Source organism: Chiroxiphia lanceolata, chromosome 15 (genome assembly GCF_009829145.1).
Source record: "Chiroxiphia lanceolata isolate bChiLan1 chromosome 15, bChiLan1.pri, whole genome shotgun sequence".
NCBI classification, from domain to species: domain Eukaryota; kingdom Metazoa; phylum Chordata; class Aves; order Passeriformes; family Pipridae; genus Chiroxiphia; species Chiroxiphia lanceolata.
The window spans coordinates 8,550,931-8,810,579 of record NC_045651.1 but is presented as its reverse complement, the minus strand read 5'-3'; the positions used below and the strand labels follow the sequence as shown (position 1 = coordinate 8,810,579).

The 259,649-nt window shown below is 50.0% G+C and overlaps 7 protein-coding genes and 1 long non-coding RNA gene across 16 annotated transcripts; all 8 read left to right on the top strand.

Moving 5' to 3' along the window:
* The first annotated feature begins 17,351 nt into the window (after positions 1-17,351).
* On the top strand, positions 17,352-29,506 carry ARHGEF37 (Rho guanine nucleotide exchange factor 37). Its single transcript, XM_032703239.1, has 13 exons — positions 17,352-17,608; positions 19,816-20,033; positions 20,448-20,571; positions 20,990-21,137; positions 21,946-22,145; positions 22,680-22,810; positions 23,351-23,455; positions 24,094-24,204; positions 24,943-25,272; positions 26,172-26,300; positions 26,667-26,862; positions 27,312-27,484; positions 27,845-29,506. Exons 2-13 carry the CDS (start codon positions 19,830-19,832, stop codon positions 28,052-28,054), a joined length of 2,061 nt encoding a protein of 686 aa, XP_032559130.1. The 5' UTR covers positions 17,352-17,608; positions 19,816-19,829; the 3' UTR covers positions 28,055-29,506.
* An 18,014-nt stretch (positions 29,507-47,520) lies between these two features.
* On the top strand, positions 47,521-97,629 carry PPARGC1B (PPARG coactivator 1 beta). Its single transcript, XM_032703132.1, is given in 25 exon segments — positions 47,521-47,657; positions 80,149-80,322; positions 82,784-82,877; positions 82,880-82,995; positions 84,807-84,923; positions 85,859-85,863; positions 85,986-86,074; positions 86,077-86,228; positions 86,230-86,340; positions 86,342-86,395; positions 86,398-86,619; positions 86,622-86,724; positions 86,727-86,767; positions 86,770-86,857; positions 86,860-87,030; positions 87,033-87,092; positions 87,587-87,623; positions 88,019-88,032; positions 88,035-88,082; positions 88,509-88,947; positions 88,949-89,278; positions 89,752-89,827; positions 90,656-90,777; positions 91,073-91,227; positions 92,816-97,629. Coding segments are annotated over 25 exon segments (3,006 nt in total). The 5' UTR covers positions 47,521-47,573; the 3' UTR covers positions 92,920-97,629.
* A 2,852-nt stretch (positions 97,630-100,481) lies between these two features.
* LOC116794248 lies at positions 100,482-102,022 on the top strand. The gene is made up of 4 exons (XR_004359735.1): positions 100,482-100,601; positions 101,188-101,282; positions 101,671-101,901; positions 101,994-102,022. It is a non-coding gene; the product is annotated as an uncharacterized LOC116794248 (long non-coding RNA).
* Positions 102,023-105,541: 3,519 nt separating this feature from the next.
* LOC116794598 (E3 ubiquitin/ISG15 ligase TRIM25-like) lies at positions 105,542-113,130 on the top strand. The gene is given in 16 exon segments (XM_032703373.1): positions 105,542-105,621; positions 106,172-106,335; positions 106,338-106,376; positions 106,379-106,438; positions 106,441-106,572; positions 106,575-106,625; positions 106,628-106,696; positions 106,699-106,756; positions 108,939-108,990; positions 109,560-109,590; positions 109,593-109,667; positions 109,670-109,791; positions 109,911-109,946; positions 111,061-111,197; positions 111,653-111,683; positions 112,857-113,130. Coding segments are annotated over 14 exon segments (1,074 nt in total). The 3' UTR covers positions 111,166-111,197; positions 111,653-111,683; positions 112,857-113,130.
* Positions 113,131-119,201: 6,071 nt separating this feature from the next.
* On the top strand, positions 119,202-124,003 carry LOC116794247 (probable E3 ubiquitin-protein ligase MID2). Of its 3 annotated transcripts, XM_032702786.1 has the most exons (7): positions 119,202-120,099; positions 120,179-120,274; positions 120,662-120,894; positions 120,989-121,011; positions 121,951-122,093; positions 122,950-122,982; positions 123,146-123,262. In XM_032702786.1, the coding sequence occupies exons 1-3, from the start codon at positions 119,359-119,361 to the stop codon at positions 120,740-120,742; spliced, it is 918 nt and encodes a 305-aa protein (XP_032558677.1). In that variant the 5' UTR covers positions 119,202-119,358; the 3' UTR covers positions 120,743-120,894; positions 120,989-121,011; positions 121,951-122,093; positions 122,950-122,982; positions 123,146-123,262. The 3 variants fall into 3 exon arrangements, with proteins under 3 accessions (XP_032558677.1, XP_032558678.1, XP_032558676.1); XM_032702787.1 differs by lacking the exons at positions 122,950-122,982; positions 123,146-123,262 and adding an exon at positions 123,987-124,003; XM_032702785.1 differs by lacking the exon at positions 123,146-123,262 and having other exon boundaries at positions 122,950-123,065.
* A 1,140-nt stretch (positions 124,004-125,143) lies between these two features.
* Positions 125,144-140,851, top strand: SLC26A2 (solute carrier family 26 member 2). Of its 3 annotated transcripts, XM_032702782.1 has the most exons (4): positions 125,179-125,243; positions 126,317-126,320; positions 129,966-130,619; positions 132,846-140,851. In XM_032702782.1, the coding sequence occupies exons 3-4, from the start codon at positions 129,978-129,980 to the stop codon at positions 134,349-134,351; spliced, it is 2,148 nt and encodes a 715-aa protein (XP_032558673.1). In that variant the 5' UTR covers positions 125,179-125,243; positions 126,317-126,320; positions 129,966-129,977; the 3' UTR covers positions 134,352-140,851. The 3 variants fall into 3 exon arrangements, with proteins under 3 accessions (XP_032558674.1, XP_032558673.1, XP_032558675.1); XM_032702783.1 differs by lacking the exon at positions 126,317-126,320 and having other exon boundaries at positions 125,144-125,243; XM_032702784.1 differs by lacking the exon at positions 125,179-125,243 and having other exon boundaries at positions 126,084-126,354.
* A 3,263-nt stretch (positions 140,852-144,114) lies between these two features.
* LOC116794244 (sulfate transporter-like) lies at positions 144,115-152,835 on the top strand. 3 transcript variants are annotated; one of them, XM_032702778.1, is made up of 4 exons: positions 145,874-146,188; positions 147,469-147,691; positions 148,533-149,166; positions 149,970-152,835. In XM_032702778.1, the coding sequence occupies exons 1-4, from the start codon at positions 146,182-146,184 to the stop codon at positions 151,566-151,568; spliced, it is 2,463 nt and encodes an 820-aa protein (XP_032558669.1). In that variant the 5' UTR covers positions 145,874-146,181; the 3' UTR covers positions 151,569-152,835. The 3 variants fall into 3 exon arrangements, with proteins under 3 accessions (XP_032558672.1, XP_032558669.1, XP_032558671.1); XM_032702781.1 differs by lacking the exons at positions 145,874-146,188; positions 147,469-147,691 and adding an exon at positions 144,115-144,460; XM_032702780.1 differs by lacking the exon at positions 145,874-146,188 and having other exon boundaries at positions 147,580-147,691; positions 148,463-149,166.
* An 11,933-nt stretch (positions 152,836-164,768) lies between these two features.
* HTR4 (5-hydroxytryptamine receptor 4) lies at positions 164,769-254,686 on the top strand. 3 transcript variants are annotated; one of them, XR_004359822.1, is made up of 8 exons: positions 164,769-164,980; positions 190,624-190,705; positions 205,819-205,944; positions 206,939-207,139; positions 215,926-216,079; positions 217,574-218,142; positions 249,758-249,941; positions 251,930-254,686. XR_004359822.1 is itself a non-coding variant. In XM_032703283.1 (8 exons), the coding sequence occupies exons 2-7, from the start codon at positions 190,680-190,682 to the stop codon at positions 233,597-233,599; spliced, it is 1,137 nt and encodes a 378-aa protein (XP_032559174.1). In that variant the 5' UTR covers positions 164,769-164,980; positions 190,624-190,679; the 3' UTR covers positions 233,600-233,614; positions 251,930-252,017. The 3 variants fall into 3 exon arrangements, 2 of the variants coding, with proteins under 2 accessions (XP_032559174.1, XP_032559173.1); XM_032703283.1 differs by lacking the exon at positions 249,758-249,941 and adding an exon at positions 233,539-233,614 and having other exon boundaries at positions 251,930-252,017; XM_032703282.1 differs by lacking the exon at positions 249,758-249,941.
* Positions 254,687-259,649: the final 4,963 nt, after the last annotated feature.

The following is a 259,649-nucleotide window of genomic DNA, read 5'->3' as shown; positions in this document are numbered from 1 at the left end:
TGGGATGGGGTAGGGGGCCGGGGATGTGAGGTGTCTGAGGAGTCAGCGCTGCTCACCCGGGCACGGGTCCCTCAGCGCTTGGGGATCCTTGGCAGGGAGTGCGGGTGGCCCTGGGTCAGCCGCCACCGTGACATGCTGTCCACCTCTTCTATGGGGCTGTTCTTCTCGAGCCCTGGACCCCGACCTCTGTGTGTGTTAATGGGCTGGCTTGTGTATAAATAAATGTGTCTATATAAATAAATGTATATAAATAATTAATTGTGTGTAAATAAATACAGAGTAGTTTCTTTCCATGGAGGCGTTTAGGGAAAGGCTGGACATGGTGCCATAGTCTGGTCAACAAGGTGGTGATCGGTGGTGACCTCAGAGGTCTTTTCCAACCTCAGTGATTCTGAGATTCTTTCCATGAGGGTGGCAGAGCACTGGAACAGCTGCTCAGGGAGGTCATGGACTCTCCCTCTCCGGAGACATTCAACACCCACCTGGACACATTCCTGTGCCACCTGCTCCAGGTGACCCTGGCTGGGCAGGCGGGTTGGATGGGGTGACCTCCAGAGGCCCCTTTCAACCCCAGCCATTCTGTGACTCTGTGAAATCCACAATCTGACGACTCAGCCCGGCGGGTCGCGGGGCTGAGCCATCCATGCTCCTGTGCACACACAACATCTGCTTCATTACCCTTCCCTGCTCCGCCTGCCATGACCGATTCATCCCTCGGACCTCCAGCCTGCACCTGCTTGGGCACTGCAGGGCCTGGGGTTTATCAGTCCAGGTGAGTCCAGGAGAAGCCCGAGGAGGCTGTGACACTCAGACAAGGATGACACTGTGATCAGAAACACCTGTCACAGCCACATCTCCTGGCCCCGCAGTCCCCACCCTCACGTGGCCATGACATCCATCTCCTCTCCTTCCCCATGTCCCTCTGACCCAGCAGCTCGTGCTCCAGGAGGTGTTCCGTGCTGACTGTCAAAAGTGAGATCTCCCCCGTTGCCCTCTCGCTCGGCGCTGTGAGTTTTCCCTTTTGCAGGAACACCAAACTGTGATTTCCCGGTGACTCATCGTCACTCCCTGTCACAGCAGCGACTTCTGCTGTGCAAGTCTACGTTTGGGAAATGATTCAGTCCTGCAGGAGAGAGAAAGCTCCTCCAGCAATGTGGCTCATGGATGTAGAAGGAAAGCCTACTCAGGGTGTCTGCTTTTAACAGAGGCAGTCAAAAACTGCTTTCCAGCTTGTCTGGTGCACCTGAAGCCATGAAAATAGTAGAAATATTGATTTTAAGGCCTGTCTGTGCACAGATTTTTTTTAATAGTTCACTGCTTTGGAGAGAAGTGAGATTGAGAGGTCCAAGTTAGGATATACCAGTAGGAAGCTGTTCATATAAAGGTGGAGGAGTTCTCTCATAGAAGAGGATCCACACGGTGGTAGAGGCTTTTCTTGCACTCACCATGCTGCTTTCTAGCTCAGCAAAGGCACTGTGGTAAAAGCCCTTCTTGTCTGCACAAGTGCAAAAAAGTCCTGGCTTGTGTCCCTCTGGCTGTGAGGCAGTGAGGGAAATCTGTGATCTGCCTGTTTCTTCCTGTGGTGGACTCAGTCAGCTCCAGATGACTCCGTGCTGAGAGACTGGGAGGACTGGAGAGGAAAGATTGGCAGCCAGCAATGCCCTGCACAGCAAATATCATTTCCAAGTTCCTCTGGTGTTTCAGGGAGCTTAGATCCAAGGTTTTACTACAGCTCTCTCCATATCTCTAATAAAAAATGACTCAAAATCAGCCCGGGCTGTGCCAGATGCACCAGAACGAAAACGATGCTCTGAGAACAAGCTGGGCTCCAACTCATTCCCACCTCGGTTCTGTCAAGGAGCATTTGTGCAGGCAAGAATATCCGCACTCCTGTCACTCACAGGGGCTGTGGATCTTGTGCGGAGGATCTCGGATGCATCACACACTAGTTAAGGGGGCTGGAGTTTCAAGGGCAAATGAGGTATCTTTAAACATCACACCCGTTTCTAAAAGCAGAGCCCCGTGTCCTCAGTTGCCCTCAGTGATTTGCAAACAGCTTAGGACTGATGTGCCTCTATCGGCCTTTGGGGTTTGGTTGTTTTTAATGGCTGCTCTGGATGAGATTTGAGCAGTTTGGAGGCGTTGGGCTTGAGTCACGTATCCTTGGAGGAGCTGGAAAAACAGGTCTGGAGCTCCTGGCCAATAAATAGCCCCATGCCTGGGTATGCAGGAGAACAGGATCTCCTGGGCTAGGCAATGCTGCCACCTCCTGCCTGCCGGGGGGCAGCTCTGTGTCCGGGGGACATCTCTGTGTCCAGGGGACATTTCTGTGTCTGGAAGACGGCTCTGTATCCAGGAGATATCACTGTGTCCAGGGAACAGCTCTATGTCTCAGGGACATCTATGTGTCCAGGGAACAGCTCTTCTGTCCAGGGGACATCTCTGTGTCCAGATGACATCTCTGTGTCCAGGGGACACTGCCAGAGAGACATGGGCCAGACAACATCCCACAGGGATGCAGAGCCATGCAGTGCAAACACATCCAGGCTCTCATCTTCCCCCAAACATTTTCAGGCCAGTTGGGTGTTGTGCAAAATGATGACCAGCATCAGTATTCAGTGGGTTTTGTGTTGATTATTTTTAACATGCATTCAACTAATGTGTCCCTCAGGTAGGTGGGAATGGGGGGGGATTTAAAGGAAGATCAGTGTAGGCAATGTGGGAAGGGCTGCAGGACAGGCTGGAGGACAGCACAGAGGCGGCAGAAGTCAGCCAACATAAACCAGGTAAAACCAGGACACAGAAGAGAAGAAAGACTTACCAGCACAGCTGCAGGTCCGCCATCCCAGCCAGGAGCAGTGAGGATAGCTGTGAACACCCTCCTGCACTGGGACCAGTGCATGGGGAACATTTCCACCCCGTCTCCAGCTCTGGAGCTCTGTAAGGGAGGAGCTGGAAGCCCCGTATGCCTGTGTCACCCCGAGTGCCACATCGAGGTGACCTCAACCTGCTTCCCGTTTCCTCACTCCCGTGGTTGCAGACCACATCTGTTTGTGGGCTGGGGACAACCACGTCGGATCCCACGTTCTGGTTGTACATCCCAGCCCCTCTGGGCTCTGTTCATGTCTCCATGGCAGCATGGAGAGCTTTGTTCCATTCAGAGGACAAGGAAGGTGCATTTGTATTTCTGCATGGGCAGAATTCAACCCATGGAACCAACAGCACTATTCAGAGCATGAGGCTGGAGGAGATTCATAGCCTGGTGGATCCAAAATGTCCAGAAGCTGATCAGATCTAGAGGTGGGTCTTGCCTGGTGTGTTGTCCCCTCCTGTGTCAGGACAAAGTCCACTTGTGCAGGAGTTTTTGCTGTTTTTCACTTTGGCCAACTGATGTGTTCTGTCTTCATGTCACAGTGCAGGAAAATTCCCCTCTGAGCCCTTTGTGAGAAACCACATCCTATGACACCATATTTGGGATTCTCCTTGCTGAGCAATGAAGGTACTGATGGTTTGAAAGCAGCCCTGGCCTTGGGAAAATCCTACCATATCCTCTTCCTTGGGGTTCATGATCCAAGTCTTTAGGAAAGCACAGAAGTTGGTGAGGACAAACATGAACAATATGAGATCTACACAAACATAAAACTCACAGAGACACCGATTGGATTTGAAATTATATCAATGAAAATCACTGAAAAATGTCAGTTGGGGGGGGGGAATTTTAGGCTGTGGTTGCTCAGCAGCTGACCTGACCTAAGGCCTCACTGCTGCTCATACAGGACAATCTCACTTCTGCATCCTTTTTCCCTCCTACTCACCCCACTCAATTCCCAGCTCTGGCAACTCATCAGACCCTCCATGGTCGGTTCAGCTCTCCAAACCTACAGAAAATCGCTCAAGTGGTTTCTCTTGGTGTTTTCTCTGGGTTAATATTCTGTTAGACTGGTGATCCTAGTGGCTCAAACAACTCCAGAGGGCAGTGCAAGGGTTGTCCCAGGTTGGCAAAATACCAGACAGGAGGGGTCAGATGGGAAAAGTGAAGGAACATCCTCCACTGCCTGGAAAGGCGCTCTGCAGACTACCAGGAGAGAGCATGAGAATCCATGAATTCCCTGCTAACAGGGAGAACACCAACCTCAGTACCACCACCAAAGGGGATGGGGTGAACTGCACAGCTAAAACACTCACAGGCTGTTCTTTAGCTCTTGTAGAATCACAGAATCATAGAATATGTTGAGTTGGAAGGGACCCATCAGGTTCATCGAGTCCAGCTCCTGTTCACTTCTTTCAGGGACACTGAGACAAAGAAAACATCTTTACATCACTTGATAGAGTGAAAGGAATAAATCCTCTCTCTTCTCTTTCCAAAAGGCAGGCCAGAAATCCTGTTGCATGACCAAGCCTCCAGTGTAAGCAGCTACCTTGATGCCAGTGTTGATCATCCTTTATTTGTGCCTGCTTTGCAACTGAGCATCCCCAAACCTCTCCATTTGATCCTAGCAAGGGAGAGAAGTGTTTTCAGTGTAAGAAACCAGCTGTTAGATGCAGCACTGATGGAGCAGCATCCTTTGCATGTCACTGTGTCAGCAAATATGTACTGCTGTGAAGTCGGAGAGGGAGGGAACTGCTCATCCTCCTGGGCAGCAGGAATGTCCTGGGCTCCTGTCTAAAAGCTCCTGGGGAGGGAGGAATGGTGAAATGGCAAGCTGAGCAAAGTCATGATTGAAAAAGTCAAAAGGCAAGGAGTGCCTGCTCACACTCAGGTCAGGTTATAATCACAGAGCCTCTGTGGAGTGGAGATCCCATCTCCTAGGGCTTCCCTCCTGCTGCTGTGGGAAGGGCCTGGGAGCACCAGGGGTGCACATGCTGAGTGACTTTGAAAAACAAACAAAGGGCAAAGTGACACGTCACAGCTGAGCTGAGCTGACAGATCCCATCCCCTGCCTGCTCCTGGCTCCAGCTCCGGCCCTGAGCCAAGCCCATGTACCTCCTGACCAGACAATTCCCTTGTTTTGCCAAGCCAATTTTCTGATGGTTTAGGGAAGCAGACTGTCTCATGGCAAAGTCCAACAAAGCTGGGGTTGATGCAAAGGAAAAAGAAAAATGGGATCAAGAGAAGCCCAAGACCTTGCTATCAAGCAACCCGGACTAGTGGGAGGTGTCCCTGCCCACGGCAGAGGGAACTGGGACTAGATGATTTTTAAGATCCCTTCCAACCCTTAATATTCTATGATTCTGTGATCTTGAGAAATCAAACTCTTGTCTTCTGTATTTTGGCTCATGCCTCCAGCCACTCAGCATCAGCCCCTCTCCAGAGGGGTACATTCACCTTGTTTGTGTAGCCAAGAAAAAGCAAAATCTCTATCTTCAGCCCAAGGTCCAGCCTGCTCTCTGAAGTATTTATTGTCTCAGAAAGATGGAGAACCCAAGGCAGTTTTGTCCTCAGTTTTCTCTATAAGTTGGCAGAATAAGGGTGCAGATGAACACTGAGTCCTGGGCAGCCAAAATCATCTCAGAATTCCTTTGCTCTTTGGCAGGAAGGGAAAATGAGCTTCTGGCATGACCTAGGGATGTGTGCTTTCAATCAGATATGGGTCACAGGTCTGCAGACGCAGCAGGTGTCTGGGACACCCTCTCTGCTCTGGCATCTCCTCACAGGCCCCGTGCCCACACCTTACACCAGCAGCATGTCCTTCACTCAGGGGCCTCTGCCCTCTATCCTGAGCCCCAGTTCAGCTTTGAGATGATCTCAGCTCATTCTCCATCCAGCTATTTTTAGCAGAGCTTATGGTGTTTGGGAAAATGGCTGCAGGGGAGCAGATTTTGCCAGCAGAAACCAAACCAAGCTTGTTCTGGGACCCCACGTGAGGTGGCTCACCTTGGGATGCTCCTGCTCGAGGCCAGGTGGCTTTGCCACTCATCTGGCCAAACCCTCTTGCTCTCTCAGGTGCCTCTGGCAGAGCAGGGTGATGTGGGACTCACTAGGACATTGCAGTGTGGCAGGAGGGATCCAGTCCCTCCACATTCCTTGGGCAGTGTCCTGCCTGACACCCACCCATGCCAAGGGCATCCACTGGCAGCAAAGAGGTGCTGTTGGCCACCCCTGCCAGGGCCACTTGTCCCTGCCCTCACATCACTCCCTCCCCTGCACTGGCACAGGGCTGTGGGGAGCCAGCCCAGGGATCTGCTCCAGACTGAAAATAACTCCGTTTTTCCGGAACAGTCTGACACTGGCTGCATTTGCCAGGCTGGCTCTCAGCTCAAAGCTTCAATGCCAGTGCTGGCACAAGGCAAGAGACACCATTATTTTTGGCAAGAGTGACTGCTTTAAGTGTTTGCACGCAACCCTCAGAAAGTTGTCATCCCTTGGAGTTACAGCCAGCACAGGCGATGCCTTTTTGCATCAGCAAAGATATGAGCAGCCATCCCATGTCTGCCCCAGAGCTTGGGATTTCATCTCCAGTGCTGCTCCAGGAGGACAGCAGAGACAAGCAAGGCTGGGATGAGCCTCCTCCACCTGTGCCAAAACCTTATACTTGGCCACATCACGTCTCCAGACAGATCCCATCATCCACAGCCATGGAGCATCGTGCCTTGCTCATCCTCAGGCAGGGAAGGGACACGGTGGGCCCTGGAGCTGGGGTGTGGCTTTGGGACAGAGCTTGGATCAGGGTTGGGGCAGTGGGATGAATCTCATTCTCACAGTGCTTGAATTGAACCAAAGGTGTCTGTGTCCAGGAAAAGGTATCCATGGGCTAACAGTGCCATTTCCAAGCTTGAAAGAAGTTTGAGGGGAATTCTGCAGTCTGGGACAATCTTGGCTGTTTGGAGAGAGGGGTTTTTTTAAGTACTGCAGGAAAAGGGGGATTTTCAAGTAATTTGGATGATTCATAGGAAATGTTGTTAGTGCACAGCTGAAGCTCTACCAGTGAACTTGTTCCCTTGAAGACTCTGTCCTGCAGTGTGTGAAGTTGAAGTGCAAACTTTCCAGCGATGTCAGACTTGAAATTGCTTTGAGTGCTTGAGTGGATGCACTGGGAGGTGAGGTAAGAGAGTCTGAAGAAGCCATGGGCCAGAAAAAGATGTAAATGGCAGCACAGCTGATTCACTGCATGTCAAGTGCTGTGGATAAGTCTTCAGCAGCAGTTTCTCTGGTGGTTTTGAATTAATTACCCTGCTGGTGCAGAGTTCTGGTATTTGGCATCCAAGGCACATTTCCTCTGTGACTGCTTAAATCAGTCAGGTTCAAATCACTGAGGTGAGTCTGCTCTAACACAAAGTAATTCAGCTTGTGGATGACAGCTGATACACCTGGGAGTAAATCTTCCTCCTAAGTATAATTTCTTGAACCATTTCAGAGAACATGGGTTTTATACATGTCATGTGCTGTGGTTTAGGATGCCAGGGAGGATAGAAGGAAAAAAAGTAGCTGGTGCAGAGTGTCTGCTGCAGCAGCAAAATAAGAGTCTGGAGTGCAGGATGTGGCCAGCTGGGTCCTGTCTGTCCACTGCAGGCTTTGGCTGTGCAGGGTGGATATTTCTGCTCTCCAGTGGCAAGAGCCAACTGAGCACAGTCTGGCTCCCAGAGAGCCCATCACCCTCTTCTCGGAGTGCTCTGAATTTCTTGAGACACTGGGGGAGAAATGACTTGGAGATGGAACAGAGGCCAGTTCGGCTGCCCCCAAGCCCCTTCACAGCAGGGATGCTCCCTCTGCTTCCCACCTCCTGAATCTCAAAGCACTCAGAGACTGCCCCAGGGAGAGGATCAGCAGTCCAGCAGATTGTAGATGAGGGGCCCAAGCAAAGCACTGCTGAGGCCAGTGATGTTATCACTAACAGCACTTTGTGCTGTGGCTTTTATCAGTACCTCCTCAGGGGTCATGGAGTGAGTCCCCTGGAGTCAGGACATTACAGTCCCTTCAATTTTTTTTTAAAGCAAGTTTCTTCCTCCCAAGACTGGAAAGAAAAACATCTTTGAGAGCACCCCTGAGAGCCTGGAGAGCACAGCACAGTGGAAAGGAGCCCCTTGCCTCATGGGGCTGGTTTGTAAATGTCCCTGTGATTTTTTAAATATGATATTTCCTAATCCATCCTCCTGATTTCTAAATCCTGGGGGAGAGTCACAGAAGACAAGCTCTACTGGATGCTATGTGCTGACCTACCTCCCAGAAGCCTTGCACAAGGGCTAGGAAGCTACCGGGAAGCTACTGGGCAAAGTATTCCAGGACTTGGACTCAGGCTGGACCACCTGATTCCAGACAAATTGTGTCTGGAAACCTGGGGCTCCAGCCCCTTTGTAAGCGAGTCCTCCCAGGTGTAAGATCCACTTGTACCTTGTCCCTTCCAACAGTCACCTGCAGGCCTAAATATCTTCTCTACTCAATGGATCAGCTTTTCGTGTCATTCAAAAGCTGGTAGTTGTTGAGATTAAAAAAAAACCCACAACACAATGGGCTGAGTGATGCTGTTTGATTATGCCTGAATGTTTTCTCTCCCCTCCTCCAAAGATCATCACGAGCTCCGGTTCATCAGCGTTTGGGAAAAGCACAGGGAGGAAAGTGCCAGATAAGGGGAAAGGCTCATCACATATTATTGTTACCACAGCACTGGAAATATCACTAACAAATCAATCAGGCCCTTGATGCACAAGGCCCTGCCCCACATCCCCTCTGGAGCAGCAGTCAGGACACGTGGGTCCCACTTCATCATCTGAGGAGCAGAGTGAGCAGATGAAAAGGGTACGGGCTGTCCTGGTTGGGTGCACTTGAGAATGAGCTCTGTCAAGGGCTCCTTCACTGATGGGCCTTCAGCTAATTTTAGCACCAATGATCAGCAGCTCAGCACAGCACAGGGGAGCCATGGTTTGCAAAAGCAGGAGTCCATGTTGGACACACCAGCCAATATTTAGGCAGACACAGGAATGGCTCCATGGGGTCTCCCGGACAGCTCTAAGCTTGCCATGACCATGCTCTGAACCAGACAGGGACACTCCAACTTCATCCCCAGAGCTGGGTGGCAGTGAGACCCTGTGGGGACAGCTGAACTGGGGCTCGGTGACACAAGGCAGCTTGTGGCCACGGTGCTTTCTGGCAGCAGATTGAGTTGCTCCCGTTGCTCAGAGGCACAACAGCCATTTGAGCACCCTGGGAAGCAGCTGGGTGCCCTGAAGAACAGGGTGCTTCACTGACACCCATGATGCAAATCTGGGAGCGGTACCAGCTAGGGACGAGCCTCTCTTCTCCTCTGCACTGACTGTAGCTCCAGCACACACAGCACAAGCTCCCTCTGCAGAGTCCTCTGCAAGGGGGAATGGGTCCTGGCAGGGACTGGTCTCTGCTACTGAACTGGAGGGCAGCTCCAACAACCCAGGATCAGATGCAGCTGCAGAGGGGATTCGTGATGGGAGCACAGCTCTGCAGGTCACTGCCCTGTGTCTGCTCCTGTTGGCTCTGAAATCGAGTGAAAATACAGGTACTGTTATTTGTCACTGTATGAGGCTCCAGGTGCAGAGCTCTTGTACCCATGCTCCTTTCTGAGCCACCTCCTTTGGGTCTGGGTGGTGGTGACTGATGCCTGGCACAGGAATGTCACACAGCAAGGACACCTCACCCTGATTACAGGTCCAAATCCCATTAGTACCTGGGGAGCAGATGGAAATCTCATGTGACTCAGGCACAAGGCTCATCACCTCTCTCCTAAGTGAGGAAGTTCCCATGCCGTCCCAAGGTCTCTTGTGATCCTGCCTCCAGAGGGACACAGAGTGCCCCAGGTCCCCAGAGCAGGGAGGGGGTGTGGAGGCTGAGCAGTGGCTCCCCACAGCAAATCTGTGTCACCTGAGCTGATGGAGCCGGGTCCCTGGTCTGGGATCCAACCTGTCACCTGAGACAGGCTATTTTTCTCTTTAAAGCTTCTCAAGAGAATTCAGATGTGGGACCTGCCTCCGCTCTCTAGGGAGACAAAAAAAGATCTGAGGCCAGCGAGGAAGAAAGGAGTGTTTTACGTTCACACAAGGGTGGACCTGTTGCAGCCGTGGGGTGCAGCAGTTGGCAGCATTCTCAGGTGAGGAAGTGGTGTGCCATGTTCCCAGGAAGCTCCTGGTCTGTGGTTCCTTCTTAGGACAACACGTAAGAGCCACGTGGCAGCTCACCTGGGCCAATACTCTGGCTCCTGCTGTGGCCCAGGGCAGATGATTACAGAGGCACAGTGTAAGGGCACAGGAAGGCTTCCCAAGAATAGTCCCCGAGCTCCCCCCAGTCCCCTAGCCTTAGGGAAGAGGTGGTGGTTCTTTGTGTTTAAGAACCCAAAGGATTTTTCTTCCATGAATTCATCCAGTTCCTGTTTAAATGCTTTGCATCTGTCACATCCTGTGGAGAGGAGCTCCACGGTTTAACTATACGTTGCACCAAGAACCACTTCCTTCTCCTGATTTCAAACTTCCCTCCAGGTAGTTTCATTTGGAGCTTGTATTCCTCTGCTGGAAGAGATGGTGAGTAATCACCCCTCCATGCCCTCACATGCCTCCCAAGACAGTGCAGGTCTGTATCACACCCATCACTGTCATCCCTTCTCCTGGCCATGATGCTATTCCTCACACAGAGGCTGCTCCAGAGCTTGGTGAATTCCTGCTTGCCTTCTCTGAGCCTCTTCCATATATCCCTCTTGAGACAAGGCAATGAGGAGAGCTGGACACAGCATCCTTAGTGTGGGCACATCACCGGCTCACGCAGTGGCAATGCTTCCTTTCTCATCCTCTGCTTCTTTCCTACTCACTTCCACCATTCAATTTTCTGCCTTCTCTGCCCCAGATGATTTGGAAACACCATTTAGCATGACTCCCAGGATCCCTTCCTGGGAGGAGATGCACCAGTCAGAGCCCATCGCTGGGCTACCAGTATTAGGACTGGTTTGTGTTTGCTCTGCCTTTGCCTGAGTTTCCTTGGCTGCCCGTCCCACCACACAGGGACACAGACCCAGCAGCTCCTTGCAGCCTGCCCTTGCCTGCTGTGCTCTGAAGAGCTCAGTGCTGGTGGCAAACATGATCACTTTGGCCCTTTTCCAGATAATTTGTGGGCACACTCAATGGTTCCCCACAGGTAATGTCCCTTTGCTGTGAAAACAAACCCCTTACTTCAGTCCTTCCTTTCCTGCCTGTAACAACTGCTCTGTCTGGCAGGTCTTTCCTCTTTTTCTCCTGAACAACACCATGTCCCTGAGGGGTTGCGGTGGGAGGCCTGGCCGGACATGTCACAAACCAGGTTTCCTTCCCCGCATCCTTGCAGGATGGCCCCATGATCCCTCTCGGCCAAGAGCAGGACCCAGGCTTGGCAGAGAGGTCTCTGACTGGAAGATGTCAAGGCTGGTGACTCTCACCGTCAGGGGAGAGTCTTGGGGGAGGAGACTTGGAGCTGGGGTGTAGGCTAGTGAGTCAGGGTGAGTGGAAGAGCTGGAACCTCATTAATAATGGAAACACATTAATAATGGAGATGTCCCTCTGATGCCGCAGTCATCCTGTGGCTGGAGGGAAGAAGGTGAAGCAATGGCTGCTGATCCACAGGGGAGCTCTGCTTTCAGCAGAAGCAGTTGACGGGCAGAGCACACCTTGGTCGGGTGCTGCCAGTTTGGCAGGAAGCCCCGTGTTGCCAGAGCTGGGATAACCCGACAGGTACAGAGGATACTGAGCTGTATGGGGTCTCTGACACCCAGGCTGAGCTGCCACACCTCAGAACCACCAGCACTTGGAATTCCTGCCCATCATCTTATATTCCATGGAATGAGCTGCTGGTTTTTTTCCACAACAAACTCTTGCCCAGTAAAACACCCTCCTTGCTAAGATGTGAAGTGGCAGGTAGCGGAGGACATGTGGGCAACACCATAAGCAGGCCTTGCAGCCTTTCTGCTGCTGCTGGGGCTCCAGGGACTTCTACACCTCTCCTTCCACCTCAGCCTCTTTTCATCTCTTCTGGGTTTGTTTAGCTTCATCTCTCTGTCTTCTCAGCCTTGGCATCTGGCAGCCCCACCAGGGACCTTCATTAGTGCCCACACCCAGCCCTCCGAAGCCTCCAGTGACTATTTTTCCCAAAATGAAGGGGGACCCAGGCATTAGGCTGCTCCCCTGAAACAGCTCTTGGCCAGGGACTTGCCCAGCCCATTGCACAAAGCTCAGGGCTGCCCAACCCTGCCCTCCTTCCCAGCGGGGCATAGAGCTGGTGACCTGCAAGGTCTTTACTTCAGGTGTCCTTTCTGTGCTGTGAGACTCCTGGGATGGGGTTTTACCTTTAGTAGTGAAACAGGCACCCAATGATCCTCTCAAGGGGCAGCTGATACACCTGCTGGTGGCAGAGACACAAGCCCTGTTTTGACAGAGGCACTCCCGAGTGTGTCTGTGGAGCCAGGGTGGGAGAGATTGCACATGGACTGCCCTGGCAGCTTCAGGGGGCTCTCACCTCCCTCCCAGCCTTCATTTCTCTCTCAAGCAAGAGAACTCAGCTCCTGCAACATCTCCTGTGCAGGCAGCACCTACTCTCGGAGAAATTTGCCTGGAGGAGCGGGTGCTGGTGGGACTCCAGAGGTGCCCAATCCCAAAGAAGGTGAATCTCGAGGGGATGTGCCTCTACTCATCTTCTTGTGCCCTCACCTTGTTCAGGAGAGCAACTGCACCGAAGAGTGGGGTGTGGGCAGGGGGTGTCCTGGTCCCCAGGCATGTGGGGCACCAGGGGGAGGAGGTGGTGCTCGTGTGGAGCTCCAGCTCCGCGGGTGGGTGGTTGTGATGACACAGCAGAAGCAGAAATTGTACAAAGTCAGACAGGGAGAAGATGTTGGTTTGATCAGTGGAAGTGACTAATCAGCAGAAACCACCAGAATTTTCTGAACTCTTCTTACCTTTTTCATGTCTCCTTTCCTCCCTGCTGCAGGCAGACAGTACTTGGTGGGGTGGTGTGCCCGTGCTGTGGGATGCTTTCAGCAATGAGTGTTGTCGCTGGCACTGCCCCATGATGAGTGTTGGTGGCCCCATCTCAGGCTGGACTGTCCTGAAGACATTTGTTCTTCCTCCCAGAGCTGTGGGATGCTGTAGACACCTCTCTCTCTCTCCCTGCATCCCGGCCCAGATGCCCATGGACTGTGCAGACCTCTGCATTCTCTTAATCCATGGCTTTCCAGGACAGAGCAGGACAGAGGCAGGGACTAAGTGCCTGTCCTGCTCATGGGTTTGGAGACACCACCCCTCAGGAAAGGCCTGGTGTATGCTCTTGATGGGCAGGGATGGGAGGTCATGCAGCCCACAGCCCTTATGGAACAGCCTGTTTGCTAACTGGGTAATGGTGCTCTCCAGCAAACTCTTATCCTTCGCCAGCAGAGACACCAGCAAGAAAAGCAGACACCAGTATTCCTCATTAAGGGGAGAAAGAAAGTGCTAAACACCAGTACTGCTTGGTTAGCAGAGTGAGGAATGGCAGAGGGCTCTGAGCAGAGCACTTCTCCATGCTGGTCCTGAGAGAGCAGGCACTGCTGTTGGGGCAGAAAGATGGATACCTCAGAATTTGGTGCCCTCACACCAGCCTCTGGCTTTCTCCTTGAGTTGTCATCACCATCAGCTGGCTCAGCTGGTAACAGGGACTTGGAATGGACTGGTAAAAGGCCCAGAGTCACCAGCCCTGGGAGAGAAATGGGGATCTTGGGATAGGAAAAGCAAGGCAAGGCAGCAGAGTGGAGAGAGAAGGACCACAGAGGCTCATGTACATGAAACTTTAACCACTAAAACCACTAAATACACGAGACTTGGGCTGCTATAGCCTCAGAGAGGCCAAGAGTGGCTGAAGCCTCCTCCATGAAGGAGGTCTGCACAGGGCCCATAAATAACCCTCTTGGAAATAAAGAACTGATTCTTAATTTATTCAGCTTGGATAAAATCCTATCTGCTTATTTTTAGCCTGTGCTCTGCCTTGTGGTGCAGGCTGACACCATTTCTACCTGCCCGGGAGCCCTCTCTGGACACAGCCGTGGCCAAGTACGTGGATGGGATTATCCTGAGAAGGGATGCACAGCCCTCCTTCCCTCCCACGGGTGATTTAAGCACGTTAAATGGGAAGGGAAGAAAGAAGAGAAAGGAATGACATCTATGTGGTTTTTCTGGTGTTTCTCATGCTGATGGCAAGCTCAGCAGAATGAAGACCTTTCATTTCACAGGTTCTTTCCTCCTTTCCTGCAGCTCAAATTGCCCTGCCTTGCACAGCACACACAAGCACTGAGGTTGCAGGCAAAGTCCACTTCCGAGCCCGGCAGTGTGGGAGGAAGCTCTGTGATTAGGATGCACCTGTGAGCACATTCTTGAGCTCCTGGTTATTTTCCCTGTGTTTTCATTTCCACCATGAATGGCCGATAGCGGCGTGCGGTCACCAAGCCCTTTCAAGACGGGAAAGAAATCCAAAGAACAGTAATGATGGAAAAGATTAAATAGAGGAAATGTAACTTTCCTGTGCAAACCTGCTGCTGGGAGAGGAACCCCCGCCTGCTGTTGTTATTTGGCAGAGCCTGAACTGTCGTGCTTTGCATGGCTGGAGGCTGTGCTTGTTTTCTGAGCAAGTCCTGTCTAACTCAAAGCTTGTCTGGTGCGTTCCCACAGAGCCCCCTGATGGCTTTAGCTTTCATTCCAACAGCCTGCACGTTAATGTTTAGAGCAGCAGGAAAAGTCCCTATCAACAGCAAAAGGCTTTCCTGGAGCCAGCAGAAGCTCGGGATGAGATGTAGGGGGGCAATAACCACCTCCTAGGCACTTCCTGGTGTCTTCTGCCTGGATGGTTGCTGGGCAGCCACAAGTTCCTGCCTCCCATCTGCCTCTCTCTTCCTGAGGCTTTCACCACGATGCCTGTTTTGAGCTGGAGCCCAGGACTGTCAGGTGTTTCTCCAGCCTCTGGACTGAGCCTGTGGTCAATCACACAAGGAGTGTCATGGGGGATCTAGCCCCACCAGCCACATGGGGTTGATTTTTTTCTTAAATACTGCCAGAAAAGGGCTGGCAGAGCACTCCTGCTGTGGCAGTGGGTATGAGGAGGGCCTGGCAGTGCTGTGGAGGTGGCTCATCCCTGCTCTGTGAGAAGCATCCTGTGAAAACACTTTTGCAATGAGGTTGCACAAAGCTGGCTCTGTTGCAGGTGAAGCCAGTCCTGCCTCCCTCGGTGGCTGCGCGGTCCCACGTGTGATCCCACACACGGCCCCACTCCCTGACGTTGCTTGCCGGGTTTCTTGTTGTCAGGCTGGGGGCACACCCACAAGGGAGCTGACGCCAAGACTGCCAGGGGACAGCCCACCCCACTGGAACACTTTAGCCTGGCTTCGCCTGAGCACAACACCTCACACTGGGACACAAACACTTGTGCTCAACCAGCCAGTGCCTATTTGCTTTCCTTGTGTAAGGAGAGCCAGGCCAGGGCAGCCAGCCTACTTCCACACCTGCCTGGGGAGCCCTGGAGTGGTGACAGCACTGTCACACTGCTCCTGGTCCCTGAGCCACCCAGGTGAGGTGAGCGCAGCTGCAGCCCCAGTCCAGGGCTGGATGAGAGGTGTGTGGGGCCAGCAGCACAGCAGGAAGGAAACAACTTGTGCTGGGGGGAAGGAGGTGTCAGGAAGGAGGACGGCGAGGCCATCCTGCAAGGAACTCGCTGGAGCCAGTGTTACACAGCCTCTGAAAAACCAGACTGGAATGGGAAATATGCCTGAGGCAACACCCACGGTGTGAGCTGGCGGGGCGGAGCTGGGCCTGGTGGGTCAGGGTGCTGACCAAGGATGGAGCACTGCCCCGCTGGGACTCCCTCGGCAGCCGACGGAGCAAGGTTCCTGCCCTGGCGTGATCATCCACAATATGCCAATGGGAGCAAAGCAGCAGTGATGTGTCTCGAGGGCTGATGGCTTCGTTGAACATGGCAGTAAGAGCACCTGCCCAAGGACAGAGCTGGAGAGCTCCTGATGGTGTGATGACAGCCCAAAGGCTGCCTGGCCAGGCCTTTCACTGCTTCAGAAAGCACCTGGTCATGGACTGAATCCTGCTGCCACCTGTAAGGGAGGAAGGACATCTGTGTTCCCAAGGCCACAGCCAGGTAATGCCCTCACTGCCCAGCCACATGTGGGTCTCTCCCATGGCACCACATGTCTTTCCCTAAGCCCATACAGCATGGATCAGCCTGGGAACAATTCTCCTGGGGTGGCTTTACCCTGACCACCCACTCAGCCAGGGGACATCGCTGTATGTTCATTGGCCTCTCCCCCAAAGACCAGCTTGGGCTTCTTCCCATCCTTGGTTTCTTCTGTCACTTGGCTGCCCAGCTTATCCACCCACAACTGCTCCTGTGTGCTCCAGCACCCCTTCATTGCAGGGATGAAGGAAAGCAGTTTCAAGCATTTCAAGCATTGTTTGGGGCCCCATGAGCTGCACCCAGCCTCTCCATGGGCAGGATGGCATGCAGGCAGGGCAGGCAGGGCAGGTAGCGGGGTAGGATGGCCTTCCTGGCACCAGCACTGGGTGGGAGCCAGTGGAGCAGGTGCATGTGGGTCCCCATGCTGCCCTGCCCAGCCCATATCAAAAATGGTCCCAGAAAGGGACCCAGAAGGGCTGGAGGTGCCAAAGAGCTTGTCCTGCCCATGGGGACTTTTGGATCCAGACACAGATGCTGCCTGTGACCTGTGTGAGTCACCGAAGGACTCGGAGTCCTTTTTAATGCGATGCTTTTTGCACAGTGTGGGTCAGCCTGGAAAAACCCAGGTGCTGCTGTCCCCTCCCTGTGGTTGGGATGAATTTGAGCTCCCAGCTACGGGAGTTGGCTAAGGAACAGCTCACTTCTCAATAGCTTGTTTATGAGGATACAAACACCTCACCAGCATAAAAACAACTTCATGCCAAGTAGCCACTGTCTCCCAGTGCCCTAATCCTGGCAACCACTTCCTCGGTTATATTTTCATTTCTGTTTTCTCTGCCCCCTTTTCCATGGCTGAGCAGCTGCTGAGCAACGGCAGAGCCGAGGGGCAGTGGCGGGGGGCACCATGGCATCAACGAAGGCAGCACACCGGAGCTGCAGCAAGGCCATGGAGACACCGGGGACCTGTCCGTGTTATTTACGGCAGGGGCGAGGCGGTGTGTCCCCTGCTCTCCAGCCGCAGCTGCTGCCCAGGGCACCGCGGTTCGAAGATGGACCAGGGGGCAGGGGGGCCTGGGGCAGGGGGGCCAATACAGAGCCGGGCCCGGTGCTGGGGGGTCGGCTGCTATCGCAGAGCGGAGCCCCCCCGCCGCTGTGCCGCGGTCCGGTGCCGGCGGGGGCGGTGCGCTCCGGGGCAGTCGCTGCCACCCGGGCCGGCCGCCAACCCCCCCGCCCCGCCGGGCGTGCGCAGGGACCGCCCCGCCGAGCCTCCCTCCGACCGGCTGCGGCTGCCGGGGCCGGGACCGGCGGGGCCGGCACCCCCCGGGCGCGATCACCCCCTGCTCGGGATCAGCCCCCGCTCGGGATCAGCCCCCGCTCGGGATCGCCCCGTACCGCGGACTCCGCCCGGTGCCAGCCCGGCTGCGGTGTCACCGCCCGCAGCAGCGCGACAGCGGCCGCGGCCGGGCACGGCGACCTGCGCCGCAGGTGAGAGCCGGGGCCTGGGGTTTCGGGGCGCGGAGGGGAGGCCGGGGCTGAGCGGGGAGCGAAGGTGGCACCCCCGGGCCGCGGTGGGATCTGTGGGCCCGGAGCTGGGGATCCCTGCGCTCGGGTCTTGGGGAGGGCCGGGGGGTGGCCGTGTCCGCGATACGGACTGGGATGCCCGGAGCCCCCTGGTTACAGACAGGGATGCTGGGAGCCCCCTCGTTACAGACAGGCGTGCTCGGAGTCCCGTGGTTACAAACAGGGATGCTCAGAGCCCCCCCTGTTACGGACAGGGATGCTGGGAGCCCATTCGTTACGGACAGGGATGCTGGGATGAGATCCGCCGAGGCGGCAGTCACAGCTCAAACGCGGGCAGCTGCCTGGGAGGAAGGGCTGGGGAAACGAAAGCCGCTCCTTCGCTCTCCAGCTGCTCCAACGCTGCCCAGAAATGCTGCGTTTTAATTTTGCACAGTTCCCTTACCCCTCCGATGCCTCAGGCCAGGGGGGTGAGCAGAGGGAAAGAGGTTTCCACAGCCTGGGGAAAACCCCTCAAAGCACCTGCGTGCTCTGGGGATGCTGCTGCGGGGATCAATGCTGTCATGCCCTGAGCTGCAGGACGTCCCTCCAGGGCTGGGGGGGTGTCTCAGGTCAGGGCTTTCCACCTGCCTCCACCACAGCCCTTCCTCTGAGCAAGGGTTTTGCCTGGGCAGAGGACACTGAGCTTGTCCAACAGTCCTTGATGGAAATCCTTCTGCCTGGACACCTTGGAAGCATCCAGAGGGGTGCAGAAAAGTGCCTCTTACTTCCCATGTCCTATAGCAGCCAGTGCCATGCCACAGGCAGGGGAGGCAGCCAAATTGCAGAGGGCAGGGATGACAGCTGGCAGGGTGACGTACCCCTGTCAGGCAGGTGGAGGTCCAATGCCCTCTCACTTGTGTTTGCTTGCTGTGCCAAACCCAGCTCTCCTCCAACACAGCAGTGGGCGTATGCGAGGAGGGGACATTCACTTTGCTTATTAGCTGGACCTTCCCCAGCAGAGGCTTGGGCTGTCCTACCAGCCCTTCTCCCTGCTCCCACTGCAGGGGCCCGGGGCTGCAGCTTCCAAAGTGGGCACCTGGCTTGTTGCAGTCTGGCTGTGGAGGTTGGCACTGGCTGGGCAGGCAGTGGAGAGCAGGGACAGAGCTGGCCTTTGTGTGCTGCTGCTTGTGCCATCTTGCTTTTACTCTGCCAAGCCACCTCTGCTTTGCCTTTGCTCTTCACCTCCTCCACAGGCAGGTGGAAAGCCTGGCAGAATTCCTTCCCCTGGCTGGGATCTGGATCCAGCCAAGCTGTGCACTGTGCTGGTGTGGGCCGTGCCACATCTTTCTCCCTCAAGGCCTCCTGCCAGGAATCAACCACTATCTGTGATGCTTTGGGAGCTGCTCCATCCTGCTCGGTATCAGTTAGAGCAGAGCATATTTCCTGAGAAGAAAACAGTCATGAATCAGCTCTGATTTTCCACACTCTCTGCAGGCAGACACAAGGCAGTGCCCCATGTCGGGCAGGGCACAGGCATTGCGTACCAGGGGCTGCCAGTGCATCTGGCAGAGGCGTCAGCAGTTTTGCCCACTTCTCCCCCCGTCCCAGTGACTTTTAAACCAGCTCTTGCTGTCACAGAAGCATCTCTTGTTCAAGCACTGCAGAAACACTCTTTGTACTTTGAACAGGGCCCTTAAAGACAAGGCAAGGTGCCAGGCGCCGACAGCCAGAGTAGGGAGGGAACAACTGGCCCTGGCAGCAAGGAGCTGGAGCAGAGGTGGCAAACCCCACTCTGCCCTCGAGGACAGCCCCAGCACAGTCCCAGAGCTGGGTGGGAGCTGCCAGGCCCCTGCCTGCACCTGGAGGCCCCTCTTGCCCATATCCTGGCCCTGCACGTGGTCCCTGGCGTTTGGGCACATGCGTGTGTGTGTGTGTGTGTGGCAAGTCCCTGCCTGCCACACGTGGGTGTCTGCCCACGGCAGGCAGACTGTTCCTGCCTTGCAGCACTTCATGGTTTTATGGAGTGTCATCCATGCTTTGTTTGTAAATGCAGATGGATTGAGTGTCCCTGGGGATGTGCTGTGTGGTGCCCCTGGCACAGGGGTGGGAGCATGGCCACTGCTCTGGGTTGGGCACCAGAGCACCAGCCTGCCCTTGCCACAGCCTGTTCCTACCCCCTGCCACCCCTGCAGAGTGCCCTGCCGAGATGGCGAGTGCCAGTGGGGCGGAGCCCGATGCTGAGGATGCAGAGGAGGCTGAAGAGGCCATCTACGAGGAAGTGCTGCCCTGTGACAGGATGGAGCTGAGCCAGCGGCTGGCTGTGGAGGAGCTCATCACTACCGAGGCCAGCTACGTCCACAACATCCAGCTCTGTGTGTCGGACATCCGGGCACACCTCCAGAAGAAGCAGGTGACGTGGGGTACATCCCCCTGCCCAGGGGCTGGGCACTGTGGGGTGAATCTGTTGAGAGCTGCAAGATGCCCAAATCCCTGCAGGGAGGTTACCATGTGCTCACCTTCCACCTTCCTGCCTGGGCTCCCCCTGACCAGGCAAGGTCTGGGGTTGGATAGGCATTGGGTCTGACCAAGAACAGCTGTCCTACAACTGTAACTCTGTGTCTGTAACGTGAAAAGACCTCACTGCCCCACTTTGGAGCACAAACAGGTCTCAGCATTCCCAAAACCTCCTGAAACAGAGCATTGCTCCAGGTCCTGGGGTGTCACATGGGGCAGATGAGTGCTCAGGGGGGCGTGAGCGCCTCTGGAACACACAGCTCATCTCTGAGGTATTTGGCTTAGCCTGGGGCATCTTTGTTCCCTTCAGCTGCCTGATCTGGACCTGGAAGGGCTCTTCTCTAACACCGACGACATCCTCCATGTCTCCAGACGGTTTCTGAAGGGTCTTGAGGCCATGGCCACCCAGGGGCAGGAGCAGCTGCTCTGCATCAGTAAGTGGTGCACTGCCAATAGGTGACCTGTGCCCACCCATGCCTTTGCTGGTGCTGGAAGTGCCACTGCCCAGCGCTGGGCATGTGTAGATTCCATCCCCATCCCACCTGCCCTGACACCTCCTGCACCTCCCCTGGCTCTGGGAAGTGCTGCTGCCAGCACATCAGTGTCGCAGGGAGCCTGCCCCACAGGGGCAAGGCAGACCTGCCCAGCCTGCAGACAGTGGAGGGGGAAGAGCATCAGGCCCAGCTAGGCAGAGGTGCCTGGGTGCAGAGCACTGCCCTGTCACCCTTGGCTGGCACTGCTTTGCTGGCTTCACCCTTCCAGCAGGCTGGGGAAAAACCCCCACTCTCTGAGGGGTTTTCTCTGAGGCTATAGGAAAGGACCAAACTTTCCAGCCTCACTCTCCTTCCCCAGGCACCCTGTTCCATGAGTTCAAGGAAGAGATGGAGACTGTCTACAAGATCTACTGTGCCAGCTACGACCATGCCCTCCAGCTGGTGGAGAGCTACCGCAAGGACCCCAGGCTGCAGGAGGAGATCTTGGAGACTCTGAATGCCACAGTGTAGGTACCTGCTGCTGAGGCCACCACCTTCCTCTCCCTGTTTTACCTACTGGCTTTGCCCTTCGCCTCTCTGGACAAGCTACCTGTATGGATATGTGTCCCCAGTCTGGGTGTAATATCATGGCCACTACCTTTGTGGCATTTCCTGGTGTAATCCCTGGCAGCCCATCCTGGATCCTTGGGGCCACTTGTCGAAGGGCCACTACAGTTGGTGATTTTTTATGGTGGACCCTAAAATAAAGGATGGGTGTCATGGGCAGCTGCTGCCTCCCCCACTGTGCCCCACGAAGGGCACATGTTCCCCAGCTTGACCAGAGAGACAGGCTGCCCCTGTAGGACCTTCCAAACCCATCCTGAACTATCAGGTGGGTCACAAACACTGTTAGAGCCAGGAGATGCAGGAGTGGCAGCGGAGAAGCTCCTGGAATTTGCCGCTTAGAGCACGGGTGATGTGATTCCTGAATGAGATATGCCTTGCCTTTGGGTCAAAGGAGAGTCTTGCCTGCACTTTGCTCACTCTCTCCCTCCCTGTTGCCCACAGAGCGAGCACAGCTCTCGTGTCTCATAGCTAGACAAGCACAGCACTGTTCGGGGAGGCAGGGTGCCCACGTGGGGCTGGCACTGCTCTCAGGGCTGGCGGGGACAGCAGTGGTCCTGCAGCTGGAAGGGAGCAAGGGTTCACAGCCAGAAATCTCCTATGACTTTTGGGCTGCTGTCTCCCCAAAACACTTGTGGAGAAGCTGGCAGGAGCAGCAGGGCAGGAAGGCAACTCTCCACACCAACCTTGAGCAATTCCCCTCTCCATCAGGCCTCACACAGGTGCATCAGACCTCAGCTTCTTCCTGGTGATGCCAGTGCAGAGAGTCACCAAGTACCCACTGCTGCTGGAGAAGATCCTGAAGAACACCCCAGCCAGTTCCAGTGCCCACTCAGCCCTGCAGGCAGCTGCTCGTGCCATGGCCCAGGTCAACGCCAACATCAACGAGTACAAACGGCGCAGGGAAGTAGGTGAGCGGTCGGGGGGCTTGATGCAGGCGGGGGGCACAGCCCCTGGGAACCCCCAGCCCAACCCCATCCCCTCGGTGTTGTGCTAATTCCCACTTAAATCAGTTCAAAGCTCTCCTGCTGTCCACCCATCCTGCCTGGTGGAGCCACACACTCTGTGCAGGCAGCTCCTGGAACTGCTCTGGTCCTGTAAATGCCACTCTGGGCAAGACCTGAAGGCTGCAGGAGCAGAGTGGCATGGGCAGGGGGGCTGAGGATAAAACCAGTCTGTCTGCATTCCTGGGTCTGGGGAACTGAAAAGAACACTCCTGCCCTTGGGACAGGAGAAATCAGGCTCTCCAGAGATGGGAGCTTGGCTTCTTTTTGGTTTTCCTAGTACTTTCCTTCTTTGATGTGGGTTGTGCTTATCCTGTTGATCAGCCCCAGCCCCTGTGCTGTTCACCCTTGTTGCCTGCTCAGGCTGCTGTGGATGTTGCCTTGAAGTCTCCTCTTCTGATCTTTTCTCCCCCCACCTTGTGTCCCCCCCACCCGAGGCAGCAACCAAATACAACAAGGCCGAGCACCTGACGCTGCGGGATCGCCTGGCGCGCCTCAACACCCACTCCATCGCCAAGAAAACCACGCGGCTGAGCCGGCTCCTCATGCACGAGGCTGGCATCGTGGCCAAGGTGGGCAGCCCACACCCCTCTGCCTGCACCCAGGGACCTGCTGCCTCTCCTCAGGTCAATTCTGGGGCTTTCTGCTGCTCCCGAGGTGCCTCCCCCAAGGAATGAGGAGTGTGGGGCCAGGGTGGGGTGGCTGATGCTGACACGGGAGCCACAGTCCCATTGTGGAGCAGCCTAAGGATGCCTCCCGGTCCTCCATCCCAAGGACCAGCAGGGCAGGAGGGATGCAGGGACACACCTCGCTCCCTTCCTTGGAACATTGCAGGGCAGAACTTCGGGCCCCAAAGGACCTACAGGATCCTTGAGCATCCTAACAAAAGCAAAGACACCCTAGTGTCCCCCAGCACCATGACCACACCAAAAGCCTTGTTGCTGCTTGCACCCCAAGCAACCCATGTCTTGGCCCCTCTCCAGGTTCCTAGAGCCCTTCGGAGTCTCCCCTGCCTGTCCCCAGCCCTGTCAGCTTCAAGCAAGTGCCTGGCTGCTGTGTTAGCCCCCAGCAATGGGGACCTGGCTGGTGATAAGCTGCCTCTTGCCTTGCAGACAGAGGATAAGGAGTACGATGACCTGGAAGAGAAATTCCAGTGTGTGGCGTCCAGTGTGGCCACCCTGAAGGAGAACGTAGCATCCTACCTGGGCCATTTAGAGGTAAAACCTTGACCACTGGCAAGGGGTTGGCCCTGTTCAGGCATCAGGACCTGTTTGTTGGGATTGTAGAACACTTAGGAAAGTAATAGCTGCTGGGGATGTTCAGGGATTTGCAGCTCAGCTAAAGTGTCCTGTTGTGTCAGGGAGTTGCACAACGTCCAAGGATTGCTCAGGTCCAGGGGAGCTTAAACCAAAGCTGAGGCTTTGACAACACAGTCTGAGCTGATGCCATTTGAGAATAATCTGTCCTTAAACTTATCATTATTTCAAGGTCTTAAATGACTGAAAAGGCCAAGTGTTGTTCAGCCTGGGGATTCTTGCTTTAATAACGGATGTAAGGCAGAAATGTCCCCATATCAGTCCTGACAACAAATTTCCCTTCTGAAATCACCTGGGTCAGCAGCTACTGTGATTTTCTCATAGAAATTCCTTGGGGCATCTGAGGGAAATGAAAGTATGAGCGATGGCGAAACATGCAATCCCCAGACAGTATTATCAGGAAAGCCTCAGGAAATGGCAGAGGGTTCAGAAAGCAGCAGTTCATGGGCTGGAAAGACCTTGTCATAAAAATATTGAGAAGGGCTCCCCATATAGGATTGGGCAGGAGGTAAGGGAGTCTGATGCTTTCTCCCTTTCAGGCATTCCTGTTGCCCACCCCACACCAGCGTGACCTGCAGATGGATGAAGGACCTGCCCAGCAGTATCGGCACTTCGCAGAATGCCTCCAGTACACTGTTTTCCCAGAGTTTGTGAGTGCTCCTTGCCTGCACATCTCCTTCAGCCAAGCATTGCTCTCCCCAGCTTCTGCCAGGGCACAGTGGGGGGCTGGTTGCTCACGCAAGGCAGGGCAGCCAGGAGCTGAGGGGGACCCCAGAGCAGTGTCCTCACGGTCCCTTGAGGCCTCAAATTTGCAGCAGAGCCAGGAGCAAGTAACAAGATCCATCAGCAGTCCCAGACATGTGGAGTGAGGAACCAGCTTCAGGGTCCATCCAGGAGAGAAGGGAGGGCCTGGACAGAGTCACAACTACAACACAGCTCCAGAGCCCATCCAGGGCTGATGACAAGCTGCACTGTCTCTCTGATGGGTGCATCCAGGAGCTGGGCTACCTATAGCAGAGATCCAAGGACATAGAAACCAGCACACCCACAGTAACAGGCAGGGGCAGAGGGCCCTTAAATGGGCTGTGGGCAGGAGTGTGGAGGGAGGCCCAGGTGAAACTGGTCCGGGCCATTAAGGGCTCCTACCTGGTCATTTGCATGGAGCACAAGTTTGGAATTGTGGCGGGCATGACTGCTTTCTACCAACGGTTTGCTTTGCTTGGCATCCTATGTGCCTTCAGGAAAAGATGCCTCAGATGCTTCCCACTCCACACAAAGCCCCTCAACAGGTCCCCAAGCCTTTTACGCCCCGTAAGGCAGTGCCCCATGCAGGCAGCTGGTCCCGTTTGGGGAGCTCATGTTGGGGTTTGGGTTCTCTCACCTCGCAGAAGCGACGGCTGGACAGGCTGGTCTGCCAACCCCTCAACAGCCTCTCAGACATGTTGGTGGGGCCACAGCAGCTGGTCAAGAAGCGTCTGGACAAGCTGCTGGACTATGAGGAGATCCAGGAGCGGAAGAGTGAGATGGGCAGTGTGACATATGACGAGGAGGCAGCCATGAACACCTACCTCGCCATCAATGACCTGCTCGTGGCAGAGCTCCCGCAGTTCAACCAGGTGGCTGTGCAGCTCCTGAGGCAGATCCTGTGCTCCTTCATCACCCTGCAGCGGGACTTGGCTGCCCAGGTCCTGCAACGGGCAGACAAGGAGCTGGAGCAGGTGAGCGTGACCCGTCGGCGTGTGTGCCCAAACAGGCACATGAGCTGAGCCAGACCTTCTGCAGGCTTGGGACATCTCAGACATCCAGGCTCTGAAGGTTTACTGTGGCCCAAGCCCACCCTTGCAGACTAACAACTCCCTATCTAGGATTTGTAAGCAATCTCTCCTCCTCCCTGCCTGGGGAAAGCCAAATTTTCTCTTCTGCACTGCCAGAAACTGTCCTGCTTTCTCTTTGCGGGTACTACTGGTAATTTATTGGTGTGCTGCTGCCCGAGAGATCAGTGTTAACTCTGAGCTCCTGAGAGCTCTGTGCCAGGGAGGCAAGGAGGAGAAAGGCAGCTCCTGGCCTGAGGAACAAGCATCTCTCAACACCCATCACCTGTGAGATGTCTCCCAGCACTCCTCCCTGTGGTACTCTTGAGCCTGATGCAAACATGGAGGGTCAGTTGAAAGCCCTGGGGCAGAGCATGGCTCTGGACTGATCCATGATCGGGACGAGAACAAGGTGCAGTCAGGTGCAGGTGTCCTCTCTGGCAGTGCTCATACCTAGTCAGGAGGGTGGGTTACCCTTGCTGAGTCTGGGCTGCTTATGCTGCAGACATCTACCCTGGAGCTACACCTACCTGTCTCCCTTTGTAGTCATTTGGGACAGGCTGTGAGCTCAGGGCTGGACAGCAGAAATGAAGGATTGCTCTGGTTGGCTGAATATAGCCCAAGAGCCCCATGTGTGATGGTCCTGCCCAGAGAAAGTGGCTCACAGTCAGAGAGGTGCATCTTTATTGGCCAGGTCTGTTCTCTTGCTTTCTCAACCCTTTTCTTCTTGCTCCTTCTCTTCTGACCCTACCCACAGCTCTTCCTCTCCCCAGGGCCCTCTCTAATCTCAGAGTTTGTCTCCACAGATGCCCCACGGCCACATGCCTCTGCCCAGTTTCTGGAAGGTGATGGAAGACACCTTGCAGCAGTCAGGTGCTCAGCTCCGGACCTTCTGCCAGACCTTTGAGACCGTCATGCCGAGCCCTGTGACACAGGTAGGGGTTGGGAAGGGGATGTGTCAGGCCAGCTGGATAAAGAGATAGGACTCTGGCCCCCCAGTGCAGGACATCTCCTCGGCAGGGAGGTTGGCTCAGAAAGTGACCCAGAGGGTTGCCATGGCCACAATATTTCCCTCTGACAGCAGCTGGCTGGAAATAACCAGGGATGAAACAGCTCAGCAATTCTGGTTCTGGGCACTCATCTCCAAACCATGGAGTAGAGCAGATAGTGTGAAAGAGGTTAGGGGTCCTCTAACCTCTCACTGGGATGTGATCCTGCAGAAGGGAGGGCATGTGTACATGGAGGGCCTCAGTCTCCTGTGTGTTTCATCAAGTGCTCCCATGTCTCCTGCTCCCCGCCAGCCTCTGAACCCTGCTGAGGAGCGAAAGGTCCTTTCCCTTGTGAGCAAGCACGGCCCAGACAAACTTTACCAAGTGACAAGCAACATCAGTGGCAGCAAAGACTTGGACCTGACCTTGCTGAGGGGACAGATTGTAGCTCTGCTGCAAAGTGCCGACACGAAGGGGAACACGAGCAGATGGCTGGTGGATGCTGGAGGTACCGTGAGTACGATGGGCAGCCTCCCCCCGCCTTGGCACCAGGGTCAGGAACCAAACCCACACCACTTCCTCATCCTGAATGAAGCAGCGGGCCATGGCCTCCTGGGTCCTCCCTTCCAGGCTTTGTTCAGCCCAAACCCACCTCAGCTTTACCAGCTACACCCGTTGCCATTACCTGTGAGGTTCGGGCTTCCCGATTCATTCCCCAAGGGAACAGTCATGAAGTGTTGTAGCTGAGAAAGGAGAATCCACGCACACAGAAACACATGGAATTCCTCTTTTGTGGGAGGGGGTTTCTGCTGGATATTCCCTAGTGATGGACTAGTTTGAGCAGGGCCGCTGTGCCAAGCCAAGCAACAACCAAAGTGTCATTCCTCTCTCCTCTGACCGGTCCTACATGTGTCAGGTAGCGGGACCCCGTGACCTGTGTGTGTCCATGTCCTCCAGGTCCCCGAGGGTTTGTGCCTGCTGCAAAACTCCAGCCGTATTCCCCGGTACAAAGCCAGCAGCGTGGGATGGATTTGCTAACCCCGGAGAGTGGCGCAGAGAGAAGGAGACATTCCTATGCATTGCCTGAAGCTCCCAGGCCCCACGTAGCCACCTTCACCCCGACATTCCAGGTGAGAGTGGGGGACACCCCCAGGGCCGTTCCTAGCAACGCCACCAGCTCTGTGCTAGTTCTTGTGTGGGTGGGAAGGTGGACCTGCTTTTCCAGTACGCACATGGTCATACATGTGCAGCCACGTGCCCAGCAGGGAGTGTCACACCCTCGTGTGAGTGTCACATGAGGCTGATGTCCTCCTTGCTGACACCAGGGTGGACAGAGCATGACAGCTGTGCTTGGTGGGTCCCCAGTGTCCCTCCATGTGTGTCACTGCGGCACTGCCCTCTCAGAATGGCCTGCCCTGCCGTGTGTGTCCATCTTCCTTTGACTCTCATGTCCAGCAAGGGCTTCCTCCCTCCTTCCCTGCCTTTTGCAGGTGGTCGCCGGCTTCTCCTTCGCAGCCAGGAGTCCGCAGGAGGTGAATCTCCAGGCAGGGCAGCCCGTGGTGGTGCTGGAGCCGCACGACAAGAAGGGGAGCAAGGAGTGGAGCCTGGTGGAGGTGAACGGCCAGAGGGGCTATGTGCCCTCCAGCTACCTGGTGACCGTCCCCCTGCAGGAGCCCATGGGCTGGAGCTTGCCCGTGTGAGCATGGCCAGCCCACACCCAAGGGCACAGGCTTCACTGGATGGAAGCAGTCGGCTTGGCACCGGAGGACTCCTCACGGGAGATGCTGGAGGGAGGCAGCCCCGGTCTGGGAAGGGTGGGCAGAATACGGCCCGGGAGACAGGGGCACGAGGATGGTGCTGGAGGAGTGGTGGTGGGAGGTGTGAGGGTGCCGTGTCCCGTGTGTGTGTTTGCACGACGCAAAGCAGCACTGAGGGAGTGAGGGCAGGTGGCGGCAGTTATCCAGGGATTTGCTGAATTCTTTGTCAGTGACAAATGTGCCCCAGGGGATGATGAGGCAGCATTGCCCCTGGTTAGATCAGGACTGAGTGGCAAAGGTGCAGCGCTGCAGAGGGGCCCTAAGCCAGGCATAGGGCACCTGGGCTTCTGGGCATCTGCACAGCTGGGCACCTGGGCAGCTGGACACCTGGACACCTGGGCAGCTGGACACCAGGGCAGTCGGGCACTTGCGCACCGGGGCACTTGGGCAACTGAGTGCCTGCGGCAGCGCTGGCCCCGCGCGGAGCGGCCACCAGAGGGAGCCCCGAACCAGCGCCCAGTGCCCGCTTGGCGCGTACTGGGAGCACTGGTGCGGGGGCCGTGGGGTGCGGGGCCACAGCCCGGTATGGGACGGAGATCCCGGCTCCTAAGGCTCCCTGAGCGCCCCATCTCCCCACGACCCGGCGGTTGACGGAGGTCCCGTGGAAGAGGTTTTTGGGAGAATCAGTAAGTGCCGGTTGGTCCCTGACCTAAGGCTCGGTCTGAGGATGGAGATAGCACTCCCTCCTTCCCCTCCCACCACTCCTGAAGCGCCCCAGCTCCGTGCCTCACCTTCACTGCCGTCGTTCTGACACTGTTTGGAGATGCTGATGGGGTTGAGGGTTGGCATCCGTGCCCACGGCAGCACTGCCATGGTGTCAGAGCCCCCAGGGCACCGCGGGAGAGCTCAGACCACGGGACCACGCTGCCCACCCCTCGCCCACCGTGGGCAGTGCAGGCACCCGCCGGTCCGGCAGCCTGGCGTCGTCCCGGCTGCCCTGGGCATCCGCATCAAAGGTGCGGTGTCCCGGCTGGCGAGCGCCGGCACGCCGGGCCCCGTGCCCTGCCCGACGGGGAGGCAGCACACCCGGCCACCCACGGGCTCCCCGGGGGATGTGGGGACTGCATGCGGGTTCCCACACTGCGGGCTGGGCAGGGGGGCAGAGGTGGTATGTCCTCACCCAAGTCTTGTGCCATGTGGGGAGGAACGGGGTGGGTGCCAGGCAGGTGAGGACAGGCCCCAGACACTGTTGTCTGCACCCCACATGTGGGTCCGTGTGCCTGGTTTGAGGCAGAACTCTGTGGGGTTCACTCTCTGTTATAGCTGCAGGGTCCTGGGGTGTTATCTGTGGGGAGGCTGGGCGCAGCTGGAGCCATTGGAAGCCCCGAGCTCACCCACATGAAACCCCGAAGGTGACAGCAGTGCTGGAGTAGGGGTCGTGTCCTGGGGATGCTCCCAGCCTGGGGAAAGGCTGATGGGTTCCTCAGGATGGGAGAACAGACAGGCAGAGGGGATGAGGGTCATTGTGCAGGGGCTGTGTGTCTGAGGCTTATCTGCCAACAGAGCTCACACCTCCAGCTCGCTGCTGATGGCTCCTCTGGATTTTTCTGTTCCTAGTCAAACCACATCAGGTCGGATTTCCCTCCCCAGTCACCTTCCTGCCAGCTCAGTGGGGTGCAGTTGCAATCAGCCCTGCACCAGCACAGGCAATGGCAGGAGTCAGTGGCTCAGGTAGGTCCTGCTCCACAGCCCAGGAGTGCCCAGGACCGTTTGGAGGGTTAAAGGGGACAGTGGGACAAGGAGCACTGAGAGACAACTGCTGCCTGGGCACTGATCTGCCCACTGGAAGGAGATCTGGGGCAGGCAGGACTTGATAGCCAGTTGAGTTTTGTCTTTTTCTCACCAGGACTCTGGATTTCATGTGCTCTGAAACAACAGCTCTCCTTTTCCTCCCTCCAGCCACTGCCAGTGCTGCCTGTGTGTCTGTCAGTGTGGGTCAGGAGGAGTTCTTTGCCCAGCCTGTAGCCAGCACAGGGGCTGCAGGACGTAGTGAGGTGTCCCAAATCCCTGCTGCCTCTCCTGGGTCCCCACTCTATCTGTCTACCCAAGCCCATCTACCAGTGCTTGCCAGGCTGACAGGCTTGCAGGGCAAGGTGGAAACAGTCCCTGCACATTCCACAGGCAGATATACAGGAGCCACCCTCCAGTGCTCTGCAGGCAACACTGCACTGGGGACATGCTCCTTGTGTCAGGCAGCCTGTCATCTGTCCCTCATCAGGTAAGACAGTTGTGCTCCAAGTGAGGTGCAGCCCAAGCACCAAGAGGGTCCTTGTAAGGTGCTGAGCCAGCCAGTACCAGCACCCTGCCCAGCAGCAGTGGGATGGTGTCCTACCCACCCCAAGGTCCTGATGGCGGATGGTCTCAGCTAGGAAGAGGGAATCAGTTCATGCGGCTCCTCTGGTCTTTGGATCTGAAGGGGTGAGCTGGGCTCTGCAGTTGCCACCAGCCCTGCTGCCAGCCTGGATTGCCCATGGGACCTTCACCATGTCCTCAGGACATGGCCTAGTACTTGACTGCAGGATGCAGGTGCCAACATCCCTCACTTCTCTCATGATTTCACCCAAACTCATTGCACTGCTGCTGCCCTGAGTCTGGAAGTGCCCTCTTGGAGTACCTGGTGGGTACAGGGCTCTTCCAGCCTAAACATGACAGGGGATAAAGGGCACAAGTGTGCCTTTAAATAGCCCGTCAAGGACAGGCTCTCCCAGGAGGAATGCTCTGGCTGGCCCGGTGGAACATGCCTGTGGCCAGGGGCATGGGGTGACAGCTGGGCAGGGACGGCTGCTCAGGAGGTCAGGTCAAGGTTAGGCATTGCCCTGGCCAGGCGCCACGGCGCTGTGGCTTGGCACCACAGAGGCAGAGCCATGCAAGGGGGAGGGAAACACATGCCAGGCTGGTGTTTTGCCATGCCCAGGGCTGACCTGTGAGGTGGCAGCAGAGCCAGGCAGGCACTGCTGCCTGCAACCTGCCTGCCAGCCTGCCAGGAATTTGGCACCGGCACAGCCTGGCTGCCAGAGCAGCCTCTGGGGCAACTCCGGTCGTCCAGGAGCGGCTGTTGCACTCCTGTCCGGGCTGATTCATATCATGGACGTGCAGGCATTTGGACAGCGTCCACCTGTGGGGTGTGACAGTGCACGGCCATGTCCCCAGGGCATGAGGCGCCAGCACAGTGGCAGCTCAGACTCTGATCTCTCCTGCTCTGTGGGGCGTGCTGGGCCCTGGGGACACGAGGTAGAGGGCCACAAAGCACATCTCCAGGTGAAGACACCTGGATTGCAGGAGAATGGCTGTGCCCAGGTGTCGATGTGCCCGATGGCTCTGCTAGGGCACCCAGGAAGCAGAGGGGGGCAAGAGGAAAGCAGCTGCCAGGGAAGCCCCAAGTCCAGGCTCCCAAACCCAGACCACCACAGAAGTGCAGAATAGGAGTAGGGGAGCAACAGGGCAATGGAGGGTGGGGAAGAAGAGGAGAGAGGGGACCCAGAAGGAGCAGGGTGGTTGCCCTGGGCTGAAGGGCACAGCCAGCCCAAGCGGGGCTGTGGCTGCAGGCATGGAGCTTGTGTTCACCCTCTCTGCGAGGCTGAGCTGGCTCTGAGCAGAGCCAGCCTGTGCTGCACTGTTGCCAGGCCCATAAGGAGCAGCCCTTGCCCCCATCAGCCCTCACTGGCCCCTCGTGCACCAACCATGACCAGCATGGTTGAGGGAGGGCTGAGCCCCACGGAGAGTAGCCCTGGGGCTGCGAAGCAGGAGTGGAGGTGTGAGCAGCAGTGCTCGCTCCAGGCTGGTGCAGCTGGCACCTGAATTGTCTAATAAAGTGTGAAATTGCTTTCATGCTCTGCTACCTTTGCTGAGATGGACCGTCATTACGGCCCCCCCTTCCCAGCCCGCAGCCGGCTGTGCCGATGTCCTGCTGTCGCGGCGCTGCCAGATGAGCCCCGGGCTGGAGCTGTGCCTGGCACAGCCCCGCGGGACGGCTGTGCCGGGGGCTGCCCGTAGTCCCTCCGTTCCCTCCCCTCCCTCTCAGCCCCTCTGCTGTGCCCGCCCCATGTAAAAGCACAAGCTGCTGCTGCTGCATCACCCTGGATGGGGGCAGATCTCTGCCGTGGGGCTGGGGGCAGATCTCTGCTGTGGGGCTGGGGGCTGCCCTCCCACTTCCTTACCCCTATCAGATGCCCTCGGGGTGCAGGTATCAGCTCGGGTTCGAGCCCTGCCCTGGGGCTGTACCGCTGCCAAAGCCTTGCCCTTGCCCATCAGATACAGCCCTTGAGGAGATAGGGCTCCATTTGGAGATAGGGCTCCATCCTGCTGTGCCAGGAGCCTCCTCAGACCCTCACTCAGGCAGCAGAGAGCTCCCACCTTGGCAGGGACAGAGGGTCAGCCTGGTTCCCCCTCACCGGTAGGTGACTAATTGCTGCTGAACCACCTGGATGTGCACAGAAACTGTTCTCCAGCTCTAATAACAATAATCAATCATCCTGCTCTGTGCAGGGGTTGTGGGAGGTTTTCCAGAGCTGGGGAGCTGGCGGGGCTGGTGGGGAGATTGTGGTGCCAGTGGTGGGGCTCCCCTGAGGGGACACGGAAGTCTCAGCTCCGGTGGTGGGTTTCCTCCTGCACTACCTGCTGGGAGGGCAATCCATACCCAGGTACACCCTGCAAGTGGAAGTGCCTTCTCCTACTGCTGGTGTTCCTGGGTCTGTGCAAGCTGTGATTTTGGAGGGAAGACCAACTGGGAGCCCAGGTTGGGCATGGGACACAGGATGCTCCCTGCTCCAGAGTATCCTGCGAGTTCCTGTGCCAAAGGGGCAGACACGAGTGCCATGGAGCTGCTGAATGAGAGCAGCCGGGGATTTTTGCAGGGATCAAGATACTTTGCCCCAGGGAAATGGTGCCACGTTTCCCAGCCACTGATAAAGTTAAACCCTTGATCTGGTTTAAGATTTAGCCCACAAGGCAAGCCTGGGTAGGACAGCAATGCTGTTAGTGCCACCGGCTTGGTGACACTTGCCCAGGGGTCTGGCCCCACTGCCTCCCACCTGTAGCTCAGCTCAGCTGCTGGAGCACGTTCCTGCAGCCAAACCCCCCTATCAGATCACATTCCCAGAGTCAGACCCCACTATTAGAGCACATCCTGGCAACCAAGCCCCACTATCCCTGGGCTGGATCCAGGCTCCTGCATGAGGAATGGAGCTGGAGCATCCCCAGAGGCTGAGCTGAGGCCGAGCAGGCAGATGGCACATGGCCAGGGAGAGGAGCATCCCGCCTGGAGCTGCTCTTTCTTTGGTGTAACTTTATAACCCATGTCCTGCAGCCGCCTGCCCTGTCTGCAGTGCCACCCGTCTGGGGGAGGCTTCATGCCTTTGGGAAGCCAGCCGGGTCCTGACATGAGTCAGCTGGAACAGCCAGGCAACACTATCCATCACAAATAGCTCATCCAGTCCCTACCCCCTGCCCCTGCCCCACTGTGACCCGGGGGGACTCCAGGCAGGATCTCAAGCTAGTGGTCCTGAGGCAATGCAGCCTTTCCCCTGGGGCTTCCTTGGCCCCATGGCACAAGGGCTTCATCTGCTGTGGCAGCAAAAGGCAGATCTCTGAGGGCTTGTCTTGTCCCCAAGGTCACCCTGCTGGCTGGAGAGCACCTCAGGGCTTTCCAGAGGCCACAGGAGGTGAGGAATCAGTGTGGTGGGGAGGAGGTGCAGAGTATTCTCATGCCTTCCCTCCAGCCCCTGTGACAGTTGCCCTGTCCTGTTGCCCAGCCCAGCAAAGGGGATAGATACCCATGGCCACAGCTCCCCTCAAATGGGCCACCAACTCAGAGTCAAGAGCCATTCCAAAGCCCTCTCCTCACATCAGGTATGTGAGGCAGGAAGGCTGCCTCATTCCTGCCTCACTTTCCCACTGCCAGAGCCATCCCATAGAATCATGGAATTATAGAATGGCCTGGGTTGGAAGGAAGCACAAAGATCATCTACCTCCAACCCCCTGCCATGAGCAGAGACACCTTCCACCAGTCCAGGTTACTCCAAGCCCCATTTAACCTGGCCTTGAACACTTCCAGGGATGGGGCAGCCACAGCTTCTCTGGGCAACCTGTGCCAGGGCCTTGCCGCCCTCACAGGGAAGAATTTCTTCTTAATAGGTAATCTAACTCTACTCTCAGTTTGAAACCATTCCCCCTTGTCCTGTCACTACTGGAGAAAACCAGTCACTGGGAGCAGCCAGGCGAGTGCACTGTAACCCAGCAGCATTCCCAAGCCCTCCTTCATTAGCATTCCTCCTCTCCCAGCCTGCACAGCCTGTTCCCAATGCCCCTAGTGTTAATTGAATTACTTCCCCCAGAACTGCCAATGCTTTAGGGACTCTGAGCATCTGCATACACCACGGGCAGCCTGCTCTGTGCCTGCCCAGCCCTTCCCGTGGGATGAGCCAGCTGCAGGGAAGAAAAACAGATCCAGCAATGGCAGGTCCAGGTTGGTGTGAAGGTGCAAATGGTTCCATTGAAAAGACTCAGGGAACGAAGGGAATGGAGTCAAAGTGCAAATCAGGAGCCCCAAGGTTTGGGGAAGACCCCTGGTAACATCTGTAAGCATCCAGAGGGGCTGGAAAATACCCTGCTGCCAATCCAGCCCTCACTGTGCGGGCTGCCAGGCAGTCAGTGCAGTTATCAAGCCGTCAACCCAAGGCTGTTCCTGCATCTCTACCCAAAGGAGAGGATTTGTGGGTCTAAAATTTGCATTCTTTGGGCTGCACCCGACTGTAGGTACAAGCTGCAGATGCGAAGCCTTTTGTGTGCCCGGCCACATCCTGGCTGGGATTTACCTAAAACAGCCCCGGGGAGGAACGGCTGGGCGGGGATGGTGGGGGGAAAGGGAGGGAGGCTGCCTGGTGTTTGTTTTTACTAATGAAGCCCCATAATCAAATCATTTCAATTTTAATTGTAAAGCCAGCAGGCAGATTTCTGTCTCCAGATGGGACGTGATAGGAATAGTTGAAGGCTGGGCACGTTCTGCTGCTCACCTTAATATTTGGAGCAAAGCAGATGGGAGCAGTGCTGGGGAAGCTCCCACCCTGCCTGGGAACAGCCTGGACCCCCAGGGATGAGGATTTGAGGTGGGATCAGACCCAAAGCCTCTTACGCTTCTTTGGCCCAGGAAAGCTAACCCCATGGAGGATGTGCTGCACCGTACCCAGATCTGAGCAGGGGAGGCAGGAGTCCTTTTCCCTGCTTTTTATCTCCCAGCTCTGCCAGGATACATGAAATCTATTTGTGGTTTCCACTTGCCATCTCATTTTTTGGGTTCTTGGACTTTGGGAAAAGAGAAAAATAAAGAAACTGGGTCATTTTCTATTTATTTGGAAGAGCTGAGATGTTAACCCTCCAGATGCAGAGAGCTCTGCTCACGTCTGTGTGGGACTGACAAACTTGGAAGCAAGGGATGGGGAGAGGAGAAACCTCCTTCTCACCAAAGAAAAAGTGCCTTTTGCCCTTCTTAAGGCTGGGGGGAACTGGGTGCAGTGGGGTTGGGATTGCCCTCCCAATCTAAACCAGCTCACTCAGCCAAAACACATCTATTTGTATTCTCGTGATGGAGAAACGGAGCCGGGAGAGGCTGGGTTGCTCTGGGACTGATTAACTCCCCCAGGCTGGGGGCATTCCCAGCTGCCTACCAGGCCTCAGCAGTCACCTAGGGGCAAGGGGTGGGCATAGAGGTTTCAGCTGGGGGTGGCAGGAAGGAGAATGTCTCCCATCCTCCCCATCAGAGAGGTTTGTTCCTCCCAGAACAGGACATGGGGGGGTACAGCATGATTGGGGCAGGTCACACCAAGTGTAGAATACCTTGTGCTTCTGTGCCTTCACCACAGCCATAAAGGGGCAGAGCCCCTCTCTTATCGGGGGTGGCTGCTGCTGCTGCTTTCACCACCCCAAGCTGCTGCCCTCCCTGTCCTGCTCCCAGAGTTGATAGCATTTCTGGAATCCCCTGGAAGAGATCCAGGTGGGGGACACCAGGCACCGAGCAGCCACCAGCATCCCTCTGGCTGGGCCTCTTTGCTCTTATCAGCTCTCCCTTTTCGTGCCTGAGTCATCAGGGACAAGAGCATCAAATCAGAAATAAAGTCATTAACTCACTAAGCAAATGCAGATGAAAACCTCACTTTACTTTTTGAAATCAGAGCCCTGGCTCCTGGGGGCTTTACATGGCACCTCTCCTCCACCAGCCTTCCCTTGGCCAGGTTTGCTCCAGTCCCACACACATTCCGGGCTGAGGAGAGGAGGGAGACATAGGCATTCACCCCATAGGGCTTGGCTTGGCCCCCAGCAGCCCAGACACTTGCCATCGGTCTGGGTTTCCTGCTGGGACACGGGAGCCCTGTGCCTGCTGCTGATGGGCTCCAGCTACATGAACTGGGCACATCCATCAAGAGCAACGTGTCCCTCTCGTCCCCCTGTGGCACCCATCCCTCCTGCCAGCACAGCACCCTCTGCCCTGGGCTCAGCACATCCCTGGAGCTCGTGCCTCCCACGTGGCTGCGGCTGGCGCATCCCCATCCCAGCCAGTCTGTGATTTCACTCTTCTTCCACTTTTTCTTTTTTTTTCCACCATGTACAAATGGGAATTAAATTGAGGCCACTAAACTCATTTGCGCTCGCAGCCGTAATGGGGCTGCAGGCAGCATTTCACCACCAGCTCTTCAGAGCAGCTGCCAGTCTCTGGCTGGGAGCTGCCGTGTGCTGGCTCCTGCTGCCGGGCCCGGCGTGTCGCTGCCTGCTCATGGCTGGGCCCCCACAGCAAGGCAGGACTGGGGTTAAACCCAACCAGACCTAAACATGTGAGAGAGCAATTTCTTCCTCATGTGAGCCGTGCTTGGGGCTGAAAGGCTCCGCTGAGCTCCTGCTCGGGCTCCTGTGGCTACATCTGGCCTGAAGCCCCATCCCACTGGGTTCTCCCTGTGTCCCGGGGTGCACGCCAGCCTGTACCCCTGCCCTGGGGAGTTCTCCCACTGAAGCCACATGGTGAGGTGCTGGAAACAGGCTGGGCGGCCACCCCCACAGCATGGCTCAGCCTCAGGGGGCCAGGCACCATCATGAGGAAATGGGAATGAGCTGGAGCCAGGGAGGCAGCTGTGGGGCACTGGGAACTGGTGTAGAGGTTGGAGGTGCCAGTGAGCATGGGGGGTTCCAGGGGAGAGCACCTGGGTGACCCTACATGATGCACTGCACCAGGCAGGGAGGAGGCACCTTGAGGTGCTGAAGCCCTGGTGGATGCAGATTCCCAGCTGCTGCCCCACCAGATGCTTATTTTTATCAGGCAGGAGGAGGAGGAGGAAGGATGCTGGTCATGGGTGAACTTGCTGGAAGACCAGCTCCCATAGCACCCAGGGAAAAAGTCTCTGAAAGTGCCTGGGGACAGCAAAGGAGGGCAGACATGAGTGTGCTGGGAGGGAACAGCTGCTGGGAATTTAAATGACTGCCCGTGAATGCTGGTTTTGTTTTGTCCCCCATGGCTGTGCTCTGCTTTGGCCAGGCAGCTTTCAAATCCCATCGCTCACGGGGCTCTGTGGATAAAGTGTTTGGAAAACACAGGGAGAAACCCAAGATTGAGAGGAGCCCCGTCCCTGCCCAGCAGAGAAACAAGGGGAGCCAGCCAAAGCAGGCAGAGTCACAGCAGTAGGGATGTGCAGGAGTTGGGATGGGCTCTTCCTGGGACCTCCAGTCAAGCTTTGTTCCCATCTGCCAAAAGGAAGAGCGATGGAAGGAGAAGAGAAGCTCAGGAAGTGAGCGAGGTGTGCTTCCTGCTCGCTTCCTGCTTGCTTCCTGCTCCCCCTGACTGATGGGACACTGCTGTGGGAATAGAGGTAGACTTTTCCATGGACTACCTCGGGATGAAGATCTCAGCCTGTCCACCAGCTTGGAATATGGAATGCTGCCCCGTGACCCTCCACGGCTCCCTGGGCAAATGGAGATGCCACCAGGCACCGTGGTTTAGGGCCTCAGCCATGCTATGACTTGGTGCATGCTGCCAGATCGATGCCCTGAAAATCTAGTTTCATACGGATAAACAGGATTTCTTATTACTGTTGCTAATATGATATCAGCACATTGAGACACAGATATTTTAATAATACATAGTTCTTTTAATGAAGGGACTTAATAAACTAATTTGCTTCCCAACATTTGTATATGTCATATTTGCTCATTTAATCATGCAGTAAATGAAATTAAAGTTACTAAACATTTAGAAAATTACGAGTATACTGAAGAAGTGTGCCTGTGTATTAAAATAAAAAGCAGGAGCTGCTTTCCCTGGCACAGAGGCTGCCCAAGCCACATGCTGCAAGCTGCTTCCTCCCCTGCCCTGCAGCAGCACAGGCTGGAGGGGAGCGCAGCCGGGCACTGCCAGACCCCATTCCCAGGGATGCTGACAGTTGTGACAACCACTGCATTTTTATTTTTATCATCCTGGCAACGTCACTCTGTAGATCAGCTTTTATTAAAAATAAATAATGCTTTTAAAGCTGGTGCTGGGGCACCAAACTGTGACAAAGGCCAGGGAGGCGGTGCCGAGGATGATTAATGTGATTTTTCCAGCAAAATACTATAGCAATTCTCTCTCCCATGTCAAGGGCTCTGCTGAGGGGTGTGAGAAGGACGAAGGCGCTCAGTGCCTCTCGCAGCCCAGTGCCTGGTCTGCAGGGGCACAGCCCACCCTGGTGAGAGATCTGGCTGTGGCCTCTTGTGCTCCCAGGCCTGGTTTGGTGGGCATATGTCAGGCAAAGGCAGGAGGCTGAGGCACAGAGCCCTCCATAGGGGCTGGGCTGCATCTGCTGCCCTGGTGGGCCAGCCCCAGCGGTAAACCCCTGCCATGATCCAGGCTTGTGGCTGGAGGGCTGGAGCCCTTGCTTGGAGCTTGTCCAAGATGTGCTCAACCCCTGAGCTTTTCCCCCGCTACCCGCTCGCAGCAACTAGCGGGAGAAGTAACAAGCAAAATCTTGGGCAAACATTTTGGGGACCCAAAAACCTCACTCTCTGAGTGCAGCTTGATGGAGGATGGTGGGCACTCGATGTACAGAACGAGGGACAGAGCCTCTGACCCACGGAGCTTGCAGTTATCTGCTCCATCAGGGAAGGGGGAAGGCGCTGCCGCACATCGCTGCGCTCCTTTTATCCTGGTTCACTCCCCTGCCTTTCCAGGCCAGAGCATTTTTCAAACTCTGCTTTATCCCATCCTTGCTGTTTCTTTTCTAGTGCTACCAGCACCGCTAATAATGACGGCTCTAAATCCTGCCCGCCTGGCGCGGAGCCTCTGCGACGGGCGCTGTGCAGCGCGGCCGCATCGCTCCCTCATCTCCGGCCGGGCCGGGGCTGTGTCTGCGCCCTTAAATACATGGAACGCGTGGGCAATGCCACACCGCTCTCTCCTCCCCCCAGTTGTGCAATTCGGGTGTTTGGATGCAATATCCAATCCCCCTGGCTCGCCGCTCCTGGGAATCTCGTGCCCGTCCCTGTGGCAGGCGGAGGAGCGAGGCGGCTGTGTTCCTTACCTCTCCACGGAGCTGGGAGTGCGGAGAGCGAGCTGGAAATAGCCCCGGCTGACACAGATACCTGTGCGGAACAGCAGGGGCCTGCACTTGCCGTGGTAATTGCATACTGCATGGAGATGAGTCACCCGGAGCCCGCTCCGGCGGGCAGCACGCGGCCGCCCTGCCTCCCGCACGGTGCGGGCAGCGCTCGCCATGCTCAGACGGGCACCCGTTGCCTGGGAAATTGATACCCCCCCCTAGTCCCCGGGAAGGGGGGCCCAAAGCGCAAGGCAAGGGGAGCGGGGAGAGGATGGGAATGAGAGCATCTTGCAGCTTTTTAAGCTCTCGAGATGCTTTCAAGTGCTAGGAAGACTGTGTGAGCTGTGATTTGCTGCATTATTTCTGTTGCCATCCCTGCATGGGGAGCTCCTGTGTGCAGAAGAGCTGTTCACAGCAAGTCAGCATCCACGCACTGCCTGGGCTGGGAGGCCTGAGCCCCCCAGCTGACATCACCCTCAAGGGATAAGAGACCACCCTGGGATTAGCCCTCAGCAGTTTCCAGGGTTCCTGGGATGGGCCACCCTTACCCCTTTTGTGGTACAACTGCAACCAGAGCAGCCAGAGACAGATGTGATGTGTCGGCTCACCCTGAGCTCCTCAGCCACGGCAAGAAAGCCCCACCAGGAGAGGTCTCCACCCTCCTCATCCCCCTTCCCATGGTGTGGGGCTCAGAGGCTGCCTTGCTGCTGGAGATTGCGCTGTCAGGAGATTAATAAATAATTAGCCAGCAAACTTCCACCAGGGAGCTTCGTTTCTTCTCCTGCAGCAGTGCCGCCTTTTCAGAGAGCAAAAACCAGGGGAGAGCAGCTGTTCCTGGGAAGAGGGGCTGGAGGGGATGGCATTTTCCCCAACAAGCTGGTGGCTCCCCAAGCTCCTCCACAGCTGACTTCACACACCAAAGCGATACAGGGGGGAGGAGGAATAGATAAAATCAATGAGAACCTATTTGATGGGATAAAAGAACGTGGCTTTATTTATAGCGCTGGCTGGAGCTGAAGTGTCTCCTGCCCAGAGACACAGTGTTGAGGTGCTGCGGAGGAGCAGAGTGGTGTCTGCGGGGGGCTGAGAGATGCACCAGTGCCTGCTGCAGCCTGGCATCCAGCCCCACTGAACCCCCAGACCCCCACTCCCCAAAGTCCTGTGGGTGGCTTTGTTCACCAGCCTGCCAAGGCAGTAACACCTGTGAAGGGGTTTCTGCTCTAACACCAGTGCCTGTGGTCAGGAGGTGCCAGGATCTGACCACCAGCCCCTTCCCAACACTGGTGCCCAGCCAGGGATGCAGTAGGTGGGGACCATGATGTCCAGTTACCATGGGAGATGCTCAGAGGAGAGCTGGTGAGGAGAGCAAGGGTGGTGAGGAGAGGGTGCTGCAGGATAAGGGCCCAGGGACAGACAGGGCCAGCCTGGCAGGCTGGCAGTCATGAGACAGGGAGATGCCCACAGACATCCCTGCCAGCAACGGTTGCTTGAGGAACAGCAAGTCCTTGCTCAGCAGTGCTGGACATTCAAAGCGTCTCCCTTCACTGCTCACCCCCTTGGACAGCTCTGCTGGTGCAGGGGGATCAGGACCTGCTCTGATGATCATGGCATGTCTCCAGGATGAGGCAGCTCAACAGAAAGAGGAAGAGATGCACCCGGACTCTGAGCAGCCCCCAGGGAGAGGTAGGAGGAGTTGCCCTGCTTGGAGCCAGGGTGAGCAGAGGAGGATGAGGTCAGACTGGGTCTCAGCCAGCCTTCTCCTGCCCCTCACTTCTCCCAGGGAGCAGAGCAGAGGAGTAGTTGGCAGCAGGATGATGGGGATTGAGGAGATATCCCAGCTCCTGGTGCTGTCCTGCCAGGCAGGGGTGGGCAGTGAAGGAAGCCCAAGCAGTACTACCAGGATGAGAGGCAGCTTGTCAGGCAGGGATGAGGCAGGCGGGCCAGCAAGAGGCCAGTGGGGTGACATGGATGGGCTGTGACAGACTCTGTCAGTGCAGTGTGAGAGCCACCAGTGCTGTGGGAAAGCAGAGTTCAGCCAGAGTGAAGGAGTAAGCACGAGGGACACGTGCCATATGGTGCAGCTCCCTGTGGTCCCCACCGGTGATGGTGGCTGGTGCCTGTGTGCCAGGCTGCCCCTGGGGCAGCACGTGGGGACAGCGCCACAGAAACAGCTTGGGCTCCATCGTGGGATGTCAGGCACTGCAGAAAGAGCAGGGCAAGGTCTCTGACAGCACGTTCCTTCTAGATGAAGTGAGGTACAGGATGAGCTGAGTGCCCTGGGCTGCTGCCAGGCTCTCGTCCCCAGCAGAAGGGGCCGGCTGGCCCCGCTGTGCTGGAGCAGCTTGGGGAGGAGGACAGGCTGCTTCAGCTGCTGCGGGTGTGCTGCTTCCATGGACAAATGAGTCACTGAAAACGCCATAAGGAGTCAATGGGCATCCTGGTCTCCTGCTCAGCCCACACAGCTGGTGGGCAGCATGAGCCATCACGCAGGAGCCTTCCCAACCCTCCACTGTGCTGCCTGGCCTCTGCCGTTTGCTCTGGGAAATTCCCATCTGTTTCACAGTGCATCCACAGCCCTCTTCTTGCTCCTTTGCCATCACATTTCTCTCTTCATAGGTTTTCTCTGCAATAACTGTGAGGCTTTAGCTCCACAGCACGTGCAAGGCTGCCAGTTTTGAAGACGAGCAGGCTGCAGGATCGGGCAGGCTGGAGCCCTGTACTTCATCCTGAGCGTCGCTCAGTGCCGGCCATGGGCTCCTCTGACAGAGCTGGAGCAGCCCAAGGGCCTGTCTCTGCTCCAGGTGAAGAAAGCTGCAGCAAGCTTGGTTGGTGGCACAGGGAGGGGAGGGAGCCTCTGCCAGGAGCACTCAAGAAAAGGGACTGTGGGTCTCTGCCACAGCACAAGCACAGTGTCCATGGTTTCCATGTGTGACTGCATGAGGGGCTTTGCTGGCACAGTGGAATATCGCTCCTCAATGATGCCCAGGGATGGTGGAGCAGGAACAGCAACCTCTGAATTGGCACATCCTCAGCCCTGCCCCCTGGACAAGCTGGATCTCAGAGCCAGGAGCTCAGCCAGCACCCACTGGTCCTCTGAAGTCACTCTCTTGTCTCCCAGGTCTGCTCCAGCCCCAGAGGCTGTATCCTCAGCCCTGTGGCAAAGAGGACATCAGACTGAGAGTGGAGGGGCAATTTTCACCTGGGCTTGTGGGGAGAAAGGGACCATGTCACCCAGTGGAGCATTTCCTGGACCCAGAGGTCCAGTCCTGGATGACCAGTAAGCATAACAGAGCCCTCATGTCACAAACTGAGGAGAAGGAGGAGGAGGAGGTGGAGGAGGAGGAGGCAGGACCTTCCAGGTGAACATGGCTGATCAGGAGCCACCAGACATTGAAAGTGTGGAAGAAAAGTGACACTATGTCCCTGTGCTCGGTGACTTCAGGTGAAGGATAAGGCTGAGCTGAGTGCCGAGCAGGGCTGAGGGGAAGGAAAAGCAGAGCTTGTGGAAAGGAGCCAAGCACAGAAACTCAGTGAAACCCAGGGCATGGCACTGCCAACCACTGCTGCCCCATGGGGAGTGGGAGCCCAGTGAGTAGACTGTATGAACGAAGATTGCTTTAGGGGAGGGCTCTGGGAGAGCCTCAGGGACACCTTCCCCTTGGGCTGCCCCCAGCTTACCCAGTTGCTGACTCAGAGAGCTCCTGCCGGCACAGAGTGCCTTTCCCCCGTGTCCCCAGCGGGAGAGGCCACGCAAATCCCCCTTGGGGCTGCATTTAATTTTAGGAGAAAGTGTCACGTGGCGGGGGGCTGGCGAGACCCACCAGAGGCTGGGGATGTTGTCACCCGGAGGAGCCCCATTTGCCGCTGCCTCTCACTGCCTGGTCCTTACCACATTTTGCCATCCACAGAGGCAGCTGCAACGTGAGAGCGAAGGCGGGAGGTTGCCCGGCGCGGGGTGTCTCCTGCTCAGCCGCTGTTCATTGGCTCCTGCCCCTGTCCCACGCTTGGCCTTTGGCAGGCTAAGGGTACCTTCAAACCCTGTCCCCTCCTGACCGCTGGCCCAATGACATTACTCACTCGCTGTTGTTTTGAAAGGACATTTGCAAGCTTTTCCTGTTATATTTTACCTTGGTAATATTATCCCCAGCCCCTCCGGGCTTAGCATCGAGTTGCTGCAGCGCCGGCGCAGTGTCATGGGGCGCTCCAGCTCAGCCAGGGCTGGCAGGCGAGGGTGGGCACAGGGGCTTATTTCAACTCGACTGTGGCTGACACCTCTATGAGTACATAAATACAGAGAGCAGCAGAAGCTGGAGCTCTGGCAGCTCCCCTGCTGACAGAGCTCAGGGTCTGCTTTAGGAGGAAAGCAGTGAGTACATGGCGAAGCCGGCCGGTTGCTCTGTGAGCAGAGCAGGATGTGTGCACAGGGAATATGATGTCCCATTCACACCATAGCGCTCAAGTGCTGTGGATCAGACACCACCTCTACCTAGTGTGGATGTTTCTGAGGCTGCCGCATGACTGACTTCTAAGGAGGTGGAGACAACACCAGTTATAACATCTTGTCCTCCTTCACCTCTCTCCTGGTGCTTTCGAAGCCCTTTTTAGGAGTGTTATTCAACCAACCCTCCCAGAAGTTCCAGGGCACAGGGAAGTGATGTTATCTCCATTCTGTGGGTGAAAAAACCCAAAAGGCACAGAAAAACACCTGGACTGTGCAAAAATCCAGGGCAGTCAGGGGCTGAAGTTGGGCATGTTAACATAAGCCTGCAGCCACGTGAGCAACTGTACTTCGTCCTCTGGGATCCCACTGAAACCCAGAAGCAGTGGAAAGTCCACTTCTCCAAGATGCCCCCATTTCTCTCCATCTCTTCTCTCCCCTGTCCCCCTCTCTGCACAAAGGCAGCCTGACCCCAATGTTCCATCCAGTTTTGCCCACGGGGCTGGAAGAAGCCCTAACCCATCTCTATCCAGAGGAGAAACGAGCAGCACAGGTTGGGCTTTGCTTTTCTCACACTCTTCCGTGCCGGGGGGCTGCCTGGGTGAGCTGCATTCTGTGGGTGGCTGCTGCCAGGGTGGGTGTCCTGCAGGCTGTGACTGCTGGGGACTGGGAAAGGTTCATCTCCTTGGGTTAGAAAGCAAGGGGAGAGGAACTGTGCTTGCACAAGGACCAGAAATAAAAAGGTATTTCTGAAACACACAGCTATGCATAACTTGATTTTACAATGAACATTCACAAGTAATTCCCACGAATTGTTACTTCCTATTTGAGTACAGCTGGTTTAAAGGAAATCATGAGATACTCAAGTGAGAACCTTGCCTTTTGTGCGACAAATTCATCCCAAAAGACTACTTTAGTGGTGAGGCCTTCCAGTCTTGCTTTTTCCCTTGACGGGGCAAACATCCCTCTAGTTCTCAGCTCATCTTCATCACTCTGTCACTTTCATCACTTGCATATTCTGCAAAGGAGGGATGGGGGGAATGGACATCTGATCAGGTCAGCAGAATCAACTGGGAATTTGAGTCTTAATCTGCATGGAACTGCATGTGCCCCAGAGCAAGGCAATTTCCTTCCCTGGCCCTTCCGTGCCAGCACTGTGCTCTGCGCTGTGCTTGCTGTGAGCTGCAGCTGTGAATCCTGGAAGTGCATTTCTGGGCCCAGACCTCTCACCCACGGGAAGAGAAGTTTCATTGCTGGCAGGGCAACTGGAAAAGCACCTTGGGTAACTTTTTGGCACTTCGTAACAGTAATTAGTAATAGAGTGCACAGCAATGAGGAAGAGTTGCTTTGTCCCATCCCGGCAGCCAAACTGCCCTGGCCCCAGCTCTCACCAGTATGACATAACACAAGCTGTTTGTGGACATCTCCCTTTGGTGCAAGGCTTGGGATCATCAGGGAAAACCCAGTGTTGCTACATTGCATGGTGTTCACAGCATGTCATGAACCAAAGGGAGGCCAGAGGGAATTAAATACTGACTGGAAACAGCTCTGCCTTTGAAACAACAGCAAGGTGAGAATGTGGACAGGCAGTGGGCCTTTCCTACCAGAGGAAGAAGTACCTTCTGTTCACCTTCCAGAGCCTGATGCAGAGCTCCCCACCCAGATCCCTCCACTTCCTTTTGCTCTATCAGCTCTTTACAATGACCCTGCAGGCCTGTCTGGACCATCTGAGGGGGTTCAAGGATCTGGAGCCATTAGGTTGCAGGTGTTGCCACTCAGTTGTGTATCAGCTAATTCAGGCTGCAGTGCCAAGCCCTGCTCTTTCCCACATAATTGCTACGGGTAAGTAAATAGAACATTCATGAGATTTTTGGTCCCGTCATTAATTATTTCTGAAAGGGCTTTTAGTATACGCCTCAGAACCCCAGACAGAAACATGACGTGCGTGACATCAAGATGCTCGCAGCAGCAGGATGAGCGCTGAGATGAAAACATGGGAAATCTGAAGATCTTTCACTCCTTGCTACTCTTTGCTCTCAGTCACCTGGCCCCACTTCAGTGCAGATTCACCAAGCCTGGAAGTGGCCCTCAGCCCAAGATGCTGCTCTCAGGGTTTATGTATCTCAACATGGGGTGACCTGGGGACTGTTGAGAGGTGCCTGGTGGTGCTGGATGCCCACACTTTTAAGTGCTGGTACCTTAAAGGTGTGCACAGAGGTGCTTAAATTGGGTTCCCTGGCTGGATGAGTGTCCTTGGAGAAGGTTCTTGTGTCCCAATGCATGGCTGCAAGCCCCTCAGGACACTCTGCAACTGCAGATGTGTGTTCCCCCCAACCCACTAAGCCTGGATGTGACCCTCAGCCTAACACTCAGGCTGGGTATTAAACTCAGGGTTTATATATCTCAATATGAGGTGATTTGAGAAGGCCCTGGTGGTGTTGGGTGACCCCACTTTCAAGGTGTGCATTGCACTGCTTAAAGTGGGTTCCCTGGGCAGGTGTGTGTCCCTAGGGAAGGTGCTTGCATCCCATGTATGTCTGCAAGAACCATGGGGCACTCTGCAACCTTGGGTGAACCCCCAGAGAGTCTGGATGTGACACCCCAGTCTGACACACTGCACCCAGTGTTCATATATCTCAACTCGGAGTGACCTTGGGGCCGTGGAGTGGCACTCGGTGACACTGGTAGCCCTGGGTACTCCCAGTTTTAAGGGCTGGTACTTCTAAAGGGTGTGTATGGCATTGCCTAAGGTGAGTTCCCTGGACGGGTGTCTGTCCCCGGGGAAGGTGCTCGAGCCCCACACGTGTCTGCAAGAGCCACGCATCACTCTGCAACCGTGGGCGAACCCCCCCAGAGCCTAGGTGTGACCCCTCCTGTCTGACGCTGTACCCGGTGATGCTGGCAGCCCCAGGGTCCCTCCGCTTCTAAGGGCTGGCACTCTAAGGTGTGCATGGCACCGCTCACAGTAGGTTCCCTGGGTGTGTGCGTGTCCGTGTCCCTGGGGAAGCCTGGATTTGAGCCCCCCCAGCCTGACACACTGCACCCAGCGTTTACATATCTCAACTCGGAGTGACCTGGAGAGTGTGGAGCGGAGCTGTGCTGGGCACCCCCACTGCTGAGCGCTGGCTCTTCCACGGGACACACACACACACACACACACACAGAGCGGTGCTCGGAGCGGGTGCGCTCCCCGCGGGACGGGGCTGGTGCCCCACGCGTGTGTGCAAACCCCACGGGGCGCTCAGCAACCGCTCCCTAGCGCTGCCCTCCCCGTGCCCGGCTCCCGCAGCCGGCGGGCGGGGGCTGCGGGCGCTCCGCCCCGGCGCTCCCCGCCCCGCCGGCCGCCCGGCTCCCGCCGCCGCGCCTGCTGCATGCTCGGTGCCGCCTCAGCCCCAGCCGGAGGTGGTGGAAGATGGCGGAGCCGGGGCCGGATTGCAGCTCTCTGCTCGATGAGGATCTTTCCTCCTTCGTCTTCAGTTACCTCGCTGACAGCCAGGTAGGGAGCGCGCGGGGGGCGCTCTGCTGGACGGGGCCCCAGCGCGCTGCAACTGGACGGGGGGGGGGGGGTGTGAAGCCGGCAGACCCCCCCCGTCTCTTCCCGAGCACCTGGGGGAAGAGCCGGTTCTGCCGGAGCGGGGGGTGCGGGGAATGGCTCCTCCGCTGGGTGCCCCGAGGGTCTGCGGGGGTCCCCTTTGCTCCGCGGGTGCGGAGCGCTGCCGCCCACCCGCGGTTCCCTGCGCGCCCCTCCCCGCGGCTTTCCCCGCAGCCCCGCCGGCGCTTTCAGCACCACTCGCACGTGGACTCCCGCCCCCCCTCCACCCGCCACCCCCGCCATCTGCAGGGAGTTTGGGGGTGAAGGGGGGAGAAGTCGATGGCTTGATGGGTTTCGGCGCAGACAGCCCCCCCCCCCCCCCGTTTGTTACAGCCCCCCAAAGGTGGGGAGGGGGCGGCGCGGTGCAGGCGGCGGGGGACTGGGGGGGGCTCCGCAGGGGGCTGCGCGGTGGGGGCTGATAAGAGCCGGGCTGTGGGATGAGTCATTCCAAGCGTCAATTCCACGCATACGGGCTGGGATCTTGGGGGATGGAGGTTTGGGGAGGGGGGGGTAGTGCGACAAGGGAGAGGGGTCTCGGTGTGCTGCGAGTCACCCGCTGCATAATGTGGATGGGTTGTCTTTTGGACGGAGCTGGGTATTAAAATCAGATTAAGGCTCCTTGGCAGCGCCGGCGGGATCACGAGAGTGAGCCGTGCTGGCTATAGGGCTCGCATGCTTTTCCATTTTGGGGGCTGGAAGAGAGGCGCTATACAATAAACCGGGCAGGAGCCGGAGCCGTGACTGATCCGGAGCACGGCCGCGCATTTTGCAGCCGAATTGATGAAGCTGGTGCAAGTGGGAAGAGTTTTCTGTAGTTATATGTCATCCCCCGACCCTTCACTTTCATAACCACGGATTACAAAATAGCTCCGATTGTGAAGCGAACACATTCATCCCAACCCTTGCTCTCTCACCAGTTTAGCTCCGGGATTGCAAACAGTGTGTTGGGGGGAACGGGACGAGGACTAATCCTGCCGTTTGGGTTCAAAACAAACAAGGTCTCGAGACTTGGTAAATCAGATTTGCCCCCGGTGCATGTGCCAGACAGAACCAGGCAGGTCTTGCCACCAGCCAGATTGATGTAGTCCCGGCACCTCTCCTCGCATGCACCAGCTCCAGAGCGCTCCGGCTTGGCACGGGACCCGGGCGGCTTGCTGGGGGCAGATCAGGGGGGAGGCAGCAGCTTGAGTTGTTAACGAAGAGCTGCTGACAGGTTGATTACAGCAGAAGGGTCAGGAAGGGTGAGAAGTGGGCCGAGAAGATTTTGTAAGCGGTCTGTGTTTTCTAGTTTGATTTGTTTTATTACTGCTGAGGGAGCCGTCGACTTATAGGAGAGGAGGCTGGTGGTGTGGGATGCTGCCCCTCAGAGGAGGCTGGTTGTGAGGGATGTCATCCTTCGGAAGTACAGCAGAAAGGCTGCAGCTCCCGCCAGCCCCACTGCTCCCTGGGCAGGTGAAAGTTCCTGGCTCCACTTCCCTGCAATAATCCTCCTGTTCTCTGCATGCTTCCGTGAAAAGCCCGTATGATTGCAGCACGCGTCTGAAGCCTTGCTTCTCTTTTTTTTTTTTTTGCTTTTTGGTCAGCATTTGATGTGCCAGTTTAGGAATCCTATTCCAAAAGAGACTGCTACTGGGGGAAAAAAATCCTGTGAATTGTCATTGTTCTCTGGCGCAAACCCACCATGTTGTGAACGTTCCCTGCAAAATTTGGGGCTGTGAAATGGCCTATGCTGAAATAAGACCATGTTTATGGCATCTCCTGAAATGTGGTTTGCTGTGTCCCCTGTTTTTTTTCCCTCTCCCCTACATGCACTCTGTTGGAGGGATGTGCACAGGTAGTCCTGGTCTGAAGTCTGCAGGTGCAGAAAGTGAGGAGCAGGGAGGGGACTGTGCAGCCTGTGTGTGCCCTCCCGTCCGGCGCCTGCTTTCGATAATTCCATTTCCTCTCTGTCCCCACGTGCGCAGAGGGGCTCAAGGCTGGGATGAAAAGAATAGTGAAAAAGGAAAAAGGAAGGAAAAAAGCCCCCCCCCCAGCTATGATTTGCATGCATTTGCTTAAGAACTGCCTGAAGTTGTAAGCATGTGTTGTGCTTGTGCCTTAACCTCTGATGAAACTGTGGGGAAGGCTCCAGCCCTGGCTCTGTCACATGCTGCCTTCTAACTGGGAGCGGGAGGCGGGCCGGGCTGGCGCTGACGTCTCTCCCCATTACTACTGTACGAGCTTCTGCTTACAACTGGGTTACTGACTTCTCAATGGAGCCCGAAAGCTGCTTCTGCAAAGACCCCAGGGCTCCAGCACGAGATCAGATTATCCTGAGAGGCTACAATGTCAGGAGGCCATGAGATCATGAATATTAGCCATTTCCTTCGTGGAAATTTTGAGGAACTCTGACTCTCCCCCTCTCTCTGCCCCATGCTCCTCCCCAGTCCTTGCTTTTGCAGTAGGTATAGAGAAAGGCACAGTTGGGTGCATGCAGGTGCCAGGTGGTCCATTCCTCTCCATGGAAGGAATCCTGAGGAAGGCTCTTGGGGAGATGCATGGTGAATGTTTGACATGGATATTTGCATTAGTCCCTTAATTGTAAGGTTTTGAGCTGAGGGTGCCTGCTAACCTCTATTTACATATTGAGGACAGCGATGATTCACGTGGTACCTGCATTGCTACAGAAAGAAAATCAGGGTTTTTCACTTGATATGTGCGTTTCTCTGGCCAACTCCTTTTCCCTTTTTTTGCAACAAAAAAAAGTGGTTTTGTTTTGCTGTGACTCAAAATGTGTCATTTCTGGGCCTGCTTAATCCGTTTTGTGCAACTCTGCTGCTCAGAGGTGGGAAGCTGGTTGTAGCTGGTTCGTCTGCTGGCACCAGGCTCTGGGAAGTGCCAGCCAGGCAGCTCTGCCGAGAGCACCACGGAGCAGCCAGCAGCTCTTGGCATCCCTGCAAGAGGCAGGAGCACTGTGACTCTTACAGCTTCAATTTGTTTCAAAACTCCAAACTGCAGCAGGGGGGAAGAGAATTAAAAAAAAAACCCAGGCTGCTTCTCGAAGAGATGCTTAAAGATCACATGAAACTGAAATACAATATTCCCTCTTTTAACTTCCCAGCCTCCTGCTAACAGCTTAATCCATCGATGAGTGCAGGAGGCACAGGGAGCCCTCGGTGGGTTGGCACTGCTAGTAACGAAGTAGGGATGCATCCCTAATTTCTGATAGTCCTCACTGAGCAGACCAATATCCTGCTTCTTCTGCATGTTTTCTCTAAAAGATTTGGGGAGGGGGGGTGTTTGGGTGACTGAGACAGCCCAAGGGCCTGTGCAGAATGTATCCTCAGCCTGGCTGCGTTGCTGCAGCCTGGATCCAAGGGCTGCTGCATTGCCGGGGCTGGAGACCCCCTCGCTCCCTGGGAAGGGGTGGCGGTGTCCCGGTGGCTGTCACCGACGGAGGCTGTGCCGGCGGAGCGGGAGCGGCGGGTGCTGGGGCTGCCGGTGGCCGTCCCCGCCGCAGCGGAGGCTGTGGAGGCTGGGAGCACAGCCTGCTGCTGATCCTGCCGCTCGGAGCTGGGAGCGAGCAGCCGCTGGGAGCAGCTGAGAGGGAAGGGAGGGCTGGCCTGAGATCTGCCCCCTCGGAGAGCCCCTCTGCACACCTGCCTGCACACCCTGCTTGTGACTGGTGTCCCAGGGGTGCCCCACGCCGTGGGCTTTCCTGCCGCCTGCCTGCACATCCCTGCCCCGATCTCATGCCGTAATGGAAAGGCACCTCTCCAACAGGTGAATAATTAAGATCTCAACCTAAGGCCTCCAGCAAAGGGAGCTTTGTGAGGGAGAGGGACCTCTCTCCCATTAACCTTTCCAATGTCAAAAGCCTCTTTGTAGTTAGAAACTCCACTTGCAGCAGCTTATCAGCACGGTTGGGTTGTCCAGTGAAAAATGCCAGGGGGATGCCCCTTTCAGCCCCAAACCTCTGGTTTTGAGGAGTGGGTCCCATGATCCCTGGTGCAGGCCTGGGGACAGGGATACCACAGGCTGGCTCTTGGCAGATGGTTTGCTGTGCAGCCAGGCACTGCTGCCCACTGGTGCTGGGGCAGGAGCCCACCAGGCTCTGAGATCCCCTTTGGTGGGACTGGAGAACTGGCAGAGCATGGGAGATGTAATACTGTAGTGACAGGACCATGGGGAATGGATTTAAACTGAAAGGAGTAGGTTTAGATTGGATGTTTGGAAGAAGTTCTTCCCTGTGGGGGTGGTAAGGCCCTGGCACAGGTTGTCCAGGGAAGCTGTGGTTGCCCCATCCCTGAAAGTGTTCAAGGCTGAGTTGGAAGGGGCTCAGAGCAACCTGGTCTGGTGGAAGGTGTCTTTGCCCATGGCAGGGGGTTGGAGGTAGATGATCTTTAACCTCCCTCTCAACCCAGACTGTTCTGTGATTCTATGAAGGGCACAATTCCCCCTGGCTGGCATGTGCCAGCACTATGGAGGCTTGGAGACATCACCTGGCTGGGGCAGAGGCATTGTGGGTGCCTGTGCTATTGCTGCCCAGTGCCTGCAGGGCAAATGCCAACACTGAAGCCACATGTGCCCGTGGCCTCAGGGAGGGGCAGCATCCCTGCAGTGTTCTCAGAGCTCGACCACCCTGTGGGGCTCTGCAGCACTGGCTCTGCGGGAGGAGGGAAGTGCTGTCCCCAGAGATAAGGCTGCACCGGGACCATGCACGTGGCGCTCGCTCCCTGCCACCGAGGAGCCGGGACACGAGGTGCTGGCAGGGCCTCGGCCACAAACACGTCTGCCGGAGGAATCGGTCTCCCGCAGCTGAGCCCCGCTCCATGGCAACCCCGCGCGGGCTTATATTTCTCGTGACTGCTTGGCAGCCGGGAGTGATTTAGCAGGGGGGGGAACTTTGTACGCGCCGGAGCCGCCGCCAGTGCAGCCATGCCGGGCTGGCCACCACGATCCCGGCCCTGCAGGTCTCCTGCTGCCAGGGGCACGTGGGCTGGGCAGCCCTTTCCTGCACACCAGGAGTGGGCAGCTGGCTCCCCTGCCTGGAAGGGCAGATTCCCACCACCTGGCTGATGCCTTCAGGCATCAGAACCACCTTCCTGGGAGCTCCTGAGCTCTTGGGAGAGGATGTTTTAAGCTGCCTCTGCTTGTAGTAATGAGCTAGAGACTAAAGGTTGAAGTTAATGGGGTGGGTGGTCAGGTGAGGTAGTGACCTACTTCCAGGGGCACCGGCACCGTAGGCACTGGGTGATGGTCCAACCAATGTGTTTCCCTTCCCTTATCGCTTGGCTGTTCTGCTTTTCAGCACTTTTCCTGAACTCTGGCTCACAAATTATTATTTATTTATTTATGGCAGTTGGTCTTTATTTTTTTTTCCCTAATGATGGGAGCTTCCAAGAAATGCCGAAGGACTTTGCACAGATCTGGCTGTGCTCAGGGTCTTGTCAGCTCTGTCCTTATCCAGCCCCGTGTCGCTGCACTTCCCCAGGCAGAGGCAACAACCAGGGCTGAGCTGCTGCAAGCTGCTGTGTTAAACCAGTTCGCTTCTGAATTAAGAAGACAGGGAAAAGTAAAAGCTGGAAATCTCTGGCGCTGAAGGATCTGGAGACCCCCCGGGGAGGGGCTCTCCATGTGGCAAGTCTGGTATCTGCTGGTGGGGGATGTGGAGACCGCTGTGGCAGCCCTGGGGACATGCCCCATCCAGTAGCCAGACTAACCTTTGATCTCTGCCGGCTCCGGGCAGCAAAGTGGGGCTTAGGGAAAATACTTCACTTATCTTACATCCTGGCTGTCTCGAGGCAAAACCTGGGTGCTGGATGGGCACCCCAGTACCAGGAGCTCCGAGCACAATGAGGGTCCTGCTGAAACGTTACAGGACCTTTTTACATCAGCTCACCTGTCCCCACTGTCCCCGTGGCCCCCTGCCCACCCAGCGACGCCCCCCCCCTTGGCGAGGGCAGCCTGGCGATGGGGGCCGAGGCGGGAGAGCCCCCCGTGCGCCGCAGGGCTGATGTGACACTTCTCCCCTCCCCTGGGATGAGCAGTACATGCTTTATATGGATGTTTTTGTGCTGAGGTGGCGCCTCAGGCTCTTGCAGCGACTACAGTTGCAGGGCAGCAGCGTATCTTTACTGAGATGCATTTTCTAAATTCTTCCTCTGCGCCCTGTGGTCGCGGCCAGGGCAGCACCGCAGCCCCTCTGCTGAGCCAGCGCCACCGGCCAGGCTCCCCGGTTCCTGTTTCAGTTTGCAGCGAGTTAGAATCATAGAACAGAAGTTCATCACTCCTGTCCCTTCTGCTCCCCAGCTTTTGTGTGGGGAGGCTGCAGGACCCCGTTCGATCCCGGCACATGGGGTGGCGGGCGAGGGCTGTGGGAGGTGTCATCCTTTCCCCCTAACCCCCGCCAAAAGCTGCCTTCCCCACCTATTCCCCGAGGAACCCTCATTTCCTAACTTTCATGCACGTCAAGAGCAAGGAAATCCTGTGTCGAGTGGAGAGGGCAGAGCGTCCCGTGCGGGTGGGGGGCTGAGCCGGGCTTTGCTGAGCCGGGCTTTGCTGAGCCGGGCTGGGCTGAGCTGGGCTGTGCCGCAGCAGAGCCGCGGGCTGGGGCAGCCGCCTGTGCCTTGCGGACGGAAGGAAGCCCAGCTGCCTCTAATCATATTTCTTCTCCCTCCTGCACAGATGAGGGGGGAGGGATGCAGATTTCGCAAATGACAGCTGGGAACCTGGTTGTCCTGCCACGAGGTGACCCACAGCTGGAGCAGCCCCAGATGTCACAGAGCTGGGGTGCAGGGGAGGTGCTGCTGGGAGCAGGCAGTGTAATCTCCATCCCCCAGCCTCGGCAGCATTTTTACTGAGACCTTCTTCTTTCATTTTTAGCCAAGTTCCTAGGTAGGAGTGAGTTGCGTTATTTTATTTTTTTTTATGAAGAAAGTGCATCTGTAGCCGTGGGGGGTTTCAGGAGACATCCCCTTTGCGTGCACACGGGACTGATGGGGCTGAGCTGCAGCCAGGCTGGGTTAGAGCAGAGAGCAGCACTGGTCACACCGGGCCACAGCTGTGCATGTGCCTGGGTAAGAGTGAGGAGCTGGAGGTGTCAAACATGGCACTTGTGCAGCTCCTCTGGAAGGCTGAAGCAGGGACGGGCTCTGGCTCTCTTTCCTCTGCAGATGCCAGTCCCTGTGCCAGCCCTGTGCCAGCCCCTCTCCAGCACAGTGTGTGGACACCGGTGGGCGCAGAGCTGAGGTGGCCATGGTCCTTTGGCTCCGTGCACAGTGCCCAGGCAGAGCACACACTCCCTGGGCTTGGAGCAGGGGGAGAACCACTGTCCGTGTGCAGGGATCGGGGCTTGCAGGCAGCGCTGGCAGAGGGCAGGGCAGGGCAGGGGCTGCACGGTGGTTCATGCCAGGTGAGCTGGCAGCACCCGCTCCCGCCACACAAAGGTTGCTCACCTGGCACCCAGCACAGCGTGGCTGAACTTTGTCCAGCTCCAGTCCCTCTGTCCTGATTTCCTGGCGCTTTCACTGCCTCGTGCCTCAGTGCAACTGTTTGCAACTTCGGCTTCAAGCTAATTAAACTTTGCATTCCTGTTGGCTCCCTGCAAACCTCGGCTGCTGAGCTGCTTCCCTTTGCCCCTGGGCTCTGGGACCTGCAGCCCTGCCTGTACCAGGTGTGTGTGGCTCAGAGCCACCCTCCCACGTCTTAATGACGAGAGGATTTTTAAACCTTGCCTGGAACAGCATAAACCCCAGAGCTCTGCAGAGCTGGAGATTTAAACCACCACCACCATTTCTCCTTTCGAGCAAGCTTGCACACAGTCACGACCAAGCCATCCTGATAATGAAAAGAAAAAAATTGCAATTTTTTTTCTTAAAAAGGAAGTTTCTGTTTCTGTGTGGGCCCCACTGGGAGACTGGTGCATGCGGGCTTTGAGTTCTAGAACCCATTTCCCAGGTAACAGAGCTCAAGCCTGTGAGAACCGTGTGGTTTTCTCAGGCTGAAAGGTTGAATGGTATTCGAGCTGCTTTTTTTTATTTTTTCTTGTGGTCATGCCCTTTTAGGAAGGAATAAATATGTCTATTTATATATATTTTGAAAATGAAAGCACGTGGTCTGTGTCCCCAAAAACCCTCATGGTGCAAGTTGTCACCCAGCTCTGCTGGGGACACTGCTGTGCCCACAACTGGCATCCAGCTCTGCCCAGCAGCTGAACTGGGGAGCAGGGGCAGCCCCTGCCCTGCAGCCCCAGCACTTGGGGTGAACCACGGTAGGTATGCAGGACATGCTGGTGCATGCATGTCTGCTCTTCTCATGGGACCAGAGGCTTTGGGATGTGGAAGTGGATGCAGGAGGAAGGAAGTCGGCGGCTGACTGGAGGGGGATGTTGCGGGGGACTGTTGGGACAGGCACGGATGGGAAGGGCTGGAGCTGCTCAGTTTATTTACTTCTGTTGACTCCTCCTGCCTGTGCCATGGACCGTGCTGCCTGGTCTGCCTGCAGTGCTCCATTCCTCTGTTAGTCCATCCGGGATGCAGTGCAGTCTCCCTGTGGATACCAGGAACTACCCATGATGGTCTGCTTGCCCTGCTTGCCTCTTCTCAGCTCCCACCTCTTGCCTGCTGCCTGTCTGCCCCAGAGGAGCTGGAAACCCATGTGCACATCCAGCTGAGTCAAAAAGAAATGAAAGGAAGATTATCATGGGGAGATTTTTGTCCTCATCTCTGCTGCTCGCTTATGGCAGTGCAAGGACCTGGAAATACAGCTTTCAAGTTTCTCTCTGTATTTATGTAACCCAAACGAACTCTTTTTTGGAAAGAGCCACTCTGTCTCATTTAGATACCTAAATATAGCAGCCGCTCTGGAGGGAGGATTAGCCTGCGAGTGCCCTGGCGGGTATGGGACCTTTGTGGATGGGTGTTATGGGGAGTTTAAACCTCATTCAGTTGGGCCTGGGGTTATTATTCCCCTGCCATTAACAGGATGGGTTTGCAGCCGTCCCGGGGCAGTGGGGAGCTCACAGCAGTGACTGAGCTGGGAAGCAGGAACCTGTGGACTGCAGGTCATCTAAATGTCTCGATGCCATTTGAGGCCAGAGCCCATCTATACCCAAACATGCTGTTTGCTAACGTGCCATCACCTCCCCTTGGAGGGAGGATCCATGCTCCAAAGCACAGAAGCAGAGCTGAGCTATAGGGTGAAACCTCCACATCCAGCCCTCCCAAAGCCCTGCAGCACTTCGGGGTGATCAGTCAGAGCTGCTGGAGTGGAATCAGCCCTGCAATGTGGGGTTGGGTGGAAAGGCAAAGGAAGGGCAAAGGTCCTTCTGCTCATAGGTGCACCACAGGCATCAAACACTTTGAGTTCATTTAGGGAAAGTTGCAGGACCGAGCCTCTGAAATGCCAAGCTGCAGGATGCCCCACAGATGCCATTTCCCCTTGCCAGGGACATTCACTCCCCATCCTCATGGGCATCAGTACCTGTACACATCTCTGAGATGCGGGGGTTGGCATGATCAGGGCACTGTGCACATCCCATGGACACGCTTCTGCTTCTTCATACACACAAGATGCCTTGTTGCCTTTGGACAGAGCACAGGAGATGGGTTTGCCTGAGTCGTCTGACCACACAGTGTGGTGGTGCTCTTGTATACCCCCTGGGATCAGCCAGCCTTGCACCTTGAACCAAGTGTTGACGGAAACTGAGTTTCTTGGAAGCGCACAAGGTGACCTTTGCTTTTGTCACTTGTTATCTCCAACTGCCCTGCACTGAGGGTGCCATGAGTCCCTTCCAAGGAAGTGGGGAGCAGCAGTTTGTGTCCGTATGTCCTGGTGTTCCCGGGACTTGGGGACACATGCTGCTTGAGTCTTTGTAGCTGGCTCTTTATAAGTGCATGGAAATGACACTCTTGTGTTCCGTCTGCTCCCACCTGCTTTGCTGACAAGAGCAGCTCCCTGGCCTGGCGCTGCTGCAGGGGGTCCCTGATCTGTTTTGTGATTCGGGCCCTGATGGAGACATGTAGGAGCTGCCTTGGGTTTTCTACAGGAAATGCAGAGGGTCCCTCAGCTGTTTGAGCCTTCATCTCTGTGCTTTTTGTGCTGCTTCCTTTGCACACAGTGGCTCTGCCTCCCTGCACACCTCATCCCCCCCGTCCATCCCTGCCCCTCACCGTGCCCTCTGCCCAGCTCAGAGCTGTGCAGCCTCATGCCAGCACTCACCCTCACACAGTCCTCTGCCACCCCTGCCATCCCCCTGGGGCAGGAGCCATCTGGCTAAAGGGTGGGACCCTGGGGATGTGTGGGTGAACACCTGCACGCTGGCTTCACATGGTGCCCTTGTACAACCTTGCAAACCCCGGTGCGATGCCCCCTCAGCTCCCATTGCACAGGCAGGGACCAGGCAGGTGCTGCCCTGCTGGGGAGGTGGCCTGAGCCTGATGGAAGGACTGTGTGTTGCTGATGTGCTCCTCAGGTCTGTGTTATTTGACCCTAACAAGGTGGAGGTGAAACACGGAAGGTAAAGGCTGTGCAGAGGAGTGGGAGGAGGCAGCGCAGTGGAGATCCATCCGGAGGGCTCGCAGTGTCCCCAGGATCCCCGAGCCGCTCTGGCAGATGGCTGCAGCCCTCCCGCCCCGCTCTAAGGAATACAAATGTGCGGCAGATACGGTTACCCGGCCTCGAGAGCAGTGTTGGCTTTCATCTAGATCGATATCCCTGCCAGCCTGTGTCTGAGGGAGCACTCAGCTGGCAACCCAAGCCTGGCTGGGAGGAGACACCCGCCGAGGCTCTGCTGCCCACTGCAGACCCTGCCTGTCCGTCTGTCTGTCTGCCTCAGTGAGGATGCAGAGCCGCAGCGCTGTTGCCGTGCTGTCGGACTCCGTCATGCGTAAAATGTAATAAATAGGGCCATAAGCCTTTTACAAAGTCTATTTCCACTCTTGGATCCGGGATTTAATGCATGGCTGCTTAGAGAGGCTGAGGATTTCAGGGGTCAGCAAGGCTAATTGCACTGCTGGAATAAAAGGGCACACGGGAAGGATCCTGCGCACGGGTGGGAGGGGGTGCTGGGGGTCCCGGCTGCCCCCAGCTCTGCCTTGGTCCTGTGAGCTCCCTGCCAGCAGCCTGGGAATGCAGCAGCCACGTGTGGCAGCTTGGCAAGGGATGGGGTCCCCAGGGAGTGCTCTTTAGGGACTGGGGGGGCCGTTCCAGCTAGGGAGTCATATGCTGCAGGTGTTCGGTTCCCCACTGCTCTGCGGTGTCTCTGTGCGTCTGACTGAGCACGTCTGGCTGGAGCACTTGATCTTAGATTACCTGTAAGCCAGGGAAAGCCTCTGTGGGGCCAAGGCCAGTGAGGATCAGGGCTGTCCCGGTGCCAGCTCGGCCTCAGCCTGCAGCATCTCCTTGAGCTGCAGAGGGGAGCTGGGTACCACTCTGCCAAGCTGCTTGCTGTGCTGGAGGGCCCTGATGCCACAAGCTGGGATGTGCGCTCAGAGGTGGTGCTGCCAAGGAGACAACCCCATCAGGAGTGGAAATGCAGTGCAGAGGCAAGAGCCCAGGACAGTGCCGGGGCACAGACTGGCTGGGTGCTCCAGTGCTGGGTGGCCAGCACAGGGCTGGGGGTTAGGACCTGGACTGCACTTTCCTGGAGATGTTGGGGAGAGACCGATGGGATGGGCAGGCTCCGCTTCACGGGGACAACCAGCAGCCGACACGCGCCCTGCAATGAGAGGGGGACCCAGATGCCCTGAGGCTCCCGGGGCTTCGCCCTGCGCCAGCCACTCACACAGGGCTGGCAGGGCTGTGCCGCCGGCCACGGCAGACGGAGGACGCCAGCTCCGCTCAGTTACTTTCCTGGCTGATCCCGTCATCTCCATCTCGAGCCAAGTGCTGAAGTCGTCATGGAAACTGGCAGCAGCCTCCCCAGCAGCTCCGTGCGGGATCCTCGGCCTGAGCACCGGGTCAGTGCTGGTCAGACGTGGCAGTGGCGGGTGGCTCAGTGAGCCACCGCTGCTGGCCCCTGTTCCTGGATGGCATCGCCGTGCTGTGGGCTCGGTGATGCGCGCGCACGGTCCTTCCCTGGCGCTGTGGCAGGGCCCGATCCATTAGCGCTCATCAATCCCGCAGAGCCTCGCAGGAAGCACAAAGAAAAAGCCCAATAGTATTGCTATTAATAGTACCTGCTCACAAAGTTATCTTTAGCAGCAACGCTCTCACCTTCATTCATAACAGCCATTGCACGGGCCTGACTCTTCTCTCTGCTGATGGAGTGGCTTTGAGGTAACCCCAGCCTCCCAGGGTGCCCCAGTTGTCCACAGTTCCACCAGTCACTAGTGTTTCCTTTGGCTGTGGAAAGGGATGATCTGCAAACCATGTGATGTAGTGGGAAATGGAGCTGTTTCTTTTTTCCAGGGTTCGTTTTTCTCTGGTGACCATAACTCTGAACTCTGTTTGCTTTTGCCTCTCCTCCCACTTCACTCCTGTCCAGCGGGGCTGTGTCGTGCCAAAGGCTTTGTCCCTGGAGCATCCCTGCTGGAAGTCCATGCTGGTGCTGGGATTTTGCTTGATGAGTGGAGGAGGCAGCGCCTGAACTTGACTATTGGGGATGAAGTATTTTCCACTTGTATTTCAGTGGGTGTTTTCATAGGTTTCAAACTATGGTCCACCCTTCCCAGCATCTTTCATCTCCAGAGCTCACACAGCTCCTGGGAGGGTGCAGGGCTTTGAAAGGGCTTTGAGGATTCATGGGCTCAGCCCACCACTTTGAGGCATCATCTCCCACTGCTGCCAGGGAAATGCCTATTTTTCCTATTCTTGAGCTCTGCAGTTGCTGAGTTCCTCAGGTTCCTGGGTTAATCTGTTCCTGCCTTTAATGAGCTGCCTCATTAAAGTGTTTTTCCCTAATAACCAACCCTCCGGGCTGGGTGATGTTCTGCTGTAGACAACTGAAGACCTGCAGGCTGCAAAAGGCTTTTCCGACTGCGTGTGGGGTGCAGGATGAGCACCCATCCCTCTTGTGTGGTGCCAATGAGGCTGTGAAGGGAGCAGCAGCCCAAAGCACCCCAAACCAAACTCCTAGGCTCCAACCCCCATATTACTGCACCCACAAACTGTAAAAGTGGGGATGGCATCTGGCTTTGGGGTGCAGCAAACGAGATTCTGGGACTAAACCACCCTGCTGCATAATCTTCCTACACAACGTCCTTATCCAGTGATGTGCAGCAGTGGGGCTGCTTGACAGTACCCTGTGAGCCAAACCTGTGGGTGCATGCTTCGGGCATGTCTGTGTGCCTCGGGCCAGGAGGTGTCTGCCCAGCCTTAATGAGGGGGTTTGAGCTCGTCTCCTTGGTGCCTGGGAGCTGATTCGGCTGGTTTCAATAAATGGAAGCGGAAATCTCCCTCCTGGGGGCCTGCTCTGTGTGGAGGAGTGTGCACACAGCTTGCAGCCGTGGCCTCCCGGGAGTATTGTCCAGCAGGCATTGGTCACACCTGGCCCCCATGTCCATTTGGCATCGGTCCCGCCTGGTCCCCCCACTCTGTGATGGCTGTCCTGGGCGAGCAGGGCAAGAGGTGTGGGCCCTCAGGGTGATGGTTGTGAAGGAGCAGATTCAGCAGAGCCTCTGGCGAGCAGCAGCGCTTCAGGGCTGCCACAGCCCCTGTCTCCAGGCCGTGGTTTTTAGGGTGGCAATGATGCAAGGCAGGAAGGTGCCTGGTACCAGCGCTGCTGGGGCTGTTTATATATAGCTGACCCACTTGCTGAGCGGGGGCTGCTGGCCCCTCCTGGTGCTGCACTTGGGGGTGCTGCGAGGGGATGCACCAGAATCCATCTGGGAGCACAGGGCTGGGCTGCATCCTGCATCACCTGCTCTGTGGAAAGGCTGGGCTGTGCTGCTTGCCATTCTGGGGATGCAGGGTCTGTAGCCCTCCTGCCCCTCATCACCCCTCCCAACCTCCCCTATCCACCAGCACCCCAGCTCCCACAGGGAAAGAGGAGCTGCTGCTGCCCCAGCAGCAATGGAAAGGCAGGAATTGCTGCTAGAGGGACCAACCTGAGGCTTGCCTGGCTGTGCCTGGACTGAGGCAGGATCAGGCAGTGCTCAAGCCCCATACCAAGAGGCCTCCCATGGGGTTTTCCTGCCCCTCCTGCTACTGGTGGGGCAGTTCTGATGTCCAGCACTCCCCCAGCCCCAGCTCACCCCTCCAGCTTCCTGCTTCTGTCTGTGGGGGGTGCTGCCAGTGTATGAGGGGTTTGGGGGAACTCTTGGAAAGTGTTCAGCTGCCAAAACAGTTCACCTCAATGCCAAGCACCAGGGACCCAGCAGCTTTCCCGGGGCAGGAGATAAAAAGAAAATCTGTTAGGAAGGCAGGGTGGCCCTGGAGTGACCACAGGACTCAACTCTGCTAACCCTGCAACTTCCTCCCCAGGATCAGGGCATCTGGCCAGGATGCTTTCCCGAAAAGAGCCACTATCCATGTGTAGTTGCTTGTGACAGGCTAGAGGGGACACAGTGTTCCCATTTGATGGCCTCCTGAGGTCCCTGTGGCTGGGTGTTTCCAGAGCTGTTGTGGTTGGCACACCTGGAGAAAGGCGAGTCCCCAAGGCAGGTCAGAGCAGAACACTTGCTGCGGAAAGGGAAATTAATTATGGGCACTTTGCTGCACTCCAAGTGACTGCAAAGGCTGATGTTTCTCCTGTTGGCCGATAAACTAATTGTAATGGCAAAACCTCAACAAAAGCCAGGCTTTTAAATGCTTTCTTAATTAATAATGCTCAATAATTACTTGACGTCAATGACCAATTAAAATTTTGGAGAAGGGAAGTTGCTGTTAAGTGCATGATACCTTTACTCCTCCAGTTGCTGCGTCTGGGTTCCTGCAGCTTTGATGAATCCCGCAGAAAAGCACCAGGAAGGCCAAGCCCGATGTTTTTAAAGGAAAACATTAGGCAGGAAGAACGTGAATATTCACGTGCATGTCCACAGGGAAAAGAGGAGGGAAGCTGAACAGTCGCTCAGCCCCGCTGCTCCCTTTGAGGGATGGCAATGCAGGTGCCCAGAGGGGTGGCATCCATGGGTGGCCCTCTCCTGCCCCTACGGTGTGCTAAGTGGGGTCTTAGCACCCTGTGGGGTGCTTTCCCCGCATGAGTGGAAGGGCACCATCCCAGGGAGTCCATGGTCAAGCAGTCTTAGAGGTCCTGCTGAGTATTCTGCACCCATGGGGGTCACCTGCCTCATGCAGGCATCTGCTATGTGCCTCTTCCCCCACCCCACCCCTCCTCTTCATTCTCCTCCTCCTTCTCCTCCTCCTTCCAACTATCTGTCTGAGGACAGCATCTCCCAACTTGGTGCTGCCAGGCCTCAAAGCATCACTAGTTGTATTTTTTGGGCTGGGAGTTGGGGGGATCCCAACCCATCTGCTGTTAAGCAGAGTCTCGGGAAACCTGCCATTCATCCTCCCCACAGTGCAGTGCTGGAAGGGTTAATGTCCTCCTCCTCCTCCTCCTCCTCCTTCTCCTCCTTCTCCTCCTTCTCCTCCTTCTCCTCTCAGCTTCTCAGCCATCTTAAAACCGCTAGAGCTGGAGCTGTGCAGTCCCTTTTCCCACTCCTTTTACAGTATGGGCTGGCTGGCCAGGGAGCCCAGCCGACTCCTCCATCCGTCCAACTCCTTTCCTTCTTTGGATGTCCCCTGTGCTGGCCGCCCAGGCACTGCCTCCCTCCCACGGGACCAGTGCCCCTGGTGAGGGGTGATGGCCGGAGCGAGGGGCTGCCCGGGGCTGGGGCCAGCAGTCACAGGGTGAGATTTTTGCAGAGGTTTCTCCGGGACAGCACTGGGTGTCTGCCAAGATGGATGCCAGCCGGCTCCCGGGCACCGTTAGCACTTAGTGAGCCCTTTATACCTGCAAATCCCTTGGCGGGCGTTAGGAAAATCCTTCTGCAGGAAAGGTGGGAGAGGGTCACAGTCAGTAGCTGGAGAAGGGTGAGGAGAGTGGACGAGGGGTGAAGGAGCCTGGTGCAAAATATCCCATCAAGTATGGGCACAGGACTCCTTCCAGTAGGACAGCAGCAAAGCCTCACCCGGAACGTGTCACCATCCCAAATGAGCTGTGGTCCTGGAGTGGGGAAAAAAGCAGTAGGAAGTCCCCCAGCCCAGAAAGCTGAAGGCAGGGAGGGCAGAACTGCGGGCAGGGAGGGCAGAACTGCAGGCAGGGAGGGCAGAGCTCCCCACTGAGCTCTTCCCCCATCTGCCACCCCTCACATCTGGCCTTGGGGATCCCAGGGGTGTTGCTGGCAACCGTGGGAGAGTTGTTGGAGCATGCGCTGTCCAGACGGATGGACAGCCACAGCCACAGGCACAGCCACAGGCACGGCTGGCTGTCTGTCAGGACAGCAACAGCACGTGCTCCCAGCTCTGCATCCCCAGTGCTCTGTGGCCTGTTACCCAAATACCAGCTACTGCCCAAGGGTTTATGCCCCTCGTGAACCTGGGGAAAGCAGGGGAAAGGCCTCTGGGGCTGAGGGGGGAGGCAGAAGGAGGGCGTCCCTGTGGCCCCTCTCTGCTGCTTCAGCAGATGTCAGCCCAGGGAGGAGGAGGAGGTCATCCAGAGATCACATTTGGAGATTTTTTTGGTCTCTGTAAGTCTTTGTGCATAGGATGGTGCCTGAAAAGAAAATGAGGGGAGAAGGGGGAGCAGGCCCCAAAGGCACAGGGAGGTTTTAGACATGCTCCCCCCCCATGCTGCTGCATGTCCCCATGGGCCACTGGCAGAAACAGCCTCACTGCAGCCCCCATGGACACTCCATGGGGGTCAAGGACCTGTTAGTTGGAGGGTGGCTTTTTCAGCTGCCCTGCAGTGACCCCCATGTCTTGTCCTGCCTGTCCCCTATGGGGACACCAACCTGGGGTCTGAGACCCCTTATGCCTGTGGACATTGAGCTGCTTCTGAAGCTGCCCAGCTCAGCTTCCAGCCAGTGGCTGATATGCTCAGAGCAGGGACAGTCACCTCTACCCCTGCTCAGGGTGTCTGTGTTGCACCCTCCCTGTGCCAGCAATGGGCGTGTGTGGTGGGTGGGAGTGCGAGAGTGGGTGTGCAGCAGGAGTGCCAGCAGATTCCCAGTCCCCACCTGAGCAGTGGGTGGCACAGGCACAATGGGCAGCACGTTGCTGCTCCCAAGGAGTGTTTGCTGCCAGCCCAGCTGCTGGCGGGATGAGGCAGCTCCCCACAACTTGTGACACCCTTGAGTGGTCCCAGTACCAGGGTGTGTGGGGTGCAGGACTGCTGCTCCTGTGGGTGCCATGGGTCCATCCGCTCTCCAGCAGGGATGATTAATACCTTAACCCCTCCTCTTCTGCTGCTTCCCAGCCTCCTGCTTGGACAGCGGGGTGGCTGGAGGGGAAATGCCAGTGGACTGTGGAGCTGGAGGGCTGTGTCCTTTGGCCAGTGTTGTGGTGCTGGGGCAGGGTGTCCAGCAGTGCTGGCAGCAGGGCGCCCTGGCCACCCAGGGAGCAGGTGTCCCAGTGTGAACCGGCCAGCCGAGAGCCCCGGCAGCAGGAGGCAGGATGCCTGGAGTTCCCATCCCGCTTGGCCCTGTCTCAATGGGACTGAGCGCCAGGAGTGGGGGGATGGCTTCTGTGAGCAGCCAGCAGCGCCACAGCCCAGGCTGGCTGGCCTGCAGTGCATCCCTCTTTTTTACCCATTTTTCTCAGATGTGGTGGTGGAGGCAGCAAGCACACAGCCCAGAGCTTGGTGGCACCCATGGTAGCATGGCTCCCTGCCCCTCCTGCCTCTCACACAGGCCCTGCTGCAATATCCGCACTGGAGAGCAGCAGGAAAGGTCCTGGGAGCCTGCTGTGCCTGGGCAGGAGGCTTTGCAGGCCCACCAGTTCATGCCAGCCCTCATCTCCCAGAGCGGCTCTGACAGCTTCACCCCACTTGCTCCTGCCTGTGCCTTGGCCCCCTGGCGACCACCTTCACACCACGGCCCTGAGCTGAGCCTGGCAGGGTTTTGTGCATTCCCAGGCATCTCACTCCATCCTCTCCTGCCTGCCCTGCTCTGCCCTGAGCATCAACTTCTTCCCCAGCACCTCATTTCCCATCTGTGAACAGGGTCTCTCAGGAAAACCTTGGCAAAGTGTCACAGAGGCCGCAGGTCCCCAGCAAATTTTGGGGTATGTCTCCTTCCCTCCAGGATGTGCAGCAGAGGGATAAATCCTGGTGTTACCCAAGTGCTTGGCAGAAATGGTCCCTTGCCTGTAGTGCCAGAGAGACAGTAAGTGCAGCCAGATCAAGCACTGGCTGGTTTGGGTGAGGAAGCATCCCTGCATTTTGACAGCAGGGAAGCCACAGGAAAGCCACTCATCCTTTGTCAGGAGGCCTGAGTGCTGCTGCTCCTCTCACCAGGAGCAGGGGGAATCCCATCCCACCCAGGCAGGACCTGCTCATGACAGTGCATCTCTACACCCCTCTGGGATGCAGAGTGGGGGATTTGCACTCACAGCATTTCACCAGCAAACCAGCCCCATGTGTCAGGAGCCGCACAGAGAGAAGGCTCGTGGTTTTTCTATGCTTTGCATGCTTTTTGGGCCAGTATGAGCCTCTGGATGTGTCCAGGCAGTGCCCAGCCATGGGCAAGGGGAGCATCAGTGCATCCCCTCGGCTCCTCTCACACCGAATCCAGCAGCTGCAGGATAATAAATGAGGAGTCTATATTTAGACGCAGCGTCTGGAGAAGCGTCACGGTGTTGCCAGCGGGTTTTACCATTCACCACAGGCAGGTTTTCCCACTCCTCCCGCTTGATGCCACCTTTGCAGAAAAGCTCATCAAAGACATCCAGCACCAGCTGGAAAAGCATCCCAAACAGAAGAACCAATAACTACACAAGATCTCGGCACCTGCTGAAGGATGACAGAGCGGAGCATCCCAGGAAGCCTTGGAAGGAAGGAGCTGGCTTGGGCCCTGCTGTGTTTGGCAAAGGCCTTATTTTGTTGCACAAAAGTTTGTAGTAAAGAAACAGGAATGGAGCCATCCCTTGTGCCCCTCCTGGTACTGCTGTGGGTGCATCCCAGACGGCGTCTCTTTTCCATGTGCTGGACTGGCTGATTCCTGTACATTTCCCAGTGAGTGGAACAAAGGCTGTTCTGCAGCACTTCCCCCTCTCTACATTCCCACCCGGGCTCCCTGGGTTGGACACCAGCCGTGGCAGAAGCCCCACAGCCCTGGTGCAGGCGGGCAGCTGGCTTCATCCCACTTCATCCTGCCTGTCAGCACAGCTGCAGGTCTCATCCCACAGAGCTGCTGATCCATCTGGTGCCTAAACCTCCATGGCATCCCGGCTGCCCTGGCTGTGCCACTGCAGCTGCTGGGAGCAGCCGGGGGTGGTGAGGGAACATTTCCCTGATGGAACCAGGGCTGCCGGGCGTCCGCTGACTCAATTGGTGACATATGAAGTTCCCTGCAATCCATGTTGAAATTTAAGGAGAGGCCAGAGTGTTGTGCAAAGGCTGAAGAGCCCTGTGCAAAGCCAAGCTGCAGGTTTCCTGGCATTCCAGAGAGTGAGGTTGGTGCTGGCTTGGGAATGCTGAGATTTGCATGAAGATTCCCGGTGCTCGGATCTGGGTTTTTTCCCTTGTTTTGCAATGTCAGAGGCTGTTGGGAACAGATGCTGGCTCCTCCTCTCCTAGCCTGGGGAGAGTTTCTCCAGGCAAAGCCAAACACTGAGCCATTGCCATGAGGTGTGAGTGTGGCAGAGCCAGCTGGTGACAGACATGGTGACCAGCTCTGGCAAAGCCCTCCTTTGAGGCTCACAGCACTGTGACTTTTTTCCTGCATCCTTCCAAATTTTGGTTGCAGCAGGTCACAGGAAGTCTTTTGCTTGGGTTCCTGCACTCCCCCAAGGATGCAGACAGGGTGGGAAATGCCATTGTGGCCACAGTGCTGGGCAAAACTCACCAGCAGTGGGGCAAACAGCCCCTTCCCCACTGCTGCACTGTGGGTCTTCCCTTCTCCCAGCCGAGAGTGACGGAAGCTATGGCTGCCCCATCCCTGGAAGTGTTTAAGACCAGGTTGGATGAGCTCTAAGCAACCTGGTTTAGTGGAAGATGTCCCTGCCCATGGCAGGAGGGTTGGAATGAGATGATCTTTAAGGTCCCTTCCAACCCAAAGCATTCTAGGATTCTATGGTGGGTATCGTGTGGGCACGAGCTGCACATGAACAACATTCCCCCTGACTGCCTGTGGCACCGGGACACTTGAGGACACCTCAAGGACTGTGAAAAGCTCATTCACAGCTGAGCTGGGGGATAACAGCACATCGTGCTGGAGGATGGCAAGCTCTGCCTGCCCCCACCCCTTGGGGCACCCTGGGGAAGGAGAGCCCCTTGCTCACAGCAGCTGTGGCGTGTTCAGCGTGGGGACGGAGCCCAGGCAGCTGCCTGGAGGGGACTGGCAGCTGTTTTGGGAGGAGGAGGAGGAGGAGGAGGAAGGCACCTGACTAGCAGGCAGCAGTCCAACTAGTTGAAACAGCTCCTGTTGTGGTTTGCATAAGCAAGCACGGCTCAGCCGGGTCTGGGTACACACAGCTCCACCTGCTCACCCAGGGCTGGGAATGGCACTCGATGGAGGCACCGAGGTGGCTGCTTGCTGTGGTGACGTGCCCACTGTGTCCTCTGTGCCCTCCACACTGCCAGGGGCTGGGAGGTGTGGGGGTGGCTGTTTGCAGCCAGCAGTGGTGGGAGGGTGCTTGCTCGGGCTGTGTGTCCCAGCAGGATCCCCGCCAGTCCCCTGACGGTGCCATGCTGAGCGCAGCCACGAGCCCTGGTGCCCTGCCTCCTGCCAGACCCCTCCAAGGTGACATTGGAGCCTCTGCCCAAGGACACCTGGCCATGATCCCACATGGCAGCGTCTGACACAGGGAGCAGAGGCAGCCGAGACGGATGGCCTCTGTGGAGGGGAGATGGATGGATAAAAGCAAAGCACAGAAGGTGGTGCTGGGGCTGCTGACTGGAGCTGCTCACATGACTGGGGAGCTGCTGCCAGGCACTGGGGCCACGCAGTGTATGAAGGTGGCACACCAAGCAGGAGCCTTAACTCCCACTAGCCTTGCACAGGGATTGGGGCCATCTGGGACATGGCACTGCCAGGACAGAGATGGCTTCCTGCACATCAGAGGGGACCCCCAGATCTGATGCTCCCAACCTGGAGGCAGCCAGTTCCTGGGCAGGTTGTCAGATCCAGATTTCGAGTCTGGATTTCAGGCCAGCCTGCCCCGGCTTTATCTGATCCCTGGTTTAGCTAGGGTCAGAAACAGGGGGGACAAGGCTTGGGAGCAGGCAAGCTCAGGGCAGGGTCATGAGGGAGCTGGCACAGCACATGGAGTGGGTAAAAGAGTCTGATTTAAATTAATAAGTAATGCTTGTAGGCTTCACCCCAACTGGTTTGGGAGGAGGAGGAGAGGGGCCCCAGTGCTCAGATGCTGCAGCAGGGAGTGGCCGGACCCCTCCTCTCCTGCCCTGTTGGAGCCTGTCTGTGGGGGTTTTGAGGAAGGCAAAGGTGTGGTCCTCAGCAGGTGGGAATTTGAAACAGCACAAAGCTTTGTGTATATGGGTTTACATGTGCTCCTGAAGGAGCCTTTTGCCCTTGTAGCGATTTTTCTATCTGGAGATCTTGGAGCAGTTTCTTTCCAGAGTGAGTCAGTTGTTTGCAGAGCAGGAAGACCGGGCAAAGTGGGTTGGCAGCACCAGCTCCAGGCTGCGGCACCCAGAAATGCTTCCTGCTGAGCCAAAAAGCAGGGACAGGGCCCTGGGCCCCTGAGGGCAGGTGGCCTGGCTGGGACATCCCTGAATGCTCTGTTGCGGACCCGGACACAGCAAAGCCTTGTGCTGGCTGGTGCAGCACTGGGAAATCCCCAGGCCAAACAGGTTGTGCTGGTGGAAGCCCAGCGGGTGCAGGAGCACCGGCCTGGCTGGCCCAGAGGTGCTGTTCAAGGATCACACCTCCACCATCCATCCAACTGTGAGTGTGTACACAGCCTGTGGTCACGGACCTGCTGGGACCTGCTCTTGTCTCACCTTCCCCTGCCTCGGTTTTCCCACAGAATTGGAATGGTATCAATACTGCCAATCAGCTCATATTAGTGGCATCCTAGCACTGATGGTGCCCACCTGGAAAATACCCACCTGTCAGCCTTCCCCTTCCTGATCGGCTTTCTGGGCAGAGTCGAGTTGGAGCAGGGGCACGGGGTGACCACACCAGGTGGTGACAGGTCTCCTCTGACAAGGACACCTCCGGGTACTGTGCAGAAAATGGGCAATAATTTAATTGCGTGAAGCAGGAGCAAGGAGAAGAGGGAGCCCCCAATTCAGGGGACAGGGCAGGGGGACCCACTTCTTGGTCCCTTCACAGGGGGCCCTGGTGATGGAGAGCAGTGAGGTGCAGGCAGCATGGCCATGCCATGGGGTGCCAGGCCTTGTGCAGGGGAGCAGGCAGCAGCTGGAGCGGGCAGTGCCGCCTGTTCCCTTCAGCAGTGGATGGATGCAGAGAGGGGCAGCCAGCAGTGCTTGCTTGGCAGGGCTGGTGCTTCCACCCCTGCTGGGATATGGGTCTGGGCAAGCATGGACAGGCTGGGTGGGAGGGTACGGACAGATCCACGTGGTTTTGCCCTTCCCACAGTGGTTTTCACCTTTTGAGATCTCGTGCCTCCAGCTAAAAATTTCATTTTTCATGTGGGAGCTGGGCACAGCGTGGGGTCCTGGCAGACCCCCTGGCAGACCCCCCTGGCAGAAGGGCCAGTGCAGGACGAAGGGTCTGTGGAGGATCTTGGTGGGTCAGGTTTGGTGGTGGTGCCCTGACCCCCAGCAGGGTATGGCGTGTCACTGGAGCATGCCTGTGGCGGCAGAGTGTCAGGGCGGGACTCACTGAGAGGTCAAGTTAATGCAGGAAGATCCTCCTTACGCCTTCTTAACCCCAGCTTGAACCTTCCCCGTCTCCTGCCTTGTCCTGATTAGCACTAAGAGGCTGCTTTGCTGCCGGTGGCACAGACAGCTCCGAACAGTGCAGGGCACTGTGCTGTCTTCCATGGCAGGGAAGGCCTGAGCACCTCTCTGAGCTTTGGTACCAGACCTGTAGGCGGGAAGGCAGGCAGGAGACATGCTTTCCTTCCTCCCCTGCTGCCACCTCCCTGGCAAAAGGGACTGGGAGTGCTCCTGGCAGGGGCCCAGACAGTCCCTCCTCCTCACAAGGTCTGAAAAGGTGCCGGAGGCTTGGGGAGGTGAAGGGCATCCTGCAGATGATGGTGACAGACTGGCAGGGGGATGACATTGGGTTGGAGTGTCCGGCAGGCTGCAGGTTCTTTCCACCCACTCGTCAGATGTGTATGTAAGGGGGCAGGATTCAGGCAGGACATGGACTGGCTTTAACCTCAGCTCCGGTTTCACAGCCGTGGATAACACCAAGTGCCAGAATGCACTGGGAATTACAGCTCCCACCAGGCTGCCTGCCGAGCCACTGCCACCCAGAGAGCCCTGTGTGTGGTGTCCCAAGCCAGGGAGGAGGGTACATCAGTGATGACAGTTCCCTCTTCCCCGTCATTTCACAGCCTCCAGTCAGCAGCCCCAGAGCTGGTCACACCGTGGGGTGAGTGGCTCCAGCCCAACCAAGATCCTGCCCCTCCAGTTGCTCACTCCCTGCTGCCGGCCCACGGGTCCCAAAAGCCTCCTGGCTTCCTGACACTGACTCTACCAGTGCCTGGGAGTAGCTCAGGGATTCCCAGGATTGCAGGCTGCGGCCGTGGCTCCTGGAAAGCCAGGGTGAGCTTTCCAAGCAGTGGAACATCCCAAGGTTGTGGCTGTGAGTAGGGAGCATGGCTGTGGCTGGGCTTCATGGTACAGTTGGAGTGGGACACAATGTGGCATGATGTCCACCACGCTCCCTGCAGGCAGTGGCTCTGCCTTCTCTGAGGCTGCAGCAGGTCTGACCTCACTCGTGCTGTGGGGAGCTGGAGGAATTACTGCCTCAGGCAGGGATTTGCTCTTGGAGCCAGCTGAGAGGGGTGAAGAGCTGTCAGTGCCAGGGTGAACAGTGCCCATGGAGCTAAGCTGGGATAGGGCTGCTCCTCCTCTGGTCCTGGAGGAGGCTCCTTGCTGGCGTCCCTGTGCCCACAGCAATCATATGGCTGCTGGCTGCAGGGACATGAGAAGAGGAAGGTCTGAAAATAATCGCCCCCTCATGTTTTCCTTTCAAAGGAGGGAGTTGCCATCATGGGGAATTTTTGTGACCAGCAGAGCTGGCTAACAGTCAGCTCCTCAGTGAGTCAGGCACTTATTCCCTCCCATGATGCAGCCTGGCCCCTTGTGCTGCCAGCCTGGCTGGAGCTCAGGGTACCCCCACTCATAGGGGTCCCCAGCTTGTCTCATGGAGCCACAGCATTTCCTACCACCTCCAGCTGTGGGTCTGTGAGTGGAAGCAATCCCAAGAGTTTCAGGGTCTCGATGCCCCACTGGCCTCAGCCATGGTCCCCACTGCTCCCTGTCCTGTAGGGCATCTGTGCGGAGCCTCTCGAGCTTGTGGGGCTTGTGCCACCCTTTGCTCCGTCCTTGCCCCACACAGGCTGTGCTGCCTCACTGGAGAAAGGCTACAGCGAGATGAGCATTGTGTAACCCCTGCCTGCTCCTGCCCTGCCTCTCTCCCCACAGCCAAGGGGGTCACATGCCAGGGCTGGAGCCCTCCGAGCTGATGGGACATTTCAGTTCCCACTGTGCTTTGCTGGCTGCTGGCTGTTGGTCCTGCCTTTGGTTTTGGGGAGATTACAAGGCATTTCTTAGAAAACACCATCAGTGTTCAGGCCCAGGCGGGTGCCCTGCCTGGCTGATGCCATTGAGTGGTGCCAGCCCCACTGCCTGCAGAGCACCCGTCGGTGACGGGGACAAGGCTGGCAGCAGCCACTGGCAGTGCATATTTGGTGGTGCCAGGATCAGCAAACAGTGGGTGGTGTTTGCCAGGCTGGCTGCTGGCAGGGTTGGCATGGGGTGCTTCTGTTTGGCTTGAGGGATGCAAGATGAAGCTGTCACACTTGGGGAGACAAGTTACCAGCGCGCTGTGTGTGCCCAGGTGTGCTGACACTGCCTGGACAGCCCTTTGCCTGGCAGACTGTATCCCAGGACACGGCAGCAGCAGCCTCTGGCATGGGGCTGTTTCCATTAGGTCGTGTTGAGAGAGGAGCATGGCTCTTTGGGAACAACCCGTTCCCTGCTGTGTCTGCTCCTTGCACAGAGCACAACAACCACTTGCCCTTGCTTGTGCCTGGTGTTGGCAGTGTGAGGGTGCTGGATTTGGAGGGTACTCTGAGCTCTATGCAGGGGCTGCAAGGTCTCCACGGATCTGTTGTGGCACCAGTAGGTCTTGCAGTCCTGGGCTGGTCTGTCCTGGAGCTCAGGCAGAAAGAAAGTGTACTCTCTAGTTTAAAGCCCAAATAAATGGCTGCTGGGTATAGTGTAGACATGCGGCTTTGTAACCCGTGATATACTTTGCTGCTGCCCTTCTTCTTAATCCCGACACACCTTTGTTTAAAGTGTTCCAGCAGAACGTTGTTTATCCAGGCCATTACTACCAGTATCTCAGGCTCCTTTTTTCTATCCTGTGACTCATGGACACTTTTGTGCAATTTCTTCCATCTTTCCTCCATATCAAAGATACTCCTGGCAAGTTCATGTTTATTGTTTGCAGTTAATGTTTAATATTTCCTATTACTGGCATCTCGTGGTTGATCTTAATTACACCCTTCTAAATGTAAGACAAAAGTCAGCAAGTGAGACTGTGTTCAGGCTGAGGCTGTGGCTCAGAGCCTCATCCTGCTGGTGCCTGGGGCTGGGTGCCCGGTGTACCCCCTGTGCCCTCTCGGCATGTCGCAGGCCGTGTTGGGAGGGTGGCTGCTCCATGTGTGCCACAGAACCACAGAATCATTTATGCTGGAAAAGGCCTCTAAGGTCATCGACTCCAATCTTTGAGTCCAGCCTTTGAGTCCAGCCTGTGTTGGCACAGTGTCCGGCGTGGGGCCTGGCACCGCCGTAGTGGCTCCCACGTGCTGCACCAATGTGGACAAACAGAAGCTGGTTTTGAGTAGCTCCAGTGGAAGAAAGCTTCTGTTTGCTTTGCCCAGGCTTTAAATGTGGATGCTGGTTTTGCCTCTTGCTGGCTGGGCTGAATTGTTAAAATGGATTAGTAGAAATTTAAAAAAAAAAAAAATAATTAAAAATTAACAGAGTGCAGAGGGCAAAATGCCCTGCTCCTGGAAGGACAGCAAGGTGTCGCATGCCTCTGTGCAACCTGGGAGCCTGGGAGATTCCTGTGTGCCTTTCCCCTCAGACCTGGGGAGCTGGATGAGGGAGCAGTCTGATGCTGCCAAGCCCTGCCTGTGCCCTGCCTGTGCCCCCCTCCACTGTGTCAGTTGGTGGGTTTGCAGGCAGGGTCCCCTTGCCTCCACTGCCCCTCAAGGAGGTACCACTCACCCTTCACTTTGGGGCTCTCTGGCTATAAATATCGTGGGGTGTCAAGGGGCAGTGGGGCCAAGTCACAACCTGACACCACCTCTCCCTCATTCACAGTGACATTTTATCAAATGCCACTCCGGAGGGGGGGGGGTTGCTTATCTGCTGGCACACACTGGTGACCTTCAGAGCTCTGGCCAGGTGGCTCCTTGCTGTATTTACACTTATTTATAGCTCTCTCCTCCATTCTCACCTCTGCCCTCCTCCCCAGTACTGGCGTGGGGCTGCCTGCCTCACATGGGTCCCTCTGGGCTGGAATGGAGCTGACGCATCCCTGGGGGTGACGAGGGGCTGGCAGCACCCAACTTTGCCCCCTCAGGGTGCTGGTAGCCTGACTGCACAGGGACCCTGTCCCACGGGTGGCAGCTGCAGGAACAGCAGGGTGCACCCCAGGGCAGGTGGGGCTGGGTTTGATCCCAGTGTGGGTCATGCCCCCAGTGCCTTCCCACTCCGGTGCTGGGACAGCCCGGGAAGGTGCCAGGGGTCTGCAGGAACCAATCCCGGCCTGCCCAAGTGGGGCTCCCCCTGCCCGAAGCAGCTGACGGGGTGAGCAGCTGTGCCCACCGTTGCACTGCCTGGCGAGAGCCCATCCCGGTGAAACAGCCTCGTGGTGCCGTCTCCCTGCGCGGCTGTAATCCCCATTTCAAGCAGTCTGTGATTACGGATTTCCCTGATAAGCCCAGACGGCTCTCTCCAAAACCCCTGCCCAAGGATTTTCTTTCCTTTTTAGAGTCAAGCCTGGGGTGAGGGCAAGGAGGGAGAAACTCCCCGTTGGGCTGCGAAGGCAGGCGCTGGGATCCGACACTGCCCGTGGGGCTGAGGGAGGGCTGGCGGGAGCTGGCACTTCATGTTCTCGGCATTTCTCACCTTCTGCTCGTTTGGGTCCCAGCCTAAACGCTACTGGCTAATTTGGGGCTCTGTCTCCAGCACGTGTGGATGTATATTTATCCCTTAATGCTTTGAGTAGGCTCTTGGCTGTGGGGAGGGAGGAGGCTCTGTGCGGGGCTGAGTCACTGCTGCGCTCCTCAGGAGGAGGTGGGTTGCCTGTTTCTGGCTGGTTCCTTTGGCCTCTCCGAGGAGCTGCCACTTTCCTTCCTTTTTTTCCATACAGCAAAGTGGCACGTGAATGACAAGGCAATTGCAAAGCATCCTGGGGCTGTGTCTGCAGGCAGCAATGCAGAGCTGCCCTCCCAGGCTTAGGCAGGATTAGGATCCCGCGAAGGTGCTGCCCCTGTCCAGAAGCACTTTCACGCCGGCAGACTTCAGAGGCTGAAACTTTTGCAGCCTGACTAAGCATGAGCACAGTGTGTGTGCCATCACAGTGTGCTCAGAGCTCACTCCGAAATACTTGGCCACAACTTCAAGGGATTGGACCCAAGGGTTTTGCAGATAAGGGAAATTTCTACTGGTATTGTTGTCAGGGTGTGACAGAGGAGAGGACCTGCAGGTCTCTTTGTCACGGTCACTGCCCTGTCCCCAGCTCCCTGAGCCAGTTAAGCACAGCAGACAATGAGCTGAGCTCTCATGCTTGCCTGGCAGCAGGGCTCTGGTTCCTGCTCTCTGTGGGCTCAAGGATACTGCTGCTCCTGGGAGCCAGCAGCCCATCCCCAGCCAGCCTCTCCAGTCCTGACTGGGGGATTTAGTTTGAGCAGCCCAAGTTGACACTGAAAAAGAGGAAAACATTCCCTGTCTTGTTAATCCAATATTTGAATTAGAGTTGGGCTTGGAGAGGAGCTTCATGTCTCTGCAGTGATAAGACCTCACATGCTCCCACACCAGAATTAACACTACTCCAAAATAGGGAAAAGAACTGAAAGGGAAATGTCCCACCTGCTGTCCCCACAGCGTCAGGAGCCAACACTGAGCTGTGCTCAACGGGGCATCCTTGGATGTGCCTCCAGCCAGGGACTGCCCACATACCAGAGCTGCTGGGGACATTAGAGACAGTAGCCCACACTGACCACCCTCAGAGTCGGGCAGGGAGATGGAGCTAACCCCCGGGCCAGCTCCTTGTCCTGTCTTGCCTTGCCACTGCCCCGGGAAGGACAAAAACTGGGGGCTTTGCAAAGGGGTGGGGAGTCAGAGCAGCTGGGAGTTCTTCCATTCCCTCCTGGGGATGACCAAGGAGACACCAGAAACTCTCAGACTGATTTGCTCACACGGGGTTTCCAGGAGAAGGTGGAACACAGGCTGGGGGGAGCCAGCCCCTCCTCACCCGCAGTGCTCAGGGAGAGGCCCCACTGGCACTTTGGGAGCATTTAGGTGCAGTTGAGGCTCCCGGGGACAGGAGAGTTGGCAGAGTGACCTCTGGATGTCCTTGTCTGCCAGTTTGGAGATGTCCCTTGTGCTTTCTCACTACTGCCAGTGGTGGGCATGGACGGGGGCCTGGCAGTGGGGTGGCACAGCCATGGTGGCACGGAGCCCTCCTGCTCACCTGGTTGTCCTGGGCATGCACAGCATAGCTGCTGCCAGGTCCAGCAGCCTCAGCAGGGGCACAAAGCGAGCACAGACCCTCTGCATGAGGATCCCTGGGGAACCCCTTCTCCCACAATTGGAGTGACAAACCCCTCACAACAGGCAGGACTATCCAAGCTCAGCAGTGGATAAATAAAAGTGTTGCTGCTCTAAGCAAAGCCTCTGCAGAGGGAAGCTCTGTGCAACATGTGAGCGAGTATCAGCTGCCTCTCTGTCCTGGAATTGCAAATGCATCTCAGTTGGGGCTGAGGTTGGAGTTGGTTCATGCTTTAAGGAAAGCGGAGGAGGATGTCTCTGAATGGAGGCTGTTCCTCAAATGTCCTTCACCTTCCAGCTTTGGCTGCCAGGTGCAACTGCCAGCTTGGCATTGCTTCCAGAGAGGATGCCCAGGGTTGGGCTCCTGCTCCCTCAAAGGATGGAGCTGTGTGGCATGGGGGCACCTGTGTAGGGCATCTCTCCTCCCCAGAGCAGGGGTTCATCAGACACGTCACAGTGAGCTGCCGGCAGCTTTCTGGTCACAGCCTTGCTGCAGCACACACAGGCCAGGTGTCTGGGCTGGAGGATGCCTCCGAATTTTTGAGCATGTCTCCATGGGTGTTTGCTGGCTGCACACCAAGAACCCATGGCTGATCTTCCTACAAACTCCCGAGTAAAATTAGAACAAAAGTTCACTCCTCTCCCAAGGCAGCAGGAAATGCAAAGGGTGGGAAAAGGGAAAGTCAGAGCAGATGAGGTCCTGTGCCCGCAAGCAGCCTCCCCACTGCCGCTGCCACCCCCGACACTGGGTGGGGGGCTGGGTCCTCCCCCACCCCCTGTGGCCAGCCTGGAGGGACTTCACTCTCAGCGCTCTGTGCTGGGCTAGCAGTGCTTGGAGTGATGGATTCCAAGCTCAGTGACGTATTCCCTCTGGAGATTCAGGTCCTTGGTGGCTGGGGGGGTTAAATGGCACTGTCTAGCAGAGGGGGCTGGCTGGAGCTGTGACCATGTGCTGGGGTGCCCATCCATGTGCTCGTGCGGGTGATCGCACTGGGCAAACGCTCTCCCCATGGGTTTTTTTTGAGGAGGGGGCTCAACACAGGCCAAGCTGAGTTTTTAGGCATTCCTGACCTGTGCTAGCTGGGAGCATCCACAGAGTGGCAGTGCCGGGGCAATCCTGCCCCCGTGGTGCCCAGAGAGGGCAGCTCAGCAGCATTAGATTGCAGGAGTTTATTTTTACCCAGCCCTGTTGCCAATGGGGACATGTCACATCTGTGGAGTTGATCAAAAGACATCCCGAGCACTGGTGTCAGCTGCTCCTTGTGATCTCAGCACCAGGATCTTTTCCCTTGTGGCATATCAAAAGGAGCAGGAGAATTTGACTGCTCTGCTATTTTTAATTGAACGCACACACGCACACACAGAGACACACATATATATATGTATGTATGGCTTTTCTAAAAATAAAAGCCTTTGCCTGTGTTCCCATGGGAAGATTTGGGGAGAAGGGGGAGCCAAAGTTGTTGCAAGACTTTTTTTGGAGCAGGCGCTAGAGCAGAGGGAGGAAGGCAGGGATGGGCCACAGCAGGTAAGGGACACATCTGAAAGGCCAAAGGACATCTGATCCCAGAGCAGCCCAGGCTGCACCTGAGCAGAGGGGGAAGGAGAACAAGGGGAAAGGTCGCATCTGTGTCCCCCAGAGCTGGCAGGGATGAGAATAGGGACCAAAGATTTTTGCAGGGCAGGTTAGGAAAGCCCCAGCCTTGGGAGGCTGTGAGGAGTATCAGAGCCTGGAGCCACTGAGGGGTGCCTGATATACTTTGTGGCACCACACTTGCGTAATCTACCTGATCCACATCCCCCCAGCAGCAGGATGAAGGAAGGATGCTGGGGAGAGCATCCCCCACCATGGGGCAGCTCCCAGGCCCTTGCAGAGCTTGGGCTGGGGCAGTATCAGCAGCCCCAGCTGCCATGACATGGCACTGGCTCACCATTGGGCCATGAAAATGCTCTCCCCCCTGTCCTTGCCCATGCTTTCCCTGTCTCCCACCTCCCCTGGGACTGGTTGGGGCGGAAGGCAGGTGAGAAATGTAAAATGGGAGTGAGTGTGTGCATGGGAGTGCCCTTTGGGGTGCCCTAAACACAGTGGGGAGCACGGTAGACAGGCTTCTCAGCCTGTGGGAACACAATCAATAATCCCAGATTATCCCAATTTGACCAAAAAAAAAAAAAAAGAGAAAGAGAGAAAAGCTGTATTTTCCATTCCTCCAGCTGTGTTTGAAATCCCTTTTCCTTCCCGTTGAGTGAAGGAGGAGACCTTTCCAGGGAGCTTCAGGAGGAGGAGCCCCCGCGTTCCCCTGCCCATGCAGCCTCGCTCACATGCTCAGATGTTTGCCTGCTCCAAAATCCATTTGCTCTGTAAATAAACTTGCTTCCCTCACTGCCAGAAAACTTCCCCTGGGCAGCCAGTGCTGGGAGGAGTCGCACCAGACCTTTCCCCTGTGCGTTTGAACCTGGACATAGGCACAAAACCAGGCACCGTCCAAATGCCAGCACAGGCAGTGGGGGCCAGTGCCAGCCCTCACTCCAGGGGTGCTGGGTACACCTGTGGGGTTTTGTGGGAGGGCAGTGGCTGGAAGCCAGGATGAAGCAGGGCAGGTGTCAGCTCCTTTCTGTGGTGAATGGAGATTTTTAGCTCGGTTCCTAGAGCTCGCATCACCCTGTGTGCACCCGGACATCCATTAATTTCCGTGCCATTTTCTCATCCTGTACAATGCAGGGAGTGGGATCTGGATTGCACTGGTGGTGCTGCTTCCCCAGAGGGACTGTCCCTGAGTGGTTCAGTGCCATGTGGCAGGGATGGGAACAGGGTAGGGACCAGGTGTGAGGCCACTCACAGGAGCCTTGCCCTGTGCATTGCTGTCCCATGTGCACCCAAGACTCTTGCCTTGACCTCCAGCTAGATAACCTGGATGTCACCCTTAGGTGGCACCAAAGGCAGGAATGGCCCCTAAGAGCTCCAGCAGCTGCTTTGCCACAGCTTGGGTGGCTGTGCTCTGCCCCCAGCATCTGCTCACTGCAGGAGATGGGGCTCTTCCAATGCAGATGCTGCTGTTCTGACTCCTGCCACAGCGAGGACACAAGAGGGGGTTGATGGAAGTTGTGGGGGTGTTCTCAGTAACCAGCAGTGCCAGTGTCAGGCTGTGCAAACCAATCTGGCAGGTGTGCAGTGAAGAGGTGCTCACCACGCTCCAGACTGCCATGAAATTGCTCCTGGAGCCATGTGGAAAGTGGGTCTGAGAAAGGGGCCTGCGCGGAGGTGGGAGCGCACCAGGAGACTGTCCGTCTCCGCAGGTGGATGCTGCTGCCCCTTGCTTCCTGTTGCCCTGGCACTGCAGCGGGCTCACCCCCTTTCTCTTTTCTGCGCAGTACGAGGTGTCTGGCGAGGAGCACCTCTACTCCGACTTCCCGGAGATCGATCTGTCTCAGCTGGATGCCAGCGACTTCGACTCGGCCAGCTGCTTCAGCGAGCTGCAGTGGTGCGGGGAGCACTCGGAGACAGACTCCAGCCAGTACAGCACTGATGACTCCGAGCTCTTCCAGGTACCCCCATCCTCCTGGCACAGGGCACCCGAGGATGGAGGCAGGGGGAGGAGGGAGGGAGGAGGGAACACGCACAGCTATTAATATCTCCTCCCCAGCTGATTAGTGCTCCATTAATTTGTGCACTGGCTCTAAATGGGGCAAGCGGAGTAAGGCTAATGAGGAGGTGGAGGAGCAGAGGAGGCTGCTGAGCCAGCCCTCCTGTGGTGTATTATTCACAGGGAATTACAGCCGGGGTGCAGTGCGTCCCGTTCGATTCCCAGAATGGCAGGGGTGTGCCAGGGCGGCAGTGCGGGGGTCTCAGTGCTGTGGTGTGGGGCAGAATTATTCCTTTCTCAGGAGCAGAAAGCAGCCCCCACCCACACTGGCTTCCCAGTTTTGGCAGCCCCCTCTGTTTGGGTCTCGGGTCCTTTTGGCAGAGGTGGCTGGTTTCTGTGCTCGGCTTTGTGCTGAGATGGATCCATGTGCCAGCATGGACTGCACGGTGCAAAGGGGTGCTGGGACAGAGGGTGCTCCTGGGCACAGGCAGAGCTGGTCCATAACCCTCCACATCTCGTGGAGCTGTGAGGCCAGGGCAGGGCTGTGAGCACAGCAGAGGCGCGTTTGGAGACAGGGAGGTGCAGAAGCTGCCTGGGGATCGGGCACTTTGCCTTTCTCACATTTCCCAGAGCTCATGCCATGCCCTGGATGTGCCTGTCCTTAGGGGCTGGAGTTTCTCTGCCCTCCTGAGCAGCACCCAGGCCCTTACCCCTTGGACAAGGAGGTTGTGACCCAGTAGTGTCAACTAGTAACCAACTCTGGGTTACATTTTGGGAGGGAGCAGGATTTATATTTAAACAAGGGGAAAAAAAACCAAAAAGCCCCAATATTTTCTAACCTGGCCGTAATAACAACCCTGTGGCTTTTATGCTGTGCTGATGCTGTGCTTGAAAATGGTCCAGTCCAGCTGAGGGACCTTCATCACGAGATGCATATTTTCCGCTGAACTTCCTGGGGAAAAGATAAACAGAAAAGAAATGCAAAAGACAGGCCCATTAGGAGCAGTGGAGTATGATGAAATGTATCCCACTGAACTTATATGCACAGTGCTCTCGTGCCAATAACAGGAGGAAAAGAAACGGAGCCAAAAATGGAGCATCCTGCTGCCTTTCCCTGGAGCCTGCTCTAGTAACTGCGAGCAAGGTTAGGGCAGGGAACAAAAGATATTTAATTTTCAAACAAGATGAGAGAAATACAGGAGGGTGTGTGCAGGCAACAGTCCTGCTTGCGAGCCTGAATTTACCCTCGTGCTAATTTTATCACTGATGGTAGCCTGCTTCTTGTTGGACATGGTTTACATTCAGAATGTGATGGAGGAGGACCAAAAAGAAGGAACTCCTGACTCACTCCAGCCATTCCTCAGCTTCTCTGTCCTCTCTTGGGCTTCTGCAGTGTACTGCCAGATTGGAGGGGAACTCGTGGGGCTGGGAGGGCACTGGGAAGGCTGGAGGTGCGTCAGCCAAGCCAAAGCCTAGATGGAAAGAGGGAGGGACCCAAGAGGTCGGGTCAGGGCAGCAAGAAGGGAGGAGGCAGGAGCAGCCCCTGGTCCTGACCGGCCCAGTGCAGCCACAGACACTCACAAATCTCCCATCAGCATCCCCACATCATGCTATTCACCCAAAGAATAGGTCAGGGGAGCTGTAATGCAAGGCCTGTCACGCTCTGAGGGCTGTGCTCTGTGGACACGGTCCCTTGCAGAGCACTGGGTGCAGCCAGCTTTAAGTGTGAGGGCTTAGAATCCCTGTTGAGCTAGAGGTGCCTGAGTTTGGGGGCTTTTAGTGAAAACAAAACTCATACTGGTTGTTGTTACAAGCTGTGGTGTTTGGCCAGCAGTGCAGCCCAGGCTGAGCTTCCCCTGTGCCCTCCTGGGGGGCTGTGCCCTTTTGTCCACTGGGCAGCCCTGGGCTGAGCTCCCAGCTCCTCACATTTTCTCTGCCTTCCCTGTCAGGAGAACTGCAGATTAACCAGCCGTGACCTCTCAGGCCTCCCCACCCCCGTGGAGGGCAGGAGGCTGTGCCTGCCCCCTCCCTGGGCTCCCATCCCAGCTGGGGCACTTGCAGCCCAGAGTCAGGAGGATTGGGCAAGGAGCCTTTTAATCACAGATCTTTTATCTTCTGCTGTTTGCATGATGGTGGGGGGGAGACAACTGTTGGGAGAGAAGATGCTCTGATTTATTATTTTCTGTTAGGGGTTCAGGTGGACAGATTGATGCTCCTTTTCCGGTTGGGTCTCTCCTCCTCATCCCATCCTGGTGGTGTGCTGGGGAAGAGCTCTCACAGGCTGCCCCACGGGGTCACTGGGAAGTGGGAGCTGGTCAGTGAGAGCTGCTGTTGCTCTGCTGGTCCCTCTTCCCCCACCCAGCATCTCACAGACCCTCTGCCCAGCCTAACTCCCCCCTCTCTTCTCTGCCTGCTCATTTCAGATAATAGACAGCGAGAACGAAGCGTTGCTGGCAGCCCTCACGGAGACATTGGATGATATACAGGGAGATGACATGGGCCTGGCTGCCTTCCGAACTATGAAGAGGGGGACACGCTCAACAATGCCTACACCTCACCTGCCCCCTCCCCCAAACCCACCGCCCCGGTCACGGGGGGGCCGTCCCCGGCCCCCGAGTTTGATGAGCTGTCTCTAGTAAGAACCCACTTCCTACTGTTTAAGGTGGATTTGGATGAGCCCCTGATAAGCCGGCTGCATGGGTATGATAGGAAGCAAAGGTCTGAATTTTTTCATTCTAGGCTTAAAACTCTCTTTAACCGTCAATACCAAAGCATATACTTGTATTGTATACGTATACATGTTCTGCATCATTGCTGTCACCTCCATCACCATCCTCACGGGAACAAGCTGTGTGTATACAAATATGTATATGAATGGGGTGGGGGTGGGTGTCAAAGGGGTGGGGGCTGCTTTGGCAGGACCCACACTTGCTTTTAATCGGACATGCAGATGTGGGGCTGCCTGGGGGTCTCTCTGGCTCATCCCAGCCCCGTGTCCGTGGGCAACAGTGGCTGTTCCCACCCACCTCTGCCCCGGGCTGAGCTCCGTGCTGCTCTCGCAAGAGGGACACAGGAGCTTGGCCCGGGTGTCATCCTGTGCCCTCAGCTTCAGTGGGAGGGTTTGACCCTCCCTGTCCCTTCCACCAAAACCCCTCAGGGGCTGTGTGGCCTCCAGTCCCTACAGATTTGGTGACTGGAGTATCCCTCTTGGTTCTCTGCCATATTGGGGCTCCAGCTCCGCTCCCCATCCTGCCCAGGACTAACTGGCAGCATTTACTGCCATCCCGAGGAGATCCTCTGGGACATGGCACCCAGCCTGCTCCCTCCTGAGGCTCACAGTCCCCCCCAGGGACCCCTCAGCCTAGTCCCGGGGTCTCCTCAAAAACCCAGAAGGGGAGGAGTGACATCCAGTGGTGACAGCGTGCATTTCCACCGCCCACGCCCCTGCGCAGGGGTATATATCACACACGATATGTCTGTGTATATATAGGATGTATACGTTGCAGGGGTTGGGGGGAAAGGGTGCTGGTTGCTTCCACCAACAGGAGCTGCACACCTAAAGCTGTGGGTGCCCCGGTTGACATTTCCTGGCAGACCTTGACCTGGGCACCCCCTGTTTCTATCACCCCCGCACCCCCCAGGGCTCTGTGCCCACCGACCAGCACGGGAGCCCCAGATCTGTCTCCTCCGTGCAGTCCCCCAGTGCCTACGCAGTCGTCTTGCTGTTGAGCTGTTGTCGCCTTCGGTGTTAGCGCGACATGGTGGAATATGAAATGTTGTTGCTGGGAGTGGGGTTGGTGTTTTTCCTCCCCCTAAGCAAAACTGGGTTTGAGTAGAAGAAAAATGTTGTGCTGACCTTGCCATCAGAAGAGATGGCTCTGTGGATGACCCAGGGAAAACCCCACTCCCACCACCCATGGGCTTTGGGGAGATCCTCGACAGGTCCCACAGGGGTTTGCATCTGCAAAATGCCTTGAAAGCTCATTAATGAGTTCAGGCCCTCTCTGGATGTTTTGGCTAAATGAGCCTTGCATGGGGGCACAAGTGAGTTGTCCAAACCTGTCACTTACATCAGCACAAAGCCTCTGTCACCTAAGGGCAGAATTGTTGGAGTAAGAAGTTTGGATGCCACAGCAGCTCCTGTGTATCTGACAGGAGTGGGGTTGCCCCTGGGAAGTAAATTCTCTCATGTCTGCACTACCCCGACCTGCTTGAGGGTCCCTGGAGACATGAGTGAGTGCTGTGGAGACAGCCCTGACCCGCTCAGGGCTGCACATGGCCAGGCACCTGCCCCCACAGCCATGGTGGGGTGGGAAATTCCTCCCTGCCTTAGATGTTTCTTGCCCCATTTTTGGGCACGTGTAAGCCAAGGGCTGCAGCCCTGCTGGCGCTTTCTCTTGCCCTCGCTGCCATACCAACTCTTTTTCTTGCCACTTCTCTTTGCAGCTGAAGAAGTTGCTCCTCTCTCCATCGCATGTGCCTCCGAGCTGTGAGGCTCAGCGGGACGGGACCGCCCGGCGCCCGGGGACCCCAAAATCCCGACCAGCACGGCCCTGCACGAAGGTACTTCCTCATGGGCAGAGCTCGAGCCCGTGCACTGCCCACCTCTTGGGAGCTGTCCTAAAGAAAGGCACTGAAGGATGGTGTCAGGGAGCATGGGCAGCCTCTGAGCTGGGCAAGGGGCTGGGGCTGGGCAGAAACCATCACCTGTGGTGTAAAGTAAATATTTGCAGGTATTTTCCCCAAAAATGCCAAGGCAGTGGAAAGGATTCCAAAATGTTTATTTTGGAGGCAAAGACACTGAAAACTTACAAAGAAAAACTCTGCAGCAGCAGTGAGAGCGCTGGGCCTGAGAAAGTAACTCCTCCGGATCTTTTCCAGGTTTCTTATCTTCTCTGGCCTCCCTCTCCCAGCCTCAAGACAGGCGCAGCCTGTAACATCCTGAGAGTTTATCTCTCCTCAGACCAGAGAGACACAGGAGGGACACAGGAGGAAAGAACACTTCCCCATCCTTGAAAAAGTGTTTGTTCTTAGGCAGAAGGTCCCCTTAAGAAACAAGTTAATTAAGCTTTAACCGTCTCGTTACAAATTCTTCCAAAAAGGGGATACCTATTCCTACATGGGCGTTCCCATCCTTCTCTGCATTGGCTGAGAAATGCCTCGATCTCATTTGGACCCCGGGTGGTTCAGCCTCTCCCAGCTTCCCTGGGTGCCCATTTGTGAAAGCCCCATGTGCTCCCTTGTCCCCCTCTCTGCTGACTCTCAGCCCAAGCCAGGGGCCATCAGCCGGGAGAGCTGCATGCCATGCTGCAGAGCCCACCCTCACTTAAGCTGATCTGAAACCCAGCAGAAGTTGCCACCAAAGATTTTTCTACTTTGCTGATGGTTATTGTGCAGTGCATTAGGCCTGGCAAATTAGATTGCCTGAGAGAGCAGCAGATCCCTCCCTGGAAGAAGGAGCATCATTGTGTGCAGCGCTTGGGGTGTTTCTAAGACAGTTGGAGTGTTTCTAAGCCAGAACTGGGGGGTTTGAGGATGTGGGTTGGGCTCTGTCAGCATGGAGGGCTTCTCCCCCATGCCAGGTTACTTGTTCTGATTTCTCCTCTCTCTTCTCCAAAGGTGGAGGGGTCCCCGGGACAGGAGGGCGAGTGTCCCGCAGGCACAGAGCCGCAGCTGCACTGAACTGCACAGGCACCTCACCTCCACCACCCCCTGCTCCAGACCAAAGCCCCCCAGGCACCCGAGGAGTGCCCCAGCGGTGGCCACCACCTGTCCCCGGGCGACTGCGCCCATCACGAGGACGACAGTGACTCCAGCGAGGACTCGCTGAGCTCCGGTGACTCGGTGACACCCCTCTCCTCAACAGAGGGATGGCTCCGGCAGCCGGTTGTCCTGTGAGGGGGAGATGCACTCCGTGGTGGAGCTCATCCGCTACATGCACACCTACTGCCTGCCGCCGCGGAAGCTGGCCCACCCGTGACCCCGCCGACGCCAAGCCCCAGCCCTGCAGCAGCCCCTTCAAGAGAGCCAAACCGTACTTCCCGCACAGCCGGGCCCCGCTGGCAGCGCCCAGAGCCGGCCGGGCTGTGCCTGGCAGGCAGCAGGCAGCTGCAAGAAGCCGGGAGCATCCTTCTCCATCCTGAAGGAGCTGCTGGCGCGGGACCTGCTGTGTGACGTGAGCAAGCCATACCGCCTGGGCAAGCCCGTGTACGCTGCCCTGGCACGGCCGCCCAGCTCCTGCTCCCCTGTGCCCCAGCCCGTGATGGGGAGGATGCCAGTGGGACTTGCACCTCCAGAGTGAAAACAGCACCAGAGAAGGGTGAGCCACGGCAGAGCCCTGGAGCTGAGGCAGAGGCACTGCAGGAGCTGGTGGCCATGAGGACAATGGTGGGAAGCAAGAGGGGACCTCAGCACAGCCGTGGGGAAGGTGGCCCGCAAGCAGGACAACACTGTTTATGCCGTCCGCCGGTCCAAGAGACTCAACCCCGAGCTCGGGCACTGCTGTCCTTCCTTGATGAGCCACCCCCCGAGCCCTCCGTGCCCCTGGCCTGCAGAGAGGCTGCACCATGCCCGGTGCTGGAGGGATTCTCTGCTGAAGAGCCTGCGGCTGAAGTGGAGGTGGGGGGCACAGCACCATCGGCGGAGCCCCAGCCCCTCTCCCTGGATTCCCATTGGATGGTGAGGTTGGAAACAGGGCTGAGAGCCGGCGCTGTGCCCTCCTGGAGCAAACAGGTGAGGAGGCCACGGGCTGTCACTCTGCTCAGCCCTCCTTGTGCGTCCATGCTGCCTGTGCCATCCCTGCCATGGCCAGGTGATGCTGGACACTCAGCTGGCAGTAAAGCTGTGAGTAGCCCCAAGCACAGCCCCATGTGCTGGCTGGTTTGGGGTCCCATGCATGGGGAGCTGGGGGCCTGTTCTGATTTTGGGGTGCTGTTTCAATCCATGGGGGCCTTCTACTCCCGTTTCTCCATCCTTATATTGAGAGAAGCTGATGTAGGGCTCACCCAGCAGGGACCAGGCTGCCCCATCCCTCCAGGTCCCTCTTGCCCACGGGCTCACACTGTGCCTGGGCTCTGGGGTTCATTATGAGCATGAATGGCTCAGCCCTGGCAGTGTGAGCCCTCTCTCTCAGGGGGGCAAAGCCCCCAGTGCCCAGCCCCTGCCAGACCTCGGGTGCTGCAGGGAGTACAACTCCACTGGTAACCGGCTTCTCTCCTGCCTTTCAGAAACACCCAGATGTCTCACGCTGTCCTTGGCACAAACGTAAGTGCAGACGGGGTTGAAGGAACTGTGCTGGGGCTGGAAACCACCTCGGTTTGTGTAGCTGGGCCAAGCCTCTGCTGCAAGCACACAAAGCTGCTTTTGCAGAGGAGACTGAGCCACCCAGCTGGGCACAAGGCTGTGGGGAGCCACAGCCATCACTAGGGTGCCAGGAGCCAGGATATCCTGAGGGCAGGGCATTTCTGTGTGTGCCCCAGAGCACTCGCTGGGACGGGGAGGGCACACTGCTCAGCCCGTTGCCCTCACACCCCTCTGTCAGGCACTAGCCATAGTGGGAGTGCTCACTTGTAGGCAGCATTTTCTCAGCTTCCTTTCGGGTTTTGGGACTGTGGTTCACCTAAACACTTCCTCCCTCCTGATTTTCTGCTCTTCTCCAGTGACCCAGCCTTTGGGAAAGAAACTTTGAGTCAATGCTGACTGTGGAGCTGTGTGGGACAGCAGGTACAGGCTTTTAAGTTTTGGGTTTTGCAAAATTCCTCCATAGGAGAGGACAAATTTACCCTAAATTCAATCTGGAGTCATCAGCTCCAGCCTACCCAGCCAAGGGAGCACATTCATCCTCTTCACACTATGAACACGGGACTCTCCTCCACATCTGAGCACTACGATCACTTCAGGGGAATGTGTTTGGGGTGGTGGGAGCTGTTCAGAAGTCCCCTGAAGGAGCCAGGAGGGAAGGGAGAGTCCTCGGCCGTCTTGCTGGGATCAGGCATCCTTCTTTTTCCCCAAGTGCCACTGGATGGATGAGGCTGTGGGGCTGAGCAGTCTCCTCCCCTGCAATACCTGGTGCAGCCCAGGCACTGGGGTGGGACAGGGCAGGATGGCAGGGGCAGAGCTGACTCCTGCCCTTTGTTTGGGGGGGTCCAGGTCTCACACCACCCACCACTCCGCCATACAAGCCTGCTGAGGAGGACCTGTACAAGCCAGACATCCCCCAGGAGCCAGGGAAGGAGGACGGGATGGCCCCCAGCCCTGGGGGTGCAGGGGATGTGGCAGCCTCCCGGAAAGCCCCCAGGAAGCACCCCGAGAGGACGGAGCTCTTCGCCCACCTGAGCCGAGCTGCCACCACACGCCCCACGCTCCCCGAGCAGCAGGGCCTGCTCAAGAGGCCCTTCTCCCGCTCCTTCGGGGACCACGACTACTGCCAGGTGCTCAAACCCGAGGCTGCCCTGCAGAGAAAGGTGCTCAAGTCGTGGGAGCCCACGAGCCAAGTGGAGACGGAGCACAAGAGGAAGGTCCCAGCTGCCCACTACCAGGGACTGGACCTCGGCAAGGAGGCGGGCGGCGAGATGCTGTGGAAGGATGGTCAAGCAGCTGAGAGACCAGGAGATCAGAGCCAGCTTAACAAAGCACTTTGGCTTCCTGGACAGTGCTCTCGATGACGAGGACATGGTCTTCTGCAAGACCCCCGAGTACGACACTGTCTTTGAAGACAGCTGCAGTGAGAGTGGCTCCCCCGTGGAGGAGGAGGATGAGGAGGAAGAGGAGGAGGAGGAGGAGGAGCGTGGCAACTCCAAGGTGTGCCTGCGGAGAAACCCCCTCTCCAGGACCAGTTTGCATTACTGTTCCCGGAGCAGGTCCAGCTCGGGGTCTTCGTGCTGCCGGTCGCGATCACCTGCCAGCAGACGCACCTTCAGGTACGGGGGGCACGGGGACCTTGGGATCATTCTTGCCTGCCGTGTTTTCCCATGGTGAAGGGTAGCCCCAGTCCTCTCTGCTCTGCTGGCCCAAGTAGTAAAGATGCTAATTAATGAAAGAAAACTATAAAAATAATTGGTTCTACATCAGCCACTGCTGCAAACATCAGCCATGGTCAGAGGAAGCAGCAGCGGGGTGAAGGAGCCAAGGGCTTCCGTGGCTGACAGGGTATGGGCAGGGACCTGAACCCGGCCTGGGAAGGGGTGCCTGCTGGAGACACCCCTGGCATCAGAAAAAACTTTCCAGTGTCATTTCCAGTGTTTCTAGACCCCCATCTCTCCTTGGCTGCCTGTGCTCTGGAATGTCTACCTGCTGCTGCAGCCAGCACATGCCTCGGCTTATCACTGATGTTTGAAGCTTTCCCCTCCAGCTCCCCCCATCCCAGGCTGATCTCCTCTCCCTCGCTTCCCAGGTGTGAGAACGGCGAGCAGTGTCAGGGCGGGAGCGGGCACCGGGGCCAGCTGGAGAAGAGACGGGAAAAGGCCATCGTAAGTGGGGGGACCCCACGCTGGGACAAAGCAATCCCCAGCCCTCAGTTCATCTCCCGCTCCAGAAAAGCAGCAGTGGAGCCCATTAGCCCTGGCTTCAGCATCCCTTGGTGCGAGGCCAATGTTAAACAAGGACATGGGGGTGGAGGAGGAGAGAAAAACCCAACCTGGAGCGGAAGCCACCCAATTGGCAACACATGGAGTCCTTGGCACAGAAATGCCCAGAGCATCCTACGCTGGTGCTTCAGCACTTGGCATCAGCAGTTTGGGGGGTGAGCTGGGGAATCCCTGGAGCTGCTCAGCCGTTACAGATGTGGCCCCGCTGCATCCTTGTGCACCAGGGAACAAGTGTGTGCCCGTGGGAGCTGGGACAGGGGTGGGGATGTGGGAAAGTAACGTGCTGCTCCGTACTGTTGTGCACACACAGTGCACTCACACAGACACACACAGACACAGACACACACATGCCGCTTTGGCATTTTTCCCTGCAATACAATTGAATTTTGCCCCAGCAGTTCTTGGGAATATTCCCACGTCTTCAGGAGAAGCTGAAAGAGCTGCAAGAATGCAGTGGAATTTTAAAAGAGAAGAAGGGGTGTGGCTGCTCCAGCCTGGCTATGGCTGTCCCTTGCAGCAGGGGTGTCCTGGGGATGACACTGTGAGGGGGCTGGAGTAGAAACAACCAGATCCTGGAGATGTCAGGCCATGCCCACAGCAGTGTATCCCGTGCTGGCTTACAGGGGCTCCTCAACAGCCCCACATTTCCAGTGCCCATCAGCACAGAGGTATGAGGTCCTGGAGCTTGAAACCTTTCTCTTGCTTTGCCAGGGGGAAGGCCGAGTTGTGTACATCAGAAACCTCTCCAGCAGCATGAGCTCCAGTGAACTGAAGAAACGCTTCGAGGTGTTTGGTGAAATCGTGGAGTGTCAGGTCCTGTCCAGGACTAACAGGTGGGTGGGCAGTGAGCTGTGGTCCGAGCTCCAGCAGCTACAGGCAGCCCTCTCTCCCCAAGCCCCATCAGCAGCACTGCCAGGAGGTGCCAGACCAACCTCCTTGGTCAACTGAGCCCATGGTCTTGGTGCTTTTGGCAAGGAGATGCGGTGTGTCCACAGATCCAAGGGCACAGGGAGGTCTGCTGGGATGGAGGGACAGCAGGATGGAGGGACAGGGGCACAGTGCTGGGCAGAACTGCGTCAGAAGGGCTGCGGGGCCCATCCATCATGAATTCTTTCTCTGGTTGCTCAGGGGGGATAAATATGGCTTTATCACCTACCGGTATTCAGAGCATGCCGCCTTATCTCTGAAGAATGGCCCCTCCCTAAGGAAGAGGAATGAGCCTTCCTTCCAGCTCAGCTCTGGTGGCCTTGGGCGCTTCTTCTGGACCAGATATGCTGACTTGGGTAAGAAAACAGGAGTCTTATCAGCACAGAATGTAACAGCACTGCTGAGCCCTGGTCCACAAGGATCCCAGACATGTTTACAGCCTGCAGGAAAAGCCCACTGTTTTTCCTGTGGCTCACATAGCTGTTCTTAGCTCAGTCAGGTGGCTTGGGAAACTGGGGAGAGAGAAGAACAACTGGCATGAGGCCCCAGGGTGTGTTGGCTGCAAATGTAGCATCACACCCCAGGGCTGCTGGGTCTCAGTTGACCACAGCCCATCTCTGCTGCATTTCTGCACAGCCCTGGAGGCTTTCCAGCAGAAAACTCCCATCCCAGTTGTTACAGAAGGCAGTCGCAGCATTTCATTAGCCCAAGTTGATCTGTGGTTTGCTCACCACACTGCAGATGCACTTTTGAGTCAAACTGATGGCACTGAAATGTGCTGTGGTCACATTCCCCTTCCAGTGCTGTCTGAGCTTTGGCAAGGCCAAAGCCACTGCTTTACTCAGTGACCATGTCTCCCAGGGTCTCACTGGACCCTGTCCCTCTGTGGGTGTAGGGCTGCAGCCTGAGCTGAAGGGCAGGAGCCAAACCCTGTTAGTCCTACGAGAGAAATGTGTCCCAGGCTTCGCCCAGCACTCCTTGCTGTGGTCTTCAAGTGTTTCACCAACTGCATGTTTATTTCTGTACCCTCTGTAGGGGCTGAAGGGTTCTAGGATTCCACTTCATGAGTGAGAGGCTGAGGCCCAGAAAATAAGCCCCAAGTCTTACCTCCAGACACCAGTCTGACACAGCACTGACCAATCTTTCATCACGTTGCAGTATCTCCTCTGCTCAGAGCAGCCATCCCCCGACTTCAGTTGTGGGTACAAATGCCTGTTACTCATCTAAATAAATCCCAAAGCCTCTCATTTTGGGCACAGAGAAGCTAGGAAGCAGACAGCACCCCATGATAAAGGTGTTGACTATGCAGTGCTGTAGGAAGGGAAGCCAGAGCTGCCCCTCAGCCTAGGAGAAGCCCCCTCATGCTCCTCACCTGCTGATTTCTGCAGAGCCACCATCACCCCCTTCCTGCACAGCTTGGCTTGTTTCTAAAATCCTGCTTGTCCTAGTACAGGACACATGAGATGCAGACCCCACAGGCTGAGGTGAAATGCAACCATGCCATTCAAAAATACACTCTTAAAATGTTAAGCTGCTGTTAAATTAGGCAGCCTTATTTCTGGCATGTGCTGAATTCCCAGGCTTTCCAGGGGCACTGTGTGTTCAGCTTCTGGCAGGGGCCTGGGAGCAGGGCAGGGAGACACCCCTCTCCCTGCAACCTGTTTCAGCACCTGCAAATTTGGCTGCATCCGGCAGATTTTCGCACACCTGGAAAACAAGGCCCAGCTGGGCCCTGCTGCAGCCCCTCTGCCCACAGCTCTTTTCAATGGGGAAGAGACACACCACCCCAATCCCTTCTGCCATCACTGCTGCATCCAGGCTGGCTCTGTGTAGCAGGGCAATGAGCAGTGCCCTGCTGTGCCTCAGTTTCCCTCTCAGCCAGGCAGAGAGCACGCTGGTGCCCCACTCCCTGACCTGGCTGCCTTCTGTCCCTGCCATTCCCAGATTGCGGCACGGAGGAATCCTCCCCAGCTCCAGTGAAAAGCAAGTACGAGACCATGGATTTCGACAGCTTGCTGCAGGAGGCCCAGCTAAGCCTGCATCGGTAACAGCCTTAACCTTGGAGGAATACCTCAATACCTCAGTCAAGCACTTCCAATATGTTTACGTTTTCAAAGAAATTATTCAGTCTATGGAAAGCGAGAGAGCGAGAGAGAGCGAGAGCACGCACGCGCGAGAGAGAGACTGCTGTCCCTTCTGATCGATGTTTACATTGAACAAAGCTGCTTCTGTCTGTGAGTCCCCATGGTGTTGATGTCTCACTGCCACACGTTAGTCCCTCCGCTTCTGACTGGTTGTTTTAGGGTGAGCCTAGGAGCCCCCCGGCCCCTCCCCCTCCCCCTCCCCGTGCTCCCGCCGTGGAGTTGCAGCTGTGTCACCATAACATTTTTTTGTCTGTAGTGTGTGATGATGAAATTGTTAATTGTGAATAGAATCAGGATTATAACTAATTTTTAATAGAAAAGAGAAAAAAAAAGTATATACTTAAAAAAAATGTATTTATGGCTCAGATGTACTGTAATTCAGATTTATTGTACCGCTTCCTTGATTTTTAACTATGCACTGTAATGAGGCACTTGCCACTCAGCAAATGGGGGGTCAGAGCAGAGTCCCAGAGCTGACATTCACCCGCCTCCCTGCTGGCAAACCGGGGTGCTCGATGGTTGTGCTGGGGTCATCCACTTTGCTGTCAAAGCCATTCTTCTTGCTCACGTGGCCCGAGCCCCGCAGCAGCACACAGATGCTGAGCTGGGTCCTGGTGCACGATGGAGCCAGGGCCAGGCAGCTTTGCAGGTGGGAAGGAGAGGGGTGGAAGAAGGATGCACTACTTCCAACCAGCACTGCTCCAGCCCTCTGCTGCTTTTGGAGCCAGGAGAGAGGGGTTGGGGGGGCTGGAGCCAGCCAGGCTTGAATCCAGCGGGTCTGCTGGCACAGCCTGAGGGATGGGTATCTCCAGGTCAGTATGAGGATCTGGCTTCTCTCCAGCCCCTCGGATGGCTGGGAGACCGGCCAGGCCAAACAGTTTGCTCTGCACTCTCTTCCAGCCCCTGCAAAGCAAGCGGGGTGAGAAGACCCGTCGTGACCATCTGTGATCTCCACTGGGCAGCCAGTCAAAATCCAGAGAGGCGGAAGGGGGCACAGCATCCGCACGAGCGTCTGCCCACCCAGCACCCTGCCCGCCCTCCGCCCACTGCCTGATAAGCCATACACTTCCCGCACCCACTCGGCACCCAGGATCCGTCCCATGCCCGCCAGTGCCCACGGCACGTTTGCCCGCTCTGTCTCTGGCCAGGGGCCTTCAGGACTGGATTTAGGAATGCTCAAGCATGAAATTTGCTTGCGGACTTGCCCTCCACCTCTGGGTGAGGTGCGATGGGGAGAGAGCCCACCCAGCTGGAGCAAACCCCACCACCAGCTGGCCAGAGGCACTGTTTCCTGAGGGAGTGGGAATCTCACTGCTCCTCAAGCCATTGCCATCGTCTCCTTTTATTTTTCCTCCCAAAGACCACTAGGATTCAGCCATCCTATGTAGATAGAATTTATGCCTTAACTCTGCAATAGATAGATTAGAATCTCCTGGGGTCTCCCCTGACATGACTTAGGGGTTTTATTCTCATTTCCTTGGCGTGGATATATTTCGTCTTGCAGGGAGAATGACCAAAACCTTTGAAATTGCACAAGGTGATGCCAAGCCTGAGCCCTGCCGGGATGGCCCCTGGCTCTGGGGCTGTGAGTGCAGCTGGTCTCTGGTGGGAGCAGGAACGCCGGCAGCGCTACACCAGCACAGTTCCCGCTATTTCTTTCAGGAAAGCCGTGGTTCTGACAACAACCAGCCCGGCAGCGCGAGGGCCCAGAGGCCACCACGGGTCCCCAATCCACCACCAGTGACGATCACTGCCAGGGAACAGTTTCTTGTGCCATTTCAGCCTCACAGCAAGGTTTGGTGTCTCTCCTCCACAAATCCCCCCACTTCTCATCCCACCTTAGTGAACATGAGCATCGCTGGCCGAGACTGAGCATCTGCTATTGGCAATTGCCTCATTGTAGCTTTGCCTTTTTCTGTCCTAGTATTTCCTCACTGATGATGTTTACATGTGATTGCTATAGAGCTTATGTAGAATGTATATAGCGACACATTTAGGTGGGTAGTACTGTCCTGGCTGTGCTGATGTTTTTCAGAAAACGATCAATCCAAAAAAAAACGCAACAAAACAAAACAAAAAAACAAAAACAAATAGCTAAGTAAGTGGAATTCTTCCATCTCCCTCAGCCAGGGGCACCCATGGCCGGGCCCTGCTGGGGATGCATCAAGCGTGGTGGAGGGGAAGGGTTAGTGCAGAGCTGGGGGGACTCCAGCCCACTCCTGGAGGATCACTCAGTTGCTTCCCAAGCATTGGTTTTGGTGTACCAGATAAAAATTTCACATTGTTTTCCTGCAGCTGGGCACCCAGGTTGGCCCCCAGCCCCGCCTGTGCCCAGCTGCTGTCTGAGCAGTGCTTGGGAAGGGAGGGCTGGTCCTGCACAGAGCTGATCAGTACTGCAGCCATAGGGTAGGAAGAGATGCAATAAGTGGTCTTCGAGGTGCCTGAAGCCTATAAGTGGGGTTGGTTTTTTTTTTTTCCTTTGGGTTTTTTACTTTTTTTTTTCCATTAAATTGGGATGGTTTGTTTTCCCTCCCCCCAAGAATTTTTCCAGATCTTATGCACTATGCATGGAGCCCCATGGGCTGTGTGCTGCCTGCCTGGGGACGTGTGCTGCCGCCCTGGTGGCTTCCTCCAAATTTTAGGATTGGGTGAAAGTGGAGAGAGCACTTTTCTGGGTTTAGAGTCCCTCATGCAGGTTTTGTGTGTAAAAAGTAATTTCCACTGGATTTTTTTTTTGGGGGGGAGGTGGTTCTTTTTCTATAAAGGTGTCTTTACTCACAGTGCTCATGTCTGCACAGGGCAGGAAGTGCGCTTGGGCACAGGGGCAGGTGAGAGCTCCGTCCTTAGCAGCCTGTGACTGTGCTGACAGGGAAGTGGGGCAGGAGCAAAGCAATGCTTGGGCACTGTGTGGGGGGAGGCAGACAGTGCTACCAGGCAAGCCAGGGCCACAATTTTGCAGGAGCTGTCCAGGGAGTGGCGATCCCCCTCTCTCCAGGATTGCCTTTATGTCCCACCACCTGTGGCATCGATTTGGGTGCCCCAGGGTGGGTGCAGCTCGGAGCTGGGCACCCCAAAAAGGGAACCTAACACCCCAGCCCTTCGAGGGGGCTGTGGGATAGGTAGGAAGCGGCTTCAAGAGAACTGGGAGCAAAGGGTTTACTTTGGTAGGCAATAAGTCAGGAGGAGATTTATTTTTTTAAAATATGTAATTATAGAATGTCCCCCAGTCACTTCCTGCAAGTGCTGTGGGAATGCTGAATGTGAAGAGTTTCGTGATAAATGCCCCTTTGCTTTTTGCACAGGTTTGCCCAGAAAAGCTCGTTGTTCAGGGTGGGATACTGGATTTCTGGCTGGAATCCGTGGGTCCCTGAGCTCCGCAGGAAGGAGCAAAATGTCTCTGAGTGTGTGGGCTGAATGCAGAGGACAATCCCAGGTTTAGGTTTGATGCTGCCCCAAAGAAAATGTTTATCCCTTCCTCAGCGCAGCTGCCTGGGCTGCACATCTTGAATAAAGCAGCTCAGTCACCATGTTACAGTCCTGTCTGATTTCAGCTCTGGTCCATGCAAAGGAGTATGCAATTGCAGATCAACATGGTTTATCCTTTCTTTTTGTTCTTTTTTTTTTTCCTTCTTCCTGGAGGTATGCTGAATCCTAAGATACATCGGTGTTCAACCCACCCTTTCTGTTCTAAGCATTGTAGTCCATCCCCGACAATCTCAAGCAATATAGAGCCAAACGCAGCCTGGGTTTCATTCCTCTTCCCTCACCCTCCCTGGGTCAGGGACAGCAGCAGCTTGGCTGCAACCCAAGAGTCGGGAGAGGTGTGTATGCATGCGAGAAACAGAGAGAACAGTTAAATTGATGCATTTCTTGAGAAGGTGTAAGAATTTCACCAAAAAAAGGGGCACATCTGCTTTGTTATTTATGAAAAAAAAAGCTAAATTCTGTCTTTTTCTTCTTTTTTTTTCTTTTTTTTAGTAAAAGGACACTGCTCTATTATTAGGGGCCATTCTGCCTCCCTGTGCTCATTGCTGGTAAGTACTACTTAACTGCAATTTTCTACTTGCAGTAAGTAAAAGTAGCAGAATTGATCCCACTGTGATAAAAGAATCAAGTTTTTAGTATGGTTTTTTTTCAATTGGTATGGTTTTTTTATTTTCACTTAATTTTTTCCCCAGTTCCTTTCTGTTGTGTCCTTTTATGTAATATACTTTAACCTTAAAGATGGCATGGATTCTTATGCCTTTCCTTTATTATTATTGTTATTATTTTTAAAAAAAAAGAGATTTATTTCTAGTGTGATTTAACTGTCTACCTTCTAAAAGAGAGAACGTTTTCTTGTATTTTTACATTGTCAGATTCTATAGTTTCATAGATATTTACCAAATCGCTCATGTATTCTCTATATCTATCCAGTGGGTATAAAGTTCTATTTTAAATTGTGTAAATACTTCAGAACTGGCTTCTTTTTCCAGACTCCCCTGCCGTGGAGTTAATTGTTTACATCAAAAAGACTGTAGATCTCTACGCTCATGTCTGTAAATAGTGAAGTGATCTGCCTATAAATAAACGATAACATATATACTATAAGTGGGAAAAAAAATCAAAAGACAAGTTTTGCTGAAATATTTTAATTTGTTAGTGCAGGCTGTTTGGGAGGAGGTGTTTTGCTCTGCTGAAGGTGCTCTCCTGCATCTGCCTGGGCCTTGGACTGTGGGGGCACGTCTGGGGCCTGGGGGTGGCAGAACCTCCCAGCTCGCTCACACCAATGCCAGGGATGTCCCTGTGGGGGAATATCCCTGTATATTGCTATTTTAAGTGTGGCTTCTTCCAGTTTAATTTGTGCAGGAAAATCCTGGGCTCCATATTCTGGACTTTGGAGCGGTGCCGATGTCACAAGACCCATTGCAGAAGAAACCCTCCAGACTGGGAGGGTTAAAGATGAAGTGGGGCATGCACCTCAAATTTGCTTGAGTGGGAGTAAGAGAGCAAGAAAAAGTATGGAAAAGACTCCAGATGGTGATACAGCAACTGTACAGCTCAGGATGGGACCTGGACAATCCCTTGGAAGCAGAGAGCAGTCCCCTGGGAATCAGCCTGCTCTCCCGAGGCACGACCACTGTGTCCCAGCACAGGGTGTCCTGGTCATCGGGGATTCCAGGCTGTGGAACACTGGGATGGAAGGCAGCTGCCCTGGAGCACCTGGCACACAGGAGCCTCATGCCAGCTGTTACCCCTGTGAGGCTCGCCAGTCAGAGAGGTTGCACTGGATTTATCAAGAACGTGGCTAGGTGATGTGGCCGAGCAGAAGGATCCAGCAGCCTGAAAGGAGCGGTCTGCAAGGTGCTGAGCTGTCCCAGCTACTGGTTTTTTGGGGGTATGCACCAATTTAGGCAGCAGCTCTACACCCTATCTGTCTCCAGCACAGCTGGTAGGAGCCCAGTGTGGGTCCCCCAGCCCAGCCACAGAGCCAGAACCAGCATCCCACCCCACTGTAACTGCTGCACCTGAGCAGAGAACTGATTGGAAGCCCATTCCCGCTGCTTTTCAAAACCAGCAGGCTTCAGGCCACCAAACCAGGTATTTTTCTGAAATACATCAGGCACCGTGACAGTGCCAGGATAGATGAAACATGAACTTGCAGGGGGGAAACGTGGGGATGCTGCTGAGCAGCTGGTGTTGGTGTGCCCAGGGTGGTTTCGTGTGGGAGTAGAGGCATGGAAGTGGGTTCCCAGGCTGCAGCACATGAAGGAAAGGTCTGCAGGAAGAGAGACCCACAGTTTAGGTTTGTCCTCCCAGCCTGACCTGTGCCTCCCAGGCAGCTTCCTGGAAATAACAACTGATATCGTTTTCAAGCATAATTGCTAATTGGGATAATTTCTGAGAGCAGACCTGGAGACTGAAGGGAGCTGTTGCTGAACGTCAACTCATTTCAGCGCTCTGTTAGTGCCAGCATTAGTTCCAACCATTTGGAAAAAGCCAGTGGGAAAGTTTTCATTTTGGTATACTTAGTGATAAAAGTTAGTGATAACTCATTTTCACACAGACAGGCACTGCTTTTGTAGTCCTTACAAGGCTCCTCTCCAGCTGCTGGAGGGGAGGGAGGCAGTGTTTTTATCTCCTGGCTAGGCACAGTGTGCCTTGTGAGAGGGAAAATCAGTCAATTGTGATCTTTGTGGATAGGACAGCTTTGGTCACTGGCATGGGCTGGCTAGCACCTGCAGGCAGTGCGGGCAGCAGGTGTGTGGGCAGCACACCCCAGGCTCCTGCTCTCTGACCAGTGTGAAACACCTGCTGCTTGGACTTCGTTTCACTGCCCAGTGAGCTGTCCCTGGCTGCTCTCGGAGCTGCAGCTCCCACCTGTGCCTTGAGCACCGACCAAATCCCGCCCTGGGCTCTGCTGGGTGCAGGAGCTCCCACTCCCTGACACAGACCTCAGCTTTGGGCCACTCAAAGTCTGTACAGGGCTCTGGAGGCTGCACTTTAAGTAACGGATGCATTTGCCCACTCTCAGCATTTATCAGTCCCAGTTGTTGTCCAGGTCCATCCAGGTGTCTTTGCAGAGGCGAACAGGGGCAGTTTGGTTCTTTTCCCCCTGCCAGCTCGGGGACCTCTCTCCCTGCTGGTCCAGCTCTCTGGACCTCCCTGCCCGCAGCAGCTGCCCCGTGCCCGCAGGACTCCTCCCAGCTTTCCTTCCCGCTCCGAGTCCTGGCTGCTGCATCCCCTGCATGGACTCTTTGCCCTGTGAAGCACCCAAGCTCCCAGCTCTGAGCTGCTAATAGACTTCAGCTGTGACGAATTCACGTGGCAGGCGAGACGCAGGAAGCTCGGCGGAGGAGAGGGAAGACCCTCCTTTAAAGGGGGAGGAGGCAGCAGCTTTTGGCCCGCAGAGCAAACGAGAGGCTCTGTCCCACCTCAGTTTCATTTCCCACCAGTGCTCTCCTCCTTGCCCTCACCCTGTTGCGAGGCTCAGGCGCCATGGCCGCGCGGGCTGCGGCCAAGCTGAAGGACGAGCTGACCTGCCCCATCTGCCTGGACATTACAGAACCCGTGTCCCTGGGGTGCGGTCACAGCTTCTGCGAGGAGTGCATCCAGAAGGAGCAGAAATGCCAGCGGGGCCCTTCCAAGTGCCCACTCTGCCTTTCCCCCACAGGCCCCACCGGGGAGCTGAAGCCCAACTTCCATCTCCGCAACATAGTGGAGAACTTTTTGGACGCTTCTGTTCATCAAGGTAGGAAAAGCAGGAAGTGCAATGCAACAGGAGGAAGTTTGGGGCAGCAATCAGAGGTGATCCTGTGTGATTTCTGCCTTCAGGAGCCCCATCCAGCTGAAGACTTGCCTGACCTGCGAGGCCTCCCTGTGCCAAAGCCCCCTGAGCAAGCCAGCACAAAGAACACCCAGAAGAACCACGTCCTGGTGGAGCCCTGTGGTGCCCAGGTTTTGGCTGAGAGGAAATGCCCCACGGCAAATTGCTGGAATGCTACTGCGAGACGGACAAGGTCTGCATCTGCATGCTGTGCTCCGTCCTCATCTCCCACAGGGAGCACAAGATCATCAGTTTGGAGGAGGCTTTTGGCCAAGCACAGGTAAGAGGCTGCCGGGACACGGCTCGGCATGGATTGCACTAGGAAAACCACGGGGGCTGCGGCACGGAGAGCTGCCCTCCCAGTTTCAGAACTGCAGACCCACATGGGTTAAATTCCCTCTTGGGGCTTTTTTTCTCAGTTTAGTCCCAGTTCCCTCTGGGTTTGCCCCCTGGGATGGAAAACGAGATGTTGTAAACACTTTCTTCCCATCCTGAGGGGAGAGTTTGGGCAAACTGGTGGGACCAAGTGCTCTGGCTTTGGTGCACTTCCAAGCCAGAGATCAGCCTGAGCCGCAGTATGCAAGAAAATTAGAGATAACAGAAAGGAAGCTGCCAGCAGCAGAAGTAGCTTTTGTGTGTGGCTATTATACATGAACAGTTTCAGTTTCAATTGTTTTTCTTGTGCTAGTAATTGAGCATTTGTTCAGGGATAAAATCTTGCAGTAAACCTTTCTGTATTGATTTGTCCTGAGAGCATGTAGTGAGCAAACCTTTGGCAAGTCTAGCTTAGCCCATGTCTATAACATTGCTGGTTTCATGCATGTATGTGAGTCCTATCCTGATATCTCCCACTGGTTATTTTGTAGCGTGTTTTTCCCGAAACTCTAAAAGAGGTGAAAACTATGAAGCTGCGCTGGATCGAAGCATAGCAAACCTGCTGGAAAAAGCGGAGGAAGTAAAGGTTGTTCCAAGACCTATATCACTTTGGGGATGGTTGCATGCTGGTAACTGATAAGGTTTTCTTTTGCCCTTTCCCAGATCATGGATTCTGAAGCTTTTTTTAGATCCTGGGCGGTTTCTAGTGTATTTTTGAGGTTTCTTCTTTGAGGGAGGATGATGAAACTTTCGTATCGGTCTGGGAGGTACATTCTTAGTTAAGCTTGAAAGTTGTTGTTACATCCGTGCCTCCTGATGAGTGATTGGTGTGTGGCTTTTTTATTTTTCCAACCTTATTCAATTTTTAGTTACTTCTCTCATCCAGAAAAGAACAGGCCCTTTTCTGAGTGAGAGCTCGTGTGAAAAATGTCCCTACACAGTCCCTTACAGCTTTGAAAGTGTTTTCTTAATAGGTTAAGGAGGGTCTGCAGTGGCAACGGCTGGAGAGCCTATTCAAAGAGATCAGTCTGCAGCTAGAGAAAAAAAAAAGTGAGATCCTGAAAGCTCTCAGTGACTATGAGAACCAACAAGTTTCTCGGATTCATATGGATAAAGAACCACGAAAAGCAGAAGGATTCAGCCAGCCATGATCTTCAGGAGCTGGAGGCTCTGAGAAATCAGAAGATATACTTCTTTTCACCAGGGTACCTAACAGCATCCCCTTCCCAGAGATACACAGCTCTTGGGCTGGCCTGTGCCTGTGCTATGCTAATCCTACTTTCAAATGTCTTTGCAGGCTTTTACAGCAATTCAAGCCAGGTAAGATCTTCCCAAGGTTTAATATTTTTACTGATGATCTGTGACGAGGGCATCGCGTGCACCCTCAGTAAGTTGGGCAGGAGTGTTGATCTGCTGGAGGGCATGAAGGCTCTGCAGAGGGATCTGGATGGGCTGGATCGACAGGCCAAGGACAACTGCATGAGGTTCAATAAGGCAAAACACCACGTCCTGCACGAGGGTCACAACCCCAGCTATAGGCTGGGGAGTGGCTGGAAAGCTGCCTGGTGGGAAAGGACCTGGGGGTGCTGGTCACAGCAGCTGAACATGAGCCGCGTGTGCCCAGGTGACAAGAAGCCGACCTGTACCAAAATAGTGTGGCCATCAGGCCCAGGGAAGTGATTCTCCTTCTGCACTGGGCACTGGTGAGGCCACACCGCAGTGCTGTGTCCACTTCTGGGCCCTTATGGCGAGAAAGACATTGAGGGACTGGAGCGTGTCCAGAGAAGGACAACAGATTTGGGGAAGGGTCTGGAGAGTCAGTCATGTGAGGAGGGCTGAGGGAGCTGGGGGGCTCAGCCTGGAGAAAAGGAGACACGGGGAGGACCTTCTCACTCTCTCCAACTCCCTGACAGGAGTGTGGAGCCAGGTGGGGGTTGGGCTCTGCTCCCAGGGAACAAGGGACAGGATGAGAGGACATAGTCTCACACTGTGCCAAGGGAGATTGAGTTGGACATTAGGAGGAATTTCTTCACAGAAAGGGTGATTAAACATTGGAAGGGGCTGCCCAGGAGTGGTGGAGTCACCATCCCTGGAGATGTTCAGGAACAACTGGACTTGAGACTCAGTGCTCTGGTCTGGTTGACAAGGTGGAATGGGTCACAGGTTGGACTCGATGATCTTGGAGGTCTTTTCCAGCCTTAATGATTCTATGATTCTATGGTTCTATGATTCCTTTCTGCATGTATTAGGGAACGAAGCCTGTTCCTGTCACGGATGGTGTGAAAGTGCCAAACCCACCTATTGCTCTTGGATGAATCAAAAACACGCAATATTCTATGCCTTTCCAGCAATTCCTTCAAACATGGAGTCCTCAATTAAACCACCACCTGGTAAGTGATCATTTCCTATAGCACAAAGCAAGATGGAAAAGTCAACAAAACATCTTTAAGAAGGGTTGTATACAAGACACCAGTACATGAAGTACCCCTAGAAGTGTTGATTCCTAGCTTTGTATGCATACAAATGCAAATGTGTGTACAGGAAGGGAAACTTGTCCTGGTTTCAGTGTTTTGGGGCATGCTTTGGATACACCCTGTTAAAACAGCTCTGGGTAAAGAGGTGTGGAATTTCTAGGAGTTTTCCGTGAGGATTAGAGAAGATAATGCAACTCCCCCCTGTCTGTGCATGCCTTTGATTCAATGGGGAAGTTGAGAACTCCACAGCAGCAGCAGGTGGATTTGTTTACGACATAAATACTCTGCTCTTCTGTGCAAATAATTCTGCTTTTTGGTAATGCTTGTATGCTCAGCCTACAATCCCGAGCTGTACGTGGTGGGGCATTTGTCCAACTGAATCGAAAAATCAGGTTCCCTTGTTACTGCTGTCTTGATGGTGCTTCAGCCCTCACTGACATGAGAGTGAGCCGTGGGTCAAGGCTGAGAAGCTGGGTTGGAGTGTGTGTGACAGTGAGTGATGTGCACACTACTGGCCACCATCTGTACAGCCTTGGGTACACTAAGAAGCACACTGTGCTAAAACTGAAAGAGCAGCATTTCCCAAAATGTGCTGTCCTCCCCCTCAGAATTACATAGAGCAGCTAAGAGTGCAGAAGTGTTTCAGTTAACATATGTTTGGGGTGGGTTGGATTGGGAAGTCCAGCTTTCATCAGTGGACTTATCTGTTAATCATATTTTTTTTCTCTTTCTTTATGTTTTAAAGAGGTGGTGATTTCAACTCCTCACGCGGTACAGGTGGACCCCCAGCATCCACATTATCCACCTATTTTTTTCCTCTGCCTCTGGCTTCTCTTTTGGCTGTACTCCTTCCAAGGCAGCTCTTCCATCCTGGTTTTTCCTCTACCTCTGCCTTCTCCTTTGGCTGTAACTCCTTCCAAGGCAGCTCTTCAAATCCTGGTTTTTCCTCTACCTCTGCCTTCTTTGGCTGTAACTCTTCAAATCCTCGTTTTTTCCTCTGCCTCTGGCCTCTTTGGCTGTATCTCTTCAAATCCTGCTTCTTCCTCTTTGTCTCTTATGTATCTGGTGTGTTTGTTGTCGTTCTGGTGGGTTTTCTCAGAAATTCTGAAAATTTCTAAAACCTGTGGGTTGGAGATAAGAGCAGTTTGATAACTGAAACAAAGCAAAATATAATAATAAGATACTACTACTAATGATAACAGTAGTAGAAAGGAGCAAAGAGTGAGAAAAGCCAACTAAAACAAGTAATGCACAATAAAATTGCTCCCCACCTGCCCACTCCCAGCCAAAACCAGGACAGGACTCAAATATGTGCAGTGCTGTCCCAGACGTGCAGAGTGTCCAGAGTTTCTGGGGTGAACACCAACAATGAGAGCTGCTGGAAGCTTGGAATCATTTGTGCCCTGTCTGAGTGCTGCCTGCAAGTGCCTCACGATTACCTCTGCATGTTCCTAGGCCAACAACCTCAAAGTGGTATGGGCAGACTTGGACTGCTGAAGAAACACCCTGCCTTTTTTTAACATGTTTGTCAAGGCTGGAGATCCTGCTAAGAGCCTCAGGCTTATAGAGACAGTAAGCATCCCTTTGAAGTATCCAGTCCATGCTACCATCAGCATGTCTGATGGCTCTTTGAAGCTCCTATTTGGATGTGGGGAGAAGGTGTTGCTTTGTATTTCCAGGCCTAGGAACTGGGACCGTTGCTGTAGGGGGAGGGTTGTTAAGCTGGCATATGAGAGAAGGGATTGTGGGTTGCTGTGATGGCCTCTGTGGGGTATGTCACAGCACACTGCCTCTTACTACAAGAGCTTCTCTCTTATTTGTTCTGTTAACCATGATGGAAATACTATTAAGTTGCTCATTTTTGCTCGGCTGTATTAAATACTGTGTTGGCCTCATGTTATTAAAGTAATTCAGTTTGCAAAAGTCAGTGGCAATTTATTTTGTCCTAAAGTTGAGAGCACAATAGGAACTGCAACAAAACTAAGCAGCAGCAATGCTGATCTTGGCTCTAAGGCAGCAGCTTTTGCCTCTGCCCATCCTGCACAATCAAAGGCATCCGATGCAGAAGCAAACCGCCTGTGCCATATGTGGTCTGGATTAGTAAATTTTTATGCTTGTCCAAACACCTTGGGGAGGAAGAGATGATATTCCTGCCTGCTGCCTGTGGTTCTGCTGCCTTCAGACAGTTATTTGCATGAATCAGCCCAAGCTCTTCACCCCAGCAGGGACGTAAAAGACCTTGAGGGATGCTACAGCTTTGCATATGCTAAACTACATTCATGTTCAGTCCTGGAAGAAAGCTGTTTTTTTCTTTTTTCATTTTATACACCAAATGATACGAAAACCATACGGGTAGAGTTGGGTCTCCGAAATGCACCTGCAGTGGCTGCTGCTCTGCCTTGTCCCAGTTGGTACAGGCACAAAGAGGGAGAAGCAAGGGCTCATGGCATGGTACAGGGCTGTTCTTATCCTAGAATAGTGCCTGAGAGCTTTTACCAACCCCCACTTTCCTGTCAGCTGGCTACAGGCAGATGTGCCTCAACAAGTCCCAGTTCAACTTTCCATTAGGTTCTTATTTTACCCCTAGGAAGCACCCGGACTGTTGGGAATTGTAGGCTTACCCCTGCTAGGCTCATTCTCACCCAGGTTAATCTCAAATTTGCTGCCCTTGTTGTGGAACGGAGAATTTTTCGGGGAGGGAGGCAGAAGGCTGCAAGAGAAGTCCATCTCGTGCCTTCCCCTGCTCCCAGCATCCCGGTGGGAGCCCACACCAGAGCAGTGCTACCCGAGCCTGAGGGAAAATTTTCCAAAGTGGCTGCCGGGGCGTCCAGAAACTGTCTGAGGGTGGAGCCGGAGAGGGAACATCTCTCTCCGTGACGGAGGCGGAGAGGAATACTTGCAGCGTCCGGGCTGGGCCTCCCGCCTTGTCAGTTTCGTTTCTCGCAGCCTGGGTTAGGCGCCCTCGCTGCAGCCATGGAAAAAGCTAGTGCAGAATTTGAAGGGGGTGCCAGCCTGGAGCCGAACTCACGTGTTCCATCTGCCTGTGCATGTACAAGGACCCGGTGTCGCTGAGCTGCAGTCACAGCTTCTGCCAGCAGTGCATCAAGAAGGTGCTCACAGCCCAGAAACAATCGCAGGCTCCTTTAACCTGCCCCATGTGCAGGCTCCACCTGGGCCCAACCTGGAGCTGCAGAAGAATTTCCACCTGTGCACATCGTGAAGGCATTTCAGGCCAAGACTTCTGAAGAAAAACAGGGTAAGGGCTCTGAAGAGGGGAGACAGAGGTGTTCCCCTGTGAGTACTGCCTGGATGAGACCCAGCCAGCGGTGAAAACCTGCCTGGTCTGCGATGCGTCCTTGTGCCAGGCCCATCTGAACAAACACAACTCCAAGGCTTACTACCAGACCACATCCTGGTGGAGGTGGGAGCAGGCAGTGTGGCGGAGGAGAGGAGGTGCCCGAGCACGGCAGGATGCTGGAATGCTACTGCAGCCGCGAGGAGCAGTACATCTGCATGCTCTGCGCCATTAGGGGGCCCACGTGAACCACGAGGTCCTCACCCTGAAGGAGGGACATGACAGCAGCTGGTAAGGAGCTCTTCTCTCCCCACGGCTCCTGCGGGGTTTGGTCCGACCCCCTGACCTGGAGGAAGGGAGGAAGCCACAGGAGGGGCAGTGAGGCTTTCACCAGGGAATGGGGATTGGGGCGGGGGCTGGGGCAGGCAGGCAGCAGCTCCAGGGATTTCATATCTGCCCAGCAGGGACTGGCGCATTGTGCTGGAATTTGCTTTTCTTTTCCTCATTTTGTTGCCAGAGCAGCCTGGCCGGGTAAGCAGAGGGAGAAGAGCAGAGAAAGGTGTTTGGGGCTGCCCGGGACAAGGCTGGGTAAATCCCTCAGGGTGTTCCACATGCTGAGGTGCAGCCCCAGGGAACTGCCAGCCCCTCACTGGGGTTCCCGGCTGGGGTTAAGAAGTATTCCTTCAGGTATTAGAAAATCTCTTCCTCCACAGAGCCTCAGGGATGCCACTATTACTGAACTTTGGGTGGGGAAACAGGTTTTTCCACTTGAGGCCCTTCCCTTGAGCTCCCTTATTGTAGCATGGTGGGAATTGGGCTCTGCTCCCAGGCAACAAGGGAGAGGATGAGAGGACATAGTCTCAGACTGTGCCAGGGGAGATTCAGGTTGGACATTAGGAGGAATTTCTTCACAAGGTTGGACATTAGGAGGAATTTCTTCACAGAAGGGGTGATTAAACATTGAAATGGGCTGCCCAGGGAGGTGGTGGAGTCCCCATCCCTGGAGGTGTTCAAGAAGTGACTGGACTTGGCACTCAGTGCTCTGGTCTGGTTGACAAGGTGGGTATGGGTCACAGGTTGGACTTGATGATCTCAGAAATCTTTTCCAACGTAATTGATTCTGTGATTTTGCAGTTCCTCCCTCTGCCATAAATTTTGCTGAGCCAATGGCCCAGCAGATACAGAGACATGGGGCCTCCACATTCCTGCTTCTGAGTTCAGCTGCTGTCCTTGAAATGCTCCAGAATCAGCTGAGACTGAGGGCATAAAATGCATTTGCTATGCTCAATGCCTTGCATTTGAAATTTCTGGGCTCAGTTTAGAGCCAAGGAAAAGACCATGCAGAAACCCATGGCTGGGCAGGAAATGCCTGGCTTACTCTGAACTTCAGGACAGGTCACAGCCTCCTCAGGAATTAGCAGGAAGGATCCTTTGCAGTTATCAGAAATCTCCTCCCTCACATTACATATAAAAAATTCAGAGCTGCCAAGCACAAGTGGGTTGTGTGAGACAGTGGCCATTTCCTTCATCCCTGGAGCTGGTAAAGGAGCAACACTGCCCTGTCTAGAGGGGAGCCATCCCTGTGGGTACACTGAGATCTCTGCTGCATATTCCTCTTGGGTGGTTATTTTTAAAACTCCCCAGGATAGCCAGTGAAATCGGGAATGCAGCTCTTCAGGAGGAATTGTAAAAGGGTTTCAGTGAGAAGAACCTTGATCAAATTCGATTGTTTGTCTTTTAATGTTTCAAAATTAAAACTTCTGTGACAGCTGTGACAACTATCTCATGGAAAATCTAAACTTTCTGGCATGATTTTATTAAAAAGATGGAAGTCTGGGAGGTGTGTCTGTCATGGCCATTCATGGGTGCTCAAATGTGAAAACTGCTGGAAGCAACCAAAGCCATTCGGAGACTGTCTAATCTCCAAAGACAAAGTTACTGTCTCCTCTGAACTGTGCTATTGTGCAGTTCCACAGCACTCAATGATCATAGTATCCCTTAGAATAAACAGCAGGATGAGTAAGTACTGCTGTTTTGCTGATTTTCAGAAAAGATAATTGCTTATTACCTTATCCTCAGATCCCACAGCTGCTGACACATGAAAACTAAGGATTTGGACCACATTAAGGCACATGTGAAGATTCTGTGAAGCTTTAACAGATAAGTGAGATTTATTGATTCATTTTAATGAAATTTACTTACTCAAAGGAAAGTTATTAATTAACCTACCACAAAGTCACACATATATAAAATTTAAACAGTTTTCTGTTACCCCATCTTTACAAGGAGGCAGTGAACACAGTTTATTATAGGACTCACTGGTGAAAGGGGGCAGGCAGAAGGTGCCTGTGCCATTTCAGCTCCACAGACTGCCAGTCTGGTTTAAAGCTGTCCCTGCTATGAAGTTCAATGCTGTCATTCCTTCTGCTAGACTAAACTCCTGAACAATGACACGTCTGCAGCTATACGAAAGGGCCTTAGTTACCGCCCTAGAAGATCTTCAGAAAAGCGAGAATCAGATCAAGGTTGGTACCCAGATCATTGCTAATTCAGAGCATCTTTCCTTCACAATTTCCCACAGTATGTGATGGCAACTATGCTGTTAAAAGCAGATGAATAGAAAGTGATATAGTCCAAAACAGGGAAAACAGTGGTGTAGGAAACTGCCAGAAGCCAAGCTTTCTCACAGCCTCCCAGCATAGCTCCACAGGAGGAACCAGCTGGGGGATTCCGCTTTTATTGTAGTTGCACAGGTAACAGAACTGGCAGACCACAGATTGTATATATCGTTATATATTTGTAAAGTTTTCTACCCATTGAAAAAAAAGAAAATAATTTGCATCTACAGGTGGGGTTTTCAGTGTGTACAGATACAGTTCTCACATTGGTAGCTGAATTTTATCTGATTTTGTTACTATATCAGGATGAATTTTCATAAGCCTCTGTTTAAGCAGATATTCTAAGCAAATGCTTATTGTCTGCTTCCTTCTAAAGGCAGTGCAAAGGATAGATACAATGCAAATTGATAAAGAGGCACTAAGCTGAAGTGTGGGGTTCCTGACTAGTGCCCCATTTTCTTAATCTCTTCATTTAGACCAATACAAAGACAGTGACTTCTCAGATACAAAGCTGTTTGACGAGATAAAAACAGAGTTGATTAAGAAAGAGAAGAAGATCCTGAGCGACATTCAATCGAATGAGAAAAACAACTGGCATACATTGACTCCTTGAAGAAGAATATGGAACATAGGAGAGAGGAGGTTGAGCAGAATCTTCAGCTTTTGCAGAAGCTGAGAGAGCAACAAGATATTTTCCTCTTCTTCAAGGTAAGCAGTGACATTCCATTTTTTCTTCATGGATATGCCTGTTTCTCAGCCAGCTGCCCTTTCTGATAATCACACTAACAATTTTTTTCCTTTTTTTTTTTTGGCAATCCTCTTTGTAGGAATTTCATGTAGCAATACTGGCCACAGACAGGTATGTTCCCCCGTAAAAACTTGTTTTCTTCTTTGAAAAATATGGTGTTGATAACTGGAATCAGACCCCACTGCCTGTGCCCCTCAGTGCTGCCACCCTGTGCTGCAGAGCTGCTCCCTATTCCAGCGAGACAGAGGGCACCACATCCACACAATTAACAGGATGGAGAGATACCTGCCTGCTGTTCCAGTGGTCCCTTTATATTTTGGTTTCCTTGCTAGATTCTGATGAAACCACCCGCATTTAATACCAGAAAAATGTTTGTGTCTGAGATGAAGCCCATAGGGTTCAGTTTACAGCGCTCTCTTGGATGTGCATTGGTGACTCTCCTTCAGCTGAGTCTCAGTGAACAGCCTTTGGCTGCAGAGGTAACTGGCTCATTTCCAACAAAGTTTTTGGTTTGTGGCAACCTTAGTAGCTGGAAAGATTTATTATTGCTTCTCTTGCAGGTGATAAATTTAATTTATAACTTATCACTTCCTAAATACTCCTGGTGTCAGCTGTAATTCGGTGGTGCACATCCACACCAACTGTAAGTTAGAGCCCACAGGACTTTGCAGCAGCACTGAACGCCCCAGCTGCATGAAGGGCTGGCTCAAACATCTACCTGGATGTTAAGATGTCATCTCTGTGACTTGTACAGATTAAAGCTGAGTTTGAACTTGGATTTGAATCGTCGCGTACCTTGGGGCTGTGCTCCCAGCAGTGCATCTGTTACTTACAGCTGTGCTGCACGTCAATTCTAGCCTGTGGGATCAAAATCATTTTCCAGGAGCCTGGACACCATTTAGTATGTTTGGCATTTTGTTTTGTCACAGCAGTGGCTGTTCTACAACAGCATCAAGTCAAAAGCACTGTTCACACATGGGTATCATCAAAATGCCTTCCCCTTTCTCCCTATCAGCATTTGAAAGTTACCATCCAGCTTAGGTAAGGAAAAGGCATTGCCAAACAAATAACAGTATATAACATTGTTATATAACAACTGTTTACCCAATACTTCATGTTGCCAAAGCACCCTCCTCTTGTAGAATCCTCCAAAGAATCCTAGTGAAGAAGTCTGTTAGCTTTTAGTGCTAAATGGTTTTTCCTTGGTGAAAGGACTGTCTGTGCCCTAGACTGCGCGCCAGAATTCGAACATTTACAGGGCAGATGTGATGGTGGTGGAGATGGATGGCGCCGGACTTTCCGCCGCTAATACCAAACGATACGGGACTCCATGAAGGACTGGACTTTATCTTCCAGGAACTGCAAGGTGAGCTGCCCCGACCCACCGGCCTTGCGCCGCTGACCCGCTGGAAAACAGCGATCCATGGGACCCAGCGGTCCTGGCTGATGGCCACTGACCAGCATCTGCTTTAACCAGGGTGTGTACGTGGCCTTGAGGGGCTGATGTGGATTTGTGGGATCTTGGGAGTGTTGGAAAGGGGAGGGAAAAGGAGGCAGAAAGACTGTTTCTGCAGGGAACAAGAAGTCTGTTCCTAAGCAGTGCAAGGCCAGTTTCTCCTCTGTCTGATGTGGTTTCCTGCTCCCACCAACTTCCCATGTCTTTGGGTGCTCAGTCATGCTTTCAAGAAGTGTGCTCTTCATTTGCCCACCCTATCCCCACCTAGTTGATCTCTGACCATGAGATCCAGGGATACAGTACCAAGCCCTTAACTTGAATTTCTTGCCAGCTTTGTTAAACATTCTTCTCCATTTTTTTTTCAGATAAACTCACCAAACAAATGAAGTATAACAGGTAAATCCTTTTCTTTACTTAAAAAATGATCCTGACAAATTTCTCCAGCAGTTTTTTATTTAAGGACCCTATGTCCTGTGCTTCTCTGCTTCAGTTTCAAGGGGAACCAAGCAGAGTCTGGAAGGCTGTCCTTCCTCTCAAAAGAGGAGGGTCAGGTCTATTCACATCTCTTATTTCACTGTTAACAAGATGTGACTTGTGTTTCATGAAGCACTAACATTCAACACCGTTTCTTTACAGTGGGGCTTTGGTACCTCTTCAAACTCTTAAGTGTTAGAAAATACTGTTTATTCCTCAGGACTCTGGCTTGGCGCTGTGAGCCTTATAGAGAAAATCTCTCACCTAAAAATGTGAACAGCATTTTGTTGCATGCATCTCCTCTCCCTGCCAGAGGTGAACCAGCAGACGTGCAGCCTCAGGGCACAGCTCTCAAAATCTGCACTGGGCAGAAATCTCTGGAAATTCACCAGAGAAATCATTTACCTTCAGCCTGAGGGAGACACTGGGTTTGCTTCAGCACTCAGTAAAAGTCTGAGCCTGTTCCAGGGAAAGACCACAGAGGGGTTCCCACCAACTGAGCAGAAGCTGGAGCAAACCCAGTGCCTGAAAGGATTCCCAGACAAATCCAAATGCTGCAGGAGATATGAAATGCGTGAACAGTATTTCTCTTAAGACAGCACTAGTCCACTGCTCAAATATATTTCTGCTGGGCACAGTGGTGCATCTTTTCTCCTAGCTTTTTTGAAGAAATGTTATTTAGAAGTTATATAAAAGATTTTTTTAATTATTTTTTTGTTGCTGAAACTGCAGTTTGTAAACAAGTTTTTCTTAAGCCATAAATTTTAAAGAAAATCCTACTTTCTTCACCAGCTGTGGCAGTTTGAGCCGTTTGGCAGTTTTTAATTTTTGGAGCAAATCTAGAGGTATATTTTTTAATCAGTGTACATGTCCATTCATTTGTCTTGTGAGCTCAGTCTTCTACAGACATACCAATGGCTGTGCTCTATATGGAATGAGACAGCTACTCAAAATGGGAGGGAAAAGAAATATAGTTTTCTGAGGCAATGCGAAGCTCTGCTTGGCAGCAACTTGTCAAGTGTGTTATTAACACAGCAGTAAAATATGCCTATTATTACAGTAAGTGAAACTTTTCCATCTTGTGTATTCCTACAGCCCAAACCAAAGCAAAGGATCGGCGTGTGACAGACATAAACAAAATTTTTGATTCACATATGGCCAGAAGAAAAAGAGAGGCAAAAAGCAAGATGGAAAGGAAAAGTTTAATATTGTTAAAAATTACCTTTAATAATGAGAATCTGCCAAGTGTCTTGACCTCTCCTGTATCCCTTGCATTCAAATCAATTCTGTAGCATATGCAAATTTAAAAAAGAAGTGCTAGGAATTAACATGAACATAAGAAAATCTCTGACTGCTGTTGTTTTCCAAACTCTGGGCTGTATCATCTCGTGGTTCTCATTATACTTGTGCACTGTTATTTGTGGTGATTCTGTTGTCATTAGGTGGCTGGATAACCTAATAAGTGGTGCAGGTAAGCAAGGCTGTGTGATCTCATACCGTTACCAGGAATTAGTTCTTGAGAGCGTTGTTTGTAGATGGCTGCAGTAGAAAGCTGTTCAGGACCATGCTACGGGTTTGGATTATCACATTCAACACAAGTGTCTTGGTAGCAGTGTATTATCTTTGTATGGATCAACCTCTAGGCAACATTTCAACACTTCCACAGAGTGTTCAAAGAGCCATGGAAACCACCACGGTCATAGCACACAAAGATGCTTTATTGGCCACATCTCTGTGGGTACAGATCATAGAATCACAGAATATGCTGAGTTGGAAGGGACCCATAGGATCATCAGTTCCAACTCCTGGCCCTGCACATGACACCCCAACAATCCCACCTTGACCCTGAGAGCATTGTCCAAATGCTCCTTGAGCTCTGTCAGCCTTGGGGCCGTGACCACTGCCCTGGGGAGCCTGTTCAGTGCCCAACCTCTCTCTGGGGGAAGAACCTTTTCCCAGTATCCAGCCTAACCCCCCCCGACACAGCTCCAGCTGTGTCCCTCAGGTCCTGTCACTGCTCACAGATAGCAAAGATCAGAGCTGCCCCTCTGCTGCTCTCAGGAGGATGTTAAAGACCATAGTGAGGTCTGACCTCAGTCTCCTCCAGCTGAACAATCCAAGTGACCTCAGCCACTCCAGACCCGTCACCATCTTCACATCCCTCCTTTGGATGCTCTCTAAGAGCTTTAGGTATTTTTTATATTGTGGTGCACACTGGGCTCGAGGTGAGGCCACACCAGTGCAGAGCAAAGCAGGACAATCACTTCCCTCAACCAGCTGGGGATGTTCTTTCCTGACCAAGCACATCCTGTGTTTTCCTGATGTAGCCTTTACTGCACGTGCCAACTCCACAAGGAGATTTCATGGGCATTTCCAGGCAGTTAGGCTCACTCTCTGGTGCTGGAGGCTGCTCTGTGCCTAGCTGGGATTCACATTCCACACGTAGGTTCACAACCTGGGTGTTTCTACTCTAAAGGATAAAAATACTGCAAAACAGGGTTTCCAGCAAAAGCATTTTTAAGAAAGAAAGGCTAAGGTTCCGTGTGCTTTTGTGGGATTCGTGGCTACAACTCTATTCCGTCACTTGTGATAATCAACATATATCTAATTTCAGGGATTAAAACTAAATGCAGCAAAATCCATCTCAGATTTAGAGTAACATCTCCCTTCATGGCTTAGATGGACTGGCCAAGCTGTAATGTATCCTTAGTCCTTGGTCTGCTGCGCACATCAACTGTCAGCATAACAGAAAGTGTGTGGCCAAATTTTGGGAGCTCAGCAGTAGCTCAAGGTGACTTTGCAGATATTCCTTACTGCTTGAAGCCAGCAAGACACGAAGGACAGCTGCACTCAACCACTCAAATGAGGCAAAAGAAATGAGCCTGTCCTTCAGCACTTTTATTACCTGGGCTTCTCTCTGGCTGTCACCCCAGATGAAGGAGCTGTGACCAGCCAATGCAGTTCAGTGCTGCTGCTGCAGACTGAGTTACTGCACTGCTGCAAATTGCTACAGAGAGTGAGACTGACTCAAACGTTGTATTTTAAGTCACTCCCTCCCCACCATCTCACAGAGCAGCACACATTGACTAAGAGAACATCAGCACCGCTGTAGCCGCTTCTGAAATATCAGCTGAGCATTTCCTCAGCAAAACTGGCATTACAAACATATATTTCTGTGTCTCCAGCCACAGGCTATAGTGGGAGGACTGGAGTCCACTCTTCCCATCACTAGCAGAAGGAAGGGCAAACTGGCAGCAGGGTGCTGAGCAGTTCCTGCACTTCAGGCAGCTGCCCTCAGCAACATTTTCTGGGTATATAGCTACCCCTTTGCCTGCAAGTAATTCACATTTTTTTAACACTGTGACGGTGTTTACTTTCCCCAGGGAAAGGATGAGGTACTGAGTTCACCTTTCCCCCAATGCCAGCCTTCAGCTCCCTGAATCTCTGAGCCCCTGGCAGAAATGTCTGTGACCTGTTTAGAGAAGGGTCCTCCCAGAAACCTGAACCATCCAGTTCTCACAAGCAGAGTCACATTCACAGGATGCTTTCAGAGGGGTTGGGAGCAGTTTGAGAAGGGAGTATGTCTGCAGCAGGCTGGGCAAAGGCCATTTGTGCTTTCAGGAAGAGCTGAGCAGCCCTCACTAGACAGGTGTGACGCTGCCTTTGGCACATCCATCACAGGTAATACAGTACAGCACTAAGATTGAAGTACTTGGCTTAACTTAAACCCAGAACGTACGGGACCTGGTGACCAAAACAAAGACATTAATTGTCTGGATGAAACTTGCCCAGCATCTGATTTGGAGGGAAAAGTGCAGGTAGCTCTTCACTGTGAGACTTATGAGACTGAATTTGGGGCTGACGTGAATGCTTGCCAAAACAGAGCAAAAGAAGGTGACTGTTGTAGGCCAAATTCATGTGATCCAGGAGATAAGAACTTTATAATCCCTACTAGATGACAAAAGCAAAGGATTTCAAATAAACTGGAAAAAAATAAAAATTTTAATACCGCTGCAGGCTCACAAAGCTTTTGGACAAAAATTAATATCCAGAAAGGTAGAATTTCTGAGTCAGATACTAAGCTGATGGTGCAGTTTAATTTCCCCACACATTTGCCTCTTTGCAAAGAGACTTCAGAATTTAAGATTTGTACTTTTAATACTCCATGCATTAGCCTTGAGGAAACAAAGAGGTGAAAGCCTAGATGAAAGCAATGTAAGAAAACACCGGAGTCCAGCAATTAACTAAGCTTTTTAACACACAACACTGAAAATTTTATTACCTAATTAGTTTTTTACTCTAGAAGACAATATTGGACCATGACATACACCGAGAGTGTAGCAGTTCTGCACAGATATTTGTGCAGAACACTCTTTCTTGATAGCAATATAATTGTGACATACATAGTCCTGAGATATGGACAGACCTTATTTCTTTATTGATATCTTTATGGCTTAAGTGTTTTGACTATCTAAGAACTTGGATTCATTGCATCTTTCATTTTTTATTACACCCCACTTCCCTCCACTTACTTCATTCTTACTTGGCATTTCTCATCCTTGATAGAAGCCTGAAGACGGGAGGTGAGTGAAGTAGCTGATTTTATGGCTCTTCTTTTTTGTTTAGCCAAGCACTGAATGATGTGACAATTAAATTAAATGCGTTTCAAACACTAGGACAGGCCTCTTTCTGTTACTTAGTCTGATGGGCTTTCTAAATAAGGCAGACCTGCCACATCTAGACACTGTATGTCTGACACTGGGGCCTTCTCAGCCCAGCAGGTCTAGGTGACCAGATGCCTGGATGGGGAGGAAGGTTTGTCCCAGCTTTGACACACAGATGGATTTCACAGATGGGAACCAGGCAGTTCCCATCTTCTCCATCTCCAAACTTATCACAACATAATGCAAATGCAGGCCCAAATCTCAGTGGACTGTGAGTTGCACAGGGAAGGAAGGTTAAGGAGATAAAATATCATGGTTTTAGGCACTTCCACCATAGCCCTCCCGTGGAGGTGCACCCAGCAGGACCAGGGCACTGGGCAGGGAGGTACCAGGAGGACGTGACTGAAAGCAGGAGGCTCCTTATGCAAGGCTGGGGGCCAGGTGGCATAAACCAGCTGGGGGAAATCAGAGGGTGCCCTTATCTGCTGAGTGATAAAGCAGAGCTGGAAGCCTGGAAAAGACTGAGAAGAACCAGGGAGAGCCACTGCAACTGGGGTTTATTGTCAGAGTAGAGAGGGATTATAACACCATCACATGCAGCCTGTGGAGAAATTTGCTGGGTGAGACCAGGGCCCAGTGGGGCGGTACAAGAGCTGCTGGGCAAAAAGCAAGGTGGGAGGGCTTCCCTGGGCTGCCCAGGAGTGTGTGCTCCATGGAGCAAAACGGAGTGTTTTCCAAGATTATTTTGCAGTCTGAGGAACTGGTCTCTGGAGATTTGATATTTATAAAGATGATGGAGAAATCTGGAGAGCCAGAGGCAGTGGGTTTGCCAGGCAGACTGAGTGGGATGGCACATGCTGGTGTTTGTGTGTCAGCAAGCCCCAGCTCACTGCTCCCTGGCAGGAGATCCTGGAGCGTGAGGAGCCCAGGGGCACATTTCTCCAAGACCAAAATTGCCTTAGCACACAAATATTAACCATAAAGCTTAATATATCTTGAGAAAAGGAAAGCAGATGGAAGTTAAATGATTTAGTTATCTTAAATATTTGCTTGGATTTTTCCCCCCATTTTTTTAGAAAATCAGTGTAAAAGTAAAAAGAAAAAAAAAACCTTAATGATATCAGTGGTTCAGGGAAAAAATAATGCTTAGGATTATTTTTTTTATCACGTTCCAAGAAGATATTACTTGTTTTGTCCATGAAGACATGATGCATTTCATGATCCAAGTTGTTCCACAGCCTCTAGAACAAGAATGAAAATGCTGTAACACCTATTGCTTGGATTTGTGATTTCTTGCTAGGATTCTGCAGTGTCCCTACACATAAGGCTCCTCTTACTGTTTTTGTCATAGATGTCAATCTTCCCATGGATTCGCTCTGGTCGTCGTGGAGTTACCATATACCTCAAACTCAATTAAAACTCCCATGGAAGTCCCTAAGGGGATTGGGAAGTCAAAGTCACTGGTTGTTTTGACAGTGGATAGTCAGGGGAGAGGGAGGGAGCTATTTTATTTCCTTTGCAGCTTGCCTGTTCTAGTTGCCATGACATCTAGTTAAACCATAATGGAGAGGGTAAATGTTTCCTATGGAAATATTCAGTATTTCTACAGCAGGATTGATAGCATTTGCCTAACACTGAAAGACATGAACGTGGATTCTGCAGGCTCGAAGCTGGGCTCGCTTTCTCCAACTGTGTATTGATGGGGTTTTTGACAGCTCAGGGTTCCACCTGGAATGCAAATATTGCACAATGTTTGATTTCAGATCTGCTTTTCTCTGCAAAAGGTGAAGGAAAGGCAGACGAGGTTGGGCATGGCCCCTCCAGTCTTGACCTCCAGCCTAGAGATAAAATCAGAGTACTGAACAAAAACCTTGTGTTATAATACCAACATTGTCAGGGATTCTCCGTCCTTCCCAGCTGGAATTACCTCCCAGACACACCCGGACACCAAAACAAACATCAGGGACGGATTTTAAAGGACTAATTTTTTACGAATTCCTGTGGTACCTCAGAGGAAAAAGGGGCCCTGTCCTCTGTCAGAAACTGTTGCAGTTTCCCTATCTGCGGAAAGTTTAAGCTCACTTTTACCTCGCGTTACCAACCCTAATCAATCTTTCAACTTAGAAGCGTGACTTCCCTGCCTGAAATGTGGGTTCCGACTCCTGGCCCTGCAGAGGACACCCCAACAATCCCACCCTGTCCCAAACACCTTGCTGCTTGGACTTCACTGCCCAGTGAGCTGTCCTGGGCTGCTCTTCGGAGCTGCAGCTCCCACCTGTGCCTTGAGCACCGACACCAAATCCTGCCCTGGGCTCTGTTGGGTGCAGGAGCTCCCCACTCCCTGACACAGACCTCAGCTTTGGGCCACTCAAAGTCTGTACAGGGGCTCTGGAGGCTGCACTTTAAGTAACGGATGCATTTGCCCACTCTCAGCATTTATCAGTCCCAGTTTGTTGTCCAGGTCCATCCAGGTGTCTTTGCAGAGGCGAACAGGGGCAGGTTTGGTTCTTTTCCTCCCTGCCAGCTCGGGGACCTCTCTCCCTGCTGGTCCAGCTCTCTGGACCTCCCTGCCCGCAGCAGCTGCCCCGTGCCCGCAGGGACTCCTCCCAGCTTTCCTTCCCACTCCGAGTCCTGGCTGCTGCATCCCCGTGTAAGCAGGGGTGGACTCTTTTGCCTTGTTACCCTTGAAGCACCCAAGCTCCCAGCTCTGAGCTGCTGAATGGAATTCGCCCTGTGACGGCCAAAGCTTCTGCCACGTGGCAGGCGAGATGCAGGAAGCTCGGCGGAGGAGAGGGAAGACCCTCCCTTTGAAGGGGGAGGAGGCAGCAGCTTTTGGCCCGCAGAGCAAACGAGAGGCTCTGTCCCACTCTCAGTTTCATTTCCCACCAGTGCTCTCCTCCTTGCCCTCAGCCCTGTTGCGAGGCTCAGGCGCCATGGCCGAGGCGGGTGCTGCGGCCAAGCTGAAGGACGAGCTGACCTGCCCCATCTGCCTGGACATTTACAGGAACCCCATGTCCCTGGGGTGCGGTCACAGCTTCTGCGAGGAGTGCATCCAGAAGGAGCAGAAATGCCAGCGGGGCCCTTCCAAGTGCCCACTCTGCCTTTCCCCCACAGGCCCCACCGGGGAGCTGAAGCCCAACTTCCATCTCCGCAACATAGTGGAGAACTTTTTGGACGCTTCTGTTCATCAAGGGGAGGAAAAGCAGGAATTGCAATGCAAACAGAAGGAGGAAAGTTTGGGGCAGCAAGAGGAGGAAAGGCAGGAAGTGCAATGCAAAGAGAAGGAGGAACGTTCAGACCAGCAAGAGGAGGAAAAGCAGAAAGTGCAATGCAAAGAGGAGGAGGAAAGTTCGGAGCAGCAAGAGGAGGTGATCCTGTGTGATTTCTGCCTTCAGGAGCCCCATCCAGCCGTGAAGACTTGCCTGACCTGCGAGGCCTCCCTGTGCCAAGCCCACCTGAGCAAGCACAGCACAAAGAACACCCAGAAGAACCACATCCTGGTGGAGCCCTGTGGTGCCCAGGTTTTGGCTGAGAGGAAATGCCCCCAGCACGGCAAATTGCTGGAATGCTACTGCGAGACGGACAAGGTCTGCATCTGCATGCTGTGCTCTGTCCTCAGCTCCCACAGGGAGCACAAGATCATCAGTTTGGAGGAGGCTTTTGGCCAAGCACAGGTAAGAGGCTGCCGGGACAGCTGGTTTCGTGCATGTATGTGAGTCCTATCCTGATATCTCCCACTGGTTATATTTGTAGCGTGTTTTTCCCGAAACTCTAAAAGAGGTGAAAAACTATGAAGCTGCGCTGGATCGAAGCATAGCAAACCTGCTGGAAAAAGCGGAGGAAGTAAAGGTTTGTTCCAAGACCTATATCACTTTGGGGATGGTTGCATGCTGGTAACTGATAAGGTTTTCTTTTGCCCTTTCCCAGATCATGGATTCTGAAGCTTTTTTAGATCCTGGGCGGTTCTAGTGTATTTTGAGGTTTCTTCTTTGAGGGAGGATGATGAATAACTTTCGTATCGGTCTGGGAGGTACATTCTTAGTTAAGCTTGAAAGTTGTTGTTACTCCGTGCTCCTGATGAGTGATTGGTGTGTGGCTTTTTTATTTTTCCAACCTTATTCAATTTTTAGTTACTTCTCTCATCCCAGAAAAGACAGGGCCCTTTTCTGAGTGAGAGCTCGTGTGAAAAATGTCCCTACACAGTCCCTTACAGCTTTGAAAGTGTTTTCTTAATAGGTTAAGGAGGGTCTGCAGTGGCAACGGCTGGAGAGCCTATTCAAAGAGATCAGTCTGCAGCTAGAGAAAAAAAAAAAGTGAGATCCTGAAAGCTCTCAGTGACTATGAGAACCAACAAGTTTCTCGGATTCAGATGGGGATAAGAACCACGAAAAGCAGAAGGTTCAGCCAGCCATGATCTTCAGGAGCTGGAGGCTCTGAGAAATCAGAAAGATATACTTCTTTTCACCAGGGTACCTAACAGCATCCCCCTTCCCAGAGATACACAGCTCTTGGGCTGGCCTGTGCCTGTGCTATGCTAATCCTACTTTCAAAATGTCTTTGCAGGCTTTTACAGCAATTCAAGCCAGGTAAGATCTTCCCAAGGTTTAATATTTTTACTGATGATCTGGACGAGGGCATCGCGTGCACCCTCAGTAAGCTGGGCGGGAGTGTTGATCTGCTGGAGGGCATGAAGGCTCTGCAGAGGGATCTGGATGGGCTGGATCGACAGGCCAAGGACAACTGCATGAGGTTCAATAAGGCAAAACACCACGTCCTGCACGAGGGTCAACAACCCCAGCTATAGGCTGGGGGAAGAGTTGGCTGGAAAGCTGCCTGGTGGGAAAGGACCTGGGGTGCTGGTCAGCAGTGGCTGAACATGAGCCAGCGGTGTCCCAGGTAGACAAGAAGCCGGACCTGTACCAAAAATAGTGTGGCCATCAGGCCCAGGGAAGTGATTGTCCTTCTGCACTGGGCACTGGTGAGGCCACACCGCAAGTGCTGTGTCCACTTCTGGGCTCCTTATGGTGAGAAAGACATTGAGGGACTGGAGCGTGTCCAGAGAAGGACAACAGATTTGGGGAAGGGTCTGGAGATTCAGTCATGTGAGGATGGGCTGAGGGAGCTGGGGGGGGCTCAGCCTGGAGAAAGGAGACACGGGGAGGACCTTCTCACTCTCTCCAACTCCCTGACAGGAGTGTGGAGCCAGGTGGGGGTTGGGCTCTGCTCCCAGGGACAAGGGACAGGATGAGAGGACATAGTCTCACACTGTGCAAGGAGATTGAGTTGGACATTAGGAGGAATTCTTCACAGCAAGGGTGATTAAACATTGGAAGGGGCTGCCCAGGGAGGTGGTGGAGTCACCATCCCTGGAGATGTTCAAGGAACAACTGGACTGAGACTCAGTGCTCTGGTCTGTTGACAGGTGGGAATGGGTCACAGGTTGGACTCGATGATCTTGGAGGTCTTTTCCAGCCTTAATGATTCTGTGATTCTATGGTTCTATGATTCCTTTCTGCATGTATTAGGGAACGGAAGCCTGTTCCTGTCACGGATGGTGTGAAAGTGCCAAACCCACCTATTGCTCTGGATGAATCAAAAACACGTAATATTCTATGCCTTTTCCAGCAATTCCTTTCAAACATGGAGTCCTCAATTAAACCACCACCTGGTAAGTGATCATTTCACTATAGCAAAAGCAAGATGGAAAAGTCAACCAAACATCTTTAAGAAAGGGTTGTAATACAAGACACCAAGTACAGTGAAGTACCCCTAGAAGTGTTGATTCCTAACTTTGTATGCATACAATGCAAATGTGTGTACAGGAAGGGAACTTGTCCTGGGTTTTCAGTGTTTTGGGGCATGCTTTGGATACACCCTGTTAAAACAGGCTCTGGGCAAAGAGGTGTGGAATTTCTAGGAGTTTTCCATGAGGATTAAGAGAAGATAATGGCAACTCCTCCCCTGTCTGTGGCATGCCTTTGATTCAAGGGGAAAGTTGAGAACTCATCACAGCAGCAGCAGGTGGAGTTTGTTTACGACATAAATACTCTGCTCTTTCTGTGCAAATAATTCTGCTTTTTGGTAATGCTTTGTATGCTCAGCCTACAATCCCAGAGCTGTACGTGGTGGGGCATTTGTCCAACTGAATCGAAAAAATCAGGGTTCCCTTGTTACTGCTGTCTTGATGGTGCTTCAGCCCTCACTGACAGTGAGAGTGAGCCGTGGGTCAAGGCTGAGAAGCTGGGGTTGGAGTGTGTGTGACAGTGAGTGATGTGCACACGTACTGGCCACCATCTGTACAGCCTTGGTACACTAAGAAGCACACTGTGCTAAAACTGAAAGAGCAGCATTCCCAAAATGTGCTGTCCTCCCATCTCAGATTACATAGGAGCAGCTAAGAGAGTGCAGAAGGTGTTTCAGTTAACATATATTTGGGGTGGGTTGGATTGGGAAGTCCAGCTTTCATCAGTGGACAATTATCTGTTAATCATAATGTGTTTTTTCTCTTTCTTTATGTTTTAAAGAGGTGGTGATTTCAACTCCTCACAGCGGTACAGGTGGACCCCAGCATCCACATTATCCACCTAGTTTTTCCTCTGCCTCTGGCTTCTCTTTTGGCTGTAACTCCTTCCAAGGCAGCTCTTCAAAGAAGCACACTGTGTTAAAAGCGAAAAAGCAGCATTTCCCAAAACGTGCTGTCCACCCACCTCAGAATTACAGGTGGACCCCAGCATCCACATAACCCACGTGTTTCCTCCCTTTCTGCTGCCCCTCCCCGTGCCTCTGCCTTCTCCCTTCACCCTTCAGCCAGCTCTTCAAATCCTGGTTTGCCCACTCGCTCCGTCTTCACTTTCTGTACCGCTTCAAATACTGGCTTTGGTGGGTTTCCTCAGAAATTCTGAAAAATTTCTAAAACCTGTGGGTTGAGATAAGAGCAGTTTGATAACTGAAACAAAGCAAAATATAATAATAAAGATACTACTACTAATGATAACAGTAGTAGAAAGGAGCAAAGAGAGTGAGAAAAGCCAACTAAAACAAGTGATGCACAATAAAATTGCTCCCCACCTGCCCATTCTATGATGTGCAAACATTGTTCCTGAGCAGTGATTGGTCCCTTCTGCCTACCTCCTGCTGTTTATATACTGTGCATGGTGTTCTGTGGTGTGAGATATCCCTTTGGCCAGTTTGAGTCACCTGCCCTAGCTATGCTCCTCCCCAGCTTTCCTGTGCAGCTCCTCACTAGCAGAGCATGAGGCAACTGAAAGGTGTTGGCTTAGGACTCTTGCACTGCTCGGCAACAGCCAAACCATCCATCAGTGGGTTATCAACATTATTCTCATACTGAATCGACTGTACCAGCTACTGAGAAGAGAATGAATTCTATCCAAGCCAAAACCAGGACAGGACTCAAATATGTGCAGTGCTGTCCCAGACGTGCAGAGTGTCCAGAGTTTCTGGGAGGTGAACACCAACAATGAGAGCTGCTGGAAGCTTGGAATCATTTGTGCCCTTGAGTGCTGCCTGCAAGTGCCTCACGATTACCTCTGCATGTTCCTAGGCCAGCAACCTCAAAGTTGGAAATACTATTAAGTTGCTCATTTTTGCTCGGCTGTATCAAATACTGTGTTGGCAGCATGTTATTAAAGTAATTCAGTTTGCAAAAGTCAGTGGCAATTTATTTTGTCCTAAAGTTGAGAGCGCAATAGGAACTGCAACAAAACTAAGCAGCAGCAATGCTGATCTTGGCTCTAAGGCAGCAGCTTTTGCCTCTGCCCATCCTGCACAATCAAAGGCATCCGAAGCAGAAGCAAAACCGCCTGTGCCATATGTGGTCTGGATTAGTAATTTTTATGCTTGTCCAACACCTTGGGGAGGAAGAGATGATATTCCTGCCGGTTGCTTGTGGTTCTGCTGCCTTCAGACACAGTTATGTGCATGAAGCAGCCCAAGCAGAAGCTCTTTACCCCAGCAGGGACAGTGAAAGACCTTGAGGGACACTACAGCTTTGCATATGCTAAAATACATTCACGTTCAGTTTTGACAGCTCAAGGTTCCACCTGGAATGCAAATATTGCGCAATGTTTGATTTCAGATCAAATCTCTGCTTTTCTCTGCAAACGGTGAAGGAAAGGCAGACGAGGCTGGGCATGGCCCCTCCAGCCTTGACCTCCAGCCTAGAGATAAAAACCCAGTACCGAACAAAAAACTGGTGTTTTTAATACCAACATTGTCAGGGATTCTCCGTCCTTCCCAGCTGGAATTACCTCCCAGACACACCCGGACACCAAAATAAACATCACGGAGGGATTTTGAAAGACTAATTTTTTACGAATCCTTGTGGTACCTCAGAGGAAAAAGGGGCCCTGTCCTCTGTCAGAAACTGTTGCAGTTTCCCTACCTGCGGAAAGTTTAAGCTCACTTTTACCTCGCGTTACCAACCCTAATCAATCTTTCAACTTAGAAGCGTGACTTCCCCGCCTGAAACGTGGGTTCCTCAACAACGGAGCGGGTTCCTCGCTGCAGGGCGGGTTTTTTCCCCAGCTACAGGAACAGGAACAGAAGCAGGGAGCCACTCTCTGCACCAGCCATCCCGCGGGCCCCTCCTAACTCGGACCACACGCGGCATCCATTCGGCAGCGGGGCAGGGCGGGCGGGCTGAGGGGCGCGGCCCTGCCCGTCCTCCCTGCCCGCCGCTCCCGGCCCCTCGCGGGGCGGTGCCGCCGGGAGCCGCCGCGCTCGGTCCGCCCGTCCGTCGGTCCGTCTGTCCGTCGGTCCCACCCGCCCGAGGTCTGCAGGAGCCGCCGGCGGCCCCGCGGTGAGTGGCGAGGGAGGGGAGGCGGCCCGGGCCGGGCAGGGGGTCGGGGCGGCAGCGGCGTCCGGCTGCGGACCCTCCTGGGCTGCTGCTCACAGCCCCGCCGGGAGCGGCTCCGCAGGGTAAGAGGGGGAAAGCGGCAGATGGAACCTGCGGGTCCATAGCGAGAGCTCCTGCCGAGGCGGGAGCGGAGGGGCTGGATGTGAAGGAGTGAAAGTGAATGTTGTATTCGGGACCCTGCGGGTGAAAGTGAATGTTGCTTTACAAACTAAAATGCTGCTGTGACTTACTTCCCTTTCGCCCTCCCGGCAGCGTAAGTTGCTGGTTGGTTGGCTCCCAGAGCGACACACGAGCTCTCAGCAAAACTTCGCAATTTCAGGAGTGTAAACAACGCGTGGGGTTTCTCTTCTTGGTGTCTCTTCTTCTTGCAGGGTTTTGTTAACATAAAAAAAACCCCCAGCCAGCTCAACAAACAGCATTCTTGTAAGCACACCGTTACCCAACACGATCCCAGTGCGTGGGTTTCCACTGGGAGCCGGACGGGCTCTCTCCCTGCTGCCCTGCGGATGGAGCTGGGCTGGGGCCGTGGTGGGCAGCTGAGCTGGCGGCCACTGCCCGAGGAAATACCTTTGGGCAGCTCTCCCACCGCCCATCCTCCTCACCGCCCAACACAGCAGCTCTTCAGTGCTTCAGCTCTGCTTGCCAACGGTGAGGGCGGGAGGAGGGCCCTGACTTGGTGGAAGTACTTATTAGCAAACCTGCCGGAGCGCTGTGCGAGGCTGTGGCTGGTGTGCAGGAGGGATCTGCTTCACACAGGGCAGGGCAGAGCAGCCAACACACTCGTACAGCTGCTCTCGGAGGTGAGATGACCTTCCTGGAAAGGCTGGCTGCCAGCGGGGCTGCCGATTCCGTGGGATCTTCCCCAGAGATGCTGGTGAGCGGCTTCGCTGCTGCTGCTCAGGAGAACCGACACTTGAAGTAGGAGGAGATTACATATTTCACACAAGCGAGGTTTGTTGTCTGGCTTTGCAGGTTTTCCCGCATGATTGAATGGCTGGTGGTTATTGTGCCAAAAGTAAGGTCGTTCTGCTCCCAAATGTATTGCTTAAACACGGTATGTCTTTTTTTGGTATTCACGTTATTTTAAGTCCTTTGTTGAAGTAAATGTTCGTGGCTTGAATGTTTTGTTGGAGGATGTTAAGTGTTTTGTCAAATTCCAAGGTGCATACAGTGCTGTTCCAGTGCTTATCTCGGTGTTATCGTGGCAGTATTGAATTTCCTTGTTGCTCCACAAGAGTTAAGACACTATTTGAAAAAGGCTGTTGTCCAACAAAAGTAAGGTCAAAGCTTTACTTGTCAAAATATTGTGATATGCTCTCCTTTTATACTCTTAGGGGGAGATTTTCCAAACCAGAGGTAGTAGCCTAGCTCTGGTTCAGTTCATTGATTTCTGATTCACCTCACCTGCTTCTCCTTTACAGATCTTTAAGGAATTGTTCATGTCTCTTTAGATCATGTGTTTATACATTAGTTTTTAACTTTTCATGTCTAGCAAAACAGGTACACGAGAGTGGGTAGTGATCACATACAGTGTCAACTCGTGCACATGAAATGTAGAAAAATAATCTGGAAAACTGAGATGAGTGTAATAGAAGGAATACTTCTGATTAACCATTGATTTAGTTTCTACTCTTAGATGCTCACATCTTCAGTTTAAGCTTGTAGTACATTATTTCAGTAGGTGAATGAGCTTCACAATCAATTTTTCCCTTACTGTCAAGTGACTGTGATCTGTGACAGAGGAATGTGGAAGCCAACCCTGTGCTGCACGTTGTGTTCCCCCAAAGACAGATACCAGGCAGGTGGTAGCTCACCTCTGCTGTATCATGGGATCAGAAAGAAAGGCCCAGATGGGCTCCAGAAAGAGTCTGTAAAAGGCATCAGACCTCCAGAACTGCAGAACCTCCCCATATCTTTAGTCACTGATAAGTGACTGGCAGTCACTTATAAGAGAGAGATACTGGAAAATCCCTCAGTTCTGTGTTGTAGTCTTTTTCTTTTTATCTTGAGTAAAGTTTGTGGCAAACAGACACACCCTGAAGACCTTACTCAAGCCAAAAGGAACTGATAAAAGTGAATTCTAGGCTTACGAAGTTGTACATAAGAGCAGCTTTCAAAATAAAAAACACAGTGGCTCCTTTTCCCATCTAAATATACAGAATATCCTTCAGTGTCCTATCCATTAAACCAATGGGGTTGTCTATTTTTTTTTTTTATGTTTAGGAATAAAATCCAGTTTTCTTAGGCAAGCTTGGGCTAACGGTTATAAAAATAACACAGAGCAACACTGAGGCAGAAGAGGGTGCAAAGGGGAGTTAGAAATTGTGTCATTTCCTTTTATCCTGACATGGGGAGAGGCAGGGACTGTGTGATGAAAGGCCCCTTTCATGCCACGTAGAGAAAGCTGTCATGCAAGTCAACACAAAAGACCCAGTATATGCTCAGAGGTTCATAGCCAAAGAGATTTTTACTTAGAACATTTCTCTTCTTTCTGGACATGACCAAAACTCAGGCATCATCTACCACACAAATGTTTTACAGCAGAACTAATCCGAGCTGTCTGGGTTTTGTGTTGGAGTTCCCTGGCACATTAGAAAACCCCAGGTTTAAAAGAGCTGTCTACAAGTCCTGCATGAGGGAGAGTGCAATCAGGAGGATTTTCATCACTAAAATCTAGAAATCAAACTCATCCAAATAATTTGCTACACATAAAAGGTAGTGTGAGGTGATTCTTTTTTTTCCCCTCAGCTTTTACAATATTGATTTGCTGAGCTTTGAGTGAGTGAAAAGCTTTTTGATTTGTAACTCTGTGCTTGTAAAATGAATAAAACTTCTTGAGCAAATACAACTCTAGAATGTGCAGACACAGGCTTTTGTAATACTTCATTCTCACTGTGTAGTATTTGGAGGCAGTTTTGTGAGTGCTGTGAATTATCCCTGAGCACAGTCTGGAGTCCTGTAAAGGTGGGTGAGATTAGATACTTGAAAGGTAGGGGGGGGGATCTCCTCCAAGCGTGATCATTGTGTCATTTTGAGCATGTAACGTCTTGCAGTGCATGTTTCCTCCTTGTAAAGATCCTGATTCTTCACATGGCTCTTCTGAGCCCATGATTATTCTAAAACACGTTTAAGATACTGAATTGGAAAGCATTAGACAAGGGAAGTTAGCTTAAGCACCACACAAATTCACTTCTGTTACTTCTCCCCTCCCATGTTTTTGAGAGAGTCACTGAAGTGATAGCAGCAGTGAGTGTCAGGAAAAATTTCTTCACTGAGAGGGTTGTCCAGGCTGCCCAGGGAACTGGTGGAGTCACCATCCCTGGAGAGATTTAAAAGCTGTGTAGATGTAGTACTTGGGGACATGGTTTATTGGGACTTGGCAGTGCTGGAGGAATGGTTGGACTCGGTGATCTTAGAGGGATTTTCCAACCTGAGTGACTCTACAATTCTGTGATTTTATGTCTAGTTGTGAAATGGTGATTAAGTGAACATATTTTGAGGCAGACTCTTTGTGGCATCCTCAGCACTGTTACTTCCAGTAGCAATTTGGTAATTAATTCAGTGGTAAACACTGCACAGACAGTAGTTTGTTTGATGTTTGCACTGCACAGAGGAGACATAAGTAGCACATAAGAGGTAGGTTGTTACTGGCACTCTGGGACTGCAGTGGTCGAAAGGGAAGCCTGGCAGTGAGACTTTTCAGGGTTCTCCTGCTGTCTCTCACTTTGACTCCACTGTAGCACCAGGCCAGTGGGTTTCTGGCTGAAAGTTATCAACCTCAGAATGCTGGTTGTAGCAGGTATTGTGGCTGAAAGAGTTTTCTGGAGGATTCTGGATGCTTTCTGGAAATGGGAGTGCTGCATAAATGCTGACAATCACTTGTTACTGTCAACTTTCATTATAGCTTATCTGTGCTCTTTCAGTCAGGCAATATGTTTCCAGTATTAAATGTGCTTTGGTATAAACACCCTGTTTTACTGTTTGTGGGCAGCTTGGACAGAGCACAAGTTCTTGTGGTACTGTTCCACTTATCTTTCCTTGTGCCCATTAATATGTTTTCCACTGGTGTGTATTGTTTTAGTCAGTTGTAATTTACTTGAAAAAACAGCTTTTAAAAGGCGTGAAGAACACTTTTTTCCCCCCCCGGCTGAAATAATGCCACTTCTCAGGTAACAAGTCTTTACAGTATTTGGCAGGTGCAATCACTGCATTAAAAAAAAATAATCCACAAGAGATTTAGACCAAGCTGTACATTGCTAGAAATATACCATTTTTAGTTAATTTGCAGCAACTGTATTGAAATTTCTGTTGGACTGCAATAAACCCTGTGTCTGTCTTTGCATGGTGAAACAGGCTGCAGATAAAGATTTTCTCAAGGAAGACTCCCAGAGGAGCAGTGCTGCTGCATTCCTTTCCATTTCACAACATTGCCAGCAGGTGTACTCTAGGGGATATCAGCTTCCCTCCTAGGAAAGGTCATTCCTTGATTAACAGGGATAAGATGGGAGGATCTTTCAAAAAATTGCTTGGAAATTGCTTTCTCTCTGCTGAAGTAACACTTTCAGCCCTTACTTTCCATAAATACTGTGTTCACTCTCTAAAAAATGTCTCACAGAGTACATTCATTTATGGTTTAATGCAGGTGGTCTTTCTTTGTGTTTTCAGTAAGTCCTTGCGATGGCAGCAATGACAGAAGCCAACAACATCCATGCAGTGACTGAGGGGCTGGAAGGAGATGATGCCAAATGCAGTTTCCATCACAGAATGTTCTTGGAACCCCAAGAGAAGAAGAGGAGCATGAAGGCTCTGGTGGTTAAGCAAGCAAAGAAAACCTGCAGCTGCACTCCAACCAAAGTTAAAGACTGGGTTTTCGGTTTCTTTCCCATCTTACAGTGGCTTCCTAAATACAAAGTAAGGGAGGATCTCCTGGGAGATTTAATGTCTGGGGTGATCGTGGGGGTCTTACTAGTCCCACAGTCAATTGCCTATTCTCTCTTGGCTGGAGTGGAGCCTATTTATGGCCTCTATACATCCTTTTTTGCGAGCCTTATTTATTGCATATTTGGAACCTCCCGCCACATCTCAGTTAGCATCTTCGGTGTGACCTGCCTGATGATGGGGCAAGTGGTGGATCGTGAAGTGGAGAGAGCTGGCTATGACGTGGAGCCAGCTGTGCTCAGCGTCCCCCCAGGTGCAGCAGCACGTGTGAACACCACCCTTTCACCAGTGAATGGCACATGGCAGGAGCTGCTCTGTGACAGGAGCTGCCACGCGATTACGGTGGCAGTCACCGTGAGCTTCTTAGCTGGAGTTTATCAGGTAAGGGGAGGTGGACAAACAGGTATGATGTGGAAATAGTTATAATTCTTCTTTAGGTGGTTGTGCCCGTGAACACCCTGCTGGGTTTGGACGTGTCCTCAGTCTGTGTCTCAGGGCAGTGGATGTGGGGAGGGCTGGAGTTACTGTGGTGCAGGAAACTCCTCTGGGTGCTTTCCATTTTTTAACAGCATTTTGGGCTTTCATTCCTTCTCTGTTGTGGACTGCAAGGACCTGCACACCCCACCTACTGCTCTCACAGTCTGCTCACCACCTTCCTTACTGTGGCCTGAAGTTTTATTTATTTTTTTTTCTAGCTTATAGCTTATCCCCCCATTTCATTGGGCCAAAACGTGCATCAGCTCTTAATTCCAGACTTCAATCATTTACCTTTTAACACAAAAAAATGTGGATCTCCAGTTTCTTTTTATTTATCACTGTGCTTGTAAAACTTTGCTGTTTGCCCATTTAAAGTCAAAACAATGCCATTGTATGGAAAGGACACTACTGAGAGAATACAATGTATTTGAAATGAAACTTCAAATTATTACCATATAAAAATATATTAACAATATTTTACCAGTCTATCTCTACTTACTTCCTAAAATTCACTGCTTGCTGAAATTAAAGCAGGTATGTTTGTTTTAGAGTGTCATGCATTAACCAGAATGGGATTAGTTTTAATGGTACTGCAGAGCTGTGGTATTTGAGTTTGTGAGTTCACATTCATTTGTTCTTAAATGTCCAGGGTGATAGCTAATTAAACTGTATGGGAGGGGAAAAGAAACACAGCTGTGATACTCTAAAACACTGGTTTTAGGCACAATCTGGAACTTTTTCTTGCACTACAAGCTCAAGTTGAGCAATTTCAGAAATATCTTGGACCTCCTGATCTGCACTGGCTTTTGTTTTTCATGACATGGATGAGGTTTTGGAGTTGTGAATTGCACTTAATATTCTTTGCAAGTACAATTAGGTTTCTTTGTATGAAAAAGTTAGATTACTTTATCTTCAGTCCCTCTGAATGTCAGGTATATTCTACTTGCTGTCTCCCTGAAGACCAACCGATAGGTCTTCACACCCTCAAATTTTTTTTTGAAGCTCCAATCAAAATCACATATTCTTTGTAGCAGAAACTTTACAATCAAATCATAAAAAGCAAGTCTTCTCACACCAGTTGCCTACAGCATAATTAGGTTATGCCAGTTATTGTTAATGTTTTACACTTAGAAAAACCTTGAATTAATCTAATTACCAGGGCTGTAAGGGAGTGGGGTTTTTTTTTTTTTTTTTAGAGCTTGGCTCTGAGCTGATTTCCTGTCAGTCCAGGTCATGCCTTCTCTTCAGTAGTACTTTATGGTTCTCATGGAAATCCCAGCCTTCTTAATTTTTTACCTTAACTACCTAAGGGGATATATCAAGTTGACACCTCTGAAAGTTTAATACCTGTAAGTTCTGGCCTACAGTCTTGAGATAACAGTGTAGACAACCCCGTTGGCCAGCACAGGGAATTAAAATGTTTCTGCCAAATTGCTGTGAGAAGGTCCTTTCTCCATTTGGCATGAAGTGTGATGGGGAGGAAGGGACACTTACCAGGTATGAAGAGGCATGTGTAGAGTAGGTATCCATAAAACCAGTCATTCCAATGAAAGACATTTGTCCATTCAAATAGCATTAATAAAAGTTAATGGCAAGACACTTAAAAAATTATCTCTGTTTATATGATCTGCATCACAGGAGTTTGCAGCTCATATACTGAGTCAGATGCACTAAACCTTATGCAGTGCAAAGGACAGCTGTTACACCATAAGCTGTGGTTTTATTGCAGGCTGTGAACTCCAGTGTAAGAGAGACAAAGGCCACCAGAAAAGTTTTTAGATCCCTGCAGAGTTCGCAGAGGTTAAAAGTACTGAGAGAGAAATGGAAAAAGCAGTCAGTATTTCAAATGTGGCGGTTTTTGCCAGGCTGTCTTTTTTCCCCACCAGGATAACCATCATTTACAGCTGGACCCACGAGCAAACAATAAACACAGGTTCAGAGTATGAAGACCCCCCCAAAAAAAGCCTGCTTTGGTTGCTGGAGACTCTTTTCTCCATGCTCAGGCCATACCTCGTCCTCCAGGGCCGTGCACAGTAGGTTTATTTTACTGCAGCTCCCTCCAGAGCCCCACATGGACAAAATCCACAAGATCTGTGTCCTAATCTGTTGTGTGTGATCGACTCCTTCCAGGTGGCCATGGGTTTCTTTCAAGTGGGCTTTGTCTCAGTGTACCTCTCCGATTCGTTGCTGAGTGGATTTGTCACAGGTGCCTCCTACACCGTCCTAACCTCACAAGTCAAGTATCTCCTGGGCCTGGACATCCCACGGAGCGGAGGCATCGGCTCTCTCATAGTCACCTGGATAAACATCTTCAAAAACATACACAAGACCAACATCTGTGATCTCATCACCAGCTTCTTGTGCTTTCTTGTGCTTATCCCAGCCAAAGAGATTAATGAACGTTTTAAATCCAAGCTCAAGGCTCCGATACCAGTTGAACTATTTGTGGTTGTGGCAGCTACTCTGGCATCTCACTTTGGGAAGCTGAAAGAGACTTATGGCTCGAGCATTTCTGGGCACATCCCAACTGGGTTTCTGCCACCCCGCCCTCCAGATTGGACCCTCATTCCCAATGTGGCTTTGGATGCTGTTGCCATCGCTGTCATTGGCTTTGCCATCACGGTCTCCCTCTCGGAGATGTTTGCCAAGAAGCATGGTTACTCTGTGAGGGCCAACCAGGAAATGTATGCCATTGGCTTCTGCAACATCATTCCCTCCTTCTTCCATTGCTTCACAACCAGCGCAGCTCTTGCCAAGACTCTTGTCAAGGAGTCCACAGGCTGTAGGACACAAGTCTCTGGCATGGTGACTAGTTTGGTAATCCTGTTAGTCCTCCTTGTGATTGCACCTTTATTTTATTCCCTTCAGAAATGTGTCCTTGCTGTCATAACCATCGTGAACCTCAGAGGAGCGCTGCGGAAGTTCAGGGACCTGCCGAAAATGTGGCACTTGAGCAGAGTGGACACAGTGATCTGGGGAGTTACCATGGCAGCCACAGCACTCATCAGCACCGAGATCGGTCTTTTGGTTGGCGTTTGCTTCTCCATGCTCTGCGTCATCTTCCGAACTCAGAGGCCGGAGGCACCTCTGCTTGGCTGGGTGGCAGAGTCCGAGACCTACGAATCCCTGTCTGCTTACAAGAACCTGCAAACCAAGCCGGGGATCGTGGTGTTCCGTTTCGAAGCCCCGCTCTACTACATCAACAAGGAGTGCTTCAAATCCACCCTGTACAAGCAAACTGGGGTCAACCCGGTCTGGGTGAAGGCAGCAAAGAAAAAGGCAGCAAAAAGAATGCTTAGAGAGAAAAAGGTGGGTTCTGGTGACAACCAGACCAGCATCTCCATGGATTTTGTGTCTGAACCTCTGGAGTTTCACACAATAGTGATTGACTGTTGTGCAGTGCAGTTTTTGGACACGGCAGGAATATGCACGCTCAAGGAGGTCTGCAAGGACTACAAGGAGATAGATGTCCATGTGCTCCTGGCCCAGTGCAATCCTTCAGTGAGGAGTTCCCTGATCCGAGGGGAATTCTTTAAAGAGGGGGAGGACCACCTTCTCTTCCACAGTGTGCACCAGGCTGTGGACTTTGCATTGGGCACCCAGGGACACGGTGGGACCAGTGCTTCTAAGGACTAGCTGTGGAAAGACAGCAAGTTGGAACAAAGCCTGGGAAAAAGTGTCTGTGGGTCTGTATATCTATGCAATCAATATATGTGCACTCAGATAAAAAGGGCAGGGTGGTTCTTAGCATGCTGGTTGCTGTGCAGTATGCTTAGATGCTTTAAATTTGCCTGCCAGGTGTAGTGATCCAATAAGTGGTACTGAACGAAGGCAATTCTTAGCTTGAATGCGGCTAATCTGTGACTCTAAGAGTTTTCATACGGTTGTTCATCTCATCTTTCTCTTCTCTCTTGAACTTTCAGTGTCTCAGTTCCCCTCTAAGTTTTCATCATCAGCACTGAAGTCTTTATTGCAACCCTTTCTTTATGGATGGGGCAGGATTCTAAAGTAGTCTGGTCATCCTGTCCAGCTGAAGAACGAGGCAGCTCATTTCTTGTCCCTCGTTCTGGCATTGCTTTTTCATCTCCACACCCTTATGTTTGCTAAGGAATGACTGACAGGGACTTTTTGCTCTGGTCTTTACTGTGCAGTGTTTGATTTTTTTTAACCTTCCTGAAGGTAAATAACAGCTAGATAAATCAAATCTAAACATGCATGAAAAGATCTTCATTAATAGCTTCTAACCAACCACCTATCACCTCCAGAGGCTTTGGCACTGTCTCCTAATGCAGCCAGGCCACGGGGGCATGGTTATCTTATTTTTCCAGGCCTTTATGTGCCTGTGCCTATGGAAATGTTACCTCTCTAGTTTGATTTTAATGATTTTTATTCAGAGGTGACTGCTTAGAAGTCTGGTTCAGTCAGTTGTTTTCCTAATATTTAGGAGTTCTTTAGGATTGTGGACATTAGATATGGAAAATATCTAGTTCTTGAGTTTCAACAGAAAACAGTCCCTTATAGGCAGTTTTATATGCCAGGCAAACAGAAGCACAGGCACCAAAATGGAAAGGGCCAAATAGATTATCCAACATCTATCCAAATATGTTCGTGTCACACAGACTTTGGGTGTGAATGCAGGTTTTATTGACCATAGACCCTTTGCACGTGCTCTGCCAGGGACTTTATGCAAGGGGGATGCACAGACCAAGGAATACAGTCATTGGAAAAGGAGCCAAGAAGAGTCTTTACTGAACTTTGTTTCACCAGGCCAGTGTAAATAGAACTTTTTACTTGGATTTTAAATTGTTCAGAACAGTGAAGAGTGCCTGTTCTTCATGCTGAAATACAAGCACTGGGTAGGAAGAGGTTCTCTTTCCTTACAGTGATAGAATACAATTATGAAGGCAGAATGGAGAGATTAACAGTTTTTGCTGAGTACCAGTTATACACAGCACACAGTACATCTTTGGAAGATGGTACTTTCTCCCAGGGGAGTTTACAGTCTGAATTGTAGGTGCTTCACAGCTTTCAAAAGGGAAAGGTGCTGCTTACCGACAATATTCTCATCCTTAATCATTCAAAGTCAGGAGTCAAAAAAGGCATAAAATGCAATATGAATTGTGAAACGTTTACTAAATAGGAATATATTTTGAGTTTAGACTGTTCTCTTCTTTTTTTTTCTGATCAAGGACCAGTAACTATTCTCTTCTTTCTATGAAAGCTGAATGTCACGTAACACTCTATACTAGGAGGTGGGACCTCAAGAGAAGGATGAGACAGCAGGAAGATGAGTCCTTTATATGTTAACTGAACATGCTACATTTTTTTAGGACATCATGACAGCCTATAGAAATACTGGGGGAGGTGGGGGGTGGCTGTAGCACATATTGAAAAGGAGCATATAACTGAGATCTATGCATTCCATATTCTGGAACTGGCAGTGTTAAGGAAAGAAGCCTCTGGGTATCAGAGAGAAAATCCTAAAGCTTCTGCAGTATTCAAACCCCACAATTATTGTTCTGTTCGAGGCTTGTTTATAAGGAGATGAATCCCAAATTCTGCTGAATTTTTTCCTTTTCTGTGTGAACTTTTTTATTCTGGGCTAAAAATCCTTTATGCCGTTTGGGTAATTGTAGTTACTGAATTGACATTACCAGAGCAGATTAGCCTGAGCTGTATAAAAGCAGTGAGTGCAGTTAGTGCATGATGGAAGTTATGCTTTAGTTCCTAACCAAACCCGGTTTGTGTTGAGTTCTCAATCAGAGACCCTGGGTGGGAAGGTTTGTCCCCACAGGGGGCCATGGCTTGGGGGGGAGTCCCTTTTCAACACAATTTGTTCACAGAATCTCTGGAACTTCGAACAAAAGCCTCAGTATAATTTCTAAATGCTGATTTTAACTACTATATTGCCAGAGGGCAGAGCAGCGCTAGAAACACTTAAAGCCCTGATGAAAAATTACAGCATGTTGTTATTGTAATTTTCCTGCCTACCTGCAGCTACTTGTTCTCACTCCTTTTTCTTTCAGGCATGGGCAGGAGAGAGGGAGAGGAGGAAGGAGCAGCTGGCCAGGAGACTTAAAGGCTGGTCAGCCACAACTGGGACAAAAGTCAAGTAGAAATTTCTGTGGGTGATTCTTTCCTCTTTCCCTCTCTCCCGTACTCCTTCCATGCTGTCCAGGTGGAAATCTTCTGATCTGTGACCATGCACAGGTTTGTGTAGCCAAATTCTAACTGAGAAGGGGAAAACCTTTATTTATTGTGATGTTTTTTCAAATCCATTTCTACCTGTGTCAGGAAGGGAGGAATAGCAGTGTTAATTTTAATGTTAATACTTTCCACATCTAGCAGAATGGGTATTTGTAGCTCCTGGGTATTTATTTACATAGAAGCACAATAAAACAGCTATGAATTGATTTTCCCAATAATTAAATTACGTTGTAGGTAAAAGATATACTGAAGTGATTTATGTTTAACTAGAGCACATTGTATTTGTCCTCAGTGCTGTTTGCACAGCCATAACCGGCAATGCAGCTTCCAAATTCCATAAAGGAAAACAAGAACTAAAATGCAACAGCAAAAACAGCCAGGCAACCCAAAGAAAAACTTCTAATGTTCTTATTTAAGATAACATCCAGAGGTCATAGTATTAATAAGTCTATATTAATGCACACTGCCCTGTTTAAAAGGGAACCAAAATAAATGCCATTTGCCAGACGGTTCAGTGTAATAGAATCCTTTGGAATTAACTGAAGATTAGAGCTTATTATGGTTGGAATATCTTAGAACAGTGGATTTCAGCCATTTCCTTTTAGGCCTAGAATAACTTTTTAGCAGTGACATGAATCTGATTTAAGCCTACTGGCAAGAAGCACATTTTGCTTGAATATGTTTATGGACCATTTAAAGTAATCCAATTTCATCTTTAGGAATCAGGGACCACTGATTGAAAGCTATTGCCCTAAAGAATTTGTTTTATAAAGGAATTTTGTATATATCCACACACACATCTATATGTGTATGTATATATTTGTGTGTGTGTGTGTATATATATATATATATATATATACACACATATGTATCTTTTGCTGCTGTGTGGTGGTTGCAGCAGCTGTATATATCCAGTTATGCTTTTGTGATACTCCTGCTTCTGTCCTGGAAAGGGCTCTTCTGCCTTCTACTGTTCTAAATGAACAGTGGAGAACATGTACCAGTTTTTTTAAGGGGAAATCTCACTGCCTTCTCTTCTCCCTTCCTCACAGCTGAATGTAAACTATGGGAAGAGGGACTCTCAGAACAATTGGTTTTGGGTTTATGCATCTGTCCAGAACTGGAATATTCCTCCCAGGTGCAAACTTCAGAACCCCAAGCTAGACTGGAAGATGGTATAAATCATTTTATCTCCATTCCCAAAGGTACTAATCAGCAATTATCACTCTAAATGAAGAATTACAAGATCATTAGCACATTCATTAATGACAACAACATGGCATTATGGAAATTAACACTCACAGCCTCAGCTGTACTAAAGACTCCTAGAAATGTCTTTAGCAATCTCCTGCTAAATGTCAGGCTCTTTTTTCCTCGTGTGTTGCTGCTGTAGATAGTAGTGTCAGTTCCTCTTAACGTGGCAGCTGCACTAATAAAAGTTTCACTTGTGTGAGTGTTTTGACATGAAAACCATTTTAGGTCCACTTCACAAAACAGGGAAAGGCATTGCAGTGGTGCTTATTTTTGGATTCATAATGACATTGTCAACCTTAGTCTTGTGTGATTTAGTGATCCTGATTTCCTTGTGAGCCACTGCAGTTCCACCTGCTCCTAATTCACTCCTAATTCACCCACCTCCAACTTCTTGATGCTTCTTTCTGTGTTTTGCTACAAGACATTGCATATAGTTGACTGTAAATAGAAGAATCATTGGTTTTGTGTGTGTTGCTGTTACATGTGACCTGCTGCTCAGTTTTTATGGCAGATCTTTTGATAAGGCTAAAGCTCCTGAACAGAGAGAGGAAAACAACCTCAAACCCCACGAATCCTGTGGGTGCTGGGGCTGGGAGAAAGGGGGCTGTGGGCAGCTGATAGGGGAGCACTTCTGTGTGTGTCCCCATGCTGGAGCCTCAGCCTGGTTTGGGACTGGGAGAGGGTTTGTGTAACTGTTGGTGCTGTCCAGGAATGACAAATTAACCTTTAATGTCTTTATTATGGGGCTGCTGGGACACGGTGTTGTGCAGCCCTGTGCCTTTCTCCAGAGGGAGTGTAATAACAACACGGGACCTGGTTCCTCAGTGCTCTGCTCAGTTCCTCCTCAGTCACTGTCCTGAGATACATATGTAAGGGATTTCTGGTTTTATGGTTATTTTTTTCGGTCTAATTTTAATCTCAGTCTCTCCCAGGCAGGGCAGCAGAGCTGCCACGACTCCTCCATGCCTATGGAAGGCTGTCTCTCTTGGGAGAAAGCCCACAGCCACGCTTTTGCCTCTGCTCACTCCTGCTGGCTTTTGTCAAGAGACGTTAAAATCCACTGAGAAGTGAGGTACTGCAGGCAGGAAAACATCCTGGCTGCCACACTGGGGTTTTAAGCTCCTCCAAACCCAGCTGCCTCCCACAGCCTTGTGCTGAGGTTGGCCTTGAACCCTGCCTGTGCTTGGTCCTAGATCTGTTTGAGGGTGAAACTCTTCAGGCAAATAGTCTCTTTCAGGGCATTATCTTCTGTTGTGGGGTTTTTTTTCACATGCTTTAGAAAAGTGATTTAAATGCTTGAGGTGATTTACATTTTTAATTTTTTTTTTCATTGACATGGCTAAGCCAGTGGAGCTGTGATGCAAATATTCATCTGCTGCCCGTGCCATACAAGGTACTTTGTGTAACTTAGTTGGTTCTGCTGAGTCTCAGTGTAGGATGCTGTTGTGAGACTTCAATGTTGATATAACTCTCCACATGAGAAGGGCATTGCATTTCTCTGCTGGCATAGCCAAAGGGAGTCATGTCTTTAGTGCAGACTTTGCACTGTGAATGACCTTGGTAAATCCCAAGAATTACTTGCACTGGGTCATCATGTTCATAAGCCTTTGTAGGATCAACTGCTCATGTGAAAATCAACCTGATCTTTACCATTTCAGTCAAATTCTGCCTGAAGTGGAAATAATTCTGAATCTTGCTTTTTTATTTGAGATCCTTGCAATGCTAAAAATGAGGCCTCTCATTAGGTAAAATGGCAAATATTTAATATATATATATACATATGTTTAGTTCATAGTATAATTAGTACCTTTCTATTTTATTTTCTAGAGATCTATAAGCTGAGGCATATTGGTATTCTTTAATATGCAAATGCACAAAATATTTCAGCATTGAATGGAGAATCAAATCTCCATTGAGATAAATTTACTGCTAAAAATATTTGAATTGCAGCTCTCTCCAGCTCTGAAAGCACTTAGCTCTTAGTCCAGCTCCCAAATGATCCCAATATTCCACAAGAAGACAGGAAACAAACTTTGCTGAACTTGGGTCCAAGTTTTTGATATCTGATTTTTTACCTAAAGAAGTAAATTTTATGTATATTTGAAATGCAGCTGAAACACGGTTAAGGAGAGGTAAAGTGTCACTTTTTCTGAAAAGCACGAGTCATCAGTCTTCTGTCCCTGACCATCATCTCTAGTACCTTGGTGTATTCTGGGGTATGATTTGTTGAATTATTTTAAATTCAGAATAATTTTAGGTATTTGTGATGTGATCTTTTGCAGAACAAATGAAATGGCAAACTTTGCCAACAGGACCTCAGAACTGGAACAGATCACATTGGTCAGCTGACCAGTTTACAAAATAGTTTATGTGTTATTTGAATAAAATGTGGGAAAGTCATATAATATCTATAAAAAGTCCCCTTATTTGGTGGCATCAGTTTTATTTTTTCAGTAGTCATCTGTGTTCTGCCGTCATTTCTGGTGTCTGTCCTCTGCGTGGTGTTGGCTCTCCTTTACAGTGTCTCTGTCTGAGCTGTATCAGTTGTTATTTTTAAATGCTAATGTGCCTTATTGCCATTGTAGAAGATTTGTTAGCATGAGAATTTTCTATCAAATATGGTAAAATCATTGGGTTTCTTTAGCACAATTAAAATATGGTATTTATGTTTTTTTCTGCGTGTGCTTGATCACAGAATCACAGGATGGGGAAAGGTTGGGAGGGACCACAGTGGGTCACCTGGTCCCACCTCCCTGCTCCAGCAGGGTCATCCCAGAGCACATGGCACAGGATTGTCTCCTGATGGTTCTGGAATATCCCCTGTGAGGGAGACTCCACACCCCCTCTGGACAATCTGTCACTTGCACAGTAAAGAAGCTCTTCCTTGTGTTCAGGTGGAACTTCCTGGGCACCAGTTCCTGCCCGTTGCCTCCTGTCCCATTGCTGGGCACCCCCGAGCAGAGCCCGGTCCATCTTCTGACCCTCCCTGCAGACACTGACAGACACTGTTCAGGTCCCCTCTCAGTGTCTCAGGGCTGAACAGCCCCAGCTCCCTCAGCCTTTCCTCGTAAGGGAGATGCTCCATCCCTTCATCATCTCTGCAGCCTCTGCTGGACCTGCTCCAGGAGCTCCATGTCCCTGCTGTCCTGAGGAGCCCAGACCTGGACACAGCACTGCAGATGTGCCTCACCAGGGCTCAGCAGAGGGGCAGGATCACCTCCCTGACTTGCTGGCAATGCTCATCCTAATGCACCCCAGGATACCATTGGCCTTGGCCCCCAGGACACACTGCTGGTCACGGGCAACTTGTTATCCAGCAGGACCTCCAGGTCCTTCCCTGCAGAGCTGCTCTCCAGCAGGTCAGCTGCCAACTTGTACTGGTGCCCAGGGTTGTTCCTCCCCAGGTGCAGGCATTTGCCCTTGCTGAATTTCAGAGGGCTCCTCTCTGCCTGTCTCTGTCTCTCCAACCTCTCGAGGTCCCTTGAAGGGCTGCACAGCCCTCTGGGGGATGAGCCACTCCTCCAGCTTTGTGTCAGTGAACTTGCTGAGGAAGCATTGACCCCTTCATCTCAGTCATTGATGAGTAAGTTGAACAATGCTGGGCCCAGTACTGAACCCTGATGGACACCTCTGGTGACAGGCCTCCAAACTAGACCCTGATTACGATCCTCTGGGATCTGCCATTCAGCCAGGTCTCAATCCACCTTACTGTCCGCTTATCCCACCCACACTACCTGAGTTTGCTGAGAGAAGGTGTCAAAAGCCTCCCTGAAGCTCATTAGACAATATCCACTGCTCTGCCTCAGAAGATGCTGCAGCTATAACTTTTGGAAAGAAGAGCCACGCGTGTTTGGTGAGTCCTCAGTCCCTGTTTCCCCTGACAGGGTCCCTGTTGCAATGCACAGTGTACACACAGCTGTGTGCTCTGTTCTCCCACACCATGTTGCACACACATAGGCACTCAGGGAGGTTCCCTGCCCACGTAAACCAGGGCACTGATTGATGATTTGTGGCTTTCACCTTGTTCTGACCCTGCTGCTCTGCGCAACCCAGCTGTGGTTTGTTTCAGGATTAATAACAGGTAATCAGCAATGTGGTGACAGTGATGTGTCATGTACCAGGGAGCAGCATCCTCCTGTGGGTCAGGACCATATTCCTAAAATGAAAGAAATTACAGAGTTAGTCAAGTTTGATGCTACTTGTACTTTACAATATGTGTAGTTACAGCGCCTGGTATTACATGCTCAGCCTTATGAAATTGCTGTCATGTATTTCACTGTTACTTGACATAATATGAAGCTGTCTCAGGGGAGGGTTAGGCTGGATATTGGGAAAAGGTTCTTCCCCCAGAGGGTGGTTGGGCACTGAACAGGCTCCCCAGGGCAGTGGTCATGGCCCCAAGGCTGACAGAACTCAAGGAATGTTTGGTCAATACTCTCAGGATCAGGGTGGAATTGTCCTGTGCAGGGCCAGGAGCTGGATTTTGATGATCCTTGTGGGTCCCTTCCTTTTGATTCCGTGATTGTATACCAGGTTATATGCCTTCTTCAGGTCATGGCCAGTAAGAGTCAGAGCAAAACTGAGAACAGCTCTGCATGCAGTTCTGAGCAGTTACTGTGAACATTATGTCTTGCATACTGTGTGTCCTTGAATTATGGAAAAGATTTTCATGACCCAGCATGGCTCAGCTTTTACCTGAGGATACCTTTTACCTTAGGAGACCTCAGAGCACATGCTGCAATTTTTGTGTTGCCAACATAGTAGGAGCACTCAATTCTGGGGAATGCCTGCAGGAGCTTTCTCTTGAAAAGCACAGGACAGGCATTGCCTTGAGCAAAATGAGTCTGGTTCCTGCTGATACAGAGCTGAGATGACCAGATTCAGTCAGCAGCACCCATTACCTGTGTTGTTTAAAGCTCTGCCTTACCTGAGAATAACAAATTCTTGCCATACATGCTCCTGTACTAGGTGGGACCTCTCCAGCCCCATCTTCAAGGTCACAGCCTGATTAGAGTCTCCTTGGGAAAAGTGTCCAGGAGTCCAGCTCATGCAAAGCCCTCCCAGCACCTGGAAAGCAGGAGGTTAGAAATTTCCTGAGCACTGAGACCTTTGTTAGAGCTTTTTCAGCACTTCTTCATGAAGCTTCCCAACCCCTTTTCTTGAACCTGTTGACTCCCACCACACCTTGTGACAGTCTGTCCCGACCTCTGAGCTGTGGGAAAAAGCTTCTCCTTCTGTTTGAAGTATCATAGCAGATCCAGTATTGTCACACAGCAGGTAGCTGGAGATTAGATTAGGTGTTAGGAAAGAATTCTTTACTGGGTTGGAAGGGACTTTAAAGATCATCCAGTCCCACCTCCCTGCCATGGGCAGGGACACCTTTCTCTAGACCAGGTGTCTCAGAGTTCAGTCCAGCCTGGCCTTGAACACTTCCAGGAATGGGGCAGCCACAACTTTTCCAGGCAACCTGTGCCAGGGCCTCACCACCCTAAATAATGCCAAATAGCCTGGGCTGAATGCCAGTTCAGTATGAGAGAGAAATGTGTCTCCAGTTTTTATTGCACTGTATTTATCTGTAATCAATGTAATCTGTTTGCAGATCCTTTATAGCATTCAATGATTAGCTTGATAACTTGGAAAAGAGTCAAAAGCACTGGACGTTTGTTGTGCAGGGAAAAACATGGAGACAGCAACAAAGTGCTGCAGAAGTTGCCAAGGAATGTTTTTCGTCCTTGTTACATAAGTGGGGAGTGCTCCTTGAATCCTCTAGCTGATGTGGTTGGAAGTGATCTTTTTTTCCATCTTCTGGGAGCGTGTTTATCAGTGTTTATTTGTAGGTTCCTTGGTCCCTCTCAAATCTCAGAGTGGTGTGACTGCATTTCCATGTGCAATCAAAGGGTCAGTGACACTTTTGGCCTCACAGTATTTGTGTTTTCTTTGTCCTGCAAGCTCTGCTGTGCCCCCTGCATGGTAGCACAAACTGCCCTGCCAAATAACAGGAGGCTGCAAAAGCTGTTCTGTTTTCTGGGATGTGTTGTCTCTTGCAGAAATGTGAATAGTGGCTTTCCAAGAAACCACCGGAGAGGTTCTGTTCAGCTTTTTTGTCCTCAGGTGCCTTTGTTGCATTTTGCCATATCTCAGCAGTGGGACCAATTCTGAGCTTGTCTCCTTTTCCTTGTTTTTTCCTTAAAAAGGATGATGTTTTGCAGATGTCTACGTATTGAAAATACATTTCCAAGCAGAACTGAACCATCTGAAAATACTGTCAAGTCCCAAATCTGAAGGTAAGGAAAAGCATCTGTCTTAGATACCTGGCACCATTATCATTTTTATTTAAATAAAGTTGCATGTGATCTGAATAATAGGTAGCAGTGGAGTGCATCCATGTACTACCAGTTTATGAAGCCGAGACATGTAGGATATTACTTCAAAGGCTTTCAGAAGCCAAATAGTCATGAGGATATTTACAAACCTTAAATCAAATAAAAAATCCTTGTGCAGTGCAGTTAGCTGTGTTCCAAAGAAAACGAGGTGCCAGCTTGTCCTTGTCCTGTAAAACAAAAGTGATGCATTGGCACACCAGCAGAGACTTGAATTTGCTACATTTGCCCACTGCAAAATGCCTGAATAACAATCACAGACCCAGAAAATTTCTTTCTTTTTTTTTTTATTTTTTTAACTTTAGGATAGAAAGCTGCAATGGGCCACTACTGCATTTTCCTTGTACCTGGAGCTTGTTTCCACTGCTCTGTGTCCAGCTGGCTGCAGTGGCTGTGGCATGGATGGGTGTTAAATTGGTCACATACCATGCCAGGAATGAAAACTTGGATTTCATGATTCCTGTTAGAAAACCAGACAGTGCCATGTTAGTGCAGGCAATGTCCTGTCTGCACTTGCATTGTTCAAGATAAAACCATGTGTCCAGCCCAGCCTTGCCCAGGATGGAGATAAACAGTTAGATGAGTTTATAGTGACAACAAAGAACAACACTGAAAGATGCATTTGAAAACAAACAGTTTCAGCAGTCAGCTGTAATGACCTTGCTTTGGAAGGCAGCACAACCTTGGCCAGCTCAAGGTCACCTGAAGTTCTATTGTGGGTTTCTTTTTTTAAAGCTTTCAGTTACATATTTTCCAAAGCAAATGTGAAGTGTTTGCAGTTTCTGCCCTTGACTCACCTCATACAGTAAAAGTGATTTCAGGGATGTACACAGTGTCACCAAGTGTGTTCTTACATCCTCTCTGCCAGGATGGATAACAGAAAGTGGCCTCTCCTCAGTGCCCACAACTGGAATTTCCAGCACAGAGAGGACCATTCAGAGAGCCAAACACATTGGAAAGCCAACTGGGACAAGGAGCTTGAGAATTGCAGGGAAAATATGGAATATTTTAAAGCTAAGTATACAAAAGTAATGGGGAATTTACACATAAGAAAAGGGAGAAAAAAATTTTAAAGAAGGATGGCTGGGGAGGTTTGGAGACAGAAGGAATGGGAAAAAGAACTGCTTATGAAAGCCTCTACCGTGGAGATGTGGAAGACTGTGGCTATATCAAGGCTTACCAAGCTCTATTAGGTGGTAAAGGAAATCATAGTAAACAAAAGAGTTTCAGAATATGTAAGCGAGGGTGGAATTTGGAAGAAAAAGCAGCATCAGCAACAATGGCAGGGTGGAGGTTAAGGGTAACCCAGATACTGTCACAGATAAAAAAAATGCTTTGTCCCACTTTCATGGTGGACAAATCAGAGTCCAGAACTGGACCTTCCTAAATAAGATCAAATCCCACAGATGGATTGTGCTCAGATGTGTTTCATCCCAGTGAACGAGCCGACTTAAAAGACCAGCCTGGCCAGCTCTTCAATGACTGACTCATCAGCTCTTCAGTGAGCTTGAATTTCAAGATGAAGGATTAATACAGAAAATGGAATTTTGGGTCATTTGCTGAAGAAGAAGATGGAAAAGGAAAATGAGTGAGTAGAGACCACATCATAGAGGTCAAGACACAAAATGAGCGGTAACTAAGAACAATTATAACATATATGAAAGGATCATCTTTTAAGGACAGGAGGAAAGACAAGGCCAAGGAAAGATACAGCCTGTTACTGGGAGAAGCAAAAGGGAGTTATCAACAATGCACCTTAAAATACGTGAGCTGTGGAGGAAAGGCAGAGAATAAAGAGTTGGTATAAATAGATAAATACATTGAGCAGCTGCCTCCCTGCCATGCGCTCTCATTTTCTCTGCTGCCAGAGAGCATGGATGTTTCATATTTATTTACTTCTAATTACTGAGATACAGACTGCCACTGATGAGATAAATGTAGCTCAGAATGCTGGTCTTCCCCTTCTCTTCCCTCAGGGTGTCTCCCCAGCATTTCTATAAAAACCTTGTGAAAATGCCACTTCTCCAGACCCCACACCATCTCTCCAATGCCCTGGGCTCTCAGCCCTCTCCCCAGTCCCAGAACAGTCAGTGCCAGGAGCAGAGGCAGAGGCCAAGCTGCCTGACTTCCAGGCATTTATCCAGCTGCATGAGGCAATGGCATATCCAGCAAAATCTAAGAGACTAGGTCGGTGAAAAAGAGATGGAAAAGAAGGAGGGGAGCATGAGAGGAATGGGTGTGGGTCTGATGTAGGTTATTGGCAGGGATCATAAGGGCAGAACAGTCACAGCTGGTATTTATGAGGCTGCTGTTTCCACTCAGGATGATGGGACGTTCCCTTTTTTCTTGGCTGCAAGTGCAGTTGTTCACCTTTACATACAAAAAAAATCCAAACCTGCACTTTGCTGAATTGTGCTTATTTTGTGCAGTAAAATCCCTTGTTATCCATGCTGGTCTCTAAAAGGCATGCAAAAAATGTGGATTGTGCAAATTTCACACATACTGAGTCCTCCTGTCTGCCTAGAAATAACCTGTGTCATCACACCTTTGCTGTCTGTGCAGACAAACCTCTGTTTTACAGAGCCTCTGTGGTGGGTGCTGTGGAAGAACTACAAGGACAGAAAAGTCGTTCTGGAACAAGTTTTGCTTTTTGGCACAAAAGCTTGTCCAGAATAGATGAAAACCTGAGTGGAGAAGCCCAGCAGGACTTGTGTTCATTCAGTTCATACAGAGCCAGAGCAGGAATGTTTCTTTTCATTGTTCCCCTTGTTTAGCAAACACTTCTCCAGATACCAGCAATACTTTTAATCTGGCAGGAGCACTTTTGTAAACCCCTTCAATTACTCTTCATATCCAGAGTAAGTTTCTATCAAAAATACTATCTCATAATAATGTTTGTTTTCAAAATACAGCTCTCTTTGTCCTGCTGCACTGTCTTCGTTGGCTGGAACGAAATAAAAGGGCTTGGCTGAGTAACTCAGATCTCAAGAGCAGCAGCACATGGTCCAGGTTCACAGTTGTCAGCCTTGTGCTTCCTCTGTTCAGGGTGTGCTGCAAGGTGGAGACAGGTCTGTCCACAAGGGGAGAAGCTCCAGGTAGTAAGAAAACCACCAGTGTGTCTCCTGGCAGCCAGAGGTAAGAGATTTGGGCTGGGACTAGTGGTGTGAAATGGATGTGTAGGGCAGGGGAATGAGATTTCTCATCATCCCAATTCAATTTCCGAACTACAGTCACTCTGAGTCTTCTCTCAGGAGCATTTTCCTCTGTGTGTACCGTTCAGTTTTGACAAAAAGGTACATTTTGTTGCAGGTGCATTTTGACTGGAAAGCTTGGAGGAGCTCTGGAAAGTGTCTCTGTTACTTAACCAGACAGAAAAAGTAGGATGGTTTCATTCTGCAGATGGGAGCCCCTGTGATGTGCATGTTTGGTGCAAGCCAGCAATGTAATTTACAATTTTGTAGTGTTGAAGGAAAAATTATTTTGCAAATTACCTCCCTTACCCACATGCTGCATTCCTAAAAGTATCACTTGGAATATCTCAACATTTTCAAAATAGTTTTTGCTTAAGTAGAAGTGCCACTAAGAAACATAGACTTCCTGAAGGAGTTTTAGTTTCAGTGAAATAATATTGTCTGATTTTAACCCATTCTGCTGTCCTGTTTCAAAACAAGAGGTATGTTAGGAAGGAGCACAGGGGTCTCTGTAGTTCTACCCCTGATGTGGGCACCTGTGCCAGCATGAATGTATTTAAACCATAGGCTCAACGTTGTGGTTAATCAGGTAAATGACTACAAATAAATCAACCAGAACTATGGGAAAGTGCTTTTCTGTTTGGTTTGTCTGAGGTTACTTTCCTTTATTTATTTATTTATTTATCTATCTATCTATCCGTGCAATCTGCATGAGGCCTGGAGCTAAGCAAAGCAAATTGTGTACATGACTGCAGCCCTTCATGACTCCCTGCTCTCCTGCTTAGCTCTCCTGGTGCCATGGAGGACACGTCCAGCCAGAAGTCCGGACCAAGCAAAGACATACTGGGCTCCCCAGTGCCACAGGAGACTCCTGCCCATTTCATCCACGTCAAGTTGGAGGAGTATGAGCCCACAGACTTCAGCACCAAGGAACTCATCCTAAAGAAAGCCAGAGCGGTCTGCACATGCAATCGTCAAACCATCATCACCTTCCTGTGCCGGTTGTTCCCAGTGCTGGACTGGCTCCCCCGCTACAACATCAAGACACAGTTGCTTGGGGACGTCATATCTGGGCTCCTGGTGGGGATAGTCACCATCCCTCAGTCCGTCTCCTACTCCCTCTTAGCCAACCAGGATCCCATCTACGGGATCTACACCAACTTCTTCTGCAGCATCATCTACTTCACCATGGCCACTTCGCGGCACAACTACGTGGGCTCCTTCGGGGTGCTGTGCCTGCTGGTGGGGCAGAGCGTGAACCGGCACCTGCGGCTCGCGGGGTACGGCGACGACGGCTCCGACAGCTCCCCACTGCCGGGCAACGCCACCTCCGCCGGCAACGGGACGGGTGCCTGCGACAGGAGCTGCTACGCCATCACCGTGGCCCTTTCCTTAAGCTTTCTGGTTGGCATTTACCAGGTACAAATGTTTGCTCTTGTGCTGTTTCCTCCCTGTCCTTTCCCTGCTAGGAATTTCTCTGAGTTTAAGATCTCTAAGCTCCAGTCTGGAGGTTTGGACTTGTACGTTGTGAGAAACATTTCCTGGTGTGACTAGACCCCAATATCCTTGACTCCCTGTGAATGTAGCGATTTTAAAAAGTGCAAATATGGCCAAGTGGGGGTTTTGTTTCCCCCATGTGATAGCCCAGATCCTTGAATGTGTCTGAAACATCCTTATGATCAGACACAGCAAGGGAGAAGAGGAACTGTGAACCACCTTCCCACCACCCCAGTCCTGGACCTGGGCAGCTTAGAGCAGATTTGGGGCTGACAAGAACCACCCTCAAGGACCCTGCCATGCTTCCTGGCAGTGTCTCCACTGCCTGGGCTTAGCTGTCACTGAACAACTCCAGGCTTTTTCACTGGGACAGCTAAAATTTAGAGCATCACAATGGTTTTATGCCACTGAGTGATACTCAGAGCTCCTTTGGTGGGGCTTCTGCCTGGAATCTCAGTGTTTAACCATGTGCCCTTATTGCTTCTAAGGAGGAAGTAGTAGGGACCTCGTAGGCTTCTTTGTATGGCATCCCTATAGCCACAGACAGGTGTTAGAGGTAGGTCTCTTCAATTTTTCGTATGCCAGATTAACTACTGAAGACAAAGTCCTCTGCCTCACACTGAAAGCTCATCAGACAGAGTAGCCAAAGCTACTAAACTGGAAGCAAACTGACCTCTTCCAGCCCTTCTCATCCATGCTAAAGGTATGGCTGGTTTGCTTTTCAGATCCTGCTGGGGGTTTTACAGCTGGGATTTGTGGCTGTCTACCTGTCAGAACCTCTCCTTGGTGGCTTTGTGACCGGCTCCAGCCTCACCATTATCACCTCCCAGGTGAAGTATCTCCTGGGACTGAAAATCCCTCGTCACGAAGGGGTGGGGTCGTTCATCCTGACCTGGGTTGACCTTTTCAGATACATTCAGAACACTAATATCTGTGACCTGGTCACCAGCCTGGTTGCTTTGGCCATCATAGTGCCTGTCAAGGAGATCAATGACCGGTACAAGGAGAAGATGAAGGCCCCGTTCCCCATAGAACTACTGGTGGTCATTGTAGCCACAGTCGTATCTCACTACTTCAACTTTGAAACGCGATACAATTCTGATGTTTGTGGGGATATCCCCACTGGTTTCAGGAAACCCACTCTACCAGATATAAGCCTGTTTCCCAGCCTGGCAGTTGATGCTCTACCCATTGCTGTTATTGGCTTTGCCATGACCGTCTCCCTGGCAGAAATCTTTGGCAAAAAGCACGGCTACACTGTCCGTGCCAACCAGGAGATGATCGCCATTGGCATGTGCAACCTGATCCCTTCCTTCTTCTACTGCTTCGCCAGCTCTGCAGCCCTGACCAAGACTCTGCTGAAGGAGTCCACGGGGACCCAGACCCAGGTCTCTGGCCTGGTCACCTCCCTGGTGCTGCTGCTGGTGCTGCTGTGGATTGCCCCGCTCTTCTACTCGCTGCAGACCTCCATCCTGGGGGTGGTCACCATCATCAACCTGCGGGGCGGCCTGAGGAAATTCCGTGACACCCCCCGGATGTGGCGGCTCAGCAGGCTGGACACGGTGGTGTGGTGGGTGACCATGCTGTGCTCCACCCTGATCAGCACAGAGATCGGGCTCCTCGTGGGCGTCTGCTTCGCTCTGCTCTGCATCATCTTCCGCACACAGAGACCCAGGGCCGTGCTCCTGGGCAAGGTCAGCAACACGGAGATCTACGAGGACCAGTCCACTTACAAGCAGATCAGCAGCATCGCCAACATCAAAATCTTCCGCTTTGAGTCATCCCTCTACTACGCCAACAAGGACTATTTCAAGACTGTTCTGTACCAGAGAACTGGGGTAAATCCTGTTCTGCTGGCTGCTAAACACCAAAGGGTGCGGGCCCAGGCAAACAAAGAGACAGGTAACAGCAAGAGCTTTTTGGGCACTGGGTTTGACTGCCTGAAACAGGCCAAGAAAAGGGCTGAGAAGCCTCCAGCAGATGCCTGTCCTCCCTCCATAGATATGCACACCTTAATCCTTGACTGTGGGGCAATGCAGTTCATAGATACTGTGGGTCTCTCTGTGCTAAAGGAGACATATCATGACTATAAGAAGATTGATGTCCAGGTACTCCTGGCCAACTGCAACCCCTCCATCCGCCACCGACTCCAGGAGGGAGGCTGGGCTGGTGAGACAGGCAGTGAGGGTCAGCTGGCTTTCCACAGCGTCCATGATGCAGTGCAGTTTGCTGAGCGGTGGTACCATGTGCAACAGGAGGAAAGCAAGGAGAAAGAGGATGCTCTCCTGGACCCCGAAGACCTGAATTTCCAGGTGTCTTTGTAGACCTGTGTGGGGAATGATTTCTAACGGGGAAGGGCTTGGTATGTACTCGAGAGCAGTTTCAGTCTTTGTGCAGTCAGAGCGCGCAGGAGAGACTTGTGATGATCTGCCAGCAGCGGCATGGGGCAGAAGGATGGGGGGAGAGATTTGAGGAGAGATTGGCAACAGGTAAATCGCCCGGGAGGCGTTTTTTGGGGTCCGTCGTGCCGGTGGGAGCCGGGGCGGCGTTTGAGGCGCTCCCGCCCTGCACTGCCCCGCGGGGGCGCGGGGGGGCGCGAGTGAGACGCGCTCGGGGCCGCCTCCCGCAACCCCGGCGGGCTCGGGGAATCCCGGGATGGTTTGGGGGGAACAGATCTAAAGGTCACTAAAGGTCATCGCCTTCCAACCCCCTGCCATGGGCAGCGACGCCTTCCACTAGACCAGGTTGCTCCAAGCCCCGTCCAACCTGGCCTTGAACACTTCCAGGGATGGGGCAGCCACAGGGTCAAGATGGGACACTAAGACAAAGGAAAGAGAAACTGCAGGCAAGGTCAAGAGAGACATGGAGCTCCTGGAGTGGGTCCAGCTGAGGCTGTGGACATGATGAAGGGACTGGAGCATCTCTCTTACAAGAAAAGGCTGAGGAAGCTGGGGCTGTTCAGCCTCGAGAAGAGACACTGAGAGGGGACCTCATCACTCTCTGTCAGTATTCCACGGTTGAAATTACAGATTTTCTCTCCCCCCCAAAAAGGTACCGGAGATCACCAGCTGCTCTTCATAAACTGTAAATCAGGAGACCTGTGCCACAGCCTGCAAGAGCCACAGTTCTCCCAGTGCCTGGCAGGATCTGTGCTATATGCACTGCACATCCACATGTGTAGCTGGATCCTGCCCGCAGCTGGAGATGTGGAGCTGTCACTCCCAGCAGTGGGGCAGGGCTTTCTGGCACCTCCAGCACTTCCAGGTGTGCAGCTGGAGGAGCTTCAGCTCCATATTGGACATGGGTACCTGTCCTTTCTACTGGGCTGGGACAGGGACAGGCAGCATCCTGCTGGCCCCGATGGTACACCCCAGGGGTGAGTGTGTGCTCTAAGCTCTGAAGGCTCCACAGCATTGCCAAGTCCCAGGATAGCTTTTCTTCCCCTAACTCCATCTGTAAAAACACCTTCTATGTTGAATATTTCTATGTGACTATTCCCCTGGCCTCATCCGAGCAATGCAGCACCTTCCTCTGAAGGGAACTGTAGCTTGGAAGCCCAGGGACAGGAGACTGTTGTAAATAAAGTGTATGGAAAAGGAATCCTATGTCTCTGCTCAGGAATATGTCTTCTTATGCTCAGAAGATTATTTTGAATGTATTAAAGAGCATGGTGTGCCCAGCTGCTTGCAGGTCCTTGGGAAAAAGCTGTGTCAGGCGGAGCTGGATTGACTGAAGATCTCGGTGCAGGACCTTGCAGGGCTGGATGTACTCAATGAGCTCTAGGTGTGGGTGCAAGCGGGGTGCAGCCCTCAAGAGCTGCAGCATCTCTCTCCAACAGTCCTGTCAGGCCATCACAGCATGAGGCAACTCCCCAGGGAGGTTACATTAGCCATGACTAATGGGGCAGTTTTGTAGCTGAACAGCAAGTTAGTAAAGAAGTCTTGTTACCTGCAAGGATTATGACCATCCTTCCCCTTTGGAATAGCATTGCCATAATTTTCTTTACAAGACTGTTTATGGAGAAAATGAATTTGTTTTAGTTAGACTTTAGATGCACTTATGGTCTCAGTGGGGTCATAAAGCCACAGCAGGAAATAAAATCAGTGCTGATAATTCCTGGGCACAGCCTGGTACAGTTCAGAGCAGATGAGATTATGGTAAGAGCAGCAGGTCCTGCAGCCCCCTGCAATGGGACACAGCTGTTTTATGTGAGCAGTTCCTGCTCCCAGACTGCTCAGGGCTGGGAGAGCTGTGAAAGTGACAGAGATACACAGCGGTTTTTATGGGATGCCTTCCTGGGAAAGGAGAGCTGGGCTGACAACCTCCTTCCCTCTCCTTTCCAGCCCAGAGTAGCTGCGATCTTGCTGGCAGACCTTGTCCTGTCTGCTCGCCCATATCTCCCATCCCATCAACTCCAGCATCTCCTTCCAGCCTACAGTTCAAACATCCCAGGGACCATTCCTTCATTCCCCAAAGATTGCCAAGGGAGCTCAAGGATAACTGCTGGTTTTATATCAGTGAAGAGACCCAGGGTTGTACACGACACAGAGAAGAGACGAGGAGGGACGAATGACACAGTCCAAGGTCAGTTTATAGTCAATGTTGTGGAAGATCAGGCTGCTTTCTCATCACCTGCAGCTCCTGGTGGAGGCAGATGTGAGCAGGAAGGTGGGCAGGTGATGGCACTGGCCAATTCCCAGTGAGGAAAGGGCGCCTGGTGAGGACACAGGGCACTTGTGTGCCCCAGAACCCTGCTGCAACAGCCCAAGTCCCCCTGTTTGCCAAAGGGCCTCAATGTCTCAGCTGGGGATGGACCCCTCACATGTCCCACCCGAGGACCTGCCTCTGTGTCCCACTGGGAACAGGCTGCACTCCAGGCATCCTGCTTGCCTGTCCCTCCTAAAGCTTCACCAGGGGCCAAGGAAATGCCATGCAGCTGAAAGCAAATGTTATCCCCTCCAGTAAGCAGCTCACCTGTTATTCTCCTTCTCTCTCTCCCCCCTGCCTTGCTGTGGATCTATAAATACTCCAGGAGTGTGATAAACAGAGGATTGCTGCTAAGGCTTTGTCAGCTGCAGTTGGAGCTGACTGTGCAACTGTTAATTATACCTCAGCAGCATCTGGACAGGTTTAAATCCTTTTGATGCTTTGAAATGTTCCCTCTGGGGAAGTTTAAGGAGTAAAGATTGTGGCTGGTGCTGATTGCTTTCCCTTCTAGAAAGTGTTGGAGACACTGATTGCTGCATGGAGGGCTGTTCTCCTTGCTCCCAGTGCCTGTTCCTGGAAACACACACTCTGTATAAGGGTAAGAAGTTGCTTCTGCAGATCCCTAACTGCAGTAAAGCAGTTACTGTGCTGCCAGCACGTGCTTATCTACCCATGTATGCTTTCCCTAGCAGACAAAACTGAGCTGGAAAGAGAAAGCAGTGAGCTGCAGGTGATGGCACTGGATTTTCTGGGATAAAAATAAAGATTAATGCATCACTGGAGATAGCCTGGTGATGGAGGAATCAGCAGGCAGTGGCTTGGGATAATTTAGTCTGGGTGGGAGTGAAGAGCTCCTGGGGAATTCAGCACAACCCCCTTTCTCCCCCAGCTGCCTGGGGAACTTGTCAGGCTCATTGCACAGTCCAGGATGGCTGGAGGTAGGGAGAGGGTGTCCTTGTACATCCCTGAAAGGGAAAACTGTGCCATCGCCCCACCACCCGCTCTGCTCCTCTGGGAACAGTCACATCACAGCCTGGTTCCCATAGGGAAAACAATAGCGCTCCAAAGGGACAAGCTGTCAGCTCTCACAGAGGGAAGGAAAAAGAGCGAGTGGCCAGAGCGTGGGTGCTGGGCAGCTCGTGGGGACGGGGTCATGCAGGGACAGGGCAGCTCTGTTTGTGTCAAAAATAAACCAAAAGCCACACCTAAGGCAGGTAGCGGTTGTGTGGATGTGCCAAGGGGAGTGCGGGCTCACCAGCCACTGGATGGCATCGTTGTTTCACGTGGATCCGAGCTCTCGGGCTGCCCTGGCCCCTGCCCGGGAGCTGCTGATGGAGGCTGGGCACCAGCTGGTTTTTGGGAGACTGTTGTTCCTCGGACGGTGGATTGACAGTTCATGGCCCAAGTGATGCTGTGCATTGGCAGATCTGCAGGGCAGAGGGCACTGGAAGATCGTGGTCTGTGCCACGCTCAGGTGTCCCCGTGGGTGCCACCGCTCCGGTTCCAGCTCCCTGACCTCGGAGACCGGCTGGATGGTGACACAGCCTGGGGTCCCCTTCAGTGGGGGTGACAGGGGTGCCACCTTCCTGTGTGCCTTCTGCCATCCTGACACAGACCTCAGGGAGCTCACGCCACTGCTGAATTCCCCCCCACCATGTGGTGCCTTCGGAAGAGGGAGGACTTGAGACTTGGCAGCTGAGCAGCCATGGCTTAGGTCAGTCAGGGCCCAGGGGCCGGTGGCATTTATGTGAAATGTAGACACACTGGAGCCCTCCGTGTTTACTCAGGGCCTGTGCTCACCTCATTCTACCCTTCCTTCCACCCACACCTGTCGAAACCACTGTGCCTTAAAAGCAATGGGGTTATTCCTGCTCACGGTCCGTGCGCAGGAAGGGAACATCTCCGTGGGAAAGAGTCAGCTCAGACAGTGCAGAGGGAAGAGCCCAGCAGGTGGGAAAGTGCCTGCAGTGGGTGGGAATGTCCTTGCAGTGGGTGGGAAGGCGCCTGCAGCAGTAGTTGCAGCAGAGGATGCCAAACAGGTAACAACTAAAGGAAGAGGGACCTGCTCCTCTCAGTGCATTGCAGAGGACAGAGGCACACAGCTCACACCTTCACGTGCAGATTGGGAGAAATTAATATTTAAAAAGATGTTAGACTAGAGGGGTTGGTGATGCTTCCTTGGAGCATGTAGGCAGCCCTACTGCTAATGCTGCTTTTTAACTACCTGCACAAGCAGCTCCTGCCTCTCCAACTAAGACTTACACCTGTTTATAGGCTCTTAGAGCTGTCAAGCTCCCCACATTGAGTGCAGATGAAAAGAGGAGCATTTAGTACCTCTGTGCGTGTGCAAGCAGGGAAGGACCATTCCCACTTCTTTCCAACAAGGAGCAGAAAGCAGCAGCTGAAACAGGCTCCAAATATGCAAAAGGGCACATCACACAGGAGAATTAATGCAGGAACCCCTTGCCCCAGATGCAAAGGTGTGTTTGTAATGCAGCAGGAGCAATTAATGGAAGAACAATGAATTGAGGCAGCAGCATCCTCTCTGGCTGAGGGATTTGTTTAACTGCACATCACTGGAGGCTCGGAGGGTGTCCCAGGGATGCCTCTGCTTGCCTGGCCCTAAATGCCTGACTCCCTCTTAACCTTTTCCTTAGATATCGACTAGTAGCCATTATAGGGATAAGATGTGGGATCAGACAGACCACTTTTATTCCCCAAGCACTACAATAACTGGGCTGAGTCCTGTTGGGATGCCTCAGGCTCCTGTGGCCAGACCACAGGCAGCCAATTCTTTCTTTTCTCCTAATTTTTCCTCTTTTTTTTTCCCCCTAGAAGCCTTGTTCATGCAAATAGCTCTGTGTGGCCTCGAAGAGGAAGCCCTGCTGATAAAAGGTGATTTTCTCTTGCTGAGCCCTCCCACCCCTGTGCCCAGCCTGCCCTTCTGCCCCTTATTTAGCTATAAATATCTGCTGAGTTTGGGAAGATGCAGAATGAATTTTCCTTCAAGGCTTTGCACACATTGCAATGCATTTTTCCAAAACCAGCGTGGAAACTGTAGAAAGGAGATGTGAAAGTGGCTGAAGGTTAAACGTGGCACAGCAACGGAATTAAATTTGAGTGGAGAATTTCTGGTGTTCATTTCTTGGAAGGAAAAATACTTAGTTGTCTTCTGCATTTATTAGACACCAGGCTAGTTCTGCAAATCCCAGCTGTACCTTTCAGTCCCAGCCATGGAGAAGGACAAGCCACGTGTCTGTGTTGTCAAAGCCCAGCCCAAACACAGGAGGTATCGCAGCTCAACTTTTGTTCTGCTGAGCTGCTGCAGATCATTGAGTGTCATCCTGGAAACATAAAAGGAATGTTTGAAAGCACCATTTTGGGAAGTGCCAGCCCAAACACAGGGTGCTGGAGGACAGGAAGCCCAGGGGGCTCAGGCACTTACTGCCCTTGGGCACGGGTTGGTTGTACCTGTGTGCTGATTGAGCATGAGATGGCCAGAAAGGGTTTACAAACCACCTGCAGGCTCCAATCTGTTCCCATGTCCGTGAAGAGCTCTGAACACAGAATCTCCTTCTTTCTCCTTTTGTACTTTAAGATTTTTTGATGGGGAATTAATGGTTAGAAATAAAGTTGCTCCACTAAGCAGGTAGTGCTTAAGAACTTAGGAACTTAGGAAATCAGTTTTGCATCTCCAAGAAGAGCCTCAGTTCTCCTTCTTGAGTAGCCAAGAGCATCCCAGGGTCCCACCCTCTCCACTGGGACCAGCCTCCACTTGCTAAATGGCCTTGGCTCCAGCAGGCTCCTGTCTCATGCTGACCTGAGCTGACCTGGCTCAGGCAGTGCCCCAAACACCACTGAGGCTGTGCAGTGCCCCAAACACCACTGCCACTGCTCACACAACTCCAGCAGCTCCAGGGGAAAGCCACAGAGTCAGCCTGTGGTTTTCAGCATGGAGCAAAGGGTGAAGGCTTCCCAAAGGCCAAGGAGCAGGACAGAAGAACTCACTCTCAATGTTTATTTTTGTATTTTAGTAGTTGTGCTGCTCGTAAGTGAAATCATCTATGTGCTGCCATGGAAACAGCAGCTTTGGTCCCCAGCATGGTTTGCAGCCATCTACAAGGAACAATGGTTGGTCTGTTTGTGTAAAATCATCCAGGGTGGTGCCGGGTGGCCGAGGAAAAGCCGCGCTCAGACAGGACAGGATGTGCTTGTCACACTGAATGATGGGACATACAAGTGCCTGCAGACAGGAGCGGGGATATCTTGTCTGGAGATGTGCAAACCAGTGGGAATGCAATGGTTTGGAGTGTTTGATTCCCAGGGGCTGCAGCACTTTGCCTGAGACGCTCACTGGCATTCGCACTGCCAGCTTTTTGGTTCATGGGAACATGGGGCTCTCTGTTCAGGAGGATATTGTCCTTTCTCTGCTAGGAACAGGTGAGGGTAGACCTGTGTCCAGTTCTGGGCTCCCTAGTACAAGAGAGACATGGAGCTCCTGGAGTGGGTCCAGTGGAGATGATGAAGGGATGGAGCATCTCCCTGACGAGGAAAGGCTGAGGGAGCTGGGGCTGTTCAGCCTCGAGAGGAGACACTGAGAGGTGACCTGAACAATGTCTGTCAGTGTCTGCAGGGAGGGGTCAGAGCATGGACCAGGCTCTGCTCGGGGGTGCCCAGCAATGGGACAGGAGGCAACGGGCTGGAACTGGTGCCCAGGAAGTTCCACATGAACATGAGGAAGAGCTTCTTTCCTGTGCAGTGATCGAGCACTGGAACAGATTGTCCAGTGAGGGTGAGGAGTATCCCTCACAGGGGATATTCCAGAACCATCAGGAGACAGTCCTGTGCCATGTGCTCTGGGATAGCCCTGCTTGAGCAAGGGGGTGGGACCAGATGAGCCTCTGTGGTCCCTTCTCCAACCTGACTCATTTTGTGACCTGCTGGCTGCCAGCAGAGGCCAACCTGTCCACCCTTTAGAGACCCTTCAACACCATCTGGGCAGATTTATGCTTCTTCATCCTTGGGATCTGCCTGGAAGGCCCACACAGGCAGTGTAGAGGCTCAGCACTTTGCCTGATTAGTCCATGGAGAAGCTGAATTCTCCTCATCGGCAGAAAAAGCAGCTCAAACAGCCTCCTAACACATGTGTGCATTGAACCTGCTGAGCTGAGCTTGTGCACCTGTAGTCCCTCTCCCAACACTCCACCAGCCAAGCACAGCCCTGTCTGAGCCCTGTCCAAGTCCTGTCTGGCAGGGCTGACAGTCATTCATTTGAGCAAACTGGTGAAACCCCTTAATTTCTGCTTGTGCTCCTATCTTGAGTTCATTTTCCTCTCAGATCCCCATGACTACACTTTATATGTGTGAACGTTCAGGAGAAAGGATTTTGAAGCTCCTGAGCTCAGATGCCAGAAGAGAAGCCACTCACTTTCTGGGAGAGTTTGCAAGGGTTAACCTGATTGCAAACACCTCATTCAGCCAAGCAAAGAAGAGAAAAATTACTTGGCTTTAATTTACTTTGTCTTCAGAAATATTTCATAAAAGAGGGGAAAATAAATTCAGGGGGGCCTGTGGGCATCCTGAGAGCAGAAAAAGAGGTAAAATTAATCCTATCAATAATCCATGATGAATGATTCACTCAGCTTTCTTATTCAGAGTTGCATATATTTATCCTTATTCACGCGGAGATGCAGAACTCATGGAATTACATACAGGCTCATATGCATATAAATGAGGAAGCCCAGCAAGGGCTCCATATCCCAGCAATTCATCCATGTGCTCTGTCGGGGTAAGGAAGGGAAGGGGCCTGTGTTGTCCTCCCTCCTGGGAAGGAACAGTGATAAGGAGAAGGGTTCCAAAGCCAGCCTGTCCTGGTGTCTGATGTGCTCCTTGCTGCCTGTGGGAGAGGTGACACCGATGTCCCCAGCCCTCAGCTGCCTCCACGCAGCTCCCCTGCACTGAGGTTTTCCTCCCTTTTGCCGGTTTTTACTGGAATCTTGTCTCTGGTTTCAGTGGTGTGGTCCCAGCCTCCTGGCAACAGCAGCAAATGTCTCCTGCAGTGCAGAAGGACAAACCCCCGCTGGCCCTTCTCAGCACGGGGACATGGCAGGAGGCAGGAGATGGATTTCTACCTGCTAGGCAGGTCTTTTTCTTCTAAAATTTCTTTGCAGGAGAAAAGAACCAAGTGGAAAATTTTCATTAGAAATAGGACTTTTAAAAAGCAGTTAAAAGAAAATTATGCTGTTCTGTCACATTTCTGTGGCTTACGGAGAGAGGATTGAAATGGCCTCTCCCAGGAGGAGTCTCATCCTTAAATTTCTGATGGATTGTTTAGTAGTTTCCAGCTCATGGACTGTAAATGTGTAATTTGCCTCCAACTCTATCTCTCCAGCTGTGCTGATACGGTTACCCCTTTCTCTGGTTTCATCTTTGGTCCCAAGATAATAAATATCTCAAAGGTTCACTCTGAGAGAGTGTTTCAATGCCTGCAAAATAATTTTGTGACCCTCAGATGAAACCTGAACTATGTCAGTATTATGAACAGTGGGAGTTACACTGTTAAAAATGAATGCAAATATTCTCCTTTAAGGCTAAAAGTCAGACCTGCTTTAAACTGGATTTTAGATCATGTATCCAGGTAATGTTATAAATAACATATATTGAATAGATCAAAGGGCTCTGCAAATAGTGATATTTCATACCATAGGTGTCAGAGTTTGATTATTTGGAGGCCTGTCTGTTTCAATATTATCAGTGTGACCCTCTTTTTGGTTGCTTCAGATTTGACCTGCTTCTCACCTTTGCTCAGCTGAGCACTTTTACCAGGAGTCTTGGAACCTGGATTCATGGCAATGCTGTGGCATCCAGGACGCTCCCTTGGCTGAATAATGAATAATGTGAAGAAAGGAGCTGGTGACAAAGAGAAACATAACTCTATGTAAGGATGAGCATCGACTCTGCTGATGCTGTAAATCAGATGCAGACCAGAATTTTCCTCCTGCCTCACCTCTTCACAATGGTTTCCCTTGCAAAATGGACTGGGATCCAAACCACTGGGAAATCCCAGGTGTTCAGTGCTACATCCAGCTTAGCTCTGGGTACCAATAAGTGCCTTGGCCCAGGCAGAGTGTCTGTTTCAGGGGCAGCCTCCCAGTGAGAGCGGGTAAGCTTGCATTTAAAATGCAATAGAAAGGAAGAAGTTCTTTCCTCATGGAGTGGGAGGGCTGTGTGATCTAACGGCGGGTATAACCCTAAGAAACTTAATTTATTCAATCTCCCTTCTTAATAAAATCCATCCCACGCAGCTGGGCAAAGAAGACCATGCTGTGTTCGCAGGGAACACACCGTGCACACCAAAAAGCTTCTCTGTTGAGTTGGTTTTATCTCCCTCTCAGTGCCTGAAAGTGCAGCCAGTGATCTAAAGCAGCAACGGAGTTACACCCGCAGAAGTGAAAGCAGCAAATTCCACTGCAGAGTGACTGTGATTCAGTCCTGATGAATCACTCAGCCACCTTTTTTCTCAACTAGATCTTTGGATTTATCATTGTTACAGATGGAAAAAAAGGAAGGGGGGGGGAAAAGAGAAGAAAAACCCCACTGCTTTTTCTCCCTCTCTAATCCTTTCTAATTTTCCTTTCTAAAAATTTAATTACTTTTTTTTAGGCGTCCCATTCAGGTTGAATAAATCTTTGATAATCCTGGAGTGGAATCTGCATTAAAGGGAGTGGGGATGGAATATGACCAAAAGTGATGACAGCACTGGGGTTTAGCATGACCTGTTCTCAGGTTCAGAACACCCAGCAGTGGAAGGGCCTGGAACTCAGCCTCCTTCACACTCCAAGATCCCTTCCCTACTTCACGGTTTGCACCTGTTAAAGCAAAGAGAGTGCCTGGATCCTGAGGCCAGGACTGCAGAGGTGCAGTGCCAGGCAACCTCACTGTGCTCAGGCACTGCCAGTCTTGGGGATCTTTATGCAAGAGGCTCCCTTTTGTTCCAGCTTCTCCCTTGGCTCTCAATCCACCCAGACCATGCTGCAGACAGCAACAACACTCTGCTGCTCTAGGTTTTGCCTGGATGGAGAGATGGCTTTGTTTACATCTTGTACTCGTGGTGTACAATATTGGCAATACGGACACCTCAAAGGGTCAGGAGGGAGGAACTGGGTGGGACCTGGTGCTGGTGCAGTGGGTGGGCACAGGCTGGGGTTGCTGCCCTGTTCTCCAGCCGGACATGGCCAGAGCCCTGCCAGCACAGTGTGGTTTAGCCCTGGGGCTGGGGAGGTGAGTGCCTAAGATGTCAAGACCCCCTGCCAACTGCAAGTTTAGAATCTGCCCCCTGACATCCAGGTTGCAGAGTGTATTTCTCCAAGACTGCCATGAGCACAGCAAAGCTGGGGCAGGAGGTCACTGCAGTCCCAGAAGGAATGGGATGCTCTGTTCTCTTTTCCGTCGCTCTCAAACTTGATGGATGCAGGTGAGCAGCTTTAATCCTGACCCACAGTGTTGCTGGTCCTCAGTCCAGTGAAGCATTTAAACACCTGACAGGAGAGCACATAAACCCATTTGACTTCAGTTCACCCACTCATGCAAACTGCAGGATGTGCTTGGCTTAGGGCTCCACACTCTGGTGTTTCCCCTTTTGTGCCATGAGACTCAGTAGCTGCTGCTGGAGATCCTGACTGAGAACACCTGGGAAGGTGAGTGAGTGGCTGCTCTGAGGACTCAAATCTTGTCAGAAAGAGCTACAACTGCTTGCTCCATGAAGAGACATCAGGCCACCTATATATAAATTCAGCATTAAAGCTGGAGGATATACTTATGAGTAGATACTACTAGTGTCTACTATTAGTAGATACCAGTAATGTCCAGAAAGCTCACAGTAATATGGAGGAGAAAATGAAGGCAAAACACAATTGTTTCAGGAATCCTTTAACTACCAGTTTTGAAATGACCCATCTCAGCTCCACCTGGACCAGCTTCATCCCCTTTGTCCTCTGTTGTGCAAGTCTGAGAAATTCCAAACTATGGCAAGGTGTTTCTTCATGGATTTGATATGTTTTACTCTTAATGTTATTCTTTCTCCGTCTTTCAGTTACTATAGTGATGGACAAACACATGAGCAAACACGAGGCCTGACAGCCTGGGAGGGTGTGTTTGCCTGCAATGGCTGAAACACCACCAATTTTTTGATAATTCAACTGAAAAATCTTTGCCCAAAGCCCACAGATCTTAGAGAAACGGGTCCTATCAAACAAGTTGATAATAAGATGTGTTTAATATACTTTTCTTTTTTTGAAACTTGATAAACTTGATGTATTTTGTCAGCAAGCAACATATATTGCAGTTCTGTGAGTGCTCTCATTCCTCCTCCATCTACACACCATTGGAGATGTCCCTTTTCCAGGTGCAAGGACTTTGGTTGTGGTTAAAGAGGATGGAATGAATAGCTACAAACCAAATTACTTCTCTTGTGTGTACTCTGGATCACCCTGTTCCACTGCAGTTCTGCTCTGACAAATCCCAGCCTGAAGATTTTGCAGTGGCATCCCTCAGAGTGACCCCCAAAGCCCCAGAGGTGTTGTATGAGTGCAGAAATCTGCCTGAATCCATGACATGGAACTCACTCAACAGACTCAGCCTCTTGGAGTCAAATCTGCCCACATTTGCAGCCAGAAGCTACATCAGGATGGAAAGGCCAAGCTGAAGAGCTTTGCCCTGTGAGTTGGGTTTCAGTTTGTGAATTACCCATCCCCGCAGTGGCTTTTGGGCACAGCATGGAGCCCAAACTCTGACAGAGAGGGAGGGAGGACCCAAGACTCACATGGACCTGGAGGTGCTGGTGATCAAGGGAATCCAGCAAGACCCTGGAGCTGAAGCTGAATCTGAGTGCTGGGGGTTGGAAAAATATCCCTGCATTTCCAAAAGCAGGGCTGGACAGAAACTCTCCCTGCAGCTTTGAGTACCAAGCCTCATGTTTACGTGGGACGTTCACAGGCACCTTCCAAAGGAGAAGTGGCACGAAGGCACTGTAGTTTGACACCCCAGACCCCCAAAATGCAGGTCTAGAAGTGAAAGGTGAGCATACCTGGAGATGGAGCTGCTCAGATCCCGTGTTTATGCTCAGTCTAATATTGCAATGGGTATTTACAAAATCTAGATAATGAGCTGGTTGTAGTGTCCTCCTCTGGCAAGACTGAGGTTTATTAGGGGTCTCAGGGCCAGATTTCAGCTGCCAAAGCTCTAATAGTGTCAAAGGGGCTGGGCTGACACTGCAAGTGAAAAAGCACTTGCAGTATGTTTGGAAATATTGCCAATGTCGTGGGGTTTTTTTGTTTGTTTGTTTGTTGTTGTTGGTTTTTTTTTTTGGTTTTGGTTTTTTTTTCTTTTTTTTTTTTTTTTTAGAAATACATTGAAAGAAATTTGCCAAAAACCCCTCAGGTCTTTAAAAATTGGTCCTATCAAACAAGTTGATAATAAGATGGGCTTGCTCCACTTCCCTTGTGCACAAGAGCAAAACCACCGATCCCTGAAGTTGCTTTGAGAGCGGGAGAGCAAACCGTCAGTATTTGCCGGGGTGAAGGAAGATGTGCCCTACCCGCAGCGCTCACATGAAACCTGGGGGACACGGGCCGGGGGAGAAGCGAAGGGATTCGGCTGCCGGGGGGACGGACCCGACTTTCCCCAGGCGGGGCGGGGAGGGGGCCGGGCATCCCCCTCTCTCCGCGCGGGGCGGGCCGGGGGCGGGCGCTGCCCGCGGCCGCGGAGCGCCGGGGCGGGAGCGCAGCCCCGCACCTGGGCACGGAACCGCCACAGCCCCGCACCTGGGCAGCACTCACCTGAGCCCCGCACCCGGGCAGGATTCACCTCGGCTCCGCACCCGGGCAGGAACCATCACAGCCCCGCACCCGGGCAGGACCCGGCGCAGCCCCGCGGGCGGACAGAGCGGACCCCGCGTCCTGCCCCGCCGCCGCGATGAGGAGCCGCGCCGGGGGAACCGCGTCGGGCGCCGCGGGGCTCTGGCCCGGCCATGGTAAGGAGGAGGGGGAGCAGGAGGCAAGAGGGGGCAAAACGGGGGCTCCGCTGAGATCGGTGACAAACTCGACCGGGCTCCGCTCCGGTGCGGGTTCGCCGTCCGTGTGCGCCCATGGGCATCGCCCCGGGGCTGCGCGGGGGGCGCGGGTGCGGGTGTAGTGCCCGGCATCCCGCGGGTGCGGGCGTGCGGCGGCGCCGGAGCCTGTGGGTGCCCTTGGAGGCAGCCGGAGGGAAGGTTGGTGCGGGCGTGATGTACAGACAGGTACGGGTGGAGCGGTTTTGTGCGGGTGTGAGCGAGCAGCATCTGCGACCGTCGGCTGCGGTGCCGCTGAGCTGCGCGACTCGGCGAAGCGCTGGAATGATCAGTACTGACCCGCAGGAAGGAGAGAAACGTGATTGCAGCTGGGAGGGTGGCATGGGGAAAGTCACCGGGCGGAGAGGCTCGTCGGGCTCTGCAGGAGTAGGAAACTTTGCTTAAGTGAGGATGAATGGCTGTCCCTGGAAGCGTTCAAAAAACAGTGTAGATGTGGCACTTGGGGAAGATGGTTAGTGGCCTTGGCAGTGCTGGGGGAATGGTTGGACTCGATGATCTTAGAGGTCTTTTCCAACCTTAGCAATTCTATGATGATGGAAGGTGTTTTCCAGGACTAGAGCTATGGGGATTCAGGCAGCTCTGTTCTCTGACGCTTGTGTCCCAGCGTCCATAGTGCAAAGCCTTCCGGTCATATCCGAGCTCTCCAAGCTCTGTATCCGTTCCAAGCTCGCTGAGGTCAAGCATTTTGTTGCTGCTGAACCTTGCTCAGACTTACTCCAAAGCTGAGGGAAGTTTGCAGGAGTCCAGCTCATGTCTATGTGCTTTGATTCAGATGCTGGGAGTGGAGCAAGTTTGTGGATCCGACGGCAGGAGAGACAGAGATGTGTCTGTGAGTGAGAAACTAGTGTCACTTCCTCAAACCCCTGAGGCATCTTTCCTTGCTCCAAAACAAACTTCACACAAGGAAACTTGGTGGGAGAGTGAGTAATTAAACCATTACACAGCTGCAGTTTCTGCTGCTTCAGGGAGGCAAGGAAGGAGTCAGGTCCTGGTTTGCCAGGTTTAAGCTCCTAGACAGTGGTGGTAGTTGGCTGGGACTGCACTTTGATGTGTGTGATGTCATTATGACTTCATTTCTTCTTAAAAATAAAATACTTTTCTTTTAATGGGAGTATTTCCATGTGTGTCTTGAAGGAGAACCATTTTCTCTGATCCCTGTTGCTGCAGTTGACTGTTTTCACTTGGCAATGGCAAGGTGGAGTTTTTTTAGAAGATTACTTGGATTTTGTCATTGTAGCAGGGGACAATGGATAGCCTGGCTGAGGTCAGTCTCTGGGGAGATATCTTGGGCTGTACAGCAGTCTGTGCAGCACTACTCTTTGAGGGAAGAGCAGTAGTGCAGGAGACATAGGTTCCTCCACCCCTGCTCCCAGGCAATGGGGACCCCGGGACCCTGTGTCGTTCCCACCAGGAAGGGGGACTGCTGTGATGAGTAAGGAGCAGCAGCAGCATTCCTCTCCTCTGAAGAGATCTTCACTGCTGCTTTTTTCCTCTCCCAGCCTGACCTTGGCACTGTCAGCACTGTCCAATAATGCCGTTGAAAAACAAACATATGAGTCAACCTGTGTGCTTGCTTAAATACTAAGTACTTATACACCAAGGTATGTTTAACTTATTTCCTTAAACAGGCTCTGACTGGGGATAGACATAAATACTTTAGTTTCCTCGGGACTTTGTAAACATTGATTTAAAAGTGAGAGGAGCAAGTGCTCTGACAGTGCTTCTTGGCTCATTAAAGCCTTCTAGGAAGTCTCCAAATCGTACATGCAGCTCCTCTGCACCAACTGTGTTCCTGTGAGTACCATCAGTGGTTCTCCCCCACCTCCTCCTCCCAGTCCTCTGGAGCCAGCTGGCATGTCTTGAGTTTTCCCCGTTTGCTCCCCTTTTCCAGGTATTTCCTATCTCCAGGAAATCTGGAGACAGGCAGAACAAAGAACAAGTGCCTGCCAGCATAAGTCTAAGCCCTTTGGGTGACAACTGTCTAGACCTGGTGGAAGGGGTTGCCAGGTGAATGCAGGGGAGATAGAGCTTGACATGAGACAGAGCAGGCAGAGGCTGTGTTATGAGCGGGGCTGAAGAGGAGGAACTGGAAATTCCTCACCTCTCCTGTAAGGACATCTCAGGTCTGTCCTGCTTTCCACACTCCTCTGCTCCTGGAAACAGCAAGACACAGTGCCTGGGGGATGTGGAGGGCAGGGTGAGGACCACAGTGTCCTTTGTGGGGACTGACTGTGCTTCCTGCTGACTCCCACACTGTAGAAGGAGCAAACGAAGGGTGTGGAATGTGTGCCAAGAAGGTGCGAGGAGGCAACGTATTCCCTTGCACATCCGACTGTCACACTGCACAATATGGAAATATTTCTTGTGGGTTTGTGTTTGAAACCACAGCTGTCATTTGAGGGAAAAGCAGGAAAGTGCCGTCCTTCCAACACTTGCTGGTGTGCAGGAACAGAGAAGCAGGGTAGGGTTTAGGGCTGCTCTGTGCTTGGGTTGGTTCACAGAGGCACGAGTAGAAGTGATCTGAGTCATTTCACTGAGGAGCCACGCTGGTTTCAGCTGCCTGGGGATTTAGCACAAGGGCTCAAGTTGTGTCAGGGGAGGTACAAGTTGGACACCAGGAGGAATTCCTGCACAGAAAAGGATGTCAAGCATTGGAAGGGGCTGCCCAGGGAGGTGGTGGAGTCACCATCCCTGGAGGTGTTCAAGGAACGACTGGACGTGGCACTCAGTGCTCTGGTCTGGTTGACAAGGTTGGACTTGACTATCTTGGAGGTTTCTCCCAAACTAAATGATTCTGTGATTCTTTGATTCTATGACTGTAGTGCACATTGGTATAAATAGTGAGAACTCTGTGGCCGAACATCGGGGATGACGGTGTGCCAAGTCGATAGAGCTCCTGTGTCAGGGTATGATGATCACTAAGTTCCTGAGGGTTAAAGAAAATCTTCCCTCATGGGAAAACTACTCATTAATTATCCACTTAGGGCTTCCCCAGCCCATTTGCTGAAAAAGACAGTAGTGAGTGTCAAGTTAGAGACCATCTTCTGTTCTGATGTTGTCATTCCTGTGCTTCATTCCTCACATAACCTCTCAAAACCAATTTCCAAATCTAAAAAGACCCATACACCAAATTAAATGGTATTGATGTTTCTTTGTTGGCCTGGTTGGTTGCTCTAGGAAGCCGAATTTGTTTTACACTGACTGTAAGGTTGCTGAGTAGCAGGGGAACCTTTTCTACTTGCCCTGCACTGAGCCCTAAAATTTTCACCCTCAGCCAGTGATGGCAACTGCTACCTTCAGGCCTGAACTTGTGGTCTGCACTTGCCCTCAGCTGTTGTAACACATCATTCCCACACTGATCTTGCCATGAATGAATGAGCTCTAGGGTGGGAAAGCAGGGCAGTTCCTTCAGGTCTCCAGAGGACTGAATGCCAGCGTATTTTCTGCTCCTGTCTCCTGTGTGTAGGTAGGAATAAAGCCATAGGAAAGGTAAAATGCACATGTAGCTTAGGGCCAGCTGTGTGTGTGGGCACATGTGGCTGCAGGTATTTGTCGGGGCAGGTGGCATTTAGTTGTGAAGAACCTTGATGTGATGCAGTTTATGGGCAAGAGGGGGACAGGGCTTCATGGCTTTTGCATTTAGCCTCCTTGCACTTCTGTTTCCTGGGATTCCCTGCTGCATTGTTCTGTGGGCTGCTGTTATTCTGAAGGAGCTGGTGGTTGTCAGCATGATCTAACCTATGCCTCAGCTGGGGCAGAGTGTGGATTACCTCCCACTGGAGCCTTGATGATGAGGTCAGGAGATGGGAGAGGGATGAGCCAGATGCTTGTTCTCTCAGCTAACATGAAACCAAACCCAGTATTTTCGAAGCAACTGACTTTAATCTGGTCTTGTTGTGTAATTCCATTTATTAGAACAAATAATCTAATTCGGGCCCCCCTCAACCCCGATGTGTTCGAGTGGCTGCAGACACGGGGGTTACAGGGAGAGACACAGCCAGCAGTGCACAGGGGAAAACAAATGACTCTGTAGGAAGGCAAATGGAACTTTGGCAATTTTATGTGATTAGGGAAACAATTAGAGAAAATAGCTGGAGGTGCATTTGCCCAGTGGATTCATGTGCTGGTGGAGATGGGTGGTGTGGTGGTAGTTGCTCTCCAGGGTGAGAGTTATCTCTGAGCACAGGGCACGGTGGTGTCATGGTGCAGCAAAAGCTCAGCTGAGTCCTGTCACTGGACTGGGAGGGGGAGATAAGGGTGAAAAGCTGCTTTCTCCCCTCTCCCCATGCACAGGGGATGCTGAGGTGTTATTCCCATGTCCTGGTGCAGATAGGAGGGTTTGCTTATTCACAGATGGGTTTTACAGAGCCATGACTTGGTATTGTCTAATGCAGCAGGGGTTGAGTCTGGACCTGTTGCACAAAGTTGAGCAGGGAGATCATTTTCCTCTGTATTCTCCCCTTTGCTCCCAAGATGCCTGGATCTGTATTTCACAGAGCTGAGGCAGCAGTTCAGAGCCCTGCCTTCTGTGTATCTCATCCCCACCTACTCCACCTTGCCCTCATCCCTTCCATCTGTAGAGGTTCTCACCCCCACAGTATTGTTCAAAGTCAGTGAGTTTACGTAGGCTCGACGCCTCTGACAATCAGGCCTGCATGGTCCCTCTCACACCCATTCCCACTGCCCCCCACGCTGCCACTGCCTTCTTTCCTAACTTGGTTCCTGCCTTCTGGTCCTGGCTGGGTGAGAGCCGAGTTCCACCACGCACTGTGGAGCCGAACCCGTGTCGGTGGCTCCGTTCAGCAGCGGCTGTGACTCAACTTATAGCACAGGCACAGGGCTGCTGCTGGGGACAGCACAGCAGCAGGGTCAGGGCTCTGTCCCAGCCCAGGGCCAGCGTGGGGTGAGGGCAGGGCACCCGCTCATCCGTCTGCTCGGAATCACGTTGCCGTGAGGGTTGTTATTTCCTTTGACTTCCACCCCCCCCCCCCGCCTTTGGTTTGAGATGGCACATACAAGTTCTGCCCTTATTATAGTTCCCATGGAGACAGATTGGATGCCGTACATTAAAGGGGGGTGAGGCACAGTCATCTCTTGCCTGGGCCAGCAGCTCCCCCCATTCATCTGCACAGCATCTTTCCCAGTGGGAACCCAGGCGCGGGTCCCTTTGTCTTGTGAAACCCTAAACCACGTCTCTCCTCTGTTTGTCTGTGGAGTGTCTGACTGTGCCTGCTGTTGGGCTCTGGGGATACCTGTGCTGTGGATAGTCCTGCCTGAGGGACTTTCCACCTTTATGCTTGAAAGTCCTCCAAATGAGTAATATTTGTCATTTTCGCATTCACCATCTAAGCAGCCACTCTCAGAGCATCCAGGAAAACTCGCAATACCATCTTCAAGCAGAGAAGGGTTAATTTGGACTGATGAATTCATCTATTTTATGGTGTGCCATGGCTGCTTTAATGTGAAAAAGGTCACAGGTGCCACCACTAAAGCCTTTCTCAGAGGTCTCCCTGAGAGGACTTGAAGGATGTGGCTGAACATTTGGATGCAGGAAATGAACTCTTCCATGCATGAGTCCTTCCTCACTGGAGAAGTTGTTGAGGTGTCCTGGCTCTTGTGTGGCACCTCAGCTGAACAAGAGTGTCTATAGCTGGCACTTGGTAGTGAAGTGATTGGCAAGGTGAGATCAAGGCTGGTTTCATATGGACCAGAAAATTTTGAGGAGAATGTTTGTGGTGATCTGTCTCTTTTATGGTGGCCATGACTGCTTTAACATCAGTGAAGTCAAAGCTGCCATCACTAAAGCTCTTCTCAGAGGTCAGTCTGAGAGACCTGGAAGGCTGCAGCTGATTTTAGATGAGCCAAAGCAGTGGAACATTCTTCCTTTTCATAGGCCCTCCATGGGCTTGTTACAAAAACATGTTTGTCCCTAACAGGAAAACCTGCCAAGCAAAATTTTTATCATTCAGCAGAGAAAGGAAAAAAGAAATAAAACAGAAACCCAAAACCAGTCAACACTGTCCCCAGAAAAATAAGGGAAGGTTGTAGCAATGAATATAAATTAGGAGTTGGAACATGTAGGTGTCTGATAAGGGAAGCTAAAGGAATCAGTGAAATAGTAATGAGCAGGAGGGTTAAGGATGAAGGGAAAGCATCTTCCAAGGACATTAGGGATCAACAGAATGTTATGTTCAGAGTAACTGCTTTACTGGGTTCCAATGGTAGAGGCAGAGCAGCAAAAGACAGAGTTAAACTCAACTCCAGCGTAAAGGTTATTCTCCAAATCTCCCTGGTGAGAAGTACCATCTGCCATTGCTATCACCAGACTTCCAGGTGAGAAAAAGTACTGGCCATGTATTCAGGGGACAAAATTGTCATTATTAGAATACCTTGATCTTAACCTAGTGCATTTTTACTCAGTACACTTTACTGAAGGCAGCAATGTCATTATTTCATCCTTTTACACAGAGTGCTGAGAGAAGAGAGGATTTATCTAAATCAGTGTCTGTGATAGGACCAGGTATAACCCCCTGTTCTGCAGAGCCCCAGCTGCTTGTCTGTGCTTTAACTGTGTCCATGGCACAGGTCATGTGCCCTGTGTTACTGTGGCACTGATTTGTGCCAGTGAAAGGAGACTCATGTGGAAAAACAGATTCCACAGTTGAAAATCTAGCCCACCCTGAAGCTGACAGTAATATTATCACTTATTTAATCTGTGTATTTTTAAAGCCAGAAAAGGGCTTCTCTGATTGTCTCATCTGCTCTCCTAGCTACAGAAGAAAGACACAGACAAAAGAAAAACCATAGCTTCATGATCAATTCCAGAAATATCAGATGGGGAATAATAAAAAAGAAATAAGCCAGTTGTTTTCTTTAATAATGAAAGAAGACAAAAAAATACCCACAAATCCTGTTTAAATCCTCACTTGACTGTGCGGATTTGGAAGGTTTGGAAGGACAAAATAAAAGGAAATTATTCCAGGCAGTGGTTTGACCCCCTCAATGGGGGATGATGGCTGCTGGAGACATGACCTTCATGCCACAGGAGGATATCTCAGGTCTGTCCTGCTTGAACTTAGGTAAATAACTGGTGTCCTGCTACTGCCAGTGAGAAGAAATAGAACTTTGGTGCTTCAGTTTCTTGCTTGAAATGTGGCAGGAAGAGCAAAGTAGCTCTCTGGGAGTGGTGGGAGCTGCTTGTCCTGCAAGGACTCTGATGTGCACAACCTTCATGCCTGGAGGGGCAGAAGAGGGATGAAGTCAGAGGCTGAACAGGGCAGGTGACCGAATATTTGGGGTTTGTAGTGCCCTTCTTAATTTCAGGAGATTTCTAGGAAAAGAAAAGTGGCTTAGGATTTTTTGAGAAGGGAAAATACAGTCAGCACTCCATGGGACTGTACAAGAGAGTCTTTAGGGCTGGATTTGCTTGTGATGTGCAATGCTGTGGGTCTGGATGTCGCCCCTCTGCCCTCATGCTGAGGAGAGCAGGTGAGAATTCAAAAGTAAAACATGACCTGTGGCAAGCACGTAAGAGCCAGTTGCTGCTGGTGGATGATGAAGTTCCCTTTCCCTCCTCCTCTTTACCTTCATCCACTTTCCATTCTGGAGTTATCCATGTTCTTGGGTCTGACTTTCAGGTCATGCAGCACATGGACCCGCTCTGAGAGACTCAGGGAATTCAGCATCTGCAGCTTCCATAATCTTTCAACAGGAACCAGGCTAAATAATCCAGCCTGTCTTGTACCATAGGGGCATGTCAGAGAAGTGCAGAGTAAGCATCTTGTTGCTGGTATAAGTTTAGGAGCCTTGTTGGTCAGCGGAAAATCACAGGAACCGATAAAAGTTAATTGCAAAGATGCCTTTTATGAGTGCCCGATTTTCCACGTGCTCTGCTTGGCTGCGTTATTTTATCGATTGGATCCCTTCTATTACAGCTCATGGAAGAAAACAACCAGCCCTTCTGCACTTCTGTTTACATTTAATAAAATACAGCAAGCGAAACTTGCGCTGCGATGATTAAAACACAACCAGGAAAGCTGGGAATTGGAGGAAGAGGGGGATTTCCTCTCTTCTGCCCATTAAGTTCAGGATTTCCCTGATCCATTGAATAACCATTACCACTGGAGGAAGTAACTGCTGAAAGAGAGGAGAGAGCTGGGTTCTTCATGAGACACCACCCCGTGTCAGACTTGGGGGTGACAGTCTGTTGTGAAGTCAGGGCAATGTGAGCAAAAATATCTGTGAAGGTGGAAGTGCAAGGGAAATTCTTAGAGAAGAAAAGCATGTGAGCCAGACAGCACGGAAGGGTGAGGGAAAGGCTTGGGGCAGATGAAGGGTTACCAGGAGCCAAGCATTCCTGCTGTTTCCCAGTCAGTTCCTATCTTTTCCACTACCACATTCCTCTTCTTTAGCAAACATCTGATCCTTCACTACTCTTTGGACCCCCAGACATTTATTATTACAGCTTTTGTTTATTTAAAAACAAACACACAGAAAATTAACAACGAGAGCCCAGATCAAGGATCCAAAAATGGGAACCCAGGAGAGACTGAAAACTCTAATCTTGGCACACAAACACATTTTTAGGTGATGAAGACTTAACAAAGCCCAGCTAAAAGCAACAAGAGCAGGAAAAGCACCCCAAAGATGTCTGCAAAGAGAAATGGCAAACACAGTGGCACTGATTACCATCCTTCACTGGAGCTCAAACCCCAGACCAAACAGTGCCAGGCTGGAATGCTGTGGCACAGCTGGCACTGCACGAGGCAGCTCACGGCAAGACATCCCAGTCATACATCCAGGCTTCATATAAATACAGACAGTTTTCCTAAATAGATTTTAAGATCACGTTGCCTCAGGGAGTCTGCGGAGCATTCCCTAACACGAGGCAGGGCTTTCCTCTGGGAAATCAATAGTGTCTGCAGAAATCTGTCACTTCCACTGGTGTGTTGGCTGTACAATGGCCTCTACCGTGGGATCCACTCTGCTGGAATTCAGCCATCGACCATGAAAATTTGCAGGAAGGCTCTTGGTGACAAGTTTTCACAACCCAGTTGCAGAGACATTCAGTGTCCAACATCAGAAACTGGGTGCAGAGGGTCTGCTTCCTCCCGGTGGGAGTCAAGCTTATCCCACCCGAATGCCCACATCTCCTGAGTTGTTAGGAAGATGGATCAAGTGCAAAACAGGAAAGATGGAGAGAGACTAATTACAAGGGCCTGGAGTGACATGACAAGGGCGAATGGGTTCAAACTGACCGAGAGTAGGTTTGGATTAGATATTAGGAAGAAATTCCAGAGAAGCTGTGGCTGCCCCATCCCTGGAAGTGTTCAAGGCCAGATTGGATGGGGCTCTGAGCAACCTGGTCTAGTGGAAGGTGTCTCTGCCCATGGCAGGGGGGTGGAACTGGATGATCTTTAAGGTCCCTTCCAACCCAAACTATTTTGTGGTTCTGTGATCGGTGAGGAAGGTATTGCGTGGGAAAGGACATGGATGTTATACACAGGAAACAGTGAATCAACAAACCCCACCAACTAATGCTGAAAAGGAGCAAATACAGCAGCTGTGCTTATACAGGGGAGTGTGATGTGGAAGGCAGGGGATGGAGTCCTTCTTCTCTGTGCTCTTTTCAGGTTTGGTAATTGCACTTAAGGAAAGCCATGGGAGAGATCAGGGAGCGCTCTCAGGAATCAGCAGGAGGGAGGAGCAGAGCTGGGCAGGCTGGGCTCTGTGTCAGTGACAGTGTGGCCAGGGCTGATTCGTGGTGCAGCTCTTCAGATGCAGCAGCAACTTCAGAAAGGAGAGTAATAAATAGATTTCGGAGTCTGCAGGGGTTAGGAAAAGAAATCACAGCAATAAAATGCAGCAAGAAAGATTTAGGATAGACCCTAGAAAAATCCCTACATGTACTTCCCCTGGGAGACTGCATAAAGAGAATGTGGAATCTCCATCTCCAAATGTCATCAACAGCAGGTTAAAATATAGTTGGGTCTGATGAAACAGCTCCTCAGGGTCTCTGCCAGCTCTTTTTCTCCATCTGATTTTTTCTCTTCATGGCCTAAGAATCTGTTTTACAGTCTGAAAAAAAATTGGGAGCTGAAACAACTAAATGACAGATCTAACAGATTTTCTTGGTAGAGGGTTGTTTTTTTTTTAGGTGACAAATGGAAACTTCCCGTGGGAAAAGTCTGATTTCAGTGTAATCTGATTTTTCTGTGAAAAAGTGAAGATCACAAAGAAAACTTGTTTACTGCCTGGATTTGCTGCCTTGATGGTGTTCAGAGGTTTTATTGGATTTGCAAAGTTGGTGCTGACGAAAGAATTTGATGCCGTTTTCTGTTAGGATGTTCTTCCTTCAGATCAAAAGCACGGTTAAATGTAATAAACCAAAGGTACAGATAACAGGGGAGGAGATTGTCTCAGTCCAGCGTTTCCTGCTTCCCTGTAATCAGCCACTTCATGCTTGTTGCCACTGCTGTTTTTGAAAGGTATGTTGTAAGCACAGGTACTCCTGCCCTCTTCCCGAGTGCATCCAGGATGCACATCCAGATATTTCTTGGTTTCCTGGCATCTTCCCCCTTCCTGTGAACCCAGACCTACCTGTTAGGTAGAGAAACAAGGACAACCTCAGCACATGACAAGGGTTAATCTGAAGGGAGCTGATAAAAGAGATGGAGACAGACTAATTGCAAGGGCCTGGAGTGACAGGACAAGGGGGAATGGCTTCACACTGACAGAGAGTAGGCTTAGATTAGATGTTAGGAAAAAATTCTTTCCTGTGAGGGTGGGGAGGCCCTGGCACAGGTTGCCCAGAGAGGCTGTGGCTGCCCCATCCCTGGAAGTGTTCAAGGCCAGGTTGGACAGGGCTTGGAGCAACCTGGGCTAAGTGGAAGGTGTTCTTGCCTGTGGCAGGGGGTTGGAACAGGATGAGCTTTAAGGTCCCTTCCCACTCCCAGTCTGGGATTCTGTGATTTGTGCTGCTCCTTTCCACAGTGGGCTTTGACAAAGCCATTCCTCATTCTGTGCTTAGCTGGCTTCAATCCCAAGGCAGGTGGAGCCACTGGCTCCTGTGGGAGCAGGCAACTGAGGAGAGCTGTGGGCTGCACTGCACATGGGACTGATGCAGGGAAAAGCTGGGGAGCAGAACCTGGGCACTGTCCCTTCATCCCAGAGAAATGCCATGACAAATTATTTTCCTTTTTCTATTTCCCTCTAATTTTTTACTTTATGTTCACCATCGTTCACTAAATGGGGGATTTTTAGAACACACCTCTAATTTCTATCCTTAGCAACATATGTGCAGATGTAAGGTTTTGAGCAGTCACCAATCACACCACTTACTGCTCATTGTGATGCCTCCACACTTTCCCTCCTCCCTCACCGTCCCAGAGTAATTAAGAGGAAATTCAGCTGCTGCCTGAATGGACACATTTTCAGCAATCTTCCTTAATTCTTTATTTACTGTAAAATAAGCAGGAAAAAAAATGCAACATCAGTTCCTCTTCCAGGGATGGATTAGTTCTCTCGTCACATCTCAGACTCTCTCCCTTGCCCTTTCCCAGCTCTATCCCAATTTCTGATGAGCTGTGATGAAAAGCAGTGGGGAAAACATCTGATTGCTGCCCATGAATTCCTCGAGTGAACACATTTCCGAGGTAACTAGTGTGACAAAAGCTGAGCTATTCTGGACCAGCCCTTGGAGCTGAGTGTCCCGTCCTGCATTAGACAAGGACTTGTACTAAGTGAGCTGAAACTTCACTTCTGGATCATTCATAGCAGGACCTGATGTCATTTCCTGCCAAGCAAAAAGAAAATTAAATGTCTGTTGCTTTCAATAAGGAAGGCTTTTAGCAATGGGAATAGAATATGGTGAAGAAGCAGAGGGACTGGCTGAAGCAGGAAGAAAGGATACTGGAGAGGGTGAAATGAGTTGGTGTCTGACCTGTACCTCCCTCTTTCAACAGAGCCTTGAACAACTGCTTCAGGAATAAAGTACTCTCTGCTGTGAGCACAGACATCAAAATCTGGCCTCACGGTGAGGGGATCTCAGAGATCCCACTGACATTTCCTTTTGATGCTCTGCACAGTTGAACAAACAGTTCACAGGTCTGTGCAGCCTCAGAGTTACACCTGAGGGAGCACCTTCCCCTGCTTTTGGAAAACAAAGGAGGAGGGAAGGAAGATGTCTGTGTTGCTGAAAAGCTTTAAGCCAGCTCTGGATAAATGAAAGGCCCAGAGGGCTCTCCCAGACTTTCATCCTGATCTTGTCCCCCTCCACCAGCTGGAGCCCAGGTTGGAGCAGGAGTAGGAGGAAAAGGAAGGGAAAGAAAAGGAGGAGGAGGAGGAGGAGGGCTGCACCACTGCACAGGGATGCACCAGAGCTGGGCTGCAGGTGGCACTGAAGGCTTCCCAAGGGCTCCTGGGGGAAAACTGGGGCCAGGCTTGTAATTCAGGCACCTCTGTCTGTCTCTGCTGAACAGAGGACAGCATCAGCTCAAAATGTCATCTGTCAGCTTGAATCAGAATTATACAGAAATTATTTAAAAAAAAAAAGTGATGAAAGCATGATGCACTGCCTGGAGTACAGCCCACCAGTGCTTCAGCCCATAACTGGAGTCTTCTTCACTTCCTTCCCCTCTTCCTTGCTTATTTTATATTTGCCTTTAGACATGAAGAAGGTTAGGTCCTTATTCCTGAGGCAGAAAAGAGTTGTTTTTCTAAACGAAATATGAAATTTGGAGTTAAGCAGCTCTGGTTTATCCCTCCAACTCTGTCTCAGCCTCCTCTGAAACACACACACTCCTGGCTGCCCTTGTCCTCCCTGTTTGGCCAGTTCAGCAGAGTGCTCTGAGCTGTACTGTCCTAGTCAGGGGTTGCTGTTATCACTTACAGCTGACTAAAACCCTTCCAAAAGAATATTTCCTTTGTTACAGAAATGCAAACAGGCAGGAATTTTGAATAGCTGTTCCCTGCTCACCGGTGGCTGTTTAACAGGGTTGTCTTGGCTAGAGCTTTGTATTTTTTCTGACCTGTGTAACAGGTCCAGGTGGGACTTCCTGAAAAGGGAATTATTCCCTGGCATATTCTCATTTACTCTGAGGGTTGTGAGGCCCTGGCACAGGTTCCCCAGGGAAGCTGTGCCTGCCCCATCCCTGGAAGTGTTCAAGGCCAGGTTGGATGGGGCTTGGAGCAACCTGGTCTAGAGGAAGGTGTCCCTGTCCATGGTAGGGGGGTTGAAAGGAGATGATCCTTAAGATCCCTTCCAACCCAAACCATTCTATGATTCTGTGTTCCTAACTCTCCACCAAATCAAGTTTGTGTCCCAATTGGAGCAGCTGAGAGAACAGTGTGAAAAAAGAGGTAAATGGACCAAAAAAGAGACAGCACAGAATTCTGAAGCTCAGACCATTCATATCTTTGACATCATTTAGGTCACAGCTGTAAAACAGCTGGATAACTTACTGTGTATGAACACTTTAAGGATCCTATGTTCTATGTCTCATGGTCCCCATGTAAAGACTGGGGGAGTAATTACCCAAAGCTTGTTACCTGTATGGCTTTTGCTTGTGAACAAGAGCCACATGAACCTCCAGACGTGCTGCAGAAGTGGAACTAGCCTGGGGAAGTTAGTTCAAATTATGCCAACACATCTGGGATCTCCAAGGTCAAGGATGCGGTGGATGTGGGCTAAGGTCCAAAATTCCAGTGAGACACATGCCCGGACTGTGCTTTTTGTTAATTCACAGACCATGTGGCTCTCGATCACAGTGAAAAGCCCTACCCATAACAAACTGCTCTGCAAGTCATGTAGTGACCTTGATGAGCCATTGTAGTAACAAATCCTGCAAAAATGCTTTCGTGCATCAGTAGGGATGTTAGAAAAGATCTTGGAAGTCAGGTGTGCAGGCAGGTTTATTACAGAATATCCAATCAGTTATAAATCCACATTTAACTTTAACAGCGAAGTGCAGACAGTGTGACCTTGCCTGTCCCTTCCCAGCCTCTGCTGTAAACCATATGCTCCACAGTCTTTTTATCTTCTTTTTTTTATGATTATTTGTCCTTTATCACAGTCGTTTTAGAGTGTATCGTGTCTGTAGGAGCTTCCAGAGGTAGAGGAGAATGGCGGGATTGTACCAAGGCAGCACCATCGTGCAGCAACGTGCCAGGAGGGCAATTTTCTGCACCCTGGGCAGGAGGCAGCTGGTGGGCAGGGCAGCTCTGAGATGGTAAAGGGCCAAAGACTGAACCAGAGAGATGTCCCTAAGGCAGCTGAGAGCAACATCCCTGTCTTTTCCTCATCCTGAAAGTCAGTGAAGAACAATTTTGCTAATAGAATAAACGGAAGCATCTGATTCAGTTCACTGTAATTACAGGGGCTGTTCTTCATGACCATCTTCCAAAAATCTGGAAGTTTTATGTATTAGGAAGGATCTGAAAGGACTGGGTGTAGCAAATAGCTCATGTGCTGCTCAGGGACAGAGGTGATGGGAGATTTCAGAGAAGCATAATTAAACTTTCGTTGGCTCCATCTGGAGAAAAAGACAAGTCTCATCCTGAACAGTTTTTCCAAGAATGACAAGTAGGAATGAAAAAAAGAGCAAAATGACAAATCATTAGTTTTGAGTGACTGTGAAGGTTTCCTTGGCTTGGGAGGCTGCCAGATCACTTTGGGGACCAGCAGCCTCCACTGATTTGCCTCCCAGCCCTGGGAAACATTTCCAGGGAGCGTGAAAGAAATGTCTCTCAAGCAGTCATCAGTTTTTGTTTCAAGAGCAGTGACAGTTCTTTCCTCATATCCAGGCTGCTTTGTGGACCCTTAAGTGCTGCAGTTTTGTGTGGAAGTGGTCTGAGACACACCTGGAACTTGTTTCCCAACAAGAACATTTACTTGTGGCTAATTTAGTACTTTGCAACTTCTTAGGGCAATTATTTTTTTTTTTCATTTAATTTATGAGGTACTGTGCAAGTATGAGTAAAAGCTGGATATTTTGCTAGCAGGGAAGAAAGTAAAATATATTAAAAAAAAGATCCTTTGGCAAACACCCACATCAAAGTTTTAAAAAGCAGTCTGAAAATACTAAACTGCATCTGTAGGCTGCAACTGCTCCTTCCCCACCGTCTATCCCTATATTCTGTAAAGGGAATACAAAATGACAGGAAATCACAATAGCAACTTTTAAAGCCACTTCTTGATTTTTTTATAAATAGCTACACTTAGACCCCAGCTGATGAATATTCATTGCAACAAGGGTTTGGCATAAGTACTGAGACCATGAAATAAAGGAGCTTAAACAGGTGAAAGTAAGGGAATATTAGTGAAAAATGCCCCAAAGTAGCTTGTGGATTAAGAGGATTTAGAACCCTCCTGGCCAGCTCTTGCCATGCATCAGATTTCTGTCCCAAAATGAACCCATGAAGGATGTGTTCTATTACGTATTTTTCAGAGACAAAAGCTGAGAAATTTGAGGTCTTTCCTAAGATGGTTTATCTGTTTAGAACTACAGATTTTCAAAATAAAGACCTTCATTGATGCTGCTTGTGCCCTGATGCCAAACTCCCTTTCCCATGTCACAGACCATCCCATCCAAATATCCCATCAAGTCCAACCTATAACCAATCACCGTCTTGTCAACTAGACCAGAGCACTGAGTCCTCTTGTTTCTTAAACACCTCCAGGATGGTGACTCCACTGCCTCCCTGGGCAGCCCCTTCCAATTCCTGACAACCCTTTCCACAAAGAAATTCTTCCTGATGTCTAGGTGCAGGGGTCTGGCTAGAGCAGCTGGTGACACTGGGGACTGCTCACAGATTTGAGTCAAGGCTGAATGGGAAATCAGTTCTGTAAACACTGCCAGAGGAGAGTGGATATTATTTATTTAGTGCGATAATGCAACAGCAGTGGGTTAATCCAACAGTCATTAGCAACAGGTCATGCTATAATTAGGGAGTCTGGTGCAGTTGGCTACCTCTTACTGAATGCCACCAGTAAGACATCAAGTGTCTGGGGTAAGTAGGGGATTAATTTGGGAAGCAAGTGCTTTCAGGCACAGTCAGGACTGCATGCAGATCTTTTTCTTTGCCTCCCTTCATCCCAGCAATTAACATAACACAGAGCTCTGAAGTGGCACTCGCTGCTCTCTGAGTTGCATGAAATCTTGAACAAAAGCTCTAAACAGCTCTCTTGAGTAATTAAATCTCATCTGAAAGAGCTTGACGTCTCAGGGGGTACAAAGGAGTAGTTCTTTTTTCTACTCTTACAGAAAGGGGAAAGGAAAGTTCTGCTCCTCAAGCACAGGTTTATATTTTCAATGGGTGTTTTTTTCCTTCTTCGTGCTATTTTAAGAAACAAGTTTCCACAATTCTATTGTCTGAATATCAGAAGTTTCTCTTCCTTAGACAGGCAGTGAGATTCTGACACTTCTTATGTGAAAGGGAAGAAAATACCTTGATCAGACAACTGCATTCAAGGGGTTTTGCTGAATCTTCCATTGAATGACTTGCTCTCTTTAAAGAATGAAGGACTGAAATCAGTGACTAGAGGTGTCAGGTAACTACTGGGAAAATGCCATGTACATCACTCTGGATACAGTATTCAACCTTCACACTCTTGGATGCTTCTGCAATGCCTTCACATTGCAATTCATCTTTTCAGTCATAACTTTCTCCTCCGTCAGCCTGACTGTCTGAAGAGACTCCCAGTTCTGCTCTCTGTTCATCAGATCAGCTCACAGATCATCAAATCAGGGAATCACAGAATCACAGAATGGTTTATCTCACTACAGTGGGTTTAACTAATCAGGAGTCCTATATGGAGTTGGTATAGTCCTGTATCAAAACCTCACGTAATAGCAAATCAAATGCTTTTCTGAAATCAGGGAATACAGCTACTTATTACAACAGTATTGTTGTTATCACTGAAAATATCAAGGTGGCAAACTCCTCTAATTCCCACTGATTTGCTGAATTCTATTCCCCATCTTTAATTCCTGATGAATTGTATTTTTTATGAGCTATTTTATTATTGTGCTGGATTCAATCTTGGATTGATAGGCTTATAATTACCTAGATTATCCTCTTTATTCTTTCAAAATATTGTCAAAGGTTGGACTTGATGATTTTGGAGGTCTTTTCCAACTTAAATCATTCTGTGATGTCCACGTAGAAGCCTTGGCCAAATGCACCCACACTCATTCTTTCCCCTACGTGATACACCTGATGAGGGAATAACCCTCAACCTGTGGAGCTGATGCCTGGTCCAGCATCATAACTACTGCTTCAACAGTCTCATCCTCAGTGGGATGCACATCCAGGGGTCCCTCCAGTATCACCAGAAATGATGGGCGAAGCCTTCTGTATTCAAGTCCTGCCATCACTTCAGTCCTTCCTTCATTTGGGGAGCTGCTGATTCCCTGCAGAGCTGAAGTAAGCAGGGGAATTAGGGAACTTGCACTTCCCAGCAGTACAAAGCAGGATGCCATTACCATCCTTTCCCCACGAGGGAAGCAATGGCACTTGGTACATCAAAGACAGCCTGACAGAAACCAGCCTACAGACATTATTCAGGGAGTAGCGGCCTGAAACGATCAGAATTTGAAAAATGCACTTGTTCAAAGCATGTGTGCTGTTAGAAAGAACTGTTGTCTGTGAAACCATTGAAAATGAGCCACATGGCATCTCATTGCTGCCAGGTGCCTGGTGCCAGCCACAGTTAGTGTCTGGACAGCTTGTTTTACCTGGAGAGTCTGGCTGATGAGAACTCACAGCCTACCTAAGCATGTTCTGTCATTCTTGCTTTGGAAATAACAATTTGCAAGCAGCTTGTCCTATGAGCTTGTTTGCCCTTGTTTGCCCTTCCCATCAGGAGCTCTGTAAGGCTCACAGGCTCAGCCCACCAAAACACAACCTTCAGGGTTACAGCTCCAAGTTTATTTTGGTTTCTTCACTTTTAATGACCTGATAAGGATTCAGTAATTTGGTAATTTGATGTAAAATAAGTTGAAGACATCAGCAGCATCTTGGAAGGTCCTGAGCTCAGCATAGTTTGGCAGGGAAAGACAGCTCCTCCACATCCATGTGTCTTAAACAGGCAAGGACTGGACCCAGCTTCTGCTCAACCCCTGCCCCTACAGCTGCCCTGAGTTACAATTACCTGCTCTGTGATGGGGTCACTTATTGCTTCCACCTGGGATGACGAACTGGCAAAGCCTGCAGCAGGGGCACAGGCTCTAGTTTGGGTGCCCTTGCCCTGCATTTAACTGCTTTCTCTCAGTAAATGATGTGTGTTCCAGTTGATCCCCTCTGACCATCACCAGAGCAAGTCATTGCTTTATTGCTCCAATTTGTAAGTATCTACAGTCATCTTTTAAATTCTTCCCTGGGAGGGTGGTGAGGCCCCAGCACAGGTTCCCCCAGGAAGCTGTGGCTGTCCCATCCCTGGAAGTGTCCAAGGCCAGGTTGGACAGGGCTTGGAGCAACCTCATCTAGAGGAAGGTGTCCCTGCCCATGGCAGGGGGTGGAACAAGATGGTATTTAAGGTCCCTTCCAACTCAAACCATTCTGTGATTATATGATTTCGAAGTAGTTCTGTTACTGTCATGAAATATTTGGAGCAAACTCTTCTGTACGTAATATCAGAGCCTGTGTGTAGGGAATGTTTTATAGCACATTCCCTCTTGCATCATCTCAATCTTTTTAAAAAGTAATTCATTAATTAGCCTTTTGACTTTCCCTGATGGCATCAGCTTCTTAAGCAGAAAAGATGATGGCTGTGCACTTTATGTATCTTGTATGGAACTGGAGGATCACATGGTCTCTTGGGGACTGTGATTATTTTAGCTTGATGCTCAACTAACTGATTTTTTAAGTGAGCCAGAGGCAGCTCAGGTTTAAGATGAACACTCTCAGCCAGTTTTCTCCTCAGGAGCTGTCATCCTTTAATGGAGTGTGAAGAAATGGCAGCAGAGGCATGAGTCAGTTGGGTTGGTTACAAGTATGTGCAGCTCAGAGCTCTGGCAATTTTGTCTCTGCTTTATTTTCTAAAATGTCCTGTGGATCCACAGCATTTCCATCCCAGCACAGGGGCAGCAGAAACCTCCTGGCTCTGGTCTGCCTGTGGCAGCCGGGAAAGGGGGTGAGACAAGCGGAATGTGATGCAACGTGTTAGACCATGTGGGACCAGCACCCTCGCTCAGGGATGGGTCTGCTGGCAGCAGCTTCACACATGTGTGAGTTTATTTGGCTTAACCTCCCAGTGTAGAGAGTTTTGGGGGGGTTGTGTGTTTCTTCGTGCTCATGACAGCCTTGACAATGCTCATGTGGGAGCGGGTCTGTTGGCACACTTGGGCAGAAACGGGGAAGGTCTGTGCCTGGAGGCTTTCATACAATAGGTTATAGATTTCCAGCTAAGTCTCTGTGACAAGTTCTCTGCTGCAAAGGTATTCAGACAGATGCACCCCAAAGCTTCCCATCAACAGTGAGTTTGGTCAGACAATAGTAACAAAGAATCTTTAATGCCTGAGATTTAAAGCTTCACCTAAACCTCTGGCACAGCTGAAAGCACAGAAGGTGTAATTCAGCACAATCCAACTGATTTCTTAGTCATAGTTACACAGCAAAGCAAGATACCCAGACCAGGAGATACTGTTGTTTCTGCTGAAGTCCAGGGGTTGCAGAACTATGAACACACTGACTGGTGTGACTTGGCACCAGGCTTCAAACAGGAGCTTATTTCCTGCTTGCATTTCATCACCATAAAACCAGCTTATGGCAGCAATAAAAATAAAACAGAGGAGTTTTATTCCAACACAATAAAGTTATAGTTATGCATGACCTGCAGATGGGGAGTGGAACACGTCTACCACACAGTAACCTGTGTAGGAAATCAGGCAGGAGCTGCAGGTAGTACAGAAGGTGGGTTATACTTGAGTCCTCCCATTGCCCTATGGGTGAATCCCAGAGCCTGCAGTGCGGTATCAGCCACAGAGGGCCCCTCTGCAGTGAAGAATCTTTCCTGGCTTGCTCATCCACTGTGACTCACATTCCTCTCCTGGGCCTGGGTGATGCAGTGCTACCCAAGTGGGTTTGCAGCAGGAAAGGGACCCAAAGGAGGGACAGAAAGAGGTGAGAAAGGCTCATCTGCACAGCTGGCAAAGCAAGGAATTCCTGTATTGAAACATGGTCGCTGGGGATGACTCCAGGCTCTCCCTGAGATGTTCCAGCTCCCTGCCCAGGGGAGAGATGGATCCTTTCAGTGCTCTTTCCCTCAGCTGTCCCAAGGTGGCAAGTGCTGGCTTTTGCATATTAGAAGAGCCCAGAATAGCACAGCAGTGTATCTCTGTGATAAGATGGATGTCCATGGCAATGTGCATCTTCCACAGCTCATTTTCTGCTTGCTTTGGAGCAGGGAAGCTTTTAAACAAGAAGCTGGAGCCTGAGGCTGCTGAAACCAGAGGATTGCCATTGAGTGTTCTGGTCTAGTTGGCAAGGTTGTGACTTGATGATCTTGAAGGCATTTTCCAATCTAAGTAATTCTGAGTGCCACAATCACTGCCCATCACTGCCTGCGACGGTCTTGCTGGGGTATGAGCTGACCACTGCCAGGGGAGCACCAGGACTTGTCCCTAAAGTTTGTTTGCAGTAGGATGGCACTATTCTGGCTAGTGATTTATCATAGACTTGGTAAAAGCACAGATCCTGGATCAAGTGTAGACCTGCTCTCAGGGTGTGTACAGCTGTCTGCAGAGGCAGAGCTGAGTCAGGGATGGTGCTGAGCATCCCATAGCTCCTCCAGCGAGCTGTGAGTTACTGTCAGTACCACCACATCATCTCAAAGCTGAAGGATTTCCATGTTTACTAGCATTTATAGTCTATGATCCTCTGCTGTGTAAACAACAACGGTTTATTTGACTGCAGGCACAGAAAGCACAGCTGGTGCCTTTCTGGGGCAGTAGTTTCCATACCCTGTCCTGCTGTTAGAAGAAGAGAAACTGGAGAGTGTGTTTTTAGGAAGGGAAAATCTACAGTGAGTTATGGGGAAGTTTTATGACACGTGAACAAGCAAGCGACATGGTAGCCCTGCACAAATCCCCATCAAACACAGATGGTGACAAAGGACTCAACAATCCTTCTTGCCTTCAGTTGTTAAGTGATATCTCTTACTGTATTATGTGTCTTTTAAGAGACCCAGGATCCCATGTGGGATGTTTCTCTTGGCTTCCTATGCTGAGATTTGATAGTGCAGTTGAAGACTTGGAGTGCTTTGGTTACCAACTGGCAGTAATTGCTAAAGGTGAGAGCAGCGAGCTGTGAAATTTCATAACACCACTGTCACAGCAAATAACCCCTCAGGTTTTATAGCTGCTTTCTCTCCTCAGACCTCTTACACAAACATAGCATAGTATAGTCAAGGATCTTGTACAGATGTCTCTGCTTTGGAACAAAGTCACCCTTGAGCAACCCACAGAAACTTTACTGCTGTAAATATTTGATCCAGGAGAACAGGTAGACATTGCTGCTTCCCCATGCCCTGGCAAAGGGAACAGCCATTAGACTGTGTGGTCTGTTAATATTTTTTTGGTACTCAGAGATGGAATTTAAACTCTAACATTTGACAGCATAGAATACCTTGGTGCAAAGCTGAAAAGGCACAGAGGTTACAGCTCAGAGCTGTGAGGGCCAGATTGGCAGGAAGAAAAGCCCTTCTGTCTGCACACAAGGTCCTGGCTGCTGCTGTGACCCAGGTGCCACCCACTACTTCTGCATCCCTTGGAATCATGAACCCATTGAACTCGGTGCCTGTGATTTGGGTTGTCAAGCCAGAGACTTTGAGTTTAAAGAGCTGTTTTGAAAAATAACCCTTCAGCGAAAAGATATTTCTTCTGTATTTGCTATTTAAAGCTGGACTCCATTTTATTTTTTTCTGGAGATGTGTCATGTCTATCTTTTAATTTTTCTGTTTAAGTAAAATGCTACATTTTAACCTCCTGGAATGATGTTTGATTAAAATCAGACCAGTAATCTGTCTCTGCTGACAACTGAGGGACTTCTTATCAGCTTTGTCCTTCATGGAGAGAAAAGAGACAGCAGTGACAGAGGACAGAGAATGCCAGAAGTGCTGTGGGAGGGGGCAGTGCCTTTGCCAGAAACAGGTGGTGGAAACGAAGCCATTTTATCTGGGAGCTAATAAAATTAATCACTCTGGTATTTCTTATTCCTCAAGTGTTGTCTTGGGCAGGATATTCTCTTATAAAACTTGGAGGGGTTTGGGCTGCTCTGCAGTCATGATCAAGAAATTAGCTTTGGATTGAGGTGACTGTCACTTCACAGCATCAGTTTAACATGGCCTGGGAAAATCTTTCCCAGGTAGCCTCTGCTAACAACCTCTTTTTCTCTGATAATGGTGAAGATTGAGCAATTAGAAAAAATCACATCCCCAAATGTGAAATGTGGTGGGAATCAAGCAACAGCTTTTTTTATTCAGTCCCAGCTTCAAATTGGCAGATGTTCACTACAGAAAGAGAGGAGCCTCCTGAAATCACAGATTTAGATAGTAGTAGTAGTAGTCTTTATTTATGTTAGAGTGATTCTTCTTGCCTCAATCAGGAAATCACAGATACTGGATGAGAGCTAAATGACTCCCTGTACTTCCAAGAACTTACACTCTGAGATGTGGAGGACGGCAATTTCCAGGGGAAGGCTAAACAGGCTTTCTAAATGTCTGCAACATCTTTTGCTCTGTGTTATTCAACAATGAGTGTCTACCAGGCTGAAGTCAGAGGCTGCACCAAGTCATCATCACTGCACACCACGCTCTGCTCTAAAAAGACAAAGCTGGCAAAGGAGGGCAGGAATTTATTTTTTTTTTCACTTTACACTTATAAAGAGAAGAGTGAAGTCAGAGAACTTTTCTTCACAGTCCAGTTCTTCACAGAGAGCATGAGACACTCAGAAACTTAGTTTATTTTTATATCCCCCTCCCTCCTCTGTGGCGCAGCAGAGCATGCACAAATGGGTAGTTTAGATCACTTAAAAAGTCATCAGACCAAAGGTATTAGCAGAAGTGGGTTTAATATGGTGTTGTAGAAGTACAACTCAACAAAATTTGATGGCAAGGTTCACTCTATTCTTTACTACAGGGATGAAACATCCAAAGGAAAATCAAATTAAAAATTGAGCTGGAATGATTCACGCAGCGACCAGAGACACAGAAGGGTAAGGGAGACCCTTCATGGAGTTGGGAGGTTCGGGGTGGATCCCCTTGCTCTTTAAACACCTGATGGAGCTTAGATGTGGCTGTGTCCAATCTTAGTCTCATACTTGGACAAAGGTTTATGTCTAATGGAATTGGCTACATGAATTTCATTAATATTAATTCAGCAACTGCCAGTCACTCACTGACAGTCTGTGATGAATGAGGGGGTCTCTCAGCCTTGGGTAGGGAAGGATCTCTTAGGTAAGGAATCTCAAGCCTTGAGAGGTGTCCCAGCTCAAGGGAGGGCTCAGAGAAGCCTCACTTAAGCTGTTGTATTAAAGGAATAATTTTGGCTTCTAGTCAAATTGCATACAATGGGAAAGGTAGGCATGAGACTCGGTGTACCCACAACCTTCTTTGTTCCTTGATATATGAGTCTTGGTAAAGCCACCCCGCTGTTCATGTGTTAATTGCACGATTGGTGTTCCAGGCTGAGATGCATCAATGCTCTGACATATGCTCATATGTCACTGTTCTCCATCGTGGGTTTCCTGGAGGAGTTCTTGGCCCAGCTCCTGCTCAGGCCTTTACCTCCCATGGAGCCTGTACCAACCTGCTGCTGGTTTGGTTAAGGGTTAGAACTCATCTGACACAGAGCAGAAGGGACAGTGTGATATCTGTAGGTGAGAGGAAATGGGCTTTTCAGAGTGCTCAGTCCACCTTAGATGTGGCTTCATTTAGGGTGTCAGAAGTGGTGAAGCAGCACAATCCAGCACTGCAGGAAATGGGGGTGTTAAGTTTTCCAGAATGACTCAACACTTCTGTTGTCACCAACTCAGCAGTGACAGAAAGTGGAACTTGATGGGGGTTGAGTGGGATGGAAATAAATTGGATTAAGAATGTGTCAGTGTCTCAGTTAATTGGTGCTTGCAAGGAAGATGGTTTGGCCACTGCTGTCATCTGATGGGACATTTTCATCTCTACAGAGCAGATCAAGGCCACCACATAGAGCAGGTGAGTTTGTGGTCCCTTAAGAGAGAGGGTTACCTGCTGGCCACCAGATAACTCCTTATGGTCTCTGACAAGTGAATTTTTTCTCAATATCTTAAAGCCACTGAGTGGCCTTGAGACCATCTTCCAGGATGTTCTCCCTACCTGTTTGATAGGCAGCTGTCACAGTAGCTTGTGGGGCATTTTGTACTATGGAAGAACTCCAGAGCAGGAGCACAGGAGAGAGTGGGTTTTTCCCCCTAAATTAAAGTTGGAGGTCAGGTGTTAGGGACACAGAGGTGACTTGATCAGAATCTCTAGACCTCTCACCCTTGTATTTGCAATATACAGCAGTAGTCTTTAAGTCATCAGATCCCAGAGTGCCCTTAGAAACACCAGCTGAAGGCTGAAAGTGCACATAGTGGCCAAGTTCTGTGTGTTTCCGCCCTCTGATAAAAATATCCTTTAGACTTGAGTAGGTTTTGCTGGCAAAACAATGTATAGTCTATACCTCCTGAATTACTGCTCGTGGTAAACACTGAGCCAGGTCTGGAGAGTGGGGGTTCATTTGCATTGCAAACCTGGCATGGTGTCTAGGAAGGCTGAGGCAGTGTTATTACAGCCTTCTCTTTGAAGCCAAGTAACCACAATGGCATTATTGCATCTGAGTTGATATTAATAGTGTCCTGGTGGTGGCATTATCCTTGGCTCTCTAGAGACTCAACACAAGGGGCAATCAACAGCCTGAAGTGCTCAGAAACTGAGCCTGTTTTTTCCACTGGATTAACAGCAGCAAATGCACAAACTCATTATTAAGATGGTACATTCATTTCTTTGGAGTTATGATGGAATCTTGATACAGTTAAAAATCCCATTAATATTTACATCACTTACTGTTACTGTAAGTAAGTACATTTATTTTAACTCGAGCTGCAAATTGTTTAGTTCTTTGTAATTACAGTGCTGCTATTAATTATTCATAAGGTTGTACAATATAGTGTCACAGGAAACCCGTTTTAATTTAGTGGTAAATCAATGGTTTAGTTTTGTGTAAAAACAGAAACTAATTTACCAGCCCTTCTTGCTTGTGTTTTCCCAGGTGGGCTTTGCAAACCTTCCTCAGCTGCTTCTATTTAAACTACTTTTTGTGGTTTTGAAAGTTTAGAAGTTACTGGGAAAGTCTTAGGTGCGGTTTACATGGGTGCAGGTGATTCTGAATGGTCACAACAACCCTCTGCAGTGCCCAGGTTTCTCCAGGGAAGAGTGGTTGGAAAACTGCCTGGTGGAAAAAGGTGCTGGTTGACAGCTGGGGTCTGTGAGAGATCCTGTAACTTATACCTCTCCTTTCTAACTCTCTCCTCTGCAGGATGAGGTCTCTTCCGTGGACATTGAACTCCCAGCTACCTATGCCTATTGCCTGTGATGGAAGAACTGGATGTTAATGTGAGGTAGGATAAATGACACGGCTCCTTTTGTACCACATCTTGTAAAGCTGCTGAGCTGCAGAGGGGCAGAGGCCCCACGGTGTGTTTGTAAAGCTGCAGGATGGTATTTTCTGTTTGCTTGGAGGTGAATGTCTCTACTCGTGCAGCAATGCCTGGTTTGGGGATTCTTGGAGCTTCTGTGAGGATGTGGTGTCACCCTGGTATGTGTTTAAGTGTCAGATGGGACATAGACAAGTCAAGGATTTCCTTGTAGTAGGAAATGTTAGGAATTTTGCAAAGGCTGCAGTTTGAGGTTAGAGACACATTCCTGGAAATTTTTGACAGTTCAGTTTGGGACTTGTATTTATCACAGCCAAGGGGGGTGGCAGACCTCATTTTCTCTAATTCTAGAGTAGAAAAATAAATTACCCGCAAGTATTTAATCTTTATATTTTATTGAATTTTTTAATTTCATATGACTTGGTGATTACTATTGGGCACATTTATTTTAGGCAGTAGGTTAATGAGATGCTGTCAAGGGGTTTGAAATGAAAACTTGAAACCTTAAATTGGTTAGAGCAATCTGGAGAGGCCAAACTCAGCTTGTCTTGGGCACTTGCCAGCGTCGGTTGCAATCGTACCATGCACGAGGTGTAAACAATGGCCTTGTGCAAGACTAGTAAAGCCTTCTTAGACCTTTGGTAAGACTTTCATTGTATTCCTACAGAGCATTCCCTGTAGCCAGGAATAAAGTAGAGCTCCCAACAGCATGAGAGCCCCTCCTTATCTTACAGGAGCTAAATCTGACTCCCTTACACTGTTGGAGCACAGGTGACTCTTATCTACACCAGTTCTGAATGGCATTGTTGGCCATTCTTGTGCATTTTGCCATTCCTTTCTTTCCTTTCCTTCCCATCTACTGCAGGGCATCATGTTGGGAAGTTGCAGTTTGATGAGTCTGAACATTACTTATAAGCTCTGGGCTGGTTTTCACAGGCTGGCTGGTGTTTCCATTGGACAAGCACCTTACTTAAGAAGTAGGGTTTGAGAATTAGGTAGTTTTCCAATTCTCTCACTTAACTCTTTGTAGGTCCTTGGGCAAATTCACAAGGCTGATGGCTTCTCCCCACTCTGACACCTACAGTCCGGCACTGGCAGCTCTTGTTGCTCTTCAGGTCCATAGCTGGGAGGGAAGAAGTGGAAGAGCAGCTGCCTGGCATTTACAGCCAGGACTGGGTGGGCAGAGCTGTGGTTCTGCAGCTGGAGCTCTTCTCATGCTCTTGGGCAACAAGGGGAAACCTCTGCTATATGAGTAGGTACTTCTGAGTGTGGTCAGGGCTGTCCTGAGTACTTCACACTGTATGAAGGGTTTTTGCTTCCTTAGATGTTTGGGAGAGGTTATGCTCTTGAGAAACAAGCTTTTGAAAAAAATCACCAGCACGTTCAGTGCAGGTAAATAGCTTTTATAAAACCCTTTTTATTGTAGCTGCTGGTGAAGGCAGAATCCCTTTGCTGTATCAACTATGGAGAAACAATGTATTATTTGATTTTGTCACAGTAGTAATTGCTTTTTATTTTTAAGCTGAGCCCCTAAACCAGCTGAATTTTAGATTGATGTTAATTGCTTCCAAACTTGGCTTTATCAGCTTTAGTTTTCTCAGTTTGTTGCTGGAAGTATTTTTGTGGCTTGGAAACCTCTGAAAAGCGCAGAGCCCTCCAGCAGTACTGTGTGGGGCTCATTAATCTTACCTTGACTTTGAGAAATGAGAAGCAAGGTGAGGGAACAAGGAATCAAATTGGTTGAATTAGTTGTGTTTGTTTTGAAGCAAAGAAAAGATCCCATTTTTTAACCCAGCTACTGTTCTCAAAGCCCTTGTACAGAGGCACAGTGAACACTAGTTCTGACCACAGACGTTCTTGATCATATGCCCTCCTGAGTCAAGCTGCATGTTTGAGTGGGTCCCAAATCTGGAACCTGGCTGTGTTGCTCCAAGAGGCTCCTTTCCCTGTAGATTGCAAGAAGTGGAGCTGTTAGTGGTTGTCTCTAAGATGGATTTATTGCCTGTAGGTGGTACAGTGGCAGGAGGGCTGATGGCAGAAAGGGGCAAAGAAGTTCTTGGGTATGCTCTGGGGAGAAACAGGAGCAATAGTCATAGTGGGAGAGAGAGAGAACCAAAGACTCATCCCTGGAGCCCCAGGGATGTCCTAGGAGAGGAATCTGTGTGTGCCCTCGGTCTCCCCTTCACTGGGACACTGGTAGCCAGTCATGAGCCCAGAGCTGGGCTGGGAGGCAGGACAGGCAGAAAACTGGGCTGAAAACAGATGTGACTGTTTGGACAAGGAAGAAGCTGTGCTGAGTGGTTGCAACAAAATATGCATCATATTTAATGACCCAAAGCATAGAAAATGGAAGGGGTTTAAGAAAAACCTTGTGTGCTTCGAGTGCCCTGTCAGTGAGGACTCATGAATAGCAAACAGCTTAAGATTGCTCCAGCAGGTTCCAATAGAAGTGTTTATTCTTAGATATACACAGGCTTTTTTCAAAACCTCTCCAGCTTCTACACTTTAAGTCATTAAATCATTGTTTATCTCAAGTTCTTTAATCACATTTTTGTTTAGGTGAGAAATAGCAGGCTATCAAATGTCATTTAACAGGCAAAGAATCAGCTTAGAGCTCTCCTCCTAGTCCCCTTTCCAAGGGAAGATCAACTCTAATCCTCCTGTGATACCTGCAGCATCCATCCAGGAAGGGATTTGCTCTTGCATTTCTGCAGAGACAAATGTGCTGATTGAGAAGATTTTTGAGCCCTGTCTCCTCCACCTGGTACCCCCAGCAGGGACAGTGCAGTGATCAGAGGAGCACGTAGGTGAGAGCTGAGTGCTTTCATCCCTTGGTGTACAAGTGATACAAAATCCTGATTCACTTACTGAGCTGATGTGGTTGAGTGCACCTGCTCCTGAGGATAATGGCAAGCATTACCAGAAAAGACCAAAGTAAAACACTACAGATCCCTTATGGGGCAAGATTTAACAGTACTGATTTACATCAGCTGTAGTTATGACCATGTATAAGCTGAATGAAATAGGCACAGCAGGAAGGACACTGAGGGGCTGGAGTGTGTCCAGGGAGGGAAAGGAGCTGGGGAAGAGTCTGGAGAGTCAGTCCTATGAGGAGCAGCTGTGGACATTGGGGGTCTCAGCCTGGAGAAAAGGAGGCTCGGGGGAGACCTTCTCACTCTCTACAACTCCCTGACAGGAGGGTGGAGCCAGGTGGGAGATGGGCTCTGCTCCCAGGGAACAAGGGACAGAACAAGAGGTAATGGCCTCAGGCTGCGCCAGAGGAGGTTCAGGTTGGACATCAGGAGGAATTTCTTCCTGGAAAGGGCTGTCAGGCATTGGAAGGGGCTGCCCAGGGAGGTGGTGGAGTCCCCCTCTCTGGAGATGTCCAAGGAACAACTGTACGTGGCACTCAGTGCCCTGGTCTGGTTGACAAGGTGGGGATTGGGCAGAGGTTGGATCTGATGATCTTGGAGGTCTTTTCCAACCTAAATGATTCCGTGATATGTTATAAGGAGCCAGTTGAAAGATAATTGCTGGGTTTGCTGGGTTTATCCTCTCTGTGCCTGGGCGTGCTGGGATGGTCAGGTACAGCAGGGACACTTTGGAAGGAATCCACGAGGAGCACTAAAACACGCAGGGTGTTTCTGAATCTGGAGCCGTAGACTTTACAGAGCATTTCCCACCAGCCAACTCTGGGTGCAAGGAGAGGGGCAGAGCAGGGGGACACAGGGAAGCGGGGTACAGTAAAGAGCCTCACTTTCACATTTTAGGGCTACCAGCCAAAAATCCTCAACAGCCAGAAGATCCTTGGAAAAGAAGTTCTCTTTGCCGAATGCTCGCCATAGCCCAGGCACTGCTCCGCCAGAGCAAAAGCCGTTATCAGCCTGGGTTCATATTGTTCAACTTTTTCTCAGTTTCTAGGGAAACACTTTAAAGCACTATATTTATCGGAACGTCTTTCCAAACACCTCCGCCAACACTTAATTAATGGAATTTTTAAGCCTGGCTCCAGCTTCTGCAAATTAATAGTGTGCTCCCTTACGGCAGCAGGGGAGCAAGTGAGACACGGATAGTCCCATAAATAAGTTGGAGGGTGCAGAGGCAGAGGGGCAGCTCCTATTTGTCTGTGTGTGCTCAGCCCCCCAGGGAGGTAAGGCCGTCACACACTTCTGTGATGTCTCATCTGCTTTTATTACTGTGCCCTGAGGAATCTGCGCAGATAAAAATGTCCTGGATAAAAAACTGGGCCATAAAAATGAACTTTTTGGTGTCTTTCATCACGTCTTTAGCGTCAGTGTCTCTGCACAGAGTGGCAGCTAGGGAAGAACTGGAAAAGGCTGTGGAAGGGTGAAAACCATCCTAAAAGACTGGGATATCCTGAAGCAGACATGGCTCCAGCACTTGGCAAAAAAGGGCACCTGCCCGAGAAAGCAGCAGGTTACCCAGAGCAGGAAAATGGGCTGGACCTTATTGCCAGCTTTTCCCATGCCAGCTGCCTCAAAGGGCAAAGCTGGCAACTTCAGTGCCAGGGCTTTCCAGGACATCCTTCTGGACTTCTGAGGGCTGAATCTCAGCATTATGCAGGCAAAATTCAGTTTGTCTCCATGTTTGGGAACTTTTGAACCAGCAGTGCTCAGAGGTGGTGAGTAAGGAAGCTGGGAAGGGAGTATTAGGGTGTCTTGAGAGACAGGACTGCAGCAAAACCAGAGCTGTGCAGGAGATGCCGGACCAGATGTGTGGGGGTTCATAGGGCACCGTGAGTCACACCGACAGAGCTGGGGTTCCTTCAAGAACAAACATGATTTTATGTCTCAGAACCAAAGGGGATTGGATGTAGGGGGAAATCTAGTGGCTCTGCTCTCCTCTCATTGAGTTAAAATTCCATGAGCTGCTTTTGGAGAAGTGCAGAAAGGCAGTCCTGAGGTCCTGGTGAGATGTCCTTTCTGAGAATGTGGTCTGGGGAACAGGGCTGTGGTGCTGAGTGCTCTGGTGAGCTGTCACCTGCTCCAGGTGGAATAGTATGTGCAGCTCCAGAATGAGGCCACTGGCAGGGAAAATCATAGACCTATGGCACCCAGCAAATCAGGGTATAATTTACTTGCAGGTGATCAATTTTCAAACTTAAACAGATTTTTATAATCAGTCTGTGCTGAGACAGCTGGGAGAGGCAGAGACAGTTCCCAGTCATGGATCAGACTTGAAGCTCACAGAACCTGTGAGTGGAGTGTCCACAGCTGATGCCACCAAGAAACCTCTAGGTCATTTCACTCCTCTATGGGGAAGAACTTTTCTCCCTTTGCATTGCTCTCTTCTCCAGGAATGACTGTTTCTAGAAATCTTTGTCAAGGGCTTCTGCAGATGAGCACACCAAGACATTCCTCCTGGAAGCTCTTGCACTTGTTTGCTACAAGCTAAACACAATGAACAAACACTTCCAGAGCTTCTTAGGCTGCCCTGAGAGAAATGTGCTGGTAGTGACTCCTGGGTGGGATCTGGGTTCCGTCTGGGCTGAGTGTCTGCACTTAACATCCTCAAAGCAGTCCTTTGTCCTGCTGCTTTCCCAGGTTGACCTCCTCTCTTGTTTATTTGAAGTGAGAAATGTGATGAGGCTTTTGCGGAGAGTATTCAGAACATGCACTTAGCTGGAGTTGTGAAAGGAGGTTTAAATAAAACAAGAAATTTAAGTGCTCTGTTCTTGAATCAAGGACTTTCCGTGTCCTTGCTTGGAAAGGACACCTATCTGGAGCCTAAATACATGAGCAAGGGTCATACAAAATGAGCTGGTGAACACATACTCGGGGGCTGGAAGGTTTCTGGCTGCCACCTCTGGAATTAACTTTCAAAACTTTAGTCTTTATGGCAGAGCTCAAATTGAAGTAGCAGAGTTGGAAATACATAACATCTCAAAGGTGACTTCTGTCCCTCCTGACTGATGTGTTTTGTGTCAGGGTACAGTGTTGGGCAGTTCAGAAACTGTTGCACTGGAGAAGTGGTTGAGGAGACTCAGCATTCCCTGGGGACATGAGGCAGCCACTCAGTCAAGTATTCAAGGGGCACACACTGTGGGAGCTGAACCCATGAACCCCACCATGAACCCCCAAAACTCCTTGGGACATACAGTTCTGTGTTGCCTTCAAAAAAGGAGTGAAAGTACCTTCTGCTACCATCTGATAACGAACGAGCTGGGAACTGGTTTCGTGTGGGGTGTCTCAAATAAAATGTGTTCCAGAAATCAATGTATTAATTTGGCAATGTCTGTGCCAAGTCTTCCATTAGCAGGGGTAACAGCAAGAAACTCTCATTCCTCTAGAGTCTTGAAACTGGGAAACTATCCAGGAAATATTAGAAGTTAGACAGCCAATAGCTGTATTTGTCTTTTGTTGTCCAGGGTGTAAACAAGCAGTGGGAAAAGTGCACAGCCTGGATATTTTAATATACGGCCTGATGCCAGGACTCTTCACTTGGTCTAAACTAAATGCCTCTCATTTAACAATATTTCCCTAACTGCAAATATTGCTTGAAAAAGCAGAGAAGGACCTTCATGCTTTCAGATTTGAAAATCTTGCAACTTCCCTGGCTTTTGGCAAAGATGGGACCAAAGGTTTTCCCTGGTTGGAAAATGAGAACTCAGTACAGGAATGCTGATAAAGAATTGCCATTATGGTGTTTTGATAAAATGTTTTCATTAGGGAAGCAAATCTGTGGACATGGGGTGGACTTTTTTGTGTTTTTGTTACAGGAAAAGTTATAATAAGACGGGACAACAAACACTTTTAGCCCAGGAGCAGCAACTCCCTTGAAGATTTGTGAGCTTTGAGATCAGTCTCAGTGCACCCCAGTTTTGCAACTGGTTTTTGCAGGAGGTGTCACACAGATTTCTGTGAGAAAATCTGGGCACTTGGAGTAGGTTTAACATGAGTCTAAACCTTGATTTTTTTCACAATTTTCTGCATCAAGTTACTCCCTGTTTCTAAACTACTGAGGTAAAACTTGAGACTTTGTGTGTGTAACAGTGATGTTTCTTATGCCTCTGTGAAGTAAAATTTTTTTGTACAATAATCAAATTACAAATATTCTTGTTCAAAAGTACATACTAAACCCTGCCTTCAACATCCCTATAGAATAGGGAGATGAATGACAATTAATGAGAATACTGCTGGGAAATAAGGTGTTTTATTACATCAGCTCTTCTGAGTGTTCCTATGTGGTGTTTGTCATTGAACATGTAGCCTTCTGAATGACATGAGATAGGCAAGAGCCACTTAGAAAATAGAAGATAATCACATTATAATTATGGAATATACACCAAAATCAGGATTATTTTTGTGCTTCTTTTATCATCCTCTGTTTGTCACTAAACTGACATGTAGTTTGGTAGATGCAGTGGGTTTACTTCTGAGGAACAATTCTAATTAGGAACTGATCAAGACATTTCTGATTAAAGGCATGTTTCATCTTTGGTTTTATTCTGCATTTACAAAGGAGAAATGATTGTTACAACATCACTGCTGCACTTTGTAGTGTGTCTAAATCCCCAGCTATGCCTAAGTCAGAGATCTGCATTTTTCATTATTGCAGAGTATTTGAAAACTCCATTAAAATACTCTGGCCCTGCAGACAATCACAGAATCCAGGAATGGTTTGGGTTGGAAGGGACCTTAAAGCTTATCTTGTTCTACCCCCTGCCATGGGCAGGGACACCTTCCACTAGCCCAGGTTGCTCCAAGCCCTGTCCAACCTGGCCTTGAACACTTCCAGGGATGGAGCAGCCACAGCTTCTCTGGGCAACCTGTACCAGGGCCTCATCACCCTCACAGAGAAGAATTTATTCCCAGTCTTCCATCTAACCCTGCCCTCTGTCAGTGTGAAGCCATTCCCCCTTGTCCTGTCGCTCCAGGTCCCTGTAAATAGTTTCTCTCCATCTTTCTTGTCAGTTCTTTTCAGGTACTGGAAGGCCACAATTAGGTCACCTCAAAGCTTCTCTTCTCCAGGCTGAACAATCCCAATTCTCTCAGCCTCTCCTCACAGCAGAGCTGCTCCATCCCTCTGATCATCTTGGTGGCCTCCTCTGGGCTCACTCCAACAGGTCGATGTCCTTCCTGTGTTGCATATCTGAAAAGTATTATGTTTATGTGAAAATAAAAGGGAAATATTCAGCACCTGAAGGGGACAGTTAGAATAAAATCTGAAGACTTGAAAGTATATTATCAGGAACAAAGCATAGTGCCAAGGTGCTGCAGACTCCAGGTGGACGTGAAAGGGTGTGATCTGTGACTGCAGAACAGCTCTCCTTGGTAGTCGTTTAAGTGGATACAAAACAAAGTAGTTGCAGCAGGGGCCCTTCGCCCATGTAAATACTATGCTCTTAATCTAATGCTAATTTCAGAAGTTAATTTTAGCTTATATTTAAGGTGACAGTCTAATGGGTTTTTAGGATTGTACTTACATACATCAGCCCCGCAGCGATATCTGTTCATATGTGGGTGTAAATTATGTAACACTTGATCTGCTGCCTGGGAAAGAGCAGAGCCAGGGTTTTATCCTTCCCTGTAGGAAAAGTAGAGACAGACCTGTCTGCTGAACTGCCTAACTTCCCTGCAAGGGGAGAGGCCCAAAGGCTTAGGCAGCACCCAGAGGCTCACCAGGGCTGCATTTGTTTCCTACCTCATTTCCCACGTAACTGTGCGAACTGCTGTCTCGCTCTCTCCATCTCAGACGTTCATCTGTATGAAAATCATGATAAAGCATCACATTGTCCAGGATCAGTTTTCAGCCCCAAGTGGAGTTTCCATCCAGCAAAGGCAAAAACTGCTGCTGCTGTCAGCTAAGGAGAGTGCATGAAGCAGTTGAAAACTCATTTATTTCTGGGTTTGTTACCTGGAGCCCTCATGCCCTGTGTGTCAGCCTGTCTCTGGGCTCTGCTCTGCTCTAGTGTGGCTTCAGAGTCCTGGGGACAGTTTTTGGCACCACAATATAAAAAATATCTAAAGCAGTTAGAGCATCCAAAGGAGGGGCAGGAAGATGATGAAAAGGGTCAGGAGGGGAAGCCATAGGAGGAGTGCCTGAGGGCACTTGGCTTGTTCAGCTGGAGGAGACTGAGGGGAGTCCTCACCAGGGTCTGCAGCTTCCTCAGGAGGGGCAGTGGAGGAGCAGCTCCGATCTCTGCTCTGTGTGATCAGTGGCACGACCCCAGGGAACGGCTGGAGCTGTGCCAGGGGAGGGTTAGGTTGGATATCAGGAAAAGGCTCTTCTGCAAGAGGGTGGTTGGGCACTGAACAGGCTCCCCAGGGCAGTGGTTACGACCCTAAGGCTGACAGAGCTCAAGGACAACGCTCTCAGGCACGTGGTGGGATTGTTGGGGTGTCCTGTGCAGGACTAAGAGCTGGATTGAATGATCCTTGTGGGTCCCTTCCAGCTCAGGATATCCCCTGCTTCAGTCTCAGAGCCTGAGGTACATGCAGAGATGGAGCCATTGCTCTGGTCCCCATGTCCCTGAGGTCCCACAGTTTTTGGCAGCTCTGGCACACACCTGCTCCCAAATGGGAGAGCTCTGAGCAAGTACTGATTGACTGTGCAGCCCCCACACAGCAATTTTTAAAACATTTAAATAGCCTGTCTTCTTTGCTTCATCTTGACAATTGGTTTTAATCAGTATTATCAGCTGCTTAAAACACTTAATTCTCTCAAGCACTATAACATTCAGCCTCCAGCAGATACTTGGAGCGGAGGTGCAGGATTGGGGATGTTATCAGGGGTTTAGTTTCAAACCAGCATAAAAGGAGAAGAAAAATCATCCTTTCCATCCCCCCCAATTTATTTGGTTTAAAAAAAAAAAGGCACTCAAATAAATGAATCATATGACTGAGTTATTTTGATACGTGGAATGCTGTTTATTTCTGGCTTGTCAATACTTTAATTAATTTCAATCTGTTTCTAAAACAGAAGTGAAGTGCATAATTGACTTGAATCCTTTAGGAGTTGTCCTGCCATCTGCACAGTCTGAAGCGAAGCAGCACAGGCAGTGTAGCATTTAAAGGCATTAGAGGAAATTATATGCTTCTGGATTAATGCTGACTTCTGATTAATATTTTTAGGTGGCAGTAGAAAAGAATATGGTAACAGCTGGAAAGCCATAGATCAAACAATATCTTCCCTATTGTCATGTTTCTATACTGAGACACACATTGTCAGGTTTACTCATAAAATAGCTTATCTTGATTTTTAAGTGTTTAAGACTCAGCCTCCGATTTTATGCCTAGGAACAATCAGTGGAGTAGAAAAGAGGAGAGGCAAATGACAGCTTATTTGTAGTTAAAGACCTCCATGAAACATCACGTCAGCTTGAGTTACAGAGGGAAATACCATGGCTTGGTTGAAAACAAAGCAAAGCAACTCTTCCATGTATTCCCTGTACACTGAGGGCACTGTTAAATCAAGAAGAAAGCTCTTTCCTAGGCTACCCCTGCTCTCTTTTAATCTTCTTCAGCGAGAACCGTGCACATCTCTTGTTGGGAAGTGCTCTGTACAGTCCCTGGTTCCCTCCAGGAGATGCCCCAGGTTACCTGTGCAGGCAGAGTCATTGCCCTCCGGTTCGGAAAGGGGCCATCCAGCCACCTTTTCATCAGCTGTGCTCCTCTGCCCCCAAAAGCAGAGCATTATTTATCCAACCCTGACTCTCTTTCCCATCTCTCACTCCTGCAGGAGTATCTGTGCAGTGCCCGAGGTGCTCCCAGCACTGAGCTGGTTATCAGTGCTTTTTCCTGCTGCAGTGGTGGGGAGGTCAGGGTGTGATGTGTGATGGAAACCAGAGCAATGTGCGTGGTCTGACCAACATGACTTATCTATGCAGTTTAAATGCTTCACAAAATATGCAAAAGCACTTGAGTTCATTTAAGAAAGCTGGAGTGTTTACAGGAAAGTGGAAATTGAGCTTGAAAAAATAATTATCCCTTTTTTTCCCTTTGCATTAATGGCTATGCAGAAGAGCCTTTTAAATATGTCCATATGTGTGTTTTAAGCATTCATTCCACATCAGTATTTCACCTTTTTCCTTAAGTGATTTCTATATTCCTACTAACCAACAATCATTTTGCCTGAAGCTCATTTCCTCGTAATAGCAAACCCATCAATCTCTGCTTTATTAAACAGGGAAGCAAGCTTGGAAGCCAGAGCACTCAGATTTGATAAAAGATGTTATGCAAACCATTGATTTTAATTTACAGCAATATCCACTTCTTCCATTATTAACAACTTCGAATTACTAAGACTGAATAATTAACAAGTATTTCTACTTGATGATAGATTATCCAAAAGGCAGATGTACAGCAACACAGCCCAGATGAACGTCCCTCCTGCACCCCCAGTGATGCATATGCCTATTTAATGTTCCCCAGGGGAGCAATGCAACATAGCATGAGAGAAATACTCTCTCTGCTTCCAAAACTATTATCAGAACAAACTGATAAGAGTGCCAGTGTGTTCCTGATCTGCTGGTCTCTGCTCAGAGCCCTGGGCTGTGGACAGCCAAGGCAAGTGATGCCACCAGGATGCCACCACCCTCGGGGCAGGATCACCTGTGTGTGCACAGGATGGGAAATGTGGGCTTAAAACATGGCCCTGTTCCTGGCTGAAGTCAAAGAACACATCAGTCTTCAAGCAGGGCAACATCTGGTGAGATTTGGCTCAGGGCTAGGCATTTCCAGAGATTGTTTTGATGAGTAAAGACTCAAAATCTGTGCACCAAAGAAGACCCAAGGGGGGGTAATTCTCTTCAGTGTCTATTCATGTGCTCAGCTCTTGGCAGCTGACGAGGCTGGAAGGGAGGGAGGTCTCTGTACAGGGCAATAGGCTTTTTCCCTGGAAAGGATGTTCCCTTCCAGGGCACTGCATGCTGGAGTGAGAAGCCCCATCCACACCTGATGGCCAGCTCACCCCCAGCGTGGCTCAGGGATGAGGGAGCTGTCTCTCCCGTCTGTACACGCTGCAGATACAGATACAAGGTGCTCAAATAACACAGCGATAGGAATTGTTTGGGAACGGCAGAAGGACGGGCAAAGCTAGATAAGACAAAATATAAATCTAACTCAGCCTGACTCTGTATAAACTAAACCCCCATCATCCTCTTTGCTGCTGTGCCAGCATGTGCGTGCTGCCATGCTCACCTGGGAGGAAGAGGAACATCTTTTGTGGGTGCTATTCAGCGTGGTTTGACATTTTGTTTCACAAATGCAGCCAGGCAGCAGTGTCAGCCTGTTGTGAAGGTTATTTGGGCAGGTACAATTACAGCTCTCAGTGAAGGTGCCTTTGATCCCACCATCCCCATTGTTCCTGAGGCTTTTCATCCCATCTGGTACCCAGCTAGAAGGGCTGTGGCTGAGACCTGACTTTGAAATTGTTTCTTTTCCATTTCCCTTCAATTTTCACAGTGTCTTTTTCAGCTGATGAACATCATTAATGAAGGTTCTGGCATTCAGCTGTGCCAAAAGTACTGATGCTTGTCCAGTGTCTGGCCCTCCCCAGCTGTGCAGCAGCCCCTTGCAGAGGAGAGCACACAGTGGGCCCCGGGTGGTCTGTGTGTCCTGCTGTGCATGGTGCCCACCAGCTGCTCATCCTTTTCCAAAGGACTTTGCTGCAGTGCAGGTTCATGTGTCTGCAGCTCCCATCTTCCTCCCTCCCCAAACATCCAGTGAAGGACTGAGGAAAATGAGGTCTTTCAGATCAGATGTATGTGGAGATGGATGGGAGAGAGTGATTTCTAGAGAGGGGAAGGAGTGACATCCTATTCCAGGAGCAGCTGTGTGGCCAGTGGCCAGTTCTGTTGGGTGACAACCTTGTAGAGAGGTGGGATATATCCAACTGTCCACTCTACGTGACCTTTATTAATCTCTTAGTTTTAACACAGAAGATTATGTGGAATTAAAAGGTGCCTGTGCTCTCACAGGTGAGAAAGCCTGACAGTTAAAAGTGCTTGGACAATGCTGTCAGGCACATGGTGGGATTCTTGGGGCTGTTCTGTGCAGGGACAGGAGTTGAACTTCCATGATCTTGTGGGTCCTTTCCAACTCAGGATATTCTATGATTCTCTTTCTTATTATACCCATATAATTGCACATGGTTTGGATCCTGCACATATCTGCATAGTGCTGGGTTTTTCTGTGAAACTGGTGTGAATCCAGGGCCTCTCCTTTCCTCTTCTTTTTTTTCCTCATAAACATCCTCACCTACCTAGATGAACCTATACCCAATGATGTAAAACATCAAAAAATAAGGAATTCCTACAATATTGTTCATACTCCATATGAAGAATCCAACATCAGCAGGCTGCAGTCTGCCCCACTGGGGCAACTGGCAGTGGGAGGAAAAGTCATACTCTGAGTGGCTTTTAGGGACAAAAATGGGGATTGTGATTAAGTGGGTGTTCTGCAATGCAGGCTCAGGGTAAAGTCATTCTCTAGAACCTTCTTAACATAGCACAGGCAGGACTTCAGCAGCTTCTAATCATTTTTAGCTTTGCCCAGATCAGGAGAATTCAGTGAGATAAAGTGTAAAAGCCTGGAATGTTATTTAGTAAATAAAAAGTGACCCCAGAGGCAGTTAAAGTAAAACAGAATAACAGTTCAATTTTTCAATTACCTGAACAATCTCTCAGCATTAATCCTTGGTGTCAAATATCAGCTCCATACGCTGAGAAGAAATTTCCCTGCTGAATTAGTGTCAAGTGCTGCTCTTAATGCCAGTTTATTTCCAGTCACACTTGATAAGACGAACAAACACCCATTCTCACCTGGGTAATGTAACGGGGAAAGTTACACAAGCAGGTGAAGGTCTAGGATGCATTTCATTCTGAATACATAATTACAAATAGTTTTAAGGGAAAAGTGGCTCAAACGTTTGTAATAAAACCAGTTTTATGAGGAACTGGACACTTTTTATTGCGTGCTGGGTATTACCTTCCTGCTTTGCAGGCTCTGAAAAAAACTCCACCGGTAATTTCTTTGAAACACTTAGCAAACTATTTCTAGAAATGCAGACTTAAAATATGTGTTTTAATGTTATCCTTCCTTTTTCTTTTCTTCATTAACTGAAAGAAATTTTTGATCTCAGGGTAGGGGGAAATTGGGCATGCACTGGTAAAACATTTTATTTCCTTTCCCTTCTGGAAAAGTTACCAAGAGAAAGAGAGAAAGAGAAAAAAATTATGCTGGGCTACCTCTTCTTTTGTGGCAGAGTGAAGGAAGGAGAGAACAAGGGAAAATATTATGTAGAAGATTTCAAAATTTAAGATGTAAAATGCCCACTTGAGGAAAGTTTGAACCCAGTAGTTCTTGTCCTATCAACTCAGGAACTGTAGCGACAGAAGAAGGAGTGATGGGATGGGTTCAAACTGAAAGAGGGGAAATTCAGGTGAATAGAATAAATTCTCCCCTGTGAGGGTGGTGAGGCCCTGGATTAGATTGCCCAGAGAAGATGTGGCTGCCCCATCCCTGGAAGTGTTCAAGGCTGGGTTGGATGTGGCTTGGAGCAAACTGTCTAGTGGAAGGTGTCCCTGCCCATGGCAGGGGGTGGAATGAGATGATCTTTAAGGTCCCTCCCAAACCAAACTATTTTGTGATGCTATGATACTAAGACCTTGGGGACAAAAATGGAAAAACAACAGAAAAGAAAACCACAATACTTCTGCACGGAAAATAACATTATTTATTGGGGTGAAAAGAGAATGAAAACATTCTTGTCCAGAGGCTCTGAACTGGACTGCCAAAAATCAGGCACAGCTCACTCCAGATCTCATAAATGGGCTCCTCCACTGTGGTGGCTCATCCAGCTCTGGGAGCCATGGGCACTGCAGGCATCCTCCACCTGTAGTCTTTGTGCTGATGGATGGAAATGGATAGAAATGGACATGGATAGAAATGCTTTTTGTTCAGGATCTTGGTGGGAAGGTCTCGCTGTGACAGGCACAGGAGGCTGCTCTCACCCTCACCAACACCAGTGCCTGTGGCTGGCACCGCCTGGGCCATCCCCTCCCAGCGCTGCTGCAGCTTCTTTTCTTTTCTCTTTTATCTCTGTGTGCTCCCCAGTTCGAGTGAGGGCTTCGGCATAGCGGAGAAGATCGTGCTGCTCACCTTCATCTCCGCTGTCATTCTGATGGCCATCCTGGGGAACCTGCTGGTGATGGTGGCCGTGTGCCGGGACAGGCAGCTCAGGTGAGCCCACCCAGCCGGCCACCACCTGCCCTCCCACGGGGAGGAACGGGGAAATCCCCCACCTAAAACGCCCTGTGCCTGCAGCTGAGGGCATAAACTGCGACGACAAAGGGTGTCTGGCTGTTCATTGCACCACGGCAGTGTCAGACTCACGCTGGCCTCGTGTGTCCCCCCTCGCACTTGCACCGTGGTGGTGGCATCATTTTAGTATCCATCCTCGACGTTTTTAACATTCTCAGTGAAGAAAACCAGATAAATAAGTGGAAACTGAGCTAAGCAGCAGTTCCTTGGAGAAGTAGGTTGGCCTCTACCCCTTTTTTCCATCTCATAGTTCCCAACATGCCCATCAGAAAATTACGAAGATCAAGGTCTGGTTGCAGTTGTGCTGCACTGCCTCAGCTTGGCGAACGTTGACCACAATTTTGGGGGGGGGGTCACAGACAAGATTCTTGTTTTCCTGTTTTGAGGTTGCTGCTAACCCTGGGAATTGTCAGACCAGCCTCAGAAGCAGAGTGAGGTATTTAACAGCCTCTGTTCATGTTCTGCGTGGGATTTTTAATGGGTTTAATTCTATTTTATTGTTGTGATTTAAAAAGTACTCTTCAAGTTAAAATTACAGCTTCAGTCTAGATTATTCTCAGTGCTTTCTGGAAGGATTTTATCAATTTACAAGTTAAAATAAAATCCCCCTCTTCCACCCCAAACTCCAGTGCAAGCTGTGAGGCTGAACCACATGCAGAGACCTGTGAGCATCTATTTGCCTCCTCTGTGTGAGCAGAAAGATGTGTTTATACAGAGAACACAGTGGATATTTAGCTATAAAAACCAGCAACAACCTAGAGGCGACTGTATAAAGTGAGGGGCATGTTAGAGACGACCTTTTAGTGTGATGGAGCAAATTAGGCCCAAACTCTGTCTGAAATCTCAGTGCAGATCAAATCTTCAGCTGCTGCACTGAAGTTATCCCAGTCTAATTTTGTGATCTGTCTTACAGGAAAATCAAGACCAATTATTTCATTGTTTCCCTTGCCTTTGCGGACCTGCTGGTGTCAGTGCTGGTGATGCCCTTCGGAGCCATTGAGTTGGTTCAGGACAACTGGATCTATGGAGAGATGTTCTGCCTGGTCCGGACGTCCCTCGATGTCCTGCTCACCACAGCATCAATCCTGCACCTGTGCTGTATCTCACTGGACAGGTATGAACAGGAGAGCACAGGGAATAGCTGTAGTGCTTTAGTTCTCTGCAGTGCCTTTGGTTATCTGGAGCAGCCAAAGGGCAAAGATGAACCTGCCGGGCACCACAGAGCAACAAATCTCTCACAGCGGCTGATTTTGGAGAGAACTGTCTGAATCCTGTGAGTGCAGAAAAACTTGGAAAGGAATGAGATATATGCTGAGATCAAGCTAGGGACTTGGTTTCTCTTTTACTGTTGTCTGCAGTTTTCCAGGTTAAAGGGCAGAACTTCCCAAACAGAATAGCAAGAATTTTTCACAAGATAAATAGTTAGTAGAAAACATTCTGAGCAGCTATTCTTACAATATTTACAGCTTTTGTTTGAGTTCTGTGTGGGGATTTCAATACTGTTAAAAATACTGTTACTGAGTATTACTAATATGGTTGAAATAACCGTAATCATTCTCATCATTGTGACAACTGATATTTAAAGAGCATCTTTCATCCAGAGAGTCTGCGTGGAGCCAGACTTCAAAAGATAGTTGATTAACCTCCCATTGATGGGCAGCACAGCCCTGTGGTGGGAGAGGGGGCACCAGCACGGGTAGTTTTGTATCTAGAGGAAAGCTGACGTCAAACAGCTATGGCTTCTTCCCTTATCTCAATGTTTAGATGGCTGGAACACAAATAGGAAGCTTGTTATCTCAAAAATGTTGACAAATTGCCACTTTGAGACAATTACCAGGAAAGCAGATGTTGGGCACTGTGCTCTGGATGTGACCTTGCTCTATAAAATGTTGGACTTTGATTCTCCAGGCTCTTAATTAGCTACAGGGGGTTGTGTAGAGAAGGGGGCATGAAGGGAAAATGTTATTTCACCCCCTGATCTCCAACACCTGCAGGGGATGAGGAACATCCCATGTGGGGTGCACAGAAAGGAGGCTGTCCCGTTTCTCCTGCCCTCTTGCAGACCCCCACCATGTCATGAGCTCCTGCTCCTCTGCTGCCTGTACCCACTGGTCCATCATCCTGAGACAGCCTTGTCTGGGGTGGCAAAGGGGTTGGGACAGCCTTGGCAATCAGAATGTGTGGCTCAGAGTTAATGCATTAGGGATACAGACCCCAGACTTGGGCTTTAAAGGTCGCTGGTAGAAACTTCAATTTCTTCCACAGTTTTTAGTTGTTTTGGGGTTGTTTTTTTCCTCAGTAAGAACCCAAAAAGTGCTAAGAGGACAGAATAGATGAGGAGGTAGAAGTGGATGGCCCTGAGAAGAGCAGAACAGGTAGATGAATGACTGGGTTTCTGTGAAGGGAAGGATGACTCAGCCCATTACTGATCTGTTCTCCAATCCCAGTGCTTCTCTGGTCCTGGCAGGTGGAGGAGCACTGGCAGCTCTGCTTCCTTCACAGGGTTTGATTTAATTTTTGCTGGCTGTTGCCCTCGTGTTCATTCAGACTTTATGGCAGTGTGCTGCTTCTAGTTGGTATTTTTTCCGTGATTCATCTATTTCCTGCCTTCTGTTTTGTTTCAGGGCATACAACTGTGAGTTTTGAGGGTTTTTTTAAGAAAACTGGGTGGTTAATCTAATCCTCAGGACTCAGTTTGGAAGTCATTCCCTTTAACATTTTCACAAAGTTAAAAATACTTTTCACAAGTTGAAAATACTTTTATCTGATAATATCTTGTATCTATTTCCACTGCTGCTTCCGGAAAAGAAAGAAACAAGTCAGCATTCCAGCTTTAATTCTCAAAGGCATTTGAGAAAATCTGGAGAAATCACCACAGGATAAACTGATTTTACTGCTCAGGGAGCCAAGTACTGCAGAGACTTAGAGCCACTTTCAGTCTCAGCTGAAAAAGGGTTTTTCCAAGGTAGCAGGGGTATCTCAGGGCTCCCTGAATCCAGAGTTTCCAGCCACTGTGTTATGCTCTTTCATCATCTCTTTGATATTCTAATATAATAGAAAGATTTATCCTTGAATTATTTATTTATTGCATGTTTTATGCATACACGTCCGTTCTTTGTGCCTGTGCAATAAAAATAATTGCACTGCATATAAGCAGACCAAGAAGCTCTGATAGTCTCCAATACAGTTAACCTGTCAGGAAAGGCAATTTTCTTCTCCAATATTTGCAGTACAATTTGCAATACAGTTACTTCTCGAAGTCTTGGGTGGGAGGGGAAAGCAACAGAGAAACAGAGAAACAAAAATGTCTGTATTGGGCTCTCTGCTTCATCTACCCCCCTGGCTGTATCCCAGCCTGGGAAGCTTCCCCCAAAGGCTGTGTCTCTGCTGGGCACTGTTTGCCTGGTGTGTTCCAAACATTTGCACACGACAAACCAGCCCTGACTGTGTGTGTTTGTACATCCAACGCTCGTCTTACCGGAATTCAAACATCCCCCATAATCACTGCTAAATAAGGGCTAAAGCAAAGCAGATGTATCCAAAGAGTGTTGGAGCACCAGAGTGACAGATGCTTGTTGCGCCGTTTACAAACATTAATTAACATTAATGTACTGTTCAGACATTAAATTAGCACAATCCCTTGAGAGAGATGATTTAGAGACTCCCAAGCCCTGATGCTCTGCAGTGGCAGTCCCCGTGCAGAAGGAGCTCTCTCCCTGTGCCAGGGGGAAAGGAGCGTGGTCGGAGGAGCACGTCCAGGGGCATGGGGTGGTCGCTCCCTTTGCCTGCTGTGCCTGCCCCTCCTGCTCCCAGGGCTCCAGCACATCACTCCATGCTCGTCTCTTCTGCACTGTGTCACAGACAAGGCACAAGGGATTGATTTCATAGAATCACAGAATATGTTGAGTTGGGAGGGACCCACAAGGATCATCAAGTCCAACTCTTAGCCCTGCATAGGACCATTCCCAAGAGCCATTTGCTCCCCAAAGGATGCCCAGGCCATGGTGGGGCTTAAGGTTGGGAGCACAATGTCTTTTTCCAGGACAGGGAGAAGCAGCTGTGCCAGCAGAACATCTGCTGGCTGTCCAGGGGGATGGGGAGGTTGTTAGTGGGGAGACTTATTAGGCTTTAAATAGCTGTCAGTAAGTAACGATTAGGCAGTCGGCAATCTGATTATCTGACACAAATTCCAGCTAAAGTTCTGAGACTATAAATCCCTGTACCTGTTTGGGTAAAAAGGTATCTGATCTTGTGCAGCTCCCAGATGCTCAGGTGGAGGAACAGAGAGGCAGCACGGGATGGGGCTGAGCCCAGGCACATGGGGACTGTCCACGAGGCTGTGAGAGGTGACACGTAACTGCAGAGTTATCCCTGTTGGCCAGAAAACTGACCCAGGGTTTGCAGAATTCAGGTCCGAGAGCATTAACAAAAATACCAGAGCAGATGGCCATGGCACAGTCTGAGGGATGCACTGTCCTTTATTAATCTTTACAAACCCCCTAGAAATCTGGTAATTTATTTTGCCACTGTTGCTGCCAATAACCCTCCACGCACACCAGCCACACAGGGACCATGGAGGAGTCCTCTGTCTCCATTTGGCAACATACGTTTGTTTGTATTCCTGGCTAAATTTATCCAGTTCCAATTAACTGTTCTCTTTAGCATTTTTCTCAGTGTAATTATCTCAACACCAGCAGGCCGTTGTTTTTCTAATAAGAATTTAATTTTGTTAGATATAATCATTTTAGGACATTTTCTTTTTCTGGACCGGTGGTGCATAACTTTGTTTTATTTGGCGCAGTGAGAGCCCAAAGCTTATTTGCTCTGTGGGAAAAAGGAAAACAGAAAGAGCTATTCTTTCCAAAAAAATGTTAAAATGTGGTTGTACAGAGGCCAGAACCTGGTTTCACTGAAATATCAGCAACACCAGTAGTGCTGTTTTAATTTCACACAGGCACAAATAAATTGAGATTGTGGCTCCTTAGGTTCATCACTTGGTCAGAGTTCAGCTGGAGAGTTTGTCCCAGTCTGGATGCCCGTGTGGGCATGGCTGTTGTACCATAACTTTGGGAGAGAGCCAGTAGCACCCACAGTTTTCCCATTCTTTTGTCTTCTTTTTCCTAGGTTATTTAAGGAGGGTAAACTAATATTCAGTATGAGTGTTCAGTAAATGTTCTCATTTTGGTCCCAGTGATGACATAGCATATGGTATGTATATAATTTTATATGTACACATGACACCAAATGGTTTTAAATGTGGGCCACCCCCAGAGCCAGTCTGTTTAGTGAAAGTGGGGGCGTATTTGTCTGTCTATGATATCTAAAGAGCTTCTTGCAGGGTAGTGTCTACATGCCCGTAGCTCAAACAAAATTGCACTGCAAACCAGGGAGATACTTAAATTTTTTTTCCCAGGGCAAGGAATTATCTAATGCAGCTCCGTAATTATATTTCTGTAATGCCCAGAAGGCAAAGAAAGAGCGGTGTTGTGGTTGGAGCATCACTGATCCTGAGGCAGAATCTGAACGCTCCAAGACTGCTCTCTGGAGAGGTGCCCAGGGCAGCTTTTCCACTGACATGGGATTGAGGAGGCGCTTGGATAAATAAATAACCATCCTTGCTATGGACCACAGCTGAATTATGCTGCTGTCAGTCAGATCCAGGTCACCAGTGTGTTGGACTGCAGTGCTGTTTCTAACTGTGGCCTGGAGGGAGCCTGCAAAAAAGATGGAGAGAGACTGTTTACAAGGACCTGGAGTGACAGAACAAGGGGGAATGGCTTCAAACTGACAGAGAGGAGGTTTGGTTTAGATATTAGGAAAAAAAACTTCCCCTCAGGGTGATGAGGTACAGGTTGCCCAGAGAAGCTGTGGCTGCCCCATCCCTGAAGTGTTCAGGTTGGAAGGTGCTTCCAGGAGCAACCTGGTCTAAGGGAAGGTGTCCCTGCCCATGGCAGGATGGTCTTTAAGGTCCCTTCCAAGGTTTCTGCCCTATGATTCTGTGATATCTGCAGTGGCCATGACAGCCATAAGTAAGGCCATTGGAGCCATGGATTTCTTCTTTTAAGGCATCTGTGAAATGTTAGCACTTGATTCATTCCTGTGGCAAATGTCTGGTAGAGGAAAGGAAAAGTATTATAATAACCTTTGCTTTATGGTGCTACTTGGAAGATCCACAGCTCCAGGAAGGGATTCTTGTATTTCCCCTTCAGCAAAGAATGCCATTGCAGAGGCAAAAGAGAGGATGTGTTTCACATCATCCACTCTACTGTAGGTAACAGGGAAGTTAGCATTTTCAAGGAACTGTAGAAACATGGATCTTGACTGATAACAGTAAGAATTAATATTTAATTGAACCTGGACATTGTATTAATCATGTGTATGTATTGCGTTTTATATTCATACATCACACTGTCATACCAACACATAATAGATATTCTTTATGAGCCCAGGAAAACAGCTGTAGCTTGAAAGGAAGCAGAAATATGGAGTATGTCTTTATTTCAGCCTTTGACTGAAACTATTGATAATCCAAAAGTCATAATTACTTTTCTCCCAGTGAATAAATAGCTGCTTAAATGCTCAAGCCATCACATACATCAAATCACCAGCTACTGCAAAAACTGGTGTGACTTCAGAGACTTCTATTGGCATACAAAGATGTCTATTATCCGACTCCCTGGGCTGTTGGAGGGAAATCCTGCTGGGCTCTGGAGAAGTGGACGTTGTCCTTCTCTGCTTCCCTCCCCATCAGCAAAACTGTCACCCACACTCCAATCACGGCACCTCGTTACCCCTAACAGTGACACTTGCTGAACACAGGGAAGCTCTGATAGCAGCACTAGCAAAAATGAAATAAAATAAAATCTTTTGACATGTAAGTGGAGGAAAATTGCTGCTGAATCACTGGGAGGGAAGAAATATGAGAGCTTAAGATGTCATTTTTACAGGCATAATTTTTACTCTAATGGCCTTTAATAGCATGAACAATTCAGTGTAAGGCTGTCAGCTGCAGAAGAGAGAGAGGTACAGAAATGTGGTAACTCAAACTGCCTGGAAGAATTGTTTTCCTGCTGTAGTTAATTAGCAATGTATTGTGGTTTTCCTTTTCTGTTTGCTTATCCAACTTGTGAGAGGGTAACTGGTGTCTTGGCTGTTCTTATCTTTTTATTGGATTTCTTCTTTTGCCCTTTCTGCAAATAAATGGAGTATCTTGTGACTTGCAATAACTTGCCTTTGATGTCCAGCGCTGGGCAGCACTTTCCAGTAGGTGACTTTCAGATAATAAACAATTAAATATGCCAGATGTAATTCCCTTGTGTTGAGAGAGGAGCAGCTGCACGTAATGCCAAGGGAAGCACCATCTGTCCTAATAAACATTGCTGAAAATACCTTTTTGAATTCAAAGGTCGGTTTATTTCCTGGGAAAAGGAAATCAGGGGTGCAGGGGGAAATCCAAATGCAATAAGCTGCAGTGACAGAGGGCAAGGTCACACAAACACGTTGTGGCTTTTATAGGGAGGGTCCTTATCCCAGGAACAAAGGAAAGGTTTATTCTATCCTCTGAAATCATTTACATGTTGTAATCTGACCGTAATGGTCCTCACTGTCTGATAGACTCAGAAAATGTAGGTTGGAAAGGACCTCTGGAGGTCTCTGATCCAGCCCCTCTTCTCAATACAGGGCCAAACTCAAATGCATCTTCCTTCAGTGAGGTCACTCAGGGCTGTGCCCAGTTTAATTTGGAAATCTTCGAACTCATGAGCCAGTGAAGTCAAACTCCAAAACTAAATCCTGTAAATTATCCAGCCTCTCCATGTCCCCCATGGGAGGGATGTGAGGGATGAGCATCACTGGCTGCTTTAGCCACAAGAGGAACATTTCACCCACTGATCTAAAAGAACAGTTCCTGTCAAACACACCATTTCTTTGGAAGTGAAACTTTTCAGAGGAACAGGCTGATTTTCATGCACGCACGAAACCAGAAGAGAATGTAGGAATTATCAAATTGCAATAGTTGAATGCTTGTTTCAACATTTTTCCCCTGTGACACTTCGAATCTTGTTTCAAAGTGACTTTTAAAAAATGTTTTCTTTTGACACTTTGATATTGTTTCAACCCTTTGTGTGGAATATATCACCTGATTTTATCAAAATAAAGCAAGTCAGCTGACTCCACATGACTTTAAAAAAAAAGTCTCAGAAAAAAATGGAAATTCTTGTATTTTTGTGCCTGTTTAGGACAAAACTCTTGGTTCCCACTCAAATCTTGATTAAATAAATTGCACAGCTCAAAGGGTACCTCTCTAATAAACACACATAAACTGTGTGTATGTGTGCATTCACATATGTCTTATTTTAATGTGCTGTTAGCACTTAGAAAATCTCACAGGCATTTCCTGAGGTTCATAGTCCAGCTTTAGTGTGCGGTTAATTTAATTTCTCTAATTCATGATTCTACTGACCTCATAAAATTGACTTTTATGGCCATTGAGCAGTGAGCCTCCCTCTATATACACATTATACCTTATGTTGAGGCTTGACTCAAAAAAAATCTCTGACAGATCATTCATTCCCTTTAGAAACAGTTATTGAAACTGTGGCTACTTCCTCAATGCAGGGCTCGTATCCTATGAGGCACCATATTACATCAATTTTCTGCTTCCCAAATGTGGAAAGTATATTTTCCAGTAGGTGACTTTCAGATAATAAACAATTACATATGCCAGATATAGCTCCCTTGTGTTGAGATGATGATCATCTCTGGGATGATCATTATTCATCTACTAAGGAGATGTGTCCCTCTGGCATAGAGCTGAGTGACATGTTCAGTTATTTAGAAAGTCTGAGAATTTGTGGGCTCATCTTGTGTCTCTGGACTCAAGTCCTGTGGCAGGTCTGGGGACATCAAAAATCTAAATATCAAAAAAAGTTCATTGGGAACCTGAGAGAGACTGTCTGGTCAGGACGACCAAAAGTCTGCAACGGGATGGTATTTGCTGATCTGCTCTGCTTATAAATATATAAGATTTTCAGAGCAAAGAGATTTCCAGTTTTAGGTTAGCTGCACCTTCCTGATGCAGAAATCCACCTGCAGGTGGGTGGCACAGGGACCAAACAAACACAAGAGTTGGTTTCTTACCTCTTTCAGAAAACATTTTTAGTTCATAGCTAGTTGTTATTTTAGGATATGTTGTACTTTGTTGTACTTTGAATATGAATGGATCTGGAGGAGGAAGGAGAGTGCAAGGCACATCCCCCTGATGATGCAAAGACTAGAAGCCCCATGCAGATATTTCCCTGTCCTTGTGGCAGAAGGTTAAAGCCCAGCCAGACAAGAGGTAGATTTCTGGGAGGCAGAAAGGGAGCTCGGTTATGGAAAAACACATTTCATTTTGCTGACATTTTCACAGCTTTGAAAGACTTTGCAGTAACAGCTTTTAAAGCCTTGTCAAAATAAATGTCCATTGCAGTTAGGAAAGCCCCAACACTGGCTCAGTTAAGGCTGAATGGAAGGAAGGGAAATTCCTCCACTGCAGTAGAGAGGATGAGGACTCAGTGACTCAGTGCAGGGAGCGAGGGGGGCTGAGTATGGACTCACTCCCTTGCCCTGCAATCTCAGACAAACCACAGCATTAACCTGTGCTTCATCTTCCCTGGCTGGAAAACAGAAAACACTGGTTTTTCCTTGTAAGTCACTCTGAAACCTTATTTACTCATGCTGTGGAAATTTCCTGAATTCCTTGTGTAAGAGGGAATCAACAGAAATAGGCTATAGACTCCTTTTTTCCTCCGTTTTGAAAGGCAGGAGAAAGAAGCTGGAGAAAAGGCTTTACAATTCTATTTTTAGAAGACTTGGAAGGCTCTTTTGATGACAGTGGCTCTCTCCCTTTTCTCCTTGCAGGTACTATGCTATCTGCTGCCAGCCTCTGGTGTACAGGAACAAGATGACCCCACTGCGCATCGCTGTAATGCTCGGAGGGTGCTGGGTAATCCCAACATTTATTTCTTTCCTCCCTATCATGCAAGGCTGGAATAGCATTGGCATCATTGATCTGGTGAGTAGCTAAGGATATACACCATTCAGATATCTTTGGCACTGTGTATTCTTCTTTAAAAAGCAATATTCAGGGAAAGGAAGGAAAAGGAAGCTGGAGGAGAAACCTTGTTATCAATGCAGAGGGGCTGTTGTGTCTTTGGAGGATACCTTTAAGGGGGTTTGAAATTACTCTGTCTGAAAGGACTGACACAGGGACAATGGTGACTCTGGGAGAGGATTTTACCCTCCTCTACAAATCAGTTCTATGAGTAGTCCCTTGAAAACACGGCAAGCCCCAGCTGGCTCCTGACAAACACCTCAGGAGTCCTTGGTTCCCCCTGGCTTCTGCAGCTCTCAGGAAGTTCTGGCCACTGCCATCGCAGCCCAAGGGTCCCTCCTTGCTGTGCAAGGGATGTATGGAGAGCCAGGAATCCCAGACTGCCCCAGAAGGGATAGTGCTTTGGGCCAGTCCTACCAATATTCCCTGTCTTGGTGTGAGCCTCAGCAGGGGAAGAAGATGAAGTAAGAAGAAGATCTGTGTAAGTAATTCCAGCAGGAGTCAATTTTCCCCACTGCACTCTGGCTTCACTTGCAGGTTCCTGTCTACAGAGAAAGGATTTCAGTTGCAAATCTGCTCTTCTTCCAATGTAGAGTTGTAGGAATTAAAAATGGTAAACTGTGAAAACACCTTATTTGGAAGAGCTTGTTTAAAGAGATGTGGCACCTTCTCTGCCAAGTCAAGGACCTATGAATACTTTTTGGCTCATGGAGAATAACAGGTGCAAGCTGCTGTCACAAGGTGACAAAGCCAAAATTTCTTCCCATCAAGCACCTTTAGGACGGGCAGCTGATAGCAAAGGGAGGTGCATTTTGCTTATTTTACAAGCCATGCTAGCTATCTGATTTCATTCACTGATGTCTTACCCCACCTTTCCAGAAAAGGCACCCAGCTGTCTGTACCAGCTTTTCTGAATGCCAGTGCAAGCCTTGCCCTTCCTTCTAACTTGCTGGTGTTCACAGATACCAGTAGCTGCATGTTGAGAGGGAGTGCAGGGTTCCAACACCAACTGGTGTTTACTTCAGGTAAACTTCCTTACACGACACGCCCAATTAAATAATTTTGATATTATAGTTGTAAAGAGGAGAAAGGATTATTCTCTTGTTAGAATAAACAAGAGCATGTAGTGACAGGACAAGGGGGAATGGTTTCAAATTGACAGAGAGTGGGTTTAGATTAGATGTTAGGAAGAAATTCTTTGCTGGGAGGGTGGTACAGAACTGGGACAGGTTGCCCAGAGAAGCTGTGGCTGCCCCATCCCTGGAAGTGTTCAAGGTCAGGTTGGATGAGGCTTGGAGCAACCTAGTCTAGTGGAAGGTGTCCCCAAGGCAGGGGGATTGGAACTGGATGATCTATAAGGTCCCTTCCAACCCAAACCATTCTCTGATTCCATGATTCCATGATTCTAACTTCTTTCCTACTTCCTTCTCCTTGTCCTTCCTCCTGCCACCCCAGATTCAGCAAAGGCAGTTCAACAAGGCTTCCAACTCCACCTACTGCATATTCATGGTCAACAAGCCATACGCCATTACCTGCTCCGTGGTGGCCTTCTACATCCCCTTCTTCCTGATGGTGCTGGCCTACTACCGCATCTACATCACGGCGCGGGAGCACGCCCGGCAGATCCAGGTGCTGCAGCGCGCGGGGGCCCCCACGGACGACCGGCAGCACCCCCCGGACCAGCACAGCACCCACCGCATGAAGACTGAGACCAAAGCTGCCAAGACCCTGTGCATCATCATGGGCTGCTTCTGCCTGTGCTGGGCCCCCTTCTTTGTCACAAACATAGTGGACCCTTTCATAAACTACACGGTGCCGGGGAAGCTGTGGACGGCTTTCCTGTGGCTGGGCTATATCAATTCAGGGTTGAACCCTTTCCTCTACGCCTTCCTGAACAAGTCTTTCAGACGTGCCTTCCTCATCATCCTGTGCTGTGGGGATGAGCGATACCGAAGACCTTCCATCCTGGGGCAGACGGTGCCCTGTTCCACCACCACGATAAATGGATCGACGCACGTGCTAAGGTGAGTGTTTTTTGGATGCTGCAAGATGCCTGGAGTCACTAGAAAGAGGATTTTTCCAGAGTTTTTGTACTGAATTGGTTTTGCTTTGAAAGGTCTTGATAGATTAAATGTTTAGAAAGGGAGGGGGCAAGAGAAATCCTTAGGGTGTTCAGGCAATCTGGGTTTGTAGATAACAGGTACGTGCTGGCATGTGCACTTTCTCCAGGGGTGTGCTCAGGAAAGAGTTGGGAGAATGCAGGAGTCGTGTGTGCATTTTGGTAGTGTTGTTTTGTCAGAAGGGAAAACTTGACCCTACATGGAGCACCCTGGGGAGGCTGCCTACTTCATCTTCTCTAGGAAAGGGATCACAGCCCTCCTATAGCCCCTTCTCAGGTTCTACCTTTATAGGCCCTCCAGCCACTGCTGCATCCTCTGAACTGATAAAATGGAAAGGATGAACTTCTGCAAGCACCCTGACTGTGAGCCGTTCATTCCATGGCTCTATGCAATGAGGGATGTTACCACTTTGTCTTAGCAGCTTGGAAAATGCCTTTTACTGTAGCTCAGCCCCAGCCCACCCAGCCTTACAGGAGCCCAGGGTGCCTTGTGTGGGCCATGGTACACAGTACTGAGGGTTGGCAGTTTGGGGTTCCAGTGAATCTGAACCCCACACCTCACATCCCCTCCTTTCTCTGATTACCTCAGTGTGTTCACTGCAAGAGCAGAGTGTGTGGGCTGTGCACTGGGTGGGTACAGAGGGGCTTGGAGGACTCTGGGATGGGACACTGCTGCCTTCTCATCGAGCACAGAGGTAGGAGGCAGAGCACAGGAGGAAGGAAGGGAAGTACAGTTAACTCCTGTAGTATCAGAACAAACTGCAGTCTCTGAATAGAACCAGAGGTGTTTCTATACCACTGTCTAGAGGAGATTTCGGTTTTTTGGTAGATGGGTACTTGAGTCTTCACACCTGGATAAGGACTTGGTAACTGTCTTAGTGTTCAGAGCTGAACCCTCCCAGAGACTAAATCAGACACAGAGCACTTCCCAGCTGGGTCTGATCTGCTGGTTTGCCCAAGCTCCCTTCTGCAGTGATCTCTGAAGTTTTAGAAAGAGTCCTGAGCCATATAATGGATGGGGGATGTGACAAGGCTTGTCACAACCTTGAGACAGACCTCTCAAGCTTTCTAAGTCATGAAGGACATTACAATGTATTTATCTCCTGCTGATTAAAAACTGTTTGGTGACCATGATCCCATGGTCCCAGAGCTCTCTGTCGGTGATGGATGTGTGGCACTTTGCCGTGCTCAGTCTGTATTTCTGTCAGATGCTCCTCTGCTGCAGTTAGGAGTGAAAGAGCAGCCCTTGTTGGGGACAGCTCTCCATCCCACAGCGAGTGAGCCAGTCCCCTGGCTGGGGAGCTGCAGGTGTGAAGGCTGAAAACACATCCCTGCAGGAGAAGAGAGCTCTTGCTCCCATCCCTGACTCACCAGGGTAGCTCTGTGCTCTCAGGACTGCACCCAGTGGATGCAGGGACCAGCACAGTGGCTTAGGCACAGAGAAGGAGAGAGTGGTGTCTCTTTTGGATGGCAAACATAGCAACAGGATGGTTTTTGCTAAGTAGACAAGGCAGAGAGAGGGCACGCAGCCTCTCTCCTGTGAGCGTTGGAGACATAGAGGGCAGGGAGCACATCAGCTCAGAAGCTGAATTGCTGCGGTCTGTGCAGGTGTTTGATGTCTGAGTGTTGCAGATGGCAATGCCAGTGACTCCTCAAGCCTTCAAATTGTCTCGTTGCTTTTGCATTGTTACCTCTCTGTGAGACTTCATTTTCCTGCCTTTGTCCCGGGAACAGGAAAGCTCAGGCCAGCAGAGAGCTGGGCTCCAGAGAGAGTGATCAAGCAGTCTCTGAACACCTCCAGGAGGGCTGAGCTGCTGCTGGTTTCCTTCATTCTCTGCTGAGTGTTCCTAAAGCTGACAAAATCCTCATTTTGAAACTTTTAAAACACACTGATGTCCCTGTGGTGACCAAAGCAAATGTGAGGAGTTTCCTCTAAACCCAGGGGTGCCAATGGTCTCAGCCATCCCGGCCGGCTGGGGAGGCTCTGGTGCGCTGCAGGAAATAGTGGATCCCACCATGGAGCTGACAGCATGCTTTCCTCTTTTCCAGCTTCTCCCTTCCACTTGTACCCCTCTATTCCCACATAGAGTTTATCCATGGAAGTGTAGACAATCCTGCCAATCCAGGTGTGACACCCATTGGAAAGACTCAGTAAAAACCAAACCCACACAGGGCATTGTCTACTTGCAGCTTTTACGAGTCCCGTTACGGATAAGAGGGTATCAACTCTCTCCAACCTACTCACGCTTGACTTAGGTTATGTCCTGCCTTTCCGTATCACTCCAGCCCTGCAGAAGGCACTCAGTTCCCACTGCTGCATTCCCTCCTCCCTCCATGTGCTGGAGGGAGACAGCTCTGCACATCAGCACTTCAGAGAGCAATTACATTCTGTTTTCCTCAGCTTCGTAACTGATGAGAAAGGTGTGGCTTCTTTTCCCAGTGCAGATTCTGCACTGATGATGGTGGAGGTATGGGGATTAAATCCAAACCAACTAATTGTAGTCTGTGGATAGTTAATCTCACTTGAGAAATTTTTATTTCTTCAGTGTTTCTCTCTTAAATGCCAAAAAGTTTGGATCCAGCACGAATGGTGGAGGAATTTAGTAAGGCAGGTTCTCTCAAGACATGACATAAACTTCTTTGCTAGCTTTGAAATATAAGGGGTTTGTGCCCAGCAGCTGAAATATTGAAACCTTCCTGTATGGGCTGGCTTCCTACCAACCCCCCTGAGGAGCTGCACTGGGGACCTGACTCACACACTTCTTTTCTAACCTCAAGTTGTTTCTTCCCGACCAAGAGCTTCTGCAGCTGGGAAGTTGTGCAAGTGGGATTTTACAGCTGCTTTTTGTACCCTGGCAGAAGGTGCAGTGCCAAGAAGGACAGACCTTGTGGGCAGAGTTCCTGTCCCAAAAGCCACAGAGATTTGCCATTTATATGAAGCTGACATGAGCCATTTATCCTGAGAGAGAGTCAGGAGTGGTTGACTGTAAGTCTGGGATTTCTGACTCCACTTCCAATCTTGAGAGGATCTGAACTTTCCTTCAGCTCTGCACCATTCTGTCCTTGCTCACACCCATCTCACTGGTGCATTTGCAAGTGCAGGAATGTGTTTGTCACTGTCAAAATTGAGGCTCTTGCTCTAGGATGCATCTGACCTGGAAGTGCCTTCCAGGCAGGGAAAGCCTTTCTTCTTTTTTTCTTCTGATAACTTTAGTGTCAAAATTTTCTGTCATTCCCATTTTGGGATTTTTCACATTTGTATTAGAAATGGGGGGGTGAGGGGGGGGAAGGAGGAGCAGAGCTCAATAAAACACAGCAGTGAGAAGAGGCAGATGCCCTGACCACACACAGATTTTGACTACTAGGGAAGCAGTTCTCATTCCTTTGTTTGTTTAAATTTATTTTTAAGTAGTCTGTGAAGATTGTGATGTTCTGGGTGACCCAGGCAGGGAGAGACTTTTTGCAGCACAGCTGGGGCCAGTCACAGCCCCAGTGGGGATGGGGCTGAGGAGCAGAGACTGCACAGTGGCTTGACCATGACATGAGGGTAATTACAGCTTTCTTAATGCCACGGCAACCACCCCACTTTATCCCTAAATTATGAACCAGAAGATGGGGAAAGGATTTCCTGTCAGTCACCCATGTTGTTCTTGAACTCTCCATCAGCTAGTGTGAGACATCCATTCCTTGAACAGGGCAAGACATGGTGCAAAATGTGTTTTGAGGATGTCATGAACAGTCAGGAGACAGATCTTGGTTGGAGCGGTATCTGTGTGTACAGTGGGGAAGTGTATAAGAACTAAATATTCAGCTTCAACGGAAGATTTTGACTTGTCTGTTTTCCAGGTTTGCTTTCTGAAAGTGTAGGAATTGCCAGAACCCCTATTTTTATCCCTGGATACTCATCTATTTCAACTCTGATCTGTACCATCAGAATTCAGGCAAGACACGTGCAAATGTTGAATTGAAATCTGCAGGGGTGGGTACAATCTGAAATTCATGCCCAATTCATTTTTCAATGGCTGAGATTGCAACTCATGTCACAGACAAAGGTTTATTTCTCTGGCTGCAGCACAAATTGCGTAATTCATTTCAAATATTTGCAATTCATAGTTATAATAACCTATGGTTTGGAATATCGTTCACTGAAAAGACTTGGGAATCATTCTGGAAAATGAGTGAATAGGAGAATTTACAATGAGCACTCAACTAATGTATGGCAAAAATTAGTACAATAATGAACTGCAATAGATGCAGTTTCTGGATGGCTGTACCATGTGTTCAGGAGTCCTGTGCACCACAAGACTGAAAGAAAAATTCCAGAATCATCTGAAAAATGTTGTCTTGCCCTTTAAACAGATTGTTTGTGTATCGTTTGTCACGCGTAGATATTTATTCAACACAAACCAACAAACTCGTGCCTTCATGAATCATTGAACCCCGTACTGCACAAGTGGGTGGGAACCCAGGTCAGCATTGCTTGAATTCTTGGATAAAACAAGCTTTGAAATTTTGCTGCAGCAAAGAGGATGACTTTGGGTGAAATGTATTTGAGCAATGATCAGAGTAGACAAACTCTGGAACATTCGGGTCAAGGAGGTCACTTTGGTGTATTCCCTATTTCCTCTCAGAACTGCAGTGCTCAGCACAGAACACTGTATTAGTCTCTTCAGGGAAAGCTCTAGTGAGAGATTTATTTACCACTCATTTTCCATCACAGAGAGGTCTTCTCAAAATGTCTATTTTATTTCTCCAAAGTAAAACACATCCTGATTTTTCTCTTAAAAAAGCCCAAACTAACAAAGCTGGGAAAAAAAGAAACATGCACCTTGGAGCTGGAAGTTCATTGTCTGCATAAATACAAAATCAGATAAATAACCCCCCCGGCCCACACTCGTGTCAACACTCTGGAGGGGCAAAAACCCTGGGAGAAGTGTGCAGTAAATCCTGGTGTGCAGCTGGAGCACTGCTGTGCAGGGTTATTGGTCACTATAGGGATCATGAGTAATTGTGCCAGTAAATCTCCCGAACTTCAGCGAGCTCTGGTGTTTCCCTGCTCTGTTGGAACAGGCACCTCAGCAACGCGGGTCTCTGGTTTTCAGAAATTTAGCAACTCCACACAGATCTGTGGGGAAAAAAATAAATCCATGCTGGTTGTAGGGAAGAGAAGGTCAGAGCTGCTGTGGAGCAAAAGGATAACTGATTACAGAATCATAGAATGGTTTGTGATTTGTGGCTCTCAGCCACCCTTCCCCAACAGCTGTGCACAGGGGTGGTCCTGGGGATGGAGCAGTGATCCCTTCCCACCTGCCATGGTGGGATTTCTTGGGCTCCAGTTGAGGCTTAACTCAGAAAACACACAGGTTGTTTACTCAGAGCTGCTTTCTGATGGACCTGGCAAGTCTATTTCCAGGATCTGGGTTTTCAGGTAAAATATCTCCTCCTGTTCCTGTTCTCTCTGGTCCTTCTTTAGGCCCTAAGACAGAGATCACAGAGCTTCCTGAGGCAGAATAACCACTTGTCCTCCTCTTCCTCCTCCACAGCCTTGGGTGGTGCCAGTGATGGGGCTTTTCCCTCCAGCCCAGCCCAGCCCAGCCCAGCCCAGCCCAGCCCAATCCAGCTGAGCCTCCAAACCAGCCTGTCCTCTGCTCTCCCGTCTCTCTTCCATCTCTCCCAAGGCAGAGCCTCCCATGGTGTTTGACAAACCCCAAGCTCTCCCAGCACAGATGTTTTTTGGAGAAGGTGCATGCCAATTATTTGCATTCCTCATTCACTCTGCCAGGCTGCCTGGAGACTCCTCCAAATTAGTTGAAAAGGTAAAATCCAATATTTACTGGTTCTTCCAGAGTTTCTGAAAGGTTTTTTTTGTTTTGTTTTGCTCTTAAGGAGAAATAGGGAAGCAGCAGGTGGGCACCTGGGTGCACAAAACTCACAAACATGCCCAGCAAGGGAACAAAACCCATCAATAACAAACATGTTATTTGAGCTTGGTTTGACCAAATTTAAAATTGGAAGTGAATCTTCACTGTGACTCAATTTTTAAACACAAAGGATGCACATCTTCAATTTAATTTGTTTCTTTGCTTTAGCTATAATTGCAAGATAAATGTGCTTCCAATGGGTTTTCCCCCTTTACACAAACTGTAGATGTTGTATGATTTTTTTTTCTTATCACTAAGGTATCATTTAGAAAAGAATTTCATTGACAGGATGCTACTGCCCTAAGCTATAGAGACCTTTAGTACAAAGCCATTCCATTAGGGTTATACTTTCTGACTGGATTTCTTTACTACAAGTTTGTTAGCCCCAAAACAGGTCATTTGGACTTGGTCTGCTCTTCCCGTCATTGCCTCAGCCCTTGGTGGTTCACATTGGATTTGCACAGGTCATTTTTGGAGGCATTTTGGACCTGCTCTGCTTGTGGGACTTGGAGCAGGTCCAGGTTGCCAAGGTTTAGGGTCTGTGATGTCCTTTCTCCAGCAGTTGCCTTATTAATGGGACTGATAGGCAAGAACTAGCCCCCCTTTGTGAAGGTGCTGATAAAGCACATGCCCACTAAGTTCTTTTTGGAAAGTTTCTGAGCAAAACCTTGAGAAACACAGCAAATTATGCGCATTTAAAAATGGGAACTTCAGTGTTATCTCACTCATTTTGCCAGAGCCCTAGGGCTGAGCCCTCTGGGCAGTGCAACCAGGGGCTGCTCAAGATGTGTTTTCGGTTCAAGTATCAGTTCCTTGTGCCAGGAGAAGCAGCTCAGGACCACAGGCCCAGCACAGCTGTCTGGTTTCACCTGACAAATGCAGGCTGGGAGGAGATCTGATTGCTGTCTGTAAATGCTAATGTTGTTAACCTTATTCAGGAGATAATTTGGTTTTCACTTAAATTTCATTAGCTGCAAACCTGAAAAGGGATTCTATAAAATATAGGAGATGATTAGACTCAAGAACAACTAAAAAAAGAGTTTTGTCCTTTTTTGACGGAGCTTTCTTGTAATTTTTTTGTGAAGCACTGCCAATATTTACAATCAAACTTATGTTCCAACTTCCCTGGCATGATTTTACAACTTGGCATCAGCCTTCTCCACAGTCACAGCCTTCTAATATTCACAAACACCGTGACTGGAAGTTGTGAGGGATTGTGAGCAGGGCACAGAGAGCTATAAATATCAGTAGGTACATGATAGCTCAGACAGAAGATATGGGCTGAGTCAGGGAGTGCAGGGGAACATTATACAACCTGCTGTGCAGGATCCACGAGCAGAGGAGCCCTCGGGTCCAGCAATGTAGATGTTCCACAACAGCTCAAGTTATCACCGTAAAATAGAATTGCTCGTGTGGCAAAGGGCTTGGCTGTGTGTTGTTCTGTGCAGCATCAACCAACCTACAAACTAAAAGATGATACATGATCCCCTCCTGCACAGCTGTCTTCTTCCTTTCCCCTCTCCCTCATCCAAAGAAAGGTGTGTGTGTTTCTGTGTCTCCTGACTTCTACCAGTATGTGACTGCACAGGGCACCCTGTGGCAGTGGGTGGCACAGGAAACTCCTCCAGGTAGCTGATGTGGTGCCCAAAGAGGCTGAATCCAAAGCAGTCGAAAGCATTAGCAATGGTCAGGACATACTTCCAGCCTGGCAGCACATATGGGGATGTGCAGAGAGTCGAGTGGCCACAGCTGGGGGTGTGGGAGGCTGCAGGAAGGGCCCTTTCCTTTTCCTTCCCTGATTTCCTATGCCCACCTTCCACGTCCAGTCATTCCTTGAACACCTCCAGGGATGGTGACTCCACCACCTCCCTGGGCAGCCCCTTCCAATGCCTGACAACAATTTTCAGTGAACAAATTCCTCCTGATGTCCAACCTGAACCTCCCCTGGTGCAGATTGAGGCCGTTTCCTCTCATCCTGTCCCTTGTTCCCTGGGAGCAGAGCTCGACCCCCACCTGGCTCCCTCCTCCTGTCAGGGAGTTGGAGAGAGTGAGAACGTCCCCCCTGAGCCTCCTTTTCTCCAGGCTGAGCCCCCCAACTCCCTCAGCCACTCCTCTTAGGACTTATAAAGAAGGGAGACTCCAGCAGAGTCTGGAAAATAACAAGCAGGATTTACACTATGAATTGAAGGCAGAGAAGCTGTGAGGGGGTGGGAGCTGATGGCAAGACATGGCAGTGGGGAGCTGCTGCCAAGCTGTTCTCGCTGCCTGAGATGCAGCCCCTGCTCTGCCCCTGTTGTGGCTCTGGGAAGGCAGAGCCTGTCTGTGCTCACAGAACCAACCACGACCATTCCCACACGCTGCACCTCCAGCTCGTGTGTGGGAGGACTGGTTTTTTTTTTTTTATTGTGGGTGTTTGCTGAAAGTATTGCTGAAGCCTTTCTTTGTATTTGTAAATGCAGTAGGCTCGTTGTTGAGGTGGGATTATCCCCAGGGTAGAAGTCGAGACACTAATTATTTGTCTCTCATCTATCTGTGAGGTTTGGGGTAAGGTTCTTCCTCCTGCCCCTTCCCTGCTTTTTCTTTCCTTTTGACACTTCAAAATTCTTCTGAAAAAAAGGTTGAAGAGTGGAGAAAGGGCACAGGGTAACCTTGGCTCCCCTGCCCTGCTCAGCATCCCTTTGGCTCCCTGGGATGGTGAGGCATTGCTGGCACCTTGCTGGGCTGTGTGTCTGTGCTGCGCCCTGTGTCACAGGAGCCTGGTACCTTTCTTCACCCAAAACCTGTCTGCCAATAACCAGGACGCTGCTGAAGCCTTGTATACTGCTCAAAAGGTGCCTCACCAGAGGAAACCGAGAACTTCTGATAAGAGAAAAGCTTCTTGTAATTGTACTGAGTGAAATCAAGATATTTATCTTATCTGCTACAAAGGAAAGAGGGGATTAGGGTTTTAAAATGCCAGAGTTTCCTTCAATTTTAGTAAGATAATCTCTTTCAATATGTCTGTATATTGGAAAAAGAGATTAGAGTTAAGCTAAACCCCTTTTTGTTATTTGGCCTAATACAAGATTCAAGATCAGAACTTCTCTTCTGCATCAGTTTGTTTCTGGTAGGGAAACCAAGGCACTGAAGGGCACCTTGAGCTTGGAAGCAACTGAAATATCAACTAATTTTTGTCTATTTTTTATTGCCCAATCTGTGCTTTGGTAACAAAAGCAAGGATTTTTTTCTGGTCTGAGATTTACTTTCGCTGTTGGTTGCTGTGCTTTCTCTCTCCCTGTGGAATGGCTGACCCCTGGTTTGGTACTTCCCTGTTTGTGGTATAATTCTGGAGGTTTCCTTTCTGCAGGAAGCAGTGGGGATTCTGTGCTCCATGGGCTGTCCAGGGAAGCTGGGCTCAGTCCAACTACCCCAGTAGCTGCCTGCCCATGCCACCCTGTGTCCTGCTCAGTCTTTGTATTACTGCTTACAGAAAATGGAGAGCAATCTGGTTTACTGCTTACAGAAAATGGAGAGCAATCTGGTTTACAGAAGTTAGAGGTGATCCAGCTCCTGGTAGCCCCTCCCGTGCTGTCAGAGGATAATGCTGGAAGGAAGGATTCTGTTAGAAAAAGCAGAGAGAAGAAACCACAAGGATGGGATGACTAGTCCTGCTGCAGGCCAACATTCCTTCTCTGTGCAATTATTGTTGGGTTTCACTTCACTTCACTGTCTTTCTGATTCAAACAGAAACTTTAAGTAACTTACATTAATTGTTGTCTTTTCCAATTAAACCTCTTCGGTCTCTGACATGCATGACTGTTTCTTATTTCCCTCTGCTTTGCATAAAGAACAGCATGTCCCCAGCTCTGTGCTGGCCTGGAACAGGAACAAGGTTCCCACAGGCAGCTCTGGAGAGCTCGCACTGTGCTCTCAAGGGCTTCAGAAACATCTCCCTTGCTGTGATGCCTTGGCACCTACTGCCCTTCTGCTTCCCTGTGCTCCAGCATCTGCTGCTCTCCTCAAAGTTTCCCTTCCTCATCCCTGCAAAAGGTAGTGCAGGGAAACAGCAAAGGGAGTGTGTGACAAAAGCAGGGAATTCATCTGCCCTGTGGGTCTCACTCAGTAAGGATGGGTTTGGTTTCCACATGTACTTTTTCATCCCTCCAAGTCTCCTGACAGTAAAAGCAAACAGCTCCTGTGCTGCACAGAGTGATCTGAATGCTATTTTTCATTGCTTTGGAGGCCTTGATGAAAAAGCAAGACATTATCTGTTGGGAAAAGCTCTAATCTGATTTCACTCGAGTCCTTATCGATATGGAACACCTTTACTGGACTGGCTAATCTAATCCAAACTTCCTGAATCAATGATATGATGCCAGATATTTACTCAGGTTCGTACACCTAAAGTGGAAAGTGTCTGCTGAAAAATTAATTCTCTCTCATGTAATGATATTTGGCTCAGCTTCTCAATGTGTCCTGTGTTGGGAATATGGGACATGCTGCAATAGCTGGTGCTGGGAGTGGTGTGATGAGATGGACAAAGAAGTGAGTCGATTCTCTGCCTTCCAGCTGTAATTAGGAGTCCATTGGCAAGAGCAGAGCACTGCTGGCCATAGTGCCATGCTCCCTGCAGCTGGAATGCCTGACATCTCCCCCTGTCATATGACAAAGCCCAGACCTGTTGGAAACATATCACGTAAATAATGGCATGCAACTGAAACACTGGCGTTTAGATAAATACACACATCCCTCATAATACATGTCAACATACAGAATCTGATTCCAAGTCCTTTGGGACTTTCTCCATTCATTCCAGAGATCCAGAATAGGGTTTAAAACTAATTTTGGTACCTGAATAAACTCTATTATGGATAGCAATTTGCTATCCACCTACTTCTCTTCTGTTCCAGCTGACCTTTGCACAGCTTTGATGAATGTGTTGGGCTGTTTCTCTCCTCTCCAGAGATAATATGTTTTATCAGTCAGAGTGTTTTCAGACAATGCAAATCAGCATTTGCAGAGAGCTCCACATGCCTTAGGGCCAGAAATGCTACATAAACCTAAGCAATTATTGTCATGTTCTATTATTCGTTGTGGCAGCAGACATCTCCAACTCAGAGCTAATTGTTTAAGTGCATTTTAATTTTAGGTTAACTTCTTTGTTCTTTTTCCTTTTTCAATAACCCTCTTCCTTTCTGATTGCTGTAGGAGAGTTTATTTAAGCATTATATGCACCACCTCTTCCTCTGTAAACTCACCCTGTGTAAAAGCTTCCCCATTGCAGTAGTTAAAATTTTTTCTAAGGCTTTTGGGGTGTCTGTGTCAGAGAAGAGCCAGTTTTTCTCAAGAAATTTTGGTCAGCTGTTTGGGATTTCCAGGAAAGAGTCAAGGACTTTCAGTACATCTGATGGGATTTGATTGTCTTTTACCAATTTGCCACTTTTTGGATCCTTATTTCCAATTGCTGTGTGGCTGCTGGTGCCATCCTGCCTGGGTCACGGGCTTCAGCAAATGTGGGTACCTGCTAATCCTGCTGTGATCGTGTCTGCAGTGCTCACCCCTCTGGGATTTCAGTCCTTAGTCAGCTCTAAGCATCTTTTCATTTTAAACTGCCCATTTCAAAACAGAAAATTGGCCATTTTGAGGTTTTCGGTTTTATTTATTTGGCATAGCAAAGGTTATCCTTGCAAACATCTGCTGCTCAGTAAATATGTGCATCTTAAAGAGATGACCTGACCTGGGAATTGATACAGACACAGTAAAGATGCACTATTGCTTTAGGGATGCCTCTGGGAGTACATCCTGCCTTGCAAATGCTCCATCCCCCATTACATCTGGCTGAGTGAGGCTCCTGCATTAGCTGGTGATTTCCAGGCCTTACTTCTGCATTACTCTGTCTGTTCTCTGGCCATGACAGACAACTTCAGCCTTACTATCACCCGGCACACAGTGAAGCAGTTTTAAAATTCAGGGAGCCAGATTTTGGAACCCTCCAGGGACTCCTTCCATGGTCTTCTGCTGGACTGCCTTTAAATTTGATTTCATAAAATACAGATACATAGAGGCACAGGCTTAGAAATGAGATTTGCACAACAGAGCACTCCTTAGGATACAGCTTGACCATATTACTTTTCCTTGCTTCGACAGTACTGTGCTGGGAAGGAGGAACATTGCCAGCAATGTTCCATGTCCATCCTGCATTCTGCCTTTTCTCTGATGCTGCTTTCACTCATGGAAGTAAAAATAACCACTTTGCTTTATTACACCTTTCTCAGCAGTGACTGAACGGGTAGTTTCAAAGTCAGTCATGTCCCTGAAGGAAGTGTGTGGATTCTGTCTGACACTTGGTGAGTGTCACTTGTCACGAACAGACTTTGCAGAGATATCCTTGCAGGCTTAGCAGAAGAGATGTCAATTAGGCTATCGATTTGTGTTGTTCCACAGGCCCATCAAAGCACAGCACTTCAATAACCGAAGAGGTACAAGGTACTAAAGAGCATTTAGCCTTATCTCTAAAGTGCTTATGTTGTCATAGAATCACTTAGGTTGGAAAAGACCTCCAAGACCACTGAGTTCAACCTGTGACAGATCCCCACCTTGTCAACCAGACCAGAGCACTGAGTGCCACGTCCAGTCATTCCTTGAACTTCTCCAGTGATGGTGACTCCACCACCTCCCATTTTTTATGCTTTACCTTGGTATTATATCACACACCAGATAATCTGACATCCACACAGGAGCATTATAAGGCTCTGAAATCCTTACCTCTCTCAAAAGGAAGTATAGCAAGTCCTTTAGCCTCCAAGTCTTCCAAGGTCTGAGTCCTGGCAGCACTTCTTCCTCTGCTGAAGTGAATCCACCTCTGAAAAGTCGTGTGACAGCTGTTTAAGTGTCATGGTTTGGGGTTTTTTTATTAAAGAATTGAAGGAAACACAATATGGATTTGTCATTTTGGAAGGGTGCAGTGTTGCTCCATGAAACAGAGAGAAGCCAAACAGGCAAACTCAAGTACTAATACCAAAGAAAAGAAAAATCAAGAAGCTGGTCATGCCTTATGTTAATGGTATGTATGAGTAATTTTATCACTGATTGATCTGTCATCTGCCTGGCAGTGCACAGAAACAGTCACAGTTTGCATTGATATATTAAAGGCACATGTCATGTGTTCAGTGAGATTCATGCCCTGTGGTGCTTTTTTGACAAGTTTTTATAGCACCGTAGTTAGTATTTATTAACAGTGGAAGCACTTTACAACACTTTGATATAACATTTGAGACAAGAATTGCACAGAGCAACTACTTCATAGGCAAGAAAGCAATTAGGAATGACACTTCCAGAAGTGCTACCAAGAGATCTTCAAAGAGCTCCATTCCAAACCATTGGCAGCACAGTGCTTTAGCATGGAGGATGGGAAGATTTGCTTGGCTGCATCCCAGCAGGAGTGGAACATCCACCTCCCCAGCAAGGAGATGCACCTTCTGCAGCACCTCAGCATCCCCAGAGCTCCCTCATTAGGCACAGCCCATTCAGCTCCATATGGGAGGAGGAAAACCAGGAACCTATCTCTGCTCAGTGTGACCAGTGACAGGACCCCAGGGAATGGCTGGAGCTGTGTCAGGGGAAGTTTAGGTTGGATATTAGGAAAAGGTTCTTCCCCAGAGGGTAGCTGGGCACTGAACAGGCTCCCCAGGGCAGTGGTCACGGCCCCAAGGCTGACAGAGCTCAAGGAGTGTTTGGACATCACCCTCAGGCACATGGTGGGATTGTTGGGGTGTCCTGTGCAGGGCCAGGAGTTGGACTCAGTGATCTTCTGCATCCCTTCCAGCTCAGGATATTCTGTGATTCTATAAAAACAGGATGCAAGAGAGTAGTTCATAAAAAAAAAATCTCAAAGAACTCAGGGAAATGATGCACTTCAGTGACACACCATTTCTTTTTCTGTTTTTGAAAGAATCTTTGTCCTTGATAAATTTTAAAACAAGCCCATAAACATCCTTTAAAATAAGCCGTAGGCTAAACTAATTTCCTTAAAAGCCTCTTACCCCTATGCATGGGTTCACATGGGTTTGCCTGGGAAGGTTTGGCTGTAAAATTGTGTATGCTTACCTTGGGCTTCTTATTGTCAGATAATTAATGGTTGAGCAGCACAGGCTCTCCTGGAGTTACCTGCTCCTCCGTCCTACCTTATGGGCACATCTTTTTTGCAGTCACAGGGCACACACAGACACACACACACTCGAGTTTTACATGTACACGTCAGAGCACCTCAGACTCAACAGAAGGGTTTTGATTTTTCAGCAGTGCTCCTCCCTGTGGCCAATTTTCAGCTATTAATTATGTTGTCACTGCCATGATGCTATGTCACACCACTTCTGCAGTCTCCACAGCCAATTCGGTGGCTTTTAGTAGAGGAAAAATGGCCTCCACATCAGAAAATTTTCTTTTTCATTTACTGTATCAGGCTCTTGTTGGCTGGTCAGGAAAAAAATCAGGACAAGGAAGGGGGTTATGGCTGGTCAGTGCATTAAGAGGCACTGGCAATTGTCTGTTACAGTTCAGAGGGTTGATGAGAGACCAGTAGCACCTTGTTCACAGCCAACAGTGATATATTTTTAAAGTTCATACCAGGTGCTGGCTTGCAGCCAGGTACAGTTCCAACTTTACTAAAGATTAAATAGGAACTGCTGTACTCCTGCACTGCAGCCTGACAAAGTCAGGGAGCTCAACTATTGCTCCCCATTCTGTACTTAAAAACCCAAACCAACATTTCCAGCACACTAGAGCTGTCAAAAGGCTCAAAGATCACCAGCCAGGGATCTACAGCAGCTCTGCACTGCCTCTGTAAATCAGATTTCTTAGCAGTGACATGTCAGTTATCACATTTAGAAATTAAGAGATCCAGGTGCTACTCCCTGGACTTTTCTTTAAGAGGTACAGGTGTCTTCCTCAAAAGAGGATCCTCAATCAGACTAAAGGGGCTTGTTGGTACTCATTAAATTAGCAGGAGGAAGGCAATATCTAGGTACCAAATCCCTTCCTAGAGCAATCCTGAAGAGGTTGTGGAAAATAGGCTTAACAGAGCATTGCTGCCTAAAACCGTATGAGTGAGACAGGAAAGGGACATTCTTGAAAAGCAGAATGATTCCCAAAGGGGTATGAAAGGACTGCACCTGATGCCTCATACAGTTCTAACACAGTTACCACCACTCCTCTAGAAATCAGGTTTCCTCTTTAGTGGGAGGTTTGGGGATGTGGCTCTGACGCTATTGGAATACAACTGCTCAGTGTTTGATGTTGGGCTAGTGGCAAAGCATTTTCAGATTAACCATCTCTGTGTTTTTTCCTTCCCCCCCCCTTAACTACCTCACTGTGTCTGTCTTTCCTCCTTTCTGCACTAAAAGTGGCTGTTCCTCTGTCTCCAAGCTCCTCCTGCTCTTCTGCAGCAGACCAGCTCCTGTCTAACCATGAACATGCTCTGTAAGTCCTTTCTTTTATTACTGCAGCTCTCTGTCTGTTCGCTATTTACTGCAACGCAATTTGAAGCCTCATTTGATTTATAGCTGAAGATTTGTGGGGTAGAGGCAGAAGCCCCAGCTGAATGGGGATGTTTCACCCCAGGACATGGAAGGTGGGCTCCTGACTTCAGGATGCTGTGGACAGCAGGGATGCTGCTTTTTGGGGATGGTTGTTCTCACTCCAAGGACGATGGTATAGCACTGCAGGGTCCCATCAGTGGGCACCACACAGAGTAAAACAAGAGAGAGAGAGAGTAGGTTTAGATTAGATATTAGGAAGAAATTCTTCACTGTGAGGGTGGGGAGGCCCTGGCACAGGTTGCCCAGAGAAGCTGTGGCTGCCCCATCCCTGGAATGTGTCCAAGGCCAGGTTGGAAGGGGCTTGGAGCAACCTGGGCTAGTGGAAGGTGTCCCTGCCCGGGGCAGGGGGTGGAACGAAATGAGATTTAAGGTCCTTCCAACCCAAACCAGTCTGTGATTCTATGACAATAACAAGCTGGGATTAATTTCACATTAGAGCAGCATAACCTCCTCCTTATGTCACACACTGTGCTCAGGATAGGAGAGCTCTCTGTGGCCCTTGACTGGACCAAGTCTGATCCATGCATAAAGCATACAGGACTTTTAATAATTCACAGAATCAAAGAATATTCTGAGTTCAAAGGGACCCACAAGGATCATTCAATCCAACTCTTAGTCCTGCACAGGACACCCCAGCAATCCCACCATGTCCCTGAGAACGTTGTCCAAACACTCTGGCAGCCTTGGGGCTGTGCCCACTGCCCTGGGGAGCCTTTTCAGTGCCCAACCACCCTCTGTTTTGTCTCAACCACCCTCTGCTATTCCTAGAGTTTAGATACAGCCATGGGATGTGGAAAATTCCAGTACCTGTCTTTAGTCAGTTAAGCCTTGTGATAGCTCTGAGGCTTCCTCTTCCCTCAGGTGGTGTGCAGAGCTCCAGCTGGGTTCCTGCCACCATGGGACAAGCATCATAGGAATGCTCCAGGGGCCAGGCACTTGCAGACATGCAGCCCCAACATTAAAAAGAAAAATGGAACATGTGTGAAATTGGCTTCCTGCTCAAGATGTCTCTGGAAAGAGGGCAGGAAAAAGGAGCAGTGCTCATTCCAGCACCAAGAAAATCCTGGTGCTCACAGTGACAGTCTCCCTGTCTTGAAACTGGGATGACAAGTCACAGGGGCTGATACGACCAGCCTTTTGCATCTTCCATGGGGAGACACACAGAAAGCATCTGGCCCTTCCATTTCACACCCTCACAACAGCTCCAGCATCTCAATGTACCAATCCCTTCACCTGTGCCCCAGACTGTGTCCTTGGCATCCAGCTGACAAAGCCACAGACCCCGGGGAGATTGCACAGTACCCACAAAACCTCCAATTATCCCAACAGATTTGCAGCAGGCAGGGGGTTTCCTCTCCTTTTTCCCTTCAGTGCTTTTGTTTATTCCTCATTAGGACACTCAGATTTTGAAGAGAGGCAGCAGATCTCAACAGTTGCTGTAAGACAGCAGAGTTCAAAGCGGAGAATGTAGTTTCTGTTTCCTCCATCTGTGATGTTCCATAGCCAGGTTCCCTGGGTAGGATGGAGCAGACATGGAGTCAGAGCTGTGATCAGGTTGCAGTCTGCTACCTGTGTCAGCACTCAACCTGCTTTTGCAGTTTTGCACTCCAGAACACCCAACCACTGATGGAGAACTAACCTTCAAAGCCTGGAGGAAATAATAGAACCTCAGGCTGGTTTAAGCTGGAAGTTTAAAGCTCATCTCATTCCACCCCCCTGCCATGGACAGGGACACCTTCCACTAGACCAGGTTTCTCAGAGCTCCATCCAACCTGGGTTTAAATACTTCCAGGGATGGGGCACAAAGGACATTTCTCAGCAACAAGGGGTTGCCAAAATGTCTTTTTGAAAGCAGCCAGTGGAAGTTGCATAAGGTGCTAATTTGAGGTAGGCAAACACTAGTAGGGACCTCAGGCACAGCCAGTGTATCCCTGCTAAACAGGAAGGGAACACTGAGTACTTCTTGGAGAGCACATTGCCAGGAGAGAAGAAAACCCACAATAACTTCAAGAATCCGATACTTCCTGGCCACCACTGAAACTTGAAGGATTAGGAGACTCTGGGGTGTTTCAGAGCTGGTTGGATTGTGCCTTGGATACACTCGCATGTACAAGAGCAGCCATGAAGCAGAGCTCCTCAAAGGAGAGATCTTCTGACCCTTTGCAGTGTCCAGAGCAGGGAGAGCAGTTTCCCAGTATCACCCCACACCATTCCAGATGGACTTGGTTCCTACATCTCAGGAGCTGTAAACAGCAGCTCTGGTTTTCAGCAATATTCAGACCCTTTCACCATGTCCTGTCACCTTCTGGAAGGCCCCTGGGCTCCTTCATGGCTGAGAATTCTAGATCTGTTTCTGCTCACTAAGCTGCTGTCACCAGTGCCAGCCTGTGTGAGCTGATGGGATGGGGCTGCACAGCTCAGACTCACTCAGACCCAGGTTAGGAGGCTCCTGAGGATTTTGCATGAGGCAGGTTCATAGCTCTTCTGGGGTCTAAGAGGCTTCACTGAGCCCTCTGAGCACAAAGGTCTAAATTGCAGCTGGAGATGTCTAACATGCCTGTTATTCCTTCAGTCCTTTGTGTCAGGTGTTTGTGAAATGTCCTTGTGTGAGTGTTTCTGTCCGCTTTCATCCCTCTGGCAATTTCTCCAGTGTCATTTCCCATCATATGGCCACATGTTGTTAGCCCTACAACATCCCTATGTCCATCACTTTATTGTAATCCATCTTGGTTGCAGTTTTTCCAAAAAGTCCAGCTGAAGAGAGGAAGCAGATGTGCTCTACAGTCTCCATGTCTGTGTGCTGCTATCTCTACTTTTCAGTGAAATTATTACCTCTGCCTGGAACAGTCCAAGCTGAGGTGCTGCCAAATCCTGTGACCCACTAACCCTTGAACATAACACTGTTCTCCTTGTTCTGCTAATCACAGGGAGGAACATCTTGATTTTCCACTATATCTATGCTAAAATATTACAAAAACCAGTCTGGTCTGGTAAGACTTTTACATGATCTAGAGACAGAATTGGGGTGATAAAACAGCTGTTCTTCTGCTTCTCTCTTTGTCCTTGTTTCTGTCCCTCAGTTGATTTTGTCACAGTTGTTATTGATGAGATACTCAGTGTGGCTGCAGGAAAGTTATTTGAGATCATGCTAAGGTTTTTTTAAGGCTAAAAAGCACTGAGAGGAAAGCTGTCAGTGCCTGTCATAGGAACACAGCTGATTCAAACACTCCAGGCATCAGAAAAAGTATTTTCAACTTGTAACTCAAACCTTTTCCCACAATAATCCTTGGAGACTGCAGGACGTCACTGCCAAGGAGAAGGAAAAGCTCCTTTTTGTCTTTCTTCCTACGTTAACAATGCATTAGTGAGATGAGGATAATCTCTGGTGGGAGTTATGGCTGTAGTCATACAATAGTTGTCTTGGAAAGATGTTTCAGCAACAGAAATGAGGGGCTGCACAGTTTTCCAAAGCAGTTTTGAAGAATGGTCTCAAAGAACAACTGGAAATACTGAGCCTAGAACAGGCTTCCAGCTGGAAAGGGCAATAGGAATGATCAGTCCTTCCTTGTAAGCCTCACACCAGGATTGACTGGGAAGTGAATGTCTGGCAATTTGCTCAGTAGATGCAGCATGTCCTCCTTTGCAAATGCCATGTGCTTTTCTCCAAGAGAAATGAACTCCAGTGCTGTGCAGTATATCCAAGCTGACCCCGGAGGGGAGGGCAGTGCAACAGCTCAGCTTGAATCCAAAGGGAAGGAAAGTAAACGTGCCATGGGGGGAATCAGGAAAGAGAGAAAGACCTCCTTTTTTCTCCTGGTAAAAGAGGAAACCGGCACATGAGTGTGTGTGCTCGTGTCACTGGATTCCACTTGTACCACAGCAGCAGCTTCCTTGGCCCCTGCAGGGAATATCGTGCTGGGCTGATGCTTCCCCAACTGCCAGAAGCAGAAAACTGTGGAGCCAGCACCTCTGAAGGCTTCTCCTCCAGACAACCTCCATGGGACCTCCAAGGGTGCTCTTCCTTAGGATGGCAGGGATTTCTCAACCGAAGTTGCGCCTCCATCCTCATTTATTCCAGCCAATGACCCTGGAGTTGTGCCGTGTTTTAGCAGGACACTTGGAGATGCAGGGCAGGGACAGGCCCTGCAGAGCCACGTCCTGGGATGAGCCGCTGCACCGTGGTGCAGATGGCAGCGCCATTTCCAGAGCTATAAACAGTATCATTGTCATAGCTCTTTGAATGGTACTGCCATATGTACTGGACAACCAGCATTTATGCTTGTGAGGGCTTTGGGCCAGCTGGATTTTCCCTCCATTGGGATGAAGCCAATTCCTGAAGTATGAATGAAAGTTGCATGCTTCTCTGGAGCAATTCCCCCTCAGTACTTACGTTTGAGTCTCCAAGGATCATCACGCACTCGTCAGCCTCCTAACTCACAAATTCCAAGTGTCCTGCACGTGGAGAGATTGCTGATCCATCTAAACCTCCCTGATTGGTCCAAGAAGAAGCAGAAAGTTTATGGGAATTTTGAGAGCAAACCAGTCAGGCTCTGTATGTTTGCCTTTAGCAAGTATTGCACTTAAAAGTGAAGTGGATTTGACTGTGTTTGTCTGGGTGGGTGAGTGGAAAGTGTTCATCTCAAACAGTCAATCTCAGGGGTTGTGTACCTCACTGTGCTGCCCTCTGTTTGTATTGCTGAAGGAACAACAGCCATTTGCAGCAAAGAGAGAAGATCATGACGACACAAGTCACCACAAGTCGAGTTGACAAGCAGAGCAGAGCTCAAGGAGCATCAGGGCTGTGCTGCCCTGGGAGCCTGGGGGCCACAGGAGGCTCGGGGCAGCCCCTGCCTTTGCTCTCCTCTGTCCTTGCTGCAAGAGTTTTGCTGCCATGTCCCATTTTTTGCCAGCTTTTTTTTTTGGCAAAGAAGAGGGGGAGGCCAGCAGCTCTGAGCTTTGTTGGGCAAAGAAACCAGTATGGACACGTGAAGACACACAGGCATGTGTTAGGGGAGGGAGTGCCCTGTTTCCCATGGAGCCTTCACAAATATGGAGATGCTTTTCCAGGAGCAGTGGTCCTGCTGGTGTGCCCATTTTCCTGGAGTGTCAGTCCCTTTGGAGGGCTGGCTCAGACCACCTGCCGTGGCTGGGGATGCAGAGAGGGGCCAGGTCAGAGGGGGTAAATGCTTATGGAACCACAGCAGAGCTGTAAACTCTGCTGGGCTGTGGCTGAGCCTCTCAGCTGACAAATGCCAGATACTAAACATTAGTCTGATTTCTACTTCAGAAGAGGCCACAGAGATCTGAAAACCCAGCACCAGGAAATGTGTTTCTGAGTCTATCTGTGCAATATCAGTAATAGATTCTGATAACTAACGAGTCCAGGCATTTGTGACAAATATTCCATTTACTTGGCCACCGGTTTGGAGACATATTCTAAGAACTAATTAATTCTTTCAGCTTCTGGATTAAACTATTGTGCAAAACATCCTATCAAACAGAGAACATTATATGGTATGTTACTGTAATTAAATAAAGAGATAACTGAGCTCGAGAGATGCCCACAACACTTAATTAAGATTAATTAAGCAACATGATTTACAGCTGGAGAAGATGAAACTGAGCAATTCAAAACTGGCTCGGCAAAGTGGCTGTGACGTGCTGGATTCATGAAAGCACATACTTTGTTTTTCAGAAGCACTGCGATGGCAGCCTCCCCGAGCAAGTTTGTTTAAAGAGGTTGGGTTTAGCTCCTGGAACACACCCATTCTCCTGACCAAACACAGGCATGTCTGTGAAACAGGGAGGAGTTCATACCTGGATGGCTGGAGGCTCAGTAACACACCAAAATATACACAAGATTTCCCTTACAAGCCCTCTCTGAGACAACAGCTAGATTAGTGTGTTCTTAATTTCTTAGAGTCGTAGAATCATAGGATGATTTGGGTTGGAAGGGACCTTAAAACTCATCCAGTTCCATGCCCTTGCCATGGGCAAGGACACCTTCCACTACTCCAGGTTGCTCCAGGCCCCATCCAACCTGGCATTGAACACTTCCAGGGATGGGGCAGCCACAGCTTCTCTGAATAACCTTTGCCAGGGTCTCACCACCCTCACAGGGAAGAATTTCTTCCTAATATCCAATCTAAACCTACCCTCAGTTTGAAGCCATTTGCTAAATCATTGGGCAAAGTGCATCTTAGGTTGCCTCAACTAACACACAGGATTGTAGGTAAAAATTGGGTTGATTTTTTTAAGAGGATGGACTCCTGATTGTTGCAGTAGAGCCCAAACTTAAGTCAGTTACATTTGAAACTTGATGGCTGAAAAGCAATTTTCTGTTCCATTTGCTACATGTATCATTGCTTTTCTTTTCCTCAAGAAGGAACAAACATAAATTTAAGCAGCATTTATTTACCAAAGCAGAGGCTGAGTTGGAGATTTATAGACTATGTTGTCTCCTCTGAAGCAGAAAATAGAGAGGCCCAGGGGCAACTGAGGAAAGGGGATGGCACAACCTTCAGAAGTTTGAACTTATTTGTTTGCTTCTGCACTTCAGATTTGAAGGCAACATATAAAACAATGGACAGAGAGGGTCTGCCAGTTGTTGTGGCCCTGAAAGATATTCATATCTGCAGAAGGATTAGAAGAAAGCACAAAATAACAGAAATAACCTCATGTTAACAGCAGGTATATACAAATAAGGGTTTTACACACAGGGGTACAAACACAAAGAGACACAGAGTGCTGGGTTCAGTGGTGTATCTGAGTTACTGCACAGTGTAGGACTGTGGTGCTGCGGGCATCAGGTCCATAGGTTGAAGGCCTGGGGCCACCAGTGAAAGATTCATTATGTGAGAGGGAAAAGAAGCTACTTCTGTGATCAGCCTGGCCCAGGAAAACAGCTCTGCCTGAAAGAATCGACCTCCCAGGCAGCACATGAAGATATTCTCAACTGCAAACAGAACAAAAAGGCACCACCTGATCTCGGAAAAAAAAGTTGAGGTCCTTACCGGAATATGCCCAGCATGTTTTCACAGCTGTATTTGACTGTCAGAGCAGCATTTTTCTTTTTAAACATCCTCCTTCAGCCTGGGAATCCCTTGGGCAGCCACAGGCTCTGAGATGCCATTAGTTGCAGACGGGCAGAGCTCAGCCAGGTGAGCAAATGTTGTCAAGGAAAATGCTGCACGGACACGGGCCAGGTCCCGCCCTGTAAAGCAAACCTGACCAAGACAACCAACCTGACTAAGGCTGAGGGACCTAAACCAGCATAAAATGAGGAAAAACACAGCTGGGGTTTTGCTTTCTTTATGTCTGTTTTCGGTTTTACATTTTAAATATTCTTTGTTTAAATCAACTACCGATATTTCTTGTGCTAGGTAAACTCTAAAGAAATTCTAATAACAATTCTTATGTAGGGAGAAGTTTTATCTGTGGATCCAAGGGAGATTCTGTACCTGAGGCTTGCTGGGACAGCCCCTCTTCTTTCCAGGCACGTGCTGGGTTCATGGGCTTTCTGAACTGCTTATGCTGTGACAGTGGTTGTACCTGTGCTTAGGAGTGAAACCTTGATAAAGCTGATCTTACAGAACAGAATTTGGCATCAGATTTGGTGACTTTGTGCTTATTTGTCCCATCTGAGCATATTGCTCTCTTGATTCTGAATTGTGATATTTAAATCATACAGTAACTGTTGCCACAGCACAAATGACAAGTATATTTATGATCTGTCTTGCCAGCATTCAGATTTAGGTGCCCACTGTTGAGGTTGTTCTCTGTCACTTGCAGGTGTAACTATGATATGTGACTTGAGTACCAGTGAAAATATGTATTCCACAGTCCCATTCCAACAAACTTCAGAGCTTCACATACGCTTAAAGGACTCAAACTTGGTTGAGTCAACCCAAAGACTCAATATTCATAAAATATTTTTGATTGTTTTCTGGCAGCATTTCATTTTATGTCAAGTAGAATAAATGACTGGTTTCACCTGAAACTTAATTTTCCCACCTTGTATTTCTGCAAGGAAACTGCAAACTTAATTGTGTCAGCAGGGGAAGGAATATGACTTGATCAGTGATTATTGTGTGCATTTCTCCCAGGTGATTGCCAGATATTTTGATTGCACAAGTTGCCTCCTCCTGTGATCAAAATCAATACATCGATCAATGCAGCTCTAAAGTGTCATGTTCCAATCTACAAGGCATTTCTCCGAGGAACAATCTCAAAAAGAATTGCTGAGGGCCGTTTTTACTCTACGAATCCCACCAGAGAATAAATATCTGCTTGATTATGATCCCTCATTTCTTGGGTTTCCCTCATCCTCCCCCCAAAAATATAAGCTGTTTGCAGCTATGCAAATCCTCAGATTTTTGCCTCTCCTGACACTTGGACATGGCGTATTCAAATGTTCAGACTGAGCTTGACATTTTTCTTTTGGACATCTTCAGGAGAGATGAAGTTCTGCTCATTAGGATGCTCTGATGAGAAAATGTTTTCCTTAGGTCCTTGTTGCACACAGAAGTTCAGAGGGTCCCTGAGCCTAGAGGGGAGCAGTAATTGGCATCTCTTAAACGAGATCCTCACAAGCAGATGTCCAGGAACAACTCCTGTTGAGATTGGAAAGGCTGAAGTCAGATAACAGGCTACGAGCACAGGATGTTTGGGGATAGAGCTGACAGAAAATGGGGACTTAGCAACCTCTGAATCACATCAAAATGAAGAAGCTGTCAAAGGCACCTCCTGTCCTCCCCAGTACACTCCTTAAGATGATCCATCCTGACTGTGAAATAGCTCTTGGCAGGGAAGGTGGATGAGCAAAGGAAGCATCATCCTTCCTGAAGAACACACAGCCAGCCAGCAATATGTACTTACTGGCTTGGCTTGGGACCTGGTTTAACCAAGCTAAAAATGAGAAGAAACTGTCTATGAAAGCAATGAAGGGAATTAATGTTTGCAAGTGGGGTCAATATGGGGAAGCAGAGTAGGATGGGGAGCATGGAGGGTCTGCTGCCCTCAGTGCACCGACAGGAAACCCGGTGTGCATCGATCCAACCAGGGCTGTACGGAGGAGAATATGGAGATTTTACTCAAATTAAGCACCCACTTCCCATGCCCCCATCTGTGGTATGACTTTTATTCTTAACAGAATGCTTGCAAAATATGACTAGTTAAGAATTTGCCATGTTAATGTTTTCCATGATATGACATGTAAAGTTTTATGAATTCGTACCCAGTGGGTTGTCAGAGAGAAACAGTCTAAAGTCAGAAATGTGCTACTTAATGCATATCATAGAAATATTAATTGAAAAACCTGGAGTCAGAAGGAAAGAGGAGAGGAAACTTCCATTCAACACAATATGGTGCTTGCTCTCTGAGCTGTCCTTCCCTGGGAACACAATGGAGAGCTAAGGAAAGGTAGCCAAATAAACTTTACCTTAAGTTTGTAAGATTTACTACAACTTAACCTACAACATCTCAACTAATTGAGATGTTAGAGGCATCAACAAGAATCTTTATTATTAATTTTGGTCTGGTTTTTTTTTTGTTATTTGCTTTCATTGTGATTAAATTAACTGTTATTTAACTGGGGGTTTTATTATTTAGTTTTTGTACCATTACTACATTACCAGAAAATACATTTTTCAGCTTTTCCCCTTAGGTGCCTTAAGATATGAACACTGCACAAGGAAACAGTCCCAAGTGGTTTTTTCACTATTTCATTCCACAGTCTTGACAAATGGCTTGTGGGTTTTTTCCCTAGCAGATGAAAGGTCTTATTATGCCAGTGGTGAGACCTCCATTTTAAAAAAATCATTATGTTCCATTTGAATATTATTAATTGATCCTGCTTGTATTTCAGTAATTGAAACACCTTACTTAAAACCAGAAGCCTATTATGAGCCATCCCATCTGTGGGTAGTTATGAACTGCTCTTAATGTGCTGCTGTGTATTTCTAATGTGTCTGAGCACTTCCAAGTGCTCTCCTAATTATCAGATTTGAGCCTCTTATGAATGTTGCATTAATTATGGTGCAAAAAATGAACTGTAGGCCAAAATCTGTAGCTAATTAGAGCATATAATGTAGTGCCAAGCTTAACATTAACGAGAGAGAAATGGAAATAGAGAGTTAATGTGAGAAAATGGGGAAAGTGCTCATTTTCCACAATGTGACACTGAATGGCTTCTCTCATGTGCTTACTTGTTTACCCTGGTGTTTATAATTAGCAAATGGATTTTGCTCACTGAAAACAAATAGCTCTTTAACTGATTTTAAAGTTAGCTTAATTTCTGTCCTTCAGCGCCCAAGTTGCTTTTTCTCATGTGGAAACACCAACTTTTACAACATTAACATGGAAATCTATAATGGAAGAAGTTAGCAGCTCTGGACTGATTCCATCAGCTTGGTTGCTGTGTGGATCTGATGTTTTTCATCACCAGTTGTTGTCACATAATACCCAAGTCCAAGGGTATTTTTTGTTCATAATACCCAAAGTCCAAGGCCTTTAGCTAAAGCTGAGCAGGACATACTGCAGTGGGAAATAGGAAAATTATAAGCATCATCCAGGTCAAGAAGAAGCATAAGGAGACTGGGAAAAGAGAAAACAGTGGTCAAATTCAGTAATCAAAGTGAGGGAGTTGGAAAGGACCACAGTGGATAATCTGTGAAATTCATTAATAGAGCCTGGCAATAAAAGGAATTAAAAAAAGAAAGATGAAAATGAGCACTTGCCGTTCCAGGGAAACAAACTGATCAGGTCAAATGCAGCAAATGTTTTCAGCAGGAGAAAACAAAAAGGAAACAAGATGCTGAAGTGTTTTGATATTTCATTTCAAAATCGTATTTCAGGTTATTATTCGCGTGCACATTTAAACATGCTCCTTAAAAAAGATCTGCATCTACTTAAATACAAAAACAAAGGAACTGGAGGGGATTTCAGTCTTGGTTTGCCAGAAAGAAAAAGATGAACACTAGTTTTGTACATCAGCCTAAAGCAGCAATGCTGGTGTGTCAGTGCAGTCACATACCCACCAGGCACTGTTGCAGTAATCCCTTGTGTAGCTCCAGTGACTTCCCTGGATCTGTGTGGGAATGCTGTGGCCATGTGTGACTGGGATGGTCTGGGAACATGTCCTGGAGCTGCAGGTCATTAAAGCAAGTGGCAGCCAGAGCTGGTTTGTAAGAGTGGGAGAATAGGTGAGCTTCATCCTTCAGGGATGATGGAACAATGGAAAAAGAAAGGAGAGAAACAAACATATTGATAGGTGCTTTCTGTGTTTCCTGTGACTTGTCAGAGACAAAGAAAGTTTTTTTTTTTTTTTAATCTTTTTTTTTATCCCAGTGTTATGTTTCTCTCATTCAAGGGCTTTGCCTACTTGGAGAACTGGCTGCTAATTTTAAATCTGAGGAGGCACGTAGAAGTCTTACAAAATATAGGGGAGGCTGCATTATGTAGGCTGGAGACATGTTTTTAAAACCTCAAACTGAAACTTAGTAGAAAATGATGAGGGCTTAATTCCAGCTCACAAGGTCTGAACAGCATTATTTGACTTAAAGATAATTAAGATATTCAGCATAGCTGCTCAAGAGTGGAAAAAATAAACACTTGTCGTGAGACAGAGACAAATTTGTATTTAGATTTGACTACAAAGGACTTTAAATCAACATTGCTGTCAGAGCCATATAAATAATTCAGCAATCCAAATGTTTTCCCAAGATCTGGATTTTTACCATTCAGCTGCAATGGGAAAATTGAATTTTGATGGCATTTCTGTGGATTTTACCCATGTTCTCTCCAAGGACTGCAGAGGTCCACTGATATTTGCTTCTCTTTATGACTTGTTGGTCACCTCTGGGTTGCAGGTTAATCCGATGCAGCACGAGGAAGGGACACAATGAGTTTAAACCTTATTGCTAAGAAATCTTGGAAGCACCTTGCTCATCTCAGAATAAGTGAGAAGCCCACAAACAAACAACAGGAGCTCTTCATCCTCAAAGGATTAGATCTGTTGCTAATTTTGCAGCATGGCATATCAAATTGGTTTATGTTGTTCAGCAATATTGATACACATTCAACCAAAAGAGTTTCTAATTTCTGGCCTATTTTGCCCCAGGAATGATGGTGAGTAGGTAGGGGCTATTCTTATCCTGCTATAATAATTTTCTACTGATGGCCAAATGCAGAAGTTCACTTTAGTGGCTGGAATCATGACTCATTCAGCCCAGAGTTTACAGAGTTACTGGGAAGCTTTTAATTTTATGGAGCCTATGAACCTGGTAATTGAGAGAGAGGGAAAATTCTACACTCCTCTCATGAAAATTTAATAGGCAGCTGTATTGAAAGCAAATGTTTTGTGAAATTACATTTGATTTGGCCTATGTGTATTCATTTTTTTCAACAGAAAATGAAAATAGAACAATGTATTTTATTCACATTTCCTTTTGACATTTAGTGTATTTCAAGTTTTAAAATTTTGTTTTCTTCTTTCACAGTGAAAAAAATATCATAGATTAAAAGAGTGAATTCCAGAGATTGCTGGATTTTATGTTTACACTCTTCTCAATTTTCTGACCGTTTCTCAAGATTTCACAGTTTTCCAAAATGTCAAAAGTATCTTTTTGGGGAGACACTAGGATTGTTGTCTTTACCCGGAGCCCTTGTATCCCTGGAAGCCACTCCAGGTCCTTTCCTGAGTTCTGAAAAACATGCTCACATTTTATTCCTGGAGCATTGGGATTCAATCTGTGTGATCTGTCCTGTGTGGTTCCGACATGGGGAAACAATGATTCCAACCAGACACTGTCCTGCACTGAGCAGCACCTCCATCATCTACAGGCAATAGTTCACCAGGGTTAGTGACTGCCATAAAATACAGAATTAAAAGACTCCTTTCTGCCTGCTGCTGAAACAGGAATAAAGTAAGCAGATACATCACTGTCTGGGATAACTAACAAACAGTCATCTTAAGCCGTTCTCTCTTCCCCTCTCTTTTATAGTGCATTTATGAATTATGTTGTTTGCATTTGTAATTATGGAACTGAACAGATGGTGAAAGGCTTATTTCAGAGTGATGTGTTCATTAAAATAACCTGCTCTCCTCTGCCAAGTGATTGTTAACCCTAATCCCAATTTGATATCAAAGAGAGTTATTTGTTCTTTCTCTTCTAAGTTTGTCTGAAAGAAACGGAGCTTTGAGAAACAGACACGATATTGAGTGTGGAGCCACAACAGTGGTGCTGAATATATTCCAGAGGGGGAACCACTGAGGAGCTTTGCAGCTGTGAAAGAAAGATGCAGGAAAAGATAAACTGTGGACCAATGCAATGTCAAATCTAAGAAAAGTTTAAATTCTTCATTCAGTTTGGAAGCTCAGTTCCACGTAAAACATGGCCCCAGCCAACTTCTGCCTATGTGCAAACTCTAAGTTCTACCATATTAGGTGGTTGAGCATAATAATGGTAAATCCCATTATTAAAAATTGGACTCTCTTCTTTCTTCACAGTTTATCACATCTTACAAAACAACATCTTACCTGCTTCTATTCCCAACAAGTGTTTACTGGGTGGTCCCGCAAATAACGAGAGTTGCAAACAGCACCTGGCACAAACTTGGGAAAAGTTTCAATGCCATGAAACCTGCAGAATTATTTCTTTTCTTATTAGTTTAGATTTTTAAGAATGCCACAGTTGAAACTTGCTCCTTGCCTGACTCTGCCATGCCCAGGTTCCTTCCATCAGTCCTGTAAGGTGTCACCAATGAATCGGCAACAACAAACCCCAAATCCCAGGACAGGGATGTCCAAGGATCACAGTTTCATTTCAGTTAGGTATAATTTTCCTGCACTGTGTGAGCATGGGACCAGGAGGAGACTCTTCACAGTCCAGCTCATCCATGAGGTCACTGTTGCAGCCAGTAGTGAAGTGTGTTACAGGCTTCAAACAGTGTAATGTGAACAACTAAGAACAGCACAGAATTTGATACAAGGATTTTCTCTTCTATTCTTGCATTACCAGGGGTATCTATAAACTCTAGCAGTAATTAATTTGCACTTATAATATCAAATTATAAAAAAAATTTCACAAACATAATGAAACTTGGTGCTTATCAGCTTCTTACACAGTTCATGTCTAAACTTCCCCAGACTTTGCAGCCATTTGTGCACCCAGCTGAGACCCAAGATACCCTGGCAGTACCAGTAACAGACATATACACCATAAATGCACCCACCCATCCCTACTTCTGCAGAAACATTGACCTCTCAGTGTCTGAACATGTCTGCAAAATCTCTTCTCTACCTATTGACAACGGGACCTTCATTTTTTGATCAGAAGGGGAATGGGTTTAGTGGTAAAAGTCCCAGGGAGCACAGAGTTAACAGTTCTTGTACTTCCTCTGCACAAAACTCAGCCCAGGGCCAACTGCAAAACCTCACCTCAGTCTTCAGTGAATGTCAGGACAACAGGAACCACCTTCTGCCTGTCCAAAAAAGGAAGCAATTAATAATGGAAACTGGTGTACAGGGAAAGGATTATTAAACAGAGAGCAAAGGCAGCTGTGCACCTACAGCAGGTTTGGGATGGCTGTGGCTTCCTCCCATCACACCTCCTGCAGTGCAGCTGAAAGCTTTGCCCTGCTGGGGCAGTTGTGGGCATTCAGTTTATTTGTGATGGTGAGATCTTCCCATTGTCTACAACTCCCTCAAAGGAGGTTGGAGCTGGGCAGGGTTGGGCTCTTCTCCCACATAACGAGCTCATCAGGAGACCCCAGGCTCTGGGAAAGTGGTGAGTGGTTTTCATTACAGTTCAGGGAGCCAGAGACCAGCAATTTTTTGGCTTTGCTTTCTTAGTAAATTGTCCAACTTGGTGTTAGAGATAGCTCTGCAGGGAATGAAAGTAAGCAGCCACTGCACCCCCTTGGTGTTTTCTCCTTGGCTTTTGCTGAGTTCCCACAATAATGCTGGAGCTCCCTGTTCTGGTCGTGGGCCGTAAAACCTCCTGTGCTGAGAGCTAGTCCAACCAGTTAATTAAAGAGTCCATTGGACTTTCAGAAACAGTGGGAGATGCAGAAGCAATTATCTCCAAATTGGCCATCATCACAAAGTGCCATTTGGTGAGTAGGGAATAGTCTCCAGCAGGTCCCTTTAGGGGTGGCAATGCCTTTCCATTATTGGGCTTTACTGCTGGGTGTTGGTTGTGATCTGAGTAAAGCCTTGGGGGAAATGACTGGAACACTGTCCCCAGTTCTGGGAGGAGTCAGATGCAGAGGGCAGGGGCCTCAATTTGTAATTGAGCTTGGTGGTTTAATGTGCCAGCATGTAGAAATCCCATTGAAGGAACCCATTAGAGGCAGGAAAGCTGAGCAACTAATTTTCTGCCGATAATTTATTTAATGCATTTAAACCTTTTAATGTTTTTTTTCCTGCTCGCATACTATGGCTTCCTCAGATGTATTCATTACTCAAACCTACCTCGTTGTTTCTCTTGAAACATTCAGCCCACACATGGAGGGTTCGAGTGCTGTTTTCTCCTTGCATTGTAAGATAAATCCTTGGTGTCTCCATGGGGTGGGAGCTGAGGCATATCAGGTGTGTGTTCCTGGAGTGAGGCAACACTGAGTTTCAGGTGTAGCTGTGCCTTTTCTCTGAACCATGCTTGCGATAAGTCTGATGCCTGAAAAATGAATTGTATTTTCAGGGAGCAGATCAGTTAAGTCGTGGGGGTGTGAACAAAAGCAGGGCTGTTATAATCCCATCTTTTATCCAACACTAAGTTGGTGCTCTGCAACTGGCAGGTAGCTTTGAACTTCCATTTGAAGGGGAAAACTGCAGCATGAGAAAACAACCCGAGTAACACAAAAGCTCATCAGCAGAGGACTCCTTTAACAGATTCCTGGACATTTTGGTAATGTTTTTACAAATGATGTGCCAGAACCTGAGCAAGCCATCACCCTGCAGAGCAGCTTTTCCACCCCATGTAGGAATGCTCTTTCCTCCTCTCCTACCAGTCCTCTTTCCCCACAGGGTAAACAGCTGGAAGTGTTGAGCTAACAACTGCCAGAGGCTTCAGACAGACACTTTGTGCCACACGAGATCCCGGGACACCTTAATGACTTCTCTTTAGCTTAATGCATCTCTGTAACAAACGGCATCACCTGCTATTGCTGATCTTGCACCACTTTCTGACTGCTGCAGAAGAACAAGGAAGGTTTGGATCTTTGGATATCCTGTATGAAGTGAGCTTTCAGTCTCTGTTGCGCTGCTGAGCAAGTCCTGAGCTGTCTGCCCTGCTGATGAAGCAGGGGGTCTCCTGGCTCTCATCCTCTGTATCCCCATTAGTAGCAGAGACTTTGCCATAGAGGTCTCCTTGGTGGATCATCTCACACAGTGTCCCGTGTCTGACTTGGTATATCAAATTAAAACTACATTATGACTTGTATTCTTCATGGTCATCTCATCGGAGTGTCTGTTCAGTGTTAGATGCAAAATGTCTTTTCTTGTTTCTTGCATCAAGTCTGTAATTTGTTGGGAGAACGAGCACATTTTTAAAATTTATTGTCCTTATTTAAAGTTGATTTCTAAATTTATTATCCTTATTAAAACTGGAGTATTAAGGGTGCATGTTCAGTGGGTACATCTGCACATACAGTGACTTGCAATAAATCAGCCAAGCCTGGCTGTGTTGAAAACCAGCATCTAGTACATTAAAGGGTGAATTTCTGCAGGAATAATCACCAGGAATAAACACAGACAGGCAGTACAGTTCATACCCTGGCTTTCATTTTGAGGCCATGCCTGATCTTTTGGAACTAACAGATACATAATTGGTAGGATATTCAAATCATCTACTTCAGACATTGCAGTGGCATTCCAAGCACCTCAGTTAGGAGCCTAAGTCCCAAAAATGCTCAGTGATTGAGAAAGAGATGCATCCTGAGTAATAACACCGAGTAAACTGATGTCACAGTATCAGTTTACGAACATGTAGAAAAAGTTCCTGGCTGTTTTTAGTGATTATTCAAACAAACCCTAAGGCTGACAGTACTTCACTCTGCTAACAAGAAGAGAACTGATATATTCCTCTATTTTCTTGGGCTTTTTTCTTTTTTATCTTTATTGTGATACAGATGTTTCAGGTATGTCTTGGATGTTTGTTACTAAGAGAAATAACATATCTACATGTCTAAACATTCAGGAGAAAAGTCTTAACAGAGACCTGATTTCCCTGATATGCATTTGAACAAGGGAAAAATATGTTTTTACAGTTATTTTTGCAGCTTTTTCCTCCTAGACCTACTCAGAGGATGATTTAGTTCAGCTTTAGTTTAAATTAAACAGATTGCCAAGGGAAGATACTTGGCTTGCTCTGTACCCTTCAGGAGGGTTGAAAGCAAGAATGATTAGATGTAAAATTCAAGAAAGATGTGCTAAATTAGTTTTACTCCAGTTAGCCAACAGTTTTGCTATCACCTCAGATCTGCTTATGCCTGCAAAGCACTGCACACCATTTAGGGAAAACAGTTGCATGTCAACAACAGATTCAATCAACAGTCCTGTTCAGAGAGCCACATTGGGATGAGCAGCAGGAGATGGGCTGGTAGATGAGGCACAGGGTAAGAGGAATGGAATTCTTACATTCTGGTTTTCCATATCTGGCCCAAAGCCTGGAGAAATATCATAAAGGTCATGATACCTCCAAAGGACATAACACCTGAACAGCACTGGTTTGATAAGACATGCTAGAATTGGCCTTAGACTGAGATGACTGTCTAAATGGAAATGCCCTGGAATGTTGCTCTTAGTTTCATCTTAAGCAGCATTCCCTTCCCAAGCAAGTCTCAAATGATTCCTTAAATGCTTGAACTGAAGACATCAACTGAAGTGCCTTCAGCTCAGTCCACCCACAGGTGATCAGTGTTTTTTAGTTCCTTTGTCTGGATTCCTCTCATCCAGCTCACCTTAGACACATGAAACCCAGCAGGTTCTTGGTTTTCAGGGTTTGCCTTGACTGCTTCAAGCCAAAGATTTGGTTTCCTGTCCTGGAACAAAGAAGAGATTTGCTTTGCTTTATGTGGGATCTGCATATTTGGAAGGTGCTCTGTCTTAAGATGTACTTCGGGGTTTTCATTTTACATAAGCAGGTAATCAGGTCCTTTTAATTGGCACTAACCAATTTCTATGTCTCTCCACTTCCAGGTACACTGTTTTACGCAATGGGCATCATCAGGAACATGAGAAGCTTCCCATCCACAACGACCCTGAATCCCAAGAGTCCTGTTTCTAGTCATGGTCCTGACAGAGGAATGGTCCAGCTGAAAGAACCTTTTAGGATATCCAAAGGATTCATGGACAGCAGGACTTCTTGAAAAATCATTCATCTGCATTGTCATGGTACCTCCTACACTGACTTCACATGGGTGTCCAGCTGTGAGAGGGATGGAAGGTACAGGACTCCTGTACCTGCAGGGATGGCTGGACCATGGCTATGCCACAGCTTTATTCCAGGAGGGGACGATTCCTGTCAATGTAAGGACACAAAACAAATACAAACCACTCAGTGAAGGGACTTCTGCTCTCCTTTCCAGCTGCCCTCTGTGTACAAGTCATCTCTCTGTCCTGCAGTCTTAGAGATCACAAGGTCTGGCTGAAGCCCTATCAGGATGTGAGACTAAAGCCCTGCTTTATCTGTGCGAGATCCTGCCCGCGGTGACTGGATGGTTGGGGGAGAAACAGCACTATGTTTTCTTCAGCAAAATAAGGGGGAACATTTGCCCTTTGATTATAGCTACTGGTGAAGGGTCAGCAGGAACTGCTGGTTCACCCAACCCTGCAGAGCTTTGTAAATGCTTTTATTGTGTTTCCTGGCCACGTTCATTGGTGGAAGCCTGACAGGCTGGAATGGGACCTACAGAGACATCTCACCTCTGACAGGGCCCTGCCAGCACTGCTCCAATCCAGCCCATGGGCCCAAAGCCTTATCCATCCTCTGCCATTTGGAGGCCAGTGGACAGGATATGGCCCTCAAACCCAGGCAAGCTGCCAGTGCTGTGCTCACTTGAGCAAACTTTAGGCATTCTGACCCAGAAGAAAGGTTGGCCAAGGGACAGTCAGTCTGTAATAGATCACTAAGTGCCATCTTGAAAACTACACCATCTAATAAACTTTTCCAGCTACATTAGGAAGAGAGACTTCCACTTCCTTTTTCCACCTTTATTTTTGTATTTGTTTCGGTTCCCTTCCAGTTGAGGCAAGAAGTTTCAAGATTTTCAAATATCACCATATGCACATCTGCTTGCAAAGATCTCAGTCCTCAGCTGCTTCCTGCATGTAGATGTTGCCATGTTCCTTGTGAGCTGCTTCCACCTTATGCATGGAAAGGGTGAGCAAGGCTGTAGACTTCACAACTTTGGGAGAATGATCTTCATGCAGTAGGAAATATGCAGGATCAAGACTATGAGCCTCTACCCTTTTCAGATGAAGATCAAACCCAGAGATGCCACCCTGAGCCTAGAAAATAAACTTGTACTTTGTTATATTGTGTAATCATGTACAGCTATTTTTAATGTAAATAGAAAAGGTGACATTATTTATTATTTTTTATCAGAAACATGTGGTTTTTTCATTAAAAGCTTCTAGACCCAGGAGCTTAACATTATATGTATTATTATTTAGTAATATTTCTGTTGCTATGTGACAGGTATTTACTATAAACAGACAAATCCTGCTTTGAACAAACAGAAATGTTGCTCAGTAGGAAAAAAATTGTGCATGATAAGAACAAGTGGCTTCCCTGCCATGGTGTCCGACTTCTTTAAATACTTCTTCCACATAAAACTCACTGACAAAACTTCACAGCATTTTCCTTTAGGTTTCAAAAGGACTCGGGGGACAAATAGCCCTAATTAGAAGACCAGACACTTACCAAAGTAGAGAAGTGCTGGCAGTTAGAAAGAGACAAACTGTTGGTGTTTTCATGGAAAGTGCTCCTGGTTCATCATTAGGACCTGTTTGGCAATTACCTGTTTTTACAGGGCTTTGTTTCCAAAACAACTCTACTGTAGACACCAAAACAGAGCAGGGAGTGAAAAAAGAAAGGTCATTATTAAAAGTTTGGAAAAAATCCATCCAGGGCTGCTTGAGTCTTGTGATCCTCACCCTCTGTGGGACTGCTCACTTTGGTTATGTCAGGATTTGGATACATGAGGCTGCAGAATAGGTTGTCTTGGTTTCACCTCAAGTGTCAAATTTCTTAGAGAAATTCTAAAAAAGCTTTTCTCTGTCCCCATTAAAAGGCATCAAAATATTGGTGTGAAATTTCTTGGAGTGATCTGGAATCAGCAGCATGGGGATGCTACAGTAATGGTGTTTTTTGTTTCTGCTGTTGTCCTTGAAGTGTTGTTTTCTCCTATGTTTTTATGTGCATTCGTAATATATCTCTTCTTAATTTAAAATTAACTCCTCAACAGGGCAATTTCCTCACAGGCAACATTCTATCAATGGTCTCTATCAATGGGAGCAGTAGCTCACTAGCCAAAATGGTCAACAGCTGTGACGGGAAAAAATTCCAAAAATTCCAAACATTGAATGAAAAACCAAACACGAAATGTCCATGTTCTGTGTCATTTCTGACAAACTGTTTGTTGGACTCAGTAAACCTGTCATGAACCACCTGGCAGCTCCTGCTTAGTAAGTCAATAATCTCAGTAAAGCTTCTGTGAACCCAGCAAATGACGTTGTCTGTCATCAATAATGGTAGAATTTCTCTAGAAAATGAGCTGTCTCACAGAAAGGACCCAGACTCAATTTCCTTTGCTAAAGGTGGCTGCTCCTTCAGCCTCTCAGTTTAGCTTCCCATTGACCCTCTTGGCTAGTGGTATCAGAGCCTTTGCCTGTGCTGAATAATGTGTAATGCATTGGCTGTTTCTAAAAATAAAAAATCTTCTGTGTGCACTGCAGTGAACTCCAGCTCATGCTCATTTCTTGGCTGTTTTCACTCAAAACACATGATGTGACCAAGTTACACTTTCTTGCCTTGCAAGACACTCTAACAGCCAGAACAGGGAGGGAGGATCCGGCCCTTCTTTGCTTTTTCTACAACTCCCTGACAGGAGGGGGGAGCCAGGTGGGGGTCAGGCTCTGCTTCCAGTGAACAAGTAACACGACTAGAGGAATGGCCTCAAGTTGTGCCAGGGGAGGTTCAGGTTGGACATCAGGAGGAATTTCTTCACTGAAGGGGCTCCCACACATTAGAATGGGCTGCCCAAGGAGGTGGTGGAATCCCCATCCCTGGAGGTGTTCAAGGAATGACTGGATGTGGCACTCAGTGCTCTGGTCTGGTTGGCAAGGTGGGGATTAGGCAGGTTGAACTCGATGGTCCTGGAGGTCTTTTCTAACCTTAATGACTCTGTGAAAATACTGATGAGCCCTTGGATTGTAATACCCATTCCTAATTGTTATATACCAGAACAATCCTGCCTCCTGCACCAAGTTCTCATGCACTGGCTCTTTATCCCCACTGATTGTTTCTGAGCCATCCCTCTCTCTCCCTTACCTGTGCTGTGCCCACTCGATCTCTCACATCTGCCCTGAGAGCTCTCACTGCTCTGGGCACCCCGCTCAAGACAGGCATTTACAAACAGGGAGTCAAACATTATTTTGTGCAGCTCTGTTTCTCTGAGTTTCCCAGTGAATCTGACTAAAAAAGGAAGCTTCTTTCTTCCTTCCTTTCCATCTCTTTCCAGCCACCTTTCACAGATTCACTCTAATAACCATGTATTTATTTCTTCACATAAATATGCTAGTACTCATCAGTGAGTGATCACACCAGTACTTTATGGTCTGGGAACACTTTACATGTTTTGGAATGCAGCAAGCCTTGGAAGTGTTAAGGATGGTGCCTGATGGAGCTGTTTACTTGGATTATAACTCCTGACACTTCTCCTCGCCAGAGGTAATGTGCTGGCAGAACAGAGAGCTAATGAGAAATTGGCTGGGCCTTTGCTAAACTATCTTCAGGAAGCAGATCTGTCAACACAGTTGTATTCCCATATTTCTGCATTTTTGTAGGCTCCAGAAGCATTTCTAGGATCTTGCATGACTTTTGATAGCAGGGCATGGGCTCAGACAAGGAAATTCAAAGATGCATTTAGGTTGCTTGTGCTGAAAGAGGGAAGCAGAGCAACAGGCTGGCTCCTTCCAAAGGCAAACAAAAACATAGCCTAAGGCTAAATCTGTGTGCCAGTAGGCCCTGGGCAGTGTCAGGGTGCATATCCCCAGGAGCTGAGCCATTCTTCCTACTGCCCAGCTTCCCATGTTTCCAATACTCAGTTTACTCAGACAGAAGGAGTCGTGCTGCAAAGTAAAATTCAGAGGTGTAATAAACAAGACACCAATAGGAAGCAGCGTTCACCAAACAGAAGCTTCCAGGAAGGGTGCAGAAGAGGCCATACATTTAATTAGCTGATGTTTAAGACTGTCTGGAGGGATGTGAAGCAATAACTGGATGATACACGCTCTGTAAATGTCAGTGCTTGAGGCAGGCAGCAGCTGTGTTGCTTAGTGAGATGTATGGAGATATGGCTGCAGCCCAAGAGTACCAGCAGGTCATGCTCATAAACACCATGCAGACAGCTGAATCCTTATGGGGAAACGTCCCTTCCACATTTATCCTTCAGTTTTTTCAACACTGAATATATCTTCAGTTTTTAATCTTGGAGAGGTCAATGGAAAAAAAAGTAGAAACTATCTCAGTGGAACAATTAGCAAAATGTTTTCAGTAAATTCTCAAAACCCTTTTAATTTAATGCAGAAATGTACAATGTGACCTACTCCTATTGCAGGATCTGATGTCTGTATACACACAGGAAGAAGTGAAAACATTTACTACAGTGGCTTAAAAATGAAGGCAACAGCTTCCATCTGCATTACACCCCAGTATGTTGTAGTGCAGTGTGTGAGCAGAGCTGAGAAGGGGCTCACGGTGGTGAGGGAGGGGCAGTGTTGGATCTGAGGGATAGTTGTAGAGGTGTCTGGGAAGTCCTTATTCAGAATCACAGAATCATTAAAGGAGGTTGTAAAAGACCTCCAGGGTCATCAAGTTGAACCTGTGCCCAATCCCCACCTTGTCAACCAGCCCAGAGCACTACATGACACATCCAGTCGTTCCTTAAACACCTCCAGGGATGGGGACTCACGACCTCCGGGACAGCCCTGACAGCCCTTTCAGTGGAGAAATTCCTCCCGATGTCCAACCTGAACCTCCTCTGGCACAGCTTGAGGCCATTTCCTCTTGTCCTGTCCCTTGTTCTCTGAGAGCAGAGCCTGACACCCACCTGGCTCCACCCTCCTGTCAGGGAGTTGTAGGGAGCGAGAAGGTCCCCCCTGAGCCTCCTTTTCTCCAGGCTGAGTCCCCCCAGCTCCCTCACCCCCTCCTGGTGCTCCAGACCCTTCCCCAGCTCCTTTCTCTTCCCTGGACATGGTCCAGCCCCTCAGTGTTGCTGTGAGGGGTCACAGAACTGGACACAGCACACGAGGTGGGGCCTCACCAGTGCCAAGCACAGGGGGACAGTCACTGCTCTGGTCCTGACTGTCCCTATGCTCTTGCTTACAGAGGTTCTGTCCTATTAAGCTTATTTAATTTCTACTTACGATTTATTTGCAGTCACAGGAGCCCCACCTTGGCCTGGCACGTTATCTGAAGGATGCCCAGGTTGGAGGGGGCACTGTGGTGCTGGTCTGGTTTGCAGGAACAGCGCAATCCAAATGGACTCATGTGAGCCATGAAAACCATTGTTAGAGTCACCTTGATGTTGAATAGCACAAATCCCTTGCTGCAGAGAGTCTCTTTTGGCAAACTCTGGTCCTCCACGAGTCTCTGTTATAACAAAGGACACTTGGGGGAGAATGTATATTGGAAATGTGTTAGGTAACCACAAAAAACCTGAACATGAGTCAGAGCTGAGAGAGCTAAATTATACTCACCTTGCCTTTGACTTCAGCATACTTCAAAATGGTTTTTATTTTACCCTACATTCCCCCACTGTCCCTAAATGGGATCTGTGAATGATCAGTAACAGCGTATTCATTGTACTTAAATGTTTTTGCACAACTCAAAATACCTCCCAATTTAGGTATTACTAACAAATATCTTCAGCCTAAAGATCATCTCAGCGGAGGATTGTGGCTTTCAGAATGGAATACACTCCAAAATGTCTTTGCTCAGCAAAGAAAAGGAAGAATCAAAAGATATTTAAGGCATTTATTGACGTCAGCCTGACTTAATAATGTGCAACAGAACCAACCCATTGGGTCCAAATCGTGTCCATTTAATTCTTAGCACAGATGAAAAATACAGAACAGCTCCAGCCAAATGATGGTTTCTTGGAGCAGGCAGCCCACACACGGCAGACTCTGAGTCATTCTGAAGAGTTTTCCTCACCCATCTTTGTAAATGCTGAAGCCAAGGAGAGCATTTTCATTCTGTAACTGTCAGCTGTAAATCCCTCCATAGTTTAAGATCCCATCTTTTTCTCCACATTTGATTTCCTGAGACCTCTCTGAGTACAACCATGACAAAAGGCGAGAAATCTGTTGTTTTCTTCTACTAATATGAACTCAATAAAAATATACAAAAGCTTTTAGTTTTTTCAATTTTTGTATAGATTAAATCTTCCTGAATAAAAAAACCCCAACAGTTAATCTCCTCTCAGCACCCAGTGCCTGTTAATGAGCTGATGGAAACCCTCCAGTTGATGGGCACTAGTTTTGGCTGTCCTGTTATCACATGCAGTGCACACGTGTCCATACAATTTCCCTGTCGTCCCCCTGACAAGGGATTAAATTGGAATGGCTTGAACTAGCAGGAATCATGGTCAAGGTATGGAGTTTGTAGTTGCTTCTAACACACTGAAAAGTTCAGAGACCAGAGTGAGGGTAGAGGCAACATTCCTGAATCTACCATCAACTCCTTAAAGCTTTTTCTTGAATAAAACCACACTTTCAAAATCCTTTCAAAGACCCAAACAGTGATTTTGTCTTCCTCCTAAGTCAGAGAAAAAAAGCAGAACCAGCATAGTGCCCACCTCTGAACACAATGTTTCATGCTCCTCTCTACCCTCCCAAGCTCACTTTTTCCTTTATCTATTTACCTTCTGTACTCTCTGTTTAGATGACATTTCTCAGGCACTTGAGCATCTCCCAGCTGGGATCACTGCATCCTCTGTCAGGAGGAGCTGTTAACCCTCCTTGCTGTGGGCAAAGCAGTTCCAGCACTTGTCTGCAGTGGCACAAGCCACCTCAGACTCACTTCCCAATTAGTGGAGAGCTAATCAATACCTACCTTTGCCCAGCTGAATTAGGCCCTCTAAGTGCTCATTTCTCTTCACTGACTGTAAGAGGACACCTCTCTGACTGGTTCATCTGCACTAGAGGCACATAAATCCAACAAAGATATAACCTACCCAGGAAATGTGTTGTTGAGTCAGACCTAACCTAGGGAAGATAATCCTTCCTATTTAATCCTTTCCCTGAAGGCACATGAATGTGAAGCACGTCAAGGAAGCAGGGGACAGAAGTGATACAGCCATATCAGAGTTTCCTTTATCATTTTCCATACCTATCAGATTAAATGTTTGCAAAGCTGCCTTTGAACTCTAGCAAACAGCTTCCTTATATATCCAGATGCAAATATCACTGTTTGTTAAGTGGGCTCTAAATGGATTTCATAGTTCAGCCCAAAGCTGCCACACAGGAGCACAGCAAAGCTAAAGCCCCAGCTGGAGTTTTCTGTGTTGCAGAAAGAAGAGCAGAGCAGGATCACTCAGTCACCTTATGTGCAGTGACAGCAGCCTGTGCTCCTGCCAGAGAAAAACGAGAGGAGTCAGGCCAGACTGCAGTGTGAAGAGGGAAGCCTGTCACA

Coding starts and splice junctions, on each gene's coding strand:
- HTR4 (XM_032703282.1), top strand. CDS start 190,680: ATGGAAGAACTGGATGTTAATGTGAG. Junction 190,706..205,818: donor GAACTGGATGTTAATGTGAG/GTAGGATAAATG, acceptor TGTGCTCCCCAG/TTCGAGTGAGGGCTTCGGCA. Junction 218,143..251,929: donor GGATCGACGCACGTGCTAAG/GTGAGTGTTTTT, acceptor CTCCACTTCCAG/GTACACTGTTTTACGCAATG.
- LOC116794247 (XM_032702787.1), top strand. CDS start 119,359: ATGGCCGAGGCGGGTGCTGCGGCCAAGCTGAAGGACGAGCTGACCTGC. Junction 120,100..120,178: donor AGGCTTTTGGCCAAGCACAG/GTAAGAGGCTGC, acceptor TTATATTTGTAG/CGTGTTTTTCCCGAAACTCT. Junction 120,275..120,661: donor AAAAAGCGGAGGAAGTAAAG/GTTTGTTCCAAG, acceptor TTTTCTTAATAG/GTTAAGGAGGGTCTGCAGTG.
- LOC116794244 (XM_032702778.1), top strand. Junction 147,692..148,532: donor GTGTCTCCTGGCAGCCAGAG/GTAAGAGATTTG, acceptor TCTCCTGCTTAG/CTCTCCTGGTGCCATGGAGG. Junction 149,167..149,969: donor TTCTGGTTGGCATTTACCAG/GTACAAATGTTT, acceptor TTTGCTTTTCAG/ATCCTGCTGGGGGTTTTACA.
- SLC26A2 (XM_032702783.1), top strand. CDS start 129,978: ATGGCAGCAATGACAGAAGCCAACAACATCCATGCAGTGACTGAGGGG. Junction 130,620..132,845: donor TCTTAGCTGGAGTTTATCAG/GTAAGGGGAGGT, acceptor GACTCCTTCCAG/GTGGCCATGGGTTTCTTTCA.
- ARHGEF37 (XM_032703239.1), top strand. CDS start 19,830: ATGGCGAGTGCCAGTGGGGCGGAGCCCGATGCTGAGGATGCAGAGGAG. Junction 25,273..26,171: donor CAGACAAGGAGCTGGAGCAG/GTGAGCGTGACC, acceptor TTGTCTCCACAG/ATGCCCCACGGCCACATGCC. Junction 26,863..27,311: donor ATGGCTGGTGGATGCTGGAG/GTACCGTGAGTA, acceptor CATGTCCTCCAG/GTCCCCGAGGGTTTGTGCCT.